Below are 283,364 nucleotides of genomic sequence, written 5' to 3' on the forward strand. Positions count from 1 at the left end.
CTGGTACAATGCAATTACTCCGGTTTTGTTTAAATTGTATTGAAATATGTTAAGCGTTTTTTCTATTAACACCTCATCTGGGTTTATGGCAAAGAATCAGCAGTGTTACAATTACAAGTCCAATTTTCGCATTGGCTGTTTCTGCAATGCCAATTTTATTAATTAAAATAACCGCTGCATGAATGTTTCGGATTAATAAAACCAAAACCCTGAATGGGTGGGTACAGATCGGGATAAAAGAAGAACTTGCGAAATATCGTATGACTAAAGCTGTGAGTCATAAAAATGATGATCGGTTGTGAACTATTCATGTTTTTTTGAGATCAGTGACGTGAGAATGAGGTTATATATGTTGGAATTTATCCGAACACGCATCAGTTGTTACGGGTCATCAAACTTTTTGGATTCCGTTTATCTGAATTTCATCTGCGGATCGTAATTATAGGAATAAACGGCACGCACGAAGACGTTTATTTAATTTGGCAAACCACATTCGCTTGGAATTATACATGCAATGCTCTCCAAAGACGCCCCTGATATATTGGGCAAGTGGTGATTTATTCGTTTGAATTTCAAATACATCTTCACTCCTGTTTTTCAAAATATTACCAAAAGAGTAAAAACGTATAGTATAACTTCATAAATAGGCAAATACTATGTACTCTTTGCCAGAACTTGTGTTATACAATACAGTATCACTGTACATATTATATAACATTAGCCTCATCATAATTCTAGGTAGTTAGGAAAGCCTTAATTGTCTCTTTTTCTCGTTATTGCCAACTCCTTAGATGCTGTTGCAAAAATGATTTAATATGAAGGCTTCAATTGGAGATAGCTATGCACTATGAAGTATGTCATGCCATCGATGTGGCAGTATATTGCGAGATTCGAGCGGGTCACCCATGGTACAAAAATTCCGAATTACTCGGAGTCTAATCCAAGGTAAGCAGTATGAGTAAATGACCCGAATTTTTCAAATGTCGTGTAATCTATTTGATTCTCGGCGACAAGAAAATTGCACAAAGGAGGGAAAATTCAAAAGGTGAGGTTGAGATGGGAAGTTAGTGCCCGAGTGGATCGAAGTCACGATAGCTCAAGTGGTAGAGTAGCGGCGTATCATACCGAAGGTCTTGGGTTCGAATCCCGCTCGTGACACTGAGTTTTTTATCTCAACTAAAAACCTTAATTAATTGAATGATATTAATTGGTCAAGCGGACCACGAAAAATAGTGAATTTATGTAAAATACCATGGATGCACATATAGGGTCAAGTATGACGGAATTGCACGTCATGGAAAAGTAGATATTGTGTAAAATAATTCTGTTATCATTAAGCAGTGTGTACCCAGACCTGGCTCAATCCGAACATTATGTCTACGGCTAATCGAAACCGATCGAACTACAGAGTTAAGCCGGGAACACACTTATATACAAATATGAGTGTCCGGTTCTTTTGCCTTCGACTGTACTTGATGCTACACGTCGAAAATATGGACAGTGGGAATCGCGTAGCGTAGAGTAGGGTAGCGTTGCATAGCATCGGGCAGATGTGCACGGGAGTAATATAGTCTTATGGAAAATTGGACTTTGTATTTGTATCGGGTAGCGTCGCATTAGCGTTGCATCGGGTAAAGCCGGGAACACACTTACCTTGCCTTGCCACGTTTTGGTGGGGTGAGCACATCTATCCGACGCAAGCACACGTCGCGTACAGTCCACAGCGTTTATCACAATAATCACTATCATAATCGCAACGCATCTTTTGTACTTAATGCACTATTTTAAGCAAAACCTCGTAATAAATTGTTGGTTAAATTTTATGAGCACAACCATCTAATAAATTGTTCGTTAAACTTAATTGTTTTAAATAAAGTTAATCCTAATCATCATAATTAAACAATGTTTATAAAAACTTATGAATTTTTCATCTCGTTTAATTTGGTTTACATTAAAATAACATATTGTAATTAATATAACGACAAAATTACATGTACTTAGTTTGAAATAAACTACAAAAAATATCCTGTTCTGACGCTACCCGACGAAAATGGTGTAATTTTACGAGCAAAACTATGAAATAAATTGCTAGTTAAATTTTATGAGCAAAACCGTGTAATAAATTGTTAGTTAAATTCATTATATCAAAAAATTATATTCTGGTGTTTTGATTGATTTGCTACCAAACCATTAAAATTATTATTATTATTTGTTTTTTAAATAAAAACTAATGAATTTTGGCCTTGGTTAATTTGATTTATTAAAATAAGTTTGTTGTAATTAATATAACGGCAATAATACTTATATACAAATATGAGTGTCCGGTTCTTTTGTCTTCGACTGTACTCGATGCGACCCGACGAAAATCTGAACAGTGGGGATCGCTGAGCGTTTGGTAGGTTAGCGTGGCATAGCATCGGGAAGATGTGCACGGGGTAATGCAACCTTATGGAAAATCGGAGTTTGGATTTGCGTTGGGTAGCATCGGGTAGCGACGCATGGCGTAGCATCGGGTAAGTGTGTTTCTGGCTTTACTCACCCAATCTCACAAAAGGCATAAGAAATGCTAAATTTTGAGATTTGTACATTTCGTCTGCGGGGCGATGAGCACGAAATTCGGTTACCGATTTTGGTCTTTCTTCGCTGGCTGTTCCGTTAGACGCGTTTCGACAAGTCGCTATTTTTAGTGTTGGGCCTGCGTGATTTTTGTACAGTGTGTATTGTTCCGACATGACTCTAGAAAGCACGATGAACTTCATCTGAGCTTCATACTCAACTGTTCCTTACAAGACAGGTAATTAGACTACATTGATTTGATCGACGGAAATAAAGCAATACTTACATAAAAGGAATAGAGCACTCACCTTAAAAACACTAATGCCCTGCCTTCAATCGGTTGTGGTTTGCCAATTTCAATAGTTCAGGTTTATGAAGTGAAAATGACGGACCAGTGAAACCGACAAACATTTTAATTTAGTAATGTGTGGTGAATGGTGACCGTTAGTCGATGATTATTCAGAAATAGTGAGATGCGGTCTGGGGTGAAGTAGGTTTCAGAAAACATTTTCTTTATCGTGCCAACGTTTCGATCTTTATTGAGATCATCTTCAGGGTCTGGGATTTACATTGTTTAAATTTAACAAATACATGTAGGATGTGGAAAAAGGTGAATTTAAACAATGTAAAAAAAAAATTCATTTTCAATCTAAGTATTTCTACTCACTCAAAGTGTTTGTTTTCTGCGTAATTGTGCCATTCTTGCGTGTCGTGTTGAGAGTGCCAGTGAGATAGATATTTCTCTTTTATGTTTATATAGGCGCATATGAACATAAATATATTTTTTGCATTGTATAAATTCACTCTTTTCCACATCCTACATGTATTTGTTAAATTTAAACAATGTTTGTAAATCCCAGGCCCTGAAGATGATGTCAATAAAGATCGAAACGTTGGCACGATAAAGAAAATGTTTTTCTCAAACCTACATCACACCAGACCGCATCTCACGATTTCTGAATAATTAATTTTAATTCAGTTATCAAGAAATTTTATTCGAATTCTGATCGAAATTTTGTTAACAATGGTAAGAAAAAGATTAAGTAAAATTCGTGTAACTGTATTTAACCTATGAGAATTAAACTATTAGTTAATAACTAGAAAAGTATTACTAGTTTGTTGGTGTGTTTGTTTTATAAAAATAGTTCATTTTTTTAATTGTAGCTTTTAGCTTAGAATATGTCCACAAAAACCTACCTTATTTTCTTCCTTGATAATTAACACTATTTACAAAATTATTTAAGTTTATATGGAATTAGGTAAAGTCGATATAAAATTGAAAGTTTTTCTCCAAAATATTGGTAACTTGTATTTATACAACAGTGTTATAAAACAGTGTAAAACAGTGTGTTTTGGTCTACACTCTTTAACGAACAAACATAACCCAAAAACATCGTATTTACAAAGAAAAAAAGAATATTTCTATCAACTAATTAAGTTAGTACTTAGAAAAGGATATAAACACATAGGGCACGTACGTGAATATATTTATATATTATTTATACATACTGCTTTATACATTTAGCTTTTACATTTTGAGCGCCACCCCAAATTTATGAACATTTCATTTAACCCTGATTTGCCTTTATTCACTTTATTGGTTAACAAAATAATTATATTTATATTTTTGTAAATATAATTTAAGTATAACTGTTTATTCATTGTATATGATAATGATCACATCTGTCTAATAAAAATATATAAAATTGAAATACCAAATGTATATAATTGGTGTATACTGTTGTATAAATCACACATCTCTTATTTTATTTTATTTGTTTAAATACAACTGCCTTTAAAGCAGACGACCTGAGGTAGGGTTTATATTTTTGGCGCATTTTACAACAATTTTTGCAATTAAATATTTTCAATTTGCACCGGCGTCAGAACAATTTGAAACTACAGTTTATCAAAATTACAATTTATAAACAAAAATATCGTTCTACTATCTTACAGCTATGAGCAGTTAGATTTTATGAAAGACTCGAAAATTATTTCCCCACATATGAATCACGCTTGACTTGGGAATTAAATCTTTGTTAAAAAAATGACATACGTGGTAGCCACGTTCTAAAGTACTAGAACTGAAAATTGAAATAACTAGATTTTTAAAACGGTCAACATATGCTGGATATTCAGCAGATATTTCTTTCAATAACACGTTCTATTTGATGGAAGCTGAAGTAAGAAATAACAAGAGTTTATATTAATTATTAAACAATTAACATCGTACAGGTACATTAATATAAATAATTGTCAACAACAGCATCGAACAAATATGGCTATATTCAATTAAATATAAAACGTAACAAAAATAAATTATATTGTTAATCGACTCAGTGATTTTTGAATTATTTGTAATTAATCAGACCGTGAAGCTTACTATTAACAAAATTACTATATTATGAAGAACAAAAAAATACATTCTATTCTCGGCCTGTGGGCCCCCTTCATTAACAAAAACGCACAAAATTAGGCACAATTCATGTCGAAATGAATAATTAAATAAATATTTAAATGTAATAGCATAAAAATAACTCAAACGTACTACATGAAATAAGAAGTGGGAAAATGAACAGAAAATTAACCATCCTCAGAGTTAAATTGTAGGGATGGTAAAACAGACGGGACATAAAGGTGGAAAGGGGGCACTGCGAATAGAGTAAGGTAGGGATTCAAGAGGTACGAAAGGAGCGACTAAAAGCTGTGGATTGTATGAGCGGGAAGAATTCAGAGGGCGGTTAACGAGTGTGTACAGAAGGCTTAAATGTTAACAGATTGTAAAAATATAGGAAGGGGAATAAGAAGAAAGTGTTTGATAGAGGAAGGTGCAAAGAAGTACGGCCTTCGATATGAGGGGTACAGCCATTTCAAACCACGATACATATTAGACACATGAGATCTCTTTGGAGAGCCAAATATGAACTGAAGAAAGTATGATTCTCTTGAGTCTATTAACAAGCTGGAGAATCTTCCGTAGACTAAACAGCCATAACCAAAACGGGGGAGGAAACCAGGAGTTTGCGGGTGCTGATTGGAAAGAGTGGGCTTGCATGACGGAATTGGCGGAGGGTGGATAAGCAGCGGTGAGTTGGGAGATGTGGAGTTTCCAGGATTGGGTTGGAATCAAGGACGATCCTTAGATTTTTGACGGATGGATGAAAAGAAATTAGTTGGTTGATTCAGAGTGGTTTGAGAACAAGGCAACCCTTATTCGGATACCAGCACATAAAGGACACCACGGCAATGAAAAGGCGGATGGCCTGGCCAAAGAAGGTTCTAATGCTGCGTTTGTCGGGCCACAACCGGTATTACCTCACTCTATGAGCACAGCGAAAGAGAGTATTAATAACTGGGGCAGGAAACTATTCTTTAGGGAGTGGAATTTTTCCCCCGGACACAGACAATCGAATGAGTTTGTTAAGGCGATCAAACCAGCAGAATCGAAATGGCTGTTCTCTAACTCAAGGAAAGGAATTAGGAGGCTGATAGGTATCTGACGGGCCACTGAGAAGTCACCTCGCCATAATGGGTATTCTACCAGATACCTTTTGCCGTTTTTGCGAAATAAAAGAAGAAACAGCAAGTCACTACCTCGCAGTGTGATAGGTATGCTAGGTCCAAATTTAAAATCTTTGAAGGAGAGGACATCAACAAATCACTCGCCGAGATTAAATGGCCCAAAATCTTGCGGTTTGTGAACAGGTCCAAGAGATTTATACAGGACATGTGAGTCGACCAAGTCCCGGTCCTTTTAGAGATGGGGTACGAGTCTACCCAGGCATTTAATCCCTCGGGTCTTGGTCACCCACCCTGCATAATATATAATGTGGACGAATATGAGGTAAGGATTGGAGAAGTGATAGAATCCAAATACTATACCTTGAAATATTGAGAGTTTCAGAGGTCCACGAGCAATTGGCATTTAGATCCTTTAAGATTCGTGTGATTGAGATTAGGCCATGAGGTGAAAAGGAAAGATAGATTTTGAATTCATCCACGTAGAGGTGATAAGTGCAATATTTAAGGATATTAGGGAGATTATATAACAACAAAGGAGGGAGGCACGTAAAAAGGAGCCTTGAGGAACACCATACAGCTTGAAGTATGATCAACCACTCAAGTTGTTTAATTAATCCTGCCGATATGAATAAATATTATTTTTTAATGTCAATTGACGATGAACAACCTGAGAATCATATTGCAAATAAAATATAAGCAGACGGAAAATTTCAAAATAATTATAAAATATAAAAAAATGTCTTTTATATAAATATAATCAAGAATAACTCATAGCTCTTTAACTCAGTAGAAACATAGAAAATTAAAAATGTACCGTTACGGCTTTATTTGAAATTAATAAGTTCATTGATATTTTAACAACGATATGTCTTTTTTTATATACATTTTTCATCTTTTTAATAGAATTTTTTTTGTCGAAATTTGGTTGATTATGTGTTGAATCGTACTACGACAATTAAACGTATTATTTAACAAGAACGGTACAAAAATAGCCCTAATTTTTTTTTTTTTTTTAACTTAAACATGAATTATAAACTTGTGTGAGCTAAAATGATTCATCGAACTTAATACATGACAGGAGCGCTCAAAAAATCTTATACAGCTAAAAACATATACATTCTGTTAACATAATATACACAAAATTTAATATTTTATTGTTTTTGTTTTTTAAATAAGTGAAAAATATCTACAATTTTTTTAAACATTCTATAAAATAGTGCCTTAAAATCATTATTTTAAGTTACATGCTCATTTTAAGGAGAAACAAAATTAAATATTGTTCTATCTATTTACAAAAAATAATGATCTCTTTTATTTTTCGGTAAAAAATATATTATATATTTTGATTATTTTTAGTTTTTCACAACCTCTTAATCACTAATTGTGTTGATAACTTATCATTACAAAATGCATTTCTTAAACATAATCAAATAAAACTCCGGCGTTCAACGGGAGGGATTTGATTTCAACTTCAGTGGCACATTGGCAAGAATTCATGGGTTGTCACTGGTGATTTCGGAGATCAAGGAAACATCCGGAAGAGAGTGCTTAGGGGCTTAGACAGATGAGGAGGTCATTTAGGGGGCGCTTTCGGCAAATGCCTCTTCATGTGGAGGGCGAGGTGGTCGGAGCGGGCGAAGCTCCTTTCGCAGATCTGGCATTTGAACGGCTTCGCACCCGTGTGCTTCCTGTAATGTCGCGTAAGCTCGTCAGAACGGGCGAACCTCCACTCGCATTCCGCCCACTGGCACTTGTAAGGTTTTTCACCTGTAAAAAAAAAAAGTTAAAATCGATAACTCAGAACAAAGCAACATTTAATCAACAAGGCAACGTAGGAATCAAATGAGCAACCTAACATAACCCTATGAATAATGTCCCGATAGCATCACGAAGGGAAAAGGTTTCAAATCTATAATAAAATTGTATTTGCTATCATCTTCCTCCAAACGTGCCTTCTAGGTACCCTAGAAACTTTTACCGGCAGTACCTATTTGCGAGTCATTTGAAAGGTCCTCAAGAGTATGCTTAACAAATTGGCCAACATAGACTAATTTCGTGAATGAAAACATACCTGGAAAAACATGAGGATTTATGATAACCCATTTAATACAGTAAAATACAAGTAGGCTTCTAGCTCTTTGTGAGTCAAAGATAGTTCTCGACTCTTTTAGAGCATTTACAGGTAAACTACATTCACTTGAAACACTTGTTTTAAGCCAATGAATCTGTTCCTGTGAATATGCAAAGAATTGGTCGGAGAATCCACGACCGTGCTCGATGACCTGAGTCTATGCTTGGAGGTTGTAGTACACATATCTAGGAAAACAGTTTAACCATAATAACAAGTTGACGTAAAATTCTGAATGTACCACATAAGCGTCAGGTAACAACCCAATGTTTTTGTAAAACTCAATTAATTAAGGTTTTTAGTTGAGATAAAAAAGTCAGTGTCACGAGCGGGATTCGAACCCACGACCTTCGGCTTGATACGCCGCTACTCTACCACTTGAGCTATCGTGACCTCGATCCACTCGGACACTAACTTTCTATCTCAACCCCACCTTTTGAATTTTCCCTCCTTTTTACCATTTTTAAGTAAAAATGAAGTGTACCTTTACTAAAGCTCTCCGTAGCCATTTCATTTTTTCCTATTTTCCTATATGCCTGAAAAGCCTTTATGTAAACAATCTTTTCAAACAATTTCTCATGGCAAGAAAAACCTCCTAAAAGTATTACCGATATTTTAGTACGTTCCATTTCTCTATTCTTCTGATGTATGAGTAGACAATTATTCTTTATCAATTTAATAAATGATTCACTATTTTTCGTGGTCCGCTTGACCAATTAATATCGTTCAATTAATTAAGGTTATTAGTTGAGATAAAAAAGTCAGTGTCACGAGCGGGATTCGAACCCACGACCTTCGGCTTGATAGGCCGCTACTCTACCACTTGAGCCATCGTGACTTCGATCCTCTCGGACACCAACTTCCCATCTCAACCTCACCTTTTGAATTTTCTTTCCTTTTTGCCATTTTTCAAGTTTTTGTAAAACGTTTCTTGCCTGAGCAATGACGATCTAGTTGCCCAAAAATTCGATATTCAGGTTGTTGATATGCATCCTTTTTTTTTTATTAAAAGTGACATTTTCAAAGAAGTGTTGTGCACTTCATCAATTGTCACTTCACTTCATCATTTGTCAGATTATTTGTTTAGCTTAAGCACTTATCGCAAGATCGTGAACCGCTCTATCTGTTTTTGCAAAGATTTATTTTTTGGCCATCAAAATGCAGCTAAACGTTAGGGACTGAAATAAAGTAAAATTCACTGAATTATAAATAATTTAGTTAATATACAGTTACTTCCTGAAGTAGTTAATACGGTTGCGTAATAAAATCAATTATATTAAATGTCGAAACGCATAAACATCCAGCAAGAATTGAATGGTTACGATAACCAAGGATAATCAGCGCTGGGAAATATATGAAATAGTTAGATATAGATGATGTAGTAATAAATTTCGACCGAGTCACTGTCAAAAAAATGATAATATCATTTATAAATATTGAAACGCCGTCAGAGCCAAAAAAGAGCCATCTGACCAGCTGAAACAGTACGAAATAATGTATCACATAATCAGATATTTCAATAAAAATTATCTCCGATATAACTCATTATCAGCCTTTAACGTCATAATTTTTATACTAAATGCCAACGGGAGGGGGTATCACATCAGAAAACATTCTATGTGTATTAATCGTATTCGTTTCACCGATACTAAGAAATTACAATTATTGATCAATAAATATAAACACATACTTAATATTTTGATACCGATTGTGTCAAGTGCAATGAAATGAAAAATTGAAATTCTAGAGAACGAGTTTAAACATTACTACTACAATTAATTAAGGTTTTTAGATGAGATAAAAAAGTCAGCGTCACGAGCGGGATTCGAACCCACGATCTTCGGCTAGATACGCCCCTGCTCTACCACTTGAGCTATCGTGACTTCGATCCACTCGGACACTAACTTCCTATCTCAACCCCACCTTTTGAATTTTCCCTCCTTTTGCAATTTTTCAAATGTCGTTTAATCTATTTGTTTCTCGGCGACCCTTTCTGCCATTTTTCAAATGTCGTATAGTCTATTTGCTTCTAGGCGACAAATGAAATGGCCATGGAGAGCTTTAGTGAAGGTATATTTCATTTGGCAAAGTGGCAGCGGCGTATCTAGCCGAAGATCGTGGGTTCGAATCCCGTTCGTGACACTGACTTTTTTATCTCATCTAAAAACCTTAATTGAAAGATATTAATTGGTCAAGCAGACCACGAAAGAAGGGAATTACTACTACATTCTGTAACGAAACGAACCTTTTTTTCCGTTTCCAATTATATTTGACCTGTATGACACCATGTTCCACCCTAACACGACATAAGTCGACTTTTGCTAAAGACTTTTTTAAAAATTTCCTTGATTTCGTGCTTTAAATTTCTATCAAAGTATGAACAATACCGAGTTTAATTAAGCCGTATATATTTTTTGCTTTCATAATCTTTTATATTTGATTTGTTTTCTTTTTGCTTTTCCCTTAAGTGAATTCTACAAACCGGATTAGCAACAGGAAGTGTCCCGTGTTTGTTATTAATGGTGACAAAACCGACTTTCCATGCACGATTTCAACTCTTTTATGTAAGGTCACGACTTTCTTAGTATACTTTTGTCTTCATCATTAGAACAATAAACAATTTAGGAATTTTTTGTATGAGCAGGATTTTTAAATGAAAAACTAAAATTTATTGGAGAAAACTGTATTTTTAAAATAGTATTTCATAGTAAAATTAAAGATTTTACACCGGTATGTTGTAGTGTAGCAATTTCTCTCGTTCAGGTTAGTTTTAATTGTATTGTACCATTGTTTGGTATGCTCGAGGAAATCTTGGAAGTAGACAATAGAAATGGCTTCGATACCAGTTTAGTGTAATAATACAAGAGTTGATAGGAAACACATTTAATAGAAAAGCCTGGGAAAAAGATTTTGTCCTCTAAAGCGAAGTAAATTGTGTCAACAACTCTGAAACCATGCTGGATGATGTAATGATGGAAACGGAAGCCGAATTGGTGAGAAGGAATAATATTATGTGAATGTATGAAGTCACAGAAAGTAGGATTATGGGACTGGAGGATATGTGGTTGGGAAGACTGAACTTAGGAATGATAAGGACGACGGAACACCTCCGTAAATAATAAGTACGACGAATGTGCACTTCACCCTTTTAAATACTAGCTGTATGATCCACATCCCGCCTCAATACAACACGCCCTGTCCTCGGATTAAAAGAGGATAGTCAATGGAACATAGGATCGCATTTAATATTGTGTTACAAAAACTATTGCCTTCTGAGGTAGGTTTCAATGTATAGTTGAGATAATTTTGTGATTTTCTAATTGAGGATTCGTAAACGTAGTACTTAACGTCAGAGGGAATGAAAGGTTTAAGAGTGGATGAGTAGGAAATACTATATACACCAAGGTTATGCATCACATGTTCTGTATGTGTTGCATCGTTTACACCTGGAAGTAAAGGTGGATTCTAAATTGGTTGCAAATAGGTTCATAATTATAACATGACAATTAATTAAGGTGTTTAGTTGAGATGAAAAAAAGGTTAATGGCTCGAGAGGCGAAAATTGAAAAATGGGAAAAGGAGGGAAAACTCATAAGGTGGGGTTGAGATGGGGAGTTGATGTCCGAGTGGATCGAGGTCACGATAGCTCAGGTGGTAGAGCAGCGGCGTATCTAGCCGAAGGTCGTGGGTTCGAATCCCTATCGTGCCATAACTTTTTTTCATTTCAACTAAAAATCTGAATTAATTGTCATGTATTAATTGGTCAAGCTGACCACGAAAGTAGTGAATTATTGATTATAACAATGGCTTCTTGCATTGCATTCAACAATTCGTGGTTATATATTTGCATCATAATTTATTAATTTGTATCACATTTGATTTGGAATTGTTTTGTTTAATTCACCACAACTGCGGATCGCAGCTCATGTTATTAATAATTTTTATGTTTTTAGGTATTGGTTGAAATGAAAAAGCTAGTGTCACGAGCGGGATTTGAACCCACGACTCTATCTGCTGCTCTATCACTTGAGCTACGTGACTTCGATCCACTCGGACACCAACTCCCCATCTCAACCTACCTTTCGAATTTTCCCTCCTTTTTGCAATTTTTCAAATGTGTAATCAGGATTCGATTCTCGGCGATAAATGAAATGGCCACGGAGAGCTTTAGTTAAGATATACTTCGTTTTATTTATTAAATCCATTATATTGCGCGGTCCGATTGACCAAATAACTTCTTTCAATTAATCTTTATGTAAGGTATTGGAAATGTCATTTGTCGCCGAGAATCGAATCCTGATTACACGACATTTGAAAAATGGCAAAAAGAAGGGAAAATTCAAAAGGTGGGGTTGAAATGGGAAACTTGTGTCCGAGTGGATCGAGCCACGATACTCAAGTGGTAGAGTAGCGGCGTATTTAGCCGAAGGTCGTGGGTTCGAATCCCGCTCGTGACACTAGCTTTTTCATTTCAACCAATGCTTTACATAAAGATTAATTAATTGAAAGAAGTTACTTGGTCAATCGGACCACGAAACATAATGGATTATTAATCATATTTTTTAATAATTATTTATTTGGACTATTTCACTTTTCTTCTAATTTCAGGTTTGTTTGCGAATTGTTCAAATCGTTTATTATATATCATAGAATTAGATTATCAATTATTTAGAAATTAACAATAAACTTAAAAAATTTCTATTTAAAAAATGAAAAATTGATTCTAATTGTGCAATTCTTTGAAGTTGTTCGTTCTTAATGATTGATCACAGAACCGTGGAGCAACAAAAGAATGTACATTTGATTCTCAAGATGTCAAATAAAATCGATGAGAAGTCTATGAATTTAATTGGATTATTTTTCACGACAATTTAGGCGGAAAAGTGCCTTTTCACGAGATGAAAGGCGCGGTCGGTCATCCGATACCAAACCCACTCGCATTTGCATTTTTGCATCATAAGCCGCGCCATGTTGCGTCATTAAAAAAGAAGTGCATATTAGGATGATTAGAAGAGTAGCCGGCGTCGGAGGGTGGACTCAGGAGAAAGCGGTTTTACGATCCGATCCGATAATCCGTTGCACAAGCCGCTATCTCGTTACAGCCCTATGCATTGTCCACTAAGGCACAAATATCACAATTTATAAAGCGATAAATAACTAGATTGTTAAAGTAGTTACACATATATCCTTTTCTCTATTTTCCATCTTTCATAATTGGTGTTGCGCCTTTCTATTTGCCTTAAATTGATTTTAGCCTGTCTCATAATTATTCTCGGTCTCTTTTCTGCTAGGTTTAATATTTCGCTTCTCTTCTAAATGGGACACTAACGATACTTAGATTAATTAGTGTTATTTATCACTTGTAATTTCGGCCGGCTAACTGCTTCGGTCATTGCCGGCACCACGCGTGTATCTTTCTCACAATTTGAAAAAATCTGCACTTTCTACTGATAACTTCATTCTAATTGGCTACTCATCGGACCTTACGGTTTTTGTTGCATTTCTCTTTGTATCCCTCCACATGTGGTAAATTGAAGTATTTGACCATTTACATACACACCCATTCATAATACACATTTATACTAATAAACCTAGTTTCCTAATATTATAACTAAAGTGGAGGTCGGTAAGATGGTTCTAATCCTGCCGACCTCCTTCCATTCTCGCGAATAAATACATTCAAACGGTATGTGCAAATTATAATCATCCATAAAACTAATCCTAAGGTTTTTTGACGGGCCTGTGGAGTACTCGATATTCCTCGACAACCACGCCATTCACACATCACATCTCACGCTAATAAATACGATCATACTAGAAAGGACGTAGCATCTCGGTAGTATTATACAACCAAGACGCTGTCGACCATTCCCATACTCATGCTACAAATGTATTATCACTAACCTAAATCGGTGGGCCTGTGAGTTACTCGATATTCAGTCACAGCCGCACCCATGCATGCTAAACCACTCACGCTAATAAATACGTTCGTACAATACAATGGGGGGGGTGAACCACATGTGGAGGTTATATGCGGATGTAAGCGTTTATTGATTTTAAATATGTCATAAGTCGATCTTTATGTCGCTGTTATTCCTTAGAATTTTTGAGATATCGGAAGGTAGGTCGCACCGCTCTCTGGGTCGTGCCAGCTGTTCGCATTCTTCTACGATGTACTTCACTGTCACAACTGCACTACACAGAGGACATACCCTAGGTCTCTCTAATTAAGAGGTGGCCATGCGTCAGCCTCGTGTGACCTATCCTCAATCGTTTGAGGATAATCCTGTCTCTCTTTTCCATGTCCCAACGAATTTGCCATTCACTCCAACTTAACGTTTTCATTGCGTTTTTGATGTCTGCTGGGCTGATCGGAAAAAAACCACCTATTGATTTCTGATTGCCGAAAGTTAACGGTAAAATATATCCCTGTTTTATTACCTCAAAAAGTATTATCTGTAAATAAGTTAAACGAACAAGTTAAAGCAGATATAGTGTTTCGAAGTGTAATAAGATATGTAATGTCTAATGAGTAGTGACCGTTCTTCATATGTAGAGAAAACAACCACATTTAACGACCTAGAGTTGACATAAATTACGAAATACATTTCTACCTAGTCCCTTAAACGTCTTTTGCCAAGAAACGTTCAGATCTAGTTTATTCGGCTGAACATGTCATTAAGTCTTTTTCCCGCCTTTTTCTTGGGTGTTGTGTCCACCAGGTATGAATCTTTAAATCCTTTCTGCAATTTATCCTTTTTTTTTGGAGGTTCCAAATTTTACAAAACGGTTCTGATCCTATTAATAATGTTACGGAGGGACCCTCCCTGGTTATTTAATCACACTTGACATTTTATATATTACGTAAACATATTTGATAGAATTGATCAAACGTGACAAAACTTTGTAATTTTACTATTTAAAACTTTGATATATTTTTTATGGGAATTGGGAAATACGAGTGTATTTTTGTTTGATTCGTGAGTTCTTTTAGTAGCCTATATCTGTTAATCTTATAAGGTTTTTTTCTTATAATTACATTGAAGATTAAATTACCAAATCGGTTAATTGATTGCATAATCCTGTGGTGGGTTTCCGAGGTCAGGAATGCCAAAAAGAAAAGACATTTGAAGTCTAAATATTCTGAGTGTGGTGATTAGTGACCGTTAGTCGATAATTATTCAGAAATCGTGAGATGTGGTCTGGTGTGTTGTAGGTTTCAGAAAAACATTTTCTTTATCGTGCCAACGTTTCGATCTTTATTGAGATCATCTTCAGGGCCTGGGATTTACGTATAACTCTCAACACGACAATGGCACAATTACGCAGAAAACAAACACTTTGAGTGAGTAGAAAAACTTTGATTGAATATAAAAAATATTTCTTTTTGCATTTTATAAATTCACTTTTTTCCACATCCTACATGTATTTGTTAAATTTAAACCATGTAAATCCCAGACTCTGAAGATGATCTCAATAAAGACCAAAACGTTGGCACGATAAAGAAATTGAGTTTCTGAAACCTACGTCACACCAGACCGCATCTCACGATTTCTGAATAATATAAAATATACAACATCTCGTTTTGTACATTAAAAATGGCGTTAACTCCAATAAGTAGTGTATTGTGTGGTGATTAGTGACCGTTAATCGATATTTATTTAGAAATCGTGAGATGCGGTCTGGTGTGATGTAGGTTTCAGAAAAACATTTTCTTTGTCGTGCCAACGTTTCGATCTTTATTGAGATCATCTTCAGGGCCTGAGATTTGGAAACATTGTTTATATATTACAATTACATTTTGGATGTGGAAAAGTGAATTTATGCAATTCAAAATATATTTTTTTTATATTCAATCAAAGTATTTCTACTCACTATTCTCTATTCCCCACTCCTTCAAAATCCAACGTATATAAACACAAAATAGCAAAATCTCACTGGCACTCTCGACACGACAGGCAAGAATGTCACAATTACACAGAAGACAAACACTTTGAGCACTGAAGATGATCTCAATAAAGATCGAAACGTTGGCACGATAAAGAAAATGTTTTTCTGAAACCTACATCACACCGCATCTCACGATTTCTAAATATTCTTTTTTAAAGAATCATGCAGACTTTACATAACAAGCAGGGAAATCCGTGCGAAGGTCAGCGTTAAAGTAAGTACCCTGAACCTTTTAACCTAATCGTGTTTGTTTTAATTGCACGCGAATTCGCGCTACCAAATCCCTTTGTAAAAAGGAAAAAGTATAAATCTGATAAAATTCAAGGCTGGTCTTTAAAAAAAATATAAAGGTATAAATAACATGTTAGAGGTTTTGTACAGGAGCGATTTTCGATAAAATTAATATTCGGTTTCGCAGTCGTGTCTTATAAACTTTTATCTCTTGGTGGATCAGAAAAAGCATAATACACCTTCATAGCAACATAACAGGCCAGCTCTCAGATAAACTCTGTTTGTTCTTGGAATTGCGAGGAGAGATATCTGAGTAGGCTGAAGCGACTGCTTTGTTAAGGTCGAGAAAAGGAATCTAATGGTCCACCGAACTTTCACAAAGGTCAACAATCACATCTCGCCATTAGGTTATATTTTACATAACCTCCTGATTTGAGAACTTGTAGACGATAGACCCGATCAAACCATTGACGATTTTTATTTTAATATTTCATGAAACAAATCAACAGATTCGTGATTTGACTTTAGAATTATTCACTACTCCGTCATTAGTTTATAATTGATTTCAATTAAGTAATCTTGTCTAAGTAATTATGTAAAATTTAATAAATAACATAAGCTTTAATGAATAAACCTTGGGCAGGGTTTGAATCCCGCTCGTGACACTAACTTTTTAATTTCAACCTTACATAAAAAGATTAATTAATTGAAAGAAGTTATTTGGTCAATCGGACCACGATATATAATGGGTTATAATTGATATTCATCTTCCTTAGCGGGTAATAACGAATAAGCTTTGATAAAATCTTACAATTAATTAAGGTTTTTAGTTGAGATAAAAAAGTCAATGGCACGAGCGGGATTCGAACCCACGATCTTCGGCTAGATACGCCGCTGCTCTACCACTTGAGCTATCGTGACCTCGATCCACTCGGACACTAACTTCCCATCTCAACCGCACCTTTTGAATTTTCCTTTCTTTTTGCCATTTTTCAAATGTCGTGTAATCTATTTGATTCTCGGCGACAAATGAAATGGCCACGGAGAGCTATAGCGGGTTCGAATCCCGCTCGTGCCATTGACTTTTTTATCTCAACTAAAAACCTTAATTAATTGAAATATATTAATTGGTCAAGCGGACCACGAAACTAGTAAATTTAACTTTGATAAAATGTTCGCCAGAAATTTATTTTTTCCGGTACTATTTTCCTCTCATCATCGTCAGAATGGCCGACTACGACTTGATTCCAGTTATTTATTTTTTCCCTCTCACCTAGCCGGTAATATCAACTTACTTTGCAATCCTTAATTTTTTGCTTTCTCATGAATTTTCTTCTCTTGGAAATATGAACGTCTTGGGGTAAACAAGGAAAAAAGATTTTCAAGATACATTTTAGTAAAATAGAATCATTGAATTTCGAAGGATATCCAAATAGAATTATTTTTATTCCTTTCCCAATTATGACCTGTGGTGTGAGCTGGACACTATAAAACATCTAATATTTTTTGCCAGAGGATGAGGAAAAATGGAAGTTTCTCCATTAATCTCAGTGAATAAATATTGCAAAACATTTAAGGTTAGACCAAGATATACGGGGGGCGTCGGTGGCCGCAACGGTTCATCACTGTAAGGTAAAGGTCCCGGGTTCGAATCCAGCGGCCATGCATTCGAACCCGACATACTTACAAATGTGCTTTTTTTCAAAAACACCGGCACTCTGAGGGTTTATAAGTCCTCTGCTGTTGCGAACCCTCGTAAAAAAAATAAAAAATAAAAAAAACAAGTCATACATTCGGAGGGAAAACACGTCAACAGGTAAATTGTTACGTTTTTGGGAAGAGTGCGAACTTGGAGCTTTAGCAATGCTTAGTTTTAAATGTTGATTCGGAGATAAAAAGAGATAAAAAATACAAATAATAAACGCGAGGGAGGATAAGGTGGAGATTGACTCAAATCTTTTTTAATTATATGAACACTATTTACTTCCTGACATAATAATTTCTAGGAGTGACAAGCCATTCCGGACTTTCTCCAAATGAAATCCAGTGTAAAAAAATATCTATGAAAAATATATTACTAAATTAAAATTCCGAGATGAAACACATCCCGCACTGAATATTCATACGGATTCAAAGTGGTTCTTCACTGTAATTAAAAGCCGTTCTCTGGCAGAGAGATGAAGGACTTCGTCAGGGATTATGTACTACGCTGAGTACGTCGTTCATGAAATTCCAAAAAACCTGGCATAGGTTATTTTCCTGCCTCTAACGCCTCGACCAGAAAATAATAAATTAATATATTATAGTTTTGAAAAAATTTTAAATAGAAGAATTGGTCCTTAAATATGATTTATACAATCATTAAGCTATAATTCGTATTAGCAATCAATAGTGTTTGAACAAAAGTAGGGGATTTTATTCTGTACTTTACGATTAAGTACATTTCAATAACAAAAACACTTTGATTACGAAACAACCAAAAAGTACAAGGCTCATTTTAGGACGATGGAGTACAATTAAAGGACATCAGATGTCAAACTAACATACCGATTTCTAGAATAAAAATTATGAAAGATGGAGTGGGTGTGAAGTTCAATACAACAGNTTGACGGAGGTATCAGCGGGTTCACGTTTGCAATTCATGTCGAGAGGCGTGTTTGAAGAAACCCTTCAACCTGATGATGAGCTAAAGGGCTCGAAATCCGGATTGTTGCGAAACAACTTACTGTGATTAGGAACCATCTTTTTTAAAAAGGATTACCGATTTCTGTTCGGCAATGACTCTTGAACACATAATAAATAGTAATTGGGAATTAAATTATTGCTAGTTAGCCGAAAGCTTGACAATAAAAATACAACTACTTCATTTTTGACCACATAACTGATCCCAATCGTTAATTGTTATTTTATTTATTTTTAAACGAGGGTTTGCAACAGCAGAGGTCATATAAACCCTCAGGGGCCGGTGTTTTTGAAAAAAAGCCAATTTGTAAGTATGTTGGCTTCTAATACAGGGCCGTTGGATTCGAACCCGGGACATTTGCCTAAACCGTTGCGGCCACCGACGCCCCCGTTATTGCTAGTTAAGTTCTCGAACGCACACAATTTTATTCACAAAGGTGATAAATTAATACCAGGACAGAAATAGAGGAATTACCATCAGCGTTCAAGAGGTACGAGAGGACGAATTGGCTCCACAGGTGAAACTAAAGAGAAAAAAAACGATTTTTCCCTAATTTATTCAGATGTTTTGACCACTAGTGTTGCACGTGCCGACTAAAACTGATTTTTTTTTTTCATCTTTAAAAACCAATCCGTTATTTAATACACTATCTGATTAATTGCCTAAGAATTAACACTCACTTTGTCTCTTTTGCGTAATAGTCGTAGAAGTAATTCGTTTTAGGAATTCGAAAAGACAAAGTGAACGTTTTGTGTCCTTATTAAATATAATTCAAGCGATAGTTCCGTTAAATGTTGGTTGTTGTCTTTATTCAATTTAATAGAACAATTAGGTATATATAAATATATATATATATATATATATATATATATATGAATGAATAGTTTATTACCTGAAGCTTACATAGGATCATAGGGTCCTCTCTTACGTAAGTCAGGAAACTTAATGTTAACATTTAATTTTATTCAGTTTTAACAGCTTATAATATATAATTATATCAATTTATTGTAAATTTCTTAATTATAATTTTCATTTTTACAAGGTATTTTTCTAATTAAGGCTTACATAGAACAATGATAATTTAAAGTACACTAGTAATAAATAATAAATAAATAAATAATAAATATATAAGTGTTAATAATTAATAAATAGCAAATTTAGTAATAAATAATCTTAACACAATAGTACATAATTCAGTCTAACACGAAGATATTGGATTTATATTTTTATCTATTATTGTATTTTGTCAGGAACTCTTCCTTTAATATAGATTTCGCTTTTACATATGGTAGAAGTTGTAAATTATACAGGTAGTTATTATTATAATTATTGATTGCTTTTACTAGAAAAGATGCATTGTAGATAGCAGTTGTAATTTTAGGCAATATAAATTTATGTTTATCATATCTAGTATTTTTGTCATGGATAAGCTTATACAATTTAAAGTTATTTATCAGATATGATGGTTTTTGTCTTTTTAATAATTTTGTTAAGAACATTGCACGTATTAGTGCTCTTCTTTCTTTAATTTTTAAAGTTTTTGCTTTGGCATAATATAGCGTGACATGATCAAATTATTCGTTATTATAAACATATCTTTGTTATTTGAACATTTTTAAAACATGTGAAAACATGGTTGATGGATGAAATGAACAGCAACGCTGATAGATTATTTCCATGAGGAACTCCAGATAATAACCTTGTCCAGTCTGAAACCTCTCCATCGACATCTTTAACACATTGATACCTGCTTATCAAGTATGTTGAAAACCATTTAATCGTGCCATCAGAGAAATGTAGTGTCTTAAGGATTGCCAATAATAGACAGAGTCGAAAGCCTTCCTAAAGAAAGACTAAAACTAACTAAAACTTAAGACTAAAAGTGAGACTATTCTCTCATCTATATTTTTTCCTCAAATCATTCATAACTTTTATCAATGCAGCCTCTGTGCTGGAACACAGGCTAAATCCAGACTGATAATCATTAAGGATATTGTTTCTAGTAACATGCTGTTGTAATTGTCTAAATATAATTTTTTCAAATACTTTTGCCATGACACATATAATATTAATTCCTCTATAATCATTACAACTGATAGGATTGTTTTTTTTTTTTTTTTTTTTTCATGGAATAATAATGGTTTTTTTCCATATATCTGGATAGGTATTAAACTAATAGAAAAATTAAATATATGTAACAAAATTGGTGCAATCATATCTTTAAGTAACTGTAATATTTTTACGGCCACATTGTCAATACCAACCGCTTTTGACTTAATACTTTTCAGTGAATCTACAACTTCATCTATTTTTATTTTCGTTAGATTAAATTCTATTAAAACACTGTTGAGAACAAAAGAACTTTATTGCGAGAGCACATGTACAAGACTAGACAAGAACTGACGGTCGCGCCGCCTATCGATACATACAACAGACTAATCGATTAATGAGTGTTCGGCGGCTCCTTCAACACTCCTCTCGAAGACTCATCCATGCCCATCCTTGCTATGCATGTGTTGTGCTTGGTGAGTTGCTTCGTTAAGACGTCCGCCGGCATCTCTTGAGTTGATAGGTATTTCAATTATGGCTTTTCTCCAGAGTGAGTTGTTAAGAGCCTCGTTGATATAGGGTCCAATGAAGTTCGCACTGTCTACAGTCGGTATGTCGTTTTTAGTTGTTTCTTCCTCCCTGGTATTCCTCGACTGATTGTCCTCGATGTGCGTGTAGATCTTTTTGGGTCTTCCTCTCTTTCCTGTCCGTTGTATGCAGGGTCTTCCGCGCCGTTTCCTCTGTGCTTGTTCTTTGTTCTTCTCCGACTTCTTCACTAACATCTTTACTTCTTCACCTTATTGAACTTCTTCACTTCATCTTCATCTTCTTCTTCACCTTCTAGAAGTTCGGTTTCTTCAGTCAGTTGCTGATCTTGAGTGGCCGGACGATTTCCTTTAATTTGAACTTCAATATTTCTGTTGAAATCCTCGTCCTTTTTTAGATCTTGGGTTGACTTATCTTCTTTCTCTGTATTTTTTCCTTCAACGAATTTAATGTCTCTCGAGATTTTTACTATTCTCTGTTTAGGTAGCCAAACGCGATATGCCTTTGATTCGTCCGAGTATCCTACAAAAATACATTCTTCGGCTTTCATGTCGAGTTTGTACCTTGGCCCTTTTTTTAAGATGTAAGCCTTGCAACCAAACTTTCTGAAGTATGTTGCCGAGGTGTGTTTGCCAGTCCATTTCGTGTAAGTTCTTCTGTAGGGCCAGTTCGGACAAAGATTCCTAATGTGACATGCAGTATTTACTGCTTCAGCCCAGAGAGAATGATTTAGATTATATTCATTCAATAGGCATCTGGCCATTTCCATTGTCGTACGGTTGTGACGTTCGGCAACTCCATTTTGTTGCGGACAGTAAGGTGCAGTGAGGTTATCCCTTCCTTTTGTACGTACGTATCGAAGTTTTTATTACAATATTCCAGGTCATTGTCTGATTGAAGTGACTTGATTTTCCTGTTTGTCTGCTTCATGCCACTTTTGGTATTCCACGTGGTCGCGGCCGTCGTCTTCGGTTCCGGTTTTGATCCGTCCACGAATCCCCACGCGTCATTTTTGATTAAAATCGCCTGCATTTGGATGCACCAAGTGTCGAAGTTGTCCTTCGACAACTGGTCGATTTTTGTATAGATCCCGAAGTTCATTTCTGGGCCCATAATCTATTAAAACACTGTTGAGAACAAAGGAACTTTTTTGCGAGAGCACATGTACAAGACTAGACTAGAACTGACGGTCGCGCCGCCTATCGATATATACAACAGACTAATCGATTAATGAGTGTTCGGCGGCTTCTTCAACAAATTCTGCAAGATTCGATTCTCTTCCTAATTTTACATATTTATTAAAACATTCTATATCGATTTCAATATTTTTTTCAGCAAAGTGTTTGTTCAACTCATTAAGCGACATGTTCGATGGTTTATTGTTTTTTTTTTGTTTTAATACCATTATTTTTTAATATTTTCCAATAATCACTAGGGTTATGTTTTCGATCAAATACATCTCTGAGATATTTAGTGCCTGCATTTCTCATTACTTGTTTTACCTCATTTCTTATTTTCTTAAATTTTGTGTTATCCTCGCTTTTTTTTAAATATTTTATGCAGTTTATCCCTATATTTCATCAATTCCTTAATATCGTTGTTAATCCAAGGCGCCGGATTTTTTGTTGCTGAAAATATTTTTATGTGTGTATATATACTTGACGAAATTGCTTTGTTAATCGAGTGAAAAGATCTCAAACGGGCAGAGCTGCGGCCGTGATTATCAGCTGCCCTTTGCCGTCCTTGGCGTTTGCAGAAACGACCCGACTTTATTCAGAAACCGTCTACCAGGTCTGAACCGTAGAACCGAGGTGGAATGGGAAACAAGGGCACTTTCAAGGCGTACTTCTACCTTTCTCTACGTATCTCTGTTAATTCCGGGTCCATATTTTAAGATTGATCACGATTCTTTCGGAACTTACAAGATTTATTCAATTTCAGATTATTTATTTATGATTGATGAATACTGCCGTTTACTATATTTAAGGAATTTATACGATAAAAGGTAAAATTTCGAATTGTGGAATTTTATCTCCGTTTTTTTCCCCCCATAAGATAGTAAAAGGACCTTTTAATGTGTTTTGTTTTTTATTTAATATATAATAGCGAGATGAAAGATAAATTGTCAAATAATTCCCAAAAGGTTTTCAAAGTTAACATAGGTCATGAATCATACACGATCTGAAGGGTTTCTCCTCAGGTTGAAACAAATTCCTATGTATTGACGTATGCTGCGTCTCCGATAAGCGTATTCTGCATTCATTAAAAACATGTTTAAACGACGAAACCGATCAACTTTGGAGGAACTTACTCGTTCTCTCCAATCATAATAGTTTTAAAAGATAAATTAATAAACAAGAACTTTACAAGGCCGTTGTTGTCATAAGTTCAGTTAGTTATAATTTGTTATATCAGCGGAGGTGTTGCAGTTATACCATTACCATAGTTTTTCTCTCCAAGATACAGCAAGGAGCACTTTTCAACCTCTACTCCGAGACGGCAATAACAGTACGAAAAAGAACATGATGAAATTGAACTGAGCGGCAAGAAAGTAGCTTCGCCAAAACCAATTAAAAAGTAAAAACTTTTGATTTATCTTCGGCTTTGGTCTATTTCATAATGATATATTACATGTAATTCACGGTAGCACTCGGATCAACTCCCGCCTAGCTAAAACAGTCCAATTATTCTTTGGCATAAATCACACACGCCTCAGGTAAAAAGTCCAATTATATGTTTTTTTTTCTTCTTTCTATTCTTATAATATTACTCGGTTGAGGAAGCCCGAGGGGGGATACGGCGCGCTTGGTTTGTTATATAAAACGTTATAAACTCGTGACCTTTCTCAGCACAAGTGGAGCACAGGAGATTGAGAAAGAACAGTCACTGTGTTCCCTGCCGTTAATTATCAATAAACAACTCACCTTTTCGCGTAAAACAATTCATAAATCCGTTAACCTAAAAAAAAATTAAATCCTTTCTTCTGGTTAACTCATTTCATCATTGTAGTTGTACAGTCATGGCCAATGTGTCAAGCCATGAGGAAAAACAATCGACATAAAATCAGTCAATGATGTGCCTAAAAGCAAAATGATCAAACGTGGCCGGCACGGGAGAATATTTAATGGGAAGCTGCACTATTCAAATTTCTTTTTTCTATTTAGTAAAATTTGATGTAGAATTCATAACTGCCTATTCTAAGTGGCACACAGAAGCAGAGAGTATATCAATTATCTTATGCCATGTCTTTTGTCTACCGCGGTTTAATAATTTATCTCTTATTAAATTCCTACTCGCCCTCAAGCCATAATAAACAAATCAGAAAATAATTTTTCTGTTGTGACTTACAAACTAAAACCAATTTCGAATTACACATTGTATCATTTATTACCGTACCAGCTTAAATCAGCGTTTCAATAACAAATCGCAATTTACTGTACCAACAATTTATAGCATATAAATTAAACTAAATCTTCACCGGCTTCATTAGAAATCTCGGTCTGCGACAGTATAATAAGCTAGTTCGTAATTCAATTTGGCAAGCGCTTTATAAGCCGCTGTTATCTTTTAATTTATATATCCTTTCGTTTTTTTCAATCTGTGTCGAAGCTTTTATAAAAATTAGATTTTCATACGGTTTGAACGATTGCGAAGTCCGGACAAGTTCTGCACAAAAAATGTGAATAAACTATATTATTATATTTCTATTATTATTATATTAATACAATATATGTCCCAGCGGACGTTAAAAGCGTACTGAAAAAGCTCCAAAAAGCTAAAATCAGTGAAACATTGGATCCCGGAGAACATAAAAGAACAGAACTATTCTCGCACGATTAAAGCCAGGAACACACTTACCCGATGCTACGCCATGCGACGCTACCCGATGCTACCCGACGCCTTGCTACGTTTTGGTGGGGTGTGCACATCTATCCGACGCAAGCACACGTCGCGTACAGTCCACAGCGTTTATCACAATAATCACTATCACAATCGCAACGCATCTTTTGTTCTTAATACATTATTTTGAGCAGAACCTTGTAATAAATTGTTAGTTAAATTTTATGAGCACAACCATCTAATAAATTGTTTGTTAAACTTAAGTGTTTTAAATAAAGTTACTCCTAACCATCATAATTAAACAATGTTTATAAAAGCTTATGAATTTTTGTTCTTGTTTAATTTGGTTTACATTAAAATAACATGTTGTAAATAATATAACGACAAAATTGCATGTACTTAGTTTGAAATAACTACAAAAAATATGAGTTTCCTGTTCTGATGCTACCCGACGAAAACGGTGTAATTTTACGAGCAAAACTATGAAATAAATTGTTAATTAAATTTTATGAGCAAAACCGTGTAATGAATTGTTCCATTTGTAGAGTATGTACCGCCGAAGCGAGTACAATAAATTATTAGTTAAATTCATTATATCAAAAAATCGTATTCCGGTGTTTTGATTAATTTTCTACCAAAACATTAAAATTAATTTTTTAAATAAAAACTAATTAATTTTTAATCACAGTTAGTTGGTTTATATTAAAATAAGTATGTCGTAATTAATATAACGACAATAATTTCACGTAGTTTGCATAAAAATATGAGTGTCCGGTTCTTTTGTCTTCGACTGTACTCGATGGGCCCCGTCGAAAATCTGGACAGTGGGGATCGCAAAGCGTTGAGTAGGTTAGCGTGGCATAGAATCGGGTAGGTGTGCACGGAGGTAATGCAACCTTATGGAAAATCGGAGTTTGGATTTGCGTCGGGTAGCGTCGCATGGCGTAGCATCGGGTAAGTGTGTTCCTGGCTTAAGGATAGGCCACAACCGGCTGACACTTGAAACCTCCTCGTTGGAAAGAGACCCAAAAGATGTCCACTATGCGGCACGACTGTGAAGTTAGACATATTTTAGGAGAGTGTGAACGACTAGCGCTGCACCCTGCTTAACGACAACAAGCGAAAATATTATAGCACAACAGTGATCTTAAAAATAAACTCCTTGAATATCTAAAATGGTTATGTAAAACACCTCACACGTGGTTGTAAGAATATATTTATTCGCGTGAGTAGTTAACAGTGGACGGATCTGAGGAGGAATATAGAGTACCCCGCAGACGCATCAAACTAGTTAGGTTAAGCGTGGAGACGTTTTTTTTTAAGGAACAAGTGACATGTTCGATGTATCCCACATTTCAGTAGAAAGTAAATCGCCCATGAAGGAGCTGCTAAGCTATAACATATATGTCACACAAGACGCAGGAAGGGAAAATGCTGAGTAGCGCCAGCTTTGATCGTAACGGTCGGCCGGAAAAAATATTGGGGTAGTGAACGAATTTTAACGTATGAACGTAATTTATTAGCGTGAATGGAGGGGAATGCCCCTGAGTACCCGAGGACTATCTACATATGCACTCTGGAGTAGTGTTAATGCGAACCAGACAGACGATTACGGTTACATCCATAAAACAGTAGGTTTAAGACGCGAGAAAGATAAGAAAAGATATGCAAAGATAAGGAAGTTAAGGATGACCAATGTAGTTTGCCGTTAATTCAGGCGTTGCAACGTGACCGTCCGAGAAGATAAAATTAATTATTATAATCAAACCTTTTTTTTGTAATTACCTCACAAGTTTTGGGTACTTTCTTTACAAGTCAGCCCTGTGAAACGTTACACGCTTCGATTACTTGCTGACAGGGAAATTAAAACGTAAGTGTAATTTTTTAAACCTTATATCCTTACTTTACAAGACGTTTATCACCTGACCAAGGCCGATCCACGGTCCGAACAAAGATCCGACCCATCCATCAAATCCTCCGAGCACAAAAGACAGGAGAATTAATGGTCTTGAGATAGTAGAGTTCAAGTTCGCTAACGTTTTACAATCTGCCATTTTCAAAAACTAATTAGTCCCAATATCAAACGCTAGCATCTTTTTGATAGTATTTAGTCCGTTGTGAGACAGCTAATGACATTATACTTTTTACCGGTGCTTACATTTTTCAAAGTGATATTAGATGAAATCGCTATTTTTGAGCACTTCTATTCAATTGTTACACGCAGAAATGAACATGCCAATCAAATATCACTGAGAGTAGGCATACCCAAAATCTCATATATTAATTCACATAGATAATTAATTATTCCACAATTAATTTTTCCCTCTATTAGAACGAATCTTCCTATAATGTCAATTCTGATTCATGTTACTTGTCATTAATATTAATTTATGCTCTTAGAGTTAGCTTAATAAACTACAACCTGCATCTCTATGTTCTAACTATTTCAGCAAAAATTTGAACAAAGTTTTATTGTGGCCACTTCCTTTTATACGTCATATAACACTGGAATCTGTTGCATCTTTATTGCAGGTGTATCTTTATACTAGCACCCGGTGGCTCAGGCATATCAGACATATATACTTTAAATATTTATTATTCTAAGGAACAAAAACTGTAGGTATGTGAAGTGAATTAATGCAATCTCGCGAATTCAAAACTCACACAAAAAGATGTCAACTTATTTGGAACAGAAATGACGAGAATACGTTTTGATTTCATGATACAACTGTTGTTCCGGAACATCTAGGATTAATTTTACCGTTGGTAGCGTTAAAAACAAAGAAAACAATCTTCCCTTATTGGAACAAATAGTTTCCGTTTAATATGAAATAATTAAAATAATTACTTGTGAGATTTAGTAACCGTTAATTAATGATTATTTAGAGATCGTGAGATAGTCTGTTGTGATGTAGGTTTAGAAAAACATTTTCTTTATCGTCCCAACGTTTCGATCTTTATTGAGATCATCTTCAGGGCCTGGGATTTACAAACATTGTTTAAATTTAACAAAAACATGTAGGATGTGGAAAAAAGTGAATTTATACAATGCAAAAAAATATTTTTNCGCCGCTGCTCTACCACTTGAGCTATCGTGACCTCGATCCACTCGGACACCAACTTCCCATCTCAACCCCACCTTTTTGAATTTTCCCTCCTTTTTGCCATTTTCCACGAGTGGATCGAAGATCGTGGGTTCGAATCCCGCTCGTGCCATTGACTTTTTTTATCTCAACTAAAAACCTTAATTAATTATAATATTTTTTATATTCAATCAAAGTATTACTACACACTCAAAGTGTTTGTTTTCTGTGTAATTGTGTCCTTCTTGGTTGTCGTGTTGAGAGTGCCAGTGAGATATTGCTGTTTTATGTTTATATACGGTGGGGTTATTTTGAAGGGGTGGGGAAGGAAGCCGGTATAGAAAGACATTTTTGTATAAGGAGTCGGCTTCTTTGAGGTGAAAAGAGCCGACGATGGGAAAAACGTTGGTAATGGTTCAGCCACATTATTCTTTCAGGATATTATAAATAATAAATATTATAAACAACTAACTACATGTGAAAATCTATTTTCAACCAACGGCAATACAGGAGCCTGATTATTTACAAATAACTACAATAATCATAATAGATGTAATTCAATGTATTAGATAATAATTTATGTTTTCAATATTAGAAGTATCGACCATTTTTTCACTCACGATCTAGGTATAATCTTAAAGAAAAAACGAAAATTCAATTGTTACTGCCAAGCTTTGAACCTACTTTAAGGTCATCACCAGAACAAAATCATCTTAAATATGTCAATAAGTGACACTTGAAATCACGTTGATAAATATGATAAATTAAAGAATAAAAAAGGTGCTATAAATCCTTAAAAAAAAACTAATCGTACAATTATAATATTATATAAATTAATTATTTAGAAATCGTGAGATGCGGTCTGGTGTGATATAGGTTTCAGAAAAATATTTTATTTATCGTGCCAACGTTTCGATCTTTATTGAGCCCTGAAGATGATCCCGAAGAAGATCGAAACGTTGGCACTATAAAGAAAATGTTTTTCTGAAACCTACATCACACCAGACCGCATCTCACGATTTCTAAATAATTATCGATTAACGGTCACTAATCACCACACATTATATAAATTATTTTGTTTATTTTATTCTGATTAAAGTAACTTAGAGACGTTACCCGCTTTTAGTTGTGCAGCTAACAGTAAATATTTTATGAAAAATTTAATATAATATTATTTATCACAGTGATATGATAGTATCAGATGTCGAACATGGCAATAAAGATTCGTGATTCTTTGATATTATTTTACTTCTTAATTAAGAAACTGCATTACTTTAATTTATAAGGGGTTTTTGCCACTTTCGTAATTAAGACGGATAAAATTTCGTGAAATTCTAGACTGGGTATATAGAGGTTTGAAATATTCCTTATAACTAAAGCTAGGGTAAGATTATAATTTGCATAATGTTATGGCATGGATCGGTGCAAGGCCAGCTGTCGACGATATACCATATATAAGATCATAACTGTAAAATTTTATATTTGTGTATCGTACATAATAAGAAAAAGAATACCTAAATTACAAAAATATTAATAATTATTGTGATATAAAAAATTGTAGAACTTCCATTATGAGAGTGGTGAGAATGATGAATTTCTACTCCCGTAAAATAAAAAGGAAAGGCGAAACGTTATGAATTATGATCAATTGAACATCACACGATCGAAAAGAAGTGAACAAATACTGATTATTTTGAACTTTATTTGGGGTGTCGGTTGCCGCAACGGTTGCGCTCATAACATAAGGTAAAGGTCCCGGGTTCGAATCCAGCGGCTCTGCATTCGCACCTAACGTACTTACAATTTTCTTTTTTTTTACAAAAGCACCGGCACTCCAAGGCTTCAGATAACCTCATAGTTGAAATATCCTTTGCGTAAAAAAAATCTTGAACGCATCTACAATGATCAATTTCCTGGACTGTCTATTTTACCTAGGTGGCAGGTGCCCCAAAAGTGATGAGCGTCAATCGATTCAACATGGGTCACCCAATCGTAGAATCAACCAACACCATCAACTTTGAAGGGCGAATTAACTCATTTGGAAAGGAGATCATTTCATATCTGAACACTCAGGGTGTATTTTTTAGTTGTCCCGGCTGAATTTCTCTTGGACCAATAACACACAATCAAAAAACAAAAAACATTTTTTGCACTCTTAACGCGACACGCAAGAATGGCACAATTACACAGAAGACAAACACTTTGAGCCCTGAAGATGATCTCAATAAAGATCGAAACGTTNTGACCAATTTCAAATCCGATTGCACCATTGTTTTCAGTCAAAAAAATCCTTTAACGTGATGTGTCAGGATGTATTTGGAATTTTGAAGTTGAACTGGGCCTGAGGTACACTGTATAATGTTTCTCCAAAAAAGATAACAATTTGAAACTAGACTATAAAATATTAAATACGTATTTTTTGTTGTTTGATAGCGTCATTGGTTCAAGAGAAATTCAGCCGGACCACCTAAAAAGGCCCTGTATACAATTTGGCCCAGCCATAACTCTGTATGTCATATCCTACGGCCATTTGGAGCAAGTTGGTCAACTGCGCTCTTTTTCCGATTAAAATACTTTTTATAGTATTGCCATTTGGGAAAAAAACTTCTTCTACCGTGGGTACCTACCAGTGGAAAAATATTAAAAAAGGTGTTGGGTCGAATTATAGTTGATATGCGGTCTCATACATCATGTGGACACTATATAAGCGCGCTCCATAAATATTTCCATCTGGCAGTAGATTGTAACGAACAACGTTCGAGATTCGTGTGGTCGCACCATGTGGAAAATGCCAAAGAGATTATTTTCCTCTAAAATACAGCAAAGTATTCACAAACGGTTTAGATTGTAAACATCCATTTTCGCCGCTCTGTTCTAAAGTTTTATTTTTAAGAAATTAATAAAAACATAATACGTAGGATTATATTATTCTGAGTGTTTAGAAGAATTAATGTCTGCATTTATATCAAGATATTTTTGCAGTAGCAAATTTGTGTAATTTACCTATAATGCGGCAATAATCAAGATTAAAGTACTTTCGTCAAGCTCATTGTAAAAACGCACAAAGTTGCGAATCTACAATTTTACAGTTATAATTACTCAAAATTCACTATTAAATAGGTTTTGCTTTTTAATTATAACTCCAATTATTTCAGAGCATAATATAACAATTGCTTTTGTTTTGCGGTGTTCAGTCCATTTATAATTAATAAAACAGTATTAAATATTAGTTTTATGAGTGGTTTTCTCCCTAAGTTTTAAAACCGACAAATGTCCTAGCCATAAAAATTATTTCGTCCACGTGTTAAACGGACAATTTTCAATTTTCAACCCAACGCGAACTGTCCAGCGTTTAAGGAGTATTATTATCTTTTGGAATATTGTAAAGAAGAAGCCGACGCCTGCTTGAAATTCATCCTCTTTATTTACATAAGGCCGTGGTACGCTCGGTGAGCAGTAAAGTTTATTGGTAACCCTTATCTTTTATTGCAGTATCTCTCCGCGATGGCCATAAAATGGAAATTTCAAAGCAAATTCGACTCGAAGAACATTAGATGTCATTTTATTGAAGATTATCCTATTTTCCTATATGCCTGAAAAGCCTTTATGTAAACTATCTTTTAAAACAATTTCTCATGGCAAGAAAAACCTCCTAAAAGTATTACCGATATTTTAGTACGTTCCGTTTATCTTTTCTTCTGATATATGAGTGGACAATTATTATTTATCAATTTAATAAATAATTCACTATTTTTCGTGGTCCGCTTGACCAATTAATATATTATAATTAATTAAGGTTTTTTCGATGAGATACAAAAGTCAGTGTCACGAGCGGGATTCGAACCCACGACCTTCGGCTTGATACGCCGCTACTGTACCACTTGAGCTATCGTGACTTCGATCCACTCGGGCACTAACTTCTTATCTCAACCCCATCTTTTGAAAAATGGCAAAAAGGAGGGAAAATTCAAAGGTGGGGTTGAGATAAGAAGTTAGTGCCCGAAATCTATATTGAAGAATATAGAAATCTATAACCATAAAAGAAGAATACTAGAAATGGAAATAAAAACAAAACTAGATGATGAAAGTAAATTGGTAGAACTGACAAAAACAAACACAATTATTAAGAGTTTATAAAGTATGTCTATGAAAAAAAAAACTAAACACATTTCATAAAATCAAAATGAAAATCATCGATAATAAAAAATTCCCACAAGGGCTTTTAATTGTATGTATGTAAATAAAGAACTTCAATGTACAAATTTAATTACCCTTAGTGAACTATTTATTTGAACTGATTGTGTAAATTATGAATGTATATAGTTAAATTATTTATTTAAAATGGTAGTTTAAAATAAATGTATATGGTTTAATCATGTATTTAAACTAGTAGTATTAAGTAATTAAGTTTGTTATTCATATGTTATTATGATCACTATGTTAATTCCCTAGTCAATATAGTCATTTTATTAATAACTGTATATGTATATAATCGAATTATTTAAATGAAATGTCTTGTTTTTTATGTTANGGAGCGGAAAAATGAAATGGAAGAAAATACAAATTGCGGGGGAATAAACTGCAATGCCCAAAATCACAATTTAAATAAGAAAAATAGCTCCCTAAAAAAAATAAATTGTGTTTTGTTTCTTATTATTGTTATGTAGAATTAGTTATCATATTTGAATGGAAGAATAAAAGGATAAGGATGTACCTATACTCATGCTGAGACTGTTGCTATGTTGCTAGTCTGACTCCATTATTATTATTAGCCATACAAGCCTACGGGGAATTTTTAAATTATGGATCAAAAATTCACAATTCCAATTAAAAAAAGAAACAGAAATAAATTTTATAATTTTATTAAATATTATGCAATTTAAAATGGGAATTTTGTATACGTTTGGCCTTCCGAATTAAGAATTTTAAAAAGAAAAATTAAAGCTTGGATGGCAATAGGATAAATTAGATTACGAGTGAATGTTTGGAGTCAGAGCTTTATAGCACTCAGAAGGGATGTAGCTAACCTAAGAAGGTTTAAATGTTAAGGCGTGAAATGACCTTAGCACTTAAAACGCCCTTAAAAATTAATAATAATAATAATAATAATAACAAAATCAAAAGAAGTTAGTGCCCGAGTGGATCGAAGTCACGATAGCTCAAGTGGTAGAGTAGCGGCGTATCAAGCCGAAGGTCGTGGGTTCGAATCCCGCTCGTGACACTGACTTTTTTCTCAATTAAAACCCTTAATTAATTGATTAATAAATAATATCAATATGTGATATGCTAGATTTATATTTGGTCTTGCATGTGTTGATAATATTTAACTGCTTAAAATCATGAATAATCATTGACTAGTTCAACCTAGTTTGACATAAACCTATATATTTCAATTCAAATTACATATTTTCTGTAACAATATCCACCTATATATGATGTAAATGTAAATGTGAAAACATAATTACTTAATTGTAGCTACACATGTTGGTTGGTGTTATTTGTCCGACATTCATCGTTGACTTGGATTTAGCTTAACACCACCTGACCGACCGAAGAGCGTAAAATTGGTTGCGATTGATTTCAAACAGATTTCATTTTCCGCAAGATGTTTGGAGCTTGGGTCTAAATGACATCAGTTTCTTCAAACGTCGTGTTAACCAATTCTTGTTGTTTGTGTCATTCAGATTTATTTCGGCCCGTTGCATAGGAGCCGTGTCGGAGATCTTAATTTACGCAGGGGAAAACGCCGCTCTTGTAACCTAGTGACAAAACCGGTTTGATTGCTATTAACATCGTAGATCATCTTGGTACAATTACAGTCAGCTTAACTTTCCTTAAAAGATAATTACTTTTTATGCTGATATTGGGAACCAGGAGCCGCCTTTCTCAAGTCTAATTCAGTATTTAACTACCACATTATAAGGTGTACGTAAAGTAACAAGTAAAATTACATCTATGATTGCTCTCGCTAAGTAGTCAAAGTGAACCGACGCTTGTGTTGGTATCGAGGTTTAGCATATTTGTTATAACAACAACCTTCAGGTGTATACGTTTGTAAACAATTCCTATAAATTAGACATGAAAGTTAGGTAAAACGTGGTGCTGTGACATGCACATTTTTCATAGACATATTCAGTTCAGCGACTTCATTTTAGAATAAGAGTTTAGGATTTGAGGTATCCAAAATCGTAAATACTGACGATCCGGTGTATACACCTAGGGAATAATCAAATTTACGAGTATATGAGCGTGAATGTAGCAGAGAATAGGGACGAGAAGAAATTGGGGAAAGGTGCAGAAGCTAAACTTAAACGTGTTATCTACAATTTTATCATAGAATTATGATATTTATTTAGAAATCGTGAGATGCGGTCTGGTGTGATGTAGGTTTCAGAAAAACATTTTCTTTATCGTGCTAACGTTTCGATCTTTATTGAGATCATCTTCAGGGCTCAAAGTGTTTGTCTTCTGTGTAATTGTGTCATTCTTGCGTGTCGTGGGCACTCTCGATACGATAAAGAAAATGTTTTTCTGAAACCTACATCACACCAGACCGCATCTCACGATTTCTAAATAAATACGGATTAACGGTCACTAATCACCACACATAGAATTATGAATTTTTCACGTTTACGAAACTTAAACAAAATCAAATTAAATTAAATTTAAAAAAAAAATATTTACATACATATACACGGTGTCTCGCGTAAGATGTCTGCCCTACTCAGCTTCATAAATTTTGGTCCGATTTTTTTTTTTTTCATTTTCGTTATAAAGTGAAATTTTGAGATGTTTCATTGGTTCCTGAAATAACTTTTGGTTTATTGTTTTTTGACATAAAATATACCCTACGTAACTTTTTTAAATAACTTCGGATTTCAAAACTTGATCATTTTTACGGATTTTTCGCATTATTACGGGTCCGTTATCGTAATTTTTACAAAACCAAAATAGTACGAGTACCAAGTAGGTATTCGTACTTTCACGTCGACCAGTTACAATAAACACCACATCAGGAAACTTGAGTGACCTCTTAGTTAAGAATAATAATTTTCTAGGAAAAAGCAAACAAACAAGGATATGGATAAAAGCGCAGAAAAACATACTGGCAGTGTTAAACTAAATATTTGACAATTAATTAAGGTTTTTAGTTCAGATAAAAAGTCAGTGTCACGAGCGGGATTCGAACCCACGAACTTCGGCTAGATACGCTGCTGCTCTACCACTTGAGCTATCGTGACTTCGATCCACACGGACACTAACTTCCCATCTCAACCCCACCTTTTGAATTTTCCCTCCTTTTTGCCACTTTTCTTATGAAATCCCGCTCGTGACACTGACTTTTTTAACTAAAAAACCTTAATTAATTGTAAGATATTAATTGGTCATGCGGACCACGAAAACTAGTGAATTTTATAAGTAAAATGAAGAATATCTTCACTAAAGTTCTCCGTGGCCATTTCATTTGTCGCCGAGAAGCAAATAGATTACACGACATTTGAAAAATGGTAAAAAGGAGGGAAAATTCAACAGGTGGGGTTGAGATAGAGAGTTAGTGTCCGTGTGGATGGAAGTCACGATAGCTGAAGTGATAGAGTAGCGGCATATATAGCCGAAGATCGTGGGTTCGAAACCAGCTCGTGACACTGACTTTTTTTATCTCAACTAAAAACCTTAATTAATTGAAAGATATTAATTCGTCAAGCGGACCACGAAAACGAGTGAATGTATAGACATTGATTGACGCAAATTTGTTTAGACCAATTACAAGCCTGTATAAAGGGATACGTGAAAAACCGCAGATTTTTCCGTTTTATGCGCAAAGGGCCATCGATGACCACCTGATGTTTGTCGTCCCGTAACTAATTTATACATACTACTAAAAGCTTGTTAGCGTGGGTGTGGACTAGCTTTCCGAAGGATAGGACAAAACACTGTCGTTTTTTTCTGCTTTATCCTTCCATTGTTATTTGTTCATTAACCACCCATTAATGAATGGATTACCTATACGGTGAATCAATGGGCTCATCCTCCCCTCTCAGATATCCCAGGATGTCAAGTCACGTGACCCGCGGGAGTTCGTGACCTCAGGGGAGCCGTCACAGGCTGGAGGGGGTCATTGAAGAAACCGCATTCCTCCTTGTCTATCCCTCTCGTTCCGTTCTGGCTTTTAGTTCCTGACATTCACCCATTCAACTTTGGTCTATCCTGCCATTCACAAGTTCCTTCGGCTGATTTCACTTGGCCGGATCTAAACAATCTGGCCTCAGACGTTAATAAGTTGGACCTTCAATTCTATAGACAGAAAAAATTGCCTAGTATTCAAAATATATACTTTTTTGTAAACTAAATTGAACAATGTACATGTGCGATCATATCTATTTAATTGTGGAATAAAATTGCTTACAAGGATCAAAACGAAAATATTTGTTTAACTATAATAAACTATGAAAATATTGTAAAATTCCCAGTATGTTCGTTCGATTTATTAGTTTCATCTCTAGTTTTCATCAAGCAGCTAATAAGTGGATTTTATTTATCAACGCCCACATCATATAGATCATTGGAAAGATATTTTATTTCTTTTACATTGGAACGTAATGATAAAATAGTGGTAGGATCGAAATTAACAAGATTGCTCCCAATCGAGGGACAAAAAGGGCAAGAAGAATAAACAAGACAAGGAGATTTACTGCGGTCCAATGGTAGGCAACCTACATAGCTCCGAGCGCCAATATAATGAAGACGGTAGTCCCTCTATTACGTATACATCCGACCCGATACATTATGTATGCTGTCGTTTCCCACGTACGTCTGTATACTCTTCTAATAACTCAGGACGCGAGATATTGAAATCACGCTTTTCGGTCAGCACATCACCGATTTGAAATAACATTGTTGAATTGGTTATCAACCGCTCTGTAAGTGAATTTTTCTTAATGAATTTGACGTTATTTGAGCATGTTAATTTGGTTCCAAGTTTAAAAAAACAGGTTCGCCCTATAGACTGCTAATTTATTAATATTTTATACAAGGCTTCTAAAAGAAGCAAAATCTACAGCAACAAGCTTTTGTCCAGTTTGTAACAAATTCTACCGAAATGTTGTGAATTAGTAAATATACTTTAAACATCCTAATAACGTATAAAAATAGTTAGAGTATCAAATTATTGATTTATAACAAATTAATGATACCATAAGTGAAGTTTTTAAACTTTTTCCTCGAACAGAATTTTAGTAAACGTCAGTTTTAGTAGAATCCAAAGTGAACAAATCACGTGTTTAAAAAATGTAATAACGAATTAACAAATTAGGTAATTAGTAGTAGATGTAGATATGGTTTCAGGGTGTATTATACTGCGCCCTTTGAGAGCTACTGTATGCCCCGTGCTCTGCCTAAAGCACATCGGTGAGTCCTATTTCATCAAGAAACTTGATTAATAGGTTGAAGCTCTTCTATGGTCACATTATATATCCCTAAACATTTCCTCCTGCGGGCTAGTGTAGCTCCGCAGTTTGTTGGTAAATGCGTTGGTGTCTCTTCTGCCTCTTTGCAGAATCTGCATGTGCCATCTTGGATTATACCAATTTTCTTTAAGTGTCCATTTAACGTGCAGTGTCCAGGAATCCTATTAGGATTCGCAGTTTGTTTCTGCTTCCCTTGAGACATTCTGTAATTTTTTTCCTACCAAAATGGTTAGAAGACTCTTGGATTGTCTGTGTTCAATGTGTGAATTCCATAGTTCCCTCATTTTCTTTTTGTTGTTCTGTCTGAGATACTCGTTAATGGTGTGGGTTCCTATGCCACAGAAGGGTTCAGGCCCTGTCAGCGGTGTAGCAGCCCTTTTTCTTGCAGGTGTCCGCTTTCTCTTTGCCTTCTACTCCCATGTGTCCTGGGACCCAGCAGAGGCTGACTTTATTCTGCATACCTAATATGTTTAGTTTGGTTTTGCAGTTCAGCACCATCCTTGAATTAATGATATTTGAGCTTAGTGCTTGGCTATCTGACATGATAGCTATTCTTGTTTTTGTACCCTTTACTTAAGTTGAGTTGGGTACATCTTTCGATTGCATGAATCTCAGCTTGGAAGATACTGGCGTAGTTTCCCAAGGGTTCTGATTATGTGGTTCCAGGTCCAAATACTCCTCCCCTGTACCTTCATTAGGTAATTAACTAAACAGAAATATTTATAATATTGGAGGATTATATACCGACATGTGAGGTCAACGCCGGCCCTATGCGTGTTTTTTTCTTTTTTCGGTGTTTCACGCGTCATTTGAGCGAGTACATATGGTGACTGACTCTCTGCTATTATATTTATACTTCGTCGATATCCTAAAATGCTAGCCTCTTGTTATCTCAGGTTATCAACTACAGAATAAACATAGAAGTCTGGTCTCAAATTCACCCTGGAGTATTCGACGTGGGTTAAACCTTTCACGCTAATAAATTACTTTCATTCCAGTACATTAACAGAAATACAACACAGTCGCAAGACAAACACGTATAAACATGTCACAAACACGACGCAAACACTATAATGTATATAAAACACTTTATATCCCAAAGGTACTGGAACTGCGATCCAGTCCGCTGCCGTGCCCCAAGACCAGGCATAAGTCTGACGATTGCCCAAAAATATTGCCTACGTATGTCAAGCCTTGTACTTTTTTTATAAATTATATTAATTATATTTTAATATTTAATTTTATTATTTATAAAAGCTTTAAGTAAGTTGTAGAATGCATGAAAAGAAAAATCTTTTATTTCCATTTTCCGTAATGCAAGGATAAAATCATGGCGAGCATTTTTATTTATAATTCTAAGATGTGCTTTATGAAAAACGAAACAAATTCCAATGATCACTATGTTTGTGAAAGCATTTTTAACCATAAAGTGATTCTGGTATTCCGTATCTTGCGATTTGACGGAACAAAGCGAAATTAGGCGGACCATAATAACGGAAGCGAAATTATATTAACGCCTGAACCAATCTCAACAAATCACTTCAGATATAGATAGTAAAAATTTTGTTATAAAAATTATCAAAAGATCAACTAAATTACACAATTTTGGATAATTTATTAATGACTGTTAAAGTGTACTCGGCCACTTGGAAACAACAAAATTATAATGTGAATAAAAAAAAGAGAAATGTATGTATGTTAATAAGGAGAACTCAACGGGCAAACTTGAAAAAGCAAATACTCACAAGCTTTACGTTGAATATTAATAATTTGAAAAGTGATGTAAGTGAGAAGAGGGACGCATGCCAACATCAGTGTGTAACTGTTCGGGAGACACGAACGAACCGATTGCTCAAATCGGCTACACACTGACACACCTCAGACAAAATTAAAACAAATATTTATCTGCATAAATGTTTATAGACCGAAATCAGTTGGAGCTTGCTGAAATCTTCAAAATGCAAGGGATTTGAACGATGGTAGATAAAACCCTGCCCATTAACTAAGAGCATAAAATGTGAAAATGAACAGAAGATTGGCGAGAGTACAACCTTGATTTAAAAATAATGTGAAGAGGAAAATAAAGAAATGAAACTTTTTTTTTAATGAAAAAGAATATGTGCCAGTCCGTATGCTAGGCAAAAAATAAGCACCGAGAAGGACACCGTTACAGATCTGCAAAACCCGTACTGTAAGCACGGTTTAAAAAAAAAATTGCCACTAATGACGAACCTGTTCCGAAATCCATCCAACCATTTGCTCTATGTTCAACTGATAGATTTATTAATTTATTTTTCTCCATTACAATTACATTTTTGGTGGGTGTTTTTAAGAAAATTTTTTTTAAAGGTAATTCATTTCATATTTATCCATTTATTTGTACGTTTCGGAAATTGACACCCATCATCCCCACTTACATTTTTGAAAGGCATATGACTTTTACAAATGTAGATTCTGATGATGAGTATAAATTCCCGAACGTCAAAATAAATGTTTAACTAAGTAATGAATTTACTTTTAAAAAACCCACATGGAAATTAGTTTTTTCTAACAAAAACCAAAGATATATTTTTTTATAGTGCCCATTTTAAGTTTAGGAAGAATTAAATAATAATAACCACCTTATGAAACTCTTCTAAAAATGAAATTCCATTTTTAGATATCTGAAATTATTTGTTTTGTTTTGCAGACCGAGATCAATTTAAATAAACCGGTTCAGGCGATCAAGTTAATATAATTTCATTTCCCTTATCTTATGGTCCGCCTAATTTCGCTTTATTCCGTCAAATCGAAAGATACAGAATACCAACTCACTTTATCGTTAAAAATACTTTTACGAACATAGTGATCAATAATTTGTTTAGTTTTTCATAAAGCACGTCTTAGAATTCTAAAAATGTTACTTCTTTTATTAAATTTATCTATAAAAGCTTCCAAACATGGGATCCGTTTGGATATTGAAATTCACGATTGAAAATTAATGAATGGAAACTCAATATGAAGGGGTTCGGAAAAGAAAGATCGTAATATTTTTGTATTAGTTATGAGAATTTTAATTTTAAAATTAATTGGTCAAGCGGACCACGAAATTAGTGAAATCAATTTTAAAATTTACATCGATCAAACGCCTTTGTGACTAGAGTTTAGAGTTAGAAAAAATGGTATGTAATTAGCTAAAAATCTGAAATCTGAAACATAAAATTTGTAAAAACCCTTGATCAATTATTCCTAAGCAGCATCAATCGCATGGTCGTCCAATTTTCTAGCTTGAAAGAAAAGGGAATCAATCACTTAGGATCAAACAAACTTTTCAGACTTCCAAGGAGTCCTTGTCTCTCGCCAAACCACCAGCCCCTAATGCATTTGGCATTTTAATTTATGACGAACATTAATCATGTTGACGTTTCCGTATTTATAATATGCAGTCGTCAGCGTTATTGAAGAAACAGCTTTTAACCTCGTTTACGCAATTTGCTCTCGCGGCGTTCTCCTGTTCACTCCTCTTAAATACGGTTAAGTACAAAGGGCTTCGGCTTTGCGAAAGGTGTCAGTCAGAAGCGTTCGACAGATGGGGGAGTTGACAAGTATGCCGAAATGACAGATATCGTCCGCCCACGTGATTTAGTGAACCCACAACGTCGGAGCTCATTTAGAGTATTGCACAAGCTAGGCCGCGGGGGTCTCGCTTTTTTAAATGTCATACCCGGCCAGCCCAAAACGAGCTGATTTCCTTCTGGAATTTAATCTGGACTTATTAATAAACTAAGACGAAGGCGAGTTTCATAATGTTTGTGCAATTCGAACGGGATTCATGCTTCAGATCCACACATTCTTTCCTAAGCATTCAAATCACTCGCTTAAAGGTCATACCGGCCATCAAGACTTAACCGATTTTCGATTATTAATCGATGACTTAAAACATATCGTCATGCATAATTTTTATGAGAAAACTTCCAAATATATTTCGTAATATCAATTTGAACCAGAAATTGTTGCCACCTGATCCCCCATAATAGATGCCTTTTTTATATCAAAAATGGCCAGTTTGTGTCGACATTTTAAGCAAAATTACACTCTTTTAATCTAGAGCGACATGAATAATTTCTTAATTTATTTTACAATTTTCCTGTCCTTACTGTTTTTAGACTGTAAAATAAAAATGTAAGACTAAAACATTGTAATTATAATTACAATAGAGACAATAATTTTTCTAATTTGAATTTAGAATTACGTCTACACCAAATATCTTACATAATGGATTCGAAATTTTAAACCTTTTAAAGAAATCTAGGTTTAAAGTTCTTCATATAATTGACATATACTTTCAATATTATAATTTTCAAGCTTAAAAAAAATCAAGGATAAGCCCAATATGAACAAGAAAAGAAAACCACTCGGGTCCTTCGTCAAGTTCAGGACTTTAAAACTGATCGTGAGATACGGTCTGGTGTGACGAAGGTTTAGAAAAACCGTAGGTTTGAAAAATGGCAAAAAGGAGGGAAAACTCCATATGGTGGGGTTGCGATAGGAAGTTGATGTCCGAGAGGATCGAGGTCACGATAGCTCAAGTGGTAGAGCAGCGGCGTATCTAGCCGAAGATCGTGGGTTCGAATCCCGCTCGTGCGATTAACTTTTTTTCATGTCAACTAAAAAACCTTAATTAATTGTAATGTATTAATTGGTCAAGCGGACCACGAAATTAGTGAATTTAATATTTAGAAAAACATTTTCCTTATCGTGCCAACGTTTCGATTATTAATGAGATCATCTTCAGGGCTCAAAGTGTTTGTTTTCTGTGTAGATATGTTATTATTGAGTGCGACACTCAACATGACACACAAGAACGACATCTACACGGAAAACAAACACTTCGAGCCCTGAAGGTGATCTCAATAAAGATCGAAACGTTGGCACGATAAGCAAAATGTTTTTACGTACGTCACAAATTAACAAATATGAACATCTGCTTTCTATATTGAAACGTACGATTTCCAACGTAGTAATGTATGAGTTGATAGTGAGGGAGGATAAATGCGATCTACCCGTCTACATAATTCCAATCTATTGAATAAACTTTCCGTAGTTATGTACGCGTCTAATATTTTTGAACCTAGGAACACAAAAATAATTCGTTAAACTCACACGTCCGTAGACTTCTCTTGTGAGAGAAATATTACACTTTTAATAATGGCTCGATCGTTTGTTTCATTTTTCAGAGACGGCCTAATCGATCAACCAATCTCATCCGCAAAAGACTTCTCGCATATTATTTCCCGATCATTTTTGGGCTTTATGAATTATTGCTTTTGCTTAGAGTTGAAACGGTCTTCTATTGGCCGGTGATTTAATGCCATTAAAGCCTCCGCCTTTCAATCCCATCATCCCATAATTGAAAACTATATCCAATTCCACTTTAACTCTCATTTTTAAATAGTCATTTGAACATATGTCTTTGGAAAACATAACTGAGGAATTATAATACAATTGATGAAAGACAACACTGTATAATATTTTCAACAGGTTGCTTTCTTGGTTATAGAATTGTATGTATTATTAGACAGAATGTTGAACTGTAAACCACAGCAATGTGAGTCAATTATCAAAGAAAAGTAATAATACAAATAGAAAATAAATTAAAAAATACAAATATTATTAAACAAATTGGATGAAACTAGGAACAATATTATTACGGCGAGGTTGACGTTTTTTACAAATGGCTACTCTTTGTTATCAAATTAAATTAATGAAATTGAGAAAATTGAATGAAAATAAATTATATAATTGGATATGAATATCAAAATATAATAGGAAAGCAATACAAAGAATACAGTGTAGAAACAATGAAAATCAATTTAACCAATTAACAATTACACCTTGCGGGTTTAATCCTCTTAACTTCCATATTTAGGCAAACTTTGGCAGTGTAGAAATTATGTTAAAAAGTAGAAACTCCAGAATGTTTCAAACATTAAAGATCACCCACCCTGGGAGCTGTGGCCCACTCAATGTGGCACTGCGGCGACGACGGGTGGTATAGTGTGGTTGAGGCTCGAGACCCCGAAACGGCTCACCTCGAGTCCTTGTCCACGGCCCTTTCTTAATCCAGGTTCCTTCATTCTATCCTGTGACCCCGTTCTAACCCTTGGTTTCCAGGCGCAAAATAATGGTGTAGCCTAGAGGGCATGGCAAACTCTCTAAAGCACAAGCTGTACTCGTGTCGACCTCGGGTCGGTATGGGCGGCGGGTGCCTTATCAGAGGCACACGAGGGTCAGTGTACCAGATCCTGTCTGCATAAACGGGGGAGGGTGCACGACCATACCACGGGGTAACAAAACTTTCCAAATTCAGCCCATATTACGCTGGGAATGGATTCGTGGTGACTTGTGGTGACGCCCCTAGCGGGAACTTAGAGGCTGTCTTCTATTTGTGACCTTCGTGTGAAACTTACATATGACCACCGTTATACACCCGGCCTCACGGGGTACGGCGGATCGGAGGGCAGCGTATAGGCGTTGAGGACGCGATGATTATGTTGGATAGTCCCTCGAATGCGTGAGTAGTAGCGATTGGGAACGGGTAGTGAATCGGTTTCTCCGACTCGAGTATGCTATGCATTGTTGTGCGTATGACCGTCGTGGTACTTTTGGGGAAGCGAAGGATCGGACCGCCTAGGCGTAAGCCTATGGCGTCTCTCGAATGCGCATGGCAGGTGTAGGCTGAGCTCGACGGGAGGTTTTACCGTAAGCGGTGCTCCTCTAGAGGGTGGTTAGAAATTCCACTTTAAACGAAACCGCGGCCGGGGCGGTTACGGTAGTTTCTACGCTGGGGAAGCCCTAATACTATGGGAGATAGAGTCGCCTTCTCTATCTAGGGAGTGCGCGGAAGACCGGGCTGATTTACTTCGGCTTTACCGGCATACGGGTTGTCTTGGCCCTTTGGGACTGGGCTGCCTCTACACCAGTGCTGAGGCAGTAACACAATCCTGTCGTATGCGGAGGTGCGTCAGCTCACATCTTGAGAATCAAAACGTCCGTTAAGGCCGAATAGGCTAAGTGCGGACGTTAAAGATCCTCAGAGTCCTTTTTAGGATGTCCGAGTATAAGGGAACCCAAACATTAAATCGGTAAATTACAAATAGAAAAAATTATTCACGTAGCCTTGTTAATAAAGAAAAAGAAAAGGAACGACAAAGATGATATTGTTGGTATAAAAGGAATGATTTAATATTGCATAACAGTTTTATAAAATGTAACTCGTGGCCGACTGAAAAGTGCATTCCTTGAGAACGTATCTAATACCATGTTGCAATTTCAAGTTTATCGCCGGTTTGTTAATGCACGAAAGATACCACTAAAATCTGATTCGTATCATGCGCCATGCAATTTCCGCAGTTTGCAGTTCCGAGGTACAGCGTAGAAGAAGAAGAAGTAGTTATGTGCTATTTGTATTTTTTGCTCGCAGATTCAATGAACACATGGAACTGTTAACTCCTCTACATCAGTATATACATACACACACACCACACACGCGAATTCCTAATTTGAGCCAATAATAAATTGTAATGGTCACCTGGTAGTCCGAACACTAATTTCTGGGTGGAATTGGATGAGATGTCCGACGGACTGATGTTCCGGCAAATCTCTCAACACCACAGCGCAGAGAATTTGGCCAAGCTGTCAGATGAAATACCCGCGATTATCCTTCAACGAAGAACCGGAATAAAAAATACCGTTTTTCCTTTGAGGGGGGGGGGTACGTGATGAGCTACAACCTGCAGGCGGTGGGCGTCAACGTTGAGAAATATGAGATGGTAAAATCTGTTAATAAGGAGAAATCGCTTTCTTCCGCCTTTGATTAAAGCTCGGCCCTACATCTAACTGCCCATATAAATTTCAACTTTATTCTCACCTAGGAATCAGAGAGAACAAGATATTAATTTTACATTTGGTCCTTACCGATCGTTTTGGCCTACCCTCGGCGGTGTTGGTCTGTCACAAGGGTTTCGGCACTTAATGGCATTAATTATAAGTCAATACTAATATAACACCTATAAATATATATTTACATTTTTATGCATATCATGTTTTGATGAGTCGAAAAGAAATATTGGAAGACGTAAGAATCTCATTTATAACGAGGAGATAAACAGACAGGTGATGCATATTGATAAATAGAAGTTTCACCGGAGCCGAAAAAGTGAAAATGTTCCTTAATGAGGGCGTCTGTGGTAATGAAGATGAATGCTGGACAAGAAACGCCCTCGGCTAAATCTTGGCCAATGGAACTTATCAGTTTCAGCGCGCAGGCACGCACGTGGACCCTTTGCGCAATGCTCAGCTAATTCTCAAAACCGTTTCTTCTTTATTCTTCCATGGATGATTTATACATATTTATTTTTATATACAACATAGTTTTAATTTATTGATCCGGTCTATGAAGATAGCGAAATACGAAAACGCGTCTGACCAACCCAGCGGTGATAAGCAAACCAACATTATCGTATGTCAAATTCAAAAGATCTATTATAGTCAGTGACACTGAATTTGAATATTTGTTATCAACTATAAAGTTTAGCTACTAGTTGCCATGTAACGTAAATTGATTAACGTTCAAACGGAGCCGAGGGAGTGAGAGTCAAGATTTATCACTTATAATTACAAGCACCGCTAAACCTTTTTGCCCGGTATGCTACAAAAAAAAAACCAATGAACATTAATACGTGGATAAGAAAAAAAGGCAAATAAAAATTAACGAATCACTCATAACAAATTGACCTAGAAAATAAGGGTATAGACGGATGATGGCCCGTTGACTCGGAGTGGACGGAGACAGTTATAAAGGAGATCTATACGAAGAAACTTGCCGACAGATTATGCAAATTTTTTTAAACTCGGGTTGGCAGCTTGCTAACGTTTTGATGTAACGGCTTTATACATCAAACCATCCGAAAATCAAGCTAACGGAAGGAGGTTGATTGACAAAAACAAATAAAACGTAACAAAATAATAATATATAAAACTATCCAAATAATTGTGTAACGGTTTTGTTAACAATTGAAGAAGACGAATACATTTATTATTAACAAAAGTAATGATTTACAAAATAGTTACGATAAACGTCAAGCATGGCGAAAAGCCGTCTGCCTGAATTTGGAATTCCATTGACTAAACCATCTTTTAATTTATTTTACAATTATTATTTCAATTAACAGTAAAAAAAATCACGCAGAATAATAATCTAAAATAAAATTTGTACTATTTTTTTACACCCCATAATACTGTTCATTTTGTGTGTGGTGTTTAGTGACAGTTAATGATTATTCTGAGATCGTGAGATGCCGTGTAGTGGCACGTATTAGAAAATCATTTTCTTTATCGTGCCAACGTTTCGATCTTTATTGAGATCATCTTCAGGGCCTGGGATTTACAAACATTGTTTAAATTTAACAAATACATACTTTATTGAACCCTGAAGATGATCTCAATAAAGATCGAAACGTTGGCACGATAAAGAAATTGAGTTTCTGAAACCTACGTCACACCAGACCGCATCTCACGATCTTAGAATAATCATAAACTAACTGTCACTAAACACCACTCACAAAACTAATCGTATTATGGGGTTAAAAAAGTAGTACGAATTTTATTTTAGATTATTGTCCTGAATGATTTTTTTACTGTTAATTGAAAATAGATGACCTGGAAGTGAAAACACCCTCAGACAAAGTTCAAAATGTAGGCGTAATATAAATAAGTAGCTTCGAAAAAAATTTGATTTCTAAATGAAAACCGCTAATAAGTAACATTTCAATTGTCATCATTTGATAGAATTTAAATTAAAGCAGAAATTTATCTTTAAAGGTGCTCATCAAATTTATATTTATATTTTTTAGTTCTTCCATTTGGATTTGGATTTATATAAGATAAAAGATTTTTAAAAATTTATTACCTATCTAAAATTGTACTCTAAACATCGACAATGTTTTCATGATTATGAGCTTTGCAAAAATTTAGCCTGAGTATCTGTAAAACGCCCCTTTTTGTACATCACTTGATTATCACAAATGGGTATGTTTACTAAGATGTTGTATACTAACAACGAAAGCTGATTAACACCACAATGGATGTCAAGTAAGGACGTATTTTAAGCCCATTGTTGTTTGTATTAATGCTGAACGACATCGATGACTGAATGAATGGTGGAATCAAAATAGAAAACAGTGATTAGCATATGCTGTTATTAGCGTTAGTATATAAAAATTTCAGGGAGGAAATCAGTGAATTTGGCGTTTCTGTTTTTAATCAAATTATTTTACACAAGGAAACATCATTTGACGACAAACTGAAAATCTCCAATTCCATATGACGTTCAGTTTCTTGTAATGGCGCAGTGGTAGAGTGGTTTTACTCACTCATATTTGCTATCTCATGACGTGCAGTTCAGTATTGTTTGCGACATCCGAGTTAGTTGAACGTTACGTTCCCCCCCCCCTCAAATGACAAAACGTGTTTTACTACATCTGTTAACTTGGTTTAAAATCCGGCCTAAAAATAAAAATGGTTTACTGTAAGAATAAACGTAACTTTATTGTCCTGTTTTTTACGGATTGTTTATGCTCTGAAAATCTTTTGACATCTTTCTGATCATTATTGATTCGTAAATATTCAGAAATCGTGAGATGCGGTCTGTGTGATGTAGGTTTCAGAAAAACATTTTCTTTATCGTGCCAACGTTTCGATCTTTATTGAGATCATCTTCAGGGCTCAAAGTGTTTGTCTTCTGTGTAATTGTGCCATTCTTGCGTGTCGTGTTGAGAGTGGCAGAAAAACAAACACTTTGAGCCCTGAAGATGATCTCAATAAAGATCGAAACTTTATAAAGAAAATGTTTTTCTGAAACCTACATCAGACCAGACGGCATCTCACGATTTCTGAATAATTATCGATTAACGGTCACTAATCAACACACATTGATTCTTAAGAATGAAACATTTTTTTTACGAGGGTTCGCAACAGGAGAGGTCTTATAAAACCTCAGGGTGCCGGTGTTTTTGAAAAAAAAAAAAACATTTGTAAGTATATCCGGCTCGAAAACAGGGCCGCTGGATTCGAACCCGGGACCTTCACCTTACAGTGATGAGCGCCGTGTCAATGCATAAACCGTTGCGCCCACCGTCGTCCCCTAATGAAACAATTAACTATTTTGTTCAATATATTTGTTCTAGGTATGTTTCGTATATTTAAATTGAAAGGAGGAAAATACTATCTAGTATGTGAAATATGTAAATTTTTAACTTTAAAAATTTAAATATGTAACCGGTGCCTGATAAGATATACTACAATTGGAAAATGAGTTCGCATTATTCTATCATTCTATCTTTATTGAAATCATGTCGTAACCGAAGGGTTCCCGATTGATTCGTCTCTTCTTTTTTTCTATATCCTTTTGAACACAGGGGAGATAAAATCTGGCACTGGTCTCATTAAAGAAAAGAATTCGGGAGCGAGTCCGTTCCAATTTACATGTTTAATTCAGAACGACATAGCCTCCGGGCGTACCACATCCAACATAGTTTTCACAGCCTCGACACGTCCAACGTTGCAAAATAACTGTTCCTCTGAGATAAAATCTTATTGAAAAATCCATTACTCGGTAGTACAAACGGTAGCCTCCACAGACGAAATTTTCTCTGCTACCCACTACCGTTTTCGTCGGCGAGTAATGCAGTTGTCATGTACTAGATAGTGGCACGCGCTGCTATTTAGATCTTAGGAACCCTCTTTTCGGCCGAATCGGAGTAGACGGGGAAAAAAACGTCTGCTATTTGGGCAATCTGGCTGCCGAACATTCGGACAGATAGAAGAGATTCATGGCTCCCGTTTTTCGGCTGATAGGAGAGTCAGTTCACTACTAAAAGGAGATAGCAGTGGAATTTGACTCTTACCGAAACATTTTTCACAATAATGATACCAAAAAAACATTCTTTTTTGAGCGGTCAATTAAAATTGACTTATTGCAGATATATGCAAAAAGAAATATTTTTTATATTCAATCAAAGTATTTGTACTCACTTAAAGTGTTTGTTTTCTGCGTAATTGTGCCATTCTTGCGTGCCGTGTTGAGAGTGCGTACTTTGAGTGAGTAGAAATACTTTGATTGAATATAAAAAATATTTCTTTTTGCATTCTATAAATTCACTTTTTTCCGCATCCTACATGTATTTGTTAAATTTAAACCATGTAAATCCCAGACTCTGAAGATGATCTCAATAAAGACCAAAACGTTGGCACGATAAAGAAATTGAGTTTCTGAAACCTACGTCAAACCAGACCGCATCTCACGATTTCTGAATAATATAAAATATACAAAATCTCGTTTTGTACATTAAAAATGGCGTTAACTGCAATAAGTAGTGTATTGTGTGGTGATTAGTGACCGTTAATCGATATTTATTTAGAAATCGTGAGATGCGGTCTGGTGTGATGTAGGTTTCAGAAAAACATTTTCTTTGTCGTGCCAACGTTTCGATCTTTATTGAGATCATCTTCAGGGCCTGGGATTTGGAAACATTGTTTATAAATTACAATTACATTTTGGATGTGGAAAAGTGAATTTATGCAATTCAAAATATATATTTTTTTATATTCAATCAAAGTATTTCTACTCACTATTATCTATTCCCCACTCCTTCAAAATCCAACGTATATAAACACAAAATAGCAAAATCTCACTGGCACTCTCGACACGACACGCAAGAATGGCAAAATTACACTTGGCACAGAAATACTTTGATTGAATATATAAAAAAATATATTTTGAATTGCATAAATTCACTTTTCCACATCCAAAATGTAATTGTAATATATAAACAATGTTTGTAAATCCCAGGCCCTGAAGATGATCTCAATAAAGATCGAAACCTAGGCACGATAAAGAAAATGTTTTTCTGAAACCGACATCACACCAGACCGCATCTCACGATTTCTAAAGAAGTAGTGTATTGTATTGATCAAATTTTAATTGACCGCTCAAAAAAGAATGTTTTTTGGGTATCATTATTCTGAAAAATGTTTCGGTAAGAGGCCACCTTCTACCAAAGGCTCATTTTATGCGGTGTCAAAAATGTACTTCGGAAAAGGCCTAATTCGTCTAGCGTGCTTGTTAAATTGAACCTATTTCTTGGATCATTTCAGTTCAAATGACATCAAATGCTTTTGGCATCCTCAAACTATATTTAAATGCGAACATTTCTGCCCGACAGTCTAAAAAACCAAAGATTGACGGCGGGGGATCAAGCAGAAAGACCCTTGACTAATCGTTAGCACATGAATCCCCACGCACGTGTTTCAAAACCGACAATATCCGGGCTGGGGTCATGACAGTACTCATCGTTTGATGCTAATTCGTCACAAACTTCTTTACGCAAGTTTTTAATTCAAGCAATGATTTCTTCACAGTCCAGTTAATATCATCGAAGAGTTTAAGCTGGATAAAATTTATAAAATACAGGACGGCAGGTGTATTTAACTTTTAAATTATTATAAATTGGCAAATTTGTAAATGTAACCCATATGGATTTAATTGGTCCAAAACAGCGAGAATGGACATACCTCGATGATAGGCAATGGTCAAACTTGAAGTCTCAAAATTAAAGATAGATCTTTATCTCTACATCAGTTTATCTATTAATTTACTTGAATACAAATCAGAAAAACTAACTGAACGATTAAAAAACGCAACTTTTTGCCTCCCATGCCGCAAATTTGGGCCCTTTCACCGACATCAAAGAAAGCTTACAAAAATGGAGAAACCCAACTTCGATCTTAATTCAGACCTACTGACTAGGGATGGCAATCTTTAGTCTATATATCGATCTATCGAAAACTATGTATCGTTGTTGATATTGTCAAACATATATTGATATATTTAATTTTGCGTACATTACGACTGTTTTATAATATCCATATGAGCTAGCCCAACTGGAAGAAAAGAACGATATCAGTAACGGAAAAAAATATTCTCATGGTCATGAATAATATATAATTCTTATTAAGGATTAATAAAAAGAGATATAAAATAAAATAGATTAAGGTTATAAAAAGTAAGGTTTTTAAGCCTTTGTAGCGTGTTTTCCAAGTTGCCACTTGTTTCCCTTTTTACGCGCATTAAAATATTTCCAAACAACTAGCGTCAACGTTATTTGAAAGACGTGAAATATAACAGTGACCTTGAAATAGCGATGCAAAATCTCTGTAATAACTTTTTTCGCCTTTTCATAAATCTTCTAATAACTAAATTTGTAAGAGAAAACAATTATCAAAAGTAGAATAACCTCGACTGATCACTCACTTGTGATATTTTTCAGAAAATGTTAAATAGGTAGAATATTTCAAGAAAGCTTTAAGAAGCGTAAACATTTCTTATGCGGTCATAAACAGAAGCTTCATTGGATTTCAATATAGTAGTCCAGTGGAATGTGTCACCCAAGAGCGAAGAGGATATGAATGTTTTGGCATGCACATAACTCGATATCCCTCCTTCATCCTTTACACATACACAATTAACCTAACTAAAAATAAATAAAAACACTTTAACTTCTAACCTGTCAAAACAAAACCTCTTGATCCTGTCTCAGCATTATATTTATATTTCAGAACGCATAAATGCTAGTTGACAAATGAAAGTTTGGACATGAAAAAATAATCCCGTGGCTGGCCAGGTGTCTTATTATCCTTCCCAAGCTGGATTGTCATCATGATGAACGGGGTGAGGATGAGTCGACCGAGGGAAGAACAATTCTATTTCTTTGTCGGAACGAACGAGTGGAATTCTTTTCCATTATTTAATCGTTCTGGCCGCTCGATACTTAATACTTTTACGCCACAAAAAAAAAAGTTTCGCGAGGTTGAGGGGCTTCCATCTTGACCTGAGTAAAGTTTAAATGTTCTATGTTACAATGCTTGTATCGGACGGTCTTAAAGTAAAAAGGGGGACAATTAGTCTTATGACGATTACTGCAATGGCTACTGGAGTTGGATCGGATGCAAAGGGCCAGCGTTTTAGATCGGCTGCCTCTCTAATGAGTGTTATTGACGAGCTCCTGCTGAGAATATTAAGCACTTATACATCTTTTGTTTGTATAAATATCACTATCTGCCTCGTGATCCATAGTAATGAGTACTTATGAGCTAAATATGGATAGTAGGGAATGGTGCTATCCAGTTCAATAATACACTAATAATATGGAAAAAAAACTTCTTTTTTTTCGAATGATGTACATGATAGTTGACAAGTTAATTTTATGGACATGATAATTAGAAATTTTACTTGAAACTGTATACATCGTGTATATAATAACGTGGTTATGAATGCGGTGTCATTAGGAGAACGACGGTTGCCCAGTGGTGACGCGCTTAGACAATTACTGTGTCGGGTAAATATTTTCGTAGATGTACATGTATTAATCGGGGTGTATGGTATTCGGTAGATTGGTGGAGAAAACTGTAGATCTTATCAATAGAATCTCTTCCAGGTTTGAGAACAAGGTAACCCTTATTTGGATACCAGCAAATAAAGGACACTATGGCAATGAAGAGGCGGATAGACTGGCCAAAGAAGGTTCAAATGCTGCGTTTGTCGGGCCACAACCGATATTACCTCACTCTATGAGCACAGCGAAAGAGAGTATTAAAAACTGGGGTATGAAACAAATCCTTAAGGAATGGAATCTATCCTCCGGACACGCAATCGAAGGAGTTGGTTAAGGAGATCAAACCAGCAGAATCGAAATGGCTATTCTCTATCTCAAGGAAGGAAATTAGGAGGCTGATAGGTATCCTGACGGGCCACTGCCCACTGAGAAGACACCTCTCCGTAAAGGGTATTCTACCAGATCCCTTTTGCCGTTTTTACGAAATAAAAGAAATAACGGCAAGGCACGCTGAGTGTGATTGGCACTAGCTCTAGATTTGAAACTTTTGAAGGAGAGGACATCACAAATCACTCTGATGGTCCAAAATCTTGGGGTTTGAACAGGTCTAAGAGGTTTATGCAGGTCACGTGAGCCGACCAAGACCTTTTACGGGGTACGAGTCTACCCCTCGGGTCATGGTCGCCCACCCTGCATAATTGTATTCTGCGACATTGTGAGCTATTGTATACCTGTGGTTACAGAGCTCCATATAGCACGCCACTGAGTCCTATTTCTTTAAGGAACTTGATTAATAGGCCCGGTCTCAATGGTTGAATTTCTTCTACGGCCATATCGTACATCCCAAACCACTTCCTCCTGCGTGGGAATATGGCACCACATTTTGTTAGTAGAGTTGCAGAATCTGCATGTGCCGTCTTGGATTATACCCATCTTCTTCAGATGCCCATTCAGTGTGCAGGGGTAAAGAATCCTTATGATTTTTTTTCTTTATTTTTCCAAATTTTCTTGCTTCCTTTGATCCATTCTGGGTTTTTTTCCAAAATTAGGTTTATGGGCAATGCTCTAACTTTTTGTTGGGGGGGGGGGAGACGGTTAGTAATTGGGTTTTCAATGTTACTTCCACTGCATGACTGATATATTGCATTACAATCACACTAGTGGGAAATGTCTATTTTAGTTTCTTATGTCCTCTATAAAATATGGGATGTTTCTTTTTTCCAAAATTTGCAAGGATGTTCTTGGATTTTTATGTCCAGTGAGTGAATTACACAGTTCGCTCATTTTCATTTTGTCCTTTTGTCTTTGGTATTCATTGATAGTGCGAATTCCTATTCCAAAAAAGGGTTCAGATCCTATCAGCTGTAAATATTTTTGTCGCTCATACCTGCGGCATTTGAATTTGAACACAATCTAACAGTTCAAAACAAATTAGCTGCAGCATCACATCTTGCATTATCGCAGTGCTTACAACAAAAATGGAAAAATCAGCCAAATTCACTGCTGAAATGGACATTCTCATCCACACTAATTAATACATTACAATTAATTAAGGTTTTTAGTTGAGATGAAAAAAAGTTAATGGCACGAGCGGGATTCGAACCCACGATCTTCGGCTAGATACGCCGCTGCTCTACCAAGGAGGGAAAACTCATAAGGTGGGGTTGAGATAGGAAGTTGATGTCCGAGTGGATCGAGGTCACGATAGCTCAAGTGGTAGAGCAGCGGCGTATCTAGCCGAAGATCGTGGGTTCGAATCCCGCTCGTGCCATTGATTTTTTTATCTCAACTAAAAACCTTAATTAATTGTAACTATTAAAAGCTTTTCCCTGACTGATTTTCTTTTCTTTATAAAATAAGTCTAGTATTTGTTTCATATATTAATAACTAAGAACCACTAGAGTTTGGTTCCGTTAGGACTGATATGATGGAAACTTGAAAATCGACTTTTGATGTTTTAAGTTAATAACTATAGTTACCCAAGTACGATAATTACAGTTAATCAATGGGAATCATTGAGCTGCTTAAATTGTTAATGCTGCTACTTTCTATATATAAAAAAAGATCCTTCTTTAGTCATATTGGCTTTAAAGAGTTGGTTAAAAATTAAGAGTTATTTTTCATTAATGAGCAAGAGTACAAATGCAAATATGTATATAAAATGATCTTGAAAACCAGGATCTCAATTCGTCTACATATGGATGCCGTCGTTCGTTTCGAATAAATCAGCTGGTTGAAGAAGGTGTGAAATCAATTTCTGTCAACCAGTCATTATTATTAAATGAAAGAGCGAAAATTATTACCGCTCAAGAAAGTGATCTCTCCTATCCGAAGGCGAGACATGTATGCTAAGTTAAAAGCTTTCCCTGCCACAATGACTTTTCAAATCGGTTCTAACCTGCACCGCCTGTCCGCATTCGCTTTATCCAGCATACAACACTCCAGAGAGATTACCACTTTCATAAACTGATTAAAGATAGATAAATCATGCTTCGAGTCATCGTATTTTGGAGAAAATGCGACTACGTCCGAAGGAAAGCAGGCAGTAGCTACAACAATACTTTAGTTAGTGTAAAATGATAACGCCCTTTCTGTATCACATTATAATAATAATATTTAGTATCAATTATTACTTAGTTCTGAACTGGTTTTAAAATAACGGTAGAGCCGACATTTTTTCACACAATCTGTCGACCTCTTATGATAGAGGCAACCCCCAGTTCATCATGCAGTTATTGATTACTTTTGTTCCCAAATTTCTTTGCTATAATTCTGGTCGAATCAATTTTATAATCAGTAAGTAGAATTTGTTCATTCATTTTATCAAGAGTGGCGTCACTCTGAACGATTGACCGTTTCATTATATGTATGTCCGTAGAATATATTTTTATATGTATCGAGTATATTCGATATACTTGAGTATAAATACTTTAAATATATCGATATATTCGTTGAAATGTATCGATAAATTCGTTTCTTATTTACGAAAAAAAAATTTACAAAAATTATTCAGGAATCATAAGATGCGATCTGGTGTGACGTAGGTTTCAGAAAAACATTTTCTTTATCGTGCCAACGTTTCGATCTTTATTGAGATCATCTTCAGGGCTCAAACTGTTTGTCTTCTGTGTAATTGTGCCATTCATTCTTGTCGTGTTGAGAGTGAATGATTGACTCTCAACACGACAAGAAAAAATGGCTCAATTACACAGAAAACAAACACTTTGAGCCCTGAAGATGATCTCAATAAAGATCGAACGTTGGCACGATAAAGAAAATGTTTTTCTGAAACCTACATCACACCAGACCGCATCTCACGATTTCTGAATAATCTTCGACTAACGGTCACTAATCACCACACAAATTTACAAAAACTTGACCATAAATTTTTCTTATTTATTATTAGATGAATGATTAAAAAATATCCCAGTCAGTCCTTCAAATTGGATGAGAGACTGCCGTCTAGTATACGACATCGATATATGCATTTAATTTTAATTGTGTCTAAACCGTGGTCCGTGGGTAAATCTAACTTATCATCCTGCCTTCTGCGTCGGCATCGGCATCTGTATCTTCGTTTCTGCGCACAATTTTCAAATATATTTTTATTTTTTTTACGAGGGTTCGCAACAGCAGTGGTCATGTAAACCCTTACGGTGCCGGTGTTTTTGAAAAAAAGCCCATTTGTAATTATGTCGTTTTCGAATGCAGGGTCGCTGGATTCGAACCCGCGACATTAATCTTACAATGATGAGCGCCGTGTCAACGCCTGTAAAAAGGGAAAGAAGTGGCAACTTGGAAAACATGCTACAAAGGCTTAAAAACCTTAATTTTTATAACCTTAATTTATTTTATTTTATATATCTTTTTATTACTAGCAACTAACAATTTTTTTTAAAAATAAAAAGTGAGGTAATTTTTTAGAAAAAATTGTTATTATATATATAAATTATTATTTTTGTCAATTGTTAATGTTATATGCGAATAATTACTCACTACTTTACATAGATGCCTTGTTCACCATGTATAACTGAATGCTGGCCATGTGCTTCATAACCTAAACCAAAGCACTTTTACATTAGTTTTTTTCTCCGATAAGAATTTTTTGCTCTTCTCTCTTGGGAAAGTATGCATTATTGTTTTAATTGTTGAATGTTGAATTTATATTAATTATGTATATTTTTTCTTAATAAATAGGCCCTGATGATGGCAACATAATGTTGCCGAAAGCTTGGTGATCCCAACACTTTTGTCTTTCTTTCACCTAGTAAAGACCTTAAAGAAGATTTGAACTCTACATTGGCATTCAAAATCTTCCTAATATATTATTCGTATTAGCGTTATAAATTTCACTTCTTTCACTAAAAATTACGAATTTCTGTAAAGATAGCCTTTAATATTTCTCTTAACTACAGCTTAGCTTAGCTAGTTAGTTAGTTAGCTTTCAGTACGTATATCTGGGTCTAACTGGAGTTTAATACATTTTTAATTTAAATATATTGTTTGTCATTTGCATTAAATTTGGGATTTTTCATTTTGGATAGTCATGAAATAAATCAGTGATTTTTTTTCTCGGTTTTAAGTAAACGTGTTGTGCGATACACTCATGTTCTATTATCCATAAAATTTATTATTCACTTATAATTAGCGGAACTAATTGGATACAAATTTTCTTTTCTTTTTTTTTCGATCATCGACAATTTTGGCCATCACGCTTCCTTTGAACAAATCATGACTTATACGAGTTTATTCTCTAGATGTATAATTTATCAAATAACGCAAGCTGTTTGTTAATCGGAGAAATAAGAATTTACAATAGTAATTCATGAAACCGTGATTATTCGTTGGGAATGACTAAGGTTGATTAGATAGATTAGATTCATGTATTCAACAGGCATCGCTTTTGCACGTAGCCGGTTGAATACATTAATCTAAGAAAAACATCTAAATCAAAAACCCAACGCGTGCTTATTGAACTTTCGATTAAACAAGTTTTTAATTAAAATTAAGTTTATAGCGAAATTATATAAACGTGCATAAATTATAGGTTGTTAAGTGAATTTGCGAATAGGTGCAAGAATCGGTGACTTACTGTAGATATATCGACGCCGACGACGGTTATTGCTGCAAATTGATATCTAAGGCGTCGTAAATCCACTAACCCTATTGTGAAACCCTGTTGTATTAATCTCGCCCCGTGGTATCGGAAAATTATCAAAGGCAGATATTTACAAAGAAACTTCTGCACGGAACATCGGCACTTTGTTATTATTCACGAAAGAAAGTTTATGTCTAAGTAAAAGAAAAAGAACTTACCCGTGTGTATCCGCTGGTGGGCCTTTAAATGTGAACTCTTAGTATACACTTTATTACAGCCTGAAAATAATTACAATCTTTATAAATAACAGTAAACATAAATCATCAAGCAAAGTACATAGACTCACAACAGAAACAAGTCGATCATAAAAATGTACTTTAGTAGAAGCAAAAAAATAAAAGTTAGCTGAAAAAGTTAAATATGTTCTTTGAACCTTAGACATCATTGAGTGACAGAAAATTTACCATAATTTTTTTTATTGTTTAAGGAAAAACTAAAAAAAATGTTTTTATGCATTTTTTGAAAAAATAGATAAGAAAGATTTTATTGTTCAGCATTCTTTATGATGTAAATTTTACAATATATTGATATATTTATTTTGTTCAAATGATTATTCAAAAATCGTGAGATGCGGTCTGGTGTGATGTAGGTTTCAGAAAAACATTTTCTTTATCGTGCCAACGTTACGATCTTTATTGAGATCATCTTCAAGGTTCAAAGTGTTTGTCTTCTGTGTAATTGTGCCTTTCTTGCTTGTCGTGTTGAGGTCACTCTCACGCCTGAAGATGATGGATTGTCTATCGAGTAGTGGTGATAACTTATTTGTTACTTCTGCATAAACAATCCTTTTTTTTTGTCTTCTGTGTAACTGTGCCATTCTTGCGTGTCGTGTGGCCGAAAGACGAACACTTTAGCCCTGAAGATGATCTCAGTAAAGATCGAAACGTTGGCACGATAAAGAAAGAGTTTTTCTGAAACCTGCAACACACCAAACCGCATCTCACGATTTCTGAATAATTATCAATTAATAATGATCAATGTGAGACTGCGGTCAATACTTGTTAAACTTATTTTCTCACCCCTAAGTCTTTTATTCATACCGACATTCATTGTTTGTAATATATCAGTCAATAATTATTCAGAAATCGTGAGATGCGGTCTGGTGTGATATAGGTTTCTGAAAAACATTTTCTTTATCGTGCCAACGTTTCGATCTTTATTGAGATCATCTTACGGCCTGAGATTCACAAACATTGTTTAAATTTAACAAAAACATGTAGGATGTGGAAAACAGTGAATTTATACAATGAGAAAAAAAATATTTTTTTATATTCATTCAAATTATTTCTACTCACTCAGTGTTGACGCACATGCGCAGAAAACAAACACTTTGAGTGAGTAGAAATACTTCGAAAAATGGCAAAAAGGAGAGAGAATTCAAAAGTTGGGAAGGTAGTGTCCGAGTGCATCGAGGTCACGATAGCTCAAGTGGTAGAGCAACGGCGTATCTAGCCGAAGATCGTGGGTTCGAAGCCCGCTCGTGACACTGACTTTTCCATCTCAACTAAAAACCTTAATTAATTGAAATATATTAATTGGTCAAGCGGACCACGAAACTAGTGAATTTAATATTTTTTTATATTCAATCAATATTTCTACTCACTCAGTGTTTGTTTTCTGCGTGAATTGATTTTGAACACCTTCTCGAATGCATAATTTTGAGGTACAATGAGATCTGTGAATTCTCTGTAACAATATGTGGTGTTTAGTGACCGTTAGTGAATGATTATTCGGAGATCGTGAGATGGGGTCTGACGTGACGTAAGTTTTAGTGTAACACGACACACAAGAATGACACAATTACGCAGAAAACACTTTGAACTCTGAAGATGATCTCAATAAAGATCGAAACGTTGGCAGGATAAAGAAAACGTTTTTCCGAAACCTACATCGCACCAGACCGCATCTCACGATCTCGGAATAATCATTCACTAACGGTTACTAAACACCACACATTAAAATTTAATGGTGGTACGTTTATTTTGTCCATCATTGTTTATATTTAATTGTTTGATCTAATGCAGGGTTTTAAATTTGTAATTTATTGTATTCTTCAATGTTACTATTATAGGTACGTGTGTATGTAGTTAAATTGATAACAATAAGCCGTGTGTACTTTTCGCTGGTTTGTTAACATGTTAATTCAATAAATTGCAATTTATTTATTATTATATCATTTAACAATATAAGAATAAATTTTGGTTATTCATTGTTCAATATTCTGCGAAAAAAACCGCCATTCTTTTCTGGACCTGTTGATTTTTTCAAAATAAAAACGAACAAACACCAACACTTGACTCGATAGACCCTATCTAATTCCTATATTTCTAAGATTCTAGGCCCCATATGTACATAATTTTCACGAATGACCTTTACAGTTATTTTCCCACAATTCATTTTACAGGGTGTACTGATGACTGCAGTTCCTGTTGAATGGACCAAGTGGCTGATGGAACAAAATAATGAACTGAATGGAAAAATGCTTCATTGAGAATGGTCTAAAACAAAGAGAAGAAAAAGGTTATGATTCTGAAAACTTCTAATTCAAGAAATACAAACCGACAATCAACCAATAAAACAATTAGGTTTAGCATCTCACCTCTCTCACGAGATGCACATTTTCAGTTTGTTCCATATAAACTTAGCAAAATTATTTTTACTGAGAAGTCTCAAGTGTAATCTATCTCAAAGAGTTTCAATTAATGTTTATGCTTCTTGTTTCCAATAGTACGTTGTTTATGCCTTATGGGGTCACTCTAGTCACGCTAAACTAATCTTGAAAAAAAAACACGTAAAGCTAGGAGAATTTTAGGGACTTTAAAGTATAGAGAATGTTGCAGAGAAACATTTACTAAATTAAACATTTTGATATTGCCCAGCTTATATATCTTACAATGTGTAATTTATTGTTACAAACAAAGTGAGACTTAAAAAAAAATTAATTCTGTACATAATCACTATACGAGACACTGTAATGAAATAGTTCCTGAACCTTAAAAGATGTGAAAACTTCTAAATATTGGGTTTTAAAATGTTTAAAATGTTTTAATGACCTACCAGATTATGTCGAACTGTAACCTCAAAAGAATTTTAAATTAAGATAACAAAATTCCTCTCTGTTAATGCCTTTTATGACTTTGAGGAGTTTTTTTCATGTATTAATAGTGGGATAAAAATGAATTAATTTACAATATACTTGACGAATGTAATGAAAAAACTTGTATTTGGTTTCCTTAACACAATAAAACTTTTATGCCTCATGGGGTCACTCTAGTCATGCTAAACTAATCTTGAAAAAAAAAACCGTGAAGCTATGAGAATTTTATGGAATTTAAAGTATAGGGAATGTTGCAGAGAAACATTTACTAAATTAAACATTTTGACTTTGCCCAGCTTATATATCTTACAATGTGTAATTTATTGTTACAAACAAAGTGAGACTTAAAAAAAAATTAATTCTGTACATAATCACTATACGAGAAACTGTAATGAAATAGTTCCTGAGAGGCTGAACCTTAAAAGATGTGAAAACTTTTGTAAATATTGGGTTGTAAAATGTTTTAATAATCTAACAGATTATGTCGAACTGTAATCTGAAAAAAATTTAAACTTAAGATAACAAAATTCCTCACTGTTAATCCCTTTTATGACTTTGAGGAGTTTTTTCATGTATTAATAGTGGGATAAAAATGAATTAATTTATAATATTCTTGGCGAATGTAATGAAAAAACTTGTATTTTGTTTCCTTAACACAATAAAATCTTAGCATCTTTGTTAGAGCCAGGAACCAAAGTTCGGAATTCTAAAAGTGATAGGTTGACTGTAAGCAGATCAAAGCATTTGATTAATTATTATATTAAGCTGCGGTTAAGAGTGGATTGGAGTTTTTAAAATTTAAAATTACAATTTCTGATTATTAGATTAAAGCATGGTGAACAAAATTTTACCAAGGGGGTAGAGTGAATGAAATATTTGTATTTTGTACATGAAAAACGCATGTTTGTCATTATGATTTACCGTTAGAGACTGATATGTTTCTAGGAAGGGTACAAAATCTCAGACGGTTTCTTTTCGAGATGGCGTCAATGGAAGTGTCGCCTGGAGGGTGTAAAGAGGCAAAATAGGGCATCAATGAATGTCCCCTTAGCCATTAACTCTCATGGGTCCGTCCGTTTCCGTCGAGTGACCTTTTTTGCCAGTCGTATTTTCCGTGAATGACGGGAGGTAAACGGGGACCTTCATAGCTCGCCCATTAGCCCTATTGTTCGTTTTGCTGCAAGAAGAGCCGGAGGGGCGGGACCGGTTGATATATCCCATTTCCCTGACATCTTTGGCCTCATACAATCTCGACCCCATTGTTTTTCTTTTTTTCAATACGTCGTAACGACGGCTATCCTATCTCCGGGGCCGGAAACTACTCTTGACGAATGGAAAAGTTCCAAAAGTGAAATTCTTTTATCTATATTTGAATGAGGACTAACCGTTTATCTTATAGACGTGTAAATTACAACTTTTAGTTGGCTTTATGTACGACGGAGTATATTTTCAACAGAAAAAAATTACTGTAGATAAGTGTTCTTTTTTAGTGATATAATTAAATATATAAGTTTTTAAAAAGCAGCTCAAGACTGGTTTTAAGACAAGGAAGAAAATGGAATATATTAGCATAAAAATATACATTAAAACCTCGATTACATCACTTAAAACAAAGAACTGTATCGATGGAATGCCGCGAAAATGACAAATCTCCCAACTATTCACCAAGAGGCTTGAAAGGTTTACAAATTCAGCTGACAATCCGGTGGATTAAATAATAATGAATATTCGTTACTTCCATTTTCATGGCACCATTTTCGTCGGAGAAAAAACGTCGCGATGCGTGACTCCCCCACTCAAATGTTAATGGGATTTTTCCCCTTACTCCCATAGAATCCTCCAATCGGATATCATCTATTAAAATGTAATTTATGCCACGTTTATCCTTGGCACTTTTCCGCTTTGACCTTCCAATGAGTAATCGTTTTCTAATATCAATTGCTGAGTCGATAAAATAGAGCTTAGAAAATGAAATTTTGCAATCAATTTTAATAGCCATAAGACAAAAAAAGGCTATTAAACAATATATTATTAACAATCTTGGTTGCTTTTTCTAAAGGTCTTGGTGTAAGGAGTGATTTGATTCATGACAATTTTTCTTAGCTGTATTATAAAAACCTCTTCAGCATGTCCAAAGTGTTGTTTTTAATAGATTTAGTACAATTTTAATATTTGCGTTTCGAAGCTCTTTCCGCTTTTTGATTACAGTTACAAACTACAAAGGACAGAAGTAACAAATAAGTTATCATCACTACTCGATAGACAATCCAAACTCCCACCTAATTACAAAATTATTCAGAAATCGTGAGATTCCGTCTGGTGTGTTGTAGGTTTCAGAAAAACTTTTTCTTTATCGTACCAACGTTTCGATCTTTATTGAGATCATCTTCAGGGCTCAAAGTGTTTGTCTTCTGTGTAATTGCATTTAATTGCATTGCAGTAATCGTAAGTGTATTCTTGCGTGTCGTGTTGAGAGTGCCCTCATGAGAGTCTCAACACGACAAGCAAGAATGGCACAATTACACAGAAGACAAACACTTTGAGCCCTGAAGATGATCTCAATAAAGATCGAAACGTTGGCCGATAAAGAAAATGTTTTTCTGAAATTTACATCAAACCAGATCGCAACTCACGATATCTGAATAAATAAAAAATAATCCTAAATTAATCAATAAATTTGGGTGGTTTTAACTTTTAACCTATCCCAGTTGTTGACTTGGCAAACCCTTTATTCTTTTAATATTTTTTCCAAGTTGAAAAACTTACTATGGTGATTCTAAATTACTATTTCCAAACCTAGAGCCAAGCAAATTTCATTCAATTTCCTTTTTTGTTGGTATAATTTCTTTTTTAATTACTTCTTTCAAAGATAAAGAAATTGATGGAGGAAAGGAAAAACATGGCTCACGGATTGGTAAGGTGAAAGATTAAAAAAAACTTAAGGGAATTTTGAGTGAATTTATTAAACTTTTTTAATTTGGGTTCGAAACCGAAATAGTTCAAGTGTTTACTTTGATTGAATATAAAAAATATATGTTTTGCATTGTATAAATTCATTTTTTTCCACATCCTACATGTATTTGTTAAATTTAAACAATGTTTGTAAATCCCAGGCCCTGAAGATGATCTCAATAAAGATCTAAACGTTGGCACGATAAAGAAAATGTTTTTCTGAAACCTACATCACACCAGACCGCAACTCACGATTTCTGAATAATTATCAATTAATAATGATGTCAAAAAGGAAAAGTCGAAAGCCGAAAATGGATTTGTCCTAGAAACCAGCTGTTTGTAACAATTAAAACTCAATGAGAGTAATAAAATATTTGCGTATCTAACAGGAAGAAATGAAAACACATAAGATGCGGAAGTTGAAATTTCCAAAAATTAAAAGCTCGGCGGATGAATGTCGATTACTATAAATGTTGTTGATAAAAGAATCTAATCTAAGAAAGTTTATCATGTTAGGTGAAAACATTAAAATCATAAATTCAAATATCGTTAATTCATTGAAAACAAAACTAATGACTAATCGTAACATTAGTGTTGTTCGTGTGCGTGTGTGTGTTTGTTTGTGTGTGTGTGTGTGTGTGTTTGTGTGTGTGTGTGTGTGTGTGTGTGTGTGTGTGTGTGTGTGTGTGTGTGTGTGTGTGTGTGTGTGTGTGTGTGTGTGTGTGTGTGTGTGTGTGTGGTTATATTATAATGAAATGAACCTTTACAAACTTCGAACAGAATATGTTCGCAAATATGATGAAGTACATACGATAATTTACGTTCTTAAGTAGATTTTGATTGACTTACACCATTCACATGCCCAACCTTAAAATCATAATAGCCTATCATTTATCCTGTGTACATTAACCATCATTACTGGTAATTGATATTATAAAATGTACTTACTTAACTGTATTTTTTGGGCTTAGTTTCATACTTGATAAAACTGTTTTACAAAATTATTCTGATGTATTTGTTTCATATCGTTTTAGTAGTCTGTTTAAGTCTAATGAAGGTGGTTTAATACTTTATTAGCAATGTATTAATGGCTTAATTTTGCAATTTATATATATATAATATACACACTCACATAACCCTAACCATCCCTAAAGTTAATCCATCGGATATGGGGTTATCAATGTTTGAGGATCATGGCTATAGCCTGAATAAACAGCGAGATGCAAAGCCCCGAGATGAATCTACATGCATTACTATTCACCTTTAATTCTGGTCCTCACCTATAACAATTTGCGATGAATGTATTCCACAGTAATATTTTCGCCGCAAATCAAAAATTATTTCACTCAAAATTTTACGCCATACAAAAACACAACAACCAAGATTTTATCTACACGCAAAGCCAAACTATGAGCAACAAGGTTCAGTTTAAAAAAAATGGCTATACCTTAAAGAGCAAAAAGGTTATGAGTTTTAACGTAAAATTAGCAGGTTGGAGAAAAGAATTTATAAATATCTCCGAAACAGTTGAGAATTTTTTGAAAATTCATTGAATATTTTTTGTTGCAATAAGCTGAAAAATCCTCCGTGAGTTTCGCGCATAGTTTGTGAATCACCCTGTATAATCTACACGACAAAACCCGACATCAACTGCTTCTACATTAGCGGTAGAAAAAACTACATCTAAAATCACGATTGGCTCTCAGAAAGCCTTTTTTCTATAAACGGGCAAAACGGTTTGCTTAGCGTTAACGTTGATGGAAGTGAATTTCATAATATATTATAATTAATATTTAATGCCGTAAGTAAGGTCAAATTTTGAATAAGACAAAATGATACCACGAAATTTAACAATATTTTTTGTACAGTTCACTGCATAGGAGGAATTTTTGCTGGGTTATTCAATGGCCACATTTGCCATAAGGAAACCGAAAATTATACGGAATATGGATCACTAAATTCGTAAAATAATTTGCAACTAAGTGCCGAAAAAATTTTACCAGATTGATTAGATCAAGATCAAATTTTATGGCTCGAAATGAGAGGAATGTTCAAAACAAGGATAATTGAATGTATATCATAAGCCAGTAAACTAAGCCAAATTTCCGAAAATGTAATGATCGAAGGATAATCAGTTTTTACGGTAAGATATAAAAAGAAAGTTGAAAACCAACGTATTACAAAAATAAACACAAACTAACAAAACGTATAATGGGCAAATGGTCAAAATTGACTGAAATGTGTGGTGATTAGTGTCCATTAGTCGATAATTATTCTAAAATCGTGAGATGCATTCTGGTGTGATGTAGGTTTAAGAAAAACATTTTCTTTATCGTGCCAACGTTTCGATCTTTATTGAGATCATCTTCAGGGCCTGGGATTTACAAACATTGTTTAAATTTAACAAATACATGTAGGATGTGGAAAATATTGAATTTATACAATTATATTATATTGTGTTTTATAACATGTGTAATATTTATTATATATTATATTGTGTTACTTTTCCATATCCAAAATGTAATTGTTATAGGTAAATAATGTTTGTAAATCCCAGGCCCTAAAGATGATCTCAATAAAGATCGAAACGTTGGCACGATAAAGAAAATGTTTTTCTGAAACCTACATCACACCAGACCGCATCTCACGATTTCTGAATAATTATTGACTGAAATATTACAAACAATGAATGTCAGTATGAATAAAAGACTTGAGGGGTGAGAAAATAAGTACTCACCCCACTATCACTTTGATAATTCGTAATGTTTTCATATTTCTATTTTATTTTTATTTTCTGCTTAACTGGCATAGTGAAATTTTTGGTTAATCCAATATAGTTGCACTAAAACTGGGGCATAGGAAAATCAAGGACTGGCACAAATCCCTTTTTGTTCGTCAAATCTGTTCGGTTGGCACGCGTTTGACATGGCGTAAAATCTTGCGTGACCCGTCCACAGTACGCGCACGCACACCTCGTGTGTAATATTCTGCGCAAATTTTTAAAGGTTTGGATCCGGCTTTAGATTTTCCAACTAGGCAGCACAATGTTGGCTTACCAATAAATGTACAATGGTGTATCCGCCTTTTTTCTAATTCTGGATTATTTCTCCTGTTATACTTGGCCTGGGGCCTTAACTGGAGAGGGTAGGGTGGAGGTGGTGTCCGCCTGGGTAGGCCGACGTTGTCGACCTGCTGCCTATTGTAGCAGGTGGTTATGCCGGTTCCCTTTTCGCACTTTATTAGTGGGTGAAGAACCTGGAAAAATCATATACAAATTTGTAATTTCATACTGATAAACACTTGCGTTAGAAGAATCACAAACCAAACCAAACACAGGTTAAGGACTCATTCAAACTATGGCAATCTATCTTTAGCACTTCACAGGCAGTGAAAATGTTTATTGAAATATGTTAAGGTGCGTACGCTTCTCGTTAAAATAATTGATATAACAAATTAATATTAATATATTATCATACCATAAACCGTTCATTTTGTAAGTGTTCCATGCCATAAAATATAAATAACTTGTATAACGAAAAATAAATGTAAGTCAAAGCGTACAGGATAAGCAATGAAATAATGATTTTAATGTTGTTATATAGACGAAGAGAATGGAAGTTCAAGTAACTTTGTTCTAATTCACATACTTGGTCATCTGGGAACTCCATTTTAACTTGTGTGACTGATGCAAGCATTTCGGCGTTCTCAGGGTCAAGTTTTTGTATCGATGAGGTGATATCCTCCCAGAGAGGTGCGGGTTTGAGAAATACGTCATCTTCCTGTGACAGAACCGTCCTTTGTGACACGTAGCTCAAGGAGCTGGGCCGTGGTTCGAAAAAGTCTTCAACCTGAGGCACCGTCTCTCTCCGCGGCTTGTCCAACAGCTCCGTCGTCACCTCGAGGTCTAGTCTGTGCAGGTCCTGTTTAACGAGGTAGGCCTCCAGCACATCCCCTGCCTGGAAATTGAAAAATTGTGTTTATGCAAGATGGTTATGTTTAAACTGAGGATTATCTTAGCAGAAAGGAACTCGTGCGTCCGAGCGTCCACACCGAGAACTGTATCTACCAACGATTGCGTCGCGTTCGACAGAATTTTTATAGTTGTGGCCCGACTTTGTAAATACTTAAAATAAATTATATATACAACTTTCGTCATTGATGTTTGGAGATTCAACGTATTGGAATTTTATTCATTTTTCATGTTATAATTTTTTTTTATTTAATTTTTATGGTCTTGAGCTCATCGAAGGTTGGTGTAAAAAGTGGAAGACAAGAATAAACGGAGAAAAGTGCATCCAATTCACTCAGTTCACTTTGAAAAAGCAGTCTTACCCTCCACTGTAAATCAACAATGAAGAAATACCATCAGCACTACACTGACCTTATACCACTTTGGACATACGGTGTGGAATTGTGGGGTTCCGCCAAACCATCCATCATCCAGTCCTTCCAATCAAAAGTCCTCAGACAAATCATCAAAGCTCCTTTTTACGTCTCTAACCTCACTATCCACAAAGACCTCAACGTTCCTTTTGTCCACGAACTGATCCATTCCCGATTCCAAAAATTTCATACCAACCTATCGATCCATCCTAACCTTATATCCCATATAACCACATATTCCCATCCCGAGAATCCACGACATCGCCTAAAACGGCGATGGCCCCGAGACCTTCTTGCCCCTTAATCCATTAAAATGAGTGCCAGCACTGGCTGGCTTCTCATGGCATGCGTCCTCCGGGTGCGCTGGCATCAGTGTTATTGCTGTGACCGAGCCGTGAATAATATACATTGTATTATGTACAAGTATGTATAGGCTACAAATAAATAAAATAAATTTAAAAAAATTATAGTAAATTACGAAAAGAATGTTGATCATTCGGAACAAGTAAAATAACACAGATATAGGTGTAAGTGGATACTTAAGGGTATATATCTGAATTATACAACAAAACCAGTTCTACAGTTGCACTTTGATATAAACAATCTATGTTGATAATTTTTTGTCATCTTCTTTTATTCACGATGATGAGTGAGATGGGCTCAATCCTAGGAGACTGAAGTCAAGTAGTGAAGTTGCGCGGAAACATCAACGCTTCAGTTTTCTGTTAGAATGAGGTTTTTGACGATAGCGTTCACATGATGGGATAGTTTGGAATGGAACGTTTGTAGCGGGATTGGGGTAGATGAGTAAAAAGAGGAACATTTAGGTCCGTATTAATGATGTGATTGAAAACTTACAAAAGGGCATTGACTATTGTTCTGAGGATTTCAGATTGAAATTAGTGGATTTTATTAAAGTTGGAATTGGATAAGGTTGGTTGCTTTGCTGTCCTGTAAAGTTCAAGTCCGTTTGTCAAAACGGAGGTGAGATTAAATCGCCTATAGAAAAGTCGTTTTAACATGATAAAATAAGTTGGTAAATCATGATGTTACATCTGCGCGTTTAAGTCAGGTATGGGGGTTCGAAGTCAGTCGTTTGTCCGGGTAGAATCCGAGATATCGTGGATGGTTTGCGACAGTGATTGTTGTAAATTGGTGGGAGCTTTTTCTTCTTTAGTGTGAATATTTTGTTTGTTGATTTAGGTTCGCTAACCTCGATTAACATTAATTCCACTGTCGGAGATAGGACTGAAGGATCTTTATCGGGAGAAAGAATGGGGTATCGTCGGCAATGGTGAGGGTGACAGTGTGTTACGTTGTGTAAGTAGGTCGGATGTACAAATTGAGTAAACCAAATGGGCGAGGATGCTGCCCTGTGGGACATCTACTAGAATACGATGGATGGAAGATACTGAAGTTTAATGGGATAGCTGGAAGTAAAGATCGTGAAGATAGGATCTTTGGATAATGAGTTTGCTGGTAGAATGTTCTTCAGCTAACACAACCCTTGGTGTATATCCAAGAACACCAGGGCAATATTGCTTTAGTTCAAGGGCTACTCCGAAAGCCGAATTGGTAATGAGGAATTGGGTTTGTAGGAATATCCTTGTCCAGGCGGATCAACAGGAACTTTTCCAGTATATTGCCAATAATAGGCTGGCCCGAGTTAGGAAGATGAATACGTTTTCGGATCTTGATAGAAGACAATTGCCAAAAGATAGGGATAGGTGGGATGACGTTTGTCGGTAAAACATGGGGTCTCAAACCATGGGTAGCCAAATGGCTATATACTGCAATTATTCTACCTAGATTATTGTTCGCAGCTTTAGTCTGGTGGAAAGATCTAGAAAATAAAGGGAATATTAACAAATTAAGGTCATTTCAAAGACCAGGTTGTTTGATGGTGACAGGAGCATTTTCAACTACACCCACCCTAGCACTTGAAATCATAACCAATACCACACCTCTACACATAGAGGCTAAGGTCAGAGCACTAACCAGCTGCTACAAATTATTTAGTGAAGGCAGTTGGAATCATAAGTGCAATAACATGGGTCACTCGAAAATCCTTCTATTGAGTAAGGTTAACGGCCAATTATTAAGCGTTAGCGATTAAAAGGTTAAAAAAACCCTTCGGGGAAAAGTACTTTAAGGTAGCCACTCCTTGTGAATATAACTGTAGTGTGGATTATGACCATCGTAACATAGACTGTGCTATACAGATAGTTCAGTTATCAAAGGTAAAGGAAGTGGTGCTGGAATCCATATACGTAAATTAGGTATCAGCATCTCCTTCCCTCTTGGCAATAATACCTCCGTTTTTCAGGCGGAAATCTGGGCCATTAAAGTGTGTTGTAGAACACTTATGGAAAATAAAATCAAGGGAATAGATATTATAATTTTTTCTGACAGGCTAGTCTTAGGTCATTACAAAAAGATTTGTCAACATCTAGACTGATGGAGGAAACTGTTGATCTTATCAATAGGATCACTTCCAGGTATGAGAATAGGGTAACCCTTATTTGGATACCAGCACATAAAGGACACTATGGCAATGAAGAGGCGCATAGCCTGGCCAAAGAAGGCTCAAATGCTGCGTTTGTCGGGCCACAACCTCACTCTATAAGCACAGCGAAAGAGAGTATTAAAAACTGGGGTATGAAACAATTCCTTAAGGAATGGAATCTATCCTCCGGACACGCAATCGAAGGAGTTGGTTAAGGAGATCAAACCAGCAGAATCGAAATGGCTATTCTCTATCTCAAGGAAGGGAATTAGGAGGCTGATAGGTATCCTGACGGGCTACTGCCCACTGAGAAGACACCTCTCCGTAAAGGGTATTCTACCAGATCCCTTTTGCCGTTTTTGCGAAATAAAAGAAGAAACGGCAAGGCACTACTATGTGTGATTGGTTCGCTAGGTCTAAATTTGAAACTTTTGAAGGAGACGACATCACCAAATCACTCTGATGGTCCAAAATCTTGGGGTTTGTGAACAGGTCTAAGAGGTTTATGCAGGACACGCGTGAGCCGACCAAGTCCCGGACCTTTTAGGGATGGGGTACGAGTCTGCCCAGGCATTTAACCCCTCGGGTCTTGGTCGCCCACCCTGCATAATATATAGGTGGGAGTAGGTAGTATATTGCTCCTCAAATTGCTGAATTGATATTAATTCGTTTTGCAACATGTGATGGATGTTTAGTGAACGTAAGAAGGCAGAAACTAAAACAGGGTAGTTTACTATCCTGTATATGATGGTAATCAGCCAACTACGACCAGACATTGATGTGAAGATCAAGAATATGGACTTTGTAACAATGAATTACTATTATAATTATGCCACGCTTTCGATCGAATATTATGTAATTAACAGTAAAATATAACAAAATGAGATTCTAACTAGCCCGGAAGAAAACCAAAAGACATAAACCTTGGCGAGGTCATTCATTGTTAAAAAGACCCGATCCCTGATCTCCTTAACATCAGCGTATATTCATTCTGATATATCTTTATTTTTAACATTTTAATATCTTCACTTGGATTTATGTCTCGCTTGAATAACTCATAATTAATCATTTGCAAGTTAAACAATAAAGAAAATGTTCTTTCACGTGTGGAAAAAGCTTAGTAAACACAACCGTTACGCGCCGCCTCAACATGTGCTTTCGCGTTTGCCAAATGACAATGTAATGTAATAGTGTCGGAGTAAACAATGAGGAAATGCTAACAACGGCATTGTGCCCATGAGTGATGGCTCGTCGTGAGTTTGCATGTATCACCTACTCTAATGTCCATTTAAGGCTTGGTGGGGGAGAGAAACGGGTAAAGATTCGTCATTAATTAAATCTCCATAGACTGTAGGAGTGGCTTAGTCATTCGTTTCAATTGTATTCCTTCATGGATTCCGAGAGCGAATAAAAGCAGAGATTAAAGAAAAATTCTGTGAGCACTACCGGCAATGATTCAAGTAATCTTGCTAAAATGCCGACATCGCATAGAATGTCATGATAGTGTTACTTATTAAAAAAAATAGTTCTGACATATTTCAATACGTATAATTTTTTATTATTAGCAACATCAAAACGTTTCGCCACATATGGTGAAAATGTTGCTCTAGGAAGGCGATGGATAAAATCCGATACAACGGATTTTTTCTAAAATCTTCCGAAAAATAATCCAAGGTATATTGGTATTGATTTGCAATGATATTGAGATAATTTCTAACTATAATACGGTCAAATAGGCGTGTACATAAGTAAAATATGTTAACCGGTTAAAAAAAAAAAAAAAAACAGGTACAACATATTATATCTGGTATGTAAAGATCTCTATGAAATGGGTTATTGTTTATAGAGATGTAGATATAGTTTCAGGGTATAGTAAACTGCGCCCTTTGAGAGCTATTGTATACCCGTGCTCTGCCTAAAGCGCATCGGTGAGTCCTATTTCATCGAGCAACTTGATTAATAGGCCCGGTTTCAATGGTTGAAGCTCTTCTATGGTCACATTATACATCCCAAAAAATTTTCCTCCTGCGGGCTAGTGTGGCTCCGCTGTTTGTTAGTAAATGTGTTGGTGTCTCTTATGCCTCTTTGCAGAATCTGCATGTGCCATCTTGGATTATTCCAATTTTCTTTAAGTGTCCATTTAACTTGCAGTGTCCTATTAGGAATTCTATTAGGATTCGCAGTGTGTTCCTGCTTCCCTTGACACATTCTGTAATTTTTTTCCTTCCAAAATTGGTTTCATCAAATTGATGTGGGCACTACGGCTTCTGTTCAGGAGCCACTTCTTACACCATTTCCTCTTCGATTTTTTGATTTTAATATATAAATAAACAGAAGCGTAGCACAAGAGATCGTCATCCATTTTGAGAAGGAAATTCACTGGTTGACGTTCGGAGCGACTGGCTGTGGAGCGGTCTTGAATGCCCCCTCAAATTTCAGACACTCCAAATGGAGCTGTACGGCTTGGCGCGGTTCCATTTGGAGTGATCGTGAATGGCCACCTTTACCTCTTCTTTCATCTCAGAAGTCTCTTACTGTTTACTGCGAAAAATCTCTACTTAAGGTATAATTAGACAATAGGCCTGGGGTAAACATAGTTTTAATTTGTATAGCATAAACCCTCACGCCATACTTTGTCGAAAGCCTGAAGAACATCTAAAAATACTCCAGTCGCGTACTCGAGACAAGAAATAATTTAATCTATGTGAAGTTAATGAATAGTGGAATGATGGGTTCGAAAGCCAAATTGATGTTCTGGTTGAAAGATGTTGTTCCAAATAGGAATAGAAATCAATTTTTTGTAATTTTTTGAATGGTTTAAAAAGAACGGGTAACATATAGGTTGATAAGATGATAAGGAGCTTAAATTGTACGGGGCGTTGTGATCATCTTAATGTAAGAAAGTTTCATTGTATAGGAAATTGTGTAATTCTCAGCAATGTTTAATTTCAATTTAAATGATATATATAAAAATCCAACATATATAAACATAAAACAGCAATATCTCACTGGCACTCTCAACACGACACGCAAGAATGGCACAATTACACAGAACACAAACACTTTGAATATACAAAAATATATTTTGCATTGTATAAATTCACTTTTTCACATCCGAAATGTATTTGTTAAATGTAAACAATGTTTGTAAATCCCAGGCCCTGAAGATGATCTCAATCAAGATCGAAACGTTGGCGCGATAAAGAAAATGTTTTTCTGAAACCTACATCACACCAGACCACATCTCAAGATTTCTGAATAATTAAAAGATATCAACACTTTTTTTTTGGTGGATTGGCTAAAATTATTGGTCCATTCGCAAAATTTATATCCCTCGTCCGTTGGTCCATATCTACGATAGTTATCTTGTCAGTTGCTAGGAAATAAGAAACAGCCCTCTTTTAAACGTTCTATGCGCCTTGTGGACCTCATAAAAAGCTGACGGGAAGCGGATTCTTGGGTAATCCTAAATTATAATTTTTCAAATCGCTCCTTATAATCTCCTTAAGGTAAACAAGACTGATCGACTCTGTCAAGACGTCTTCTTCCGTCCTTTTACTATTCAGATATCCAAGACCGAATCGGTAAACTCATCTGGGACAAATGCCTTTAGTTCTATGAGAAAAAGTAGACTTTTAACTACAACTAGTACAATTAATTATTTTTTTCTTACCAGGAAACAGAATAAAAATTCACTTTTGGAAAAATATTATGCTTGTAAAATATATTCTTTCCGATTTGTTTTCAATTTATGGATTCTAGTCAATTCAAATGTCAATTTGGAAGCAACTAAATTAAACTGTATCTGCGGCCTTTACACTTTGTTTTAAAAATTGCACACCATTGTATGTTAATTTGATCAAATCCAATTTATTCGTCTTACAACTTGTTTAATATTCAGTTTTATCAAGTAAATTTTATTGCATGAATCATATTAATAAAGACCTTGCTACTGAGTTATACACCAGTAATCAAATCTTCTCATTGTCAAAACCCGAATGTACCAGCTATAATAGGAATAATAAAGTAATAATAATTACGGTAATCTTTTTTTTTCAAGCCGCAGCTGTCTTGGTTCACCGTTTTCAGGTAAAGTTTGTTATGGTTTAAAACAAAAGTTCTAACAGCTCATATCAATACTAACTTTTACAAAGTCTCACATTTGAAATACTCTACCTATCGCCTTATATAAGTCTTTAGAAAAGCAACCAAAAAGAATAATGCATAGAAAGAAAATACACCCGAATCCTATTGTACTTTATATGTCTGTTAGGGATGATTATGCTATCAATGAATTCCTTCCCTCTCCTCTCCTTCTCGCTCTACCTCCTAAGTCCATCCACCCCGCAGAATGTATCAGATTTTCTGCCTTTCCGAAAAAAAAATCCCCAGGTCATGATCTTATTACCCCTAAAATCATCCGAAATCTACCCAAAAAAGCAATAGTGTAGATTACATCTATTTACAATGTTATATTTCGCATATTCTATTTCCCCATCTAGTGGAAACTATCTTTAATAACTCCAATACCAAAACCACACAAATCCCCCAGTACCCCATCCTCTTATAGACCAATAAGCCTCCTTCCTATTTTATCCAAAATCTTTGAACGTATCCTCCTTAAAAGACTGATTCCTATATTCGACTCTGAAAACGTAATTCCTAACCATTGGGTTTCGACCTTTCAATTCCACTGTTCAGCAGTGCTTCAGAGTAGTCGACACGATATCCTCGGCTCTAGAAAACAAACAATACTGCTCAGCCGTATTTCTGGACGTTCCGGAAGCATTTGAACGATTATGGCACCCCGGCCTCCTCTACAAGTTATAATGTATCCTCCCTCATTCAACTATCTTATCGTGAAAGCCTTCTTCTCAGATCGATGGTTTAAAGTAAGAATCGGCACCGACTTTTCACCTATCACACCAATCAAAGCTGGCGTCCCACAAAGAAGTATTCTAGGCCCAATCTTCTACACCATCTACACTGTTGACATACCCACATATCCAAACACAGAAATCACAACCTACGCGGATGACACCGCAATGTTATCAACACCCTCCAATCCAATCCTAGCAACAGAAGCACTCCAACAACATCTGAACCTTATTACCAACTGGTGCAATCTGTGGCGGATCAGGTTAAACGAACAAAAAAGCCAACAAGTTACGCTTACGCTCAAACGTCCAACCTGTCCACCAGTGCACATTTACAACAAAATAATACCACCACCGAACCAAGTCCGCTACCTTGGGCTTTACTTAGTAGACTTACTTGGAACACACATAGAAGATTAAAACGGCAAGAACTTAACAAAAGATACGGACTACTCAGACACCTACTTGGACCAAAATCAAAACTAAGCATACATAACAAACCAGAGACCTCTTCTGCCGCTTCTGTGAAATAAAAGAAGAAACGGCACGGCACTACCTCGCAGAGTGTGATTTGAAACTTTTGAAGGAGAGGACATTGCCAAATCACTCCCCGAGATAAAATGGTCCAAAATCTTGGGGTTTGTGAACAAGTCCAAGAGGTTTGTGCAGGACACATGAACCGACCAAGTCCCGGACCCTTTAGGGATGGGGTACGAGTCTACCCAGGCATTTAACCCCTCGGGTCTTGGTCGCCCGCCCTCGTAATACATATACATAACAAACTAACCGCTTACAAAACGCTCATCAGACCTATTTGAACCTACGGAGTCGAGCTGTCGGGCTCGGCCAAATCATCCAATATCCAACGAATTCAGTCTTTTCAATCTAAAGTTCTCCGCAATCCTCAATGCTCCCTTCTATGTCACCAATCAAACGATCCATAAAGATCTTAAAATCCATGCTCCTGGTCTGTCAGGTCTGACAGATTTGTTTATAACTATTTGCTCAATGTATATTATGTACAGATAGCAATAAATAAAACAAATATCAAAAAAATATATCTGTTAAGTTGTAAAAACAATTAATAACAAAGGAAGATCGGCCGGGGATAGAGATAAATTGAAAATAGAGAGATGCTGACATAATTATCGTAGATATTAATGGGGTACGAGGTGATTCAGCGTATACCTACAGACAAGACAAATCGTCGGAAGAGTCAGCTAATAATCGATACAAGAAGAGTTCTACTTTCTGCTACGTTTCCACTACCATTTTCAGATTTCCGACGATTCCGTTCATCGCACGGGACGGAGTGCTATTTGTCTCAGTCGGACTCGGAACAGGTTTCTTACTGTTTTTTCAAAAACAACATCCATCATACTCAGAGGTGTCTGAAAATAACTAATCGAATAAGAAATATTTATGGAAGGTATTGGTTGAGATAAAAAGGTCGAAGTCACGACAGCTCAGGTGGTAGAGTAGCGGCGTATTTAGCCGAAGGTCGTGGGTTCGAATCCCGCTCGTGCAATTGACTTTTTTATCTCAATTAAAAACCTTAATTAATTGTAATATATTAATTGGTCAAGCGGACCACGAACTGCAATGGATTTAATAATTAAACTGAAGTATATATTCACGAAAGCTCTCCGTGGCCATTTAATTTGTCGCCGAGAATCAAATAGATTACACGACATTTGAAAAATGGCAAAAAGGAGGGAAAATTCAAAAGTTGGGGTTAAGATGGGGAGTTGATGCCCGAGTGGATCGAAGTCACGCTTTCTCAAGTGGTACAGTAGCGGCGTATCAAGCTGAAGGTCTTGGGTTCGAATCCCGCTCGTGACACTGACTTTTTTATCTCAACTATAAACCTTAATTAATTGAATAAAAAGTTAAGAAGGAATAAATATAAAATGTTTCTTTCACTCTATTTATAAGGGAAATTTAACATACTGGATTTGGTTTTATATATAAGAATCGAAACTAGTTCGTCCTTGATTTTATTCAGTGAGGGAATTTGTCCTTCGAACGGTAAAACATATGGCTGTTTGACAGGTCTCAACTTCCCGAGTTTTAAACGAGTTCCTGGGACCTAAAAGCATATATCAAAAACACTAATATCACGTTTAGTCCTTCTTTCCTTTTGTGAGAAAAATGAAAAGCAAGGACTATTTTACTGCATTCCAGATTATCGTTTTCTTCAAAATGAAATATCATTTTTCTTACATTGTAATTCTTAACCTGAATTATGACTATATTTTTTCTTTTTATATTGAATCTTTGAAGTGATGAAACTGAATAACCAAAATAAAAAGTGCTTAGGTAAATCAGTCACAAAATACCGCTCAACATTGCTAGTATTTTTATGGTTATTCTAAATACAATAACTAATTCAACATTACATAATTGTATTTTCGCGTATATAATAACGTTCAAATATTTTTTAGAGTAATTGCGTTCTCTCCCCATCTGAAATTCGTATCAATGGAAACAAAATGGATAAAACCTACCAGAGACTAGAAAAATGTCCAAAGAAAATAATGAGAGAAGCTTACATTACCAAATGTGGTCAGATTGAAAAGAATTTATATAATAACATAATTTTATACTACAATAACACTATTGTTATATTCACTATTTTTCGTGGGCCGCTTGACCAATTAATAACATTCAATTAATTAAGGATTTAAGTTGAGATAAAAAGTCAGTGTCACGAGCGGGATTCGAACCCACGACCTTCGGCTTGATAAACGGGTAGAGCAGCGGCGTATCAGGGTTCGAATCCCGCTCGTGACACCGACTTTTTTATCTCAACTTAAAACCTTAATTAATTGAATGTTATTATATATTAAATTAATCCATATTTGCTCAGTGGTCATAATTGACCATATTAATTATTCATTTTTCATCTCAACCTTAGATAAAAAGAAAAATTATTGGAATTATTATACAGGATAACTGCCTATAAGTGTCGAAAAATTCGGGAAGTGTTTATACTCAACATATGCAACAAACAACTTCCTATAAAACTTCAGACCAAATCTCAACTGTAAACAGATAATTTCAGGGTTTTTTTCCACTTAGGTCCACTTCATAATTACTAACTGTAGAAAAATCTGGTTTGTGCCACATGAAAAAACGTCAAATTTGCTGTAGGAAAACCTTTTTAGCTTGAAGAACTGATGAAAGAAATTCAGAAAACACAAAAATGTGGAAATTTGGTATTTTTTGAAAATTGTGGGCCTTCCAGAAGCGCAGTCCAAAAAGGTGGGTATACCGCTGGAAGCTAATTAAATGGAGAATTTTTTAGGGAATTTGCAAAAACACTTTCCAACTTTTTCAAAAAAATAACGAATTTCAAAATTTTTTCTGAATTTTTCGTGCTGAATTTTTTCATCAATTCTGCAATGTAAATAGCTTTCCTTACAGAAAATTTAACGTTCTTTCAGGTGGCACAAACCAGATTTTTCTACAGTCGTAATTTGGAAGTTTATTAGCAATTTAGTGGACCTAAGTAGAATGTTGCATAAGCTGAGTTGAAACGCCAGCTGAATTTTTTGACACTTATCGTCAGTCACCCTGTATATAGTATGACTATGTACTATATAAAAAAAAAGGTATACAAATAAAAATTAATATTTCATATAAAATAAGTGATAAAATTTCATTAAAATTATAAAATCAGAATTCAAATACAATATCGCATTGTTTGGAATATTACATCAAAACGTAATATTGAATAAGTATGTGATGTTCAAAAAAAGGCGTCATTACAAACTAATATCGACTAAACCTGTCGAACAAACAATACTAATTAGCATGTAGGATTTTTTTTTAATTTAAAGAATTTTTTACCGATGTTTATTTATTTCTTAATCAATTCAGGTGTTTTAGCAGTTTTCCGTAATAAAAAAATAGTAGCAACATTCACTAGTTTCGTGTCCGCTTGACCAATTACTATCTTTCAATTAATTAAGGTTTTTAGTTGAGATAAAAAAAGTCAGGGTCACGAGCGAGATTCGAACCAAGAGGACCACGAAACTAGCGAATTTAATCAGTTTAAATGAAGTATATCTTCACTAAAGCTCTTCGTGGCCATTTCATTTGTCGCCGAGAATCAAATATATTATACGACATTTGAAAAATGGCAAATAGGAGGGAAAATTCGAAAGGTGTGGTTGAGATGGGAAGTTAGTGTCCGAGTGGATCGAGGTCATGATAGCTCAAGTGGTAGAGCAGCGGCGTATCTAGCCGAAGATCGTTGGTTCGAATCCCGCTCGTGACACTGACTTTTTTATCTCAACTAAAAACCATAATTAATTGAAAAATAGTAGCAACGTTGAGAATCGAACCCACGACGCGTAGTTAGGGAAAAAAGAATTTATTTAGTTTCTTTTTTTTTACAAAATTAAAAAAGAGAAATAATAATACATGCATTTACTCGTGCACTCAATTCACTTTCGTTATTCTTAAATGTAGATTTTCTCTGTTAAAATGATTGTGTTGGCTTAATTAAAAGTGGATAATCCTTTCAAGGAGCGGAATGTTTATTTAATTAATTTTAATAGAATACAACTAAATCGATATCATTTTCACATATTTAAATTAGCTGAAATAGGTTACGCCTACTCGTAGCTCCGCGACAGAAAGTCATCACGTTCTATTTCTGAAGATACAATTTTTTTTATACACAAACACCTTTTAACGACTTTAATGAGGCAAAGCATCCTTGTTAGCCAAGCGTTAAGAAGATTTACTAAGTGCTTGCAGCGCAAGCGAGAACGTGTAATGCATAATTTTAACTGACTGAAAAACCCTGTCGAAAAAACAACAAATAAAAAGAAAAATGTAATCCTTATTCTTAACGGTGAAGAGATTTATGTGGCTACAATTTCTGACGTTTATGTTCCATGTTTAACATAAATTCTTCGATTAGAGATCTGTCCCCTCGGGACAGGCGATGAGAATTTCGAACATTTTATAACGTTTCTGAGGGCCGACAAACGTGTTTAATTGGGAAGCAATTACGCGTTGGAAACGACATCAAACGGAATATCAGGACGGAAAAGATGGAAAACGAGACTTGAATATAACTTTTTTCCCGGGTTAATGGGGGTAACTTATGACACGACAATACAAAAACAGACTGTATATTAAGCAGCTAAAACGTATTTTAATTTCCTTTGCAGGGATGTGGAATAGAAAACGTATATTAAATAAATAAACTGTTTATTTTTTCCCGCTAAGGGGATGCACACCAGCAGGTGTTCAACTTCTGAAAGAAACAAATAAAGAAGTATAAACTGACAGTTAACAAACAGAGAGAGTGAGATTAATAATAATCATAATAATAATAATAAAATAAAGTCTTTATTAACAAAATTATGAATATGATAATAGATGTAGATGTAGATGTAATTTTTCAGGGTATGGTATACTGCGCCCTTAAAGAGCTATTGTATCCCCCGTTCTATGCCTAAAGCACATCGGTGAGTCCTATTTCATCAAGAAATGTGACTAATAGGCCCGGTATTAGTGGTTGAAGCTCTTCTATGGTCACATTATACATCCCAAAACATTTTCTCCTGGGGGTTAATGTAGCTCTGCAGTTTGTTAGTAAGAGTGTTGGTGTCTCTTCTGCCTCCTTGCAGAATCTACATGTGCCATCTTGGATTGTTCCAATTTTCTTTAGGTGTCCTGTTAGGATTCGCAGTCTGTTTCTGTTTCCTTTGACACATTCTGTGATTTCTTTCTTGCCAAAATTGGTTAGAAGATTCTTGGATTGTCTATGTCCAATGAGTGAATTCCAATGTCCCTTCATTTTCTTTTCGTCCTTCTGCCTGAGATATTCGTTAATAGTGTGGATTCCTATGCCACAGAAGGGTTCGGGTCGTATCAGCGGTGTGGCAGCCCCTTTCCTTGCAAGGGTGCCCGCTTTCTCATTGCCTTCTAATCCATGTGTTCTGGGACCCAGCAGAGGCTGACTTTATTCTGCGTACCTAGTATGTTTAATTTGGTTTTGCAATTCAGCACCATCCTTGAACTAATGATATTTGAGCTTAGTGCTTTGATGGCTGCTTGGCTATTTGACATGATAGCTATATTCTTGTTTTTGTACCCTTTATTTAGGTTGAGTTGGGTACATTGCATGAATCTCAGCTTGGAAGATACTGGTGTATTTTCCCATAGGTTCTGAGTATTTGGTTCCAGGTTCAAATACTACTGCCCCTTCTTGTGTTCTAGATCCATCTGTGTAGCAAAGGAAGGTGCCATTCTTGAAAGAGTTGTTTCCCTTTCTTTCCCATTCCTTTTTGGTGCCCAGATGTATTCGGAATTTTTGGTTAAATTCAAACATCCTGTTCATGTCGTCTCTTGGAGCCATGAGTGATGGATGGAATATGATAATATGTACATTTCATTCTTATCATAAGACATTACTCCATGGTACTGTGACCGTCGGAGGAGTTGCAATTTTTATTTTATTTTATACATACTTATTAGGTTTTTTTTTAACGAGGGTTCGCAACAGCAGAGGTTATATCAACCCTCGGGGTACCGGTGTTTTTGAATAAAAAGCCCATTTGTCGGATTCGAATGCACGGCCGCTGGATTCGAACCCGGGACCTTCCTTGCAATGATGAGCGCCGTGTCAACGCCTAAACCGTTGCGGCCACCGACGCCCCTACTTATTAATTAGAATACATAATTAGCTATTGGAAGACATAATTATATAGCACCAAGTACATTTGCATCATTATAAAGTGTTTATCGCCAATCCATCTGTTTTATAGGAATTTTAAGAATTTTAAACGAAATTAAACTCCAGTATTAAATCATATCTATAAAACCATGCTCTTTTACGTCCCAACATTTTCCATTAAGAATTTCTATAACTTCTTCATTCGAAAGATTACACTTCCCAAAAACCGATTTTCCGATTTCCGCCAAGATTGGACATACACCCACAAAGTGTAAAATAGTTTCCTCTTCTTTCCTATTACAGAGCGAGCATAAGTTAGATACCACTTTGAATGAGTATTTATTTAGATGGATTAACGCACATCTAGCTTTAAAAATCCAAGTAATTTGATCAGTTCTTAAGTCACAATTTACATATATACAGAATTCAGTTGCCTATATAAACTACATAAGAGAACTTTCTATATATACTTGTTTTTTAAGGTTAGCCTCACCTTCTCAAGGATTTTTTCTACTTTACAATCTGTGCTTACCAACTCTGTTACAGTTATTCCATATTCCGTTTCCAACTTTTTATATACTTTAAACCGATACACGTTTTTAAGCTTAATTTGATTTACAAAGTAATTGGGATACGTTTTGATGTAGGCTGAGATATTTACGCAAATAATTGATGTGTAGTTTTAAGGTATATACAAAAACCGGGAACAACTCTAGCTCTATATTCAAAAAAATTACGTGTATGCGATGGTAAATTAAGCATTTTTTTTTTTCAAAAAATTCCTCTGCACTTGCTCTACACGTTCCAGCTGCTCACACCCCCATGTCTGCGCTCCAGAGAGACTGAGATTAAGGCGGAGAAACATAAATTCAGGCCGAAATTGTGACAAAGATGCAATATCGTTTAATTTTGACAGAGCTAATTATTTCGCCCTTTCTTCTTGGTTTTTTCCCCCCGGCTGCCAGGGCTATTGCCGGCACCTCACATTTCTTCCACCTCTCGTCTTAACAATTTATTTATTTAATTGTTTTTTGAAGTTAGCTTTTCTGTAAGAAGTCTGGCGATCTTTCTGGTTGTGTTCTGGGACGTTATTTCTACATTTTTAGCCCTCCCACACGTGGTGAAAAGGCTCTGAAACTATCTCATTCACTAACAATCAATCCTAGCCTAGCCTTTATGCGGGTTTCAGAGTACTCGATAGTCCTCTGAAGACCCGCCCTCGTTCACGCTAATAAATACATCCATACATTATGTACAATTAAAATTACAATTAATCTAAAATATTAACCTAGTTTGGTGGGTTTATGGGGTACTTGATACTCCACCATCGACCCAACCATGCGTACACTACTATCGCTCTAATAAATACATTCACTCAAACAGTAACCAATCATTCTGTATTGACAAATTAAAAAAATGCGGAGCCACTGGCGCATTTAATATTAGAACAGTGCCTCCGCCCATTCACTCTAAAAGATATTATAGCCTAATACTAACCTAAATCGGTGGGTCTGTGGAGTACTCGATATTCCTGCACTACCCACACTTTCAAGCCAATAAATACATTCATTCTACCCAAAACACACAAAGAGATATCTATCCTAGTTTGGTGGGTCTGTGGTGTATTCGAAATTCCAACCACTACCGACCCATACACTCACACATTCTCGCCAATAAATACACTCACTTTAGGGAGGGAAAACGAAACCACGTGTGGAGAAGCATTAAAGGCGACCATATGCTTTTATTTGCTTCAGATATTCGATTACTTTCTTGCTGTTGTGATTGCTGTGTTGTAAAACCTCTTTCGAGGACCGAGGAAAGGCCACACTTTGTTTATTTGTGTTGTTGCGCAGCACAATGGGCATTTCTTCTTGGTGTCCGTCGATTTGTTACAATCCTTCTGCGGCTGCGGACAATTTGTTAACTCTTTAATTTTCTTCCGGCTCGGAATCATAAAGCGATAAATTAATAAGATTGGTCATTGCTAATTTACAGGAGCATAGACAGGTACGTGCCCAAGGGTCGGACTTTCAGAGCCACAGGAACATTATTATTATGTACCTCTCAGTTGGAAACCAGTCCTATGTGCAGATATAGTTTGACCGGCTGAAAATTAATAAGCCTTCTTATTAAAAACGTGCCTTAGATGATAGCACAAACTCGTAATTACATAGCTTTACTTTTGAAGGCACCCTCACGTAAATAGTTATATTTTCAAAACAAATAAAATTAAATGGGTAAATTGATTATTTTGAACGTGGCTATTAGCATCGTTTTATATTCTGATTTTTTTTTATTCAAAGAGCATCATTAAGGACTTCGTCTGGGAATCGCCTTAATTGCATAATTCGCCATACAATATTAATTTTATTTATAGGTAATTGCTGATCATAAGTCTAATAACTTGTCTTAAACTCAATGGTTAAACGTGTTTATTCGTGTTAAGGATTTCATGATGATAGTTTTAACGCTGGAAATTTACATTTTACATTTTATCGCATTTAATAGCCACAAAGGAAATTTGGCGAAACAGAATTATTCTTGGGAATCATCAATCGTTAGTATCCGACATTAGCCTTCAACGGACACGATTTTGGATTGTTTTGTCCGGCGTTACTTAATGTTTTGTCACCTAATCGCCTAAATGCTAAAGACAAGCTTTCAAACCCGTCTGAGAGAATCGTTGTGGCGCCTTGCTTTTTCCAACAGTCGTTAATTTTAGTGTCTGGGCTGTTTGTCGAACGTGCTTACAAGTTACAGAGATCTTCTTTGTCCCTCACTTCCCCGGTATCGAGTTTTCTCCCCTCTTTGAAGAAGGGCCCTCGTTCCTAATAACACGGTTATTGTTCTAGGCGTAATTTGGGACAATTTCCATGTTTGTTGGGGAAATGCTGCGATTATTACAGCCGATCGCATTTCATCTCTTGGGTTTCTACGTATCGTAATTTTTTTTCGTCTAGATGTTTAATTAAAAATGAGACCACCTCTGTAGGCATACACTACATGTCCCGCGTGGGTCTCATATCCGACCAGATGTAGAAAAGGGCTTCAGTTTTCCCAGCGGGATAGCAAAACCCCTTCTTCTATCGTTAGTCGAAACAGTATCAATCTCCCAGCTGGATATGTCTTGTAAACAGCTTATTAGGACCAAGTAACCAAATGACTTCTGTGATTCAACAACTCATTATTATAAATGGTTTTGCGTTTTGTACATAATTAATAATATTGTTAAACCATTAGAGAAAAATTAAATTAAAAGTAACTTAAAACCTGAATTAATTCTACTCAAATTACTTGTGGAAAATTGTTTTATGGTAAGGTAATTCTGAGAAAACTATTTCAACTATGCTAAAGAGTTTGTTGAAAATACATAGGCATGCACAACTTAACCGTTTCAATTTTTCAAGAAGTAAAAAATTCCATGGCTAATAAATATTTTTCTCTTATCTTATTATTTGTTATATTGCGTAGACAAACATAACCGAAACAATTTTCACAAAAATTTGCTTTATACGGGGTGTTCGGCTACTCGTGTTACCAACTTTGCCCGTAGATTCTACATTCAAAATGGAACCAAAAAGTCCTAATTAATTATGGTCCGAATCTCAGCAATTTCGGAGTTATTCCACTTTTTTTGATTTTTTAAAATTTCACGACCTTGTTTCAAATAAACAATGATAACTCCAAATCTAAAAGGTTTTGGAAATATTCGTTGATACCATGGAAAATTACTTTAAATTTCCAATAAGATGTGATCAATAGTGAACTTGTAAACGTTCTTGAAATAAGCGTTTTAATAGCGAGAACTTTGAAATAATATTTTTTCAAAATTGAAAAACTTACTATGGTGATTCTAAACTACTATTTCCAAACCTAGAGCCAAGCAAATTTCATTCAATATCCTTTTTAGTGGTATAATTTCTTTTTTAATTACTTCTTTCAAAGATGAAGAAATGGATGGAGGAAAAACGTGGCTTACGGATTGGTAAGGTGAAAGATTAATAAAACATTTTATAAATAATAAATAAATTTTGAGTGAATTTATTAAACCTTTTTTAATTTGGGTTCGAAACCGAAATAGTTCAAGTGTTTACTTTGATTGAATATAAAAAATATACGTTTTGAATTGTATAAATTCACTTTTTTCCACATCCTACTGGTATTTGTTAAATTTAAACAATGTTTGGGACCCTGAAGATGATCTCAATAAAGATCGAAACGTTGGCACGATAAAAAAAATGTTTTTCTGAAACCTACATCACACCAGACCGCATCTCACGATTTCTGAAAATTGTTTACTTATTTACCAACACAACTTTGATTAAAGAATTATTGTATTATTATTCTTCGGAATAAAAGAGTTTTAAGATTCAAAATGTTTTTAGTTATCTATGTGATATGTTGTCTATGGCTACTTTTTCCAATGAAGAAAACGCTGATATACTTCTTATGTTCGGGTTTTGCGGGTTTAATGCGACGGCAGCGCATCGAAAATACATTGCTGAGGGCGGAGAGCATTTTGAAACAAAATTTTTAAAAAATTTCCTTAAGTTTTTTTATTTTTCATTCTTATTAATCCTTCCACCAAGGTTTTTTCTTTTCCGTCATCAATTTCTCCATCTTTGAAAAAGTAATTATAAACTCGATTTTACCAGCAGAAAGTATATTAAATGGAATTTTCTGAAATTTGCTGGTCTCTAGGTTTGGAAATAGTAGTTTAGAATCACAATAGTAAGTTTGTCAACTTTGAAAACACTGACACTGACTGTTTTATCTCAACCAATGCCTTATATAAAGATTAATAATTAAAAAACATTATTCGGTCAATCGGACCACGAACTCTAATGAATTTTTAAAAAAATATATATTTTTCAAAGTTCTCTCTACTAAAGCGCTTATTTTACGAACGTTTGCAAGTTTAGTATTGATCGTATCTTATTGGAAATTTAACGTAGTTTTCAACGGTATCAACGGATTTGTCTAAAAACTTTTCGTTTTAGAGTTATCATTGTTTATTTGAAGCAATGTCGTTAATTCTGAAAAAATCAGAAAAACTGAAATAACTCCGAAATCGTTGAGATTATGACCATAGTTAATAACACTTTTTGGTTCCTTTTTGAATGTAGAATCTACTGGCAAAGTTTGTAACACGAGTTGTCGAACACCTTGTATGTATCGTTTGGGGGTGCTACCCGCTCCCACTCGTCGGCTATTTTAAACTTAAATAGGGCCCAGTTTTTATGTAGCTGCAATTTCCATGGATATTTTGACAACAAATACACTCATGTTTATCGATCACCTTATTATTTATTATTGCTTCAGTCTGATCATTCAACATTTTTTAAATGACTTTTGTAGGTGAATAGTATGTTTTGTGTGTATATGGTACACCCTTATACATCATGCAGGGCATACTGACAAAATTGTCTTCCCAGTGCACCCACCTTGGTACAAGCATTTCTTATTTTAAATTAATGGATTTGTTTTCCCTCATTACCATAGAATATTGTTTACTTTTTCATGGTCGTTCCACCCCCGCCATTCATTCTTCTCCTTGTGTGGTCTCATTCTTATTGTAAATTTATTCCGATAATACAAAACCGGCTTTACCCAAAATATAACTCGACGTCCGTGCCTTTTAAAGGAACCATAAAACTATTTATATTTTTCGGTTTGGATTATCAGTACGAAGCTTGTGAAAATGAACAACCGATGAAAACCACCATAGATTATATTCAAAACGATTTTTTTTATTAAGTTACAAATTTTCTACCCTTTCGCTTGGGTGGGTTTCGAAATGTTAAGCAATTCAAATATTCTTAAGCATAAATATGCGCTACATGTCTACGCCTTCCTGTATGTATTATATTTAAATAAAAAGGTTTAGATTTTAATTTCAGCGTGTTCCAGTGTACTGACAATTACATAATAATTCCATACATAAAATGGAATCGATTCAGACAATTAGCTACCACATATATTATGATGAAATCATGGTCAAAGAATATCCTGTCTTGCACATCCTAGAAATAAAGATACAAAACAAAAAAAGGATATGGATCGAGTCATATTGCCTTCCTAATCTCCCTTCATCATCATCATCATCATCACAACTTTAAGCAACCACAAGTTTATAACATATTTCCCTAGGGTAAATATGCCTCATTTTTCTAAAAAAAAAAATTATATTCCATCAATCCTTAAATAAAGGACCTTTAAAAAGGGTATACAGATTAGTCTATAACTATGTGCTTATAGAATCAAATATGAATCAAGGCGGCACTCCAAGAATTGAATACAAACCTTCCAATTGTTAGCCAAATGGCATCACGTCTTTCAAACTTGAATACTTTGGCATAATAAAAAATTATGATGATGGCTAGGAAGCGGTTGTTTTTTGTACTCCTCAAAACTTCAGCTTTCTGGCCTATTGTGCTTGTCCTAGTTACGTAGTTCTGTGCAATCGATTCGATCCTTCTCTCATTGCTGCAATTTTTTTACCTGGGTCTTCTTGATATGTGAAGTTATGTTTCCATGCTCGCATGGAACTTCCTAATTTTCGTTGATATAACCTGTATGTGTATAGGCGTATCACTCTCCTGAGTTTTGCCCTCTCTAGCTGTAGCAATGCATTTTATTTATTTTTTTAACGAGGGTAATTTAACGCGGTTATACGAATCCACGAAGTGCCGGTGTTAAAAAAATTGTATAAAGCGGCCCTGCATCGAACCCGGGACCTTTAACTTACAGGTGAGGGTTCTTTAATCGTAATTTCACTGTCTCTGGCGCCTCGGAATTGGTCAACATTTTTTTACCTATTCTAAAATGGAGATTTCTGTATTTGTCCTGGTTATCTTGAGTATAAATTCTGTGTCTATACATGGTCTTACGCCAATAGGTCTTGATGGTAAACAAAAATGCCATGACAATCAAATAGCTGACCAACTTGCTAAACAAGAAAAATTTATGAGAAAGTAGTTGTACTAAGAATTAGAAAATCCACTTCTAAACAAACTTCCTCGCTGTTCTGGTCTGTCAACGCTGTTTCGACCTCGCATGGCCTTTTAGTATAGTTTTCTGTTTGTTTCTTTTCGGGTTTCTTGATTTTATGTGTTATTTGTTCGTCGTGAAATAGGACGAAAGTACGACGGTGTCATTAAAGGGGTGTCTTGGGTTTTAAGATCTTGTAGGTTCTTGTGACCTTCGGTCCATTTTCTTTTTAATTTGTAAAAGTTTCAAATGGTGTAAATTGTTGGCTTTTCCGTGAGGGATGTGTTGTGCTGTTTTATTTCTAGGTTTTAGGTTTCAAATCCATTAGAATCGAGATGTTTATTCAAATGCTCTTGTTTAATTAAATAATATTTAATTTAATGTTTAATTAAATAAGTTTTTACCAAAACTTATTTTAGCCTAGCAAAACCGCAATTACATTTTTTTGTACCTTAAATAAAAATTAAACTCCATTGAATAATTTTACTTAATCATCTTTATTTCTCTTCCTTCCACTATTCTTCATAAGGGAGAGATTATCAGAAGTAAATTTTCTTGTATTTTTTTCAAGCACGATATAGTGCGTCATATAGTCTAATCCCAAATATTGTTTTTTATTCAAACATCGGTATCAATATTAAACTGTACGTCACTGGGCTATTGCCCATCAATAAATAAATATAATACCCTATTTTTCGTGGCCCGCTTGACCAATTAATTAAGGTTTTTAGTTGAGATAAAAAAGTCAGTGTCACGAGCGAGATTTGAACCCTCGACCTTCGGATTCACGATAGCTCAAGTGTAGAGTAGCGGCGTCGTGCCGAAGGTCGTGGGTTCGAATCCCACTCGTGACACGGACTTTTCTTATCTCAACTAAAAACCTTAATTAATTGAATAAATATTTATTTAGAAATCGTGAGATGCGGTCTGGTGTAATGTAGGTTTCAGAAAAACATTATCTTTATCGTGCCAACGTTTCGATCTTTATTGAGATCATCTTCAGGGCCTGGGATTTACAAACATTGTTTACATATTACACCAGACCGCATCTCACGATTTCTAAATAAGTATTACATAAGAATTAGATAACGAGATTTGCAGGCCGTAAAATCATAGTTTTATGTTTTTTTTTGCCTAACCTTTTGGCATTAGCCATATACCTATTTCCCCGTGAGACAGACGGAGTGCCACCGCGGGCAGCCGCCCCCGCACAGCTGCCCAGGGAGATACAGTGGGTCTCCTCTTTTTTTTCCCGGGTGTTTTAGGAGGATGTAGATAAAAACCATTTACAATTGTACACCTATGGAAAAGTGCAAAACCCGTGGCTAAACGTGCCCAGGTTTCCACCATACCGTGCCCAAACGAGACCCGAAGACGACCGCCCCCGGCCCCGCGACCCCCATCCAATCGCAGGTGCTATGTTTTCTTTTCTTTAAATGTCCAGGTGGTTGCTGATCAGAATGTTGTATACAACATCTAAAACATCCAAATCGCATAATCTCAGTACTTGGACCATGTTGGTCGGAAGTGGGACTCTTTTCGAAATTAAAATGGCATAGAGCCTCTCTCTACCTATGGAGCAAAGCGCGCATGCTAGTAGAATGTGGTCTACGTCGGCTCTGCTGGAGCCATCACACTCACAACATTCACTATTTTTCACTCCTATATTATAGAGGTGATGTTTTTCACTCCTATATTATAGAGGTGATGGGATAGTCTATTATGGTTAAAACGCAGTCTGCATATGAAAGTGAAGAATCTCCTAGGTCTGTTTATCCTATTAAACTACGGCTTTGGTGGGAGGGACGATTGTATATCTGCATAATATTTGCCTTTGGTGAGTTTGGAATTTTCGTACTCTTTTTGCCACTTCTTTTTCATAACGTGTCTATTATGAGAGCGAATGTCCTGAGATGATATTTCATGAAGCTGTTGCCTGTGACTGCAGCTTCTTTGGCCAAGAGATCCACTTCATTGTTAAAAGGGTTTGTGTCGTGGATCACATAGACTTTAGTGCGGGAACTAGATATAGTTATGTCATCATAGTTCTCAGTGTGCAAAACCCTATGAGAAATTAAGGTATTACTCCAGACTGGAAGGTTATACACCATTGTAATTGCAAAAGGCCGGGCCTGTATTCTAACTTTGAGTTTAGCCCAGAAATCTGATTGGATTGATTAGTATAATTAAACCGTAAAATAAGGATAATATTAGCTATACGAAAAAAATCTCCCCGTCCGCATACGTCAGTCGTAAATGTCGTTGACACAATCAGTCGACCTTAAAAAGCGTGTATTTACGAGTCACGATTAAAATCTAGTTTCTGAGCAACTGAAACCCTCCGTAAAAGTATCAGGAGGGATATTAATTAATCACTTTCCTGAAACGGTTTTCAAATTTTACAGTATTTTTTATTTATATCTTATCGTTGTCACTTGAAGGATTCTTTCAAGACAGTTCAAACGTAATGTCCAGATAGCCTTCCAGGTTGGACATTTTCGACATGCATTGTTCATAATGACTTTCTCACCTCTCATAGCATAGGAATCAGTCGGATTGGCAAAAATGCGAATCAACCGCCCGATATAGATGAGATTAGCAGAAGGTTTAATAGATGGAAATGTGTGGGTGAGTAAATGTAAACGTGGAGCCGAGGGCGGTAGTCATCTCAGCTTCTACTTTGTATGCCGTTGACAACAAGGCGGCTACACGTGTAGGCGCTACACGCTATTGTCCTCCTCCCCTCGTACACGTATCTTGATCACGGCGGATCTGCCCCAAGCCGGCCCTCGGGATAACTACCGGCGAGGCACGCACATGTCAATCTCTTCTACCGGGAGAGAGAAAAGATTTACATAAAAATTACTTTCCTTCTCAACTTTGTCGGGCTTTGTGGACTTTGCACCTGTCCATCTTGGAATCGCCAATGTAAATGATTTTGCAAATATTCTTGCCGGCTATCAATCTTAACTGCTCAAAAATGAATACTGATATTGCCAATTTTGTAGTATTTACTTTCCCTAGCGTTTTTATTTTATTTTTACTACAAATTTCATTAAAATGCTATTTTCTGAAGGAAAATTTAATTGTTGCTCGCATTGAAGCTTCTACTTTTCGTTGATATAACCTGTATGTGTGTAGACGTTTCACTCCTCTGAGTTTTGCCCTCACTAGCTGTAGCAATGCATTTTATTTATTTATTTTTTTTAACGAGGGTAATTTAACGAGGTTATACGAATCCAGGAAGTGCCGGTGTTAAAAAAAAAATTGTAAGTATCAAGCGGCCCTTCATTCGAACTCGGGACCTTTAACTTACAGGTGAGGGTTCTTTAATCGTAAGTTCACTGTCTCTGGCACCTCGGAATTGGTCCATATTTTTTTGCCTTTAATTAAGGGATTTTGAAAAATAACAAAATAAAAGTTTTTAATTCATAATTTTTTTTATTGGACACAATAATTTTTTAAACAGTTAATGCCGTGTATAATGTCCTATGTTAGCTAAAACCTCTGTGCACCTTTTACGCATCTGTTAATAAGGTTGTCACTCCATAGGTTGAACTGCATCAGTTGTTGCAGGTCAACTGGCTGCGGATGGTGGTCTAAAAGCCTTCTCAACAACACATCCCACATGTGCTCAATGATATTGAAGTCTCGAGACAGCGGGCATATGGGAAATTTCCGTTTGATGAACAACTCTGAAGAGGTTTGACATTGTCATCCAGAAATCGAAAATCTCTGCAAATGAGATCTTTCAGAGAGAATTTGAGGGATGTTTTCCTCGATAATTTCTTGACCATAACAGGCTTCGGTGAGGTTGCCTTCAACAATATGTAGTCCTGCTCGTCCTCTAGTGTAAATCCTAGCCCAGACCGTTACATCGCCTCCTTCACACTGCACAGAAGAGAGCACGAACTGGGACATTGTACGCATCCCCGGTTTTCGGTAACTCTTCGGCGCTGCGATCGTTATACAGACAGAATCGCGAATCATCGGTAAACATAACAGCAATCCAATTGGTGTTCTCTTCTAGGCGATCGCTGCTCCATGTTCTCCTGAGTTGCTGGTGGATTAAATCGTTTGCGTTGATGGCTTTGCCGAACTTGTACTCATTTAGGATCTGACATACACTATGGAAAGGGTTCCATCTTGGAGCAATGAAAATATTTCTGCCCTATCTTAGTATCATACTGCGCCGAGATCCACTACCAGGCCTCCTATTGGCACTTCCAGTCCAACTGCCTCGGCGATATCCACTTGACGGTGATCTCGATGTCTCATTCTGACAATAATATTGCGGACTTCTGATTCAAGACGATGTCTTTCCATGGTTAAAGAAAAAACAACTGGATTAAAATGGAGTAAAGACGAAAAAAGGTGAGTAATTTTCGTGTTCACTATTCTTAAGTATATCCGTTATTAACATTTGTTTGTTTTTGGTTTGTATTTTCTATTTTGTTTTATCCAACTAACAAAAATATATCGGTTAAGTTAATTAAAATTAATGGTATAAGAATAAATTACAAATATTCGTTTTTGAGCAGTTTAGAATATTTTTCACACTTAAACAGCTAGAATAGCAATAAAAGTTTTTTTTTTAATTTATACAATAAAATATCGGCGTATAATTGATGTAAACAAATATTGCTCTTCACACCACAAATATGCTGTTATTGTTGGACTAAACTTCAGAAGGCGCAGATTGTGAATTGCAGAACAATTAAATTAATTTCAAAAATACAAATAAACTGAAAAATGTGGCAACCCACCAAGTGTGGACCACATACTGAATGTTATACTTTTAAGGGCATTATAAAAACCTGCCTTTTGGAAACGGAGAGTTTCGTACAATTTCGGAGAGACGTACAATGGAAAAATATAACCAGCAAAAAAGAGTGCTTAAAAATAATGTGTGGTGATTAGTGACCGTTAGTCGATAATTATTCAGATATCGTGAGATGCGGTCTGGTGTGGTGTAGGTTTCAGAAAAACTTTTTCTTTATCGTGCCAACGTTTCAATCTTTGTTGAGATGATCTTCAGGGTTCAAAGTGTTTGTTTTCTGCGTAAGTATGCCATTCTTGCGTGTCGTGTTGAGAGTCAAGGGAGTGATGACTCTCAACACGACACGCAAGAAGGGCACACTTATGCAGAAAACAAACACTTTGAGCCCTGAAGATGATCTCAATAAAGATCGAAACGTTGGCACGATAAAGAAAATGTTTTTATGAAACCTACATCACACCAGACCGCATCTCACGATATCTGAATAACAAAAAAATAATCCTAAATTAATCAATAAATTTGAGTGATTTTAACATTCTAACCTATCCCAGTTGTTGAATTCGCAACCCTTTATTCTTTTCGCTATTCGCTGTAGAAAAATATAACTATACCATACATAAAATTATGCATAACTATTGTATAAAAACATTACGTTTCATTGGGAAACAAGATTTTGTCACGGACAAATGACTATGAATTCTTTCTTTTGAAAAAGACGTTGCCTTCGACGCCACATCATTACAAAAAAGCTTTTGCAAATTATCGAAATAGATGCACGAAATGAGAAGAATTTTTTAATAGTTTTTTATTTTAAACCGTGTTACAATTATTTCCAACATTCTTAACAAATAATTATAGTTATAAATAATGGTTTTAAAATTATGTACGTAAGCATATTGACAGGCGGTTTATTAAAAGAGTTTTTCTTGGGTAACGGAAATCTTATATTTTCTTGTACAAATAATTCATTAATTGTTTTATAAAAAAATCACTGTATATGTATAATGTGGGAGGTTCATCTTGAGTCAAAAACATTTATTTATTTTATTTATTAGTTGATAGTGAACGCCAGTAGACGAGAAAATATTTAACTACATAATGAATTACTTTATTTATTTTCCTTATCAATCCCTCAGTAATGCTATAATATAATCCTTTTACTACATTCCTACAAAAATATCAATATTTATGTAAATTACAAAGCATATCGTGCCAATAAATAAACCATATCTTTCAAAAGCAATAACGTGTGGTTATTTCCACGACTCTTCGGTAAATTATTAAGTGTCTGGTTTATTACATCTCGTAACTGAATATAACACATCGACATGAAACATTCCTCAAAAACCATTTATGAAATCGTGAAATGGCGCTCCATAAAAATTGATAGACGTGTTTAATGCTTATATTATTTATGAATTTTTCTTCATTTGTCAGGGTGATGCTCTATTGACGATGAAGACGAACGGGAAAAACAACCGAATAAAATCACCGATAATTATTATTACCCGTTACCGCATGTCACCTTGTGGTTGGATTAGTACCGAATTTTATAGGATCTATGCGTAGGGACTTAGTGGAAACTAAATGAGGTGATATCATAAATTGTTGGCCGGTTCTAAATTTCAATTCTAATTTGCTCCCTATAATTCATTCAGCGCGCTTTGAACACTTTGATCTAATCCCAATACTTTTTACTAGGAATTTTTTTTACCTTAAAGAAATGTTGATTTTTTGAAAGACCTAGTCAACACAGGACATAAATTTCCAAACCTAGCAAGTATCTTTCTAAGCAATTAATTAAGGTTTTTTTAATTGAGATAAAAAAGTCGAAGTACCACGAGCGGGATTCGAACCCACGATCTTCCGCTAGAAACGCCGCTGCTCTACCACTTGACGTGACCTCGATCCATTCAGACACTAACTTCCCACCTAAACCCCACCTTTTGGATTTTCCCTCCTTTTTGCCATTTTTCTTATAAAATCCCGCTCGTGCCACTGACTTTTTTATCTCAACTAAAAAACCTTAATTAATTGTAAGATATTAATTGGTCAAGCGGACCAGGAAACTAGTGAATTTAATAAGTTTAAATGAAGTATAACTTCACTAAAGCTCTCCGTGGCCATCTCATTTGTCGCCGAAATCAAATAGATTACACGGCAACCGAAAAAATGGCAAAAAGGAGGGAAAATTCAAAAGATGGGGTTGAGATGGAAAGTTAGTGTCCGAGTGGATCGAGGTCACGATAGCTCAAGTGGCAGAGCAGCGGCGTATCTAGCCGAAGATCGTGGGTTCGAATCCTGCTCGTGACGCTGACTTTTTTATCTCAACTAAAAAACTTAATTAATTATAAGATATCAATTGGTCAAGCGGACCACAAAACTAGTGAATTTATCTTTCTAAGCGTTTATCTCGCCATTTTCATATATATCCAACAGGTGTGAAATCAAATTACAATAAAAAAGATTAAAAATTGATACAATAATTTTACACTTCACTATTCACAAAATTATTAACAATACTAATTCATATGGCTTTGTTCTTTTCAACTTTCTAACGGTATTTTGATTGTGTAGGAGTTTGGTCGCTTCCACTTTCTTGCTGGCTGAGGCGGGCAAATCTTTATACCTCAAGATCCCTTTGTATGTCATTATTGCTTACAATAACCATATAACGTAGGATTTTATTTTGGAGTGTTTGTTTAATTTGGATATATGTGTTTTGTACAACCCCATAGTTCAATATGTTTATACAGGCTTTAAGACTTGTATAATAATATTTATTTCGTAGTAAGGTTGGAGCCGCATCCTATCGACCAGTGATTTCTTCCTTGATTTTCATCACACGCTCTTTCCATCTCATCTTGCTTTTAAGATAATCCAGATTTTTAGTATACAGGTTGTCATTTTTTGACGCACCATTGGAAAATCAACGTGGGTGCGTTTAAATCTGACTCAAGGCCTATTTCTTTTGATTTTAACATTAAAAAAAGGAAGTAAGTCAATTTTCGATGCACCATAGGAAAATCAACGTTGGTACGTCTAATTATGACTCGACACATTTTATTTTGTTAGTCTGGTACCAAAAAATAGGCGAGTCACTTTTCGACGCACCATTCGTTACAAATTATTTTTAATAGGTTGGAAGGAAAATAAATAAAACCATTATTATTGAAACATTATTCAAACACAATGTAAAAATTTAAAAAAAAAATTCTTCACAAATTAATTTGATTAAAGTTAAAGAGTATTTTTTCGGTAAAGTAAAAAATTTAAATAAATGTAGCAATCTCCTTTTTTCTGGTAAAGTAAAAAAATTAAATAAATGTAACAATCTCCTTTTTTCTGGTAAAGTAAAAAAATTAAATAAATGTAACAATCTCCTTTTTTTCTGGTAAAGTAAAAAAAAATAAATAAATGTAACAATCTCCTTTGTTAGCAAACCAAAAATGTTCAAAATCATTATAATAATTGTTCGAACAGACCTCCATTTGCTGCAACACAGTAGCCTAGTCTATCGTAAAACGATGATCGACGAAAAAAATACTCTTAAACCTTAATCAAATTAATTTGTGAACAATTTTTTTTTTAATTTTTACACTGCTGTTTGAATGTTTTAATAATATTGGTTTTGTTTATTTTCCTTCCAACCTACTAAAACTAATTTGTAACGAATGGTGTGTCGAAAATTGACTCGCCTATTTTTTGGTAGGAGACTAACAAAATAAAATGTGCCGAGTCATAATTAGACGCACCAACGTTGATTTTCCTATGGTGCACCGAAAATTGACTCACTTTCTTTTATTAACGTATTAATCAAAGGAAATAAGCCTCGAGTCAGATTTAAATGCACCCACGTTGATTTTCCAATGGTGCGTCAAAAAATGACTCACCCTGTATAGTTGTATGGTATATATATATATATATATCTATGATGATAGACGGAGTAAAATGTGTATGTACAGATTTATGCAGATTGAGACAGATTCTCCATTTTTTTGCACATTTATTTACTTTGTAACTAGCCTTTTGAAGGAGTCTGAATGAATAGTTGAACGTCGGTCCTACTGATATCACCGCTGTGTCAACACTTTCCAACTTTTACTCCGTCTATTTTCGAAAAATCACTGCTGTATATCAAACGAAGTTGGACCTAGTATGCTACCTCGTGGCAGCCCTGCATTTATATTTTTTCTGAATATTGATTTTTTAGTTGACTCTAAAATGTCTGTCAGGTATTAACTGATATTATACATACTGCTTTCGTAGCATCCCTTTCAGCTTACTCGTGAATCCTTCATCTGAAACCTTTTCAACAGCATCGTGGAAAATAGTAATTTTCTAATTGGTCCCTTACTCAGGAATTTGGTCTATTGTTGAATGACTTTTTCGGAATTCAAATTGGTGGACAGATATGATTTTTTTTTTACAATAGGTTTTATTCTTTTTAGTAATAACTTTTCGAAAAGCTTAGAGATAGTAGAGGTAGTAGAGATATTGCCATTCGATTTTCTATTGCTATTGTTCTATACAATTAGACATCGTTGGCCAGTTTCCCGTTTTTGTATCTCAATGACATCTGCGATTTCCAGATGCTGGGAACATATTTCAGTCTGAAATAAAATGTTAGTGTAACTAAACCCTTTTTCGACAATTTTTTTAATATTTCGCAGGTCATATCCCGGAGTCAATTTAAATTTCTTTTCTGAATCTGGCAATGCAATTTTAAAACAAGAATAGCCGCATGTCGATGGCTTACTGCGCAGTCGCCCTTGAAAATCACACTCATGTTTGAACTGATGATTTTTCAGTTAAGAATAATATACGGGATAAAACAAGAGAAACCGTGTGTTGTTTTCATCCACTGAAAGTGAAGAATGCTGACCAAAGCAAAGGAGTAATAGGCTGACGAGGATCAACTATGTATTGACAAAATCTGGGTGAAATAATTTACCAGAAAAAAATGTATCCTTTATAATACGATCTTATAAGGTTATCTTATTTTTTAAATATTGTACAATTTCATTCTATTATAAAAAAGATAATTATAGGCCGCTAAAAATCCCCGTAATTAAGCTTATATATTAAGCTTGGGGCGTCGGTAGCCGCAACGGTTTAGACGTTGACACGGCCCTCATCATTGTAAGGTGAAGGTCGCGTGTTCGAATCCAGCGGCCCTGCATTCGAACCCGACATACTTACAAATGGGCTTTTTTTCAGAAACACCGGCACCCTGAGAGTTTATGACCTCTGCTGTTACAACGTCATATATAAAATATAAAAAATGCTTTAAAAGTCAAAATGTTGCTTTTAAGTTTCGCGCTTCTTTTAAAAAAAAGATTGAATGGCTTGTCGCTGAATTACGTTGCAAACCGTTCTGCGGTGTCAGCGGAAAAATATACAATGTAAGATATATCTACAACACAGGATAGAAATAAACAAAAAAAGATACAAGGGTTGAATAAACGCGTTTTAAATCATGAGGTCAGTCGTATATACGTGTCAGTCTTTCATTAGTTTGCACCGAAGCTCACGTCGACATTAACACGCCACTCGTTTACATAAAACGCGATTATAAACATATACATACACTTTACAGAAAATAAAAATGTATTGGGACCGTTATGAACAGGTTGTCTAGTTGGACTGTGGTTCTGTCTTGCATCCGAATATTCTGATATATACATTATCATTTTACGATAACTGTGCATATTCGTTGTCACAGTATGTAGTTGATGCCGTACTACTACTATCATTTCCTTTACTGGAATTGAAGGATCAAATGATATTAATTGGGTGCTGTGGGTATATGTATTCTTTTATGCACCGAAAGACGGACTAGGAATGGAACTTCAGCCATTTACTCAAAAGTACTTGTACAAAACATACTTATCTAAAATTATGGCACACGTCACACATATATGCAGGTGCATTGATGATTTGCCATCGTATCCATCAATTAAATTACTATTAATATCACCACAGTTTATATTTTTGAGAATCACCATTCAAATTATAAAAATAATAATGACGATGTTTGATCAAAACGTTCCAAATTAATATTCCAATTATTGCAATTATCTATTACGTCATATTTTACATTAAAATCTTTAAACGCTTGACAAGAGCAGAGATGTTTCTGTCTTATTGATCGAATTATCTGTCAAAAAGTATAAATTTCCAAATTAGAAAAATTAAAAGACGCATACACACATGGAAGTAAGAGGTTTAGACGTAAAATCCCCCTCCCCACGCCAACAAAGTTTTTATGAAATAAACTTGATTTCATAAAAATCACTCAGATCCCGTATATGGGCTGGATCGAGAATTGCCGAACCGCATCTGATATGGAATACAGCGGGTAGGCAGACGAAACACGATCAAATTAAAGGCTCAAACCATAGACGACTCAAAAAATGTCACAGTTATACAAAAATACTTAAAATAGTAATCTCACAGAATAATATTAATGAAAATTAATTAATTAAGGTTTTTAGTTGAGATAAAAAAAAGTCCGTGCCACGAGCGGGATTCGAACCTACGATCTTCGGCTAGATACGCCGCTGCTCTGCCACTTGAGCTATCGTGACCTCGATCCACTCGGACACTAACTTCCCATCTCAACCCCACCTTTTGAATTTTCCCTCCTTTTTGCCATTTTTCAAATGTCGTGTAATCTAATTGATTCTCGGCGCCAAAGAAATGGCTACGGAGAGTTTTAGTGAAGGTACACTTCATTTTTACTTAAAAATGGCAAAAAGGAGGGAAAATTCAAAAGGTGGAGTTGAGAAAGGAAGTTAGTGTCCGAGTGGATCAAGGTCGGATAGCTCAAGAGGTCGAGCAGCGGCGTATCTAGCCGAAGATCGTGGGTTCGAATCCCGCTCGTGTCGCTGACTTTTTTATCTCAACTAAAAACCTTAATTAATTGAAATATATTAATTGGTCAAGCGGACCGCTAAAACTAGTGAATGGAATTAATGAAACTACTTAAAAACTTAGAAAATATTACATACAAGCTTGTACGAACAAATAACCGTGAAACGAAATGGTGAAAATTGAACGACAACGAAAAGACGTCTAAAACATAAGTTTCAGAAAATGTCCGATACAAAAAAGTCTTTTAAAGTTAACAAATCACGGATAAAAACAATTAAATTAGTACAAATATTGTTATTAAAAAAACGATATTGCATGAAGCATATTGATAGCAAATAAAAGTATGAAACCTTATCAACGGTTGCGGTAGTGATACCAGTTAATCAAAAGCAGTTGAGAACGAGCGAAAAATAAATTAATAGGAAATTATAAATCACAGGAATGTGTAATTGTAAAGGTTACGTTTCGTTTGTAACAACGCAATAGATATTTATGTCAAGGTGAAAAATTCGGCTCCGCCCGGCTTTAGAGGGAAAAATCAGTGAACGGAGGCCCAACAGCGTGATATCCGGAGTGGACGCGTGCTGAAGGTACCGCGTATCCCTGGTTGTAGATCACCGTTTGGAACCTGTTTTCAGCTATCTCCCGGCACAATCATGAATGGGATCTGTAGATCTGGCTGAGAAAAAATCGGCTCTATTTCACGGCGACACCTCTTGAACACCCGTCGCTCCTTTCCTTCGGTGATTTGAACGCGTACTAGAACACAAGGCGAAAGATAAATCGAGATAAATCCGAAAACCTTTTGGTTGGGTCCGAAAGCTCTACTTTACGAGTAATTATTTTTTATAAAACATTTTAAATTTTTTAGTAAACCTCATGGAACTATTTAATTATTGATTATGATGTTGACTCTCTCTGTTTATGTATAGCATATATAATATAAAATGTGTGCTGATTAGTGTCCGTTAGTCGATGATTATTCGGAGATTGTGAGATGCGGTCTGGTGTGACATAGGTTTTAGAAAAACATTTTCTTTATTATGCCACCGTTTCGATCTTTATTGAGACCATCTTCAGGACATGGGATTTACCAACATTATTTAAATTTAACAAATACATGTAGGATGTGGAAAAAAGTGAATTTATACAATGGAAATAAATATTTTTTATTTTATTTTATATTCAATCAAAGTATTTCTACTCACTCAAAGTGTTTGTTTTCTGCGTAATTGTGCCATTCTTGCATGTCGTGTTGAGAGTGCCAGTTAGATATTGCTGTTTTATGTTTATGATGTTTTATGTGTTTTGGATTTTGAAGGTTTTGAGGTAATCCAGACCCTACATGTATTTGTTAAATGTAAACAATGTTTGAAAATCCCAGGCCCTGAAGATGATCTCAATAAAGATCGAAACGTTGGGATAGTAAAGAAAATGTTTTTCTAAAACCTACGTCACACCAGACCGCATCTCACGATCTCCGAAGAATTATATAAAATAATTCACGTTAAATTCACAGCTAATGTATGGTCAAAAACGCCTTGTTAACTATCTCACTATCAATATCTAACTCCTAGGATTAAACCTGCATACAGGAATTTCCGATTTAAATTAGAAGATGCCAACTCAACAGAACTCCAACATGCCGCAAGAGCAGTTCATTTTAGACGGGTCCTATATCCGCTCTAAACAAATAAAGTATCAGAAAATTATGAAAATACCGCGGCTTATAATACAACAATTATAGCGGTTGAAGAAAAGTGCTTTGAATCTGTCAATAAACCGAACACCACAACCTGACGAATTCAAGAAAAACTGGTTAAATGAAAAGGAACAAGAAAATCTATAGCTTTAAAATACCGTTCGCCAACGAAGCACTAACTTAACTACATACGTATGAAAAACACATCAGAATACGGCAATAGACCAATATCAAGTTCATCCATATGTTAATAGGCCGGGGTATTGCACTGACCGCCGAAAGAAATCTTCTTTTTACCAATTGGTCCTCGATTTTATGTGGACTTGTTTGAATCCATTGCGCAGTCATGTACAACGATTCAAAATAGGAAACCTCGTACTTTAGAAATTAAGATCTTCACTACAACTAAATTCAGATAATAAGGTTGTTTGTCTATTCCATTAGGTATAATTTACTCCAGAGGAGAATCACCGCAAAGATTAAGACGACGGCAATTTCCATCAATTCTCTTTACGCCCATACACGTGTCGGGAATATGGTGTCGCTTGTTCATCTCTCATAGGCGATAAGGAGATTGCTCGACAGGGAAGTTCACTTAGGAGTGCCGACTGTTTCCTCTACCCTGCCCTGTATTCGGACCAAAACTGTCGAGGCTTTATCGTGTCAGGAGGCAATTTTGTCTGAAAGGCGAAGAAGCCTTCAAAACCATTCCATTATATGCCATTGGAGACATTCTCGGACGATTTCTTATCACCTTAGGTTTCCGCGATTCGGATCTATTATTTTTTACATTCATCGTTGTCCAAAAACGGTAGTATGTTTATTACAAAAAATAGACCTTTCTTCAACGCATTTTGTGAACAATGTGCTATGTAATGCACTTATTTTTATGGAGCCATAGACATAATTTTAGTGTACAATTTTAAACCTGCACTTAAATTAAGCAGTTGTACATTACAGCCACAATCAAACAATATCTTTGGCCGACCGTTGTACATTTCCTTGAATTCGATATTTAGTATAATATTATATATTTATAATATTGATCAATATTATATATTCGATTCAATATTATATATATATATATAAAATATCAATATTGATAATTGATAATTATTCAGATATCGTGAGATGCGGTCTGGTGTGATGTACGTTTCAGAAAAACATTTTCTTTATCGTGCCAACGTTTCGATCTTTATTGAGTTCATCTTCAGGGCCTGGGAATTACAAATATTGTTTACATTTAACAAATACATTTAGGATGTGGAAAAGTGAATTTATACTATGCAAAATATATTTTTTATTTTCAATCAAAAATCTAAATTCACTATTCAAGAATGACACAATTACACAGAAGTCAAACCTTTGAGTCCTGAAGTTGATCTCAATAAAGCTCGAAACGTAGGCACGATAAAGAAAATGTTTTTCTAAAACCTATACGTCACACCAGACCGCATCTCACGATATCTGAATAATTATCGACTAACGGTCACTAATCACCACACAAAATATTGATATTATATATTCGATTTGTTAAGTAATAACACTAAAATTGTATTCGAGCACACTATCCCGCATGATGAAAAAATGGTTAGTGTGTTTTTGAACGCATTTTTTTATTTATTATATTTATTACAACCTGAAACCCTATTTACATTAAGTAATGAGTTGAATTTACAAATGAGACGGTTCATTTGTCGTGCGGTGAGTTAACGACCATTGCTGTTGTCCTATTTGATAAATCCTCGTTTGGTAGGTCGTGAGTCCATCTCCTCTTCAGTCGTTTGGTGGGATTATAAAGGTGGTTTCCATTGGACGAGAACTGGGCAACTCTACCCAGGCGAGAGTTGATTTTATTGTGGCAAATGAAAAATATTTTGGCAATTATTTTTGGTACAAAAGGATATTGAGGTCATTATGACGGATGTTGCTGGGGAGTAAAGAGCATGGACGATGATCTGAGGAGGATTGGAAAGACTCTATTCTTTGAATGTCGGAAGGTTGCCCCGCAGTTCGAGTCCGTTAGATTTGCGTATCAGTAGTCTGTAGTGCAGTCTGAACTTTTGTTTAATATCTGCAGTTTAAGTCCAGATAGACTCCAGGATAATCGTAAACCTTGATGGAAATAAAGAAAGTAGTGGATGTAGTCTATTTTCGAGTTGGGAGTATTATTAAGGAAAATTATACGAGTGGTTTTATTCGAAGATGAATGATAAATTGGTGCTTTTGTTTCATTAAGCTTCATACGCCAGCGTTTGCTACATTCGGCAAATTGTAAGACAAGCTCCTCGAATCAATTGTAAATTTGTAAAATAAGCAAGGCTGGTGGAGAGTGAAGTTTGGATATCTGTGATGTTGACGTGGTGAAGAATCGATCCAAGTTCGCTGCTCTGGGCAGTACCGCATCCAGAGGAAATAGTGGAAGTAGGCTGATGCGTGATTTTTAAAAGAGCGAGTCTTTCAAAAGCGAGCCTGATTGACAAGACTCCAAGTAAGGAAAGAATAGCGATTTGACGGTTGTTTATGTATAAAAATTTATGTTATTTATAAAAGCTATTTATAAAAGCGTAAAAATGATTCAGCCCGTTTGTGAAACGAATCAATTAATTTTCATCTCGTGAACCTATGACGGATATTCTAAATGTAAATTCCTCGATCTGACGATAAACAATCGAATTGCTCATCGTAACTTATAAATTCCATTTAACACCGCATTTTAAAATAATTTTCGCCCCTACAATTTCATGTAAGTTATTTGTCGGTTCATATTGTTTTGGATAAAGAGAAACGTTACCTTAAACCGGAGTTTTGTAGTTTTTTTTTTTATCGAACAAACGCAATCGTATAAAACAGGCGAATCGCTCGTATACGAGAAAATGTAAATTCAAAGGCAGAGATCGCCCGCGCTTTCCAAGTGCCACCATTAACCCTGTCATTATGGCATCAATAGTAATTTTACGGCCAACACCGACACCTACTCGCTTCCACGTGTGCATAATCAAACGCCTCTCCAATTTTCAATACGGCTCTTCGGCAATTTGTACTATAGGTGTTGGTGTTTCTGCGGTGACACGACCTGTCAAGGACCCGACGACATACAACCACTGTTATATAACTCGTTCCAGTTTTCTTTTCACTGTTCCGTTTCCTAGTACGCCAGCCACAAAGGTCGACTTCCCTCGCATTGACATTTCAAGTTTGAATTGACACATACTGATTGATGAGGGCAATTTTTTCTTCTCACCTTCGCTATTATAATTCGTTTCATGGTGCAATGGAAGGTCCTGTCAAAGATTAACAAAACATTTTGATTACTTTATTCAAATCGTTACACAGTTACGGATAAATGTTGCACTAAAAATACAATGTACTTTTTATTATTGTTTAGATTGAGAAATTAAGTGAAATAAGTCGTTTTAAATAGTTTGGCCAAAAAATAATCCACTATTAGTCATCTATTATTACGAATGTTCACACTTACTGATAGGATAAGCAAACTGATGGAAGATAATAGATTTTATCTCGTAATTATATCCACCAAACTACACGAATTTAGAACATTCGAAACAGTCTCAACTTTCAGTCATATGAAATGGGCCATTATTAGGTTTGATTAGCACAAATAGCAACTGGGAAAATTTTACATAACGTTAGAGAGAACGGTAACCCTAAATTGATTGAAATTCGCATATCCGGATTTAAGGGAACGCTATCTGAAATACGTTATTTGTCTTAGAAAAGCGTCCTTGTTACAGTAAAGTAGTTTTTGTCTAGATGTGCAATTTAAAAAATAATATATATGAACAAATAAACTGACAGGCAAAAAATTCTTCCAAACTAATTTTTTTTCATTTATAAATACTCAATTAATTATACACAATTTTTAACGAAATGAAAAATTTGTGTCACAGGCGGGATTCGAACTCACGACTTTCGGATAAATACGCCGCTGCTCTACCACTTGAGCTACCGTGACTTCGATCGCCCATGCCACAAACTTCTCATTTCGACTACCCGATTTTATTCTAATTATAAGCAAATCGCGGCTTCATATAGAAACACTTTTTATTAACGATTATACTAGATTAGAGGGACTGTGTACGATTCACAGGTGTGATTCTAGNTGCCAACGTTTCGATCTTTTATTGAGATCATCTTCAGGGTGATCTTCCCTGAAGATGATCTCAATAAAAGATCGAAACGTTGGCAAGATAAAGAAAATGTTTTTCTGAAACCTACATCACACCCGACCGCATCTCACGATAACTGAATTACTGTGTATAATTAATTGAGTATTTATATATTTAATAGAAGCTGATAAAAAATTTAGTATTTTCTCGATAAAAGAAAAATCTGCCTTTAATTTGTCTCATTGTTTTTATCAATAAATATTTGTTTATGCTATGTTTTAAATTGGGAATATCAATTAGAGGTAAACACACTTAATCCTTAATCCAAAACAAGAATAAAGGATTTTTCAATGTTTAATTTTTACGTAATTTAAAGTGTTTATTCAGTCTCATTTGCATCTGAAGCCATAAACTGTTTAGTTTTCATCTTTGTTTTCTTAATTTCAATTTTTAAACTTAAAAGTGCCACTTAGTCCTGAGGATGTTGCGCGTGGTGTGGCAATTATTGATGATGGACGATCCATCAGGTATGCAGCTATTGCCATCCCTATGAAACACTGCGATCTGGACGCCCTAGCAAATGTGCACTACATATTTGTTCAATTCTGATAGATCAGTTATTTACTCCAATATAGATCGGTGGCTGTCAGGATCCCTTCATTATTGACACGACGATTGTAATGAGGAATTGTGTCAACCTTCCGATGAAGACATTACTGACGAAAAGCCAAACGAAGAACGACCTTCAGATTAAGCACCTCTGTAAGATCCAGCATACAAGTCTCCGAATAGGTGCTTGTCAAGCAGTCCGAGGAAGAGGAAACAAAAAAGCCCAAGTACGAAGCACGACAGCTTCTTAGTTTTTGGATCTGTAGAGACGACGAGACTAGTGTATGATTTGCGCGAAAGTCCTTCCAAAAATTTCAAATAGCTCCAGTTAAATTGCGTCGACCCCCAGAACTGCGGGAAAAAAGTGCAAACCACGTACTGCCACTACAACAGGTGTCCAAATATTCCGTTCGTTGGAGGATTGAATAACTACGAAGTTCCACGGCCTATTTGCATTGACCTGTGCACAGATGGTGCAAAAGCAATGACTGGCTGAATGCTCGGAGTGATTACTAAAATAAAAGATAAATCAATGCGGCCGTTGAAGTCAAGACTTTTCACAATACTATGTGATGATATGGGAGAAGCCTTCATCTTTCCCTGCTTCTCCTTACAAATATGAGGTGGCTGACTCGTGGAAAAGCACTTTCACCATTACAGTAATAACGTTATAAATATCTGTTGATGGACCGCAATTTTGAAATGGCCACCGTTTTCAATGATGGTAAAAGGTAATGTATATTTTCATCAAAATAAATACGATGAGTTTTCTTTGGAAGGAAGAATATCATAATTTTCGAAGCTAATGACAAAATTCTCGCCTTCAAAAGAAAAATCCAGTTTTGGGTTGAATCTGTTGGGAATTGTTTTCCAGTGTTAAATGATTTTTTAAAAGAAAAAACTCGAGCTTGCGAACGGCATGTTGATTGCTAAAATATGTGAACATCTTCAAAGTTTGGAGATGTCCTTTCAGCACTACCTTCAAACAACTAGAGATACAATGCTACAAGACCATGAATGGGTGGTCAAACCGTTTTCAGTTTCGACAAAGTTAACCAGTCTATCTTCAAGTGAATACGCATGTTTGATAGACATTACCTTGAAATCTACTTTCGCGTCCGATACTTATCCCCATTTTTGGCTCCGTGTGGAAAATAAAAAAATTTCAACCGCTCGTAGAAAAAGCAAAACGTGTTCTTCTTCCATTTGCCACGTGCATATGCGCATCCGGATTTTCTTTCTATACAGCCACCAATATTAAACAACGAACCTGAACAGACATCCGTTTCGAACTATCAAAAATTAAACAGATACGAATTATGCAGGCTAAAACAACCTCATATTAATCATTAATGTTCCAATAATTATTTTTGAATTTGACTGGAGTTTTACCTACCTATTGATTTCATTCTGTCCAATTTTTGTGTTCCGGATTTTGTATATAAAGTTAAATATGTTAATCATTGTTAAAAATGTTTGTTTTCATACGGATATCCCCCCCATCTCCTTATTAGGACTGGCGGCTAATTTATACAACTTTACACTATACTTCATACTATCTAATTTTAAAGAATCTAAAATACTTGAATGAGAGGGGTCCGCTGGCACAAAAATTTGGGAAGCCCTGCTCTCTCTCTCACTCTCTCTCTCTCTCTCTCTCTCTCTATATATATATATATATATATATATATATATACATATACTTATATATAGTGCGTCCGTGACTTCGATCGCCCATGCCACAAACCTCTCATTCGGTTTCCCATTTTTATTGGATCTAATACAAATTTTTCACTTCGAAAAATCGTTTATAATTAATTGAAGTTATTTTTTTAATTCATTCGACTAATCTGAAGCACAAACTTAAGTAAACGTGGCTGAAAGGTAGGTGAAAGGCAGTGAGGCAGGCCCGGCATATCAGCAACGGTGAAACTATTAATTAAGTCACTTTTCGGAACAAATTTTAAATTATTAAGTTTTAAACAGGGTCAGATAAAATTGCTACGCAGTTGTTCGTGCGTCCGTCACCGTGGCGAAAAACTGCCCGCCAGATGGAAAAGGAATTGTAGACAATACGCAACCAAAACTGGCATGAGGGATTATAAAAGAAAATGAGATTTACAGCCTAACGGCGAGATTAAAAAGCTCCGCCAGTCCGTTCCGGCTTATATAAAAAAACTGAAGATAAAAAAACACAAATAGGCAAGCGTAAACTGGATATACATAAGTTCCGAAGGTGACGCAGTGGCAGAAGGGGTATTTATTGGTCTTAAGCCGGTTCAAAGGTCGGCTGATGAAGGCAGCCATTCGACTTCTGACATGTTGTCCCCTAGGGCTCTTAGTTTCATATCTTATCCCATTAGCCTTTACCGATGGTGAACCTTGTAATTCAAATGCCGCAGAAACACACGCCTACATTCACCAATGTTTATATTTCATTTATAAATTGAACTTTAAAAAGAAAAAAGAAAGCTATTCTATTTGTAACTTTTATTCAAAAATATGCTGGGCTCTCCTACATGTGTTTATTACTTTTTCAAGATTCACCACAGCATGCCTTTAAGGTATTGTGGTATGTTTAAATATTATTATGGGGGACCGCGGTAAATAAGTGGTCAGCTCGATAGCAGCTATCCGAGTTCATAAGGACGTTAAAAAATAATGTAATTTTAAAAAGGAGTTCAATGAGGTTTTAACATTTTACAACAGTCGATATTTAAAAATGTTAATGCTATGATTTCAATAAAACCAGTTCCCTAAATGTATGTTTTTTTAATATTCAACTTCATTCTCGAATCAATGAAAAGTTTTGATTTAATTCCACTAGTTTTCGTGGTCCGCTTGACCAATTAATGTCTTTCAATTAATTAAGGTTTTTAGTTGAGATAAAAAAAGGAGGGGTTGAGAGGGGAAGTTGGTCCGAGTGGTCGAGGTCATGATAGCTCAAGTGGTAGAGCAGCGGCGTATCTATCTAGACGAAGATCGTGGGTTCGAATCCCGCTCGTGACACTGAGTTTTTTATCTCAACTAAAAACCTTAATTAATTGAATGGTATTAATTGTTTTGTTCTACAGGGAAGTGTTTTAGGGCCTGTATTAATTTTAATTTAGATTAACGAGTTTCTTAAGTAAAACTTTCTGGTGAAATATTGGTTTATTTCGAAAAAATAATACTGATAAAATAATAGTAATTAAATAATGTATAGGCAGTAATTTCTTACTTTTAAATACATTTAAAGCTAAAATCATTAATTTTAATTTCTCAAATCAAAATAACTTAAATGAAAATATAGTTCTATTAATTAAGGTTTTTTATCTCAACTTAAAAACCTTAATTGATTGAATGTTATTAATTGGTCGAGCGGACCACGAAAAATAGTGAATGAAAATATAGTGTTAAATTCTTGCGTAAATACATTGAATTGTGATTACCCGATTATAACCTTTTCTAATATTTAAATATTTGGGTATATGTATGGTTGTTAGTGACCATTAATCGATAATTATTCAGAAATCGTGAGATGCGTTCTGGTGTGATGTAGGTTTCAGAAAAACATTTTCTTTATCGTGCCACGTTACGATCTTTATTGAGATCATCTTCAGGGCCTGGGATTTACATATCTGCATGTATTTGTTAAATGTAAACAATGTTTGTAAATCCCAGGTCCTGAAGATAATCTCAATAAAGATCGAAACGCTGGCACGATAAAGAAAATGTTTTTCTGAAACCTACATCACACCAGACCGCATCTCACGATTTCGGAATAATGCAAATAAATTCATTTTTGCTTTTTCTCTGTATAATGCTATGATCAAAACGCGTGTGGAATGTTATATATTTTTATAGTACTTTCATCAAGGTATTGCAATACGTCAGATAAATAAACATCGGTACAACTACAGAGATATTCAAACGGCCGGTTATCTCCAATTATTGCATTCACGTCGGTTGTTAAGTCGCAAAAGAATTTCAAGGCAGTCTACTTAAGACATATCACGGCCTATTGCGTCTCGTTAAAGACCCTCCGACGCAAGGGAAACAATGAATTCCCATTGAAGAACAAATGAAACATTAACTCTAATTTCGCCCGTTGCGCCATTCGTGAATAGTTCAAAGAATCACATCCGAGGAGGGGAATATTCCGAGAGCGATGTAAACCTCGAAAGAAAACAATAGGAAGTAATGTAAAAATAATTTCACAAAACGGCCATCTAATATTTTTATCGTCGTCCGGAAAACGGGTTCATTTAAATCACCTTTACGACTAAACGACCTCGTAAAAACTCAACATACCTAAAAATAACACATAAAGTACAATGTAACAACGCTATTAAAACCTCAAACTTTCCTTTCTAATTGTATTTTGCAATTAAATACTTAGTTTTTACTAATTATATTCTTAAGTCTCTTGATTTTTTTAATGCTTAATTAACGTTTTTTTGCACACGGCATTTACAGTTAAAGAAAGATAAGAGGAAATATGCTTAATTGAGCGGTGAATGTATTGAATTTCTTATGATGATGATGGGTTTGCTAAGTGGGACGTACGTTTTTATTTAATGAACGATTGCATTTTGAAAAAATAATACTCTACATGTTTCGCACATCAAGAACAACAAACAAGAACGCAGAGATTGCGTAAAGCTTATGAACATCAATCCAAGTAATTCATCAAACAGACTAGCATCAAAAACAGCAAATGAAAATACGTAATAATAATAATAATAATAACAAAAACGAAATTAAGATATTTCTTTCATTTTGTTTTATTTGGTGAACAATTTAAAAACTGATTGCACAATCGTCTTCAGATTTCGAAAATGTTTTAAGGCAGTGGGTAACGATATAAAAGTTCCCTTTTAAAATTTCAAAGTTGTACTAAAGTACTCTGAAGTATCTTGATAACAAATATTTAAAAAAGTAGAGATAATGTAAAACTAGTCTAAAAAATATAATAAGTATTTTTGAGTTTTTCGATAGTGTTATCTATTCAAGGAAATTCAGCCGGGCCATCTAAAAATGACACCCTGTAAACGAACTTATAATTAAGGTAATTATAGATATTTATGAGGAAATATGTAACTGAAGTTATAATCAAAGTTTGCATACGAATTCATCAAACTAGCACTTCCAGGCGATGATGGCTATGATGAGTGAAATCTGCGCGGCTCCAAATTCCTTCGTTTCACGGCATTGGCCCTCAATTAATAAAAAATAATATTGGGCAGTGCAATGCAGGCAAGTTCAAAGTATAATAGTGCAAGGCAGTCAAAACTATTTTTAATTTTTATAAAATAAAGAAAAATTTTAAGATATCGCAATCTATACATCTTTGCCAACTTGTAATAAACACTTTGATTCCGCTGACATAACAATTAAAATTATTTTGATTCACAATAAAGTCTTGGAAGGCGTTTTCTGCTTCACCGTGTCGTCTAAAATTTTTATCCCTCAAGAAGTGATCAAAATGCCTAAAAAGTGGAAGGCGTGAGGCCGGGTGAAGATGGGGTGCAGTAAGGTTACATATCGTCCATTGCCAGGGTTGGCACTGCGTCATGCGGCCTGGCGTTTTCGTGATGAATAATAAGCCCCTTACAGTTTATCAATGCTGGACGAAGAAGTTGCAGTTTCCCCTGCATTTTGTCAATTTTTTGGCAATATTACTCTGCTGTAACAGTTTCACCATGATTCAGGAAATTAAATTGAACAACCACAGCAGTACACCAGACAATCACCATAAGTTCTTTTGGGTGCACATTTGGTTTCGGGAAGGGTTTTGGCTCTTCATCATTGTCCAAACACTGACCTATACGCCTCCTGTTATTGTACAGAATCCATTTTTCATCGTATCGAGAAATGACGCGTTTTGGTGGCTCAAAGAAGAGATGTGCATATTAAAAGCGTAGATTTTTTTGGGCCTAGGTCAATTCGAGCTGTACCCACTTGCTACTTGAGCTACTTTACCAATTTGCTCCAGATGGCGAATAATGGTCGAGCAGTCAAAATTAAATTCTTCCGCAAATGTGTTGTCTTACGTGAATTCCTTCAATCAGCGTTTTGAGTTGGTCGTCTTCCACAGTGGATGGGTTACTGCGACCTTCCCTAACTTCGAGATCGAAATCTCAAAGACAATCTGTAAAACCATCGCTGCACCATGCTTTCGATAATGCTTTCTTCTCCCAAACTGTAGTGATTTGGTTGGCAGTTTTGGCCGCGCTTTACCCAAGTTGAACTAAATTTCACGAAAATCTAGTGTGGACATTTCATTTCGCACCTTCTCACCCATATAAAACTCAATATAAACTGAAATGTTTTGTATAAAAGCGAACAGTTGACATTATTCATTATATGTGTGGTGATTAGTGACCGTCGATGATTATTAAGAAATCGTGCGATGCGGTCTAGTGTGATGTAGGTTTCAGAAAAACATTTTCCTTATCGTGCCAACGGTTCGATCTTTATTGAGATCATCTTCAGAGCCTGGGATTTACAAACATTGTTTAAATTTAATAAAAACATCTAGGATGTGGACAAAACTGAATTCATACAATGCAAAAAATATATTTTTTTATATTCAATCAAAGTATTTCTACTCACTCAAAGTGTTTGTTTTCTGCGTAAGTGTGCCATTCTTTCGTGTCGTGTGGTCGTAAGTGCCAGTGAGATATTGCTGTTTTATGTTTATATACGTTGGATTTTAAGGTTTTGAGATAAACACAGCATCAATTACAAAACAGACACATGTAAAAAATATTGTTTTTTTTTTCATTGTATAAATTCACTTTTTTCCAGACCCTACCTACATGTATTTGTTAAATTAAACAATGTTTGTAAATCCCAGGTCCTGAAGATGATCTCAATAAAGATCGAAACGTTGGCACGATAAAGAAAATGTTTTNTTGTGTAATTTCACTTTTTTCCAGACCCTACATGTATTTGTTAAATTAAACAATGTTTGTAAATCCCAGGTCCTGAAGATGATCTCAATAAAGATCGAAACGTTGGCACGATAAAGAAAATGTTTTTCTGAAACCTACATCACACCAGACCGCATCTCACGATATCTGAATAATTATTTATTATAATTCATAAAATAAATGTAAGGATTTAGCGTTGTTTACAAGACAAGCACTTGCGAAAATAAATCAAATTTTCAAAACCTGCATTAATTTTGCACGAAACCAATAATAAAAACGAATAAAAGGAGGAAGTGGTGCTGTTGAGAGCTATATGATGGCTGTATTAATAGTTAAAAAAATGAGCTGGTATATTTTTATACGTGGGATTTTAATTTTGCAGCGATGAAAATTGGAAAATTGAAAGTTAATAAGTTAATTATTAAAATGTATATACAGAATTTGAACATTTCGATCATCTTGGAAATTCTATCAAGCTCAATACTCGTCACTGACCAAGCTCATTTTTACACATTTCATAGTATTATTATTAATAATTAATATTTTATTTATTATTTCCTTTAATTGGCCTAATAAAAAATAAAATAATAAGAATAACAAAAGTATACAATTAAACGTTTCTCCTGGCCGTCAATTTCGGGCGAAGGAATGTCCTTTGAAAATGCCGTTTTGCTTAACACCAAGTGTTGTGACCCCCCGCCTAGTCATAATATATTAGATAGTAATATTTCTTCGGATTAGCAACTCTGCGTTATTCAAATCCCCTTAGCGGTACTCGGTAACCAATGAATATAGTTCGCTAACGGTCGCAGGAGACCCCGCGAGAAGACTTCTTAATATGGACGGATCTTTTTTTTTCATGTAGGGATCTCAGCAATTGCCCCGCTTGGCCGTAGGGTTCAATCGTGTATGTTTACAAATCAAAATTTATAAAATCCGTTATGAAGGAAATCGCTTGAAAAAAATTTGTTTCCCCTGGAGAAGCACCCTGGAATGATGTCTGTCAAACCTTTACGACTAGCAAAGAGGAAAGAGTGTAAAAAAACTCGTCCTAAAAGAAACACATTAATAAACAAATGCCAACTGTTTCGTTCTAAAAAGGGGGTGAGGAAACGGGCAGAGGCATACAGAGACTCGCACGTATGTGCACGTGCAAACGATCATTCTGAAGGCGAGGTCGAACAAACCCCATAATTAGTTACAATCTAGCGCCCCTCTTTTACACCCTTCCTTTTTTTATGCACCGTTTAATCTTTTTTGATCTTTCCAAATCGGGTAAAGACGGGCGCTTAATTGGACGGCTTAAATTGTTCTCAATTTTTTTACTATTTTAAGCATATGAGGATCTAACCAGGGAGAGAGTCTTTCGTATAATAAACCGGAATACCAATACATTATGTACCTCGAATTTGCGTTCCGAATAAATAGGTCTGGAGAAATTTAGAAAATACTATCACATTCGTTCAATTAAGCGAACCACCTGGACCTCTTCTTATGTTTTATTACCTCCATAAAAATAAAGACCCAAGAACAACGCACATTTCACTAAAAGTCGGAATATACTCTTCTCGGGAAGATAAGGGTTTTTAAAAAAAGTACCATTCGCATACATAAACAGTAAAAACAACGACTGGAGAAAAAACCCACGTCAATAAAACCTACTCGCGTCCCCACCCCCAAACTGTCTGACTGTTAGGAAGGATGGCAAAGGCGTGAAGAAAGCTAAGAGCATTACGAATCTATTAAACAATAAAGTCAAACTTTATTACTACCATATGAATTTACGTTTAATTTAATATTTAAAAAAATACGAAATTTAAAAAGCAAGAAAAATGACATGTTTATTATTCAGAGATCGTGAGATGCGGTCTGACGTGATGTAGGTTTCAGAAAAATATTTTCTTTATCGTGCCAACGTTTCGATCTTTATTGAGATCATCTTCAGGGCCTGGGATTTACAAACATTGTTTACATTTAACAAATACATGTAGGATGTGGTAAAAAGAGAATTTATACAATGCAAAACATAATTTTTTTAAATATTCATTCAAAGTATTTCTACTCACTCAAAGTGTTTGTTTTCTGTGTAATTGTGCCATTCTTGCGAGTCGTGTTGAGAGAAAAAATATATATATTTTGCATTGTATAAATTCACTTTTTTCCACATCCTACATGTATTTGTTAAATTTGAACAGTGTTTGTAAATCCCAGGCCCTGAAGATGATCTCAATAAAGATCGAAACGTTGGCACTATAAAGAAAATATTTTTCTGAAACCTACATCACACCAGACCGCATCTCACGATCTCTGAATAATCATCGATCAACGGTCACTAATCCCCACACATTTTTACATGTTTCTGTACATGTTGTTAGTTAGATGAACGTATTTAAGCGACTTGAACCTGCTGGTTTAGTGAATTTCGTAAAATATATATATTTTTTTTTATTACATTTATTTGGTATTTACAACTACAAGTGATGTATTAAGTAAATATGTTCGTGTATGTTGAATTATCATTTGAGGCTCTTGGAGGAGAAGTTGCCCAGTGGTAACACTCCTTCACACTCATATCTTGTTCAGTCTTCACACAATGAGAAGGTCTCGGGGCCACTTTCGCTTCAATCGTCTTGTAGGATTTTCAGGTAGGGTTGGAAGTGATAAATTTCGTAAAATAAAAATTTTAATTGACTCAAAATAGTCTATATCAATTACGTTACCGTTTTGACGAATACACACTTCTATTTAATACTTTGGATTTTGAAATGCAACATTGTTATAATAACAGTGTAACAAAAGCAGATTTTAATTCAAAAACACTTATATAAACATTTTTTACTTCAGTATAATGTAAGGCTTGATATTTAGAAATATAATTAATGTGTGGTGATTAGTGACCGTTATCGATAATTATTCAGAAATCGTGAGATGCGTCACACCAGACCGCATCTCACTATTTCTGAATAAATATAATTAATTGAATATAATTTGGTTTACACATATGGATAGTTTTATTAAACTTGTAAAGGGTTTTTTCGATTGGAATTTGCTACTGCTAAGATAGTTTTATCTGAAGCTAAATTTTCAATAGGTGGAGAGCCATAAAATATAAATTAAACGGTACATTTTTATTGTTTTCATACTAAACTGCTTATTTTTCTCTTTGTAAGCGTTATTTAACATGTTTGGTTCGATACTGCAAAGAAACTTTATTTTAATAAACAACCCACAACGAATAAACATTCAAAATTTGAATAAATAAAAATAATCCGTTATATTTCGTGATCCGTTTGACCAAATAACTTCCTTCAACTAATTAATCTTTGTGTAAGTTATTGATTGAAATGAAAAAAATAAGTGTCACGAGCGGGATTCGAACCCACGATCTTCACGATCACGCCGCTACTATGCCACTTGAGCTATCTTGACTTCCATTGACTCGGACACCACCTTCTCATCTCAATCTACCTTTTTAATTTTACCTCTTTTTTGCCATTTTTCAAAGGATTGAATGGGAAGTTGGTATCCGAGTGGATCGAAGTCACGATAGCTCGAGTGGTAGAACAGCGGCGTATCTAGCCGAAGGTCGTGGTTCGAATCCCGCTCGTGACACTGACTTTTTCATTTCATCCAATACCTTACAAATAGAGATTAATTAATAAAAATAATATTTTACCGTGGGGAGAAAACAGTGATTTTTTATCATCCACCATTTCTTATCAACAGGGGAAATGAATTTTGTCCATAATATCTGCAACTTTGCAGCAACGTTTTCTAAATAGTGATTAAATTTTACCCAAGTTTATTTTGTAATCTTAAATGAACAATTTAAAATTAAAGCCTACTGTTATTATCGGGAGGGTTTTTTAGGTTTTAAGTTTTTTAGTGCAAATATGCTGTGAGGAATTCATGATTAAAATTCTGTATTTTCTTTTAAGCCCTATTTTAATACTATAAAATGTCTAAATTCATTAATTATACAATCTTCGTGTACCGAGAGTGTTCCATAGAATCATAGAAGCTCATTAACTTAATGTCTATTTGAACAGTTATCTTGTCAATTTCAATATCCGAAGTCAGTATAATTCAATAATGAAATAAAGCAAGACTTCGAAATAATCTTATGAAGCTAAATAAAAAAGTCCATCTATCATCACTCTTTAGATTTATGTGATGATCGCTGCTTAAATTTCATCAGGTCTGATCGCTTCGTGACTGATGTTCAGCATATCTCCTGTCGTCAGTTGCAAACTTAAGAATATGAAGGCCCTGGGTCAGACAAGACTTCATTTAGATCAACTCGGATCTGCCTTCTAGAACCTGACATACCCCCGAGCACCGACTCCGAGGTAACACACCGTGCACCATACTTGAAATTTATTTATATGACCTTTACGAAAACGCCACTCGGCCGATTTCTAAAATGAATTGTTATTTACAAACTTCCTTATGTTCCAGGCGTGTTTTGAAAGTTAACGCAACAGTTTATTGTTGGCAATCAAAAAAAAAAAAACACCTGCAATCAAAACATCCGTCAATTCACCGATAATCCTATTTCATACTAAACCAACTAATTTCGAGTAAGGAAAGTACAGTTTGAACGTGTTATTACTGAAGAATCTCGACAGCAGACTGACGTGGAATCCCCTCACAAGTTTTAAAAAACAGCAACTTAATACAAGACGAAGACCTTGAAGACCGAAATCGACTTTGACAATTAAGACAAAGCTAACACTGTACGAGACTTTACTAAGACCAATATGGACTTACGGAGTATTACTGTGGGGCACTGCCAAGCCTTTCAATATCCAGCGCATCCAGTCCTTCCAATCGATAACGTCCAAATCCAGTCCTTAGACCTCGATCCAATCGTTATCAAAGCACCTTATTATGTCACTAACCTCACTATCCACAAAGACCTCAACATTCCTTTTGTCAACGAATTAATCCGGTCCAGTTTCCAAACATTCCATACCAACCTTTCGAACCATCCTAATTAACTGCTCGAGCCCTATTCACTCATTCCCATCCTGACAACCCACCACCCTCAACCGACGATGGCCTCGGGACCTTCTTGACACCTAGTCATACACACTGAGTTCCATCAATGGCTGGCTCCTCAAAGCATGTGTTCTACCGGTGCAGTGCTGGCATTAGTGCTAGTGTTGTGCTATGTGATATATTAATCATATGTACATATATTTGTATAGTATACAATCCTGTACTGTAATAAACAAATAAATTTAAAAAATAATTACTGAAGACAATGTTATTTCATGCGTTAATTTAATTGAAAACTGTAAAATTCAAATCTTCTGTAAGGCGATGAAGGTAGACAGCATTTTAATCTGAACTCAGGCCCCCGCTAGTTCGTCTGCGAAAACACATTTTATTCTAGAGAAACAGCCTGTTTGAGTTGGGACACCCATGAAATTTTTGTTCCTAAATAAAGCCACGTGTTAAAAGCCAAAACATTTTATCCAAATTATTATTCAGAAATCGTGAGATGCGGTCTGGTGTGATGTAGGTTTCAGAAAAACATTTTCCTTATAGTGCCAACGTTTCGATCTTTATTGAGATCATCTTCAGGGCTCAAATTGTGCCATTCTTTCTTGTCGTGTTGAGAGTCAATCATTCACTCTCAACACGACAAGAAAAAATGGCACAATTACACAGAAAACAATCACTTTGAGCCCTGAAGATGATCTCAATAAAGATCGAAACGTTGGCACGATAAAGAAAATGATTTTCTGAAACCTACATCACACCAGACCGCATCTCTCGATTTTTGAATAATCATCCATTAACGGTCACTAATCACCACACATTTTATCCAAATAGTTTTAGCATACGGTAGCATACGGTTTATCTGCAGATAGATAATTTTACCTAGCCAAGGGTTATCTAGTAATTTAACAGTATAACGCTCTGAATGAGTGAAAAGCATAAAAGGCAGTTTTAGAAGGCAATTTCGATGGCAGCACTGCTTTTTAATCACCTTCGCAGTCCCATGCGCCGTAATCGGGCGTTAATACTCTGTTAGTTGGTCCATTAATAATCACATATCAGGTTTGCAAGCTGGAGGAGTGATTTTAATAATACATCTCAAAAGTGTAGGAACGACGGCCATTAATCCGTTTTATTTTAATTCGATCTAGCCCTTATTTCTTGTAAATTAATATCACTGGAAAATACACATTTCTAGTGAAATAAAGCATCCTCTCACAAGTTCCTAAAACAATCGGGATAATTCAAGTTGAAATAAAAAATATTGTTGTTGTTGAGGAGAGGGGTCATTTGTGGCCAACAAACCTTCGACTTTTACAAATTTACAAAGCAGGAAGCTCTCCTGACGGTTTAAACGAACTAGGGGAGAGCTGGAATATGTAAAAGGAAATCGCGATAAAATTAATGTTTAAATTAAAATGTTTACATAATGTTTAAAATCGCATACACTAATAACAACAAATGTAAATCAATAACTTATTTTAATGATACACTTGGCTTCATATTGTGACGAACGTCAAAATAGATGACTCCCTTCTGGAGCTTGTCATCAATGAGGATAGCTAAAATCTCGGGTAAAAAATCCAAACGAAGCCAACGAACGAAGTTTTCGAACGATAATTCGCTAGATACAGACGTGACTTCGTGCAAGAAACGATTGACCAAGATAAACCGTTAATCTGCCATGCGTCAACACCACTACAACATCAGCACACTGAGGTAAAAAAGCAAACAAATATGGACTAGTGCACTAAGCATACGATTTTTTTAAATAATAAAATGAAACCGTAGGTGTTTCTTAATTTTTTGTTACCAATTAAGCCAAGATTTATTTTAAATTAACAGAGAAATAACAGTAAATTGAAAGTCCTTAAAATTGTGTGTGAGTGTGTGTGTGTGTATATATATATATATATATATACACACATCTTGCACGTAAAATTACTTCAAATTTCTCAATCAATATTGGGTGAAACAATAGAAAATAGACAATAAACAATATGCACACAGTAAAGTGTATATATATATTTAAAAAAAATTAAAGTATATATACTTTATTTTTTTTTATTTTAACGATGGTTCCCAACAGCAAAGGTTATATCAACCCTCGGGGTGCCGGCGTTTTTGAAAAAAGCCCATTTGTAAGTATGTCGGGTTCGAATGCAGGGCCGCTGGATTCGAACCCGGGAGCTTTACCTTACAGCGATGAGCGCCGTGTCAACGCCCAAACCGTTGCGGCCACCGAAAAGCGACCGATTGATTTTATGATTTAAAACTTATTGCTTGGCGTTCCCAATTGTTATACATTAAATTTATCACCTATTAAACACATCTTGCACGTAAAATTACTTCAAATTTCTGATCACAAATATTGGGTGAAACAATAGACAATAAACAATGTGCACACAGAAACAAACGGCAAAACAACAATCAAATCATTAGCACTAAAAAATAGCAATAATTGGCACCATCACTTCTGAAGGATACTCAGGAAATGAACTTGCAATTAAGCGCAGAATAGGTTTTTTTAAGACAAATCTCGTGCCCGATAAAACTCCATATACGCTACGGGAAACTCTTCTATCTGAAATTTATTGCTCTTTAATAGCATACATTTTTACTAATTAAACCTTGTCTAACCTGAACTGAAAGGTGTTTCAAGTAGAGGTTTGGGAGTCATCTGTTGATGTATGATTAGGAAAGTTTTAATTAATATTGATTTATGTATCTTTTTGCAATATTAAACATTATGATTATTTTTTGTTTCAGCACAGTGCATTTCAATAAAATGAACACCAAAGAAGCCCCGTCATTGTCAGAGTAGTTGACCACCTCTTGAATTATTCATCAATTCGCCACATTTTGCCCCATTCGTCTGATAGAATTAATGTTAAATTACGAGCTTGTGAAACTAACTAGTTTGGTTGGCGTGAATGCAATAAAAAAAGGAACGATAAATGAGTATAGCTACATCCAAAAACGAGGCTAATCACATATGGAATGGCCCGGAGTTATTTGTTTTCAATGTAATTGGCTTGCTACAGATAAGGGATCTCTGAGGAGGGCGGAGATCTAATTATTCAAATTATTTGAAAACAGACAGGCGACGCGACGAGACTAGTTCTCGATCGACTCCCGTTCGATAATTTACCTCGGACTGCGACTGCAAAATAGGCCTTTTCAGGCACAAAACTGCACACTAACAAGAATAGTTTCAAATCAATGTTTAGCCGGCCGTCACTTTTGATCGAAATGGCTTCATAAATAATCACAAGCCACTTTTAACGGTTCTTCTATGGTTTTCACTTAAAACCTCAATCTGAAATCAGTTTGAATTATGAATAAAAGGAAAGTAGTTTTATTAAAGAAATGCCGGCCAACCGGATTTATACACATGTTCCGCCTCAAAATGATCCTATCTATGGGAGATTTTAATTTAGTTTTAATCTTTTTTTTTAGTTTTAAAATAAACTATACGGGCAAAAAGATAGTTTATTACATATTTCATTATATAAACCGTTTATTCGGTTTTAGAAGCCTTGAAACATATAAAATCAATTTTGTTCAAGCGAGAATTAATCAGAAATATAGATTATCTTATAGATTATATCTTTATGAAAACAGTATTTTATGAACTAAAAATGACTTCGTCAAAACCTCATTGTAGAGTATTAACGCTCAAATATTCAAAAATACTACACTAGCAGAGAAAATTAATTGAATTTGTCAATTACAACAAACATAAAAGGTACAATTTAAGAATATTTACCTGAATGAAAACTACGGTAAAAGCGTATATTACATTTTGACCTTGATTTGATAGATTAGTCCATTATTTAATTAAATTGGCGGTTGTATTACTGATGCAGACTACAGGAAGCAATTATACAACGAATTCCAATGTGATTCCTTGGTAATTATTAATGAATCATTCCCTCATCCTTTTAATAGCGGCTTACTGCAATTAAGCCGGATAAAAAATGGCAATTCAGGGGTGAGCTAAGTATCTCAGAAAATGAGCCGATTATAGCTTTATAATAGAAACTACGTTGAGAATTCAAGTGAATTATCGAGACTTTTAAACTTGAGACTGGGGGGCGTCGGTGGCCGTTAACGGTTTAGCGTTGACACGACGCTCGTGTAAGGTAAAGGTCCCGGGTTCGAATCCAGCGAACCCAATAAAAAAAAATCCTTACATATTTGTCAAATGAATAAATGCTAACAATAAGGCAATCTTCTTCCGCATTATTTCCTTACCAGAAATTACAAAAAATACTGAGCTGTAAATATGAAATAGCATTTAAATTATTTGTAAAAAATTACACTTCTACTGTCAAACAAACATTCTTATTGCTATGTTAAACAATTAGTTCCAATATCTCAGGGCCATAAATATTTTTAATTGTACAGATTTTTGTACCTTCATGAATGTGTTATGTGTTATTTTTTGGAACGAACGTATTTATTTGCGTGAATGGTGAGGTTCATTCCCGAAGACTATCGAGTAATCTGTGGTAGTGTGAATAATTTAAGGTGTGAGTATGTAATTTATTAGCGTGAATGGAGCATCATATTTCTAATGCCCCGAGGAATATCGAGTACTCCGATGTTGTGTGAATATCATATTTTTATTTTGTCCCTCCATTTCTGTGTATTCTGTTTATTATTTGTGTTATTTTATCCACAATTGACGATGCTCAGAGGTACAGAGGGGATAGGAATAAAATAAAGAAAAGAAAGAGTTGGTTACCGTTATATCATAAAATATCATAACTAGGCTGGAGAAATTAATAAGTTTAAATGCGAAAAAGGTAAGAAAAGAAATGCAAAGCTAAGGAATAGCGGTGACCAAAGAAGTTTGCCGCCCCTAAAACTTAAAAAAAAAATTGGGAAGGTCCGATCAAAACGGAGGATGTGAAAAAACTATACTTTCACGTTAGTGCAAAATAATAATTAAATTACACGTCGTTATTTACAACTAAATAATTTAATGATTTACCCATACAAACACCGACAAAAAATAATAAACAAAAAAATCCATAGCTTTGTGCAGATTGCACGATTTCGAAGGGTTTGCTTCAGGTACTCGCATAAAGAGGTCACACGTGTTAACCACGTTGGGGAAGAAGGCAGCATGGTAATTAGCGGCGGGTGGTCACCCTCCGGCCATTCACAACCTTCGTCTTATCTATTTCTCTTCTCCTCGAACGTCCTGCCATCAGTTATCGTCTATTAGTCAAAGTACAACTTCCGGTAAGCACCGTACTAGGAAAAATAACCCGTTGCACATAATTTTTTAGAAGGGGGTGGTACCATTTTACTCATGATATTTATTCTTCAGATAAATTGACTTCCAAATAAGAACACTCCAATGACAGTGATCGTTAAGCACATGTATAAGGGAAAATAATACATATTGTTATAGCTTTTTTACTTTTATTCAAAATTTTGCAAGTATGGAGTTTTTAAATTTAAACCTATTCCAAACAAAGTTAAACTATTTCCATTTTAAATTACACTTTACCATTTATTATTAAAAATTTTCTATTTTAATTTAAACTTGTCCATTTTATATCGATTTTTTTCTATTTTACTTTCGACTTTTCATTTATTGTGATTAGTGACCGTTAATCGATATTTATTTAGAAATCGTGAGATGCGGTCTGGTGTGATGTAGGTTTCAGAAAAACATTTTCTTTATCGTGCCAACGTTTCGATCTTTATTGAGATCATCTTCAGGGCCTGGGATTTACAAACATTGTTTACTTGTTATATGTAAACAATGTTTGTAAATCCCAGGCCCTGAAGATGATCTCAATAAAGATCGAAACGTTGGCACGATAAAGAAAATGTTTTTCTGAAGCCTACATCACACCAGACCGCATATCACGATTTCTAAATAAATATGTACTTATTACCTTGCAAAGTTCTTGGAACTTTTTGTACTCATTTTAAACCGTGTATAAATTGAAGAACATTTAAAATATGTTTTTAATGAGAAAAACTAAAGTAAAATGGAAATTTGAACGAAAATACAGTGTAATAAAAACACAATAAAAATTTATTTCAATTGAAGCCTTTTTTAGTTTTATACTTAGAATACCAATGTTTTGTGTCTAAAAGAAACATATACTGTAGAAAGGTTTTATTTGTTAAAAATCAACAAATACAACAGTTTTTAAATTATATGTATTTTATTATTATAATCAATCATTAATTATTATTAGATATATTTTATTATCTATACTTTTTTAAGATATATTTGATTGAATTTTTCATACTGCATTCACCTTTCTCACTTTCCTTTCAATTAAGAACCTATTTTAAAATTTGCTGTTCTCAATTTTAAACTTTACAAGATTTAAAACAAAAAAGGAAAAAGTTTAAATACATTTGAAAACAGGCCAAATTCCCCATTTAAACGTTTAAAAGTAAATGGAAAATTTGAATATAAACTATAAAAAAAAGTGTAATATTAAATGGAAAAGACGAAATTAAATATGAAAAAAGTGTAATTTTTTGGTAGATTTAAATATAGTTGGAAAATGTTAAAACTAAAAAATGTTATATATTACTATTTACAAAGAGCCTGGCTTTCTAAATTATTTCGAAAATCAAATTCTAAGTTCAGGACATATGTAAGAACGCAAAGAACCTTTTAATTTTATTCAGAAATCGTGAGATGCGGTCTGGTGTGATGTAGGTTTCAGAAAAACATTTTCTTTAACCTACATCACACCAGACCGCATCTCACGATTTCTAAATAAATATCGATTAACGGTCACTAATCACCACACTTTTTTATTTTTTATCGCCTTTTTTGTACTACCATTGTATACAATTTTAATTTATGCTGTATAGTACACAACACAATAATGCATTTACTTATAAAGGTACGTAAGTTAAAACTTTTTCTGTAGCTCGTAACGTTTGATCAAGTTCTCATGGATAAAAATTATGTAAAAAGTGTATTGAAAGATCCATTACAACCACAATAAATGTCAATGCAAATCGTAACATTGCCTTCTTTTTACCTAACAACTTTTTAACTTTTTAACAACAATGACCATATGTTTACATGATCATATTTGTAATGGATCTATTCAATTCTGTGATTAATTTAATGAAATCATTGAGAAATATATCGCATAAAAGGGCCAAAAGAGATTAAAAATTTACAGCTTGGTAGGTAGGTAGTTTTTATTATGGTAATGAAGGGGACAAATTTAAATTATTAATTAATTGATCAAAATTATCCTAAACTTGTATTTAGTTATTATTTTTGCCATTTTTCTGTGTTTATTTAAATGTATCCTTTTGAAAAATGATAACGAATTATGCATCAACATGCAGAATCTACAACTATGCTATTCGTACCCTTAGCTATAAAAGCTATACAGTTTATTGCTGCTGTTTCAGGAATCTAGGATGCTATTTCAGAAGTAGAACATTGCCCAATTTTAAACAGTGAGTTGCATAAGGCCGGAATAGGACACAAGGGGTTGAGGCAAGATGTTGGATTACAGCTTTTTTTCCACACAACATGCTAGAAATTTTTACTTGTTGAAAAAAAAAAAAACTTATGATACATTACAATAATTTTTGTGTAAATAATAGCCACTATTGCTATTTTTACACAAGTGTAGTTAATCATCATGTACTTTAAAAACCGTCCAAATTCAAGCCTTGTAAAATGTTTAACTGCTCTTCTAGAAAATTCTCATTTCGGGAAATTAAGTTAAAAGCGAAAAGTTTTGTAATACAAATATGAAAAGTATTTGCAAAAAAATATGTTTTAGAAATGGTGGTCCATTATCAGTCCAGCATCAATTTTAATGAACATTAGGACCAAACAGGACGAAAAGGACTAAGAAATATTATTGACGTACCTAGATAAGCGTAGATGGACAATGGCCGGTAAATCACCACGCTATCCGTCGAGCCAAAGAAGTCCCGTGATTAACTATAATTAGTGATCTTGAGACTGCACGCCGGAGGGCTCGCATCGTACCGCTTATTTACACGTTATGTTCGCCCCGGTGAAAATATTATAATAATCCCCGTGTGTGGGCTATCCTCCTCTCACATTTTTCTTTATAGAAATAAATAATAATTATTAATCAAAAGGAGAAGAATTGGACCACGAACGCAAAAATCAATCTGGACACGATCTTTCATGAAGGCTTAATAAACCAATCCTAATTTATTGCCTTTCAAAACTAGCAATGGTAAAGTCTCTTAATTGGCTCGTCAGTAGAAAATTGGAAAACCAACTTGATATAAAATTAACAGTTGTGAAAATATTTAATTAATATTTTCAAACTACTTTCTGATCTGTATTACGAAATTCTTCTCTACTTTATCTATAAAAACGTTAAAAAATAATTGTACATGTCAAAAAAATCGTCACAACTTTCTACTTCTATCAGCTAATCACAACTAAAAAATAGTTCTTGTAATGTAAAATCAATAATTGATTAGATTTATGATTTTGGCTTATAATTATTTATAAGTATTTTTATTTATTAGCATGTTTATGATTGCAAGATTATGAATTTATACATGCAGGGAGCCCGACATCCTGAATAATTAGTTCATTTATATGAATAAAAGTTCACAAACATTATCAAGATTTGAATAATTATCAGGAACTTATATTGGNCTAGTAAAGTGTGTGGTGATTAGTGACCGTTAATCGATATTTATTTAGAAATCGTGAGATGCGGTCTGGTGTGATGTAGGAAAATGTTTTCTGAAACCTACATCACACCAGACCGCATCTCACGATTTCTAAATAAATTTTGTAGTAAAGTTAAATAAACTTAAAACACTTGCATTACAAAATTGTCGTACAAGTTCAGAAGATGTTTCACTCATTCAGCGTGAAAGACCTCCCTTCCAAAGCTTGTAACATAAATTGGTACACTCCGTAAAAACGTTTACATGACGATCCATTCACAAGGCTTGCTGAGTTGGGATTGCTGCCCGCAACAAAATCCAAGTAAGCAAGTCGGAAAGGTTCATAAATTGAGCAATAATTATAAACTGCTCAAAAATGAATAGGCATTTTGCCAATTTTGTAATATACTTTTCCTAGCGTTTTTATTACAAATTGAATTAAAGTTATTAGAAATTATTGTTTTTTACTGAAGAAAAATTTAATTAAGGGAATTTGAAAAATAACAAAAAGGGATTAATTCCATAATTTTGTTTATTGGATACAATCATTTCTTTAAACAATTAATACCGGGTATAATGTCCTCTAGTAGTTAAAACCTGTGTGCACCTGTTAGCCATACTGTTAAGAAGGTTGTCACAAATTTCATAATCAATTTTACTTCATAGAGGTTGCAACGATGCTCTCAGTCCCTCTATGAGGTCTGGCATTGTCATCCAGAAATCGAGCTTCGATAATTTCTTGGACATAACGGACTGCGGTGAGGTTGCCTTCACAATATGGAGTCCAGTTCGTCTGCATTCAGTTGTTGCAGGTCAACTAGCTGCGGATGGTGATCGAAAAGCTTACTGTACAACGCATCCCAATGTGCTCAATGGGATTGAGGACTGGAGACAATGAAGAAGGGGCAGATGGGAAATTCCCAGGTTTTCGAAACATTTATGAGCAACTCTGCCTCTATGAGGTCTGGCATTGTCATCCAAAATCGAGCCTCGATAATTTCTTGGACATAACGGACTGAAGTGAAGTTGCCTTCAATAATGTGGAGTCCAATTCATCCTCCAGTGTAAATCCCAGTCCAGACCATTACGCAACCTCCTCTAAATTTCGTTGAATGGAGGATGTCCCTCGGTAGTCTGTTCGGCGCCTCCTATCACTATACAGAGAGAAACGCGACTCATCAGTAAACATAACATTCCAATTGATGTTCTCTTCTAGGTGCTCGCTGCACCATATTCTGGGGTAGCGCTTCCTTTACCGAAAGCAGTCTCCTCTAGGAGGTAGTTAGAAATTCCACTTGAAACGAAACCGCGGCTGGCGCGAATCCGGAAGTTTCGACTGGCGGGCCCCTACACTCAGGGAGATAGAGTTGTCATCTCTATCTAGGGAGCGCGTTTGGAGACCGGCTGATGCATTTGCCCTTTCGGGTATACCTTTACGTGCGGCACACGGTTGACTGCACAATGTTAACTCACACTTTCTGATGGGGCAGGCGGGAGAAGTCAGCATGTTTGTTTGTTTATTTTGTGGATTTGGTGGCTTCTACACCGAACCGCACGGTATGACAGTATCAGCCGTGAGCGGAAGCGAGAAACTAAACATGTGGCATAAAGACATTACGAACCCCAATGGGAAACATAGATGCACCATATTCTCGTCAGTTGCTGATGGCGAGCTGTTGCTGCAGGTCGTCTCAATACGATACGAGACCACTTATGTTGATGACGGCCTTGTCAAAACATCTTGTACTTCATTTAGGATCTGGCGGGCACTATGGAAAGGGTTCCGTCTTGCAACAATGAAATTATTTCTGCCCTCCTTAGCGTCGTAATGCGCTGAGATCCAATACCGGTCCTCCTAGGCCTCTTGCAGTCTCTCGGAATCGGACTAAATCCCGGGAGATCCTCTGAGAAACGCCAACTGCCTTGTAGAAGAGGTTACACTGACAAAAAATCCTCATAAGATCAAACATCCAAGCATTAGCATGTAAAAGAATTACATCAAAACTAGTCAGTGAATGCATCCAAAATCTCCAAAACCTGGGAAAACACAACAACCTGATGATATCTTGGGTGTCAGGGCGCAGGGGAATTTTGGGTAACGAGGAAGCAGACAAACTGGGCAGAGGAGGATCTGCAAGACCACACATAGGCCCCGAACCTATCCTTGGGATAACACAAACAAACATAGAATCCTCCATCGCAGAATGGATCCAAGCAAAACAAAAAGAGAAGTGAATAAACTCTAGCGGTGCTAGACACAGTAAACTTATGATGATACAACCCTCACCAAGATTGGCAAAAAACACTGCTGCAATTGGAGAGGGCAAAACTCAGAGGAGTGGTGGGACTACTAACCGGTCACTGGTATCTGAGAAAACATCCACACAACATGGGTATATACAGCGATGATCCCATCTGCAGATTGTAATGAGGAGGAGGAAACAGCCACTCATATCATCTTCGAATGCGAAGCAACAGCTCAATGGAGGTTTAACCTAAAGTACGGAAAAAACTTAGGCAATCAAATTGCAGCAGCAACAGTCAATGACCTGATACTTCTAAGAAGAAGAATTGAGTCTATTGACTGAACTAAAGAACTAGGAAGGTACAATAAGCCAGAAGGCTGCAGTGCCTGGGGAATACAAACCCCGCTTCCTACTATCCTTTCCACCATACCATACCTCCTAGGCCTCTTGCAGTCTCTCGGAATCGGCCTAAATCCCGGGAGATCCTCTGAGAAACGCCAACTGCCTCTGTATTACTCACTTGCCGGTGACCTCGACGACTCATTCTCAATAATATTGCGATCTTCTGGTTCAAGATGATGTCTTTCCATGGGTAAAAAAAACAACTGGATTAAAATGGAGAAAAGACAATAAAAGCTGTTTGTTTATAAAATGAATAATCTACATATTTACTATTCTTAAGTAAATTCGTAAAAAATGAGGATTAACAATTTTTTGTTTTTTGTTTCTATTTCCTATTTTGCTTTAGTCAGCTAACAAGAATATATCGGTTAATTTAATTAAAATTAATATAGGAATATATTACAAATATCCCTATTCATTTTTGAGCAGTTTATATAAGTATATTCCATCGCTAAAATCGCTTTTAGACTAATTGACAGACAGCATTTATTTTGTATAAAGCTTAAGAAACTTACGTAAATGAAGGCATCAACAAAAGTAATAAATTATTTAACACGACTCTGGAACGATATTTTAATATGTGCTTGTAAGGTCGATTTGCAATAATCACAGCTAGTACCTCTTGCGCTTTGAAAAATTGTCGTAAATTGACCAGGTACCGTAATTAATTATTTTAATCAGTTTTCCTTTCCATTTTCAGCCTCCGGCGTTGATTGCGTTAAATCGTAACATTGGAACGCAAGCATTCAAAATATATAATTTTCCGTTAGAAATATATTAATCGCGAGGTCAGAGCGTTTGAAAGCACTTCATACTTTATTCAATAAACGTTTTCCTACGAAGTAATAATGCAAAATAAATACCAGATAACAACTTGGGGATCACATTATAGGTTGAAATCAAGACCGTTCCACATTGTAATAATAGGGAAATTTAGTGTGAGTTTGAAATAATTATGGGCTATGTAAAAGAAAGTTTATTAAAGTTTTGGCTCGCGATTATTGGTAGGCCACTGTTTTTGAATAAATATAGATTCGTTATGAGAAAATTGCAAATAAAACTTGTTATAAAGAAGAAAAAGAAAAAAGTTCATTTCAGTAATAGCCGAAAATCAATAGAAGGAAAAGCAACGAATACTGGAGCATCATTATTAAATCAACACCNAGAAAATGTTTTTCTGAAACCTACATCACACCAGACCGCATCTCACGATTTCTGAATAATTATCGATTAACGGTCACTAATCACCACACATTTTTTTTAAAGTATTTGCAACATGTACAATATACGTGCACAGGAACGACTCATCGGGTTTAAACATTTGGAAATTTCATTTATTCGTGACGAATTGGACTGCACTCTTAGAACTTTTCATTATACAATTTCGAAGGGTCTTAAAGGTCCAAATCTCTCTTTACGTACAAATGCCCATACCGCAGCAGTACCAGGATTCTGGATCGACTCCTGACAGGGGAGTGCCGCCAAAGAAGGCACATACTCGGGATAGATACTGAGTAGATACTGCCAGAAAGAAGAGGAGACGACAGAACACGTTTTATGATTTTGTGATGGTCTATGTAAGTGTAGCTTGCAACTAGCAGAGAAAAAGCTATAAGCAAGATCCTACACTAAAGAGCCCCTGGTTGAGTAACAACATTAAGCTAGCCAGCGAGTTATAAAAATAGAGGAGCCCAGAAGATCTACTCAGGTCGAAGTGTGAAAGGCCTTGTGTAAACGGCCACCTCTTTTATCTATTTTTTTTTTTTTCAAAAACCAAATTTACTTGAACTTTTTGTTTGTTGCATAATCTATCGTACTTTTCTACATGAGAGGTTGAGATGTTCAAATAAAGCTTACTATAAATATTTTAAATTGCAGATTTTTTATATGACACGTAACTTAAATGAGAAAGAGATGAAATTATAATGGTATTTCACGGTAATTGCAATTTAATTTCATTCCTTTTAATCGGAAATTCTAAAAAATACCTAATATCACAATAGTAATAATTATACCAATCAACACCTTAGGGAACCGGTATAGATATTAATAAATGTTCCAAAATTATTTTGACACTGAACTGAATGGTTTTCTCAGTTCCTGAAGCAAACAGGTTTATGTGTACATGTCCCAGTTTATGTTTGTAAAATTTTTTGGACATAGTTGGAAAGAAAGAGAGCCCAGGTTGCTCAACATTCGACTATGTCCGAAGCGGCAGTTTAGATGCAAATCTGGTAACACCACATTTGCACCATGTCTTTGAAAAATACTGACTTTTTATATAAACTAATTGTTACGAGTTTAAAAAAAAACTTAATATTATATTTCGTAAAAATAATTTATAATAACAATTGATACTTAGTTTTTCATTTCAATACGCTTTCAGTTCGCGACTAGAAAAGGCGGAATTTTAAGTAGTGGGTATGTGCAATTTCAATATTTTGCTAAATTACAATTAATTAAGGTTTTTAGTTGATATAAAAAAGTCAATGGCACGAGCGGGATTCGAACCCACGATCTTCGGCTAGATACGCCGCTGCTCTACCACTTGAGCTATCCGACCTCGATCCACTCGGACACTAACTTCCTATCTCAACTCCACCTTTTGGATTTTTTTGAGATGGGAAGTTGGTGTCCGAGTGGATCGAGGTCACTATAGCTCAAGTGGTAGAGCAGAGGCGTAATAAGCCGAAGTTCGTGGGATCGAATCCCGCTCGTGCCATTGACTTTTTTATATCAACTAAAAACCTTAATTAATTGTAATATATTAATTGGTCAAGCGGACCACGAAATTAGTGAATTTTGCGAAATACAAATTTGAATTATACCATACCTCAAACGAAATTGCGAATAAACGTTCACATTTGTTACCCGAGTAAAATATTAATTAAAGTTTCATCGAAACCTCGACATAATTTTTTTTTTTCTAATTGACCGTATCCATCGTGAATTTACTTTATTGGCTTCTCTTCAAAGTATGATTTTCTGATAAAAACAATTATACTGAATCTTTAAAACTGACTTAATTAATTTTTAAATCTAATCAATCACAGTCTAAACTAGCTAAAAGCTAAATAAATTTAATTATTATCAACTTATTCATTCTTAAAGAAATGGCTTTGAAATTTACTTACTGAACGATACATCCAGCAATAATAATTAAGTAAGGAAGTCCATCACTTACCTGAAAAATCAAAATATTATTAAAATTTCAATTATGGAGTAAAATATCAAGTAAAAAATTCACTTTTCTGCATTGTTTGAAAGGAGAAAAACCATTGTTTGTCCTTTACAAAAATCCAAAATGAAAATGTACGACTTGACAAGAATCATTGTAATGCGAATTCCTATGAATGGAAGTCAGGGATCACCGGGCATCTCGCCTGAAAACGGGATTTACATAAATTAATATTCATTCCTCGCCCGGTGTAATTGGCCAGTAAAAATGAAACAGGCACACGCAATATTTCTTCGGACAGGCGCCATAATACTTCCACCAAAGTAAGACGAAAAAAATCACGTATTATCCTTCATTAAGAATGTAGGTGTCGGGGGAAAAATGGAAGGAAAACGGAGTACGCACGTGGCCACGTGGGTTTAGTGAGACCATGTGTATTAATTGACTAATTTTGTCTTACTACTTGCCGTCCTTTCAGACTTAGAAACTAAATTATTAAATAGAAGACTAAATGAGCAAAAGAGCCGGCAGTCGACGATAAATATTTTATCAAAATAGCTTGTTCTTGTAGTTCTCTTTTTTCAAAGTGATACAAAGAAATTCTTCATTTTATCTATTTACTGAAAGCAATTAACAAAAAATGGTATGAACAATTCAATTTGAAAGCAAAAAATTTATATCATTTATGACGGACTATGTCGTGTTATTGACTTACCAAGCTAAATTAAGACTTGATTCTTGTGGATCTTTCCCCGTCCGCAGAATAGTGGCAAAGGAATTAAAAATAAAGACTGATTAGAATTCTAAAAAAAAGGGCTTTAATTAAAACAGTAAAAAAAGCAACAACAAAAGAATGGCGGCTCTGCCGTGCTTCAGCACATTATTTTTAAACAAGAAATAAATAACCAAACGCGTGCATTAATAAAAAAGCATTAACAATAAAAGGCTCACTGGCGTTGAATAAAAAGTATGACGCAGTCTTCAAAAACTGTAGATTAAGAAAGTGACGAATCCAAGTTAATGGCTCAAGTCCGCAAATTTCTTCCGATCAAAAACAACTTCCGACCTCAGGTAACATCTCTTTTTTTCCCAAAAGGGGAAATATTTATAATGCCAGAGCATCAACAATGATCGTATTTTGCTAAGTGGTTGAAGCGCCGAACACATCGGGAATGGATAAACCAGGGCAGTCTAGATGTTTCCTGAGGTCGGAAGTTATTTTTGATCATAAGAAATTTGCGGACTTGAGCTATTAACTTGCATTCATTGCTTTCTTAATCTACGGTTTTTGTCGATTTCGCATCATACTTTTTTTTTCAACGCCAGTGAGCTTATTTTTATTAATGAATGCGTTTGGTTATTTATTTCTCGTTTAAAATAATTTGCTGAAGCACGGCAGAGCCGCCAGTCTCTTGTTGTTGTTCTTTTTTTAAATTTTAATTAAAGTCTTTTTTTTTATATACAACTGTAATCAAATTTTTATTTTTTTATTTACTGTGCCACTATTCTTCGCACGGGGAAAGATCCACAAGAATTAGGTCTTAATTGTGATTGGTTTGTCAGTAACACGACATAGTCCGCACATATATTATATAACAAAATATAAAATTATTGATAAATACGATTTCTAATAGGGTTATAGCGTAATAACGAAAACGCTGTAAGCTTTAATTTTTGATATGGCACTTCAATTCGTACACTCATATTCCTTCATTGAACATTCTTTTGAAATAAGAAAATAGTTAAATAAAATTATTAACATAGTTGGGACATAAGAAAAATCTATATAGCTCATTAGTGACGTTCCGATACCATCTGAGTAAAGAATCGAATAATTTCTAGAAATGATCAATGATGGAGTGAGTGTGGGGTTCAATCTTTTTTAAAAAGATAGTTCCTACTCACAATAAGTTTTATGAAACCACAGCCTTTAGGGACCATGGGTGGGAAGAATCCGCTGGTATCATAGTGTCTGTAGTTCTGGGTTTTCTATATACGTCTATTTCTATTAGGTTGTTTATTATGGACAGTTTTAGGTCTAAAAAGTTCAAACAACCATCTTTGCCAATTTCCACTGTAAAATTTATATTACGGTGTAGAGAATTAATTAGTTGGAGGAATTCTTTCATATCCTCTAATGTTCCCGACCATATGCATAAAATATCGTCTACATAGCGTTTCCAGAAATGAACAGATTTAATTAATTTGTTCTTTGATTTGAAAAGATTTTTTTTGGAAATTATCCATGAATATTTCAGCACAAAGTGGGAATAGTGGAGACCCCATTGGTAACCTTTCATTTTGTAAAATTTATTATTGAATTTACAAAAATTAGATAGTAGGCATATATTTAAGAGGTCTGTTATATCTTACTGTGAGTAGGAACTATCTTTTTAAAAAAGATCGAATAATTTCTTTCGATACCTAGTATTTTTAGTAACGAATCTCGACTTTCGACACAAGTACTGGTATCCACGTTCTTCGGAAGTGTTCTTAAAAAATACCCGAATAGAAAATGAACTAAAATAGACAAATAATGTCGTTGGCAGGTTTGCTTGGGAACATTGGTTGTACAGGGATCCCTCCTCTATGGTCACTTCTATACTTCTTCATTACGTTGACAAACGTCAAAACAAACAATTTCATTCTGTTAATATCTCTCGTCTGAAAAATTGTGCTCAGTAATAAAAAACGAAATCGCTGACTTAAAACAACTCCAGGGTTTGCTTGGACCATTTGAATTTGTCACAAAATAAGCTTCTGGAGAGAATGAACTTTGGTTTCAATGAGTGGTGATTAGTGACCGTTAATCGATATTTATTTAGAAATCGTGAGATGCAATCTGGTGTGATGTAGGTTTCAGAAAAACATTTTCTTTATCGTGCCAACATTTCGATCTTTATTGAGATCATCTTCAGGGCCTGGGATTTACAAACATTGTTTACATATTACAGTTACATTTTGGATGAATATAGAAATACTTTGATTGAACATATAAAATATATTTTGCATTGTATAAATTCACTTTTCCACATCCAAAATGTAATTGTAATATGTAAACAATGTTTGTAAATCCCAGGCCCTGAAGATGATCTCAATGAAGATCGAAACATTGGCACGATAAAGAAAATGTTTTTTCCGAAACCTACATCACACCAGACCGCATCTCACGATTTCTAAATAAATATTTGGTTTCAACATGGTGTAGTGGAAGAAGATTAGGGTATTTCCTAAGCCTTAAAACGAAAATATTAATTTATATCCAGGTGTATGTATTTTTATTTTATTAAATACGTTAATAAATAAGTTGAGTTTTCAATTTTTTTTCTGTTACTGCCAAACCACTTTACCAATTACATAAATAAATAAGTCACTACCACTCTTTACGCACCAAATGTTCAAATGCTAATTGCTACTTTTAATTAATAGATAATCATCAGTATCGACTATTTTCTTTCGATACTTGAATACGATTGAACACTTCTTTTGATACCATTATCGAGTTCTGGAATCGAATATTGTTTAGTATCGCACGTCACTAAGAGTACTTTCTTTCCATTAAAAATGCGTGTATCCACAGTAATGGAAAAGTATTTGCAAAAAGGGCTGATTGTTAGACCAAAATTTCATCTATAAAGCGAATATTATGTGTGACAATATTGAGAAAAAGAGAAAGAGGAGAAATTTCTGAAGAGGGAAAGAAACAAGTATGGACAGGATCGTGTCAAAAGATTGATGGATGTCGTCATAACGGTGTAGAATCATAGATTTCTTGGAACGATCAGTGTCCGTGGGTTGAAGGGAATTTTTAATTTTCCTATCAATCTCACTCTGTTTAAACTTGCATCCCTTTTCTTCAACCTGTAAATCAGTTATTTCTGCGCGAGTTACATGTAAGTCAACTAAATTTCTCTGCGACTCTCTGTCGCTTTCACCTTGTTCTTGCCTGGAGTAGAAAGAAGCAATAGCTCTGTTTTAAGTTGCCAGCATTTCCGTATGGAAATTTTGCTTCAACAAGAGGCATGGGAAACATTTTTCATTTTTGTGATATTTAGATTTGGTAAGTGCATACACAAAAATAAAAGATGAGTAACTATTGAATTCTTAGTATATAATTATTAATAAGTACGTAATTACAGTATAATTTAAAATGAAAAAAAAGCAATATCCCCGTTTTATATATATAGCTTTCTAAAGTATACAGAAGGCTCCAAAACAAACGAAGGAACCGGATCTGGCGTTTTCTGTACAAGCCCAAAACATGAGCAACCAAATTCATTAGGGAAGTACTATCTGGTCTTTCAAGCAAAAATACATGCCATGAATGCATGTGCCCTGGAAAATCTTAAAAGAGATTACCCTGGCAAAAAAAATCCTCATAAGATCCGATAGCCAAGTAGCCATTAAAACAGTAGCATTTAAAAGAATCACATCAAAATTAGACAGTGAATGCATCCAAAATCTCCAAAACCTGGTGAAACACAACAACCTGATGATATCTTGGGTGCCAAGGCACAGAGGAATTTTGGGTAATGAAAAAGCAGACAGATTGGCTAAGGCGGATCTGCAAGACCATACATAGGCCCCGAAAAACTTAAGATAACAAAAACAAATATAGTGCGCATCGCAGAATGGATCCAAACAAAACGAAAGGAAAACTGGATAAACTCTAGCGACGCTAACAGCAAACTTATGATGAGACAAACCTCACCAAGACTGGCAAAATCACTGCTGCTGAGAGGGCAAACCTCAGAGGAGTGGTAGGACCACTCCTAGGACCAATGGTGCCAGGGCACAGAGGAATTTTGGGTAATGAGGAAGCAGACAAACTGGCCAGAGGAGGATCTGCAAGACCACACATAGGCCCCGAACCTATCATTGGGATAACAAAAACAAACATAGAATCCTCCATCGCAGAATGGATCCAAGCAAAACAAAAAGAGAAGTGGATAAACTCTAGTGGTGCTAGATACAGTAAACTTATGATGAAACAACCCTCACAAAGTTGGCAAAAACACTGCTGCAATTGGAGAGGGCAGAACTCAGAGGAGTGGTGGGACTACTAACCGGTCACTGGCATCTCAGAAAACATCTACACAACATGGGCATATACAACGATGATCCCATCTGCAGATTATGTAATGAGAAGAAGGAAACAGCCACCCATCTCATCTTGAAATGCGAAGCAACAGCTCAAAGGAGATTTAACCTAACACGAAAAAACTTAGGGACGTACCAGCGACAGTAAATGACCTGATATTTCTAAGGAGAAGGATTGACTATATTGCACTGAACTAAGGAATTAGGAAGGTATTATAAGTCAGCTGCAGTACCTGAGGAGCACAAACCCCGCTTCGTAGTATCCTTTTTACCATACCATACCATACGAATAGAGTACAGTGTTTTGTTTCCTAATTGAAACAAATTAAAGGTAATGTTTAAGATATAAACAGGAAATACAGATCATCAGTTTTGTTTACGTGTAATATGACTATTTCTATTTATTTTCAATACGATTTGAAAGAAAAGAAAAAAGCTGGTAAAAATAAATATCAATAGACATCGAAGTCTTTGGTAGTAATAATGCACAGCTACAAGCATTTCTACGAGAAACCTCAATGATGATTCGGCTGCATTAATAAGGTAATCTTATTATAATCTTACTGAAGCAGAGGAGAGGTAGCTCATATGTAGATAAAATTGACAGATTCATCAAGAACAGATGAAAAGATTAGGAAAAAGGCTGCTGCTTTCTTCCAAGTCCATGTGATCAGCCATGATGCAGTTCCTATTAAACTAATTCTACTAACAACATCCATGTACGATCAGAAATAACAAACTTTCGTCAAAAGGAACAATCTGTCGACAAATCAACAGAAACAACAAAAAAGCCTTTCAAACTGATTTATTGCTACCTTTTCGGGATTACAAATTCAAGGGATACAAAAATGACAATTCAAGCTTCAGATTATGACAAACCATTGATTCAGTTATCATTTAAAATGAATAATTCACCATTTGAGTTAAGAGGGTCAAATGCAAGTTTCCTAATTTTTTGAACATTAATATTTTTCTTGCATGAAAAAGTGTAAATATATATGGTTAGGGGCAAATGCATTGATAAACGGACCTAGGGTACCTAATATACTTAAAATTCCAATTACAAACTAGAATTTTCTAAAAAAAATTTATATTCGACATCCGCGCCTTGTAGTAACATCAGTTGTGTATCCTTTTTTTAAAAAAGATAGTTCCTACTCACAGTAAGTTGTTTTCTAACGTTCCGGATTTTGAGCCTTTCTTATCTTTAAAAAAAAGGATTGAACACCGCACTCACTCCATCATTCATCATTTCTATCAGTTGTGTATTTCTCATTTCTCATAAAATAAACCATCACATCATAAACAGTACTAAAATGAAAACCTTTTCCTTTATTACACTTGTATACGCGTTTTTAGGTTTTTATTGGAACTTTTGAAGGTTTTACTTCACGAAAATCCGGTTTTTAGTTATCAAATATCATGAACCAAATATTTCTCTTCTGATCAAAAATGATTACGTCCTAATGCATAGACTGCATGTAGTAATATAATGAGCATACGAGTAAGTGTTATACTTGACAGAAAGACAGCATTATTGAAGTTATGGCAATTTTTGGCAGAGTGTAATTTACGTTTTAAATATTCAAATTTCAACTATTGTTAATTTTGTTTTGTTTTTCTAAAACTGATAAATTATTTATAATTAAATATATTGCGCAATATATTCGGACGAATGGATAAAATAAATCACTGAGGGGTAATCTAGTTGCTATTTTGTACAAAATGTTTTTACAGTATACACTGAGAGGCAAAAATAGTGGCCACCCTTAATCATTGTAATCACTAATTCACTACTTTCGTGGTCCGCTTGACTAATTAATTCATGACAATTAATTAAGGTTTTTAGTTGAGATGAAAAAAAGTTAATGGCACGAGAGGGATTCGAACCCACGACATTCGGCTAGATACGCCGCTGCTCTACCACCTGAGCTATCGTGACCTCGATCCACTCGAACATCAACTCCCCATCTCAACCCCACCTTATGAGGTGGAAGAGCAGCGGCGTATCTAGCCGAAGGTCGTGGGTTCGAATCCCTCTCGTGCCATTAACTTTTTTTTCATCTCAACTAAAAACCTTAATTAATTGTCATTGTAATCACTCTTGGACAATCCTCGATTGATTATCGTACAACACTATTTTGTTCATTTTATAGGATTAGAGTTACATAAAACACTTGTGTTTACGATTGGATTTTATAAATCAAACTTTTTTTTTCTTTGTTAGCTTTTCTGTAAAAATGCTTTCTAACGTTCAGGTAGTTTGATTTTTTTAAGTTGTACCATTTTTAAATTTCAAATTTGTTTGAGTAGTGGTTTTAAGTGATTCAGATTCGGCCAGAATCATAGCATTGTTTGGAAAATGGAAGAAGTCAGGTGTATGTGGCCAGGGTAACATTCCCAGAATAACTCTCCGAAGGGTCTTCCACCGCCACCAAGATTCTGCAGGTTTCTCAATAAGGCGTGGATCAGGTCGCCATCGTGTCACATTTCACGGAGATGATGGTTTTATTGTTTCGGATGTACTCCGTAATGGACATTCTACCGCTGTTGATATCAAACAAAGACTTCAACAAGGTAGAAATGTTAACGTCAGTTTAAGCAATGTAAGGCGAAGACTTTCACAAGCTGGATTATGCGGCCTACCACTGGTCAAGAACTTCTGACAATGCGCAGAACTGCTAGATTAAGTTTCGCAAGAAATTACATCAGTTGGTTTGAGTAAGATCGGACTAAAGACTTGTTTTCGGATGAGTCAAGGTTTTGTTAGAGGTCTTCTGACGGACGAGAGAGGGTTTGGAGAAGAACAGGAGAGCGATATATCTACGCAACATTCCTACTCCGGAAAAGCTATGGAAGTGGTGGTTTAGGGAGGCATTTCTGTGGAAGGCCGCACAAACTTGATTTTCATCAAGAGTTCCCTGATGACTGGCGATACGTTGAATATATGTTAACAAAAGTTCCTTATATGCCACTAATTGGCGATGGTGACATAGCTAGGATCGTTGGTGACTACTCGGAACGGGCTTCAAATCAATGTTTGGAGTGGCCAGCATGTAGCCCCGACATAAACACTATCGAACACCTTTGGGACGAGTAGTCAAAGTGGGTAAAAAGTCGCCCATTGATGCCAGAGAATTTGCAGGAATAAAAATTGGCTATGTTGGAGAAGTATGAAAATATCGCTACATTTAAAACATAAAATCGAATACAAGCATGCAAGCGCAATGATCAACGCAAGAGGAGGAACTACTTCGTACTGAATTGAATATTTTTTTAATTGTTTCCATAGCAACATTTTTGGTAAATTATTCAGAAATCGTGAGATGCGGTCTGGTGTGATGTAGGTTTCAGAAAAACATTTTCTTTATCGTGCCAACGTTTCGATCTTTATTAAGATCATCTTCAGGGCTCAAAGAGTTTGTCTTCTGTGTAATTGTGCCATTCTTAAACAATGTTTGTAAATCCCAGGCCCTGAAAATGATCTCAATAAAGATCGAAACGTTGGCACGATAAAGAAAATGTTTTCTGAAACCTACATCACACCAGACCGCATCTCACGATTTCTGGATAATTATCGATTAACGGTCACTAATCACCACACATTTTTGGTAAATACTTTTACTCAGTTTATTTTGTTAATATCCAATAAACAACAGAAAATGAAACTTATAGCCATTAATTCGCTTTTATTGCCTCTCAGCGAGAAAGTATATCGTCTGTTAGCTTTTGTCTCATGACTTTACCATTTGATAAAACCAATCTATTTTGAAAATATTAACCATATATTAATCAAATGTAAAACACAATTTACATAATTAGTATTACAATGCTGCCACTGCACAATATCTTGATAGTGTTCACCGATATCATGAGTGTCCCAACTTTTATAGTGCATTATTATCTTTATAAAAAACATAAAACAGCAATATCTCAACACGACACGCAAGACTGGCACAATTACGCAGAAAACAAACACTTTGAATGAGTAGAAATACTTTGATTGGATATAAAATTTAAAAAACATATATTTTTTTTGCATTGTATAAATTCACTTTTTTCCACATCCTACAGGTATTTGTTAAATTTAAACAATGTTTGTAAATCCCAGGCCCTGAAAATGATGTCAATAAAGATCGAAACGTTGGCACGATAAAGAAAATGTTTTTCTGAAACCTACATCACACCAGACCGCATCTCACGATTTCTGGATAATTATCGATTAACGGTCACTAATCACCACACACTTTTATAGTGCATATAAATGTTATATCCAAATGGGCAAAGTTTCGATTTAGCAACCAGTAACCCTGATCATCGCCCAATTCCGAGATATCAAGATTTCAGATTAATCGACGTTTTCGTATTCGTATTTCCGAAGCCAATTAAATCCAGCCGCTGATTAGATGATTGGTTAATGATATATCTCCTCTCGGCTTTTACAAATAAGAATGATACGCAACCTCCAATCAAAAATGGTTTTATATTAACGGAAATCGTCTCGCAATACGAAACCCCTTACTGTGAAATTAATCAGACTACTTTTAATACAGCTAAAAAGTATTCAAATTCCACACGAAGCCTTCTTGACTTCTACACTGGAGGATGTTTCGCAAATCGGACCTATCGTTCGGAAAACAAACATGAATCGACAGATTTTAATGTAATAACATTTAAATAAATAAAACGTACTAAATTAAATAAGAAGGGGAAAAATTAACGATTCTCAGTGTTAAATTGTAGGGACAGGAGTTAGTCAAAAGGACAGGACTTAAAGGTGAATAGAGTTAAGGCAAGGGGAATGGAATTAAATAGGGAATAAAAATAATTAAATAGAAAACACTGGAGTTAGGTAGGGAAAAGGAAGGAGCGACTAAAAGCGGTGGATTTGTATGAGACGTGGGTGATCAGAAGGACGGGGACGAGTGTGGCCAATGTGTATAGAAGACTTAAATGTTAATAGATTATAAATATAAAAAGGTGAATAGGAAGAATGTGTTTGATAGCGGAAGGTGCCAAAGAAGTACGGCCTGCGATTTGAGAGGTACATCTATTTCAAACCACGATACATATAGACACATGAGATCTCTTTGAGGAGGTAAATAAGAACTGAAGAAAGCAGTTCGTGATTCTCTTGAGTCTGCTTAAGAAGCTGGAGAATCTTCCGTAGACAGCCATAATAAAAATGGGGGAGCACAAGGGAGGAAACCAGGAATTTGCGGTTGCTGATTGTAAACACTTGGCTTGCATGATAGAATTGGCGGAGGGTTGAGAAACTGCGATGGGAGATTTGGGAAATGTGGGGCTTCCAAGATTGGGTTTGATCAAGGACGATCTCCAGGCTCTTGATAGATGGATAAAAAGAGGTCAGTTTATTGTTAAAGGAAAGTGGATGAATATGAGATAAGGAATAGAGAAGAAGATGATATCCTAACACTATAGCCAGGGACTGTTTGATATTAAAAGAAGTCCAATTTCAACGGCTCAGGAGCCGATTACATTTAAGTCCACGTAAATTCGTGTTTTTGCGATTTGAAGGTCATGAGGTGAAAAGAAAGTAGATTTGAAATTCATCCGCGTAGATGTGATAAGTACAATATTTGAGGATGTGAGTAAGACAAAAACAAAAGAGAGGGCTATTTGCGACCGTTCGCACTGAGAGGAAGGAATCGTAAACCACCGCAGACACTGTAGGAGAAAGAAAGGGAATTGAGTTAGAAAGAAGAAGAAATGGTTTATCTGTCAAAGGCTTTAGATAAATTAAGAAGGGCTAGAATAGTAATTTTTCCTTGATCCACGGCCATTTGAACATCGGTAGAAATTTTTAAAACAGCCGAATTCGCCCAAAACGAAAGCCAGATTGAAGATGTACAAGCACGTTTGAAGATTCTAAGTAATGTGTGGTGATTAGTGGTAGTTTATCATTATTCGGAGATCGTGAGATGCGGTCTGGTGCAGCCATCAACCAATAACTTACATAAAGATTAATTAGTTGAAAGAAGTTATTTGGTCAAACGGATCACGAAATATAACGGATTATTTTTATTTATTCAAATTTTGAATGTTTATTCGTTGTGGGTTGTTTATTAAAATAAAGTTTCTTTGCAGTATCGAAACAAACATGTTAAATATCGCTTACAAAGAGAAAAGTAAGCAGTTTAGTATGAAAACAATAAAAAATTTACCGTTTAATTTATATTTTATGGCTCTCCACTTATTGCAAAACTACCTTAGCAGTAGCAAATTCCAATCGAAAAAACCTTTACAAGTTTAATCAAACTTAATATGTGTAAACTAAATTATATTCAATTAATTATATTTCTAAATATCAAGCCTGACATTATACTGAAGTAAAAATGTTTATATGTGTTTTTGAATTAAAATCTGCATTTCAAAATCAAAAGTATTAAATAGAAGTGCGTATTCGTAAAAACGGTAACGTAATTGATGTTGACTATTTTGAATCAATTAAAATTTTTATTTTACTATATTTCACTAAACCAGCAGGTTCAAGTCGTTTAAATACGTTTAACTAACTAACAACATGTACATAAACATGTAAAAATGTGTGGGGATTAGTGACCGTTGATATATGATTATTCAGAGATCGTGAGATGCTGTCTGGTGTGACGTAGGTTTTAAAAAAATATTTTCTTTACCGTGCCAACGTTTCGACCTTTATTGAGATCATCTTCAGGGCCTGGGATTTACAAACATTGTTTATATTTAACAAATACATGCAGGATGTGGAAAGAAAGTGAATTTATACAATGCAAAAAATAAAAATACTTTGATTGAATTTTTTTTTTTTTTGTTTTTTTTTTGATTGAATATAAAAAATATTTTTTGCATTGTATAAATTCACTTTCTTTAGAGTTATGATGGTATCAATTAACTATTACATAATCGCTTGTTTATTTCCTTAAGTTATTATCTCTCTTCATAATGATTATCTGAGTATCCACAAAAAAATAAGAAATGAAAAAATACGACTACAAGAATGCTTAAGATTCAATTTTATAGTTAGAGTTACAAAATTCAAAACTGACAAAAGCCAAAAAAATGGACAAGACATTTTTCACGTGTTCTATATTGTATTTTCTGTATAATCCCATTTTATTGTTGCTGCAGATGCCCAATTCTTCTTGTAGCATTGAGCAGTTCCCTTGTCGATGTTAAACGCGAGTAAACTGTTTTTTATGAGTATGACTATATAAAATTATTGCTGGCCATCACGTCAGGCGGACACGCAACCTCCATTCTCCCGACAAAAAGGCATAAGAAATCCTAGAAAACTATATACCTAATAAAATAGCTCATAGTAACACTTTAAATTATGTAACCGTAGCCTTGTTTTCAATTTACTTACAGTAGTAAAAATTCTTTTTAATTAGGTATAATCTAAAAACGCAGAAAGACTGGGCTTAAGGTAATGTATTTCTTGACTATTTTAGCAATTTCGACTTCCAGTCAAAATGTGACGCCATATAATAAGAGTTAGTGTGTTATTATTTTTAGATCGCAATCGCTTCACTAGCTAGGAGAAATTATAGAGAGATAAACACACGTTTTTATATAGCTTCAGGAAAACGTTTTTCGAAATCATAAGAAAAGGCTGCACGTTTCGATAGTTCTCTGGAAAAAGCAGAACCGTTTCAAGTCAGGTTAGGAGATCTAAAACGTCTTTATCTTATCATGTGATGCTGTCGGTCAACAAAACCGGCCGACTTACACGTGCTGCTCTAGTAATTGTGGTATCTCTCAACTATGCAACATGGTCATTTTACGGTCTAACTCTGTCAGCTTTGCTCTATCCTGTGACGGACTTCGGTTTCCTAAACTTACCTTAAGTCGGGGAAATGGCTCGCAGTTTCCAAAGCCCACGTACATCGAAATCAGCAGAGTGCGCTATGATGAAAGCGTGGGGGAATTAAAATAAAGAGAAGTAAAATGAAAAGTAAAAGTAAAACAAAACCTTCTTGACCAAAAATAAATTTATTAACTAATGGTAAAATTTATACAAACTAAAATAAACAGGCCTCAAACTTTCTTGTGGCAATTAATAATTAATAATTGATAATTGCCACAAGAAAGTTTGAGGCCTGTTTATTTTAGTTTGTATAAATTTTACCATTAAGTTAATAAATTTATTTTTAGTCAAGAAGGTTTTGTTTTACTTTTGCTTTTCATTTTACTTCTCTTTATTTTAATTCCCCCACGCTTTCATCACAGCGCACTCTGCTGATTTCGCTGTACGTGGCTTTGGAAACTGCGAGCCATTTCCCCGACTTAAGGAGAGTTTAAGAAACCGAAGTCCGTCGCAGGATAGAGCAAAGCTGACACCTGGTAGCAGAGATCAGGAGCCGAGACTTTATTAGCCCGAAAGTTGATTCACCTACCTCCTGTGATAGAAGGGGGCATTTGTCCCACCTAAACGTGCCCTTAGACGACCCCTAGCGTCTCGTGACAACTCAGAAAGAAGAATTGTGTAAGACCGAATGTAGTTATATGCACGACGAGATTGGTAAAAATAAGCATATAACAAACTGCTCAAAAATGAATAGGAATATTTGTAATTCATTATTATTCTATTAATGTAATTTAGTACGGATTTAGTTAAGAATATGAAGATTATATTGTTGTGTTCCAGTTTCCACCATGGAAAGACATCATCTTAAAAAGATTTATGCAATATTATTGTGAGACTGAGTTATCGAGGTGACCGGGAAGTGGATATCGCAGAGGCAGTTGGACTGGAAGTGCCAATAGGAGGTCTGGTAGTGGATCTCAGCGCAGTTTGATAATAAGATAGGGCAGAAATATTATCATTGCTACAAGATGGAACCCTTTCCATAGTGTCTGCCAAATCTTAAATGAAGTACAAGATGTTCGATAAAGCCTTCATCAACACAAACGATTCGTAAGTTGTAGGAACTTGGCATCACATCTTATGCCCATTTGAGACGACTTGCAGCAACAGCCCGCCACCAGCTGGTGAATATGGTGCAGCGAACGCCTGGAAGGGAACACCAATTGGACAGATGTTATGTTTACCGATGAGTCGCGTTTCTGTCTGTAGCAGACGACGAAGAGTCTACCGAGAACAGGGGAAGCGTACGATGCGCCAGTTCGTGCTCCCTTCAGTTCAGATTGGAGGACAGCGTGTAATGGCCTCGCTGGGATTTACACGGGACTCCATATTGTTGAAGGCAACCTCACCGCAGTTGGCTATGTCCAAGAAATTAACGAGGATCGATTTCTGGATGACAATACCAGACCTCATAGTGGCAGAGTTGTTCATCAATGTTTAGAAAACCGGGAATTTCCCATCCGCCCCTTCCTCATTGTCACCATACCTCCACAGGTGCTCTGTTAGCTAACAGAGAGAACATTTTACATAGCATTAATTTTTTTTTAAATATTGGGTCCAATAAACAAAATTATGGAATTAAAACCTTTTATTTTGTTATGTTCAAAATCTCGTAATTAAATTTTCCTTCTGTAAAAAACAATAATTTCTGATAAATTTTATCGCAATTTATAATAAAAATAAAATAAAAATGCAAGAGAAAGTAAATACTACAAAATTGGCAATATCTCTGTTCATTTTGAGCGGTTTATATTAATATAAATATTAGATAACAAATATTCTTTCTCACTTATTTTTACCTGTCAAATTCCTAGATAAAATAGGACCCAACACCACTTAACGAGGGCGCAGTATATTTGTGTATACCCCGACTAATAATCTACATCTACATCTATTTTTACCTGTTTACAAAATATAAACTTTATATAAGGTTGATATTATTGCCTCATATCTCATTAAAAATTGGGTTTTTATGATTTTATGATACTGCTTTCTTGTTGTTACATCAGTCGATGATTCCTAATAAGTTTTGAAATGATTTATACAACATTATGTTGTGTATGATTAGCCATCAGAATAGAACTGTTTTATCTTTTGATTCTATTTTTAGCCCTATCTAAAAATCACTCCACATTGTTTCCAAAATATGTCCATGTTCGGAAATATCGGGCTACTATTTATCTCGGTAATTTGAGCATGGAGAAGTTTAAGTTCCTGTATCTTCCTCCTGTATAATTTCCATTTTTCCTTTCGTATTATAGCTCTTGTTAAGGAGCGAAACCCCAGAGGGCGAACACTTGAGGTTCGAACCAGATTTACAAGCCGGCGCAGGGGAAGAGATTCCGCTCAAAAACGAGTATGCCCTCGAATTTGAAAAAGGACATCTTTTTTTACCGTACCAATTTCCTAAAATCGCCTATCTTTTTTAAACCTTGAGGCCCCTCTTTTCCTCTCTCCGTCAATGTCCGTTCGAATTTGAATAATAAATGGAAATTATTGCCGACCCACCAAAATATCATAGTAACTCACTACAATTTCCTAATGACGGACCATCAGTCGACATCAGTTGATAAGCCCGGATAAATAGAATTATAAGCTACTCCCTCAGATAGCCTTTCTTTAAACTCAAAGATTAGTCCTAAAAATAAATTATTTGTACCAAACGTATTGTATTGTTGAAAATGATTATAATTAGCAATTATTCTTCAAAATGGTTTTAAAGGCGTTTAGATGAGCCCGAATATATAATAATAACTGTTTAGTACATCAACCCTTCACACGCAACGCTCGAACTTTGCCCTTCGTCCACTTCTTGTAAATATTATTATCAGCATTTTTTTAAGATTAAATTAAGTTCCACATTGTATAATATGAACTGAATTTATATATTTATCAATCTTTGGAGGAGAAAGGCTATGCCATCGCATGCAATAATTATTGAAGATTAATCCGTGCGACAAGTAGACCGCCCTCATAAAACCGCAAATGGCATTGATGAAAAAACAGAAAAATAAAGGAGCGAGAATGCACCCCCGCTTTAGTACCATATTAGATGCGTTTTTAATTATACTTTGCTGTTAAGTACACAGGGCCGTGATGAAGTGCATGCGACATTGAACTTACACCTGCACATCTGTCGCAACAACCAAACGCAGCTTTAAAACTCACAAAGTAGTAACTTACTACTCTTAGTTGATGTTTTGACATTATAAATGTTGATTATGTTTAATATTATCAACATAAATAATACCAACCGTTGAAAAACCTGCTCTAAAACCAGTTTGACATTCGCTCAGTATATTATTTTTTGCCCACATATTCAATCTTATGAAAAATCCTGGATAAGGTAAATTAAAAAAAAAAAAAAAAAACACAATCAGGCAGTGGCGTATCCAAGGGGGGGGGTGTAAAAGGGGAATTACCCTCTTTTGGAGCCAAGTGAAGATGTATGTTATATGTAATATATCTTAGTTTAGCCTTAATTAAGCGAAGAGGTTTATATTTCAGGATTATATAAAACTTGATATGCTACCTCTGATAAACCTTCCCTAAATTAAATCAGTTTCCTCTTAACTTGTCACGCTTTGACTTTTTTGTCTCGATCACTCGATTTAATATCAAGAAACCTGTATGTTGATGTTTAATTTTAGGTAGAAAAATCTAGCGGTCGCATTTTTGGTCGCATGCCAATGAAATTTAGCAGGGTGGTAAAGAATCCTATAAGGATTGTTTTTCAGCCAAGTCGACTTGAGGTCGCAGGGTTATAGGCGATTAACGGTCTGTAGACAGTGAGGGGAAAGGGCAGATGGAAAATTTCCAGATTTTCTAAACACTGATGAACAATTCTACCTCCATCTGGTCGGGGAATGTTATCCAGAAATCGACAATCCCTGCCGATGAGAACCCTGGTTTGAGGGATGTATTCCTCGATAATTTCTTGGACATAACGGTCTGCGGTGAGGTTGCCTTCAACAATATAGAGTACAGTTCGTCCTCCAGTGTAAATCCCAGCTCAGACCGTTACACAGCCTCCTCCGAACTGCACTAAAGGGAACCCACCCAGGGAGTTGTGGCCCACTCAATGTGGAACTTCAGTGACGACCGGTGGTATAGTGTGGTTGAGGCTCGAGACCCAGAAACGGCTCACCTCGAGTCCTCATGCACGTCCCTTTCTCAATCCAGGTTCCTTCATTCTATCCTGTGACCCGCTCCTAACCCTTGATTACAAGTGGGGTGTCCGGGCGCCAAAATAAAGGTGTAGCCCAGAGGGGCAACCTCTCTAAAGTACATGCCGTATTCGTGTCGGCCTCGGGTCCGCATGGGCGGCGGCTGCCTTATCAGAGAGTTAGGGTACCAGATCCTGTCCTCATCCAACCATCGGAACTAAGGGGTAACAGAAATGTTCCAAAATCCAGCCCATGTTACACTGGGAATGGATTCGTAGTGGTACGTGGTGACGCCCCTGGCGGGAACTTAGAGAAGAGGTTGTCTTCCACCTGTGACGTTCGCACGAAACTTGCGTGTGACCACCGTTATACACCAGGCCTCACGGGATACGGTGGATCGGAGGGCAGCGTATAGGCGTTGAGGACGCGATGATTGTGCTGGATAGTCCCTCGAATGCGTGAGTAGTGGCGGATGGGCACGAGTAGTGAATCGGTTGCTCCTACTCGAGTATGCTTTGCATGTAGGTGTAAGCTAAGCTCGATAGAAGGCTTTACCGTAGGCGGAACTCCTCTAGGGGGTGTTTAGAATTTCCACTTTAAACGAAACCGCGGCCGGAGCAGATTCGGAAGTTTAGACGCTAGAGAAGCCCAATACTCTGGGAGATAGAGTCGCCTTCTCTACCTAGGGAGTGTGCGGGAGACCGAGCTGTTGTATTTCGGTTTAGGTAGCCCTTTGCGCGCGGCGTACGGTCTGATGCTTCATGCAGACCCGGCCACTAGGAATGCACAAGCGAGGAGCGTGGTTGTCTTAGCACTTCGGGGCGAGCTGCCTCTACACCAATGCTGCGGCGGTAACTCCATCCTGTCATATGCGGAGGTGCGTCAGCTCTCATCTTGAGAATCAAAACGTCCGATAAGGCCGAATAGGCTAGGTGCGGACGTTAAACATCCTCAGAGTCCTTTTTAAGATGACCGAATATGCGGGAACCTCATGCAGTAAAGGGAGCACGAACTGGGGCATCCCGATAGACTCTTCAGCGCCTGCTATCATTACACAGGCAGAAACGCCAGACTTCAGTAAACATAACAGCATTCCAATTGGTGTTTTCTTGGCGAGCTCGTTTGTGTTGAGAAAAGCCTTGCCAATACACCTTGTACCTCGTATAAGATCTGGCGGCACTAAGGAAATGGTTCCGTCTTGCAGCAATGACAGTATTTCTGTCCTCCCTTAGCATATTTGTTTAAAAAGTGAGTAATCATCATGTATTTTCTATTTTAAAATTAATAGAAAACAAAGAAATTACTACTATTTTTAATTTTGAGCAGTTTACATTCTTTATAGCTGTTGTAATAGGAGAATATTTATAGAATGAAGTGCTAGTTCAATTTGATAACAATTTTAAGTTTAAAAATATTTAACGTTAATAAGTAGAAGTAGGCTATTAAGATTTATCCACCATTGATAAAAGCACCATAAAAATGGAATCAATAAAAACCATAAATTCCATGCATGTAAACTAATTTATATTGCACGAAAGAAAAGTTGTTAACAGTTTCAACATGGTTTGTCCGTGAAATGGGTTGGTGAAGAAGATCCTAAAGTAACGGATACTTTAGTATTTAGAGTGGGGATTGGAGGAAAAAAACGTTTGAATGGACCTCATTCACTCTTGCATTCCAAAGATTATCTATCTTCCGACCCTACTCCATCCAGTCCGGGCCATTAGAATGGCTCTTTCGTAACTTCGGTTTTGACGTCTCTTCCTTTAATTAAGCTCTTCTAAATCACGCTAACAATAACAGGAAAAAATACACACCTCGGCTATGAATCTCTCTATCAAATCTCATGTCAGTTAAATTTACAGACAGAGACCAGGAAATAAATTTACACCGACATTAGCATAATGGACTGTTGTAATTTGAACTGATGTTGTATGTTTTATTGCAAATAATATTTTACTTATGTTGGAACACCTTCGAGAATGTATAATTTTGAGGTACAATGAGATCGGTGAATTCTTTGTAACAATGTGTGGTGTTTAATGACCGTTAGTTAATGATTATTCGGAGATCGTGAGATGCGGTCTGACGTGACGTAAGTTTTAGTGTAACACGACACGCAAGAATGACACAATTACGCAGAAAACACTTTGAGGCCTGAAGATGATCTCAATAAAGATCGAAACGTCGGCACGATAAAGAAAATGTTTTTCTAAAACCTGCGTCACACCAGACCGCATCTCACGATCTTCGAATAATCTCTGTAACAATTTTTAAACAGACATATTAAGATTAAATAGGAATAAATTAAATTCATTTAAGAACTTATCATTTACTAAATTACTCTTTTGAGGGAAGAAACGTTATTATGTCTCCGGCATAGTTTCCTTATCTATTACGAGTTACAACATCTCTAAACGAGTATTCATTTTCTCTTGTGTTTTAGTTCTTTAGTTTGGTGGTGAAAATTGACGAGCTCAGAAAGTCAGTTATGCATTCGAGAAGAGGGAAAATACTTTGAGCATTTCCTCTGAAAAGTTCCTCCTTTGTTTTTAGGTGCTTGCTACGAGAAGAACCATGGCATTTTATTGTATGAAGCTTTCTGGTAGGTTTTTGTGAGATTACGATGTGTCATTTTTATTTTACAAAGCGAGTTCTAATTGATTTATTTCTACCCCACCTTCAAATTTACCTTAGCTCACGTTTTCGAACATTCAATTGTTATTTATCAACTCTACTAGAACGTTATTTAAAAACCTGGATATATCAACGTAAAGCATATTAGATGAAGAAGTTTTTGTAAAATTTGACAAGTTTTTTTTTGTAACCTCAGTACAACGTGCAATCATGACCAAAATTTTAATTTTTGTAATTTTGACATGTTCCAAATTATATTGGCTAACATTTTATGTCATTCAGATTATTGCAAAGAAGTATCTTACAGCAAATTTAGCGTTCTTTCAAATGGTGTAGTTGGATTTGTTGTAATCTCAACATTTTGGAAGTTGTAAGCGTTTTTATGTGGTAAGGAAGTAAAACGTTGAAAAAACCTAAATTGACGAATATCTTCAAAATAGAGAACTTTCCGAAAATTTTCTCCTGAGCATTTTTTGCTCCAAACGAAGAGTAGAATCGATTCCCTGAGTTTCGTCAGAAGGAACTGGGACAACCAGTATACATTCTTTACTGGACTCTGGAAAACTCTGGAAAACCTAGGAGTAAGCTGTCTCTTCTGGAGTGGATCGATTATTTTCTGTCGGGAGATCCTTTATGGTTAAGATTCGGGGAAGGATTATCCTCAGGGCTCACATTCGGGGCCAGAGTTGTTTATGATATTTTTAAATTTTTATTTATTTATTTTTAATTTAAATTTTATTTTTTCCCAGTCATTCCTTACTTCCTCATTCGAGCAATGTACTTTACTGCAGGAGGATCTGGACGCATTTTGGGCTTGGTGCGACCGTGATAATCTTAAATTAAATGAAAATAAGCACAGATAAAGTCACACGATTTTACAAGAAAAAAAGTCGCGAATGAAATTGATTTGGTTGTTTATAAATTCAATGGTTATCCCATTGACGACGTCGGTCCCATCTCAGACCTTGGAGTTATTTTTAATAAGAATTGTGATTTTCGTGACCACCTTGAAGCTGTTCAAAACAGCATTTAAAAACTTGGGCTTCAATAAAAGGCAGACGGTATATTTTAAAAATCTATTAGTCATAAAAATCCTTTACCAATCACATGTTCGTTGCTATTTTGAGTATGCAAGTATTATTTGGTCGACCGGATCAGACAGCGGATCGTCCATGATTGAGCAAGGAAGGCATCTAAATTTGCTGTATAAAATGTGTATAGATGATAATAGTGAGCTTCCTTGTACAGAAAGACTGAATTTGGTCGGACTTTTTGAACATGGAAGAATTTTGGCTTCGGCCTTGTTCTTATGGAAGATACTTAACAGTAGGATTGATTCCCCGATCTTTTCCTGCATTAGTATTAGCCATTTCTGTGAGCTATTCTATTTTTACCAACATAGGACGAATTATGGGTCGGAATCTGTCTTTTTCGGATAGTCCGTCACATTAACCGATATGAATATGTCGCGGACCCTTTCCCCGTACCCTCTGACTCCTTCCCAGTTTTCAAAAAGACGATTGTATTAGGATTAAAAGAGTGAATCATTGAGCCCTGTTTATTTATTTTTATTTTTTATATTTTATTTAATTATTTATTTTGTGTATTACAAGTTTTTTGTTATCTATTGCAGTTAGTATCTAGCTATAATCTATTCTTCTTAACTTTTCTCAATTTTTATATTCTGAATTTTTATATGTGTTTTTTTTACTCTTGACTGTTCAATTTTGTGTCATTTCACACTTTTGAACTGCAATAAAATAAATAAATAAATAGTACCACTTCTCTTTTTCTTTCCAAACGGAAAAAGTCTTCAACATTTACAATCAATCAATATTTTGTATTTGAGGTTTTTAGTTGAGATAAAAAAGTCAGCGTCACGAGCGGGATTCGAACCCACGACCTTCGGCTAGATACGCCGCTGCTCTATCACTTGAGCTATCGTGACTTCGATCCACTCGGACACTAACGTCTCATCTCAACCCACCTTTTGAATTTTCTCTCAATTTTTGCCATTTTTCAAATGTCGTGTAATCTATTTGATTCTCGGCGACAAATGAAACGGCCACGGAGAGCTTTAGTGAAGATATACTTCATTTTAACTGATTGAATTCACTAGTTTTCGTGGTCCGCTTGACCGATTAATATCTTTCAATTAATTGAGGTTTTTATCTCAACTAGACACCTCAATTAATTGAAAGATATTAAACTAAATGAACTATGATGAGGACATCTAAGGACCAATACTAGCAAGCGATTCCCCAAATTGCGCGACAAATTCCAGTAAGGGCAGAGTAAAATACCATAAATTTATTACCACTTTAGGTCAATTCAAAGTTAAGTTAAGGTTAATTCATACAAAATTAATGCCAAAATAGAAGAAATTGCAGAAGAGGACCGATCTGTCGAGTGGTTAGATGGCCTTCGACTCGTAATTGCCACGCTAGTGATTCTGGGTTCGAATCCTGACATAGTACAAAGAAATTTACTTGAGAATAATAATAAAAAGTGTTCGAAAGTGGTTCACCCCTCGCCTCGACATCCAACGGATAGTCAAACTTTAAACCTACCTTCATGATCGGCTTTACTGTAGTAGAAGAAAATACTGAAAATTGACAGTTGATTATTGTAAATGTTAACGATACAACTGTACGGTGTGACAAGTCCGACAAATTTAGGCTAAATGATTGTAAACATTGACCGTATTAATCGGTCAAGCGGACCACGAAAACTAGTGAATTATTTTGTACGTTAAAAAAAAAGGAATCAACGACACCGAATTTAATAAATGCTGTATGGTGCAACGGTGGAATATCTTTCTAAATTACTAATCAGGGAGAATGTAGTGTAGTGTGCCTTGTATGTAGAGAATAAGTTTGCATCTAGACACTCTCTCATCTCGCAAACACACAACTATGACTTCTTCGTTGAATGCTTGATCTATCCAAATTAAGTTTTGGGTGTAGTCGTATTAAGTAAATACGTGATTTTGTTATAGAAATTCGTATTTGTCAATTATTGAGTGCCACTTTGGTTTTCCTTTATTAGGGGCCAAATTTGCTACGATTATCGAAGTGTTCAGCGAACGATTTCCGATTCAATTATCAACTGTGCTTAACGGATCGCTTTCTTATGCGTCTACTTTTTCAAAGTGGAATTATTCATTGACTCTTTGGATTATTGGCCCAAATACCAGAATAATATTGTATATTCTCCGAGGGCTAAACATCCGGGCAAATTTCAAAAGTGGGCGTTGGGCAAAGAGCGAGATAACCCGGCCCCAAACTATCCGCTTAATTGAATCACGGTTACCAATTCAATTTACTGCAGATGGGTGTAATTGCTTGTGATTCGGCGTCGGATCGGATTTTATCCGATGGGCATCAATCCGGACAGGACACGACTTCTCTCTTCACTTCTAACACAGCCTCAAATTTGTAATTACTTCCATTTTGTTCCTGGTGCGTATGAATTGGTGAAAATAAAAAATGTAATGATTGTGGGAAGAGGCGGGCTTCCATTTTTCTCCTCATTACGACTTTAAAGGTAAAAGGACTAAAATCCATGCCTTACATTATATTTGTCGATTGTTTATTTTTCTTCTGATTCCCCACAGCAAAAACCTTCTAAAATATTTTGCCTTAATCATAATACATTATAAAATTTATTGTGAAATTCTTTTACAATGATCCGAACGCCTGCGAGGCTGATTACTGACATCCATTCGTCTGTCGCCAGGCATTAATCCAGTAAAAAGATTTAAGTCGTAATCTATCTAATTTAAAGTGGCTACCAGCACGAAAAAGTTCTAAGTTTTAGAGAACTAAGGGTGGTTCTATATATTATGCTTTCAAGAGGAATATCACGGGTCACAAAATTGATTTTATTAATGATTCTGTTACCGTTATGACTTTTGTACATACACTCCTCAGCCAATTGTACGTACTTCGGGTTTATCAAACCCTTCTTCCTGGGATGTAGATTTCTTTAATTTAAATAATCTTAACTCAGAAATAAGAGTTTCATAGGGATATGGTCAGAAAGTAAACATTTAACAATACCACTCTGTTCACGAAGATCACAAATCTATTAAAAACAAGAAAAAATTATAAATTGAAACACAACTTACGTCTCTTCCAAGTCCTAGTTCTTCGGTGCAGCCCGCTGCAACCTGAAACGAAACAACCTCAATTAAAGAAATTGAAATAAGCATAACTAAAGAAGCAAATGATAATATATTCCATACCCAATTACATTAATTGTAGTTATGAAAAATAGTTCTTAACCCGAGTGGACAGCCAGTTATGAAATATTGTCAAAGCAGCATCTCTTAATATTTGTTTAGTGGTTGTCCACGGCAATAAAATATGCTCGGTTTCATCCCAGCATGTGGCAGGGTTCGACTTTGTGTGGCCTCATTAGTCCTGACAATAGCTCCTGAATCAATCAGCAGGGAGATAAACGATCCTGCGGTGGCAGAGAATTCATATTTTTTACAATGTTGTATTAGAGTAACGATGGCCAAGCTGGGATCGCATTTATTTCTTCTTTAGAAGAGGAGAGACAGTTGTTATTAATTTTTGCTTTTTGATTTTCTTAATAGTCAAGAAACAGACGTTAACGATTCAGGCCTGATAGACCAATGCTGTTATCACCAAAAAAAGATTTAATCATTTTAAGCAGATGTCAAGCCGAAGCGGCACTACCCGCCGTATTGATGAGAATAAAATGTTTAAACATTACATGTTGTATGTACTTAGTCAACATTACTCAAGAATAAACTTAACTTGGTATTTTTGTGTGTTTTCATTTAAAATGTGTTAAATGTGTGGTGATTAGTGACCGTTAATCGATAATTATTCAGAAATCGTGCGATGCGGTCTGGTGTGATGTAGGTTTCAGAAAAACATTTTCTTTATCGTGCCAACGTTTCGATCTTTATTGAGATCATCTTCAGTGCTCAAAGTGTTTGTCTTCTGTGTAATTGTGCCATTCTTGCGTGTCGTGTTGAGTGCCCTGATATTTGGATTCAATCGTGCCCAATGAAAAATGTACGATATAATAAAATATTTTTAACTTTTTAAATATACTATTCGTTTCGTCATCTTCGCTAATATCAAGCAAAAATGTTTCTGTGCTAAATTATGATAAGTCCCGACACTGCAAATTCGTTTCAACTTTTTGATTCCGATTTGCAAAATTTTATTTAATCTATATTCAAGATGAAAAAACTCAATTCTTGGCTTTTAACACATTGGATTCCTGCTAACACGCTTAGCTATTTGTTCTTCCACCTAACCCGTCTTGAACCAAGGTGTAAACATAGCGGTTCGTCACTGGAATGCTGAAACCGGTCTAATTGTAAGTTTTTAATCGTTCGAGACAACATACAGCCTAAACAACACGGATTTCTATTTCGTAATCCAACGTGGGGTCGGTTTGTCATGTTTTTCTCACTTTATTACATTAGTAGACATTCACCACCTAAATAAGCCATCAAAAAGAAAAGAAATAAAAAGCCATGCCTTCTTTAGTGTGGCGTTATAACTCATTTTCTTAAAACTCTCGAGGCCCTTCTTCCTGCTTCCATCCCTTTCCCTCTAAGCGCTGATAAGATATCCTCGGCTTTAGTACTCGGTACTGACCATACCGAGGTCGCATGTGCCCCTCATTCTTTCCTGCTCTGAGTGTTTACATGTAAATAGGCCGCCACTTTGAACATCCACCTAAACAATATAAAACTGTACCTTTAGTTAAAATTCCGTCAATCCTTCATATTACAAAAAAGTGTAGCATCGGCTGAATGTTCTCTCCTTCAATTGAGTTAAGAAATCCAAGAGGAATTATAGTTTTTCAATAATTTATTATGTTAAATGTAGGGAAGATTGAAATCTGCATTCGTTTTCTCTCTTATAGCTATACTTGTACAAACTGAGAAAGTGGGAGGCGATTACACTATACAAGTTGTCTGCTAATTGAGGATCTAGAAAATGTTAAGCAATCGAGATGGACATAAATACCGGTGATGATATCGATTTAATCTCCCTTACCATGTTAAATGCCCACACGCTTGATAATCACATGGAAGAAATTTGTATTACCAAAAGAATACTGTTCGTCATTTTCTTTTTGAAACGTGATAGAACCTAAACTTTTTTTTACCGATTCTGTTAATCGGCGTCGATAATGTTTGGCTAATTGTCACAGAATATAGAGCCCTTCCACCCCATGTGGAAATGGTTAGAAACTCCGGACATCTGTGAAAATGTTTATCGTCTTTGCCCAAGTGACATTTGAGTGACATAAAGCCATATGTGAAAGGACCGGGGTGCTCTAAGTTAACAAGGATATCACAGTCAATTTTCAAGCCCATCGCCCATAATTAGTTGGTGAAGTTTTTGTAGTCGGCATGTATTACAAGGATATTAGGCTAGGCAACACCATACGTCAAACGGGGCGATAAACTCCGACAAAAGACGTTAAAGATGGAAAAACATTCTGGCTAATATAAATGGGCCAAATGCTTCGTCCCCCTCAACAGGAACCGGATCCTTCCTATCAAAACAATAGAGATTTTTTCTTCTTCTTATTTTTTTTTATTTACGTTACAACTTCAGAAAAGAAGCAGCAAGCACAAATTATATTTTTAAGAACATATAAAGTACAGTAGCTCAAAATACCAAGTTGCTGAAGGCATATGGACGATCTGATTTTAACTCATGTTGGATCATAACACTAATGCCAATGTTGGCGACAAGGTATTTATATTAAATACGGTCGGGCAGCTAAGTTTACCAATTTAGTTACATCGGTGAATTGGTTTTGCAGTTAATAGTCTTGACTGATCACTCTTGGATCTGTCAATGAATGGGACTTCTTCTATCGCTTAAACAATATCTAAATTGTTGAAAATGGATGATCGGTGTTAATCTAGGATTTTGGTCACGTGGCTATAAAACTGTCTTTATGCACGTACAATTACCATCGTCTTTATGTCACTTTAAGATTTGATCAATCTTTGCCGATTATTCCAGCAATTTTAACCCAAGATTAATAACAATTTCTACATTGTAACTAAAATCACAAGTTCACGAAGAGCCTTGAGTGTACACGGTGTTCTATCTTTGCATACTCGAATCTTTTGCCTTTCGGGACCGGCGACAATTTAAAATCGGGTATGGACGTTTCACTATTAACAGGGTTCGAAATTAGCCTTTGGAAAAATACGTTTCTGCTCGAATTAGGTTTTGTCAACAGCTACTGCAACCATGCTGGGTTTCAAAGCATTCTGGAAGACAAAAATGATTTCATCTCAATGTTTAATTATGCAAAACACAAATTCTAAATATTGAAAATAAAAAGTGCTAATTTTAAACAAATATATTAGACAATTATGGATATAAATATTGGATTATTAATAAATAATTGTATCATACATTGCACAAATGTATTTTGCTATTTTCTCGTTGTATTTTGTTAATTTATGTCTTACCACCTATTTCTTCTAGCTCTTATGTCTTAATTATGTACATTAATTTTGATACATTGTAAAACAAAAATTATCATGTATTTTGGAAAAGGCGTAAAATTTAGTACATAAACAAATGTAGTATTGTAAGAAAAAGTGGTAGAATGAAATTTCTGAAAATGAAATATTTGGAAAAATGTCTTTCCTTTATAAATTCTTAAGTGATTTTGGTAGGGTTAGTGACGTGCGATACTAAAGAATATTCGATTCAAGTACTCGATACTAGTATCAAAAGAAGTATTCAATCCTGCTCAAGTATCGACAGAAAATATTCGATACTGATGAATATCTATTAATTAAAATTAGCAATTGGCATTTGAACATTTGGAGCGTAAAGAGTGGTTGTGCCTTATTTATTTATGTAATTATACTGAGATCTTATCTGACGGATCGATTTTTTCGAGTCCGTCAGGGAATTCTCATCTTATATACGCATAAGGGCGGGTGTTCCTCAGGGAAGGATACTTGGCCCTTTTCTATTTGCCATATACACTGCAGATATTCCTACACACGTTAACATTTCGACACGCACATTCGCTGATGAAACAGCGATTCTTACGCGCAATTCGGACCCCTCAATTAACACTCAACACTTACAACACCTGAATGAATTAACAATATGGTTCACAAAGTGGAGAATAAAGGTAAACCTAACAAAAAGCACACAGATCAATTTGACCTTACGTAAAAATGTCTGTCCTGCGGTGAGTATAAATGGAATTCCATTGCCTACCACTGACCTTGTGCGTTATCTTGGACTTTTCATGGATAAACGACTGACTTGGAATCCCCCATACAAGACTGAAAAGACAGCAAACAAACCGACGTTATAAATTGTTAAAAAGACTACTCGACTCCTGATCAAAATTAGACCTTGAAAATAAACTTTCAATTTACAAGACAATGATTAGCCCTCTCTGGGCGTACGGTTGTGAGGTGTGGGGCTCAAACAAGGATTCCAATTGCCAGCGTCTCCAACCAATCCAAGCTAAAATTCTCCGTCAAATTATAAATGCTCCTTTCTACATTTCAAATTACACTATCCATAAAGACCTACACATCCCGTTTGTACATGAACTCATCAAAACCCGATATAAAAAATTTCATCACAGTAATCCATTCGTACGAAATTTATCACTTCCAACCCTACCTGAAAATCCTCCAGGACGATTGAAGCGAAAGTGGCCCCGAGACCTTCTCATTGTGTGAAGACTGAACAAGATATTTTAGTTCAGTTTCTATTCGGTTATGTTTGTAAGAATACTTCGGTTCCGTTTTAACCATTCTCCATTCGGGTATTTTTTCCGATACCAAAGAAAGTTCTCGATACCAGTACTTGTGTCGAAAGTGGAGATTCGATACTAAAAATACTCGGTATCGAAAGAAATTATTACATACTTTCCTCATTTCGATGGTATCGGAACGTCACTAGATGGGTAAATAGTTTACCCGGATGCACGGGTTTACGTCAGTTTTATACTATAAATTTTGCTTTTGCATCTTATTTTTAGGCGATTTTTTTTATTATTTTGGTCTAGTTTTTTAATATCATAATTATAGTCATAATATAATAAGTTTTTATAATGCAATTCCAAAAGACGAAAGAAATATTTAGAGAAAAATTAGAGATTTTTTTTACAAAATTTGAATCATTTTGGTATGCCTCGCGGATAAATTTATGTCTTTTTTATTTTATTATATTTTTTACGAAGGTATTTCAACTACCAAGTTATATGAACCCTCGGAGTGCTGATGTTTTTGAAAAAAAAAAGCCCATTTGTAAGGATGTCGGTTTCGAAGCAGGGCCGCTGGATTCGAACCCGGGACCCTTACCTTACAGTGATGAGCGCCGTGTCAACGCCTAAAACCAGGAACACACTTACCCGATGCTACGCCATGCGACGCTACCCGATGCTACCCGACGCAAATCCAAACTCCGATTTTCCATAAGGTTGCATTACCCCCGTGCACATCTACCCGATGCTATGCCACGCTAACCTACCCGACGCTCTGCGATCCCCGCTGTCCAGATTTTCGTCGGGTCGCATCGAGTACAGTCGAAGTCAAAAGAACCGGACACTCATATTTTTATTCAAACTACATGAAATTATTGTCGTTATATTAATTACAACATACTTATTTTAATATAAACCAAATTAACTGTGATTAAAAATTAATAGTTTTTATTTAAAAAATTAATTTTAATGGTTCGGTAGAAAATTAATCAAAACACCGGAATACGATTTTTTGATATAATGTAATTTTTGATATAATTTTACTAACAATTTATTTTACTCGCTTCGGCGGTACATATACTAAAATTGGAACAATTTATTACACGGTTTTGCTCATAGAATTTAATTAACAATTTATTTCGTAGTTTTGCTCGTAAAATTACACCATTTTGTAATGTCGGGTAGCATCAGAACAGGACACTCATATTTTTGTAGTTTACTTCAAACTAAGTACATGTAATTTTGTCGTTATATTAATTACAACATGTTATTTTAATGTAAACCAAATTAAACGAGATCAAAAATTCATAAGTTTTTATAAACATTGTTTAATTATGATGGTTAGCGGTAACTTTATTTAAAACAAAGTTTAACAAACAATTTATTAGATGGTTGTGCTCATAAAATTTAACTAACAATTTAGTACAAGGTTTTGCTCAAAATAGTGCATTAAGAATAAAACATGCGTGGCGATTGTAATAGTGATTATTGTGATAGAAGCTGCGGACTGTACGCGACGTGTGCTTGCGTCGGATAGATGTGCACACCCCACCAAAACGGGCAAGTCGTCGGGTAGCATCGGATAGCGTCGCATGGCGTAGCATCGGGTAAGTGTGTTCCCGGCTTAAACCGTTGCGGCCACCGACGCCCCCAAAATTTATGTCTTTATATTATGCTTTTTACACTACAAGAAAAGCCGGATGGAAAGTCAAAATATTACAAAAGTCAATTTAAATTGACCAGCAAGAATGAAAAAACAAAACAAGATATTGCTGTTAATAATCGACACAAGTTTCATAAAGGTAAAATGGTAATTATAATCAGGGTAATGGTGTTTCATTGAAAATATTACTGACATGACGCAAAATTTAATTTTTTTTTAAATTTAATATTTTATTGTATTACGTAAAACAACGGCAAAACGATAATAACTTAAAAAATCTGATAAATAAATAAACACAATACGGGCGCGTATTTTATTGGTCACTATATTCAATCAAATCGTATGTATAAATTATTAAAGTGCCTTTGCTACTTACAGACTAAGTTGAGAAGATTGATCAACAAATTGATATGCAATCATCGATTACGCTGATTTGTAAAAGCAAATAATCAAATATTAAATTAATTAATTCATTTAATTATATATTAAATGAAACTCATCAAATTGCAATTGATTTAATATTAATAGGTTGTATTATTCATGCCTAACAATCCAATAATCGTTTATGATAAGAAAAAATAGCTTAGCATCTACGGAATAATATTTGCTATTGTATTATCAATAATATAAATAAAAACTGTCTTTTATTTTTCATAACATTATTGTCAAAAAATTGACTGTACATGTCTTTTCTATACCGACTTCCTTTGCCACCCCTTCAAAATCCAACGTATATAAACATAAAACAGCAATATCTCACTGGAACTCTCAACACGACACGCAAGAAGGGCACAATTACACAGAAAATAAACACTTTGAGAGAGTAGAAATATTTTGAATGAATATAAAAAATATATTTTGCATTGTATAAATTCACTTTTTTCTACATCCCACATGTATTTGTTAAATTTAAACAATGTTTGTAAATCCCAGGCCCTGAAGATGATCTCAATAAAGATCGAAACGTTGGCACGATAAATAAAATGTTTTTCTGAAGCCTACATCACACCGGACCGCATCTTACGATTTTTGAATAATAATTGACTATACAGTTGTGTTTAAAAACTTTAATTCAATGTAACTTAAATTCGTTTGCATGCTCATAAATGTCCTAAAGAATAAGTCTAATGGAACAATTGAGGCTGACTATGGCAAATAGTGCTGAAACTTCCACGGAAAAATATTAATAAAATTGAGCTTTATAAATATGGAAACGAAGAAGGCAAAGAGAAAATTTAATATATTATTCGGTAATTTAGTCAAACTTCTTTAAATTTAATTTTACTAGAATCGTCTCAACAACGCTAGTTTGTCTTGGGTTATTTATTTATTAACTAGATATGTTCTAGAGTGTAGTAATACAAATAAATACTTGGTGGGTTTTTAGCATTATGAAGCAAGAAGTATTAAGGATACGTTCATGATTGATTATATCCGGGGTCGTAAAGACAAGAATCGATTGCATTAGATATGTATCGGTCGTATTCTCATCCATGGATTACAGAGGCACCGCAACTCAAGATAAATATGTAAATAAAACGTCGAAGGGCCACAGGGGCGATATTCCATCGCGAATGACCGTACAGACAATATGTCCTGGAATTTATCTTTGCGAAGAGGTTGGAGAAAGTCTATGATGAAATCCTCGGATGTGTGAGGCATGTGCTAAATCCGGTTCACTTTCCTCAATGGGCGAGCTTCTTTTATGGAACTCTGTTACTTGATTCATCGTTCACGGGGCTATCGAATAAATCCGCATCCATGAAAAACATCGGATACTTATCTCACCTCTGCGCAATTAATTCACACGACATAAAAGATAGTATAGCACCGCATGTGTGATTCCGTCCAAGACTTTCTAATATAAAATACGCCGTCGGTAATAAAAGAGTAAACTTTTTCTTTCCTATTTTAAGCCCGCGGATGTGTCGAAGGATCCAGCATTGGAAACAAACAGCCGTATCAACGTTGGCCGGACCCAAACAAGACTTATTTGTCGTGTAAACATAATTCTTGTGGGCGGAACGTAACGAGCTTTTCCCTAAAATTGTTTGACATCGACAAATATTTTGCTGTGGATACAAGTTTCCTGAACTCGATTCATTCCCCTTAAGGCGTCAAATGGACCAATAGTCGAATTTAAACACTACGCTCAACGTTTTTATCTGACAATATAAGATTATTTAATTCATAATTTCTTTGTTTAATACTCCGGACTGCCAACCCCCAGGATGGATGATTCTACAGTCTGCCGGCAATTTACTGTAAATACCAAAAACTGGAATTGCCGTGTACGTATGTGCGGATTTGAGCCTATATACATTTAAAAAATCTTTATTATAATAATAATAATAACTTCATTTAAGTAGCCAAAAAACTCACATTATTCCCTTTAATCTAATGAATAAAAACATTATGGTATAACATCAACAGTAAAAACATTATTTCGAGACTGATTTATAAATTGTTGTACAGTTGTAAAAAACGGACCAAATAATATATGATCTGATATGCAGTTAACGGTTGGAATAAAGTATTGGAAAATATTTTTTTTTACGAGGGTTCGCAACAGCAGAAGAAAAACCCATTTGTAAGTACGCCGGGTTCGAATGCAGGGACGCTGGATTCGAACCCGGGACTTTTACCTTTCAGTGATGAGCGCCGTGCCAACGCCTAAACCGTTGCGGCCACCGACGCCCCATACAGTACCGTTTAAAATAAGCGAATGCCGAACACGTACTGAAAAAAAATGTAAAACTAATCGATTTAGCCGAGACGGGCGAATAATTGAAAATACTTAAAAAAGCTAATTACTTTTATTAGAATAATTACTACACCTTTGAAAGTATAATAATATATTGTGGCGTCAATTTCTATCGTCATTAAAAGATTTATCTTCATATCTGTTTAAAGATATTTTTATATTTCAACCGTATAAATCTATTTTACCTTCAATTTCATTCGATTTCAAGGTCGTAATTTGGCAATAATTTATTTGATATTTTCGATTAGCTGTCGTTGCAAGCGTTGATTTTTAAACCAGCTTGAGTGGCATTTAATGCAAATTTAATGATAATGATAATTAACTTTGGTTAAATTTGGTTTAAAAAATACGAAACTCCTTAATACGAGAAAATGACAATCTCAATATCAATGCTGTGAAAGCAACTAGAAAAAAATTACATTAAACAGTTAACAAAGTTTATGTGGGAAATAAGAAACTTCGTCGCGAGAAAATCAAGAAGTTGGCTCTTTAGCTAAGTCTGGTCCACTTAACACGTATAAATTCCAATTGTGGCGTTTATAATCAAACCAGATTTTCTTAAATTGATTTTAAAATCTGTTTGGTGTTGTCGATCTGCTGTGAGCTCTAAAGCTTTATACTTAAGATGTTTCCGCTACATCTACCACCCTCCATGCATGTTTTGCCGAGTCACAGCTTTACTATCCTCTAACCTCGATCCCGCTTCCGAAGATCTGCAGAAGTTATTGCATATATTGGATCACCGATTTTAAAGAAACTTTTTTGGTGATACTAGTGAGAGCAAAGGATTGTATAGATTTTCTTGATATGGCCCAACACTTCGAGAAGTTATCACACCAGACCGCATCTCACGATTTCTGAATAATTAATGCGTATCCTTCCAAATACCGCTCACCTAATACTCCGCTCTTCTCTATGAGAGCGGTGCTTTCGGGTCCGACGAGAATCAGATTACTCCGAATACTTCTTTCTTGCCGGTGAATACCGGAAAAATTCTTTATATCCTTTATATTGAAATTGTTCCCACTACAACACCTACCACCCTCTCCTTGCGGCTTTTACCGATGTCACAGATTTACTACCCTCTGGCCTTGATCCTGCGGTTGTTCGAAAGATCTGCAGAGACATACCCTATGTATAGCAGGCTGGTGTGGACGATGGAAAACAAAGATAAAGGAAAGCAAGTGTGTCTGAAGCAAATCTCCGCTCACAATATATTGCAACAATATTTCTAAACCCATATCTAACTGCGTTCGTTACCTTGGGTTCCACGCTTAACATGGAATCAGCATACACTGCTAAAACAAGATCTAAACAGACGCTACGATACACTCTGCTAACTTATAGGAGGACAATCCGATCTATAGACGAAAAACAAACTTACAGCCTACAAAACACTACTACATCCTATTTGTACCTACGATATAGACTGTTCGGAACCGCTAAACCTTCCAATATTCGCCGCCTTCAATCCTTTCAACTGAAGTTCTCAGATCAATTATAAACGCTCCGTATTATGTCTCCAAAAAAATCTTAAAATTTCATTCATCCAAAACTTAACCAAGTTACACCAACTCTCCCTTCACCTCAACAGTCTTGCCCAAACCTTGTCCAATAGAACCCAACCCTACAATCCCATAAGGCGTCTCAAGAGGAAAAGCCCCGCGATATCTTTTCTGAGGAAGTGTCGAGTATAATTAGTATAGTGGGAGAATAGTATTGCTTTTTTTCTCCCCTCAATGTAAATATATAAATAGTTTATATATGTTGTAATTAGAAAATATAGTTTGTAATAAAATATTTTTAAAGAATTTATAAAAACTTCTTTTTCACAAATATATTAATTAAATGTACTCCTCTTTACATACCGAAATGTTTAAAATCGAATATAATTGACTGCATTACTTATTTTATTACGATTAATTAAGGTTTTTAATTGAGATAAAAAAGTCAATGGCACGAGCGGGATTCGAACCCACGATCTTCGGCTAGATACGCCGCTGCTCTACCACTTGAGCTATCGTGACCTCGATCCACTCGGGCACTAGCTATAAATAAGTACCTATCCAAATAGCTCTTCTCAAAAAGCGCCAATTCTTCTGCGTAAAAACGACATAATGTTAACAAATAACATTATTTAATTCATTAAAAATGCGACCGATTAAAGACGTCGGGTTGCATGAATGGTAAATGTCATTTAAAATCTTTATCCCGACCCCATATCTTAGGCGAGAGAGAAACGTATTTACTGTTTCAGAAAGCCAAACAAATTAGGCATCTCTTTGAAGCTGACGTAAAGAAAAAAAGACGAATGTTTGAATATGCTTAATGGTGTTAGGTGGATGCAGTAGATTAGTAGAAATCCTGTCCAACTTCCTCTAAGGCAAAAGGTCACTGTAATAAGATACACTTTCCCCATATGAAACTGAAGAGCACCTTTCGCGTCTACCGAAATATAACCTTTTCATATGGCCTCTATATTTGTTAGCCTTCAATCTCGTCTCCTCTCCCTCTCCTTTATGCGTGTGGTCTGTGAATTAATCAGAAGAAGGTGTCCCGAGGGACATATGCATCACTCGAAGGGTGAATTGCCTGAGGGTCTCCGTATTGATGGCGGGCATCAATAACACTTCATTCAACTGTCATGTGCCACTTACTAGCGTCACAACTTTTTACCCTGTTCTATCTTCTTTTTCTCCACCTAATTCGAGTCTCCACCGAAGTGACATTCATCATGATGTGATCACTCCACTCGGTAAGCCAAATCCTTGAAACCGTGGCTCAGAGTGCAGATTCAACTTATTGTTGAATACTTTTAGAAAAGATATTAGTAGATGGCTCAAGCTATGAAAATAACAACTCATTAATTAGTTGTAATTTCTTTGCACAGAATTTTTTAGTCTTTTGATTTTATTTAATAGTATAAATAGTAACAAACCAATCGAAAGATTATCAAATCATCAGTTGCGAAGATCAAATTGCAATGCGAGTTATTTCCTTACATTTAATTAATAATTTTTTCTAAAAATAAAAATCTAGTTGAATTAATCAGAAGCTGCTTTATTTCATAACTTCTATTACAAGTAATTAGTCATCAGCTAACGGATCATTGGATTTTAAACTCCACCTCCCTGAAAACCTTTAATAAAATACAAATGAAAGTTTAATTTTTACCAATGCAAATAACTGTTGACCTTTATCAAAGAGTTTTAATTTTTTTCTTGCTTTCAGAATTTCAACTAAAGGAAAACTCTCCACCATTTATAATCAACTTTAAAACATACCATATTCCCTTTGTTTTCTAATAGATATTACAGATGTTTTCATTAATCTCATATTCCTTGCATTAATGTTATTATACATTCCAGGCCACTTTCATGGAGTGATAAGTAGGAATATTGAGGGACGTAACTCAAGGAACGCTCAAGGTTGTTTATGCCTAAGATAATGCCATGAATAATTAATCATATTCATGTCAACATGTTTTGCTTAAAATGTGCAATTAGCAAGATTAACAAATACTTTGATGCGAATCGTTCCTAATAATGAAATCCTACCTGTGATAAACTGTGTAGTAATGTTCTTCTTTCCATCATTAGGTACTTGTAAATATAGATATAATGTTCGGGATGTCATATTTCAACAAGAAACCTAATTAATAGGCCCGGTTTCAGTGGTTGTATTTCTTCTATGTATACGTTGACCATCCAAAAACAAAAATGAGACGATAGTTTGTTGTTAGGTGTGTTGTTGTTTCCTTCGCTGCTTTGAAGAATCTGCACGTGCCGTGTCGGGTTATACAAATCTCCAGATGGCCATTCAATCTGCAGTGTCCTGTCAGATTCGAAATTTTTACTTCTTTTGACGCATTCTGATAGTTTATTTCCTTCCAAATTTTGCTAGAAGGTTCTTAGATTGTTTTTGTCCAAAGTGTCAGTCACACTACTCATTTTTATTTTGTTCTTTTGTCTAAGGTATTCATTTATACTGTGGATCCCTGTGCCACAGAAGGGCTCAGGAACTCAGCGGTATGGCAGGCACTTTCCTTACAAGGGAACCTCTCTCGTTTACCTTCTACACCCATATGCGCTGGGACCCAGCAGAGGGTGACTTTATTTTGCATGCCTAATCTATATTTTGTTTAGTTTTGCAATTCAGTACCATCTTTGAGCTAATGATGTTTGAATTGATTGTTCTGATAGTTGCTTGGCAGTCTCACATGATACTGCTTGAACTGGATAGATATCTGAATTGAACTTCAGACTGGAAAATACCAGTGTGTTTTACCATGGGTTCTGTATTCGATTCCAACACCTGCTCCCATACTTCCCCGCGTTCTCCACATTATGTAATAAAGTGTGAAAAGTTTTGAATGTCGAATCATGTTTTTTCATTACTACAAACACAATATACATGTTAAATACGGTGAAATTAAACAAACTTAACTGTCATTCATCCCTCATGATACCCTCACCGAGACTAGCAAAAGCACTGCTGCAATTGGAGAGGCAAAACTCAGAGGAGTGGTAGGACTACTAACCGGTCACTGGCATCTGAGAAAACATCTACACAACATGGGTATATACAACAATGATTTGCGGATTATGTAATGAGGAGGAGGAAACAACCACTCATATCATCTTCGAATGCGAAGCAACAGCTCAATGGAGGTTTAACCTTTAACCTAACGTACGAAAAAGACTCAGGAAACCAAATTGCAGCAATAACAGTCAATGACCTGATACTTCTAAGAAGAAGGATTGAGTCTATTGCACTGAACTAAGGAACTAGGAAGGTACAATAATCTAGAAGGCTGCAGTGCCTGGGGAGTGCAAACCCCGCTTCCTAGTATCCTTTTCTACCATACCATACCATTCCTCATGATCATCACAATCATCAAAAGATCATCATATAAACTACATTCTTTAATAAAAAAAATTACGGTTTATACATAAAGTACTGTTTAACGTCTGTATATCTTTCGAGGATGGTTTGCATAAACAAACGCCAAAAAGAGGGCTGATTTCTCGGATGAAATTTTCAAATGAAACGGTACTCAGCATCCAATATGAATGTGACATTAAGGAAACTGACATCTCTTGACAATGGTGAATCAACAATGGCTATACTTCGCCCACAGTACCATTGTGTTCACGAAGTCGGCCGAGATAATTGCACAACGAAAATGAAAAAACGTACCTACTTCACAAACGAATAAACAATTCAAGTTTAAAGCCGTCGCAGTGCGTGTTTGTAACGTCTAGAAGTCTAGATTTAAAATAAAACGCGTGGTGTTTTCGGATTGAGAATGAAAAATTATAACTCTTCTGGAAACAATTTAAAAATTGTTATTCCTGGCGTAAAAGGCAAAATCTGCGTTAGTCTAATAATTTATGAATATTTAATTCAAGACTCAACGTTATAATTGGTGAAATCATCTCATATTTAATTCATCAATTGTGCTTTCTTTTATCTGAGGAACGTCCCTCGGATTGACGGATGACCCAATAAACATGTACATGCGACTGAATAAAGCCCATCCATTTGTTCAACACTTTACCAGAGAAGATTCCATTTTTTGTAGTCGTAGAATATGAAGATTATGTAAGCAGGTGAGAACCAACTATTTACACTCGTAGATTGTCAAAATGCAATTTTAAATTTATAAAGCATTCCCTTTACTAGACAAGAGCAAATTTGTCCGTCAACAAAAATCCAGGAAGGTGAAAATTTTATTTATTTGCATATCCAAACTCTTCCTTTCTACCTTTTACTACACGCGCAAATTTAACCACGTGAAAATTAGCAAGAACGACAAGTTTCGTATAATGAACTCTTTTTCTTTTCTTTTTTTTAACGAGGGTATTTCAACTACGAGGGTATATGAACCCTCGGGGTGCCGATGTTTTTGAAAAAAAGCCCATTTGTAAGTATATCGGTTTCCGCTGGATTCGAACCCGGGACCTTTACCTTACAGTGATGACCGCCGTGTCAACGTCTAAACCTTTGCGACCACCGACGCCCCTAATAAACTCCCTCATGAACTCTAGAATAATTCTAAAAAAAATAATCAGTATAATTATCATTAAATCCTAAAGGACTGTCGATGGATAAATAAAAATTTTCCATATGCGCTATACATCACATTGTAGATCAGCGATGCGGACTTTTTTTATCTATGAAAGTATTCAGATCTCACCGTTTCAGGTATATTTTGAATCAACCAATGCTTTAATTACAATAATTAATTATTTACGTTATTGTATACATTTAAGTGCATACACATTTATGTCTATAATGAGTATTGAATGTTTATCTTTAAAACTACTTGATAATTTTTTTATTTAATGGAAGAATTATTTTCTTTTAGTGCATAGACTTTTTATGTTATTCTCTATTTTATGTATCGAGCCGAAGGTCGTGGGTTCGAATTCGTCTCGTGACACTAACTATTTCATCTCAACCAAGACCTTAGATAAAAAGAATAATTAATTGAAATAAAAAATTATTATTACAATCAATTAATAATAAATAAAAATAAATAATAAATTAATAATAATTTCAAAAAAACGGGGTGAAAATAAATAGATCATTTTTAAAACTTGTTGTTGCGACAGTTATGTCTGACTTTTCAAATGGACCGGTTTACAAACGGAAATTTTCGAAGGAAAATGTAATACCTGAAGGGTATTTAAGGTTTTTTCTAATCAATTAATAATTTAGACATTAAATAGGCGTTAAATCCAAACTGGAACACCTTGAATTGAGAGATCTACTTCATCGAAAGAAATTCACTTTAATTTACCGTACCAGTTTTATTTATCTCCTTTCTCACCAGAAATATCAAATTGAATTAAACTGAATAACAATCAATTAAGCAAACAGAACACAAAACTGTAACATATACTTACGTAAAATTACCGCAAAAACAATGACTATACCATCTAATCTCCAAATAAATTTAATATTTTCTAATCAGAAAAATGGAAATACAGAAATTTTAATATTAATTCCTCGTAAAGACTGTTTTCTTTATATACTTTTATGATTTACAGCAGAGCACGGTATTAAATTACATCAGGGTATCAAAAATAAGACTTTTCATATTTCATTCAAATTATTCAGTTAAACAGGCTATAGACAATAAAAATACATTTATCCTTTCTTATTATAAATATAACTATTCAGAAATCGTGAGATGCGGTCTGGTGTGATGTAGGTTTCAGAAAAACATTTTCTTTATCGTGCCAACGTTTCGATCTTTATTGAAATCATCTTCAGGGCTCAAAGTGTTTGTCTTCTGTGTAATTGTGCCATTCTTGCGTGTCGTGTTGAGAGTGCCACGCAAGAATAGCACAATTACACCGAAGAAAAACACTTTGAGCCCTGAAGATGATTTCAATAAAGATCGAAACGTTGGCACGATAAAGAAAATGTTTTTCTGAAACCTACATCACACCAGACCGCATCTCACGATTTCTGAATAATCATCGACAAACGGTCACTAATCACCACACATTTTCTTTATCGTGCCACGTTTCGATCTTTATTGAGATCATCATCAGGGCCTGGGATTTACAATCCCCCACATCCTACATGTATTTGTTAAATTTAAACAATGTTTATAAATTTATCATTTAAGAGTAATTTATCACTTAGGAGTAATTAAATAAATAGTAATAATGTGTACAGAGAATCACCGATAGTTATTACATTATTTATATTTTTCTAAGCAAAATTTTACCTTTTCAATCATTGATCCAATTTTTATTTTTTGACGAAGTAAAAATAATGTAACTGACATGTTCAGCAGTTTCATAAATATAAGAACAATAATACGCGGCGATCGAAGACATTAAATTGCAATAAGTACGACATGCATTGAGAAGAAAATAAATACACATTAGACATTTATGTGTACATTGTAAATTAAGTCAACAATGTTAACATTGTAACCACGCTGATTAAAAATACATATTATTATTTTTAGTGTTAAATTAAACATACGTAATATTATTATTTAAATATCTATTCCTTCGAATTCTATCTAAGCTACCTGCAATATCCAAAAATACTTTGAGCTAATCTAAGTTTGGTTCAAAAAGTGGAGGACAACACTGAATGAACAAAAATGCACTAATAGCGCTCACATTGAAAAAACAGTCTTGGCCTTCACTGAACATCAACAACAAAGAGATACAGATGTCCATTCAAATCAAATACTTAGGACTATACCTAGACAGAAGTCTGAAGTGGAATCCCCACACAAGACTTATCAGAAGACTTGAACAACTACGAAGACTTCTAGGACCAAAATCTGTTTTGACTGTCAACATTGAACTAACCATACAATACTTTATGACACCACTTTGGATATTTGGAGTGAAACGGTGGGGTTCTGCCAAGCCAAACAACAACCATCGTACCAAATTCATTCCAATCAAAAATTCTTAGACAAATCGTCAAAGCTCCTTGCTACGTCACTCCTCACTTATCCACAACGACTTCAACATTCCTTCTGTTCACACCATCTCTCGATCCATCCTAATCCTATTGCTCGTTCCCTCTCTATACACTCCCTTACCGTCGTCCCTTATTTGACGACGGCCTCAAGACCTGCCATCAATCCCTCACACCGAGTGCCAGGATTGACGGTTTCTCACGGCATGTCTCCCCGTGCAGCACTAGCACTAGTGTTAGAACTGTGACCGTGGAAAAAAAAACCTACTGTCATCATATTTGTAATATGTACAATTATGTATAGGCTACGATTGCAACAAAATCATTAACAACTCAAACGCTTCGGTAGTTGTTATCATTACAAGAATTGTGTGAGTAAAGCACAATGTAAAAAAGGTAATAGAAATGATAAATGATGGAGTGAGGGTGGTGTTCAATCCATTTTAAAAAGATAGTTCCTTGATACAAATCTAATTCTTTCCCTTTGTTGGAACTATGTAACACTCTTGTATTTAGAATTAAATTGGTTTGAAAAATTTGAAATTAAAAAATGTAAAATTGAACATGGTGATAAATGCATTAATAATATAACAGATTTTGATCTACCTCCCATTTTAATTATGTACATAAATAATATCAAACATCCAAATTATTAAACTAATTATTTTAATTGTTATTATTTTTATAGTAATTTAATAATATTAAGTATTTACTAGTATAATATTTATTTGTGTTATAATTTCCGCGTTTCGCTCGTTCAAATTGAGCGCCATTAAAAAAATTAGCTGCTACTTGGAACGTCGCGTTGGCGGAGTATCAGCGGGTTCACTTTGGCAATTCATGTCGAGAGACGTGGTTGTAGAAGTCCTTCAACCTGATGATGAGCTAAAAGGCTCGAAATCCGGTCGTTGCAAAACAACTTACTGTGAGTAGGAACTATCTTTTTAAAAAGGATGTAAAAAAGGTTTTCTCATTTTGATGTCTCTAAACCAGATCACACGATTTTAAATTCTATATCCATAAAGACCGCATTTGAGCTAAGTTGTCAACTTCTTTGTGATCTGCTTCTCATTAATATGTTCCTTTTAAGTAGTCCCAAATCTAGCGCTGGCACCTTACGACAAAAAAAATTGCAAGCGAAAGGTCGAAAAAGATTGGCATATGAAAACACACACTCACTCCACTAGGGCAAGCCTGCGGCCGCATGAGTGAATATACTTATGAACGATTCGACCACAGTGTTGCGGTTGACACGATTTGCCCCGTTTGGCCAACCGTGTCATCACGCCGTCATCGAACCCCGAAAATAATTCCATCGTGATTAAGAACATTTCAGAAGGCCCATTATAACTTAATTGCTTCAATCTTTTTCGGCTGCGTTCGGGCAAGTATAAATTAGTTTTGAAGGAAGCAAAAGGGGAACGAGAAAGAAAAAAAAACGATGAAAATTGAACTTTCGCTTCGCTTGCCCGGTTCTCGGTCGGCCAGAAATGATCTTAATTAGAGCACTCAAGTAATTTACAAAAGCTTAACGTTGAAAACTTTTGAAATCGATCCAAAAAGATATTCTCTTCTCAACGCTTGATCGCTTGATCATCAATCCTACAAAAATCCCATTTTTAATGATTTGAATATAAACGGGAGTATCACAAAGGTGTGAATTGTCTTACTTATCATTGTAGTTGTTTGGTGAAGTTACTTATAGAAAAAACGAGAAATGATAATTGTTGTTGGAAAACTACTAATAAATCTAATCCTTTTTAAAAAGATGGTTCCTACTCACAATAAGTTGTTTCGCAACAATCCGGATTTCGAGCCCTTTAGCTCATCATCAGGGTTTCTACAAACACGTCTCTCGACTTGAATTCAAAAGTGTGAGTAGGAACCATTTTTTTAAAAAGGTTTGAACTCCACATCCACTCCATCATTCATAATTTCTACTAATAAATCTTGTTCATTTAAGAAATTTTCAAAAAAATCATTCCCATTGTTGGACCGACATGTATGTATAAATGTATTTTTTAATTTATAAATGTATTTGAAACTATAATTTTGTTTATAATCTTTACCAAATGACAGATTCTATAAATTCACAAGGATTCAGATAATAATAGATTGGAAAATGAGGCGTCATATACCATGTTATTGATTTATTTTAAACTGATTCCCTTTTCCCTTGGAAAGCAATACCCGATTAGATAAAAAATGAAATAACACATTTTATTTATTTAGAAATCGTGAGATGCGGTCTGGTGTGATGTAGGTTTCAGAAAAACATTTTCTTTATTGTGCCAAGTTTCGATCTTTATTGAGATCATCTTCAGGGCCTGGGATTTACAAACATTGTTTACATTTAACAATTACATTTTGGATGTGGAAAAGTGAATTTATACAATGCAAAATATATTTTTTATATTCATTCATAGAATTTCTACTCACTTAAAGTGTTTGTCTTCTGTGTAATTGTGCCATTCTTGCGTGTCGTGTCAAGAGTGCCGGTGAGATTTTGCTATTTTGTGTTTATGTACGTTGGATTTTGAAGGGATAGGGAAGGATGTCGATATAGAAAAGACATTTTTGTATATGGCGTCGGTTTCATTGAGGTGAAAAGAGCCGACGAAGGGAAAAAAAGTGTTGGTAATGGTTCGGCCATATAATCCTTCCAGGATTATATAGAAAGGGATAAATAGGAAAAGGAAAGCTAAATTGTTGGGAAAATAGACTATGTGAAAAATATTTGATGTGTGGAATGTAACGTGGTGCATGGTGGTAAAATGTCTTTTCTATACCGACATCCTTCCCCACCCTTTCAAAATCCAACGTATATAAACACAAAATAGCAAAATCTCACCGGCACTCTCGACACGACTCGCAAGAGTGGCACAATTACACAGAAGACAAACACTTTGAGTGAGTAGAAATACTTTGATTGAATATATAAAAAAAATATATTTTGCATTGTATAAATTCACTTTTCCACATCCAAAATGTAATTGTTATACGTAAACAATGTTTGTAAATCCTAGGCCCTGAAGATGATCTCAATAAAGATCGAAACGTTGGCACGATAAAGAAAATGTTTTTCTGAAACCTACATCACACCAGACCGCATCTCACGATTTCTAAATAAATATCGATTAACGGTCATTAATCACCACACATTTAACACATTTTAAATGAAAACACACTATAAAGTAAAAAAACTTCAATGTTTCAATAAAGAAAACATATGACGAATTTAGATAAACGTCTAAATAAATTTGATATTCATTTAATTTTAAAATCAATATAATTGGCTAAAATTTAAAAATGAAAGATTATTGTTTTCCATGGATATCGATGATAATTTATTGAAGAACTCCAGTATTTTTCTCTTTATTAAAATGAGTTATATATTAATTTCTTTAATTTCCACTCAATTAAATAAAACAGAGTTCCAGCTTTGGCTGGTTTCTCTCCAGACTGCCTTCTGACCTGACAGTTCTGTCTGATTTGTATATGCCTATACTATTTTCTCAATGTATATTTTTTGTAAAAAAAATAAATAAACCGAAGCCAGATGAAATGTAAGCCAAAAAATCGTCATTTGATGTGGGGTTGTTGGCATTAGCTCGAAAAGCATTCATTTTAATAAAGAACAAAAATCCTAGAGTTTTTCAATAAATTATCACCAATACCCACGGATAAATAGGAACAGTAAAGAAAATAAACCAAAAAGATAATTGTTATTTATTTATTGTAAAGAAATTTTCAAATGGATTCAGACCCTCGAGCCTAACATGGGCTGAATGTTAAAAAACGTGGTCTGACCCCGGACCGCCAAAACACTGTTGTGGATGATTCCGGGACCGCGAGAGGTCGTAAGGTCACTTCTGTATAGATGTGTATGTACGTGTAGAATAAAGCTTAAATAAATGAATCAATAAGTTTCAGTCCTATTCCAATGGCTTGCTACAACAACAAAAAAAGTGTAAAAGCGTGATACTGAAAATAATTTTGTTGTTAATTTAAAAATAGAAAGAATTGTACATAAAATTAATTAATTCAGGTAGAAATGATGTTTTAATTATCGTGAGATTCGTCATGTGGTTTTAATTATAGCGTGCATGTATTAAACTAAGTATTTATGTTGTTTTCTCATATTTCGACCTATGTTGTTTAACTTATGTTTCCTTCTTGAAGGTGATAATAGGTCATCTCAAAAAAACCACAAAACCACAACCAGTTTTTATCCACAACTTTTCGGATTTATTTTAATCCTTCCTCAGGTGAGTTAACGCAATGGTTAAAGCAGTGATCGTCAGTCATTGATATTTTATAACAGTTTATTTTAAAAAAGAGCCAGTATTGTACATATTTAATGAGTCTAGTCAGGTTCAAAATATTAAAACGTTTGTGCGGCGTCTGAAAGACTTAAATAAGTACCACACTGGCTCTTTTTTAAAATAAACTGTTATAAAATATTAATGACTGACGACCACTGTTTTAACCATTGCGTTAACTCACCTGAGGAAGGATTAAAATAAATCCGAAACGTTGTGGATAAAAACCGGTTGTAGTTTTTTTGAGATGACCTATTATCCCACCTTCAAGAAGGAAAAATCGTAAGTTAAACATGGAAAACTGAAAACTAACTTCAGCTAAGTCAAGAATATTGAAAATAAATCGTCTCAAATGATGTTTTCTCTTCCAATTTAAATTATCACATAAATATCTATGGCCTAATGCAATTCATAATCTCATGCAGTATTAGTCACATGTGTATAAATAAGTTATGCTTGACGAATTGCCAAGCCGTAGATGCTTATTTCTCTTTATAATGCAATTTCACATATAATGATAAATAATGTATATATTATTAGTACTGATATTAGTTGTAGGTAGAAGTAGCATTAATATTACTGTGTGGTGATTAGTGGCCGTTAGTCGATGATTATTCAAAAATCGTGGGATGCGGTCTGGTGTGATGTAGGTTTCAGAAAAACATTTTTTCTATCGTGCCAACGTTTCGATCTTTATTGAGATCATCTTCAGGGCTCAAAGTGTTTGTTTTCTAATTGTGCCATTCTTGTTAGTCTCACTGGCACTCTCAACACGAAACGCATCTCACGATTTCTGAATAATTAATATTACTATATAGGTTTACTAATACTAAATTAGTATTGAGAATAATTTTTAAAATTATTACTTGAAATTCTGCTCCATAAGGGTCTGGTAAATGTCCTTGATAGAGAGTCATTCCGCAGTGAAGACCTACCTGAAAAGATATGTTACGGATTAACTGGAGTAGATTCGTAAATACAAAAAAAAATATTTTGGATGAAACGCAATGATAACGGATATGCCATACAAGAAAAAGATATATTGCACGAAAAGTCAATCAAGACCTGTCATAAATATTTCCGAACCTTTGTTTTTTGGTGTATTTTTAATCGTATGACATTTGAACTACTTAAAAAGGATTTGGTATGTTTCTAAACTGTCCACCTGCTCCAGTTAACATTTGTACTGTAAAGCGAAAATTAGCCTTCAGAAATACTTGAGAGTCACATACGGCATTGTCAGAACGGGATCAGACCTCGGTCGTCCTGCCACCATTGCATGCTGTGTGTTAAACTACGCACGCTCACACTCTCACTCTCACTTATTCTTAAATACGTTCTTTATTATTTACGTATCATTCAATCAACTGCTGCTTATCGAGTGCTCGATATTCCCTCATTACCCAATACTCATTGACGAATCTATTATTGAGATTCGAAGGGATACTAAATATTCTTCATCGACCCTCTAAAATTAATCATTCATGCTAATATATATTATCACAGGATAAAAATATATAATATAACAGAACAAAATGTACGTATTATTTTTTAAACTTTCCCAAAATCGGAAACAAACGTTGCTCAAGCCAATTTTCATATCGCGTAAGATTTTTTCCTGCTCGTTCTTCTTAAGGACCCGAGCCACCTTTCAATTGTGGACGACAAGTAGCAACCTTTCTTTTCTTGCAGGACACATATGCGGGCTTTGGCCCAAAGGTAATTCGTCCTTATTGCAGCCTCGTATGGCCTGTCCTTAATCGAGTGAGGATGACCAACGGATGGTGCTCTTGATACGTAAGTGCTTCTCTGCAGATTCAGATCGACTAAGCTGCCCTTCCTTTTGATCACGTATTTTATTAATCAGAGGGCTGGATCGCTTTGACTAGGTTCGGAGATTGGGACGTCCCTTAGCCGCCTCCGTTATCGTTATTATAGCCAATCAGTTGAATTGTTTATTATTGTTATGAACAAGTCTTTATATTTTAATAATATCTGTAAAGAATTCAACTATAACATCATAACTGTTATGTTGTAATTTTCAAACTCTTCCGACTTCTCATTGTTTTACCATATTTTTATTATCATTATATAACAGGGGTGGCCAAGCTCCTTGATAGTCCGAGCCATTTTTCAAAATTTGAAATTTTTCGCGAGCCGCAATTAAATACGTATTTAAAACGTATGCAAAAAAGGTATTAAATTTTTTTTTACAGAAATTATATTTATTGAAAACATATAAATAAAAGTACAAAATATGTGTATTGAATTTAAATATTAAAAATTAAACACATTTATTTTACTTCTCTTGATAATTCTTTAAAATTTGGTGAATAATTGGTGACAGCACTTCTCAGTAATTCTTTGAGATGCTGGTTAGTTAATACTGATCGGTGTTTGGATTTCACAAATTTTAAAGTGGAATAAAATGATTCACATAAGTAAGTTGTTCCGAATATTGAAATAATTCGACAAGCAGCATTTTTTAATTCATGATACTTCGATTCTGGTACAAATTTCCAAAATTCAGTAATCGACGTCGACTTATATTTTAATTGTAGAGCTTGATCTTCTTGCATCTCTATTAATTCTAATTCTCCAGATGCTTTTTGGGTCATAATTATATTGGAAATGGAAAGCTCACCTTGAATTATGTTAATTTCAAATGGATTCAGAAAAAAATCAAGAAACGATTTAAAATATTTCAAGTCTTGAAATCTATTTTGGAATTCCGTCAATATTCCTTCTATCTTTTTTATATACTCGTTGAGTTTTTCTTGTTTAATATTGGAAAAAAAAATTTTAATTCGAGGAAAATGACAAAATGTTTTATTTTTAATGTCCTTTTGAAAAAGTTGTAATTTAGTTTGCAAACTAAATATACACTGTGAGAGGTCAGATATTATTTTATCTTTCCCCTGCAATTGTACATTCAGTGTTTGCAAATGTTCCATGACATCAGTCAAAAACATTAAGTCTTGTGACCACTCGTCATCGTCTAATTCTGAATAGGTTATTTCCTTTTCTTTTAGAAATGCAGTTATCGGATCAAACAAATCTACAAAACGATTTAATACGTTGTAGCTAGATAACCATCTAACAATGCAAAAGAAATTAATGTCATCTGGAAGTTCTTCATCCTTTAATTCTTCAAGGAAATTTTTGAATTGTCGATGATTTTTTGCATTGGTGCGAATGTAATTTACAATGTGTAACACTGTTTTCATAACACCAGGATATTTTAAATATTTTGTAACGAGATGTTCTCGGTGAATTATGCAGTGAATCGGTATGAATTGTGGAATTTGAGAATCATCTCTTAAAAGCCCAATAAGACCGATTTTTTGACCCAGCATTGCCGGAGCTCCATCAGTTGCAATGCTTACAAGTTTATTAAGAGGCACATCAAAAGTTTTCATTATGGAATCTAATGCATTTTTAATCTCGACACCGCGGGTTGACTCTTGAAGTGCTAATAAATCTAATAATTCTTCTTTAACAACGAACTCAGGTGAAACAAAACGTATGAAAACTGCCAATTGCGGAAGATCTGTTAATTTAAAAGACATTTTGAAACACATACGGAACGATAATAATTTTTAAAAATATAATAGCACAAAAATGAAAAGGGAACTCGGGTACATTTATCGAGAGCCACAAATAATCCTTCAAAGAGCCGCATGTGGCTCGCGAGCCGCAGGTTGGCCCCCCCTGTTATATAATATAATTAATGTGTATTCTCCTTTTTATATATATATATATATATATATATATATATATATATCTGTATAACTATTTATATTTCTACTTTCAAGTATTTGCCTGGTATGATTGTGGTGAAATAAAATTACCAATAAAAATAAGTAAATAATGACGATGAAGCTTTTTTTTTACGAGGGTTTCAGAGGTTATATCAACCCTCGGGGTACCGGTGTTTTTGAAAAAAAAGCCCATTTGTAAGTATGTCGGGTTCGAATGCAGGGCCGCTGGATTCGAACCCGGGACCTTAACCTTACAGTGATGAACGCCGTGTCAACGCCTAAAACGTTGCGGCTACCTACGCCCCCTGTTGGTTTTTAATAGTTCGTTTTTAAATATTTCCATAATTGTATACAAATTAATTGAGTAAAGAAAAAAAAATGGAAGCACATAGACATGTTAGCTGTGAACGGGCCAGTATTATGTACGTTCCATTAGATACTTAAACGATAAAAAATTGCGAAAATTCGTTAGCCGATTGAAGCAGTTTCGAGAAAATTGAGGTCGGCCTGCATGCTACCGCCTCCAAGCCCTGTTATTAGGGGCCCTCAGCGACAAGTTGAAGATTGCTCCCTTGGGCGGAACAGGTCCTCGGCCAAGATCTATGGCTTCCTCGAGACATTTCGTGACTCTCGCCGTTGACCTTAGCGGAATAGAGGTCTTTATATCCTCGCACCGGGCTACCAGATTTTAGGTATTTTTTTATTTTAAAAATAGAAGCCTCTCCAGGGACTCGCAGCAAGGTCCGTACCAAAACAATTTGTAATTATCCGGCTGTTCGAAACCTATAATTAAAATCAACGGCGTATATAAATATCGGTGATGGAAAAGACGTGGGCGTCCTTTATTCATACTATCCACTTCGGGCTAATGTGAATGAATTATTATCGACAGCTGTCTGTGGAAGTCAAATTAACATTGGCATCCTCGTGGTACGTGGACTAGCACAACCGGACGCCTACTGGGTATGCTATATTTAAAATAAATAAATAAAATAAACGAAATGGTATTGTAGCCGGTCTTTGTCATATATAAATACTGTTGCCAAATATAAAATATAAATTTAATAATAAAATATTTTGTATTATTAAAAAATACACTTACGATGAATCTTATTTTTTCCAAAAAAGTACTATTGAACCGTAAGGATTTTTTTAAATTCATTAACTTCTTATTTTCTAACTTTAAATGTTGCCAGATGAATAGAGCGTATGTATTGGATAAACGTTATGCCAAAATGCCATAGCAATTTTTTTTTTTTTTACATTACCCTTAATTGATTAGTACTATCACTTGGGGATTCGTACATCTACGACTTCCTTCGGTGTTCCGATGTTCCGTTTTCGTGATATGGCCCGAATGCCGGTAGAAGTGAAATAAAGCGCGGAACACACCGTTAGGGTTTCTAAATTCCATTCCCCCCTGTTCGCCATAGAAGGTTCCCACACAAGACCGGTTAATAGCAGACAAAAATTTTCTATGATGACAAATATTTCAATCAAGAGCTGCTATTATTTTCAAGACATCCGAGAGATTTCCTATGAAACTTTAGATGACTGAAAGTTCGCGATGAACGTCCGGTCGGCGCGACGTTTACGGGAGGGAAGGCGCAACGCTGTCTGATCACCATCCTTTGGGGCACAATCTTTCAAAAATTGGGGCATATTTGTATAAAATGCTCTAGCATACTGGAATTCCATCCGGGAGCCGTCGATGAAACAGGTTTTCACTTCTTGTCCATTATAGCGTTATTTTAAAATAGGATGACTTTCCTCGGTATAATTCTAATTATCACGGTTTAGGAGGACATTAATTCAACATCGATTAATATACGGCAAAGAGAAACATATAGCTTATTTCGGTTTCAGAGACCATATTAATATTCGCATACCAAAACATATTTAATAGACTCAAAAATAATGAACAATCGAGCATTTAATCTAATATCTACTTTTATATATTTTTATAAATATTTTATAAATACTTTACATTTAATTAAACTTTAAATTTTATACATATTTTATAAATATTTTACATTTAATATCTACTTGGAAAGTGTACTTCGTTGTATGTAATTCCCAGCTGGTGTGTTGTTTTAAAAGTGAAAATCTGATCCAATTTAGAGGAGGATGTGATTTAATATTGGGTTACTCCACCATTGGAAATACCTCAGATCGGCGTGGACGAGCCGTAAATTATATTTCGCCATATTTACGAGATTTGAAGCAATCTTCGTCCAGTCTAGGGGGAGATGTCATGAAAATGTATACTTGGCTCAAAATGGATTTGTCTTCGATCTATACATTCAACATATTATCACAAATTACACTGGTTTTATTTAAACAATCCTTAATAATCTATTTTTGCAATTGAAGAATAGTTATTTTTAACCTTTTGACCACTTATTACAAAATATTCTAGAATAATGTATAACTGAAAAGCGCGGTCAGGCCTATCCACCCATCGAAATCACTAGACTTACTAAGATTATCCTGCTATTCCATTATACTACAATGAATAAATAATTAAAAAATAATTATGACATCAAATTTTCAATTAGCATTTAATTTTATTTATTTAACAAACTAGACGACGTATGGTTTAACTTTCTTCTAAAACAACATTATATTTGTTAATAACTTTTAATAGCTTTGTAAATAATAAAAATAATCATCATTAATAGATACAATTATTTTTAAATTTAATAAAGAACAACACCATAAAATTGCCTATTTGTTAAATTTATCGATTCTGAAAGTTTGTATGTAACTTTTAATCCATTGTCATATCTATTTCTGATCCGTTGTCGTAATGAATAATTTAACGGAAAGAACGCGCAAAAATTTTGAACGGTTTCATTTAATTCCACTACTTTTTTTAAAAGAATTAATGTTTTTAATATATTTGTATATATATAAATATATTTGTATTTTGTTATTACAAATTATGTCCCTTAAGTACCTAAACGTCATGTTTATAAGTTAATTATCGCTCAGTAATTTTGAATCATTTACTCAAAGTATGAAACTACAGAAATGACTAAGTTCATTAAATATAATCAATTAAAAATAATACATCTAACTAATTATTTTTATTATATTGGGTAATGAGAGGGTTGCTAAATCTCACCGGGTTATTAGAAGGTATTTGGATTCTGGGTCTTGCTTTCACCGGGGGAGGACCTAACTGGATCGACTGATGCCCGAAGGCAAACGCAGATTCTTACCGACCGGTCTGGAGCTGTTTTGGTATGAAAATATTGATTTATTAAATATTTATATATACATATATATAAAATTGTATTATTGACAGTTCAAATTGCACTACAGGCGCATTCCCTACACGGGCATCAGTTATAAATTAAGAGTTACAAGAAATTTACAGTCATTTGTAAGCTGTATCATAAAAAAGATACAAAGGCTATTAAAAGCAAAGAACAAATCCGATAATTGGTAAAGCTTTCTCAAAGTGTGCGGTTCGTTTTGTAGGAGCGAGGTAGAAAGCGATATGTGATAGGCAAATCATCTTTTTGAAAAATGTCTTTTGCTAGAGTATCGGATGTTTTATTTCCCAGCAGTCATGAGCTTTCACCCATCCAAACATGGCACTTTTCCCTTTACAAATAATCTTCTTGATTAGGCTTCTAATATTCTCCGCAGGCTCCGTGTGGCAATCGTGGTTGATAACGAAGCACATAGTAATTCTACAGACAGAGTTTATTACAAAATATGGATATTTTCTTCTTGGTCGATCATACCTTCAACACTTCTACTTGCTCCGCTTGAATGAGCATCTGTTGTTAGTTATAAAGTGGTTTATACGGATTACAAAACAGCGAAGTACCGAATACATACGTTGCAAATTCAGTCAACCTTATCTTTACTTGTGACTTTTGTGTCTTCAAATTGTTAGTTTTGTCAAAATGGAATTTGTTATTTGGTAGGTCTGCACCTTTATTTATTCATGTTGTTGTTATCCTTTGCTGTTGTTGTTTTCGCACCGAAATTTTTTATTCTTAGTACTTATTGTATCGATCAATCTTTATTGCTCTCGTTACTTGTTACGTATTTATTGCTTTATGAATTTCTAGTCATGCTAAAAAATGGAATTTGATATTTCATAGGTCCGTACTCTTGCTGAATGTTCCAAAACAAAGCAAAAAAACATATCTTTACTGTTTACTCCCATACCTTCATAACCCGGTTAGATTTTGCAATGGAAAGAAGAGTAGAAGATTCAGAGCCCTAAAGTTGAGTTATTACGGTAGGATCAGGCCATAGTTCGTAATCGAAAAGCGCTCGAAATATCTAGTGTTATGTACGGTAAACGTCTAATTAAGTACTAAATCTTTTTGAATAAATCGTAAGCTAGTAGTATTATAGCAAGTTAGGAATATTACAAACCGGGTCGTGTGAGATAGTGCGATAATCTTGCAACGCGGATGGCCATCAATGATTGATCTCAATTCATCTTAACTCTGTTATATTCCCGTTTCAGACCATGTGCCCAATTCGTTTCTGCATAAAAAGCACAGGAAGGAAAGCTCCAGTATTCAGTACGAAGTGCTTGATGGCTTTAACTTTGCAATTCTTGTCGAGCTATTTCTTTACTATTGACTTCCTTGTATTTGATTGATGCGATGATATTCCATGAGAGTTTTCGACCAAAATTTCTAGGGATCTATGTTATTTTATCTACTAATTTCTGACAATGCCTTCAAAAGAAATGTAAATTCTTGTTCATCTTGACCCTGACATTATTTAGAATTGATGTTAATTTTGTTAGTTACTAAAATTCTATCTCTAGAAGAAAGAATTTAATTATCAATGATTTCTTGATCTTCAATGATGAAATTTTTTTTTTGGCTTCCATCAACTCGACGTTCTCATCTGTAAATGCAATTCGTTAGGAGTGTTCTTGGCAATTAATTTTTAATATCGAGTCATGACCATACTCCAAAAACCGGGAAAGCACCCACCCCTGAACAATCCTGAGTTTAGAATTTTTTAAAATTTTAAAATTGGTACACGTTTTTGGGACATTTAAATTATTTTAACATATTTACATATATTACAAATATACATAATTACATTCACTAATTTCGTGGTCCGCTTGACCAATTAACATATTACAATTAATTAAGGTTTTTAGTTGAGATAAAAAAATCAATGGCACGAGCGGGATTCGAACCCACGATCTTCGGCTAGATACGCCGCTGCTCTACCACTTGAGCTATCGTGACCTCGATCCACTCGGACATCAACTTCCTATCTCAACCCCACCTTATGAGTTTTCCATCCTTTTTGCCATTTTTCAAATGTCGTGTAATCGGATTGGATTCTCGGCGACAAATGAAATGGCCACAGAGAACTTTAGTGAAGTATACTTCATTTTAATTCATTAAATTCACTAATTTCGTGGTCCGCTTGACCAATTAATATATTACAATTAATTAAGGTTTTTAGTTGAGATAAAAAAGGCAAAAAAGGAGGGAAAATTCAAAAGGTGCGGAAGTTGGTGTCCGAGTGGATCGAGGTCACGATAGCTCAAGTGGTAGAGCAGCGGCGTATCTAGCCGAAGATCGTGGGTTCGAATCCCGCTCGTGCCATTGACTTTTTTATCTCAACTAAAATCCTTAATTAATTGTAATACATAATTACGTAATATTCCTGGCTATCAGGCATCATCGAAGGCATGTAAACTTCGACGTCCATGGAAATTTCAAGAACTTTCGCCTCATTTTGAAGTTATTAGTTAATTGATATTTTACATTTTAGTGGTTTCTTGAGCAGCAGAATAATCCAAATTTAAATATAAAAAACATTTAAAATTCCTCACGTGTTACCCGAACGTGAAAAACATTTCAACTTTTTCCATAAATACTGTTTTATAAATAAGTGACTTTTATGGTAAGCTTAAAAGAACAATAAAAATGACATGTTGATAACAATAATCCCGGTGATTAGCTCCGGTAGTAGGTAGCCTTAGCTGCCTCCTCCACTGTATCGTTATCATCCGGATGGCCAAGACAGCAACCAACATTTTTGTCAGGCGGTCTAGTCCAAAATATCTCCAACAAAATAACGACCAAGGGGATCAACGAAGAACCTGTATTGTACAGCCGTTAACCAGCTCCGGGAGTCGGGACAGGTACGGTAGGCAGGGGGTTTTCTCTAATCACCCAAGAACAGGCCAAATCTCGATTGAATAAAAAATTACATTGCACTGGAGACCTTCGTTGGCATACCAGACCTTGCAGTTCCTTGGACCTCAGATGAACCAAACGGCAACAAATTACCCGCTGTTTATCTTTCATAAGGCCCGATAATGGCAGGTATTCCAGAGCACGCATTTAGGTCCAGACCTAAACCGCTAATTCCCCCTTATGCCTTGCAAAACAACTGCCACTCACACACAATTATCCTCACGAGGCGAGGTGGAAGAACAGAAGAAACGTTTATTTACTCGGAATACACTATTTGACCCGAGATAGGTCAATGGTCGTCATAAAATTATGTTTCCGGCACAAAAAAAAACTAAAATGAAGTACTGTAAACTTCATGAGTTTTTTGATATGTTGTTACGTGTATAGAAGAAGAAAAATTGACAAGGAATAACAATAAATTGATTTTTTTAATTAAATAGCAATACTCGAGGGTATTCATTTTTTCATGAAACTATAGTTTCATAACAATTGTCTATAAAAGAGACCAGGAATGTTCAATGCACATAAGTTTAGCAGATCAGTATACTAAAATAATTCTAAAGTGCAGCTGATACTAAGTAGATTATTAAATTAAACTTGAAATATTCTATGCGAAACTAACATATTTTCGATTTCAATCTGTTTAAAACAACATTACATAAACATTAATTCACTACTTTCGTGGTCCGCTTGACCAATTAATTAAGGTTTTTAGTTGAGATGAAAAAAAGTCAATGGCACGAGAGGGATTCGAACCCACGACCTTCGACTTGATACGCCGCTACTCTACCACTTGAGCTATCGTGGTACCTCGATCCACTCGGACACTAACTTCCCATCTCAACCCCACCTTTTGAATTTTCCCTCCTTTTTGCCATTTTTCAAATGTCGTGTAATTTGTTACATAAACAAAAGAACGTCTAATTTTGTTGTTACAACTGAAAAAATTGTCTATACTCCCCCAGCGTCTGGAAAATTAATCTTGCTCCACATCCGTGAGTATATGCTGACCAGTACTACGAACAATGCGTTCATTCCCACCCAAAAGTAATATCTTATTTTTTTACATAAAGTAATAAAAATTATTCTGTATGTTGTAAAATATTTTGTTTGCTTTAAGCGACTATGTTTACATATGTAATTATTATAATTAAATCTTTAACAAGATAAGTGTGGAGGTGTAAAGAATGCGCCGTTTTTCAAAGGAACTATCTGTTGCAATTACGGACAAGGACAAATTCCTAATGACTAACGCCAAACGTATTTTGGTTCAGTCCGGTGATGTCGCAATAAACACAAAAACGCAATGGTGAAACAAGAATAAAATTTACCGGAAAATACACTTCCAGTTTTTTAAATGAGTCTTCACCAAAGAGATTTAAAAAAAGGAAGAAATAAGAAAAGTAAATGTTATTTTTGTTACAACGCTTGTTATATTGCCATGCATAAATAAAGCAGCAACTCCTGTATTATTTATTTATTTGACTTAAAGCGGTTCATTAATTGATTGTCTATTCAAAAACAAAAAAATTGCATTTCCATATCCGTGCAATATAAACTTTAGTCCTGTTAGTGTTGGTTATTCCGAACCAAGATTCGTAAAACACTACTTACGGTTTTCATAACTTAGTCGTTGAGGACGATTGTCGTACCTGGAAATAAAAAATGTGTTATGTGTGGATAAATTGACATAGATGACTATCTTATTTCATTTCCAGTTTTTAAAACCGTTATGCCTACATTCATTCAAAAGCCAAGAGAGAGGTTTGAGTAAATATTCGTTTTCTTCGCAAATCCACGATGGTAAATTGTTCAAAGCCTTTTGAGTCGCATTTGTTCGGAAAAATTTAGCACCCGGCGAGTTTAGATGAGGTTTCAGTTTTTTTTTTTTTTTTTTCCTTATGATCTTTGCATATTAGCCATGACGAATTCTTATAGATGTTGTTCAAATTGGGGGTTATCGGGAAAAAAGGGCCAGAGGCGACGGTGGGAATCGAACCCACGACCGCGGCGTGAGAGGCTACCGCGGTCCCCAGGTTTCAGATGTTAAATGATGTATCATTCCAAATGAAAAAGCGCAATCGATCTTATGTTTATTTAAACCCCATAGCATAGGGGCGTCGGTGGCCTCAACGGTTTAGCGTTGACACGGCGCTCATCACTGTAAAATAAAGGTCCTGGGTTCGAATCCAGCGGCCCTGCATTCGAACCCGCTTTTTTTCATAAACACCGGCACCCCGAGGGTTGATATAACCTCTGCTGTTGCGACCCCTCGTCAAAAAAAAAGTTTTTTATATTTATATGCTTATTTTCTATATAAAGACCGCCAATGCTTAAGTATGAGTTATTCAACAATAATACTTTAAAATGAGACAATTAATATAAATGGTTTAATTTTCTTAATCAATATTTATTTAGAAATCGTGAGATGCGGTCTGGTGTGATGTACGTTTCAGAAAAACATTTTCTTTATCGTGCCAACGTTTCGATCTTTATTTAGATCATCTTCAGAGCTCAATAAAGATCGAAACGTTGGCACGATAAAGAAAATGTTTTTCTGAAACCTACATCACACCAGACCGCATCTCACGATTTCTAAATAAATATCAATATTAATGTTGATAATTCTTTTTTTCTCAAATACGAAATCGCCCTTAATTGAGCTCAGATATATTAAAATATTAAAAGCTCGTCTCAAAAACCATAACTCCAACGAAAAGGGGGACGGCTAAGGTGGCAACGACGTCGCAACCTCCGGCCCTCTGAAGCTAAAAATGCAATAAAAAACACAATTAAAAGATACTGACTGGGTCGGTGAGGCGGATCGGAGAGAAGCTCTCTCCCATCAAGAGGTTTATGTCAACACAGAAGACAAATTCGTTTATATTTTAATACTTTGTTTTAAACAGATTTTTTCAAAAAATACCTAGCAGGGATCAGGAGATTTTTCACAATAAAAAGGAACAAAATAGTAGAATACCTGTCGTAAAAATGGGTTGACCTTTTTTTTTGTCAGAAATGCTAGTCCCACAAGAAATGCGCATCTCTATCACCCCCGTCATCCCTTTACAAAGCCTATCATCGGATTAGCTAATGAAATATGACAATCGGCAGGTGGGAATGGCTTTATACTCCAGCCACCGTATATCTTTTCCAACGGATTTTACGCGAAAAAAAATTAACCCCAGCTATCAATTCTATTGATCATTAAAGAACGATAATACAACAAAATACTTTGCAATACAGAATACTTAAATTTCTTGTTTACCGGTTTTAAAATTGTCAGTTTTGAAAATTGTTAACTGTTATTCTTTTAGAATCTGTCTGTAAATTTAACGACAAAATCTGGACTTGGATCGAGTTGATATATTGACCTTGATTCCGCCTACTCATTTATGTATTTAAAGTGCATAATAATATAATTTGCCGGCAGCTGTCCTTGATTTCCATTCTGTTATGACAATTGAGCTTTATCGCGTATAACAGGTGTTGCGGATGAACGGAGGGAAAAAAAGGACCGTAAATCAAAGAAAGGAAAACGGGAGTTGCAAAAAAATGCTGCCATGATTGATTTATCGACTCATTTCAAGAAGGATGAACTTTCGTACTTCGGCAGTCGGAGAATGACGGCGAAACATACCAGTCCTGAGGTCAACGGTGACTTTGCACATGTCAACGAAAGAGTATGGAATAAATAATATCGTTTACACTGACCTATTGGGAAACCGATTAAAATGGTAAGATCGTCGTTCCGAAAGAGAAAAACGACCTAATATTACATCACTTGGATTTGTACAATTGATTTAATTTAGGACCGTGACTTGTCCGGTTGGCTATGGTGCCCATTTACGGTCACCCCTCAGACTTCATTTCGAAAACATTAAAAAATAAATAAATAAAACTTGCAAACTAGGCCCATGACTGTATGTAACTCTTTATGTATATAACGGACTGTATGAAGTCCAGAGATACTTTATTAAACAATTGTTCTTCATGCCCAATAGTTGTCTTGATTATGTACTTCATCTCGAAACAGATTGCCTTTGTTCATTTTCACTGTTTCACTTCTGCATAATTTTACCCATTGAAATGTGCGAGAGCTTTCAGTGTCATTGGCAACTAGTTGCCAAAGTACAACAACGCCTATTTTTCATATTCCTTTTTCAAAAAGCGGTATATTAACGCCTTAAAAAGGTAAAATAACGTCAATTTAATTAAATTATTTACTACTTCAATAAGCTCAAGTTATGGATAAAAACGTACATTAAGCATTAAAATTCGTTTGAACTTCTGCTCGAAGTTTTGGCATAATTGGGGGTTTTCTCTGCCCGAAATTGCCTTGATCCCTGATCTCCATATATCCCAGGATTCCATGCAGGGTGTTAAATTTGAAATGGAAGAATTTAGAGAGTTTTGTTTGGCTGAGAGAGGTTTGAGTAAATATTCGTTTTCTTCGCAAATCCANTATCAACTCGGCGTCCCCTCGAAGAAATTTTACATTTAAACCGGCGTCCAGGGCAAAACAGCGTCCGTATATGAACGCTGATTCGCCGGGCCAGTGCTTTCAGCTTTTATATATATATGTAGCTGTTTATATATATGTCGGAGGTAGCCTGAGGTGCGCCAAGCGGCAGGCGGGTAGAATGAGTTGAGTTGAGATTTGGCCGTTAAAAAGGATAGTAATTTATCGTGCATATATATATATATACATACATATAGTAGTGAAGATTTATAGTAGTCTTATAGTTATACCACCACCTTCACCAAACCACCACTTATAAACGTAGTCCAGAGAGGAAAGTTGTTCTGCAGTTCTTTAACAAGCAATAAATTAAAACCCGGCCACCAAAATAGAAATTTAAAAAAAAGTATCATTATATAAATTATTGGAATGTTGTTTCTTAAAAGGTTAGTAATATGGTGGTCCTTCAGTACGAATATTCTCCACAAAATGAATGATGAATGAATGATATTTTATATAAGAATACATATCTTATAGCAAAGGAGTTGACCTTCATATACATTTATAAACAACACGATAATACCGTTACAAATGGTAATTGGAGCGTTCAGAAATTTGTTCAACCGACCGCGTTAATTGTTATTCCCATTTCGAAAATATTTATTATGGCGACGGTGGTTTTCTTTCTGTATTGCTCGTGGTGGATACAGTTCACGCAATTTTTTTTTCAATTAAGAGTTTTAACCCAAATATTCGATTCTTTTAGTAAATGACAGTATTCACAAGAGAATTTTTTAAAGATAAATTAAAACAACAATTCCTTAAAATATTTGCTACTATGTTCACCGCGTTGCAGGTGCGTATTTTAGCCCTTGCAATAGATTGATTTTGCATAATGTTAATGTGGGTGGTAAAACTAAAGTTTTTTTCACCAACATTATTTTATATAGTAGACAAAAGGTGCTATATACATCGAGATGAAAATAGGTAAAAATATTTTACAATAAAAATTAAATTATAAACTACAATTTTCTTATAACAACTACACTTGAATAAAAGTTGGTGCTATAGATAACCTAGAGGAATTCTTATTTTAGGGCAACCTACCTCAATTTCATTAAAGAATGAACTTAAAACAATACTTGGGGAATCAATAAAATTTAGTTAAATTAAATATGGAGTTGTGCCTAATTGTAATGTGACTTTGGTTGCTTGAAGAGCCATTGTTTAATTTGTTTAGAATTTTTCTTTAAAAATTAAACCACTTTTTGAAACCTTCAGGAATTGTATTAGTCCATTTAGGGCCTCCGTACAAGAAACTTTTTAGCTCTAGAGAGCTTGTCCTGCTGTTAGAGACTTGTCCGATTAAATTAATTAAAGTTCGTATGGGCAGATTTAACGGAAGCTCTCTAAAATAGCGTTCTACGTTATTCCTCTTAGAATAGCGTGCCTCTTACGGATGACGGTAAAGTAAACAAAGTAGTTTTTTGTTGGAAATAATTGTGTGGTGGTTAGTGACCGTTAATCGATAATTATTCAGAAATCGTGAGATGCGGTCTGGTGTGATGGCTTTCAGAAAAACATTTGCACTCTCAACACGACACGCAAGAATGGCACAATTACACAGAAGACAAACACTTTGAGCCCTGAAGATGATCTCAATAAAGATCGAAACGTTGGCACGATAAAGAAAATGTTTTTCTGAAACCTACATGACACCAGACCGCATCTCACGATTTCTGAATAAGTTGGAAATATTGTCCAAATTAAAAAAATATATATATAATATATATAATGTTTATATATATATATATATATATATATATAATATATAGATTACATGTTTATTTTATAGTTAATATTTTACAATTCTTACATGTTTTCATGAATTCGGACTCCTAACAATGTACGTACATTTGGTGTTCAACCATTAGCATATTTAGCTAAGCAGGAAGGAGAGTTAGCTAGAAATACATCAACTACATCCTTCCTTCTCTAAAGCAACAGCAATTGTGTAAAACCGACCCTTTGGCTGAATCACCTAAATACAATTTAAAAACTAAAATTCTAAGAGACTATGGTGATCTAACTGCACTGTAATATTTTAGTTTTTTCTAAGATTAATAAGCTAAGCGAAAAGCTATTTTTTAGGATTTTTTGACACTTTTCGTCCTCAATTTCATTTACACTGAACTTGCTCGTCATCCGGTAATTAACGTTTACGTTATACGTTAGAGCTTCTACAACTATCCTCAGCATTTGCCAAATTATAATCAGCAATCGAGACAAAATCCTCAACAACCGAGAATGGTGCTTTTGATTTCATGCTTACAAAGTACGACTGTAACCTAAACTACTCCCCAGGAAACTTAGCGATAGCGGCCAAATCCGTTAAGCAAAAAGTCTTCAAATAATTCGTTAAAAATAACATAATATATACGTGTCCGAGTGGATCGAGGTCACGATAGCTCAAGTGGTAGAGCAGCGGCGTATCTAGCCGAAGATCGTGGGTTCGAATCCCGTGCCATTGACTTTTTATCTCAACTAAAAACCTTAATTAATAGTTAAATATAACGATGACCATGAAATAGAGAAACGTTATGGAAAATCCCTCTAATGAAAAAACCTACACACAAAACACGCTTAGAATGCTGTTTGTTTTCAGTAAACTCCATTCTAGACTTGAGCAGCTTCATCGGGCCATAGATCAAATATTAATAACGGTAAAGTAGCGGGGGCTCAAGCTGAACAAAAGACTGGCGTTGATCGAACGAAGACGTGACGGACATAATCGCAGCACGAAGGAACAGGATAAAAGCCAATTCTCACTTATTAAAACACTAAACGACTACTGCAATTGTACCTAATTAGACCTACCTGGTTCTACGGGAGCCCATTATGTCAGAATCACACTTAATCTAGTCCCTCCTACAGCAGAGTATTGAATCTAACCGACAGTGTACTTTTACTCCCCAAATTATAAACAACACAGAAACGTCAGCTTCAAAATTGTCGAGATCTGCTAAATTTCTCAATTCTATCGGAAAATTTGCACAAATAGAAACCTTATATTTCTCGCTCCATACCATACATCCTTTCGTTGCTAGGGCTCAAGGTACTATTACAGGTATTATTACAGTTTAAATTAAATGCCAGTTTGTCAATGGGAAAGCCACCGCAACTGCCATGTGAACTATTTTCAGTGCGATACAATATTACTATTATTATATTGTACTTGAGCATGTGTAATAACTTCACTTATATGAATGCAAAAGTGTTTACTATCATATAATAATATAGTATATATACAAACAAAAAGATTTATACAATACCATTGAATATTAATTTCAATGAAAACATACAACAAATTCATTTATAATTAACTGTATTAATAAATTGTACATTGTTATTAAAAAATATGTTCGAGTTACGATAATATGTTGCATATAATATAATTGATAAATAAATTGTAGAATTTTCTTTCCAACTAACAAAATTAGTCAACTATTAGTTGACTAATTTCATGAATCTAACCTAATAGGAATCCAAATGAAGTAATAAAGCTGAAGGAAGTAATTAAACACTTGTGTCTCACCTATCATGAATTCCCCAAACTTATCTCTGAGCAAATATGAGATTAGAATGACTCAACTAATGTCGCAACTGGTCGTCATATATTTCAAAAACAAAAACTGAAATCCGAATTACCACTATTTACTAAATGTGTTTCAGGCCAAGAATTTCAAATTTTGAAGGAAAAAAATGTTCTTAAAGACGGAATCGCATGACAAACAACTTGTTTCACTGGCAAATTACGCTCACCTAGAACTGTTTGAAAAATTCAGTGGAGACGTGATAAATAGTTTTCGTGGTCTTATTAGATACGGCTCAGCGGTCGTAGCAAAAGGCGCAGCGCTAGAATTGCGCCAGTTCCTTCTTGACCCCTGACCCTAGTTCTGGTTCTAGAACTTGGCTAACTATTGCTCCACACACAGCGGCAGTTTGCATGGTGCTCGAAAAAGGTTTAAAAAAATCTCCGAAGGCCGTGAACCTGAAATACCCCAGGATTCTCATAAACTAATCCGCGTCCATTTTAATATTCGTGGATTTGTACACACGAACTACTTAACATGGTAGTTTATTGGCCGGTCACGAATGGCTCCGGGGAAAATATGACGCATTTCCGTTATGTATTAGGCCAAGTTCTTTATAAAATGCCAGATTTCATATTTTTTAAAGGTTATTTTTCTAAAAAGTAACATCGACGTGCAGGTTGAGTCAGATGTTTATGTTTAATGTTATATATACTCGGATTTTCCTGCTGAAATCAAAAGTACTTGGAGAATGAACTTTATTGTTCATTTTTTATAATACTGAAACTTGAATTAACTCATTCCATTCGTCGTTAAAAAAATTGTTAATAAAATTTTTGGATTCTATAAAGAATAATTTCTTAGGGTTGGAGAAATGCTAAGAATCAGGAAAGCTGAGACAACCATAGTACAAGAAAAGGATGCCCGCTACTAGAGCACTATCGCCTCTCCTGTGAAGCCTAACGGTTGGTGAACTGCTTGAGACTCTGAACCTCAGAGGGATAAAGTGGCTATGCGCCCATCTTGACCGCCATAGAAAAATTCGAAGAAACTCTCCGGACATAATACAAGAAGGGCTAAAAATTACAGATGAATGGTGTAAAAACGCTGGATAAGGGATTAGCCCTAACATAGTCATTTTTGCACGAAGAAGAAAAATGGCTCACATGAGGCAGTTAAAACTCAGTAATGTGATAAAAATGAAAAAAGAAGCCGACTATCTAGGCGTCACACTATTCGAAACAATGGCATTTAAGGGAACATATCGGGGCTGCTATACCGTTGTTAAGACCTAAGCCCTTCTGTGTGAGAACACTGAAAAAGGAAATTTTTAAACCTCAATTAAATTTTTTATAACAGCTTAAAAAATTTTGGGTAATATAGGCAAAAGTGAAATTGATCTATAGGGTTTTTTTTTTCTAATTTTTATGAATCGGGCACATCATGGATATTTTTAGATATGTTGGAAAAAGCCCTAGCCTTATAGATGTATTAAATTAAATAAGTTAACTTATAACAATTTTATTACGATTACGTTTTATAACTTAATATTTAATGTGTGGTGATTAGTGACCGTTAATCGATAATTATTCAGAAATCGTGAGATGCGGTCTGGTGTAATGTAGGTTTCAGAAAAACATTTTCTTTGTCGTGCCAACGTTTCGATCTTTATTGAGATCATCTTCAGGGCCTGGGATTTACAAACATTGTTTAAATTTAACAAATACATGTAGGATGTGGAAAAAAGTGAATTTATACAATGCAAAAAATATATTTTTTATTCACCAATTTCGTGGTCCGCTTGACCAATTAATATATTATAATTAATTAAGGTATGTTTGGTTCGAATGCAGGGCCGCTGGATTCGAACCCGGGACCTTTACCTTACAGTGATGAGCGCCGTGTAAAAGATTTTAACCTTGCGGCCACCGACTCCCCCCTTAAAAATGTTCACTCGTTACAACTGGGATGTTATTAATTTTGATTGAGCTCATGGCTGTTGAGAGTATTCGATTGCATCTTTTTTATGTCGTTTATTTGTTTTTGACTTGTAGTATTTTCTTTTACTAAGTTGTTAATTACAATTGTACATTGCGTTGTGTTTTTTATTTATGTTTATGTTGTTTTGAAGTATTTTATTTTTTATCTATATATGACTTCATTTATACAAGTCCATTATATGATTACTCAGCTTTTAATTTGTTGATTGAAGAAAGTATAGTCGTAATTACAAGGAAAAGAAGTTATTGGGATGATTATGTTTTTTAATTTTAGAGGTATCAGATAACCTCTAGGCCGGAAAGTACTGACGTGGCTAAGTCCTCCTGGTCCTCACTCTACCCTCCTTCATAAAAACAAAATCACTGATAGGCAAAAAATTCCATCCGTTTGTAATATAATTTGATTTGTATATATTAATCAAAGTTTTATGTTTTTTAACGGTTAATAATTAAATCTTTATCTAAAAAGTTTAAAAAAATGTAAAGTGCTAAGGAAAATGAAAAGACCCTGATGTGCTGTTGAAGTTCCGTTTGTGCGATATGTGGACGGGATGGAGGTTAGCTCATTCTTCGCGAAGAAGAAGATGAGATTCTTTCAAGATCGGGGAATGTATGAAGTGATGGACGTGTCTTTATTCGTCTTTTGAGGTTATACTATAAATGTTCGAAGGGGTTCAAGTCTGGAGAACGGGCTGGCCAGGCGAAGACCCTGATGCTGCTGAAGGTAGGTTTGCACTATGTGAGACGCATGTAGAAGGGCATTATCGTGTGTTAGAATAGGATTGTCGCTGATTTCATCGAGAATAGGCAACGCATGATGTTCCAAAATTTCATCCAAATAGCGAGTGGCCGTCAAAGACCTTCCACGAACAACAACCAACTCTGTGCGACTCTTCATTCAAATTCCCACCCTCACCATCAGTGAGCTACGTTGAAAATGTTGGCACTGGGAAAAATTACAGGCTTCGTACCTTTCATTTCGCCTTCTCAACACTCTTTCACGCCCATCTGGAGATCGTAGAGCAAATCTACGCACATTTGTAAAAAGTACAGCAGACCAATCGTCCAAAGACCAATGGCTGAGTTTTCGAGCAAATGCGAGCCTTGCAACTCTGTGTGTTCTGGTCAATTCTGGTTTAAGAGGCGAAAAGCCATCAGTTCATACTGATTTAATCTTCGTTCAGGAATTTGGACACCTAACTTCCTGGAATCGCTTGAACTACTGTAAGGTGCCGGTTTCGCAAAATTCTCAAAGTCAAAAAACGATCATCCTGTGATTCTGTTCCCCTAGGGCGCTCCGAACCGGGCGAATTATGGTAGGTTCCAGTTTCTAGAAAATGTCTAACGGCGTCTCGCAGAGTTTCGTAGGGAACTCCGATGGCAATAGCTGCATACGTGGTGGATCGTCCATTAATCAGTGCCACACCACAACATCCTCAGCACCAAATTCCAGCCGTGCAACTCCGTGTGTTCTGGTCAATTCTGTTACGGGGCGAAAAGCCAACTGATTTAATATTCTTCGAGCAGTGCGTTCAGAAATTTGGACCCCGAACTTACTAGAGCGGATGAATCGCTTGAACAACCGTAAGGTGCCGGGTTCGCAAAATTCTCGAAGTCAAAAAACGGTCATCCAGTGGTTCTGTCTAGGGCGTCCAGAATCGGGCCTTCTTTGGTAGGACTCAGTTTCTCGAAAACTCCTCGTAGTGTTTCGTAGGGAACTTCGGTGGCAATAGCCGCATACCTAATGGAACGTCCATCATCAATAACTGCCACACCACGCGCAACATCCTCAGCACTAACTGGCATTTTAAAGTTTAAAAATTGAAATTAAGAAAAAAAATGAAAACTAAACAGTTTATTCCTTCAGAATTCAAATGAGACTGAATAAACATATTAAATGCCTTCAAAATTAAACATTGAAAAATTCTTTATCCTTGTTTTGGATTAAGGGTAAAGTGTGTTTACCTCTAATTGATATTCCCAATTTAAAACATAGCATAAACAAATATTTATTAGTAAAAGCAATGAGACAAATTAAGAGCAGAATTTTGTTTTATGAAGAAAATGAAAAACCCTCTGGCATATAATGATATGATTGTAATAATAAATAAAATTATATTTCTCAGGATACAAAAACATCGGCAATTATTATTATATCAAAAATCAATTCGCTATGGGTGTTACAAAATATGCTGTGCTAATTTCGTTTTTTTATAACGTTGAAAGGTCAGGTTTCTCATTTACATATACGTTTTCAAGTCAATATGTCGACCAAATTATGTTGATTATACGTTTTTTACACTGTAAGACATTGAAGAATGTCAACAAAAGATAAGAATCTATTTCGGATTGAAAAATTGAAAATAACTGTTTATTTTAAAATTAAATTCCTCTTGGAAGTTAAAAAAAGGGTTTTTTGAATCTTAATGATTAATAGCATTCTGGTCTATGCTTCTGAAAAATATGTGATTTCTTTAAGCACCGTATAATTTACTGGTGGCAGTACTAATTACCATTTTTAAAAATATGTTAGCACTATTCGTTTAATTAGTCACAGCATTTAAGCATTTTCATGGTCTCGTGGGTTCCCATTAAACACTTCACAGACGGGCGAACGAACATTCGTGAGCGACAGCCGGCGTTTTACCGTTTGAACAAATCGCAAAAACCAGTCCTCGCGTATCTTGGACAACTTCCTTGAATGAGCCGGTTGCTCTAAAACAGCATTTCATCCGATGCGAGACCATCGGTTTCATTAGCATTTACACACAGATACACAGACACACACACACAGACAGCGAGCCTCCGGGGGGGTTTCCGGCGGCGGACTCGACCGGAAGTCGACGTTTTTCCGCAAGAGCGCCCACCTAAAGTCCGTCTTCCGGACAATTTACCGGGAGAGTAAATTGTTGAATATTATTAGGCAATCATTGGCCGAGATAGTATAAAACAACAATGGGTAATTGCTAGGTAATGTCCCCTCCAACCCCCCCCAACCCCCGGACTTCACCTCCTCGCTAGTGGTGTGTACCATCTCACTCTTGCTGTCCCTCTCGTTCACACCGTAATTTGTTTATCTATCAATGTCTTTTATATCTCTGTGTCTTATAAGTCAACGACGAAACGCGATCCTTCCATACCAAGAACTTTTTCATTCATTTTTTTAACGTGTAACTCACATCCACAAATTCTTTAACCGTGTACGTCGTTAAAAAGTTACCGTATATGGATATAACGTAAAATAATGTTAAGAGGTGTGGAGGCAGGCTTGTTTTTTCTTGTAACCATTCTAAGAGATTTCGAAATCATTTAACTTAGAAATTTCGAACTTCTGAAACTACTTTAAATTTACCTCCTATAAATCGCAAGCAATTTTTATGAGAAATTGCATAAATTATCAAGGTCTCGTGGTTTTATAATTGTTCAATTTTTTGACGTTACCATTGTTTGGATCCGCAATTTAATAGTGGCAAATTGGCAATAAATTAACTATATTAACAAACAATCATAATCAGCGTTACACAGTTTTATTACTATTATAAATAAAAAATCTGAGGTAAGGCTAATTAGTATATAAAAAATTCCCAGTTCCTTTGGTCAAGCTTTCGAGTAATGTATCCCCTTCATCAGGCCTTTGAAAATATTTATAATAATTTAAATGGCTAATAAATACAAACACCTACTTACAATTTTCGAAATTATAGCTTCAACCGTAATAAATTCATGAAAAATTCAATCTTACCAATTCTCATAAATTCCGTAATGAAGTTAAAAGCCCTAATGAATATATTTATTTAGAAATCGTGAGATGCGGTCTGGTATGATGTAGGTTTCAGAAAAACATTTTCTTTATCGTGCCAACGTTTCGATCTTTAGTGAGATCATCTTCAGGGCCTGGGATTTACAAACATTGTTTATATTACAATTACATTTTGGATGTGGAAAAGTGAATTTATACAATGCAAAATATATTTTTTTATATATTCAATCAAAGTATTTCTACTCGCTCAACGTGTTTGTCTTCTGTGTAATGAATATACTTCTTGAAAGCTTGATCGAGGAACTGGGCGTTTTTCTCTTACATTAAATTTGCCTAATTCCTGAATTTTTATAAATAATTATAATATTAAGGCTGATTTCAATCACATCAATTTTATTATTAAAATTTACTATGAGCCATGTTATTTAGACGTTTGACTTCATTCTCATCAATCATGATATAAAATTGTGTAATGGGGATGAGAATGCCTCTTAAAGTAATTTTTCTCGGTTTTTCGTCTTTTTCTTTCAATTTGTTGATGTGCACACTGACAACAAAAATTAACTTCAGTTTAGCACAAAAATACGAAATAGAATGTTCTGTTGAAGGGTTGTTCTTTTTATTGAATAAACTTACCAACGTTTCTAGTCTCTGGTAAGAACGTTCTCTGGTGTTAATTATTTTTTGATAAGACTTTTTTCAACCGCATGTAGTCAGACGATACTAAAAAAGCCATAAACGGATTTAATTCTCCTTTTTTGTACTCCCGGCGTTCTCATTTAGCGGTGGACGAGCAAATAGCCCGAGTTACGTGTGTGGAATACATTCCGGCTGTTCCAAGAAATCACCATTGGCACTGGTCATAAGTATTCATAAGGCGTTTTCCCTCGTCTGTCCTTATCAATCCTCGATTCCTCGCCGTTATCCTAAGTATAGAATGGCCGGACAATGAACACTTGCTGACTTTTATGGTTATCGGATTCCTAACCGAAATCAAGAAACGTTCAAGTGTTGATATATTAAAAAAATCCTACAATTCATATAAGATACAGAAATCACAGCGAAGGTTATCCATTAATTGTGTTTCTTAGTGACCGGTTATTTCATAATTTGTTGAAGTCGTGAGGAGCGGTCAAGATTGTGGTAGTTTAGAAAAACACCTTTTTTGCCGACGTTTCCACCTTTAATCGGGTCATCTTCAGGTGTTTTTCTAAACTACCACAATCTTGACCGCTCCTCACGATTTCAACAAATTAAGTTATCAATTAAGTATACTTTTTGTAATTTTAGATTTATTTAGTGTTTTCATAAACTGAAAGATTGTCCCTATGTTTAAAGCAAACCCGGACTCCACCCCATGGTCAGCCAGTCTAACGTTATATTTGAAGGGATTTTACATTGCCAAGAAGCAACGGTTCATTAAAATTGAATGTATCGAAATATTTGAAACAGAACAGTAATAAAAATTTGGTGGTTTAATTGGTTTAATTACATTTCATTTACAAATTGCGCTAATTGTTAAAATTGTTACAAAAATAGAATTTCTCCCTTCGACCTTTAGAAGAGAAAGAAACAGCCAGAGAAAACCGGCTTTGAAAAATTCTATCTTACATTTAAATTGATTATCACCTATCATCATTTTCATGCAATTGATAAAAAAATCCGCAAACATCCAGCTTTCGCCTTGCAGTACATTATAGTATGATTAGTATGAACTGACCTTTCTATAATACTTAGGGGCTATTACCGTCAGTCAGTTTGGTGGTTTTAAGCATTTCATACTTGTACTGAATGGTATTAGAAAAAAAAAGAAAATTTTCACAAGTTAACCCGTCAGCATATCAAACAAGCAACCTCTTTCAATCAAGCGAAAAATTATTTTTTCATCTCATCCATGTTTTATGTAAAACATCTATGGTGTATAACTATAGTGACCTACGCATTAATCAATTTCGCTTATTAGGAATAAAAGCTTTTCCGGATAAAATCCACAAAATAAAGCTGGAAAGTTGTATTTGTTTGTATGAGTTAATTACAATTCAACTAGTCTGTTATATGCGGAAAATTCTAAACGAAAATATTTTTTAAAAACTCTACTGAGATATACACTAGAGGTTTTTAAACGGTCCAACGTGTAGGGGGAATTACAAATAATAATAATAACAAGAGTGTATCACATAAATGTAAATGGAGATTTTTATCTTGTAAACCTGACGTCATGTATTGGGAAACGACAGAAGGCAGCCGCCGTTAAAAGTGAAACTTGTAATTATACGGGAGTGAAGGCGGGTTCTCGAAGACCCAAATAAATCGGGTCACATCGCAACGGTTGGCCCTAGAGATAGGCCTGCTATGCTAAACAAACAATTAATTATTATTCATTATTCGGGTTATGCAAAAACACAATTTGGCCGAACAGAGAATATGTCTATCCTTTTATTTTAATTCGTGATTTATCGTTTACAGTGAGCACATGTTAACGCTCAGAAAGCAACCTTCTTCATACTCACCCCAGTATTTCGAATTTCACAGATCAGTGAACGGAAGCGGAACAACTGTTGATTAAAACGCTGCCGAAAAGTCTGAAAACCTTCCTAGTAAAACAAGCCGTTTTGCCTTCTCTCCCAACAAGTTATTAACTTTTAAACAAGGTTTGTAATAGATAAATCTCTTTTTCAGAACAATTACAAGGAATTATGTCGGTTTCATTAATTTTAGTTTTAGTAAGGCGCACCCTGTCATTTGACTACGCGGTTTCTTCGCCTGAGCCTATCAAAAGATTTAAATACATCATAGCACAATTGATCATGATTAAACGAAAAAGTAGAATCTCAGCTGATCTTATTTTCTACTCTATTGTTTCTTTTATGCTGTTGTAAGTTAAAAATAATAATTTAAATTAACTATTGTAATTTATGTAGAGTTTCAATCTTCGTAGAGGTCATTAGTCAGGTGAAGAAAGAAGAAGACTAATTGTTGGGTTCACCAAGCTTTCGGCAACTTATAGTGCCATCATCAGGGCCTATTTATTAAAAATTAAAATAAATAATATACAATTAACAGTTAACAAAATAAATAATATACATACTTTCCCAAGAGTGCAGAAAACGATTAACACGGAAAACTATTGTAAAAGCGTTTTGGGTTTAAGGGTACGAAGCACATGGCCAATATACTACATTTTACATGGTGAAAGTAGGGATGGTTAGGGATGGTTAGGGAAAAAATTGAAATTGTTAAGGAATATAAATATCTAGGTGTAAAGCTATCCCCTCGTCTGTCTTTCAATTATCACATCAATAATAAAGTGTCTACAGCGAAATGGGCTCTGAACTGTATATGGCACGACTTAATTTCCCAAAATTTTATTTCCCTTCCACTGAAATTCAGACTGTTTCACTCAGTTTGCCGCTCGATACTATGTTACGCCTCACAAGTCTGGGGCTTTGAAAAATTTGAACAGCTTGAAAAAACTCAACGTTTTTTCATTAAAAAGTTATTTGCCCTTCCCAAAACCACCCCGAATTGTATGATTTATTTACAGACTAAAGTTGACCCGTTATTTGTATATACCTTCAAACTTCATTTTAATTACATCTTTAAACTCTTGAAACATCCTGATTACCGTCTTTCCATAATTGTAGCCCTGGAAGCCTTTAGTCGTGGTGCTTTGTGGTTTGAATGTTGGAATAGCATGTGTAGGGATCTATCATGTGACTCATCATTTTCTATAAATAACTTGAATGAGTGACCTTTCAAGTTTAAGGAAATTATAACAAAACTGAGTGTCAATTTCAGTGAAGAACTTTGTGAACAAGTAAGATCAACCTCGCGCTTTTTATTCTATAAGGAACTTTACCAAGATGATTTTAATATGTTTAACCTATCTAAGGACAGGTCTAAAGGTTTGTCATTGGTCGAGTTAAGGTGGTTATTCAAAATCAGAGGGGACCTCCTTTATCTCAATGGTGCACCTTTTCGGGCTAGAGAAAATGTAATTTGTTCATTATGCAATGACCAGGTTAAAGAAGACATAGTGCATTTTATTGCAAAATGCACTATCCTATGGGAGATTCGGCTTCTGCATCTAAATTTTTCTAAATTGAATGTGACACAGGTTATTGACTTACTGCTTAATGATTACTAAAATGTAATCAAATATGCGCGCCACGCCTGGCACTATCGCCAAGAGTTAATATTAGAATTTAATTTTTGAATATTTTAAAGCCTTGTCATTCTAAATTACTGGCCCAAATAATTTATATATCTATATTATTGTAAATTAAACGAAGAACAAAAATTATTGTTTATAATGTATGCTAGTAACTAATGTAATTATTAAAAATTAAATTATCAATTGTAATATTTATTTATGGATCAATTTTTTTCTTTTGTACATTTTTCTCTGTGTCGACCAAAAATTTAAGTCAAATGAAAATCGACCTCCGGCAGACGGACCCTCCATGCCGTAATTATACTTTAAATTATATACTATGTAATGTTTATAACTTTTCTTTTTTGCAATAAAGTATTACTATTATTATTATATTATTATTATTATTATTATGGTGAAAATAGACATATATATATATAGATTAGACAGGTGAAGAAAGAAGAAGTACTTACAATTACAAATAGTAAAATTACAAAAAAGTTATTGTAAGTACTTCTTCTTTCTTCACCTGTCTAATGACCTCTAAAGATTGAAAATCTACATAGATTATCTGCAGGTCGATCAACAAACACCATGTTGTAATTTATTTTATGTATTGGTAAATTTATTAGTATGTATTCATTTTTATACAAAGAAGTTGAGGTAGCTCAAGTGGTAGAGCGTCAGTGTATCAATCCGGATGTCGTGGGTTCGAGTCCCGCTCTGACACTAGGAATAAGGATAAAAGACGTCGCCACAACTCGTTTTGTACCTTGATCTACTTTTATAAATCATTGGCTAGCTGCAGATTGCTAATCAACCTACCATTGCCAGAGGTTGCTTAATGGAGGATCTCACTTGCGGCTTTTCCTCTCCTAGTTGTAGGAATCTACACCTACATAAACTCACATAGAAACATTTAACATGTTCTGTTGTCTCCTTCTTCCTGGCAGTATGGACATAGTGTTTCTTATGTCTGTACTCCTATCAGGAGCATGTAACTCCTTAGGCGGCAGAACAACTAGAATCCTGGTTTTGCTGCGGTTACCCAACAGTAATTCCTTTGCAAGTCTTGCGGATCGCCCTTCTATTAATCTCTTCATCTCAGGTCTGGGGTATTGTTCCACCAAACTGTGGACCCATGAAGAATCACTTCTTGGATATATTATTATATGTGGCAAGGTCACAATAGGATTAGGGGCCAGGAGAATACATCTCCTTTTTTTGGTCAACATATCCGCCCTCTCATTGCATCTATATCCCGAATGCCAGGTTCAGGTCATTGATGTCACTGAATTCTTCCGTACAATTTCATACGCTTTTTGTCTTTAACTCCCATGAGAGAGCTGTCGGAAAAAATGGCTACCTTCCTGGAATGTGTTCCTAGTCTTTTTATTTCTCTGACATAGCGTTCAATTGCTATTATTTTACAGTAGCGTATTTATCTAAGTTTATGTTAGCACGACATGCTCGTGACACTTAATTTCTCAACTCTAAGATCATGAATAACAAAATCTGTATTGGGTAATAATTTTTTATTTACTTCATATTTGGCATATTTATATTGTGATATTCCTAACTACAAATTATTTAGATATCGTTAGATGCGGTCTGGTGTGATGTAGGTTTCAGAAAAACATTTTTTTTATCGTGCCAACGTTTCGATCTTTATTGAGATCATCTTCAGGGCTCAAAGTGTTTGTTTTCTGCGTAAGTGTGCCATTCTTGCGTGTCGTGTTGAGAGTGCTCAATGCAAGAATGGCACAGTTAGAAAATAAACACTTTGAGCCCTGAAGATGATCTCAATAAAGATCGAAACGTTGGCACGTTAAAAAAAATGTTTTTCTGAAACCTACATCACACCAGACCGCATCTCACGATATCTGAATAATTATCGACTAACGTCACTAATCATCACAACTAACTACAAATTTTAACATTGCAATATATTTCTTGTACATAGTTACTATTACATAGCCAGTGATTTTGAAAAAAACTATATATACATATTATTTTTATAATCTCACTCAGTCAACCAAAAGGTACTATTTTTTGAAAAATACTATTATATACTGGAGAGCCAACTTTTTATAATATGTATCGATTGTGTTTAGACTTGTTACTAAAGCAAAAACGAATGCACAAAAAGCAATTTTCAAAATCACTACCGATATAAAAGTAAAATTATATAAAGTAGCGTAAAAGTAAGTAGTTATAAAGTAACTAACCACGATCTGAAGGTCCTGGTAGGCACATTCGTTCAACATACCTGAAAAAGAATGGTCGCTATTATTCTCAAACTTAAGAAAATCATAAGCTATAGATATTTTCTTAACGATTATTTAACTATATTTTTGTTGGTCTGTGGTTTCTAAAGACATGTCCCAATTAGTAGGTGACGATGGTGTTTAGACGTGGATTAGCATTACTAATGAATCGCTCTCTTGGTTAACAGTGTAAATGTTGAACAGAGGCCAACTTGAATAAATTATTCCACGGGTTATTACGCAACAGAATCAAAGTCTAGGAAAATGTGGTGCAAACTTGTCAAGAGACCTCGCCTAGTATGTCAGAAGATTGAACCGGAATTGGGAGAAATTAGTTATAATAGCTAGTCGGAAGTAAACGTGAAGAAACGCTAATGCGAACTTATTAATGGGCGACTTAGGGGGTAACATCCAGAATTCCCCTCCTCAACTTGTTTTCAACTCCAGTCTTTCATTCATAGGTTCAGAAACTATAGCGTGAATGAAGGACAGCTTTTGCTGTTGTTTCGCTTTCAAAGTGAAACTCCGACTCCCATATAATTTAACCCTTTGAGTATTAATTTCTGTTGGAAATATATAATTCAGATACGAAAACAATATAATTATCTATGGGACCAGGATGTAATTACACAGTTTAGTAATTCAATTAGCGTACAATTATTTGATGTTTCCACGAAGTAATATTCTGTTGTGCAAGTAGAATGTCTGAAACCTTTGATGATCTCATTCTATATTTCGTCTCACTTTATATTTATTAGTTTTCATGGCAATATAAATAATTGAGATCCGTATATTTTACGGTAGATTAATTCGTTGAATTCAACCTAATATAAATTATGGGAAAGGTTTTGTTTTTGCAAATACCTATTTCTGTCTTATCTGAGCAATATTAGAGAATTTTGCACAAAGTTTCCGCTATTTGAAGGTCACCGTTATATTTAACGTCTTTTAAACGATGAGGCTGGTTGGAGATTTTTTGCTTAGCGTATTTTGCCCCTAACTCTAAGTTTCCTGCAGTTAGTAGTAGTTCAAGTTATAATCCTATCTTGCAAGCTTGTAAACAAAGGCATCGTACGCGGATTATATAGATTTTCTCTCGATTGCTGATGATAGTTTGGCAATTGCTGAGGACGTGATAGTTGTAGAAGCTCTAATGTATTGGGTTGTCCGGAAAATAATGCAGGATTTTAAGTTTTCATTAAAAAAAATCTATATAAAATATTCTGTTTACGTTTACAGGATTACTCATTTGTANTAATAAGTTACCAACACGTTGGGAGAAATGTATTGAGAGTATGGGAAATTATTTTGATTAAAGAACATTGCTTTAAAGTAACTAGTTTCTTTTTTTTTTGTTTAATACCAAAATCCTGCATTATTTTCCGGACAACCCAATATAAAGAAAACATCAATTACCGCTCTATGAGGTCTGGCATTGTCATCCAGAAATCGAACCTCGATATTTTCTTGGATATGACGTATTGCGGTTTCCTTCAACAATGCGGAGTCCAGTTCGCCCTCCAGTGTGAATTCCAGCCCAGACCATTACACCGTGTCCTCCAAACTGAACTGAAGGGAGCACGAACCGTACGCATCCACTGTTGTTGGTAAACCCTTCGGCGCCTCCTACACTATACAGACTGAAACGCGACTCATCGGTAAACATAACAGAGTAAACATAATGGGGTAGTCCTCGATAATTACTTGGACGTAACGGACTGCGGTGAGGTTGCCTTCAACAATGTGGAGACCAAACTGCACTGAATGGAGTACGAACTAGGACATTGCAGGCGTCCTCCTCGCTGGTGTTTTCATGTAGGCGCTCGCTGCACCATATTCTCCTGTGTTATTCGGGCGGGACGTTGCTGCAGGTCGTCTCAAAGGGGTGTTCGTAATTGTTTGTGTTGATGAAAGCCTTGCCAATACATCTTGTACTTCATTTAGAACCTGGCTGGCACTGTGCAAAGGTTCTTTCTTGTAGCAATTACAATATTTCTGCCCTCCCTTAGAGTCGTAACGCGCTGAGATCCACTACCTGGTTTCTTATTGGCACATCCACTCTCTCTGATATATTAATTTATTAATCTGATATATATGTTAAATATTGCGAACGTCTGCTTCAAGAAGATAGATGATGCCTTTCCATGGTCAAAGAGTCAACAAATAGCGCCTTTCAGATAACGTTCCGTTAAATCTGCGCATACACATCTCAATTAATTTAGCGTTACCGTTCACGCTATCGTTGTGCCAAATCTCCCTATTATATCGTATGAAAAGGCAATGTGATCAAGCCAAAATCACACTGTTTTCGTGGTCTTGAAATGGTGCACCAACAATTGGTATTCATATGCTTAATCTTATTAAAATCGACTTGGATGAGCTGTCAGTCGTCGAATCTTTTCCAACTAAGATCGAGGGTCGGTGGAGATTATGTTGCTTGATCTAAAAAAAAATAGGTAGGCAACCTAATATGCACCTGCAACGCGGGAACATAGTAGCAAATGTTTCAAGGAATTGTTGTTTTAATTTGTCTTTAAAAAATTCTCTCATGAATACTGTCATTTACTAAGATAATCGAATATTTGCGTTAAATATCTTAATTTTTTAAAAATTGCGTGAAATGTATCCCGCCACGAGCAATAAAGAAATAGAACCACCATCGGAATAATAAATGTATTCGGCATGGGGATAACAATTAACGCGGTCGGTCGAACAAATTTCTGAACGTTCCAATTCGTGTTCATGATTCGGTTCGGTCGGTAAAAATCATGGAGGTAGCATACGATAAATTAATTGAAGATCAGATAGAGAGTACGGAACTAGTCGGATACTGTAATTTGTTCTGGGGGCATGGAATCTGATTCCGATCGGGGCCAGTCAGATCACGACCGATCCGGTTTAGATTTCGCCTTCGAACACTGCGATCAAAATTAAGTTTCACATTTCTATCCACGAATAAGTATGAAGACGGGAGAAAATTAATCCAAAAATAATTAAAATGCAATTATTTTTCTAAGTACGTAATATTATTCAGGTGTGATTATCTGTTCTATAATATCTCAAATAGAGAATACCAACATCCTTAATTTTCCATTGAACTAATTACTCTATTAACTATTCATATCAATAAACAATATTGTATGAGATGGTAAGCTTTTTTTTGCAAACAATAATCAGAATCAACAGCGTTAGCCAAAGAACGCTGTCTTTTAACTACTCCAAAATGACTAATAATAATAAATATATACCAGAGGATCGGGTAGATCATGTGCCAATTCGCACATAGCGTGACAAATTTGATGACGGTAGTTAATTTTCCAAACGATATATTGGCAAGTTCAGAAGGCAGCATTCCTCTCGGAATATGTAATGGCAGCGTAGCTTGTAGTTCGTTATTTTTATCATCTGGAGCATCATACATCGAGAGATTCATAAAATGTGAATAGAATACAAAAAATTATTTGTAAAATGTTACAACTGAAACCCCATCACTTCATTTCTTTTTTAACATTGAATTTGTTAGTTTTATTTATTTTCAAGTTCAAATTGTAAAAAGTTATATAATGTGTATTGTTTTATTAAACCGTAGTTCCATTGTAATTGTGGTCAAAATATTGTGGTATTTGAAAAAACGTTGGCCACCCCTGATGTTGAGCGTCGCCTTCAGTTTAAATATACAAGGCCAGTTTCGCAACGGCTTTGCTAAAACAATAACCGGATCGTAACTACTCCGTTACTTCGTACTGGTCTACAACATTCGCCTGTAAGTGCAAGAGAGGAACGTTGGAGGTCAATATGCCATCGGCCGTACCGTTGACATGTTTCGACGAAATACATCCTTCCTTCCCAACCCGAGCTGCCAACCCGGTGAGCGAGCGCAGCTCCCGTTGTATGTCCTTGTTCGCCAAGGAGCCAGATTTTCTGGTAAATGTCAAGGTCTCTCCCTCACCGTTCCTCCCTCTCCACCACAGCTCGATGAATATGTAACAAGCAAATGAAGTGTGCACAATTTTTCTTAAACAAGCCCGCATAGCGATGCTGACCTGACTGACATCTGGAATTTGGGTAAGGCTTACGATCAACCCATAATTTCCCAATACACTTTGGTATATACAAAACCGTAACACGTTTACCTCATATGTTTACGATTTCTATACCATTATAAATATCAACTGAAGTAAGAAAGACTTTTGACATCAAGAACAGAATTCGTTTAAAAAGTTCTATGTTTTACTTGTGATCTATGTTGTACCTGTCATAATAGACAGTATCATATTAAAGGAGTCCAAATGTAAATGGGTTTAACGTGTAATTTATATTTGAAACACTTTTTCAATATAACTAAGGAAGAAACCATTTGAAAGATTAGATTTGAAGTGAGATGTGAATTTAATTAGCACATCATATCCCATCATAGTGACCGGTGATTCGTTAAAGAGCCGAAGATTCCACGATGCGAACATTTAGCGTAATTCAACATTTCCTTCTCCTTCCTACAACAAGACAGCCACCCAAAACTAAACTAACTAATGATTAGATCATTAACGGTAATATCAATTTCGGGGCTGAAACCGGGAGATACGTGACCGGCCCCAGTTATGTGTATCTCTCCTCAGCGAGACCCGTTCGACCGGTCGGCCCCCAAGGAGAACGATTGTTTCACAAACCGTGTGTTTACCCTGGCTCGTGACTAGTGCTCAAAAACCTCCTTCAGAATTTCAGCAGTTGATTGTCTCCTTCCTTCTGTCCATTTCCATGCTAGAACCGGCTACTTGTCCCCTAATGTATGTAGTAACACTGTACTTTTTTAATCCGTCAGAGATAAAAAGTAACATATCATTTACATTTTCATATATCCCTTGCTTCGTTAATATTTTAACTTCGTCCAAACGATCAAAACTTCCATCCAAACGATTTTAGATTCGTTAAATGATACAAGAAAAGTAAAAGATGATGCGAAAAAGCCCAGGCAACACGTCCTGCATCATTATCTTCTCCTTGATAATTATCTGACCCAAATAGACATTAAAAAGTTTTAAAATTATCAGAAAATTAAAAAACTTAGCTAGCTTGCATTAAACAAAATTCCATTTAAAATTATTACTTTGTTTCAATGGCCAATTAAAATAGTCCTTAGAACGCACCATGAGAATTGGTGGGAAAAAAGAATATCAAAACGATTTATTATTAACTAAAGTTAGCGTCATTTGATAAATGACTATATCCAATTGTTAAAATAACGTCAGTAATCATTTATATAGTAATTAAATTATTCGAAAATCGTGAGAGGCAGTCTGGTGTGATGTAGGTTTCAGAAAAACATTTTCTGTATCGTGTCAACGTTTCGATCTTTATTGAGATCATCTTCAGGGCCTGGGATTTACATTGTTTAAATTTAACAAGTACAACATGTAGGATGTGGGGGTTGTAAATCCCAGACCCTGAAGATGATCTTAATAAAGTCGAAACGTTGGCACGATAAAGAAAATGTGTGATGATTAGTGACCGTTTGCCGATGATTATTCAGAAATCGTGAGATCCGGTCTGGTGTGATGTAGGTTTCAAGAAGCCGACTCCTTATATAAAAATGTCTTTCTTACCGACTTCCTTCCCCACCCATACAAAATCCAACGTATATAAACATAAAACAGCGATATCTCACTGGCACTGCATTGTATAAATTCACTTTTTTTCTACATCCTACATGTATTTGTTAAATTAAAACAATGTTTGTAAATCCCAGGCCCTGAAGAGATGTCAATAAATATCGAAACGTTGGCACGATAAAGAAAATGTTTTTTTGAAACCTATATCAAACCAGACTGCATCTCACCATTTTCGAATCATTATTGAATAACGGTCACTAATCACCACACATAGTAATTAAAGTTGTAGGGATAGCTCTTCTGTATTATATTGCACGTCAAATGTTTTTAAGTGGTAGATTTGTTACCGCACCTTTTACAAATTATTAAAGAACGCAAACTGTCGGTTGACCAATAACACACAGACGAGCCACTGAAGATGGCGAATTGCCGAGACCAAACCAGCAAAAATACACTAGTTTGATCTAGCTACAGGTCCATCGCACTCATACATAACACAACATAACACAATTTAAAATAATAATTCACATAACGCCAAATTATACAAAAAATTCAGTTCGTGAGACAAATTTTTCATCTCAACCACACTTTAAATAAAAATTATAAATCAATTTGAAAGTGATAATATTCCAATTGTTAGCTTCCATAAATTGCACAACGCTTTCGACTCTTTGATCTTGTGCAAACAATAACCCTTTTAAAATGTGCAATTTGTAGGCGGACCAAACGGAGATATATTTACATAGATTAATTACTAAAGTATCTGTTCGGCTCCATTTTCAAACCATTAACCGAAACGATACAAGTGTGAAACTGGATTTTATCTCCTATCCCTCGTCGACCTAAATCCCTATCTCGGGATCGGCAATATTGCAATGTCGGCTCTAGATCCTGTACTTTTTTCGAAGCCCGTTTCCCCTTCATTACGATCGCGATGGCCTCACGGGTGAATTAACAAGTTATCTGTTCTTTATGGTCTCCTTAATTTATTAGTAAACAACTGGAAGGAGTAATAATATCCATAATCAATAACCCATATATTTGTAGCCTATGAATTACCCCCGATAGATGGTGACTCATGCAATACACCAAATTTAAACTACAAATGAAAGAAAACATATTTACTTATGAACACGATAAAATAGTACTTAACGCTTTCATAAAACTATTCATAATATTTTATTATATTCAAAAGTAAATTTTTTGACTGATTGGCCTTAAAGGAAGAACCATATGTAAAACTGATAGGTAAATCCGATAAGAAAAGCAAAAGGTCGTGAAGTTTATCTGGATGGTCAAAGTCCCACGATGAACTGAAACTGCTGTTTCTTAAACGATAAACTGTATATGACAAATTTTATTTGGCAAATGCAATATTAGATACAAGATGTGACAGGATGAAGAGCCATATTGGAGATAGAAGATTCCAAGATGAAAATTTTAGATTGGCGCAAAAAAAATCATTGTTGCCAATAATCGGGCGGAAACAGAGCAGGAACAACACTGCACTCGTCCTAAACTCACGGGATTTCTAGCTAAACTTAAACAAAATTGCTAAAGTTTTCATTGCTCTGAAGCAATTTGGGGCTGGAAGTGGTTAAGAGAAGGCATCCAACTGCAGACTTAAGGAAAGGTTTCTTCCAGAATAGCCATCAACAGTGCCCATATGGCTTTTTAACTATTAGACAACAATGCTTTGTTAGTAACGAACTTATAGGGAGGCCGCGGAGTCGAGTGGCTAAGGCGTCAGACTCTCGGCTAGTAGATCCCGCGGTCGTGGGTTCGATCCCCACCGTCGCCTCTGGATTTTTTCTGACGCCTAAGGGGACCGGTGGCCGCAATTGAAAGAAATTGACACGGCACTCATCAATGGAAGGAGCGGGATCAGATCTCAGCGACCCTGAATTTGGTTCCAACCCCCTTCAAAAATGAGTTTCTTCGATGGAAGAACACCGGCACACCGGGGGCTCAAATTCACACTTGTGTTGCGAGCCCCCAAAAAATGGAGCCAGGGATAAAGTACAATAAGCTGCACAGCTGCAGTGCTCAGGGTGGAATTCCTCCACAAAAAAAAAAAAGAGAGAGAGAGAGAGAGAGAGTACAAATACTTTGATTAAACCTAAAATTTATAAATAGCGTACATCATTGTATAAATTCATATTAATATCTGATACGTGTTTGTTCATAATATTCATCATAATTTAAACAATATTTATAAATCCCAGGCGCTGAAGATGATCTCAATAAAGATCGAAACGTTGACTTTGAGTGAGTACAAATACTATGATTAAACCTAATATTTATATATAGCGTACATCATTGTATAAATTCGTATTAATATCTGATACGTATTTGTTCATAATATTCATCATAATTTAAACAATGTTTATAAATCCCAGGCGCTGAAGATGATCTTAATAAACATCGAAACGTTGGCACGATAAAGAAAATGTTTTTCTAAACCCACATCTCGCCAGACCGCATCTCACGATCTCTAAACAATGATTAACTGTCACTAAACACACATTATATCAAGCTTTTTACAAATCACAAAAATAAAGAATATTCCCTCATACGCATAATGGAAATAGTTGATATATTTGATGATAAATAGATTGAATTTAACCCTTCAACAAAGCGATGTAAACTTTAGTAGCGCGATTATTGGATTAACGAGAACTATATGATAAGATTGATGAGAATATTTTTAAATATCGATAACACTGATGTTTGCGGACCACTCGAACTGACTGCCAATACTTTGGCTGTTTAATTTACAACGTTTAGGATTTTTCCAGATCCCTGTCAGGACGCACTTTGCAACAGCACGAGACGTGGACTGTAAATCAGAATGTCACATTAACGTTTACCAAGATTCGATTTTATCGTTTCGCCGGATGGGGCGAAGCCGGTTAACAATAAGATTGCTCAACCACCTCGGGGATAATTCAGCTTATCGCCGTGCCATTATTATACGTGCCATGTCACGATTTGATGAAAAGTGAGTCAAAACTGTTTAGATTCACGAGACGCCCAACCACGATTCACAGATCCATGTGACAACAAATTTGCATTATCGGTCATTAATGGAAGAATGCGGTCAAATAGATTTTCGTTAGAAGCCAAAACTAGAAACATTGACGCAAGAATTCAATTTGGTGATGTGGTAGCATAATTTGTAGCGGCCAAATGCCACAACCTCGGACCGTAAACTGATTTTCGTCGTGAGCGCGATTCAAGCTTAATTTTCATTTTTCATTTCTTTAAAGTTAAGTTAAAGCCGACATGATTCTAGGAAGTGGGGGTGTTTGTTACCTAAGCCTTGTAGCTTATTGTTTGTGTTTCCTAGTTCCTTAGTTCAGTGCAATCGACTTGACCCTCCTCATCAGAAGTAATAGGATCTGCATTGACTGTCATTGCTGCAATTCCATTCCCAGGGTTCTCTTGGTATCAGTTGGGAGTTGGCTCATTGGGTCAGTTGGGTCAGTTTGCTCATCAGTCATTGGGAGTTTGCTTCGTATTCGAAGATGTTATGACTGGATGTTTCTTCCTTCTCAATGCATAATCTACAGATGGGCTCGTTATTGAATCCATGTTGTGTAGATGCCAGTGACCGGTTAATAGTCCTATTTTTCGTCTGAATTCAGCCCTCTTTAATTATTTCCAGTCTTTGTGAGGGTTATTCACTTTATCCACTTTTTGGATCCATTCTGTGATGGATGATTCTGTGTTTGTTTTTATTGTCCCAAGAATAAGTCAGGCCTATGTATGGTCTTTCAGATCCTCCTCTTGTCAGTGTATCTGCATTAACAAGCGAAGCCTGAGTTCTTTTAACAAGAATATTGTTGTCTACTCTGAATTATACACGTTTTTACACTATAAGCTTGTTCGAATTACTTCAGAAATATTTATGGCTCTCTATTGTTGTCCTATCTAATTTTGGTAAAAACGTGGTTTGATATCACCGAAAACCCGTTCTGCTTTCATTGTCAAAAGTGCACAAAACCGACGCTGCTATAAATAAGTCGCTTTTGACCGAAGCTTAATGAATGTTTTTTAAATTTAAATAACCGTCCCTTTTGTCCAATAATTTACTTTCATAACGGTTTGTAAAGCCTAGATTCGTTAAATGTGTCTTTAAAAAATCTCCTTATAAATACACAATTTTTTTTTAAGTATGAGTCAATATATTACAATAATCCGAATTTATTTGTCGACTAGAACAAAATTGGATGTCCGATTGTAAAGGGATCATTTTAGGAAAACAATTGCCCTTTTAGATTCCAAAGATTTGATTGCTAAAGCTCTAATAGTAATTAATTCATCACATTAATCACGCTTCGTTATCATTTAATTTTAGACGCTAAAATTAGACCTGTGATACATAACAACAGCGTTACAGGGTTAATTGACGGTTTAAGTTCACAAAAACTGAAAAATTTTATATTTCCAATAGAAATGAACTTTATTTCGTTATTTAATTAATTGATAAGTGAAAATTTTCAGAAAATTCGAAAATTATAAGTGCGTAGATGGCAGAACGGTGAAACAACGAATGCAACACTACTTCACGATTTGCGACAATAATTATTTCTTTCCAGGAGAGCAAATTCACAGACCAATTTGACGACTTTCCCTTTATCCTGACAGTGCCTGGTTGTATTATTTTCCCTTCCGCATCTAAATAATGCAATCCTCATAAAACGAGGCGTGCAGTAACTATATTGCATTTGGCTAAATAATTAAATACGATCCAGGCAAGATCACCGTTGAGAGGACAAAAGAGAACTGTTCAGAATAACAAAGTTGTGTTGGTGATTAGTGTCCGTTAGTCGATGATTATTCAGAAATCGTGAGATGCGGTCTGGTGTGATGTAGGCTTCAGAAAAACATTTTCTTTATCGTGCCAACGTTTCGATCTTTACTGAGACCATCTTCAGGGCCTGGGATTTACAAACATTGTTTAAATTTAACAAAAACATGTAGGATGGGACTTTTTTCCACATCCTACATGTTTTTGTTAAATTTAAACAATGTTTGTAAATCCCAGGCCCTGAAGATGGTGCTAATAAGGATCGAAACGTTGCACGATAAAGAAAATGTTTTTCTGAAACCTACATCACACCAGTCCGCATTTCACGATTTCTGAATAATCAGAATAACAAAAGTTTACAACAAACAATGCTTCTAAAATACTAGATAAAGATCTTTATCCTTTACCTAAGATTTTAAGCGTAATTCATGTTAAAAGATTACACGGTGATTTTAGTAATAATAACTAGACTTAATACACATTTTGATTATTTAGTTTTAATAAAATTTACAAGTCCTGGTGTTCTGATGAAAATATAGAATCATACATTTTTCGATTAAACAACACGGTTTTTTAAAGATATTTGTAGATAATCAAAAGAGATATCTAAATTGTTTTAGATTTTGAACGATGATTTACATTTTTTCCTTATATGTATGTTTACAATTTAGTCCTTATAAGCCAGGTCCTATGTTACTTTCTACGTGAAATAGCAAATATATTCAACAAATTAATGTTACTATTTTGAGCAGTGTTTGATTAAATGCTACTTTCGACTGTCGAAAAATATTAATCCGCGAATCAGGACGGTTTCAGAATCCATTCATAATGTAAGCCTACGCTAAACGCCTTAGAGTTGGCACAGATTGATGGCCGTAAGAATTAATTACAGTTTTCTGCCTTCAAACGAATCGTAGTAACAAATCCAATTTATACACTCCTCGAACTTGGTGCGATATATTTGGTGGAATAATTGCATTTCGGGTTTGTTTTGCATTGTTTCTCCCAATTTAATTTTGTCCGGGAGCAAGAATAATACATGAACATCACAAAAGCTAAGATATAGAGAGAAAGCATTAGCTGATGGTAATGATCCATTAAAATTCAAGGAATTCAATCACTTGTGCAAAAACGAAGACAAAATGGTAAATGCATTCTCTTTCCAATAACCGCAGGTATAACGTAGAAAACCGATTTATAAGCAATCAACAACAAATGCGGGAGGAGGAATCGAATAAAAAATTTCAAAGTATACAATACGCCGCCGTGTTCTGAAAACGTATGTAACCAACTTCACTAGTTTTCGTGGTCCGCTTGACCAATGAATATCTTTCAATTAATTATAGTTTTTAGTTGAAAGAAAAAAGTCAGTGTAACGAGCGGTATTCGAACGCACGACTTTCGGCTAGATACGCCGCTGCTCTACCACTTGAGCTATCGTGACCTCGATCCCCTCGGACACTAGCATCCCATCTCAACCCCTGCTTTTGAATTTTCCCTCCTTCTTGCTATTTTTCAAATGTCGTGTAATCGAGGTCAGGTTTTTAGTTGAGATAAAGAAAGGAGGGGTTGAGAAGGGAAGTTGTGCCCGAGTGGATCGAGGTCACGATAACTCAAGTGGTAGAGCAGCGGCGTATCTAGCCGAAGATCGTGGGTTCGAATCCCGCTCGTTACACTGACTTTTTTATCTCAACTAAAACCTTAATTAATTGTAACCAACTTATTAAATCAAATATCTGTTTAATAAATAAAATGGACCTAGATACAATGTATCATCGTTACAAATAATTAATAATAATATTGGGAAGTATCCTGGAAGTTGGGGAACGTCGGGCTTCCGAAAAAAGCTCCTCCTCACCGAGACTAAAAATGAATTTCCTGAAAAATTCGAAAAGGTCGGGAAATTTTAGATAAAAATCTGTATATATAGGCCATGTAAGAAAAGAGATGTGATTTGGAATTCATGTGGTGAGCTTCGAAGAGACTTAAAAGGTTAGAATACGTAAATATTGACATCGAATCTTCTTTTATTACTACTAATAAAATTTCTTTTCAAAGTTAAAATAAATTCCCTTCTAAAAAAAACCCACAACGGTTTTGAATTAATAAGTGAAGAAATTTCATTTTTCCCTTGCATTATTGTTCATTATATCATATAAAAGCTGTTGCTTTTTAGAAAATATTTTTCCATTTACTATTCTGACCTCTATAACACAATCAATATGTACATCACTGACTGAACAATCAGGGAGAGATCAGGTAGCCCCGAATGATTGGTGATGATGAAGCTGCAGGTAAACAGCATATCTCATCCACAATTTCTCACAAACGAATTTATCGGGGTTTTTTCATTTTGGTTGTAGACATGGATTTTTTATTCCATATATTGAACAGTATGGTTTCTTCCTGAATCCATGATATAAATACCAAAATTGAAAATTATATTAAATTAACAACTTTGTCCAGAAAAAAACAGTCAATTTTTAAACAGATTGAACCTCCACTATTTCTCACAAACATTATGAATTTAATGTTGTTTTTTTTTTCATTTTGGTTGTAGAGATGTATTTGTTATACCATATAATTTAAGTATTTAACAGTATGGTTTCTTCCTGAATCCATGATATAAATACCAAAATTGAAAATTATATTAAATTAACAACTTTGTCCAGCACAAAAGTCAATTTGTAAACAGATTGAACCTCCACAATTTCTCACAAACGTTATGAATTTAATGGTTTGTTTTCATTTTGGTTGTAGAGATGGATTTGTTGTGCCATATATTTTAAGTATTTAACAGAATTGTTTCTTCCTAAATCCATGATATAAATACCAAAATTGAAAATTATATTAAATTAACAACTTTGTCCAGAAAATAAAAGTCAGTTTGTAAACAGATTGAACCTGAAGGTTCATCGACAACACTTTTGTCTTGAGAAATTCACAGTACAAGGCTTAACGTGAAAAGCGGTGTCAAGAATGTTTTTCCAAGTGATTTATTTCCTCAGTTCAGGCGTCTCCGACCGAATGAAAAGCCGAAGACCAGACGGAGTCTTCACACTTGTATCGAAGGCTTTTCTACCTGACAACCGACAGGGAGAGGTGAGACATATTTGGAGATATATATTGGAGGACTAATCCAGTATATATTTGGACTAGTTTAATTTACTATTTTAACTCAAGCGTGTAAGTAATGTGTGGTGATTAGTGACCGTTAATCGATAATTATTCAGAAATCGTGAGATGCGGTCTGGTGTGATGTAGGTTTCAGAAAAACATTTTCTTTATCGTGCCAACGTTTCGATCTTTATTGAGATCATCTTCAGAGCTAAAAGTGTTTATCTTCTGTGTAATTGTGCCATTCTTGCGTGTCGTGTAAGTAATTTTTAATGATGTAGGCCTTCAAAATCCGCTTAATTTAAATAATAGTTTCTTAGCATTATATAAGCCTTAATTGTATCTATTCAAACAGCGTTCACTATTTTTCACCTCCTCACAAAAACAAAATAAGCCCTTCAAGGTTTGTTAATCGATACTATAAAACCATTAAAAAGAAAGGCTTTTTTAAAAATAATATTGATCAAATAGCAACTACATAGGACAGATCATAAGCATAATATAAACGCCAACTATTTGATCTAAATAGCTACCATAAAACTTTCAGAACTTTTCTAGTATGTAGACGAAAAACTTTAACAGCTGGTACCTAGGTAAAGAAATAATATTAGTTTCAATAAATCTGGATAAACCGAATGACATCTGTCCTAAAGGTAGAAGGTCAACAAGCAAATTTATCTTAAGTTGCAGCTTTCTTCAGTAAATTCTAATTAACGACGAAAGTTCTAAACGTCATTTTTCATCAGTATTTTTGTGCATCGTGGCCTACAAATCGGTAAATGCACATACTAACTGCTGAACATGGTGAAACACCGAATATCTCAAATACCAGCCGAAACGCGCCTTATAGGCCAAACCAGCGAGGATGGCAGACCAAAATGATAGGAAACGGCCAAAGTTTTTCACCATGCACACAAGAAAAATTCTTTTCGTATGAAATAATGCTAGCGATTTCGTAATAATAAACCGTCTTTACGTGTGTGGATATATAATTTTTGTTGGTAGTAATATTATCTTATAGTACACCTTAACCGCGTGTGGCTTGAGGGTCTCCTATCAAACTAATGCGCGTCCTTCCAAACACCATATCCTAATCTTTCGCTTCTATTTCACACGGTCCTTCTGAGTTCACCAAGGGTCAGACTACTTCTTTTAAGAGCGGGAGTGCCACAGGGCAGTATGCTCGGACCGCTCCTGTTCCATAACTCAAGACATCGCAATTACATTCTCCAACCCCCTTGCATCCTTTGCAGACGTCACAGTCGTGCTTTCCTCTGGAGCAAATGGAGCCAACTTTGGAGGATAAAAATTAACAAAAATAAATGCATCCATGTTACATTTTCCCTACGAATCGAAACCCCTTTTCAGAATATTCTTCAACAACATTCCTATACCTATCAACTAAAAAGTCTGTAAAACTACTTGGACGGAAATGTAGCACGTCGATAAAAAACACTGACACTAGAAAACACAATTGAAACTGATTTGCAACCACGTTTGCAAACTGATTGCTAGAACTATGGGGCACTGCTAAACCTACCAATATCCAACGAATTCTGTCCTTTCAATTCAAAATCCTCAGAATCATAGACAACTCTGCCTCCAATACCGCCCTCCACAACGACTTCAAAATATCCTATGTAAATAAATTCATCCCCACCAAATTTTCTAACTTTCACGATAAACTCTCCACTCACCCCAATCCAATAGCCCATTCCAACATAATCCATCGTATAATCCGACAAACGACTTAAGCGGAGATGGCCCCTGGACCTCTTCGCCAAGGACTACCCTTGTCTAAAATTGGTTGAAAAACACTGTTGCTAACTCCCTGATGACATGATATATGGTACATATGTATGATATTCCATAAAACTACAAAATGTACTATTTTATAAAGATCAGAAATTTTATCAGAAAAAACTTAAAGATACCACCCAAAAAATAATCACAAAAGAAGTCTGGCAGAGAGTAGATTTCTGGTTTTTAGTGAAGTAATCCATCCTTTTTTCTTACTTTTATTTACTTTTTTTTAAAGAAAATTGTTAACATAATATTTTACATGATCACACAAAAAAGTTGATAAGTGTAAAATAAGTTATAAGGTCCTTGTATGAAGAGTTTGCCATTTGTTATTAACCGAAAATAATCAAAACCTTATTAACTTAAAATTAAATGATAAATAGCCAAAAAGCGATATTTCAACTAATAACTCTGAATATAAAGATAAACTGCCCGTGGACAGGGAAAAGGGAAAAAACCGTAGGTAAAAACCTTTCCGTAAAAAATTAAGGAGTTTAGGTGATGAGGGTATTGTAGCACGAGTCGACCGACGTTATAAATTTCAATTAGAGCGCAATAAACCATAAGGGGAACTTCACCGCCCATTCATGGGACTTGCTCATTCACTATTTGGGGGGAGGGGTTTAAAGAAAACTAGTTGCATTTTTTAAATTCTAAATGAGATATTAAACAAAAAAAACTAAATCCTATGCGCGATATTATTGGCTAATTTTCCGTTGAGACTTAATAGAATTTAAAAGAGACTTGAAAATAACACAGCTGGAAAATTCGCATGATTTAGTGAAATAAGCATTATGATTTGATCCACCTCTTAATAAATATACAAAATCATCACTTCATGTAACGAAAAAGTTAATTTTTCTTCAAATTAATGTTTTTAGTTGAGATAAAAAAGTCAATGTCACGAGCGGGATTCGAACACACGACCTTCGGCTAGATACGCCGCTGAACGACACCTCAGGTGGTAGAGTAGCGGCGTATCTAGCCGAAGGTCGTGTGTTCGAATCCCGCTCGAGACATTGGCTTTTTTATCTCAACTAAAAACATTAATTAATTGAAAGATATTAATTGGTCAAGCGGACCACGAAAACTAGTCAATTTCTTCAAATTCTTTTTTAATTTTTAAAATAATGTTTTACATTTATGAATTAGATATTTAGGACATCAACGATTATCATTATCAACTATCATTAGATGAAGAGGAATCCACACACAGCGCGACAGAAAAACTCGGCTACCTACAGGAAATAAGGCTGATGCGGAAGAATGATCAATGATCATCCATTGTTTTGAGACGTGTATCATTTTATTGCTATTTGTTTTAATGATTCTTATTTGAGAGTTGCAAATCTTCCAGTGGGATGGTTTAACATTTCTTAATCATAAGTCGGCAATATATACAAAATTTGGCACACCCTTTGGACTTTTCCTATCCGTTTTAATTATGTAATTACCAATACACGGGGTGGCTCGTTTCGTAATAAGAGCAGTCACACGTGGTTATCATTCTCTCCTCCCTAAATAATTATGCAACTTTAAAAACAAAATTTACGATCGAATTGTCAAAAGTAGAACTCGGAACGGCGCGGCGTTCCACGTTGGCTGGACCTTTAATTATCCTACCTTCAAAAAGTCAATTTATAACGATCGAATGAGTCCATTCCTGGATGGTCAATTAACAGGTGCAAAACACATTCTTTGGCCACTTTTACACATCAATGATACAAATTAATACTAAGCATGTGAGTTTGTATACGCACGCTGTGTCACTGTGTATTTTTTATGTACGCGCTTTGATTGAAATACGTCAGCCTTGTTTATTCCTTAGGAAAACAATAAAACATTTTTGCTTATTTAGTGTTAAAATATACTGGTAAGCGTGTAAAATTGCATACTTTCTCTGTCTATTCATGTATAAAAGAGTTACGGAAATAGAAAGACAAAGAAAGAGAGAAAAAGAGAGAGAGAGAAATCAAGATGTAGTTTTAGAAACATTGTCCATGTTGCGATTTTTTCGTCGTTTCGACGACTCCAATGCAAAATATTGTAATATATACAAGACGGGTAAAAATAATAATTACTTATTGCCCATATAATAAAAAGAGTATAGAATGTTTGTGCGGTTATAACATTAGGTTCAATTTTTGTGGAAGTTGATGGCGAAACATAGTAATTTAGTATTATTATGAAAAAGATCATTGTTTAGTATTTGTTTCACTGATAAACGAAAAACAAATCAAAACTTTAGACCAAGTTAATTTTGAAGCACGATTATTTATAATTACATTTATCATAATTATATTATATTTATTGTGTAACTTTTTTTATACTGTATTTCGCTACTGAGAGGCATATGAGATTAAAACAGTTACAATAGTAGTTAGGAAAAATATTATTTTATGTGTGGTGATTAGTGACCGTTTGTCGATGATTATTCAGAAATCGTGAGATGCGGTCTGGTGTGATGTAGGTTTCAGAAAAACATTTTCTTTATCGTACAAACGTTTCGATCCTTATTAAGACCATCTTCAGGGCCTAGGATTTACAAACATAGTTTAAATCCCAGGCCCTGAAGATGTTCTCAATAAAGATCGAAACGTTGGCACGATAAAAAAAAGTTTTTCTGAAACCTACATCACACCAAACCGCATCTCACGATTTCTGAATCATATTATTTTATATTACTCTTAAACAAAGTAGGCGTCTGACAGTCGATTATAAAACGTCGTTCGTAAATAATCAAATTAAACATTAATGAATGCAAACGTCTATGCTGAAATGTTAATATCAAATTTTTACTCTCGTATTCTCCTTAAACAAGTTATTTTATTGTTAAATCGAACGGAAAGTAATAATTTCAAATCGGATATTTTACGGCAGTTTCGACCTTATAATTATAACCGGGTCTTAACTGTGATAGGTGGAACAAGGAAGGTCCTTCGCCGTGAAAGCGGGCATGGAAATATTTTTGTATTTGCTTCTAGATAAGTTAATGCAGTTTACTTTAACAATGCATTCTTTGTTGTTTTTTTATAGCCTCGTAAGTACCGTTATACTTTAATATCGTCCGCATTCTTATTTGAACTTATATAATTATACATTTTTGAAAAGTCCATGAAATACAGTCTTGATGGTAAAAGAACAAGGTACAGTTAAACAACTAATTTTGTATAACATAAATAAAATTTAACCCCCCCCCTCCAATAATTTTCTCTTCAAATTTAACCTCTTTTCCTCTTTCTTCATAAGATATGTTATAATTGACTTTAATAGTATAAAACACGAGATTTCACAACACAAATGTTCTTACAATTACAGTAAATAATAATTCGAGGTACAATAATACGTTTGGTTTTCTTTTTTTCAAAATATTGCCGTAATTTAAAAAAAAATATACGTCTCTTAAGCTTTTAGAAACAAAATATTTTTAGCAGTAAGAGTAGCAATTAATAAATAGGTGATGTTTAAATTTGGCATACAAGCTGAGGCTGTTAATACATATTTCGCGCTCATGTTTGTTGCGCTCAAAGCGAGACAGCGTAAAAAGCAAACATAATAAATATTATAATTTACCTCGATTAAATGATATACATATCGCATTATGGAATGGTAATTCCGATATAGAATGGACAGTTGTAGTACTCGTTTCACTAACAACTCGGAAACTATAATTGAATCCATAAGTTTAGAAATGAAAATAGATTTTCATATTTGTTGCACATGTATGTATACATTGATAATAGTTTTAAAGTCTTGATGGAAGAGATATATCCCTCGAAAGCTTGAAGAAGTGTTTTTCCTTTCTTTCAAATTGACCATATCCATGATTTTTTTCACAAAAAACTTTGAATATTAGAAATTTATATTTTTTGTTTTTTGAATTTATTTAAAATTATTTAATTTATGTTGATCATTTAACACTGGTGTACACACTTAAACATGTACACATTTAAACTATAAAAATCGAATATTTTTGGTTTTTGATTTGATAGGGCCGATTTGACGTTTATATTTGTTATCCACAACCGCAGACTTTTAACGGCTTAGGAAACAGGAAAGATCGAGAATCGGTGAGCGAAAATATTCACGGAAGCTGATATCACATCCGGTGATAAAAATCGCGATATTGGTGAATTTAAAAACCAGATAATCAAGATCACTTGGCACTTTCACATGTCACTGAAGATTTTTTTTTTGTAATTCGATTTACCTGCATTTGTAGCCAGGTGTCGATGTGTGGGTCGGGTACAATCTGGTCGTCTGTCGGGATGGTCAGAGCACACGACTCCATGTCAGTCACAACCCGCAACCGGACATGCACTGACGATGTCGGGCTTTCTTGAGCCTCGGCCAGGGGTGCCCGTGAGACGGGGAGACGAAATTTCCCCGCCGATTCTCCTGTGTGGGGGCTGAACGGTCTCCGGGATTTCTATTCGGTTTGCATCTCAGATTTCTTTTCCGTATAATCAAATCAAATAATCGAATAGAAAGCTAAAACCAGAAATTTTTTAGGCATTTAAAACACTAATCATTTATGCATGTATTATTTTTACGTGTTAATTATGTCATATTTTAAAATTAATAATAATGTTTATTTATTATTTATTGTCCTTTCTTCACACATTTCTAATTGTCTGAAAAGTGTTTCTCGGATCCCACCGACATTTCTTATTAGTGTATCAAATGAGTGACAGAATCCATCCTTTTCTATGGTGTCAAATATGTTGGTTTGAACAGTATGACACTATAGAAAAAGTGCAGAGGTTTTTTATAAGTAAACTTTTTTTCAGTGGCAAATTTAACTCCAAGCAATATGTGTGGTGATTAGTGACCGTTAATCGATATTTATTTAGAAATCGTGAGATGCGGTCTGGTGTGATGTAGGTTCCAGAAAAACATTTTCTTTATCGTACAAACGTTTCGATCCATCACGCATCTCACGATTTCTAAATAAATATCCAAGCAATATGTTAAATCTTGAAACAAACGCAGCCCTGATTTTTATATTGATCTTAAAATTACACTTTTCGATGTACACAAAACCTGCTTGCTGCCCGAAACACGATTAACCAAAATCATAGACACAGGGATTATTAACTGGAACGTTCCCTGGATCATACAATGGCATATTTAGGCAAAAAAAATATAGCCTCTTACGTCTACCATCTGATGCTTTTGATCTTGTTTTTCTCATATTTCTTATCGAAGATCTCAGTCCAATACGGTTGTTTAGAATTGGCCAGATCTAGTCAGTTGATCTATTTATTTTTTCCCTAAACACTGAAAGTTCCCACCCGACTTAAAAACACTCTTGTTATCCGTATATTTAAGTCAGGATCAAAACCTGACGTCAATAACTATAGGGGCTCTCTCTGTCTTTATTTTTCGAAAAAAAATATTAGAAAACATATGAAAAACAATTTTGATATTACTAACTTTATTTCGAAAAAATCAAATAATAAAAACAAAGTTACAAGACTTTTCTTAGACATAAGCATTGATACCTCTGATCGTAATGTGTTCATAAAAATATTATTAGAAATTGGATTTATTGGAATAAATAATGATCTAGTTAAATCATATCTAACATCATAAAACAGGGTCCAGAAAACGAAAACCGGTGTAACCATATATCTGAAATGTATAGGTCCTATTTTCTTTCTTATTTACATAAATTACCTTATGAAATTATAAATTAGTTAATAGTTGCTCACTGAAGATGGCGCAAGACCCAATAAGTGGCTGTATACCGGTTCAGCATGAGAAATTTCTGGCAAAATCTTTTGCTACGCTCATGCCTTGAAAAAAAAATTTCTGAAAAACAAATATACAGAAAATTTTGGATTCCATAATAAAGAACTTTCACACATTAAAAACTGGCTTACTGGCTTAATAAATATTAATTCTTCTTAAACCTGGAGAAAACTTACTGAGAACTATCTCAAACCTCTCTAGTGAAGTAAATTAACAACACTTAAGGTCAACTTCCAAAATAAATCATTCATAAATAGATTAAGAAAGCTTTTTTATACATTTTTCTAATATGTAAATATTTCAATTGTTATTTAAAATTAACTTCAGTTTTAACTCATAAAAAGTCTCATAAAAACTCACAACAAATAATTTATCAAAAAGCCCGATCACTGTGTGGGTACAATTAACGTTATAAGAATTTAAATACCAAATGTTGACAATTTTGGTAATGGTTGTGATAATTGATGTATTGAGTATTGATGACTAACGACACGAGTGGGATAAGAAACGACTTTGGTGGAACATAAAAAGCGCCTCAATGCAGATTTTATCGGTTGCTGATTAAATGAAGCTGTATTTTCAATTAGTATATAATTACGGATTTAAAATCTGTACCGTAAATTGTATAGAATGTTACATGCATCATCAGTTTTGGGTGTTTGAGGTATTATCTATTTCCTTATACATGTATCTAATTCAAGGCCAAGTTCATTAAGTTCCAATTTGAAACGATCAATCTTCATACATCAAAGGTTGAAGGAAAAATGAATCAAATCAGTTATGAATCTGTGAAAATTGGCAAGTTTTTATTCACTTTTGTTGACTGGTAATAAAATCAAGGTTTAAAACAGGAGGTGGTGATTTGTTCGAAGCAACGTCGGTAACGACCAACAACATGGCTGTACGACAAGAAAATGCAATATTTTCTAGACTAACGCTAATTCTCTATTTCTAACGATGGTGTTGTAATCACTAAATAGTCTAAGACCAAGAGTTATTATAACTTCTAGGAATATTAACTTCAATTCTTCATGCGCTTTGATTTTTTTTTTAAGTTGACTAACTATCGGATAATTAGCTTTCTAATCGATAGTCTCTGTTACACCGCTTAATAAATGCTTGTTGCTAGATTTCAGTCGCTAGGAGTATGAATGCGACCTAACACGACTGCTGATTACGTATAATTACGTCTGCTAATATTTGTTTTGGAAATCTTAATTTCAAAACTGGACCGTGACCAGAGCCTTGTAAGTAATTAGAGGCCAACGCGAAAGTTTCACAGTACTTATTTTATTATGTACTATTGCGATCTATAACCTTTACCAGATGTATCATTATTAGCTAATTCTACTGTTCGGTACAATCAGCTTTCTCTAATTCAGTCCTTATGTGCCTTGAAACAGTTTATTTGTCTTTTATTTTCATCGGTTATTGAATATACACAATAGAATACATTTGCACCCTCAGAGAGTTATCCTCCACTCTTTTGGCCTGACAAACCGTGTTTTAAAATATACCTTTTTTATTACAGGAATAGAATAAGTGCAATTACCTAGGTCATAATGAATATTTTTCGTATAAAAAGTGTTATTTATTACCCACTTCTATGAGCATTTTTCCTTGGTATCAAATCAATCAGTGCATATGTAAAATATTTTGGTTTTGAATATAAATGGAATTATCATATTTTACATGCCTAGCAAACTGGAAGTTGAATGAATAGCGTGAATAACTGCATAAGTGGTGGTACGATAATCGGCAAGATAAGTGTCGGTGCGTAATATGATAAGTACCAGAAAGTCGAGATATAATTAAACAACTCAAAAAAAATTACAAGGACTACTTTGAATTTGATTAAATATGAACACTGTAAAAAATGAATTGCTACAAAAATTGAATTTTACCAAAAGTCTAAACTAAATCACAAATTTAATTTAATATAATTATACTGCTATGGTTTCCGGGTCGTTATGACATTAAATATGATTGACATAATTAAATTAAATTTAAATGTGTGGTGAATAGTGACCGTTAATCGATAATTATTCAGAAATCGTGAGATGCGGTCTGGTGTGATGTAGGGCAATCTCAACACGACACGCAAGAATGGCACAATTACACAGAAGACAAACACTTTGAGCCCTGAAGATGATCTCAATAAAGATCGAAACGTTGGCACGATAAAGAAAATGTTTTTCTGAAACCTACATCACACCAGATCGCATCTCACGATTTCTGAATAATTAAATTTAAAATTAAATCACGGAAGATTTCAAGTTTCTTTGAAGGCCGACACAGTCCCTACATTGCCAAGAAGTGTAGCATCAAGTCGGTCTTCAAGGAAATTGAAATCGTCTATTAAAAACTTAATTATGTCGTATAGATTGTTTTGCCCTGCTGATGACCTTAAAACAAGATGAAAGCTTGGCAGTAACAACTTTTGCTTTTTCATCAAGACCATACCATGATCCGGAGTATTCGTGAGTAGAAAAGTGGTCGATACATCTAACATCGTCGTATTTTCCACGCGAGCGTTCCACTTCTGCATTGCTTTGGGAATTGTAGGGGGTGAATTATTGGAAAACAAATATTGACAAATGGTCTGACACCTCGTCCACGAAATCTAGGTAGTAGATCGACGTTAAAACCTGTATGACGACCTGTATGACGGAAATCACTTATTCTTAGTGGTGTTGGGTTTATTGGTAGTAAATAAATGGTAATTTGGTCCTACCGATCATTTTAGTCTGCGTATCATTGCTGAATACGTCTGTCAGATGAATTTCGGCATTTAGGTGCTAACTCGGATAAGCGAATCAAAATTATCGGTAACGACCAAATTATGTATTCAACGCACGGATATAATTCTCNGCACGATAAAGAAAATGTTTTTCTGAAACCTACATCACACCAGACCGCATCTCACGATTTCTGAATAATTATCGATTAACGGTCACTAATCACCACACAGTTATACATAGATTAAAGATACATAAGATTAAATTTGTTTATGAATGATCAAACTATTCAAAACGTATATGAAATGATAGGTCTATAAGTCAGGAGGTATCTGGAGTAGGATATTAAATGTAAAAAAATCCTACATGATTTTGTTATTTGGAATGTATGTACAGACGCGATCGGAAAATAATTATATTGGTCGATAATCCGATTCATAATTGAACACAAATAAGCTAAGTAGCGCATGTTAATATTAGTTTAATGGTTTAACGCATTCATTGTGTATAATTATAAATTATAAACAAACTGTTGTACAAAATTAATCAAACACATAATAGAAATTAAGTATGAAAGACTAAATAAACAATTGAACAAAAAAAATTGCACAATAATAGAGGTTACATTTTTTGTTATTATAAAAGGGATAATGGTGAAAATAAAATTGAGAAAAGAGGAAGTGTGTGCCAACCATTGCTAATTAATGGGCGGGCCCAGGAGGCGATTACCATTGATAAAGAGGTGACGTGGGGCCGGCAGCGGCTCTGATTGGCCGACGGGCAACACAGACAAACGGACAGCCTCTCCTTGGAAATCAGGATTGCTTTGTTCACGTGCTTTCGCAGTCCAACGTCCTTATCCATATCCATATGGACTGGAGAAAATTGGTCCTGTCCATTTCTTCCGAATCTCTCTTTTTTTTTTTTTTTTTTTTTTTTCGCAGTTGTATGAATCATTTAAATTGATTCGTATGGTGCAAAGGGTCATAGGCATCGGCCAAATTCTTAATTATTTTAAAAAACCTTTAAGATCAACATAGAACATTATTATTAGTTATTTTTTTACCACACATCTTCAGTAATCAAACTTTTTTGGTTTGTTGGAAAAGTTGAACCAGCTTAAACAGGCTGTTTAAGAAACATCCCTACAGTTCGTAATTGTTTCGTTAGACATGAATAGCCGTTTTAAAAACGAATTATGGTTATTATATTTTTCAACAAAAAAAAAAATCTACAAACAAACAGGTTTGTAATGTTATGAAATTGTGCTAATTAAGAGCAGTTTCTGAACGAATAAAATCGGAAAAATGTGAGATTCACGAGTGAAGCTGGACCTAAACTGCTCAAAAATGAATAGAGATATTGCCAATTTTGTAGTATTCACTTTCCATAGCAATTTTATTATAAATTGCATTAAAATTTATTACAAATAATTAAGGTTTTTAGTTGAGATGAAAAAAATCTAATGGCACGAGAGGGATTCGAACCCACGACCTCCGGCTAGATACGCCGCTGCTAATAAAAATGGCAAAAGAAGGGAAAACTCATAAGGTGGGGTTGAGATGGGGAGTTGATGTCCGAGTGGATCGAGGCCACGATAGCTCAGGTGGTAGAGCAGCGGCGTATCTAGCCGAAGGTCGTGGGTTCGAATCCCTCTCGTGCCATTAGCTTTTTTTCATCTCAACTAAAAACCTTAATTAATTGTAATGATTTAATTGGTCAAGCGGACCACGAAGTTAGTGAATTTAATTAAAATTTATAATAAAATTATTAATTTTACTGAAGGAAAATTTAATTAAGGGAATTTGAAAAAGGTTTTAATTCCATAATTTTGTTTATTGGACCCAATATTTTTTAAAACAATTAATAACGTGTATAATGTCCTCGGTTAACTAAAACTTCTGTCCTGTTAGGCATAATGTTAATAAGGTTGTCACAAATTTCATAAGTAAAAAAAAAAAATTGGAAAACCTACGGTTGAATATTGAGTTGATTAGTTATTCCGTATTTGCAATGGTGATGGAGGTATATGGAGTAATCCATCACCCTACTGTATAAACTGTATAAACTAAATCTGGAGGTACTTCCCCTTTAACTACTCGCTAACAGTCAGAGAATAAGAGACCTGAGGGGGATAGGGCTCTTACCCTGACTGTTGTCATCGGTGTGATGCAATAAACATTTTGTCTGGAAGAGCTGAGGAAACCGGATTCTCTTCTCTGCGTAGAAAACCAAGTGCACTCACTTCAGCAGGCTGAGGGGCACCGCAATAATGTACATAGAGTCGGCGATGATCACATTTGCTTCATAGTTGATCCAAAGTTATGATGGTAGCCATACGCTGTCAAGATGAAGGGAAGAAAAACGTAGGAATTCATTGGTCACTTAAGCAGGGAGCGGACGGAGATTTACCTGAAAATATTTGACTCGTTGGTGTGCTCGGCCTTATTTTTATGATTACATGGCATATTATTTTACATCCCATAACATGCGCTTGGAGAAGAATAGACTTACCAGGGCGTCACAGTCGTGTTCGGTGCGTGTAGTACAAATCTGTGTTGCGACCTGAGAGTACTGCCGCCGAACTTTGGAGCTTGCTCTCAGCTATGCTGAAGAATCCGCTTATGAGCGTCTTCAAAACCGACTCCGCTTTGGAATGATTTCTCTATGCTAGCAAAGACCATACCTTTACCGAGCTAAGTTCATAGAATATAGACAAGTCTAAGACCCTAACATTTGTGAGTGTGGTGTGCGCCGTGTAAAGCGAAGGTGCATCCACTTCGTAGTTTTTACAAGACGGAATTATATACGATTTGGTCACCTTTGTGGTAATTCGAGACGATGGGGCTCTCGTGCGTGTGGGGGCACACTCATCACAACCGACAAGAATGAGACATCTACACGGAAAACAAACACTTTGAGCACCTTCGGCTCAATACGCCGCTTCTCTAACCACTTGAGCTACTGTCACGAGGTCGTGGGTTCGAATCCCGCTCGTGACACTAATTTTTCATCTCAACCAAAAATCTTAGATGAAATTGAAATTGTTTTCAAGGTTATTTCTTATTATATGGAGCCGATTTGATTTTTTTCATAGGATAATATGCATTGTTTATAAGGTTCTAAACCAATGTATAGTTTCCTGAGGATGAGTTTGGAGACGTTTCAAAATTTCTACTTTTGTGATTATATTTTTTCAAAAAATTATGTTTAAGGTGTTTTCAAAGTGCAAAACTGAAGCACCTTTGTTTCTTCCTACAAAAATATTTTAACCTACTTTGATACGTAGCTCGGTCGCAAATTCTACCCAATAGAACACAATACTGACGAAAAATTACTTCATTAAGGAATTTATTTTGTGATAAAAATAAACCTGCATGTGTTGTTGTGTTTAAAACTAATTATTTGCACTCGCATTTTCCTTATCGGTAAGTAATATTTTTTACGTGTTTAGGACTTATCAGCTCTCTAATGTTATATTTATCAATTCATGGATTGAAGAAAATTATATTTATACAACCACTTTATCTCAGATAACCTGTTCTGGCAAATAAATTCAATATTTGTTCTAAAAGTGTACACACACTTTTTTATCTCAGAACGTTTTTTTTACATTTGACATTTTTTTATCTATGTTGCACTAGCTGAAAGGAAATCGAACGTTTTGAACTTAAAAAATACTTTCTTAACGAGTGTAAATAAAAATTTTTATTATTAATAATGTTATAGGGGAAGTACCTCCAGATTGAGTTTATACAGTAGGGTGATGGATTACTCGATATACCTCCATCACCTTTGCAAATACGGAATAACTAATCTACTCAATATTCCACCATAGGTTTTCCACACATGCAAGCTAATAAATACATTCAACCTCAATATTCACAAAAAAAGGGCAACCAAAACGAGATTCTATTCTGCTCCAAACATAAACAGCCTCCGTTTTCACTAAAAATCGAAGCAGGACCCACATGCCAAGGAATGCCACCCTTCAATTAAGATTTTTTATTTTTTTATCGTGCATTATTTTTTACTATGTTTTAAACTCTACAATATATTGACATATTTATATTTTTGTTTTACTTTTAATTTATTTATTGGATAGTTTCATTTTACTATTTTAGGTGTGTGAAGGTATTATGAAGTTAAATTAATTAAATCATACTTAAACAGTTTATAGTTGATTTCTCTTATCATTTTGTTAATTATTGTTCTATGGATACTTAAATTTACATTTTGCAGAAGTTCATGTAGGTTGGAGAATAGTTTATTTAACAATATAATTGGTCTGTAAGTTGGTGAATTTTGGCTAATATATATTTTTTTATCGTCGGTAACTGAATCCTCCACTGAGAGGCAAAAAAGGGGCTTTTCTTATTATTTTTAATTATCTCTTTGACAATCCTCCATTATCTTATAACAATATTTGGTCCGTTTTAAAAATTAGTGGTATATAAAACAGAAAAAATCTCGTTCTTCTATTTACAATTAGGTTTTGTAAATAAATCTTTGAATATTTTATCTATTTTTTGTTAATTTTTCTGTAATGCTTCTTTCTAACGATTCGGTAGTTTGGTTTTACGTTGTACCATTTTTTTATTTGAGTGATGGTTTTAAATGATACAGATTCGGCTGGAATCAAACCATTGTTGGAAGATGGAAGAAGTCAAGCGTGTGGCCAGTGTGCATAACATTCCAAGAAAAAGTGTCCGAAGCATCATCGCTACCAAGATACGGTAGTTATCCAAGAAGGGATGGATCAAGTCGGCCGTGTCACATCTCAGAGATATGATCGTTTTACTGTTTCGAATATACTCTGTAATCGGCATTCTACGGCAGTTGAGATCAAGCAACGACTTCAGCAAGTTAGAAATGTCGATGTCATTTTACGCACTGTAAGACGAAGATTTTCAAAAGCTGGATTACGTGCGAGAAAGCCTACCACTGGTCCAGAACTTCTGCCAAAGCACAGAACAGCTCGGTTAAGTTTCGCGAGAAATCATATCAATTGGTCTGAGCAAGATTGGGCAAAAATCTTGTTTTCGGATGAGTCAAGGTTTTAAATATCGTTGAGTGCAGTATCGGCCTTCAATAGTCAAGGTTTTGTTTGGGGTCTTCATCGAAGGTTCCCTAACAACGTTGAAGATGTTTTATCAGAAGTAGTTGTTCTTTATACGCCTCTAATTAGCGACGGTTTGATGCATAACAGTGCAAGACCCCATATAGCAAGAATCGTTGATGACTACACGGAACGGGCTTCAAATCAATGTTTTTAGTGGTTAGCATGTATTCCCGACTTAAACCCTACTGAACACCTTTGGGAGGAGTTGTCAAAGTGGGTAAAAGTCGACCACTGATGCCAGAGAATTTGCAGGAATAATGGCGCTGTCGGAGAAATAAAATATTCCACAGCACTACGTTCAAAACCTCATAAAATCCATGCCACGTCGAATGGAAGCAGGGATCCACGCAAGAGGAGGAAATACTCCGTGCTGAATTGAATATGCTCTTCTTTGTTTCTATAGCAAATTGTTTTACTCAGTTTAATTTTTCATTGAATTTTTTCATTTAGTTATATCTTATATTTTTCTTTAAAAATATCCATTAAACAGCAAAAAATTATAACGATTGCAAGTATTTACTTTTTAAAAAAACGAGGGTGACAGCATTTTTGCCTCCCAGTGTATATACAATTCCTCTTTAACACATTTGTTCTGAAGTAGTTTACCTTTTTCTTTGTATAGTAATATACATACATTTTTCACATAGATTTGACATATGCTATAAACTACTATTGCTTAAATTATTATATAATTCGTTCCTCAAATAATAATTAAGTGGGACACATCGAACAACCGTTACTTACATACGCGGGCTTTGGCCTAAAAGTAAGTTTCCATGTGTCAACCTCTCTTGGCCTATTCTTAATCGGATGAGAATTATCCCTGTTTTTAATAATATTATTGTTATAAATTAAATATGTATAAATTATTTAATACTACTACTCTTATAAACCATTTTATTAATGTGTGGTGGTTAGTGACCGTTAATCGATAATTATTCGGAAATCGTGAGATGCGGTCTGGTGTGATGTAGGTTTCAGAAAAACATTTTCTTTATCGTGCCAATGTTTCGATCTTTATTGAGATCATCTTCAGGGCTCAAAGTGTTTGCCTCCTGTGTAATTGTGCCATTCTTGCGTGTCGTGTTGAGAGTGCCACTTTGAGCCCTGAAGATGATCTCAATAAAGATCGAAACGTTGGCACGATGAAGAAAATGTTTTTATGAAACCTACATCACACCAGACCGCATCTCACGATTTCTGAATAATCATTTTATTAATTGTGTAATTAATTATATAAGAACAGAAACTGCTTCACCACACTTATTTTATATTTAAATTACTTGTTCTTCAAAATCTATGAAAATTTAGTTTATTTAAACGAAACTTATAGCTAGATTCACGTAATAATTGAAGTAACACGATTCAAATTCTACACGCTATATTATTTCATAATTAATTAAATATCCTTAATCGAAAAATAACAATGTAGTGAGAAAGAAACACATTCTGAATAATATCGAGTTATGAATATAGAATTTATAAAGGAAGAAATATCCCACTTACTTCGCAAGGATAACGCGTGGGAATCGAACTGTACAAATCCTCCGATAAACTTGAGATGTTAGCTTAGCAAGATAAGAAAAAATATGTCCCTATATTTATAACGTGTGTTCCTTAAAAAAAATAATACCAATAATAAAATAAAAAGTTACGCTGATAACATGGTTTCAAATATCACGTAAATACTATCTTAACTTAAAGTAGTTTAACGGTTTACTTTAATTAAGTTGAATTACTTATTAATCAATTGCATTATTGTTTATTGTATTATTATTTTGCACAAGTAATAATAAATAGTCTTTTCTATAGTAGGACCTTTTTTACGTTGTTTTTCTGTTTTCTTTTCTTCCAGTAACTAAATAATTTCCTGTGCAATTAGAAACTCAATACATAATTCAACTTCCAATTTTCTTACAGAATCATTTACAGATACCTCTACATACAATGGTTTTATAAAATTTTATAAAATAAAAGCATGGGAAGGTATTAAAGCAATAGCGAGATCATGAACTTTTTACATAGTCACCTTGATGTAGCCGAAACCTCGACGTAGCTACAGTCTCTCTTCTTTTCTCTTGTTCATGTGAAGATTGCCCTCATTATTTGTTCAATTTTTCAACGAATTGCTGATTATTAGAATCAATTGGCTAACTGGACTCTCTGATTAGTACCAACATGAAAATTCGTGATATGGCGTGGACTCGTACTATGCAAAAATTCAATTTATTGGGCCCGAAATTAATCGGCATAAAACGATCGTCATTAAATTCACCCGCAACGTTTCTAAATGTGCACGAAGAAGCAGCCATTTTAACTTGAAAGAAACAGATTCTACTTGAAATTCGTGAAATTTAGCTTTTTCCTATTACATCTTTTTGTGTACTGGTTGTCCAAAATGTACCAACTCTTACGAAACTTTTTGGTCTGCGAATCGGCGATCAAATATTAAAACTTAACGGCATTAACTCTCTGCTGGGTCCCAGGGGACAACGAGAGAGCGGACGCCCTTGGACGAATGGGACAGATATACCGTTGATAGGTTCTGACCCATTCTGTGGCATAGGGATGCGCACTATCAATGAGTATCTTAGAAAAAAGACTTAAATAGTGGAATTCACACATTGGACATAAACAATCAAAAAATATTCTAGCAAATGTTGGAAGGAAGATCCATCAAAGGAAGCAGGAAAAAACAGAATGCTGACAGGATTCTTGACTGGGAACTGCACTATGGAAAGATGCATTATGCAAAGAAGCAGAGGAGAAACCAAAACACCTTTTACAAACTGTGGCGCGGTTGATTTTCCTGCAGGAGGAAGTATTTTGGCATGTATAACCTAGCCGTAGAAGAAATTAAACGACTGAGACTGGGCTGTCCGGAAAATCAACCGGAATCAAGTCACTTGAACTAGGTCTCATCGTGTAAGTACAAAAAGGGGAATCTCAAAGGCCGCAGTATTTTACAAACCCCGAACATCTACATCTATCGGCATTCGATAGTTCTATTGGGTCTCCCGTTGGTTTTGATTTCCCCAAGCGTTTTATGGCTTACGTCAATTTCCTTATTGAAGACGTTCCTCAATGTATATGCCATAAGCCGAAATGCGTGGCATCGACATCTATACCCATTGTTGCCTCACGAAAATTTTGTTTTGCGTCTAATTTTTTAAATTTTGTAAACAACTTATTAGGGTCTTAGGAAATTAAATTTTATTTAAAATATCTTAATAGGAAACCAGAATTACATCTTATCAGACACTGGAGGTAATACGTCCGTTGTAAACATGCGCTGTTTTGGGTTTACGCTTTTACGAGTCATAAACCATCCAGGTTGCTCTTTTTTGGTTCTCTTTCTACTACCGTGTTTGAATTTGGTATCTCTCACCAAAACCAATGGGGTTTTTATTGATCACTGCTGCTCGATTACAGTCAAAAGCCTACTAAAATTAGTAAACCAATTCCGCCAACAACTTGTAATTGATGTGCTATCATGGCAGCCTTAACCTTTGGCATGGTTTTCAGAAGACAGAAAAGTGGAAGGGGAACAGAATGTTAATTATTATTTATTATCCTCGTCGCCACTTGAAATTTTTAACACATTAAGGTAAATATAAAAACACTAACTAAACTCTCGTTGTAAACAATAATTCTCAGCTCTAATACTACTCATTTTATAATGTGCAGCGAACACTTCATCAAGCTACCTTGAAATTCTCATATTCGAAATAAATTAGGGCTTGGTTGTAAACAATTACTCAAAACTAAAGTTAAGCCACCCCGTTAGTAGTCAGACAGGAACTCGTTGCCACATAATCATTATTGGCACACCAGAACCGTGATCTAATATAACCATGAATCACGTTGTTAATTTCATGACGAAAAGGTCAGTTTTATTGTATCATAAACCAGAATTTTGAATAGATTTCTAAGCAAAAGTACATTTCAATCGATGGCCAGGCATATTTTCCTCTGACGACTTTTTTGAATTATTCAACTTGTTTTGAACGCTTTCTTTCAGAATTTATGTTGGCCCATTGTGTATCTATTTTAATTGCGGATAAAACAATTAAAAGAGCAACATTTGGCGAAATATAAATTAAAGTCACTCTTCTACGTCTTATGTACGTACCGCCTACGTCGTGTCAAAGAATGCTAACTGAAAATAAACTCGCAACAGTTCACCGTGTCTTGTAGTAATTCTCTTCAAAGTTACGGCCGGAAGTACTACCTAATCACACATCTCAGAGGGTAAGATTCAGTTATACTAGAACAAACAAGGGGCTTCTTAGTTGAGTCGTTGTTATGTTGTTGGCAAAGCTGTCATCCAGTATAAGGAGAAAACGACTCTGTGAACTGACTTCAAATGTCTGTCCTCACCGCTATCTCAAATCCAGGCAAACTGCTCAACCGAGTGTACAGACTTTTTAACATTGGACGTTCAGTTTTATGTTGGCTTGTAGGGAAAGAAAAATACTTGTACTCCTTCTATCAGGCTTATTGACTTTAATAAATTTGTACGAACATAACCAAATATATTTTACTCATTTCGCCAACCAATATGACAGATGGAGAGCGTTTTATTACAAATTGTATAATTAACGAAAAATTCGATGAAATAGTACCTCGTACCTCAGAATTATTAAATTGTGATTCTCGGAAGATCTGTATGAAGACATGATTGATTGGAGCAAAGGATAAGTTTTATTGAAAAAATGTTTAAATTATTTTATTTTATTATTATTTTTTTTTTTTAAGTGAGTACAAATACTTTGATTAAACGTAAACCCCATTCTATACTGTGTACATCATTGTACAAACTCATATCCACATCCTACATGTATTTGCATAATTTAAACAATGTTTATAAATCCCAGGCGCTGAAGATGATCTTAATAAAGATCGAAACGTTGGCACGATAAAGAAAATGTTTTTCTAAACCTACATTACACCAGTTCTCTAAATTAATCATTATTTTATTTATTGCTGAACAAATACTGCTTGATAGTGCAAATTTAAATTATCATATTCAATTTATTGACTTTTGATTTGCTTTAAAAGGCATATACATCGTATTGAGGCTTTTATAATTATTAAATAAAGTTCATTAAATATAAGACAGTGTATTTGGATTAATTAGGAGATCAAATGTGTGTAACAAAGAAACTTTTTTTATTAATTCATAGTTATCACTTCTTTTTTGCTTATCAGTATAATATGAATATGGCTGCAGGATACAGAACGTAGCAGAACAAATAAGCCAAACGAATTAATTTTTCGCCGATTTCGCAAATAAATGTCCTAATAACAATGGATTAATAAAACTATCCATGACTAGGGAAAAAGTATGATTCTTAATCAAAAGTAAATTTCTCATTCTTCCCATAATGTACAATCTAAAGTTACTTTAGGTTTACAGCCTACTTTATTACTTTACGAACAACCAACTTTGCTCTAAAATGTTATATCAAACATTGGTCCGAGGTCAACTTGAGTATGCTTGTATTGTCTGGTATCCATTTCTTAAAACTGAGGTTAATCTGGTTGAATTTTTCCAGCTAGATATATGACTTTTAAAGTTTAAATTTAGCGCGATATGTTGCTTGACTTCTTTTTATTGGGGTTAAATCTTTGTCTGATAGACGGCGTGTTGCCTGATTTAGCTTCATATGGAAAGTTGTCAATTCTTAGATCTTCTCACCGGAAATTTTATCAAGTTTTGGACGGCGACTTCTTTTCAAAGAGGTTCAAACTTTTGTTGTGGAATACCAACGCAATGGTTACACTGGGAAACTCAATTACTGCAGACTGTTATATTTTCTCAGATACTTTATTACTTTTAAATAGAAGATCTGTAATGCTTAACGTTGTTATCTGTTGTTTCTAAAGATGCCCATAACGTTCCAGTCTTTTATTTTTGTTACTTTCATATTTGGGTTATACTTTTAATTATATTACAATTAATTAAGGTTTTTAGTTGAGATAAAAAAGTCAATGGCACGAGCGGGATTCGAACCCACGATCTTCGGCTAGATACGCCCCTGCTCTACCACTTGAAGTATCGTGACCTCGATCCACTCGGACACCAACTTCCTATCTCAACCCCACCTTTCGAATTTTCCCTCCTTTTTACCATTTTTCAAATGTCGTATAATCGGATTGGATTCTCGGCGACAAATGAAATGGCCACGGAGAGCCATTTGAGAGTGCGGTTGAGATGGGAAGTTGGTGTCCGAGTGGATCGAGGTCGCGATAGCTCGAGTGGTAGAGCAGCGGCGTATCTAGCCGAAGATCGTGGGTTCGAATCCCGCTCGTGCCATTGACTTTTTTATCTCAACTAAAAACCTTAATTAATTGTAATATATTAATTGGTCAAGCGGACCACGAAATTAATGAACTTTTAATTATATTTTGTGAGCTTATGACTGCTTTTTTGGTCCTTGCTGTACAGCTTATAATTAGTTCCATTTTATAAATCAATAAATGGAGCGTTTCATGACAATTGCAAACTAATGTGTGCTTTCTACACTCCTTTGTACCTCGGGCGACATTTCAGACGTGCATGGTAGTTTGACAGAGAAATATGCAAAATAAATACTTTAAATACTAGAAACATATATTGTGAATTTTAATTTATTAAAATTAGTGGAATAAGTTAGCAATTCAAAAATTATAATTTTAACGTTAATAATTTCTTGAATATTATTATACACTAAACACCATTAGATAAAAATATATATTTATTAATAAATTAAAGATTAATGATGTTGAATATGCGCGAAAGAAAAGAAAAAGATGGAAAACACGCAGAGGGCCGGCGATGACCTCAGCTGTTTGTCGGCCCATAAACTTCCCACTTATATATAATGATGTAACAATAATATACGTAAAAATTATATTTAATTAATTTAATTGTTATTTAAATGTTAAAAAATAAAAATATTTGTAAACTGTACTTTGTAACTTGTAACTTTGTACTAACTACAACTAGTGAGTAATGATTGGCAAACACAATATGATTTTATCGTTGTTATTTACTTTATTCGATTTTTGTGGGAGATTTAAAAATAAAAAATAAGATTGCTTTTTCTGTTGATAATAAAGTAGAAAACACTTAATTGAACTACTAGGTCTTTGCAGTTTAAAACTCGAGACATCAGTATCTAATTTTGGGACGTAACGTATGTTGAGATCGGAGAGGATAGTATGATCGGTGATGGATGGAACATCAATCATTGTGCGAAGGATTTTGATTGGTTGATTATGTTAAGGTTGGAACACTTTGGTGTACCGTAAAATTCAAGTTCGTAAGTCTAAGTTGGGGAGATTAGGGTAGGGTATAATAGTATTTTGTTACATAATATCAGTTTAGAATTTTTTTCAAGTAGTCTCTTCACCATTTTATATCCGAGGAATAGACAGGTGGGGGAGTTTGATGATCTTAATTTTCCGCAGTCGAAGGTAGGGTTCAAGTATATGAAAATGAGACATATTTACGTTACTTTGATATTTACAACTATAAATATTCATTAAGTAAATATTTTAATATATTCTCAATCTGTCGTTTGAGACTTAGAGCAAAAGATGCTCACTGACAACTCTCCTTCACACTAAAATATCATTCTTCACTCAATGAGGTCTCGGGGCAATATCAATAGTAGCCAACGGGGTTCCAGTTATTCACTGAAGTGTAGAAACTTTTACTCAGGGTAAAATTTATCTGTACGCTTTTCGTTAGGTTTATTTTCATCCTCCACTTTGTGAACCTACTGTTAATTCATTCATGTTAGTATTGTGTTCTTGAGGGGGGGTCCAATTTTCATGTAAGAACAGCTTATCATCAGCGAATGTAAGTGTAAGAATTAATATAATATCTTCAGTGTATATTGAAAATAGAAATGGACCAAGTCCCTGAGAAACCCCGCCCTGGTGAGAATTCATTTCCCTGACTGACTCGGCAAAATCGGTCTGACAGATATGATCTCAGTATGAGATAGTATGTTGAAGGAAGATGATCTTCAGGTTCCAAAGTAAGCGCGAGTGCCAGACTCGATGGAAGGCATGTTCAAGGGAAAATACGATATTGTCAGTAAAACGATGTAGCTGTTGAATTGTCGAGTGAATAAAGCAAAATGCAAACTGATAATCTGGATTAATATTAGAATTTTCAATAATGGACAATAATCGTCAGGGAAGTTGGTTTTATAGAATTCTGGCAAAGATAGATTGGAGACTAATGGGCCGATAGGAACTAGAAAGACCAGATGTTTATTTCTTTTTAATTATTGAGAAGTTCCACTGAAATGGAAAATATGTGATACTGAGTACAGCACCATAGTTTACCTGTATGTTAAGTAAAGTAGGCCTCTTTGGGGTAAATTTTGTAATATTTCTGTTGTAATTAAATTATATCCTGGAGCTTTTCGAAGATGTAGTTGTTTTAATAGTGTGATATGAGATATTAGATTAGAGTTATTAATTTAGAGAGATGGTGAGTTAGAAATGTGAGAGAACAAGAGTAAAAAGGATATTTTTCTTTTGTTGCACAGTTGTTGCTCCAGGTGTTTGTTGCTTTATCTCATAAATATCATAGAAGTTGATAAATCTTAAGATTTTGCACTACTCTTTGCACTTCATTTCTGGCACTACAGCAACCAGTACAGCAATGAGTTGTCAATCATTTTATTGGTATAAAAGCACTTATATAATTTTCTGATCGATATGGCAAGCCTAAGTGGTAACATTTGTGTTGGATGTATGTATTAAATTCAAAGGCAATTCCAGGCGGACGGATCCATGACGTTAATTACTTTAAAGTGTTGCAACTATTCATTTTTCCTAATGAACTGAGGAGGAGATATTTACTTTTTGTGGAACCATTATTACTTTTTTATTTTATTTAATAGTGTATCGATTTCGAGGACTCTTGTCCCACGAATTTTTATAAGACAAACCACTTTTATGCAAACAACTTTTTCTTCCAAGGTTGCAGGAAACATTTGGTCGGTTATACTATTATAATACGCATTGTCTCGTTTTGACGCTTTTGTTACGCCATTTATAGGTGAATTAACTATTTTGCTTATATATATTTAAAATATGTTTGAATTGTTATTTTGTGTACATATTTTTTGTTTATCTTTTCGTAAGTTAATATTCTTCCAAATTCATGTTTACATTTTACTAGCCTTTTTTAAAAATTTACTTTTATTTGCAAAACTAATATGTATTAATTCTGAAAACAATTCTCTACAATTATCTTTCTTCTTAATATTCCTTTGTGTTGTTTTATTTTTCGTAATGTGTGGGGTTTAGTTACCGTTAATCAATGATTATTCGGAGATCGTGAGATGCGGTCTGGTGTGACGTAGGATTTAGAAAAACATTTTCTTTATCGTGCCACGTTTTGAACTCTCGAAGATCATCTTCAGGGCTCGAAGTGTTGTTTTTCTGCGTGATTGTGTCATTCTTGTGTGTCGTGTTGAGAGTGCCAGTGAGATATTGCTGGCACTCTCAACACGACTGACAAGAATGACACAATTACGCAGAAAAACAACACTTTAAGCCCTGAAGATGATCTCAATAAAGATCGAAACGCTGGCACGATAAAGAAAATGTTTTTCTAAAACCTAAGTCACACCGCATCTCACGATCTCCGAATAATCATTTTTCGTAATTTTTTTTATTATCATGAAAATATCTATATGATCAATTACAATGCATGGTATAGGCATGGAGTACAATCCGTCTGCCGGAGGTCGTTGTTAAAAGAGTTTTATTTTGTATATAAATTATCTTTCGAACATTAATTTTGTGACAAGAACATATTATTTTACAGATTACATTTTTCGTACATACTTATTATTGCATATACAACAATAGTTTTGTATTTGTAGCGTGACTGTGTCCGATGAGTCGTTTAAAGGGAATCTCGGGGGTACTTATGGAGACATAAATTATGGCAGAGAAGGATCATGGTTGGAAATGTCAGCCTGTGAACTGATCTATTTTCGAAGATGATAGATTCAGGGTGAACAATGGTGTCCTGAGATTTGCATCCTTCGACAGGGGGAAAATGTCACGCCGACCTCTCATTATCGGCATTTTCGTCCCACTTCCGTCCAACGAGAGCAATTAAGCCTAGAGACTCTTTCCGCTCATCCTTTGCGTTAAGTGCCTCGACTCGGACTCATACCACGGAGAGTGAGATAAAATGTGAGTTCATCCCGAGTCGTCATACGACGGCAATTATACGGGCTGTTGCACTTGTAGATTTGGCACCGTTTCAGGTCGATAACCGGTATTGTCATGCATGATCATTGTCCTCTCCGCATTAAAGTGCGTTTATTTTCAAAAGGTTCGTACCAAACCGAGTGGAACACTTCGATAGAGCGTGTAACGGAAAAGCTCAGTAGTTATTTATGTCTGTTTATAACGTTTGTCGAACGAATAATTTGCCTGCCGACAAAAATTCACTAAAGCGATTTGGCCAACGATTTTCATTTTACAAAGTAAAAGAACATTATTGTATTGTATGTAATACACTGACAGGCAAAAATTCCGCTCGATTGATTGTTTTCATTTTCTCGATTTAAAAAAATTCTACCCTTAATTTGTTTCATTGTTTTTGTCAATAAATTTGTTTATGCTATGTTTTAAATTGGGCATATCAATTAGAGGTAAACACACTTAATCCTTAATCCAAAACTAGGGATCACGCTACAAACAAATACAAAACTATTGTTGTATATGTAATAATAAGTATGTACGAAAAATGTAATCTGTAAAATAATATGTTCTTGTCACAAAATTTATGTTCGAAAGATAATTTATATACAAAATAAAAAGGATAAAGAATTTTTCAATGATTACTTTTTACGGTATTGAAAATGTTTTATTCAGTCTCATTTGAATTCTGAACCAATAAACTTTTTAGTTTTCATCTTTGTTTTCTTCATTTCAATTTTTATACTTAAAAATACCACTTGGTGCTGAGGATGTTGTGGTGTGGCACTGATTGATAATAGACGATCCACCACGTATGCAGCTATTGCCATCGGAGTTCCCTACGAAACTCTGCGCCGTTAGACGTTTTCTAGAAACTGGAACCTACCATAGAATGCCCGGTTCTGAGCGCCCTAGGGTAATCATAGGATGACCGTTTTTTGACTGAGAATTTTGCGAAACCGGCCCTTACAGTTCTTCAAGCGATTCATCCGCTCCAGAAGTTAGGTGTCCAAATTCCTGAACGAAGATTAAATCAGTATGAACTGATGGCTTTTCGCCTCTTAAACCAGAATTGACCGAAACACAGAGTTGCAAGGCTCGCATTTGCTCGAAAACTCAGCCATTGGTCTTTGGACGATTGGTCTGCTGTACTTTTTACAGGTGTGTACATTTGCACTACGATCACCAGATGGGCGCGAAAGAGTGTTGAGAAGGCGAAATGATAGGTACGAAGCCTGTAATTTTTCCCAGAGCCAACCTTTTCAACGTAGCTCAGTGATGGTGTGGGCGTGAATTTCAATGGAGAGTCGCGCAGAGACGGTTGTTGTTCGTGGAGGGTCTTTGACGGCCACTCGCTATGTGGACGAAATTTTGGAACATCATGCGTTGCCTATCCTCGATGAAATCAGCGACAATACTATTCTAATACACGATAATGCCCTTCTACATGTGGCTCACATAGTGCAAACTTACCTTCAACAGCATAAGGGTCTTAGCCTGGCCAGCCCGTTCTCCAGACTTGAACACTTCGAACATTTATGGTATAACCTCAAAAGACGAATAAAGACACGTCCATCACCTCATACATTCCCCGATCTTGAAAGAATCTCATCTTCTTCTTCGTGAAGAATGGGCTAACCTAGAAAGTAATGCCGAGGTGTCTCCGAGATGTAATTTACGCAAGAGGAAGAAATACGCGATATTGAAATGTTAATTAAAAATTTCAAACAAAATTAAAACAAATTTTATTTGTCTGTCTTTTTTTAATTTTTTAGCTATTTATTTATTAGCTATCTATTTTTGCACAGACGCAATTATTAAACGTTAAAAAACGTGAAACTTTGATTAATATATAAAAATATGTACAGATTAAGCTATATTACAGGTGGGTGGAGTTTATTGCCTGTCTGTCTATTAAATACAAAAGGTAACTCGATGAAGAACTATCGAATTTTTGTGCATCGACTTTTGCATAAAAGTCATCTTAATAGTTAAACCTAACGGCGGATGATTCTTCCTTCGATCATTTTTCGCTTTCTAACAATCGTTTTATTCTAAGATGAAACTCCTTCTTCTTATTTTTATGGGCGGAGGCTACCGACTATGTATTAACATAATATTTTTATTTTAGTACTAATATTGTTAAATTATTGTATATTTTTTTACAGTTTTTTAGTACAGAAAAGTTCTGTAACTATACCTACACTATACTGTAACTGCCACAATGACCCCATTTGACTCCCAGAATCAATTTGGAGAAAAAAAAATTACATTCGATCAAAGTATTTCTACTCACACACTTTGAGTGAGTACAAATACTTTGATTGAATATAAATTTTTGCATTGTATAAATTCACTTTTTTTCCACATCCTACATGTATTTGTTAAATTTAAACTGTTTGTAAATCCCAGGCCGTGAAGATGATCTCAATAAAAATCGAAACGACGGCACGATAAAGAAAATGTTTTTCTGAAACCTACATCATGCCATAGACCACTTCTCACGATTTCTGAATAATCTATAAACAACAGTACCCTTACGTCTATATTGCACTTATTTTTTTTTTTTTTTTTGTAGATCTTTGTTACAACAGCGGCCCTTTGTAAAGTAAAAGGGCTTCCAAAAATTGCACCTCTTAACCCGGGCGATGCCCTTGGTAAGGGTGCGTAGAATAAATTTTTCGTTGTCAGCAACAATGCCCTCACTTAACGATCCCTGGACATTATGCTCTCCAAGACAAGAACGGTAATAATATGTTCCTCTGTTTTCCAACCAGAGATATACATACTATATCGTACAAACGGGATGTTGATAAAACCATATTTTTCCACAATCATTGTCCTATCGTTTTAACAATTAATATGTTCCTCAAATTGAAGGATAATGTGAAAATTATTGGAAAAATGGATAAGTAAGATGTCTAACTTTTCAGCCGACTTAATGACGTAAAACAGTTGTAAATTCTGCATGACGAAATGTCGTGCTGCCATCCAACGTGAAATGATATAACTAAAGCACGTTCCCGCTTTAATTTAAACGTACTTTCTTAAAAAATATAAAATGATTATAAAGTTATCATTATTTAATGCTAGTATTAAATTATTATTTATACTAGTATAATCGAAACTAGAATTACTCAATAGCATTAACATTGAATTTGAAAATTGAGGGAAAATGGTAACATTTTCTTCAACAAGTCACAAACAAGTCCGTCGCTTCAACTTTACAAGGGCACAACCATGCTACCGTCTGAATTGTTTAAAATAAAATTTAATTTATACGTAAATTCTAAAAATGTATGTCGTAAATTCTAAATGTATGTAATTTTTTTAAATTTTCCAGCCGTTTGTTGTGGGTGATGAGGTTTATTAAAATAACATCCTTCGTGAACTCTGAGTGTTTAACATGTTTTTTCTTGGACCGGTTTCGGGCCCTTCTGTTCTCCCTATCGAAAAATTTATACAATCTCTTTCAAAAAATACTTATAAATTCTAAAAATCTCACTTCAGTTCATTCGTGAGTATTGATGTTATCAATTTATTCCCGTTTCCTGCAAATCTTACTTTTACTACAAACATAAAAAAAATCGTATTTGTATTATCATTATAGGTAGGAATTCAAAATACTGTAGGCGTTTTATTGGCTATTTTTATGTGTTTATCAAAGAAACCACATATAAATTGATGTGGTAATTTTTTCAGTGCTATAGTTCATGTTTATAATCCTCTAATTGTGGTTTTACCTGTAAACATCATGAATAATGCGTATAATTTTCCTTAATTCCACTCAAGGTTCCGAGATGTTTACTAACTTTACATGATTGTATTTACGAATTATATAGACAGTTCAATTAACTTTTTTAATTCCTTTTTTCAAATAAATTATAAATTAATCAATACGCGTGAAAAATCGGGAAAAGGTTCGTGTACAGATAACAACACTTCTTCAGGAAGCCTCCTAGGCCTCCTAACCATCCTACATGACTATTTGGGGGAAAAAGTTGTTTTGGCCAAAGTTTGATTCTCAATAACTGAATTAGAGATATTTCACTCTCGTAAAAAGTTAAACATACTGTAAATAATTATTTGGAGATCGTGAGATGCGGTCTGGTGTGACGTAGGTTTTACAAAAACATTTTCTTTATCGTGCCAACGTTTCGATCTTTATTGCGATCATCTTCAAGGCCTGGGATTTATAAACATTGCTTAAATTTTACAATACAAATATATTACGTACTTTCTTAAATTAAAAACAAAATAAAAAACATCACTATTGGGTTTCACCAAGCTTTCGGCGAATGTTCCGCCATCTTCAGGGCCTAATTTATTGAAAACAAATTTACATTAACAGGATTACATAAAACATCATATACTCATACATGATGTTTATATCATATATCATATACATGTATGAGTATATGATGTTTTATATAATCCTGTTAATTTAAATTTGTTTTCAATAAATTAGGCCCTGAAGATGGCGGAACATTCGCCGAAAGCTTGGTGAAACCCAATAGTGATGTTTTTTTTGTTTTGTTTTTTATTCACCTGTAAAATGACCTCAAGAAGATCCAATACATTAATTTATGCACCACTCTGTTCGTATATACATACGTATCTCGAAAATAATTAAAATAAGAGGAGTCGAATCCAACAAACGGGCTTTTTTTCAAAAACACCGGCACCCCGAGGTTGATATAACCTCTGCTGTTGCAACCCTCGTAAAAAAAATTAAAAAATTTAAAAAAATAAAATAAACAATACTTGTTTTCAGTGCGTTGTGGGTTAGTAGGATGCCAGCCTCTGAGAAAAACTGTAAAACCTCCTCATTGATAGGGTTAATATTTTCTTGAAATTCAGAAAAATTGTTCTTTTGTATAATACTTTAAGCCACGCTGGGTTCGTATTTTTTATGCGCATACATCGCTAAATCTTGTAGATGCGGTTTAACTACTTTATTTATTAGTTTATTCGTTTTTTAAAGCACTCAAACTTATTGCAGTTTTACATTATTGATTTGTACTTTAATTTATAAATTGATGTAGTTATTACTAATGATTCTTCGCACGGCTCTCTAGCCTACACTGGTGTTTTTGGCATCAATAGTTGTGCAGACGCAAACTCACGCACTCGTGGTGACACATGCGCGTCGGACTGGCGGACCTACAAAATGTCTGAACCCACTTTCAGATGGCGTTCTTTGTTTAAAACAAAAAACAACAGACTAAATGTCGATTTATGTTTCGCTTTAAGGCCTTAATTAAGATTAGAAATTTCATGAGGACAGCTATAACAATAAGTCATAAATGCTTACTTTTTGCCGTGACAGTTTATCACAAAAATATATTTTATTCTTTTGGTGGAAAATATTATTTGCATATTTATCGTCATTAAAAACATAGTTGTGTATTTTTTAATACATTGCATATTTCAGATTTCTTTTGAGAACATCGCATGAAAGGATGTACGAATTTGGGCATAATAAAACTCTCACTTGACGTATGAAAAGCGTTATCGTTCGTTAAATTTATTTGAGCTTTTAGTAAATTAACTCGACGCCTCTAAATAAATACGACATTAACTATGGTCAATATGAAGGTAATTGAATTTGGTAAGAGATAATAACCAAAATTATTGTCATTAAATTAACTACACCTCTTCCTCTGCTGAGTCCCAGGACATGTAGGAGTAGAGGACAACGAGAGAGCAGACAGTTTCTAAACCTTTTATAGGCCCTGAGTCCTTCTGTGGCAAAGGGACTCATACTATCAATGCATACCTTAGACAAAAACAAAGTTGAAAATTAGGAAAGTGGAATTCACTCATTTGTCAATCCAAGAATCTTCTAGCCAATTTTGGAAGGAAATAAACAACAGAATGCATCAAAAGAAGCAGGAAAACCTTCGATTCTTGACAGGACACGGCAGACTGAATTGGCATCTGAAGAAGACTGGTACAATTCAACTTGGCACATGAAAATCCTACAAAGAGGAAACACCAACATACCTACTGACAAACTGTAGCGTCACATTTGCCCGCAGGAGGATGTGTTTTGACATGTACATCCGTCGAAAAAATTCAAGGGCCTACTTATCAAATTTCTTGATGAACTAGGTCTTACCGGTGTGCTATAAATACAGAACGGGGGAAGCAATAGTTCTCGAAGGCCGCAGTATTTTACACACCCCGAACTACATGTACTACCTACATCTACATCATCTATACATGTTTGCCTTTTCCTCGTGTGTATCCATTAACTTTGACTCTCTAATTTTTCTGGAGTATTAAGGCTGAATTTGCAATATTGCATGCAAATAGGACGAAAGCCTGGCAGTAACAACTAAATTTCTTTTTCATCAACCATATCGTATGCAGAGTATTTGTGAATATGCCATGCGCAATATGCAACCCTGATTATACATTTGAGGTTTTGAAATATTGCAAAATCGCCTTTAAAATGTTCTTGAAATCTCAATAATGTTAAAAATAAACACACCCCTTAAAAAATGATTTCTGTTTTCTAATTAGTTGTTAAAAATTAAGATCCAATGCCGAATACTACAAATACATGTTCAGATGTATTTACATTCCAGTCAGCCTGTTCTACCTATCCACGCTGGTCTCGGCAGGCGCGTTTCAGCATTTTGGTGAGATTGTACGTTATTTTACATTTATTATTAGTTCGATTTGTACGTCTGTACTAAGTAAAATAAAACAAAAACACACCACTGAAGATGTCGAAATGTAACGCATCTGACAGAAAAAAATAGTACCGACAAGCAGACCAGGGTGATAGCAAGCAACCAGACTACAAGTTCTTTTCCCATAATATTTAATAGTGCTATCTGAACAATAATAATGCAAATGTTTTGGAATACAGCGAGGTAAAAAAATTCTCAATTAAAGCGAGGAACACGAAGTCACCCAGTACAATGATGTTTATTCGGAACCACCTCTCCATACTTTTCCTTCATCCCAAAAGAACTGTTATTTGTAATAAGGGATACTTTCGTCTCAGTAACATCAAACAAAGACGGGCCTGTGGATATTAAGCCCTAGTTAGATTGCTCGACGGATTGGTTATGGAGAAGACAATAGTGTCCTAAGTGACGAAGCGGTTCCCCCCTGAATGTGTCTCCGGTTTTTCTAATTCTCGGTCTCGAGTCATCGACAATCTTCCATTGTCTTAACACTAATGGCCGACTCGCGTAATAGCACTACACACTCAACAACGTGAGACGAATCGAAAATAAAGAGCACGTGCTCGTCCCCTCCAGGACTATCCTTCTTCACTTCTTTTCCTATAAATACGTTCTTGGGCATTTGATTTTCAAAACGACATTCAATCATATCTCATACAAATCTTAATCTTATACGAATTATTTATCTCCTCGTTACCAGATAAGAAGAAGAATGCAATTCAAATTTTTAATTAAACAAAATTTATAAAAAACTGATCATTCAACCTGAAAACTGAGAAACGTAATCATCAAACGAAAATAACCAGTGTAAACTCCCGTAATACCATCTAAATCACCAATTTTACCGCAATTTAATATTTTATGGCATCTTCAATAATAAAATTGTCGGTAGATTCCTTTGCATTTGCAATTAAAATTTACTAGCAATATTTTCTTTTTGATCTCAGTCTTCCGCATTGCTTCAGAGTGAGATGCGGCAAAGAGATTGTGGAAGTCTGACCGATCCAGTTCGGCGTCTCCCAAGGGAGATTCTTGGACCCATCCTATATACAATTTATTCTGCTGACCTGGCGATACATTCCAACAACCTACAAGGACGATACTTCAGTTTGATCTGCTAACTCCACGCTCCCCAAGTCTCCACCAATATCCAGGAGCACCTGGAGTTCATTGAAGAATGTTGCAAAACGTGGAAATGAAACTGAACGAGGACAAACGCACCTAAATTACGTTCGTGTGTGCCCACATCTATACGTTAACAATAAAAAAACTACCAATATCTAGTATCGGGTTGTCCGGAAAATAATGCAGGATTTTAAGTTTTCATTAAAAAAAATCTATATAAAATATTCTGTTTACGTTTACAGGATTACTCATTTGTATGAATGTCAANATTACCAACACGTTGGGAGAAATGTATTGAGAGTATGGGAAATTATTTTGATTAAAGAACATTGCTTTAAAGTAACTAGTTTCTTTTTTTTTTGTTTAATACCAAAATCCTGCATTATTTTCCGGACAACCCAATAAAATAGGGCTGTACTTAGACAGTAGACTGACATGTAATCCTTACACAAAACTCAAGCGACAAGAACTAAATAGTCGATTTGAACAACTACGAAGACCAAAATCAGACGATAGTAGAGAACAAACTAACTCTGTAAAAAACGTTACTTCCCTATCCAACGAATCCATCAATCCAATGAAAGGTCCTACAGAAGGATTCTCCAAATTCCTCACCATGTAACCAATGTCGCTGTCCACAATGACCTTAACATTCCCTTCGTCCAATAATTGATCCGATCACGCTTTCTCAAGTTTCATTCCACTCTTTCAACCCATTCTAACCCTACTGATCAAGCCCTCTCCACTTCTTCCCATACTAAGAACCCTCCATGTTGCTTCCAACGATAATGGCCACGAGACCTCCTCGCCCGAACTCGACAACAAACTGAGTGCCAGGTATCGACTGGCTTGGAATAACAAGTGACCTCCCGGTCCGTTGCCTAAGTGTTAATGTTTTTCCCGGATTGTATACCGTTAAGAAAATTTTTTAATAATTCATGTACAGGATATAAATAAATATTATTAGTATAAAAAAAGACTTCAATTACTCTTTGTAATGGTCAGTATAAAAATCACTAATATAATACAATATATCTTCTTCATTTGTTTTAATTATTCCTTTTTTCTCTTTCATTGGTGTAATAATTTTTCTTCATACACTCTGGGGCTGTATACACTTTTTTAAACTACTTTCTGATTATACAACTACATCTATATCTTCTAAGCTTTTTTTGTTTTTTTGTCTAATTTTTCATCTTCTTTCTAATACTTTTAGAGATTTCTGCCAATGATATTTTCTCATTGTCCTTTCTTATTTTTTTTCTATTCCTTTGCAATATGTACATAGTTTTCTAATTACATTTCGAATTTTCATTTTTTTCTTATTCTCCAAAGTTTCTTTTGTTCGTCTCTGTCTTTCGCTGCTTAGCTTTCATTATTTGTATGTATTGATTATTTGCCATCATAGTCATTCAATATATATCGATTTTTATTTATTTCAATTTTATATTTCTCTTGAAAATATTTTCTTCTATATGTTAGTCTAATTTTGATTTTATAACTGTGGTCACTCCAATATTATTGTAATATTGCTTTCATGTACATTATGTAGTATATATTGTATGTAGTACTTCCTTATGGGCTAATATAAGTCCATTTCCTTACTGGAGCTATTATATTTAAAAAAATGTGTTCATAATGATCACATATTTGTTTTACATATTTTACCTACAAGAATTCTCATTATGATCCATTCTGATTTATAAAGATAGCATTATAATTGAAATAAAATTTAGCTTTCGCATGGAATTAACGTGGGAAAGCATTTAAACCTCGTCAGCTTGTTTTTCTTCCATTGAAGTTTTACCGACTTCGCGACAAATAATGGATTTGTAAAAATTGCCGACTAATTTAGTGTCTTGGTGCTCGCGGCAGTACTAGTCATAGGTCCCGACCCTTACGAAAAGGATTGCCTACTACGCTCGAGGCTGATTTACGCAAGCGTAAATTTACCGTAAAATGTACAGCTCAAGATTAGTGGCTTTAGAATTAATTTTCTTCGCTTCACCTAATGTATAGAATCCATTCCATACACAAACATGGCTATCAGTCCAACTTTTTTCGGGTTATTTTTGGTATTAAAACACAATCATGTGTGAGTGGGAGTGAAAGCTAGTAAAGAAAAGCACATTGAAGCGAGATTTACTTATATGCCACTTTTTTCCTTCTTTTGCTCTTTCCTATGCCGTAAAATAAGGAATTAAGAATTACGAGACCTCCTAGGAAGCCTCTGGCCTTTCCCTGATAGATCAGAGGGAGTCACCCACCTCGGTGCCTGAGCGACTCCGAGGTTGGGCTCTAGTCGGGCGTCATCGACTTCTTTGGTCATTTCGGCGCCCTTACGTACCTTAAAACTAGTCATTCTCACACTCACTCATACAATAAATACATACATATTCCTAAATACAAACCCAATCACACATGCATGTTCTCTGTCTAGAATCCCGGTCGGAGGGTACTCGATATTCCGCCCCGACCCGGCTTAGCGGAGCAGCGGTGGAGCCTTAAAATAATATGCTGCACCGCCACCCAGCATATTCCTATTCTAACATAAACTAAATCTAAATTTTAACCTATGAAATAATTACCCCACTATATGCAACCCATTGTCCCAATATCTCTTATAAACCTAAAAAGTTTTTCCTTGAACTCGCTGCCATGCTCGAGCATTCTCCTATAATCCGGCGGTTTTCCATTTCGGTCCCTATACGGGGCCAAGCTGCGACACCCCTCCAACACGTGCGACACCGTGATTCTGTCATCTTGGCATGCTGGGCACCTAAGTCGACTCGCGCCAACCAACAGGTACCCATGAGTCGCACGTGTGTGACCGATCCGCAGGCGGGTCAGGACAACGCTTTCCCTTCGAGACCGGTTGCCCGTCGGCTTGACAGACACTAGCGCGTCAGTCGAGTCTGCCCAACGACGCTTCCACTTGTCTAATATCATATTTATAAATACTCATTAGGCATTAAAGATTATCTCTGCTATAATTAATTTAATTTCTTATTTTTATATCTTTTTATGTTGGAGGAACCAGAAATCTATTTAATCCTTCCCAAAATTTCATTCCTTCCTCTCGTACAAACTCCTCAGCCCTTCTGGTATATTTGGTCCGTTCAAGTATCCTTAGAAACCCGTACCGTTCAAAGTATCAATAGAAGCAGTATAATGCCCCTAAAATCATACCCTCGCCCATAAACTTTCTTGCCTTCTTTCAGCCCTTAGGTTCTAAATTAGCGGGCGGCGATTATAAAACAAAACATCTCACTTGGGCTGTAGAATACGCGATCCTCGACTGTACTTCATAATGTCCTTTCTCAATACAAATTTTTTATTCCCAACATTACGTACTGGTTTACTTTCCGTTTTAAAGTCCCTGACCTGCTGAACTTCTTCATTTGTTCTACGCTTCTCCTCCAGACATCATAACTCTTGCTGAACTTGCTCTGCTCATAACTCCACCCAGCCTAGCACCAAAGCCAACTCCTGTAAGACTAATCAACGATCCGTAGACATACAGAAATTTCACTATTTACTTAATCTCCGGGCTTCACTTAAGCATCCCATTGAAAACGGCCGAACAGATTGATATTGCTGTTGAATATTTCACTTCTGCTATACTACTTTATAACTTAACTAAACAACAGTACGAGCCTCACTTTCCTTTTCTCATAGTTCGCCCTGAATCAGACTGCGCTCATTTACGGACTACATGAACCTAGAAAAGTGGTACACTAGCAACTAATTCTGAATATTGCTAAATGTCACGCCAATTGATTATTCATTTTCATTTAGAACACTTTTAACACATAGACAGTAGACTGACGTGTTACTTACTACCTTACACATAACTCAAGCGACAAAAACTGAATAAACGATTTGAACAACTACGAAGACTAGCTAATTAACGACGAAACTAACTCAGAATAAAACATTACTTCGACCTATATGGACATACGGAGCGGAATTGTGGGGTACCATCCTACATCCAACGAAATGAAGTACACCAACCAAAAGTCCTCAGAATATTTTCCGAACTCCTTACTCTCTCCAACTTCACTATCAGCAATGACTTCCAATAAATGACCCGAGCTCGATGACTGAATGCCACCACGATTTCATTCAGCAGACTTAAACGACCTTATCTTACCCGTTTTATATTTCCAACACTACCATGCCTTAAGCAAAGTAAACATTATTAAAGATGTTAAAGCTCAGTCATCGTCATCGTATCAACCATGTAATCATCAGAGCCAATAAATCATCTTACTTTATTTCTAGCATTTTGAAAGATTTTAATTAATCTTTCTAACTTCTCTAGCCCGTCCTGGTTTAGAATATGGAAAAATAAACAGTGTACCATTACCCACGACTATTTTGTTGTCTACTTGGGTACATACTTCGACAAACGTCCCACTTATAATCCCCATACTATACTAAACGAAAAAACGTTTTATAAACGATACAAACCCCTCTCTTGACTGTTAGACAGACGATCAAGACTATGCCTCAACAATAAAAGATTAATCTGCAACGCTGTACATAACCGATATGAACAAACTACATGGAAACATGGAGCTCGGCCAAAGCACCCAACCCCTTTAGAATCCAATCTTTCAAATCCAAAATCCTCCGTGGTTCGGAAACCCCCATTTGTATGTGTCAAACCTTACCCTTCGCCTAAATCGACATCCCTTACGTCTTTTCTACTTCATAAAAAATATGTATAACAAAATTTGTATCGTATATTGTATCTCTTTAATATGGAGGGTTAATTTTTTATGTTTGGATGTAGATCAGGGATGTTAACGGTGAATCTGCATTGACTACAGATCTTTTACATTTTTATTATCAAGGTGATCAATTTTTTTTTTACGAGGGTTCGCAACAGCAGAGGTTATATCAACCCTCGGGGTGCCGGTGTTTTTGAAAAAAAGCCCATTTGTTGGATTCGAATGCAGGGCCGCTGGATTCGAACCCGGGACCTTTACCTTACAGTGATGAGCGCCGTGTCAACGCCTAAACCGTTGCGGCCACCGACGCCCCCCAAGGTGATCAATTATAATGGAATTGATAAGGAAGTGATAACATTGTTCAATATAAAATAATCTAGTTTACCAATTGTAGGGCACCGACAAAGGCAAAATATACACCATAAGCTAGTAAAACAAAATAGTTTCTACATCATACAGAACTACTGATCGATCCTTACTGTTTAATATTTTATGTCAAATTATAATGTACGTCTATAGTGCTTAACACGGAATTTGTTCGATTTGATATGAATCTTTTCTAGGAAAAATTGTTGTAAAAATCTGTCGTCAATCAGCAGGGAAGGAGGAAGCGAGGCTTGAACTAATGTCAAGAACTAATTGTCAGATCGGCAACCAGACCGTGTTTACATAACGATTTACATAACGAAATGTATCGGCTGGATTTGTAACAGTCGGGCCCAGTTCACAAAACTAATCACCTTTGAATAAATCTCATTCGAACGCCGATTATTCAGTTTCTTTCTCCTCGCTAGAGGCGAAAATGCAGCCATATCGTATTGTCCCCATCTGTACGGCACCCTTTCTCGTTTCACTTAGTAATAAACTTGATTTTAATGGGGTATTGTGTGATATTGGTTCAATTTCGCGATATATATACATAGCAGAACCCAAGGCCGGAAATACGCACGCGTCTTGCGGGCTTAAGAGAAAAAATGCGTGGGGATTATTAAATGTGCAACTCATCACAAACTTTTACTACACTATTCTTAGATTTTATTCTATTTTATTTCATTTTTGAAATACCTTTTATTTTAAACAATTTAAATATAAAAAACAATGAATTGTTTGTCCGCAATTGTTACTACTGTTGCTGGGTGTTACAAAGATTTACAATATTAGATTTACAATTGTTACTACTGTTGCTGGGTGTTACAAAGATTTACAATATTAGATTTACAATTGTTACTACTGTTGCTGGGTGTTACAAAGATTTACAATATTAGATTTACAATTGTTACTACTTGAAGCTGCATAGGCTACAAATTCTCGAATAATAATAATTGTTTTGGATGCTTATCAATCTACAGCCAAGTTTGGGTGATGAGATCTTCTTTAGAGGTCATATGGAATATAAAACAACTTTTTGGGCCGGGCCGAGCTTTCCATGTATTATTCTACCATCATCAGAGCTTGACCCATTGAGATGAAAAGAAATGAATAACTTCTTACCTGACAAAATTAAAAATAAATGGTTTACAGTTATTTGCAGGAATTGAGCAAATACTACATAAAATTATATTTTAGGAACTAGCTATGTAGGTTTTAAACGTTCTGTAATATTCACATGTACCTTCTTTTTCATTTCTTTTTCATCTAAATGGGAATTGGAGGAATAATACACCGAAAAATCGGCACAACCCAAAAGTTCGTTTTGCTCCATATGACTTCTAAAGAAGGTCTCATCACCCAAACGTAATAATAACAAAATCGTCAAACAAAAAAGACAAAAAAGAAAAACAACGGAGATGCCCTATGCGGCGCACAAGTATCTGTAAAGCACATATTAACAGAATGCGAGGAATTAGCTCCGCAAAGAAAAGGTGTTGCCTGGCTGCAGGTTTTTTTAACAAGAATAAAGTTATAATAAGAAATTTATTAACCTGAAGTAGGCAGATAAATGTAATGGCCGCATATAGGGAGCCCTTTCAAGCTTAGGTTAATTTAATATCCTTAGTTTGAGTGAATGCATTTATTAGCGTGAACATCATAGTATGTTTGGGCGAGTTTGTGATGATCGGGTACACAACAAAGTACTGTAGGTTATTTAGTTTTATATATATTTGCAGTGTGATAGGGTGGGGTAGACACAGTCGTAATATCGCCATCAAAAACCCTGATAACTACCCAATTTTTTGAATATTTATTGTGGTGAGTTATTCAGTGACAACGGACACAATCTGTGTGGGATACCGAGTACCCACAGACCCATCGAACCAATTAGGTTAACTTAAGATATGCATGGTTTTTAGTGTGTATGAATGTATTTATTGGCGTGAATGAAGGGTAAATATTGCGTTGAGGGTTCCAACCGTAGGTATGGGCTGTACATAATTGTAGTGCGTTGTAAGAGTACATCAAGAACTCCTGAGACGCCTTAAACATAGGTTAAATAATCTAAATATTATGAATGTCTATTATAATCAACTTACGATATTATTTTAATCGCGTATAGAAAGCGTTAAACATCAAAGATAGCGATAATTAAACAAATGCGAGATAACCAAAACTGGCTTCTAGCCGACTGGGAAAAAAATGTTTTTAGAAAAAAATATAGCGTACATTTGGCTAAAAAATGGGATAATTTTTTGTCTATAGATAATAAATTTATTAGAAAAAATTAATGTGGCACCTTACTTATCAAGTGAAGTAATGAAGCATAAGAAAACTATTGTTTATAACGAATAATTCAGTTAAATTTAAAAATGGTTATCCTACCGAAAGGTTTGAAGACTCATATTCGCTTTCAATTTTAAAAACATCATAACACTTTATTTTCTTTCTTTTTTTTGTAATAACTACAATCAAACCGAACCCTTTTGGACGGTCCTTCAAAAGTGGCCAAACCGTAACTAAGTTTTATTCGGAGTTCCAACTGAACTTCTTCATACTTGAAGCTTAGGGAACAAAGTTGAATGTGAGATAAAGAAAATAAATTACATTTATGTTCATAACAATTACAAACTCATATTAAATTCATAATAATAAAATAAATAAAGTATCACTTTAAATAACTTAGTGTTTTTAATATTTATTATTTAAAATTTTCACGGTTGTTGGAACTTTATTTAGAAACTACACGAATTAAAACACATAATTATTCGGAAATCGTGAGATGCGGCCTGGTGTGACGTAGGTTTTAGAAAAACATTTTCTTTATCGTGCCAACGTTTCGATCTTTATTGAGATCATCTTCACGGCCTGGGATTTACAAATATTGTTTAAATTTAACAAATACATGTAGGATGTAGAAAAAAGTGAATTTAACAAGGCAAAAAAAATTTTTATATTCAATCAAAGTATTTCTACTCACTCAAAGTGTTTGTTTTCTGCGTAACACACTATGAGTGAGTAGAAATACTTTGATTGAATATTTAAAAAAAAAATTTGCCTTGTATAAATTCACTTTTTTCCACATCCTACACGTATTTGTTAAATTTAAACAATGTAAATCCCAGACCCTGAAGATGATCTCAATAAAAATCGAAACGTTGGCACGATAAAGAAAATGTTTTTCTAAAACCTACGTCACACCAGACTGCATCTCACGATTTCCGAATAATCATCGACTAATGGTCCTAATCTCCACACAAAAAACAATGTTTTGAAAAAAGATCTGTCAATAGCCTACTTTAACTTGTGTTTTGAATATATCTGATCACTCCTACGTTTCATCGACTGATATTTGCAGAAACATTGAGCGCTGTTAGTTAAGCCAAATTTTTGTATATTAGCACGATGCTCTACACGGCCAATCAACGCTTTTTTGACCATTGGTAGGTCGTGCGTTTGCCTATTGACGATACGAGGAAACTACTTGGTGAATCTCTCATGCATAAGTCTCGTTTCAGCCACACCAAAGTGTGTTTTTGTGTCTGGTTTTAAGACTATCTGTCTGTAAGTATGTTTGTCTAGTCTGTGTTGCGTAAATTGCCCAATTGCATTAATCATTTTTACAAGTACGCCTATTCTAGTTCCATATTTGAGTGAACACAATAGGCATTCATTCATAATGGAGAAATGTCAAACCAAAATAAGCAACGGGTAATGGTGGGACAAGAGTAATGGCTAATCAGCATCGTTTAACTTATGAATATATTAATTTTGCTATATATCAGTCAGAAGATGTTGACAAGAATCAGTTATTTTTATTCAATCAATGTAAATTAAATAATATTAAATGATAATTACATAAAACCATTAAAATTATATATATATATGTATGTATATAATAAATCTTTATTTGCAAGAATGTACATTACAAATAAATTTACAACAAAAATAATATTTTTGGACATCCCTGCTTTCTACAAAAAGCAAGCTTGTACTAGACAGTACGAGTTTTTTGGAGATCCTCAGAGAAATAAACAGAATATATCTTAATAAACATAATACAGAATAAACGTGTGTGTAGTATGAAAAAAATTAAATCTTGGCTTTAAAATATCTTAACTACAATTTAAAAATTTTTTATAAAATTTTTGCCTTATTTGTAGTTTTTGAAATTTTGAATAATGATCCTCTATTTATAAGAAAACGAAGTGCCATATTTAATGAAAAAATTTAAAATTGCCTCGTTTTACATTGTAAAATGTGAGTTAGCCAATGTCTTGTGGTATATTCACTGATGTAACTAGTTACTTTAAATTCACTGTATAATTTTTCGTATTATATCTATACTGTTTACGTAAAATAATTTTAAGAAGTTAGTTTATAGTCACATCCAGGGTCTTAGTGTAGTATTTATTAGTAACCCCCACAGGAAACAATACTATTGGCTATTATGGATTGTGCAAGAGAAAATATACCGCCCTTAAGAGTTCAATTTTCATAAAGTTTCGTAAAATTCTAAATTTATAAAAGAGCTTTCTCATACGGGAGACCAAAGAATCAATATGTAAATTAAATCTCAAATTTGAGTACAATGTCACACCAAGATACACACAAAATATACAACACTGTAAGCAAAAGGGATAGGCAAACAAGAACACTCATCATTATCATCACAAGTATGAAAAGCAAATTTTAAATTAGTAAAATTTGTTATCTTTTTTAATGAAAAGTGTAATACATTACATTTTTGTGTTTAAAAGTAGAAATTTTAAATTTAACCAAAAATTATAGTTTTAGTTAAATTAATTAAATTATCACTTGAGAAAATAATATAAGTATCATCTGCATAACTACATATTTTCCAGATGTAAATATTTATAGCGATATATATAAATATTTAAAGCTATATCAATATAATTAGCGGTGTTTTTATTAGTGTTACGTGTGATCGTCATTGACATTTTGAAGGTTTGAAAAGTTGTTAATTGTGCAAATAAATTGTCTGCCCTCACAAATAAAAACAAAATAATCAATTGGCTCTGGCCGATTAATCAATTTAAAAAACAGCCCTCAAAAGAGCATAACTTGCGCTGGTTACGTGATATAACGAACCGTTAAGTTTAAATTTATGATTAGTACTTGTTCCAATTTTGCATGAACCAGAACCAATTCTTTAAATTCTGTTTACAGAGACTAGATTAAAATTGAAGATAAATTTATCGGTGTCCGCCTTCCCAGGGAGCACAGCGTGTAATAAACCAAGAAATAGTTATAACGAGGATATTAGCGTGGTCGAAGTGTTTGAAGCATGTGAAGAATTACTCAAATGCTGTGTTTTTAGAAAACCTATCATGGATAAAGTATAAATATTAAATGATGAACTTTTCACCCAATTATCATTCGTTACAAAAGACTAGTTAAATATCGTAGAATATTGATTGATATTCCCTATAAAAGTGTGAAATGATTCACCTTTTCCCATATATAACAAAAAGAAAAGGTAATACATTCATCCCATAATTTTTTTTAAACTACCTCATTCTTGAGCTCCTCACGAATCTCACAAATTATTGAACAACCGGTCACTAAAACAGCATTTAATTGATTGCACATGTCAGACTTTTGGTAGTTCAAAATTCACAAGTTTCATTCACTGACAGGCAAAACATTCCACCCAATTGATTTTTTTTTTTCATTTTCTCGATAATAGAAAATTCTGCCCTTAATTTGCCTCATTGTTTTTACAAATAATATTTGTTTATGCTTTGTTTTAAATTGGGAATATCAATTAGAGGTAAACACACTTCATCCCTAATAAAAAACAAGAATTTTTCGATGATTACTTTTTACGAAATTTAAAATGTTAATCCAGTCGAGTGGCCATTTGAATTCTGAAGCAATAAACTGTTTAATTTTTATCTATATTATCTTCATTTCAATTTTTAAACTTAAAAATGTCACTTAGTGCTGAGGATGTTGCGCGTGATGTGGCTCTGATGATGGACGTTTCATCAGATATGCGGCTATTGCCATCCCTACGAAACACGGCGAGACGCTGTTAGACGTTTTCGAGAAACTGGGACCTACCATAGAATGCCCGGTAACAGGCCCACAGGATGACTTTTGTTACTTTGAGAATTTTGCAAAACCGGCACCTTATTGTTGTTCAAGCGATCCATCAGCTCCAGGAAGTTCGAGGTGTCCAAATTTCTGAACGCGCTGCTCGAAGAAGATTAAATCAGTATGGACTGATGGCGTTTCGCCAGGTTAAGAGGACCAGAATTGAACAGAACGCACAGAGTTGCAAGGCTCGCATTTGCTCGAGAATTCATCCATTGGTCTTTGGTCTGCTGTACTTTTTACAGATGTGCGTAGATTTGCTCTACGATCTCCAGATGTGCGTGAAAAAGTGTGGAGAAGGCGAAATGAAAGATACGAAGCCTGTAATTTTTCCCAGAGCCAACCTTTTCAACGTAGCTCACTGATGGTTTGGGCAAAAATTTCAATGGAGAGTCGCGCATAATTGGTTGTGTTTCGTGGAGGGTCTTTGACGGCCCTTTTGACCTGATGAAATTTTGGAACATCACGCGTTGCCTATCCTCGATGAAATCAGCGACAATCCTATTCTAATACACGATAATGCCCGTCCACATGTCGGTCGCGTACCTAAACCTACCTTCAACAGCATCAGGGGGGCCAGGTCAGCCCGTTTTCCAGACTTCAACCCCATCGAACATTTATGACTTCGTGATACATTCTACGATCTTGAAAGGTCTTTTCTTGAAGAATGGGCTAACCTCCAGCAAAGAGACATTTCCATACTGGTAGAAAGTATGCCGAGGAGTCTCAGAGATGTAGTTAATGGAAGAGGAGGAAATACGCGCTATTGAAATGTTAATTAAAAATCTAAAACAAATTTTATCTGTCCGTTTTTTGTTTTTTTTCATTTGTCACTTTTTTTAGCAATTTACTTCTTTTTTTAAGTTTTTTAGACAAAGTCTCAATTATTAATGGTTTAAAAATGTGAAACTTTGATTAAAATACAAAATTCATGTTATACTAACAAATCATGTTACTCTAAAAGTAGGTGGAATTTTTTGCCTGTCAGTGTATTTTGTTATGAATAGGAATATTTAATTAATAAGTATGTATCGGATTATTCATACAATGATTAATTGTAGTAGGAAATTTGAAGTATAATCCAGCGAACCAAAAGGTAAAAATAATATATGTGATATAAACGGTCTCTGTCAAGTAACTATATTGCAAACTATACGTACATAATACAATTGGGTATGTAACATGATTGACACAACTATTAATTTTAAATGAAAAAAACCTTGTTGCAATGAATTGGAAATATGTATATACATGCTTGTATAGACGAAATCGGGTCATTATTTCAAAATCGACATATGAATGGTCATGCCGTCCTTTGTATGCCGATTCAGAAAAATTGATTCGGCCGAGGAAACCTACGTATCATTTTGAGACTATCCTTTTGAGGGTTCACTATTAATGCGGATAAACGTTTCTTCTCAACAACAAATCAGCATCTAATTTTCAACTGAGTGTACGATTAATGGGTTAGAAAGCCATTAAGATTTTACGTCACATCTAGTTTAGCCGTACCCGATAATAATCTTAAACGGTCACGCGATCGATCCGATCCAAAATGAAAGATTGTGATCTTAAGCGAAGTGTGAAATTAATACTAGAGAGTTGCGCTTTAGCCGCGTGTAGGCAATTAACAAAATATCCTAACGAGAAGAACGAAAAGCTATTACATTAACATACTACCATTCGCTAAGTGAAACTGTCCTTAAACAACGAAATAACAGAAATTTCGATGCGAAAGGTTTTTTTAAAAGAGGGGTTACACATATAGTATTTTTGGTCCACATCTCTCTGGTGAATTATTATATTTTCCATTACATTAATATAACGATGAGCTAGATTATCGACCTGCTGGAAACATGAAGTTACAGTTGTAATTTTTAATTATTAATTTATTCAATTTAAATAATGTTTAGATGCTGAGCACCAAAAAACGTAATGTACTTCTGTGCCCAAAACACCATGTCTTTTTATTTCCCCATTAAGGTAAGATATTTCAATTTTTGTGCAATTTATTTTTCATGTTTTTAATTTTTTTTTTTATATGATAATAAAACAGGCCATGAAGAGATAAGTTAATTGTATATATGTAGATGTACCTGAAAACAAAGAAAGGAAGGTTTTTACAAGTTTTTTAGACTTTTATGAGGTAACCTTTTCTCGACCACGTTTTTTAATTTTTATTGTACTTATAGTTGTAATTTTTAATTATTAATTTATTCAATTTAAATAATGTTTAGATGCTGAGCACCAAAAAAAACGTAATGAACTTCTGTGCCCAAAACATCATGTCTTTTTATGTCCCCATTAAGGTTTAAGTAAGATATTTCAATTTTTGTGCAATTTGTTTTTCATGTTTTTAATTGTTTTTTTTTTTTATATGATAATAAAACAGGCCCTGAAGATGACAGTATAAAAAACTGTCGAAAGCTCGGCGAAAACCGAAAGGAAGTTTTTCTCTGTGTTGACCTCTTCCGTAGATCCTCCGAAAAGAATTATATTCATACTTAGCAAAAACCCTGGGAGATGCACTTTAGCTGTGCACAATTTTTTAAAAATGTTTGACATTCCGATGTAAATATAAGCACTCACTTATCACTCGCTATCACTTCGGATGGGATCGCGAGAGCAGCGACGTTTCAGTCGCCGTTCAAGACTGTCAGAAAGTGAGGCTGGGGAAACCTGAGTTGTTGATATTGTATTGAGTGAGTGTAGAACGGATTTGTTATGTATGGCGTAATATGTTATATTATGGCATGGGTAACGTAACAGATAGTACAGGACACACAGTAAAAAGCGTTTGCGATATAACGGAGGGTTTTGGATTGGGAGGATTGGATTAGAGTTGGATGCTTTGGCTGAGTTTCTGTGCAGTATGTCCATGACGGTTAGGTATGCGATGTAGATTTTCATTTTTAAGGCATAGTTTCATTATTAAGGTATAGTCTAAGAGTCAAGAGTCAATGCATATTTGTCAATGGAAACAGACTCAACCCCATGTTTATGTATAAAAGGTGGCATTTGAGATGTCAAAAGACTCCGGTGATACAAGGAAATAAAACCAGTTCTAAGGAGGAGCCACTACAAAGTACTGGAAAGAATTAAAATAAACAGCTATAACGCTACCTGATAAAATGAGAGAAAAACTCAATTTGGGCAGATCCTCCCAAATGAAAGTCAATAATAGAAACCTTATGAAGAAAGGTGTGATGTTTAGTAGGCCCTGAAGATGATCTCAATAAAGATCGAAACGTCATCACACCAGACCGAATAATCTTGTGAAGAAAGGTGGCCTGCAAGTTTTGTGAAGGCCCTAATATGGTGCATAGATGGATCGAAGATGGAACAGAGATATAAAGGCCGACCTACACCCTAGCTAAGCCCCTTAGATCAACCCCAACGATTTCCCAAGCTGAAGTCTCTGCAACTCTGTGTACAGGAGTTAATAAAAAAAAATATACGAAAGGTGCAGAGATACTTACTCTCAGACAGCCAGGCAGCCATAAAGGCACTAAATTTGATTGCTTTCTTGTCTGGGAGGCCTAAAATGCCTAATGGCTCTAAGAAAACAAACAAGAATACTTTAAGTGGGTTCCCGGACATGAAAGTATAGAAGGAAATGAACAGGCTGATCAACTAGCCAAAAAAGCCTCTCATCCATGGGACCAGAATCACAACTAAGTACACCGGAGTGAGGTGATCTCTCGGCAGGCAGGATTTGAGAAGAATGGTACCGGCCACTGCCTCTCAACTATTATCTTAAGAAGATGGACAAAGGTGAGACAGAAACATGCCGACTCTACCGGATTCATCGGCACTTTGTGAATGTAAAGCATTAGTCCGGTCAAATAGGTAGTATGGATCGTTTGTCATGTAGTCTTTAACATTTTATTTCAGATTAAGATTCTGTGGTTGCATTCTGTGCTGTGCTCCTCTGTGGAACTCCTACTTGGGCAGGAAAAATGGAGGAAGTTGTAGTGACATGGAAATAGCCATCGGAGAGACTAATTAGAATGAAGTAGCGGGTAGAGGGTAGGATACCTTTACCTTACACAGCAGTCCTAGGTGCCATAGTAGTTCAAAAGCTTGAGTTATACCGCTGTAGGGAAGTCTACAACGCGATAAGCCTGGTGAACGGTCAAATGAGAACATAAGAAGGGTTTGGTATTTGATCCTATTGCAATTTCATTTTGCTGCCCAGCTGGCCTGCCTCTAACGCACAAGGATCGTCACAGATACAAAGTGATAGAGGTGTTTAAATTTAAAATTGATGTGAAAATCCTTTCTCGTTGTTTTTAGTATGTTGATTCTTACAAGCATTATTCAAGGTTTAAAGATTCATGACAATAGTTTGTAACAAACAAATGGAAAGGAACGAGAAGGAGGCAATGGACTTTGGAACCTGTCGGAGGCAAAAGTGCAGGAAGGCTAAAAGGCGGAGTACAGAGGACATTCCATTGGAAGACATCGAAGAATCCACATCGTACGTAGCTGCTTCAACTGGGCTTGTAAAAAAACATCTGATGAGAAGATTTCAAGAAAACGGCATTCAGCTTGTGAGTTCTTTCCTATTCCTCATTTCCTTAATTTTATTTCCTTGGGGATTGCGCATAGAGTAACAGGAATTCATTTATTTTAGTTTAAATACGTCTCAATTATATTTTAAGTTTTTTTATATTATTTCAAGGTGAATTGATTTTATTTTTTTGTATTAATTTAAGTTTAAAAGATTTTTAAAAAAGTGTGAATTTAATTTTGAAAAAATAGAAACAATTAAGTTGAATTAAATTGGTTTTCCCTTACAGTGCCTTTTATTTTTAAATTCTTCCCATTATTGAAATAATTGTAAAAATAAAAATTTTACAATTATTTTTGATTAATCAAAATTGTATATTAATCTCTATGTAAAAAAAACCCTTAAAGTCTAACAAGTTATTATGTTCAAATACTCGAGCATCAAAAAATGTCTTAACCTTGTTTCTTCCTTGGTTCTTTATTGTTAATAAATTTGAGTTTCAAAAGAGAAGAATCAGATCGACCGAAACGCTTTCATGCCTATTCTACCTTAATGCGTTCCGTTCTTTCAAAGATTTGTTCTGCGTCTCTGTTCAGCCCCCGGGGGCCGACAGAGGCCGCAAAAAGGCCTCGGGGGCGTTGAGAGACGGTGTCTGAGAGCCACGCCGCTCTGCCCGGCCCGTTACACCAGCCCTTAATGATACACATCAATACAAGGGCCGAAATGAAATATCACCCGGGAACCAGATCCAGACGGAGTTAAGCCCTCCATTAAGCATTGTTTTCGCTCGATGACGTCAGGTGAAAGCAGAAGAAACACCTGCCCCTAATGACTCGTCGCCCTGATCTGAGTCGGAACTGCAGCAAATTTTTGAGACCTTTTTTGAAGCCGATTGGAGAGCGAGACGTCTTCATCTCGGAGGGTTTAAATAAACAACACACATTGTTTGATATTACTAATAAATAAGGTGTGGTTGTTTCTTAATAAAAATGTTTTAATGATGAACAGCAGGCGGCGTCGGTGGCCGCAACGGTTTAAGGGTTGACACGGCGCTCATCAAGGTTCATCAACTCAAGGTAAAGGTCCCGGGTTCGAATCCAGCGGCCCTGCATTCGACAATTGGCTTTTTTTCAAAAATATCAGCACCCCGAGGGTTCACATAACCTCGTAGTTGAAATACCCTCGTAAAAAAAAATAATAATAATAAAAAATAATTCAATTCACTAGTTTCGTGGTCCGCTTGAACAATTAATATATTACAATTAATTAAGGTTTTCAGTTGAGATAAAATAGTCAATGGCACGAGCGGGATTCGAACCCACGATCTTCGGCTTGATACCCCGCTGCTCTTCCACTTGAGCTATCGTGACCTCGATCCACTCGGACATCAACTTCCCATCTCAACCTCACATTTTGAATGCAAAAGGAGGAAAATTCAAAAGGTGTGGTTGAGATGGGAAGTTGATGTCCGAGTGGATCGAGGTCACGATAGCTCATGTGGTAGAGCAGCGGCGTATCAAGCCGAAGATCGTGGGTTCGAATCCCGCTCGTGCCATTGACTATTTTATCTCAACTGAAAACCTTAATTAATTGTAATAAAAAGTAATTATTGAACCGCTCGTCGTTATGAGATAGATGTGTAGGTGGGTGTAATATACTACGCCCTTTAAGAGCTATTGTATCCCCCGTTCTGTGCTATTTTTTTATGCTTTACTATTTCATCATGGAACTGGATTAGTAGGCCCGGTTTCAGTGGTTGAATTTCTTTTACAGTCACATAGTACATTCCAAAACACTTTCTCCTGCAGGCAGGTGTAGCACTAGTTGTTAATAGGTGTGTTGGACTCTCCTCTGCCTCTTTGCAGAATCTGCATTTGCTTGGATTAAACCAATCTTCTTTAAATGCCCATTTATTTTTTAGTTAAGAATTGGATAGGATTCGCAGTTTTTTCCCGTCTCCTTTGATACATTCTGTCACTTCTTTCCTTCCGAAATTTGTTAGGAGGTTCTTGGATTGTTTGTGTCCAGTAAGTGAATTCCATTGTTCCTTCATTTTCTTTTTATACTTCCGTCAGATATAGTCATTGATAGTGTGGATTGCCACAGAAGGGTTCTGGTCCATTAAGCAAATAAGTGGACATGGGTGATTTGAGTACTAGAAGCACTTGACAGTCATTTATAATTAAATACTTTATTTTTTTAATATTAATATTAATTACACTATACGATTTAATAATAAGCGTTATAGATGAAGCCATAGGAGCTCAGGTTTCAGCCAGCATTTTCAGACCCAAAACCCTACATGATTCATAGGGCTCTTCAGTATATACAAACACAGGTTTACAGTCCAATTCCAAGTACAAGAAATAATTTGGTGTATTATAGTGTGCACCAAAAACTTCTTAATAAAAAAGGAGTTTTTCCACCACTTTATATTGATTATAACCCCACACTTGAGTTGCATAACTCAACACATCCCTGGAGACGGTATTAAATTTACATTTTAGAAGAACATCCCTTTCTTGTTTATACGATAATAAATTATATTCTTAAATAACGTTCCAGGCTGTTTTCAAACCATGTTTAGCTGTTCTAAGTTCATTGGCCATATGAATTTTAAAATAAAGTAGTAAGTATGTTAACGTTACGACTAAATATTTGTACTGTTTTACCACTTTTATTCTTTCATTTTCCAAAAACCTTCGCAGTATTCCCTCAAACTGTTTAACCTTTTCCGAAGTTGTATCGGTGCAGCACTGATCAGAATCACACCATCAGCATACATTAAAACAGTTAATATTTAATGCCCGGGCATCAAACCACCCCCCCCCAAAAAAAAACTCCGTAAATCGTAAAAAATAACGAAAGCAGAATATTTATGGCATAATAAGTATTAAAATTAACTTGTCGATTATTTAATCTTTATGAAAGGTATTGGTTGAGATAAAAAAAATGGAATTAAAATTAACGGCCACAAGTTCCTCTTTATAAGGGCCTTTCCTTTAACAAACCAGGTAAACAATAATATTAATAAATGATTACCTATTAGCTTATGTGTAAAGTAAATATTTTCCTCATAAAAGTAATTCCTGTTTGTCCTAATAACTAACTATATATACGTATGTTTGGGATCGATAATGTTTTACTGCTTTGACATCCAGGAAACGAGATAAATCCAACGACGCGATTATCTCCTAATTTCATTGTAAATAACCTTTTACACCTCGTTTTTGTTCGGAGGATAAGAAACATTTTGACCCATTACATACGTATTATAGGGTATTATATTATAGGATTATATACGTATTTAAAGTCAAAAATTAACTTTTGTTTTTCGTAGATGACTATGACATTGTTGATAACTTTTGACATTGTTTATGACAATCAATTCAAACTACTGGGTCTAAAAGTCATACATTTAATGTAAAATAATAAGTTCCTAATAGAACTTTAAAAAAACCTCATTTCAATTATATGAAAGCGGTGTATCGTTCTTTTCATTAAAACTGCATTCATATAATTTCTCAGAAAAGTTATCAAGTTTTTAGTGATATTCATGATAAATTAAAGTTTATCAACGTGAACAATTAATCTTTTTTTAGCATTTATAATTTTCATTTATTACAATTAATTAAGGTTTTTAGTTGAGATAAAAAAAGTCAATGGCACGAGCGGAATGTGAATCATGAATTTTCAATTTGAAATATTTGTCATAATGATATCGTTTTTAACGACAATCGCCAAAAAAGGCTTCATGTTTTGTAACTTGTGATCAAATCGTATTGTTAGCCTAATCCAGTGGTTCCCAAAGTGGTCCCTACGGACCCCCAGGGGTCCCCCGGTATCATTCAGGGGGTCCGTGTAAAATTAAAATTGATTTGGGGGTCTCTGAACAACGTCAGGGGGTCCGCGCAAGGTTTAATATAATATAAATAATATTGGGGCGTCAGTGGCCGCAACGGTTTAGGCTTTGACACGGCGCTCATTACTGTAAGGTAAAAGTCCCGGGTTCGAATCCAGCGGCCCTGCATTCAAACCGGTCACACTTACAAATGGGCTTTTTTTGGAAAACACCGACACCCCTAGGGTTTATATGACCTCTGCTGTTGCGAACCCTCGTAAAAAAATATATATATAAATAATAATAAAAAATAATATAATATAAAACAGAAGTACATTGGTTATCTAAAAGTGCATGTTTAAATCGATTTTATGCGCTCTTTGATTCAGTGTTGGAATTCCTGGAAAGCAAAGACAATGATTTGCGACACAATTTAATTAACACAAAAAAGGAATAGCCTATATGTCTGATTTATTTGCCAAATTTAACGAAACTAATTTATAACTACAAGGCGATCAATTAAATTTAATCAAAACTAAAAGTGTAATATCTGCGTTTGTTGCAAAACTTTTTCTTTACAAACAAAACTTGCGAAGAGGAGAATGTTCTCAGTTTCCAAATCTTTCGAAATTGCAAATTAGAGATGAAGATTTGCTTGCTTACTGTCAACACTTTACGGCTCTTCGTACAGACCTGAACCAAAGATTTGAAGACATTCTTCATTTCCCGACTGGTGTTGAACCCTTTTGCGCGTGGACAAACTCAGATCCCAAACACAGATGAATCCTTATACAGGATGATACAGGAGCAGCTTATTGAAATATCCACAAATGAGTAACTTAAACCAATGTTTGAACAAGGATACCACAAATTCTGGTTACAAAAACAGATCCCAATTTTATATCCTGCATTTTGGGTTATTGTACAGAAGTTGTTGACTGCTTTCCAGTCTTTCTATTTGGTAGAACGTGGATTCAGTGCTGTTATGAACCTCATCACAAAAGAAAGAAACCTATTAGAAATTATACACTCATAAAATCTCACGTTCATCCAAGTCATTATTATTTTTTATATTTTAAACAAAAGTAATTAATATTATAATTTATATATATTTATAATTTATAATTTCAAAAATACTTCTTCAACAAAACTTTTTTTTTAATTTGTAATTTTTATATTATTCATTTATGTGGCTTTTTCACTTGGGGGTCCGTGGGCAATTTTTGACTATAAAAAGGGGTCTATGGGTGAAAAAAGTTTGGGAACCACTGGCCTAATCATGCCATTTACGTTCCCTACCCCCTATATCCGGTTATGAGAAGTTAACATATGTCACTTACTCGAACCAATTGGCTTTGTCAATTTATACACCTCCTCGTTAAATGCTGCCTGTCACTACGTCCTTTCGACCCAAATTAGGCATACGTTTTCACCTTTGTTTTCGAAATCCATATGCGCTGATTTTATCTCGAGTATTATTGAAATTTTAGGTTTTTAAGGGCGCTTAGATTGTCAGATCGAATAAAGGAGCATCTAGATTCTCCTAGGTATTTGAGGGTTTCAAGGATTGCGATTGCTTCGGCTATAAACAAGTACGATGTGTGGTAATTTAATTTGCCGCGATACTATTCTCCCAGTATCCGTTCATGCAGCTGACACTCGTTCGTCGGATTTGGGACCATCTAAACATGGTTCGTTTTCCAATTTCCTAGGAACGCTGTATAAATTCCGATTTTCCATTGATATCTGTTTGGCTGGTGTTGATTTTCAGGATATAACCAGAATTTTTTTTCATGTAGATGTAGGCGGATTCTATATTTAAGACATATAATTAAGAAAGACGATCTCGTAACGATGGGTGAGAACCATTACAGAACCTTTTCTCAAATATCTTGTAGCTTAATTCTCTATTCCATTTACGGAATTTATAATTCAGAAAACAGATTTACACTCTGTTAAACCGTTTCATCACTTGTTTAGATGCCCTTTGCAAATTGTAAATTTTTATTTCAACTCTTTGTTTCTGCACAAGAAAGGTGGTGAAAATAGAAAATAATACCTGTCTTAAAACCGCCCCATGGAGGAGGCCTAAATAGATATCTTGTAGGGTCTAACACGTTTTCGTTATTTTTAATAAATTGATTATAAGTGATCACCCTTGTTATTATCTTTGAAATCCCAATCTCAATCATTTTTGTAAAATAAAATATTTACATTTCTATAGACGTTATAAATGTGAAAAACAGGGCAATTATGGACTTTTTTCTTTGAAATTATACTGGCAATCGTATTCAAAAATTACTAGATTATGGAAATTTTCTAAAACCTTGTTGGAAATCTGCAAGAATGTTATGTTTGTTCAGGAAACTTTACATTCTGATTTTTAACCGTTCTTTACACTTCAGCGAGGCAAGGGGTTTTTGATTCACATAATTTTTATTTTAAAAAAAGCCAATTTGATATTTTGGCTAAAATTTTGGCTCTAACTGTTCTCACGTCAACAGAAAAATATTGGAAAATAAAATCAATGCCCCTACTAGACGAAATTTTACTAAACTGGAAAAGAACAGTCCTTTGCCCTCTTATCAATCGCAAATACGCATAGATAACAAAAGGTCAGTCAGGAAAAGCAATATTGATCATATTTTTCAATTAATTAAGGTTTTTAGTTGAGATAAAAAAGTCAGTGTCACGAGAGGGATTGAATTTTCTCTCCTTTTTGCCATTTTTCAAATGTCATGTAATCGGATTGGATTCTCGGCGACAAATGAAATGACCACGGAGAGCTTTAGTGAAGGTATACTTCATTTAAACTTATCAAATTCACTAGTTTTCTTGGTCCACTTGACCAATTAATATCTTTCAATTAATTAATGTTTATAGTTGAGATAAAAAAGTTAGTGTCACGAGCGGGATTACAACAGATTACAATTACACGACATTTGAAAAATGGCAAAAAGGAGAGAAAATTCAAAAGGTGGGGTTGAGATGGAAAGTTAGTGTCCGAGTGGATCGAAGTCACGTAGCTCATGTAGTAGAACACCGGCGTATCTAGCCGAAGATCGTGGGTTCGAATCCCGCTCGTGACACTGACTTTTTTTTTCTCAACTAAAAACCTTAATTAATTGAAAGATATTAATTGGTCAAGCGGACCACGAAAACTAGTGAATTGATCATATTGTTCTGCAAGTAGTATGGGTAGTGCAAGAAATGGAAACATCCAGAGTTTTTCGGTTTTCGAATCAATCTTATGTAGATATGATGGATCGAAATAAACTACATAGATGACTAAGTTAACGATTTAATTATAATGTTTGAATTATAAAACTTAGGTAGCGTGTACGTTCATTTGGGTATTCATAATGTTCCTTTTAATTTATTCGATTAAAAAAATACTTATGATTAGTTTTGATGACATCAAAAGCAACACCTGTGAAACCCCTTACTCACAATTTACAAAAGATAATCACACGACTCGTAGCTAAGCAAGTTTTTATCGGAAAATCCCTCCGGCAATGTGTGGATTGAGTAAACTTTCTTCCTAAAGCAATAATATGATGTTAGTCAGATATCCATTATCTCTCTGACGACTGGCCGGTGAATCACCCTGTATCCATTTCGTAACCGAAATGCTTTAATTGAGCATATCACAGACTTCCTGGTTTTCCGTTAAACATGCCAACGCCCATAGGCATTTTCCAGCCGTTTAAAATAACGATATTTAAAAAATAAAAATGTCACGGGTAAATACGGCGGGTGGGTAAGTACACAAATGACAGGAAACGTTTGTATGTTAAACTCGTTAAATATTGAATTTTACTCCAAAGCCTTATTTGTTTTGGTGCCTCAGTGTCTAGGCGGTTTTCCCTTTATGATAAAACCACCAACGATGTCAGCGGTTCTGACCTCGTTCTTGTACCAAATAAATATGAGTGGGGAGTAAAAAAATTTAGCTTTTCAACTGCCTGTAGAAAATTTGATCCTCATAACATTAATTAAATATTTAATAAAGTAACTGAATATATATCAACCTTATTAATAAATAACACTTTATGTTCAACAATCATGCAAATTAAATTCCAACAGTCAACATTGGAAAGCTCAGTCTCATAATAAGTTATAATATATTTCCATGAAGTAATTTTATTTTTAATACTCAAGAGACGAGGAATCAAATACACCTTACAACTTTTTGGGCTCTATTCTTTATTCACACCCTCAGAAGCTATGATTGTAATTAAAGTCGCATACTAAGAAAGTCTATGGTTAATTGTTCAGTTTAACTCGTACACTTACTTAGGAAAGGGCTTGTTCTCCTTACCCAAATTTATCGACAACAATTTCGACGCACTAACCAAGTAAATGGAAACACTTGTGTTTTCATGATTCCTAAGCCGTGTAAAAAGCGATACGATATCAACTGCTACAGGCTCATCCAAATTCCTTTATGTCCAGACTTCTTCCGAACCAGAATAGGTCCTTCTCCGAACGCAATTTGGATACAGGACACTCTTTCTTGTCCTTAATAGCTTCATCGCGAGCGCAATGTTAGACGCATACGAAGTATGTCTTGGTGTGATTATTAATAAAAAACCGCATTTGATAAGGTCTGCATCCCGTACTTCTTGCTAAACCACATTTTTCAGACTCGTTATTTTTAATACAATCAAATCTGTCATATAACATAATAACGTTAGTGACATCAGGCGTTCCCCAGGGAAGTGTACTGGGGCTATTCCTCTGCCTTATTTACTCTAGCGACTTCCCCCCCCTTGGTAATCTTGTGTTCAATTCACAGTTTGCTGATTACGTAGCTATACTATCATAATAGAAGTCGAATAGCTCCTGCAGCTATTTATAGATGATTATTGTAAGGCTTTATCTGTTTATTGTTATGGAGGGTCCAGTAAATGGGTTCATCCTCCAAAATCAACGCAAGTACCTAGTAGTGTACCTTGATAATCGATGCATCTGATAACACTCACATTCTGAACGGAATCGACATTCTAAAAATTTAATTAAATCTCAGATTGCGTCTTGACAAGACACTCGTGTACATGTTTAACAATCTGTTAGTAAATAATGTCATTTCCGTCCATTTTAAAAGACAAATGTACTTTTTGCTTATTCGACCAATATAGCTTTACGGAGGTGCAATATCATCATCAACCTCTGCGTCATATTAAAAGGATGCAAATTATCCAAAAATCTCATTCTAAGGCTCATAGCCGGTGCCTCTTGATATGTTAGAAATCAGCATATTTTTCTTGTATCGAGGGGCTCAACCTCTTAAACATTAAAAACCCATTTAATTTACATAATTGTTCTACAGAATTTTATAAAGAAAATGTAAAAACCCGGAAATAGTTATTCCCCTGGAATGACTTGTTTTGAAATAGAGTTTGTCTTCGGGAACTATTTTCAAAACATTTTTATCTGAAATCAACATATTTGTGGAAATTTTAATTAAAAATCTTAAAATATCTATAGTATTTACTATAATAATAATATTGTAGGGCTCTTTATGTAATAATAATTAAAAATTTCCATACAAGGAAGCTATATAAAAGCATATACATATCCGTCAGCGGAATTTCAAAAAATATTCTGGGGTTGTACAAACGTTTGATAGTTTCGTTTACAGATGGTTACGTCATGTACCAATTGGTAAATTTTTAATTCACTGCACACATTCTTAAGAGAAGTCCTGTAAATGGAAAATAATTCCGGACTTAAAACTGTCCTTAGGGGATCCCCAAATAGACATCACTCTATGGACAAGGTCGCAATCGTCTACCTCGAGATGTAGTACAGATGTTGGTATTTTACTGAATTGATGATCCTTATTATGAGTTTGAAATCCCAATCTCAATCATACAGTTTGGAAAACCAAAATATTCACATTGTTTGTAAATGTGTAAGCGTTATAAATATCGAAAATCAGGGTAAGTTTTTCCTCGAAATTATACTGGCAATCGGTAAGGAAGGTCGCTAGATTATCGAAAGCGTTATTTTTCCTTAATGGAGAAATTCTGGAGGAATGCTATATTTGTGTGACCGAATTATACTTGCCTATTACAAATCGCTAAGAACCAGTGATTGGTAGAGGTAATTAGTATCAAATATATTTCTAAAATCAACCGTCTGCCAAGTTTAC

General features: G+C 35.1%; 1 protein-coding gene and 2 non-coding genes across 7 annotated transcripts; all 3 read right to left on the reverse strand.

Moving 5' to 3' along the window:
- Positions 1 to 7,369: 7,369 nt before the first annotated feature.
- LOC106665780 (Krueppel-like factor 9) lies at positions 7,370 to 230,280 on the reverse strand. 5 transcript variants are annotated; one of them, XM_024226492.1, is made up of 9 exons: positions 230,169 to 230,193; positions 210,581 to 210,621; positions 191,999 to 192,036; positions 181,287 to 181,355; positions 158,578 to 158,619; positions 68,341 to 68,649; positions 67,750 to 67,948; positions 58,803 to 58,862; positions 7,370 to 7,845 (listed from the first exon to the last, which is right to left on the reverse strand). In XM_024226492.1, the coding sequence occupies exons 3-9, from the start codon at positions 192,005 to 192,007 to the stop codon at positions 7,652 to 7,654; spliced, it is 882 nt and encodes a 293-aa protein (XP_024082260.1). In that variant the 5' UTR covers positions 192,008 to 192,036; positions 210,581 to 210,621; positions 230,169 to 230,193; the 3' UTR covers positions 7,370 to 7,651. The 5 variants fall into 5 exon arrangements, with proteins under 5 accessions (XP_024082260.1, XP_024082261.1, XP_024082259.1 ...); XM_024226493.1 differs by lacking the exon at positions 210,581 to 210,621 and having other exon boundaries at positions 181,287 to 181,351; positions 230,169 to 230,252; XM_024226491.1 differs by lacking the exon at positions 210,581 to 210,621 and having other exon boundaries at positions 230,169 to 230,252.
- Positions 8,972 to 9,044, reverse strand: Trnad-auc. The gene has a single exon. It is a non-coding gene; the product is annotated as a tRNA-Asp (tRNA).
- Positions 230,281 to 252,415: 22,135 nt separating the features above from the next.
- Positions 252,416 to 252,547, reverse strand: LOC112126754. Its single transcript, XR_002910204.1, has one exon. It is a non-coding gene; the product is annotated as a U4atac minor spliceosomal RNA (small nuclear RNA).
- Positions 252,548 to 283,364: the final 30,817 nt, after the last annotated feature.

Source organism: Cimex lectularius, unplaced genomic scaffold (genome assembly GCF_000648675.2).
Source record: "Cimex lectularius strain Harlan isolate CLEC.00 unplaced genomic scaffold, Clec_2.1 scaffold129, whole genome shotgun sequence".
NCBI classification, from domain to species: domain Eukaryota; kingdom Metazoa; phylum Arthropoda; class Insecta; order Hemiptera; family Cimicidae; genus Cimex; species Cimex lectularius.

Bases quoted from the DNA above. Each gene is read 5' to 3' on its own strand.
- LOC106665780 (XM_014392483.2), bottom strand. From the start codon at position 230,249: ATGGAGTCGTGTGCTCTGACCATCCCGACAGACGACCAGATTGTACCC. The intron at 181,356-230,168 runs GTAAATCGAATT...ATATCTTTTCAG, and splicing joins ACACCTGGCTACAAATGCAG to GTAGGTCTTCACTGCGGAAT. The intron at 58,863-67,749 runs GTAAGCCAACAT...AATTATTTTCAG, and splicing joins ACACCATTGTACATTTATTG to GCTGTAATAAAGTGTATACT.